This window comes from Delphinus delphis, chromosome 11, assembly GCF_949987515.2.
Source record: "Delphinus delphis chromosome 11, mDelDel1.2, whole genome shotgun sequence".
NCBI classification, from domain to species: Eukaryota; Metazoa; Chordata; class Mammalia; order Artiodactyla; family Delphinidae; genus Delphinus; species Delphinus delphis.
The window spans coordinates 41096098-41383608 of NC_082693.1; the positions used below are offsets into that span (position 1 = coordinate 41096098).

The window sequence follows — 287511 nt, forward strand, 5'->3', positions numbered from 1 at the left end:
TTCAAAGACATGTCAAAGGCTGACAACGCCCGTTATGAAAGAGAAATGAAAACGTATATCCCTCCTAAAGGGGAAACAAAAAAGTCCAAGGGTCCCAATGCACCTAAGAGGCCTCCTTCGGCCTTTGTCTGGTTTTGTTCTGAGTATCGTCCAAAAATCAAAGGAGAACATCCTGACCTATCCATTGGTGATGCTGCAAAGAAACTGGGAGAGATGTGGAATACACTGCTGCAGGTGACAAGCAGCCTTGTCAGTGGAAGGTTGCTAAGCTGAAGGAAGAGTACAAAAAGGATATTGCTGCATACCGAGTTTAAGGGAAGCCTGATGCAGCAAAAAGGGAGTCGTCAAGGCTGAAAACAGCAAGAGAACAAGGAAGAGGAGGAAGAGGAGGAAGATGAAGAGGATGAAGAAGAAGAAGAAGATGATGTTGATGAATAAATCGGTTCTAGCGCAGTTTTTTTTTCTTGTCTATAAAGCATTTAACCCCCCTGTACACAACTCACTCCTTTTAAAGAAAAATATTGAAATGTAAGGCTGTGTAAGATTTGTTTTTAAACTGTACAATGTCTCTTTTTGTATAGTTAACACATTACCGAATGTGTCTTTAGATAGCCCTGTCCTGGTGGTATTTTCAATAGCCACTAACCTTGCCTGGTACGGTACGGGGGTTGTAAATTGGCATGGAAATTTAAAGCAGGTTCTTGTGGGCGCACAGCACAAATTAGTTATCTATGGGGATGGTAGTTTTTTCATCTTCAGTTGTCTCTGATGCAGCTTATACGAAATAATTATTGTTCTGTTAACTGAATACCATTCCATAATTGCAAAAAAAAAAAAAGAAAAGATATTGCAGCTGTTTTGTTGACATTCTGAATGCTTCTAAGTAAATACAATTTTTTTTTATTAGTATTGTTGGCCTTTCCATAGGTCTGAAGACTTTCTTCTTAAGGGGAAGGTAGTCTTTTGCTTTTGCCATTTTGGATCAGACTAATCATTACAATGTTTATCTTTCATACAGTTGGCTGATAAAAAGCTTTTGTCTACACACCCTGCATATTCGTGATGAGGGTAATAAAAGTTGAACTGAGACAGTTTTCATCCATAACTGAAACGCAGATCTTGATCGGTTGATATCAGATGTCACATAGCCCAGTTACATTTACAAAGTGAAGAGTAACCAATCTACTCACAGGACTGGATTACTAGAATCAAACGTTTGAAAGTCTGTTCTTGAAGGACTAATAGAAAAGTATGTTCTAATCTCTACACGAGGACTCTACATTCTTTAACTCCCATTACCATGGAACGGCAGCTATATTTGCAGTTCCCACGTTAGAGACCTGAGAATGTATCCCCAAAAGCATGAGCTTAAAATACAAGACTAACATATTAAATTTTTTTGTTGACATTAGTCCCAGCAAAGGCTCTGGAAAAAAAGTGCTGGCTATAAATGTCTTCTCCTATTTATCTAAATATGGATTGTTTAGGAAACTTGAGACCTTCCACTAAAGGTACTTTTAATTAATTGGGCCAACTTTTAAAATTATATACCACATTTTAAATCAGGTATATTTTCCTATATTATGGTCTGCCCCTTTATAAATCAAATAGACATGAGGGAAGAAGACACTTAAGCTTTTGTGATCTCAGTATGAATTATCTGATTTATTTGAATTTGAATTTTCTTTACAAAACTCAGCCTCATTCATTAGAGTCATAGGTTTGTCTGCTTAGCAGTTTAGGGAACACTTTGGCAATTTTGTGGTTTTTGAGATTATCATTCTCTTAAAGTGCCCGTGTTTTAAAATAGCGTTCTTGTAATTTTACATGCTTTTGTGATGGAGTGAAGTTTTGTTATATAATGTGGACTTGGATTCTTTCCATTTGCATTTGTTTATGTAATTTCAGGAGGAATACTGAACATCTGAGTCCTGGATGATGCTAATAAACTAGTAACTGTAGAGGTTTTAAAAATATGTATGGTTGTCTCTTCTTTTGAGGTGTCACTAATCATGTTCAATCCATTATTAGTTCTTTAGGGGATACAAAGTGGTGATATTTTAATTCTATCATTTCTTCTTTATATATTAGCTGGAATATTTCTACAAAGAGAAGCTTCTCCTTACCTGTTTGGTTATCCCTATTTATAATTGACTCTCCCTTTTTAATCCTGAAGTTTACTCAATGTGAGAATCAGGCTAAAGGTATTTGTTACATTGATGGTCATACGGCCAAAGGCATTATTCACGCGCCTTTAAAAAGTGAAGTGTTTTTTCAAATATTTTCTATACTCAAAAATTATCTGATAGACGCTTTAGCATTCTTTTATTCACATTTAGATTTGAAATTCACATGGAATTGGGTTTTGTGTATGGTATGAGGTAAGGACAAATTCAACTGTTTTAAAAATCATCCTTTTTCTTATTGTGCTACAGTGATAACTTTGTCATAAGTCAAAGGCATTTGGGAGTTATCTACTAAAATTGAACAGACATATTCCCTCTGATCCATTAAGTCCACTCCTAGATGTATATCTAACAGAAATGCATTCATACGTGCGTGAAAAGAGAGATTTGAGAATGTTTATAGCAGCACTACTCAGCCCAATAGACAACAGTATTGTATTGTAATCATCAAACTTGCTAAGAGACCAGCACTTTATGGGTCTTAAGGATCATCATATATGGGATAGAGATGCTAATTATCCTACAGTGGCAATCATATTACAGTATCTAAATGTATCAAATTAACAGTGATGTACACCTTGAATTTGTGCAATGGTATATGTCAGATATATTTCAATCTTAAAAAAGGTAACTGCCCCCCAAAATAGCCCTAAAATGAAAACAATCAAAATGTCTATCAGCAGTAGAATAGATAAAGGAATCATGGTATATTCATGCAAGAAAATAGCATACAGCCATGAAAACAAGTGAGCTAAACTATATACAATAACTTTGATGAATCTCAGAAACATGTTATTGAGTGAAAGAAATCAAAAGTAAAATAATATAAACGATCTCATTCTATGTATATAACATTTAAAAATGGGCAAAATGAATCTATGGTGTTAGAAGGTTATCTTTGGGGAGGAGAGTAGAGTTAGTAACTGGGGGGGACCCGCAGAGAGTTTCTGAGGTACTATTAATGTTCTATTTCTTAACTTGCATGGTGGTCACCTTGTAGTAATTCTTTGAACTGTACATTCATAATGTTTGCATTTTTTGTATGTGTATTATATATCAATCTAAAAGTTATTTTAAAAAAGAAGTTGGGGGACTTCCCTGGTGGCACAGTGGTTAAGAATCTGCCTTCCAATGCAGGGAAAACGGGTTCGAGCCCTGGTCCGGGAAGATCCCACATGCCGTGGAGCCCGTGCACCACAACTACTGAGCCTGCGCTCTAGAGCCCGCGAGCCACAGCTACTGAAGCCCGCACGCCTAGAGCCTGTGCTCCACAACAAAAGAAGCCACCGCAATGAGAAGCCCACGCACTGCAGCGAAGAGTAGCCCCCCCCCCCGCTCGCCACAGCTAGAGAAAGCCCGAGCGCAGCAACGAAGACCCAACGCAGCTAAAAATAAAAATAAATAAATAAATAAATTTATAAAAAAAAAAAAGAGAAGAGGTTGGTTGCTATGTTATATTCTAAAGGAAGGAAGACTGAAAGAGAGGCATGACAGAGTTAGGACAGAGCCTATGTGGAGGTGGTATTCTTTTGGTTTCAAAGTATCAATAGCTGTTACATTTCTCCAGTGAAATACCAAAACATAAGATATTTGATATACATGCAAAGCAATGTTTGATATTTGATACAAATTGGTAGATGGAAGAGGAAGATAAAACTAGTAGTCAGATTTCAGCAAATCTCAAATACCATTGACCATTATTTTAATAAATCATTTATAGGGGAAAATGCTGCTAATTAAATGTGAAACCATACCTTAACAATAGTTCTGGGTGACACATGAATTGGTCATATCAGCTTCTTATTGCTTTGAGATTTCTTTGATTTATTCCAAAAGATTTGGTTATTTTTCCTCCCTTTATTTGCCTTATTTGCTTGGTGGTATTATGATTGACATTGCTTTTGCATATATGTCAGGTACAAAATGGAACACAACTTCATCTTGTTGTGGCCCTCTTCCTTTCTTCGGCCCTGTAAAGCTCTTGGTTGGTCTTTACAGGAGAATTAGAATTTTGGCCATTCCTCCAAAGTGGAATGTTTGCTTTATTACTACCAGTGTGCCCCTGTTGCTGTGTTTCTCTGCCTTTCTGTGACTACAATAACCTTTCATTTCAATGAGCAGTCTTTTAAAAGACATTTTAAACATCAGCTAAGCTCATCTGCAGTGATGCCAATAGAATAGCTATGGCCAAGTTCACACATGTGAAGCAGTGACACAGCTGCTGCCTGGCCAACAGTGACTATAAGAGGATTCTCGATTTCAGAGATGTTAAAATGTGAAAAAAAAATGTGCATCTTAGAACTGATGAATCAGTGTGTTGAAGGAAAAGGCAGAGTCAGAAAATTACTATTTACAGAATTAGAGGAAGTCTTACATACTTGCATAATGTGGGCTGAAAATAAGAAGTGATGTATTTCAAGGACCTAGAAGAAAATCAGGGAAAAGGTTAAAAGAAAATAACATAGTTTGCCTAAAATAAATGTACTATGTTTGATGGAGGCTGGTATTCATTAACTTGATGTAGAAAAGCATGGCTGATCTCCCTCTCTCCTTGGGAGGCAAGGTGATATGATAACTTAGAGCACTGGAGTGCTGATAAATGTTTAGCAACTGGTTTTCTAGAAAAATGTGCATATATAGGTTTATTATAAATTTTACTTATATAAAGGATATGTAGCACACAGTTTAAAATATTATTAAATATATTACTCTTTGTTGTAAATTACCATATAGCCAACTGATTCCCACAGAACACTTTTGTTGATTTTTCCCTAACTCTGTATCCATAGCCAACCTACGGTTGCAGTTGACAAACGAGTACAGTTTTGACATGAACGTTGGTTGGTACTTTTGTTTACATTAATGAATAAGAGCAAAGTGAACAGCAAAGACATATGTTGGAACTTCACTGGTTTGTCAATGACATGAGTGATTTCCTTGCTGAATCAGATAACAGTCTTCTAATACTGAAAGAATCTTCCCTCAGTGTTCTCGTGTTATGAAGAATGTAACAGCTATAGACACAACACACTTTCAAGTTTAGTCTACATTTCGAACATTTTCCCACCTTCTTAAGGCTAGACAATCAGCAAAATGATAAATGAAGCCCTGAACTGTAATATGTGCCAATTGCTATGTTGTAAATATTCCCAGCGTGGTCAATTTCAAGTTATCAAAGTGATCTTACTGAATATGGAGTTAGGAAGAGATGTGAAGTAACACAATATTATTTAGTATTTCCACCCTATAGCTCTAAGAGATGTAAAGAATCTTAAGAGTGTAGACACTAATCAAAAGTAATGATTATAACTAGGAAGTAATTAATTTTGAATATTCTCTTGTTTTAAATATAATTTATTTATTGTAAGTTTGAATCACTTAATTTTTTTTTTTTTTTTCCGGTACGCGGGCCTCTCACTGTTGTGGCCTCTCCCGTTGTGGAGCACAGGCTCCGGGCACGCAGGCTCAGCAGCCACGGCTCACGCCCAGCCGCTCCGCGGCATGTGGGATCCTCCCGGACCAGGGCACGAACCCGTGTCCCCTGCATCGGCAGGCGGACTCTCAACCACTGCGCCACCAGGGAAGCCCTGCATCACTTAATTTTTAATAATGGCTGTGCTTAACAAATGCTCATAAAATTCCTGAAGCTTTGACTATCAGCTCTTACAAGGCTGTATGTGTCAGCTCCGGCACATCTCTGCTTTGGAGTCAGACAAAGTCAGGTTTTTATTTAACTTTACTGGTTCCTTGTTCTCCAACCATGGGCAATATATCCAGGCTCTTCAAGCCTGGTTATTTCTACAGCAGGGCTAATAATACCACCATCATAGAGTTGAGTGAGGACAGAATGAGATCAAGTTTGTGAAGTGTCAAAATCAACACAAAATAGGAGAACAATATTAGTTTTTTTTTCAGTTAATGCACTTGGCTAGTCAGGAGGTATACTGATTTTTTTAAATTGAAGGATAATTGATCTATAACACTATGTTAGTTCCAGGTACACAACATAGTGATTCCGTATTTCTATACATTACAAAATCATCACCGCACAATATGAATTTTTTCCTCTTTCTCTGGTCTTTCTCTCGTCTGATCTATCCTGAACACTGCTTGTTAAAATTATCTTCCTGAAACAAGAGATCCTTGCTATGTCATCTCTCTGACTTATAGTGGTATTAATCACAAACTTCAATTTGCTCTCAAAGTCTACATCTTACCAATCTCATTTTTTCATTACTCCTTAGGTCGTCTGTGCCCCAGATACAAATCTGCTGACGTTTCCCACAGACTCCTTAGGGATCCCACCTCTACACCTTTGTTCCCGACACTCCTTCCTGTTGAGACCTTCCTATTATCTGTATCACCCTCCCCTCTCCCCGTCAGAACACACCTCCATAAGGCTGCCTTTGTTAGCCCCATCTCACGATGATATCTAACCTGAGTACTCAGTGCTGGGGATGTGCCGGGAACTGTACAAAATTTCTATACGCATTATCCCCTTTAGTTAGTCCAATTTAGAGATGAGGAAACGGAGGCACACTGAGAGTAAATCGTTTTCCCAAGGTCATACACCTAGTGAATGGTAGAGCTCAGATTGTAACTCGGGTGGTCTGACTCCAGAACGTGGGCTCTTAGACAACACGTTCTACTTAACTGCTTGAATAATTACCTTTTAAAATAAATTACATCTGTTTGTTTAATAGTACTGTATCATATATACTGTTATATATCACGTTCTTGGCCTTTTTCATGCCTAGGTTTATATGTTTTATTTAAGTACCATCTTCTTGAGGGCAGAGTTATTCATTTCTCAAACCTTTATAAAGTGGTCTCCCTATGTGTCAGGTGCTTTATTAGACACTGGGGATATAAGACCTGTCCTTGGTTAAAGACATGACAAAACATCTTTATAGCAGAATACTATGTAGCGATAACAAAAATGAGGGAACTCTTTATGTAAAGACATTGGAAGTGTTCCAAGATATACTGTTAAGTATAAAAGCAAGGGGCGGAACATTTTGTACACTATGCCGACTTTTGTGTAAAATGGGGGGGGGGGTTAAAACTTCTTCTGTGTATTTTTACCTGTTAAAATAATAGACTCAGTTCTTATCAATATGAAGTTCATAGTTCAGACACCATACTATAACAGTGCTATAGTTGAAGAAAATGGAACATTGACCATCAAAAATATATATTCTGAAATCTTCAAAAACGATAAAATAATGAAGACCACGGTGGCAGTGAGGTGTTTAATGAAGTCTGTTTAATGAAGTCTCATGCTCCCCTTGCAGGATATAGAGTTATTGCTGAGAAGTGGCTTCTAGCAAAGGACTTTGTTTCCAGCATTCCTTGCATGTGGGACCATGTGATTAAATTCTGGCCAATGGAATGTGGGCAGAAGTGATGTAACCATAAAACTTCCTGTGGGTATTGACATCCAGGAAGTTCCTGAATGACTGTGTACAGCAAAGCTACTTTACTCCCCTTCCCCCCTGCCACCCATCACCCATCGGGCTGCATATGAGAAATGAAATTCTATTGTGTTTAGCCAGTGAGATTACAGTGTATATCTGTTATTGCAGTTTGTATCAATTTCATTAATACACCACTTTAGTATAAAATTTTCCTCTCAAAGTATAACTGAAAAATTTAAATGACTCTTTCAGACTCTTACTAATTTATCTCACCTGATACGCATAATTCGGTATATATATATATATATATATATATATATATATATATTCAGCTGGAATACTTGCTGAAACAGTTTCACAAATTGATTTTTCTTATTTTTACCTGGTACCTATGGTAGGATCATCCACATCACAAAGCTCTGCCACAGGCATATGTGACATTTCAATCTTTTTTTTTTTTTTTTTTTTTTGTTGTACGCGGGCCTCTCACTGCTGTGGCCTCTCCCGTTGCGGAGCACAGGCTCCGGACGCGCAGGCTCCGCGGCCATGGCTCACGGGCCCAGCCGCTCCGTGGCATGTGGGATCTTCCCGGACCGGGGCACGAACCCGCGTCCCCTGCATCGGCAGGTGGACTCTCAACCACTGCGCCACCAGGGAAGCCCCATTTCACTCTTTAATAGATCCAATATTTCCATTTTCTTGACAGAACTGTATTTTCTTAGACCTTTTAACTTTTTACTCTAGTGTTAACATCTACCAGCTTTCCTCTCCTTTTAAAGATTTTATTATGAGATGCATCATACATACAGCAGAGGGCATGAAACAGAGAGTACATTTTCAAGAAAAATCAGAAAATGAAGACCTGTAAAATGCCACCCAAGTCAAGAAACAGAACCTTGCTGACCCCCAAGAAGCCCTCCAATTGTCCCTTCCTGATTATAATTTCCTTTCTTCCCCTACACAGGCGATCACTACCCTGACTTTGGTGATAACGATTTCCTTGCTTTTCTTCATGGTTTTGCCTCCTATGTCTGATCCCTGAATTATGTAATGTAGTCGATCTGTTTTTGAACTTTCTATAAAGGGAGTAATCAGCTCCATTTACTTTGTGTCTTGCTTCTGTGTCCAAAACGATGTTTGTGACAGTCATCCATGTGGTTTCATGTAGGGCTAGTTAGTTTTTCATTGCTGTAGAGCAGTCCTTTCTGTGACTATACTGCATTTAACTTATTCATTCTAGTGGTGAAGGACATTTGACTATGGTAAACATCGCTTTTATGAACATTTTTCCCCATGTATCCTGGTGCAGATGAGCATGAGTTTCTCTAAGGTACACACCTGAAGAGTGAAATTGCTAGGATACGGAATGTGCCTGTCTTTAATTTGACTGGATAATTCCATTCTGTCTTGCACAGTGCACGCATTAGTGGTATACGAAAGTTCCCCTTGTCCCTCATCTAAGCCAACGTTTGGCATTGTCAGACTTTGAATTTTTTTGTCAATCTGATAGGCGTTTCATTGTGGTTTTAATTTGAAATTTTCATCATCAGTAAGGTTGAACACCTCTTTATATGTTTATTGACCATTTAGATTTCTCTTCGTGTGAAGTGCTTAATTTAAGTCTTTTAAGTCTTTGACTAATTTCTAATGGTGGTTTGATTGCAGGAGTTCTTAATCTTAGGCCTGTGTCGGTTATATGTTTTTCAAATATTTTCCCTACCCCACACCTTATCTTTGTACTTTCTTTATGGAATCTTTTGGAAAATAAAGACTCAATTTGATCAGGAATGGATTTATCTTTTCCTTTACAGGTGGTGTTTTTTGTGTCTGGTTTAAGAAATCTTTCTTTTCCCTGAGATCGTAAAGTTATTCTCCAGTATTATATTCAAAGCTTTTATAGTTCTGGCTTTCACATTTAGATATTTATTCCACATGGAAGTAGAAGTCTGATTTCATTATTTTCCATCTGGTTACCCAATTTCAGCACCATTTATTGAAAAGTCTGTCATTTCCCCATTGATCTGCAATGTCACCTATGGTCGTACATCAAGAGTTCATATAAGTGGGGGTCTGTTTCCGGGATTTCCATTCTGTTCCATTGTTCTATTCATCTTAACCCTGTGCGAACACCATATATTTTTTCCCATTTCGGTTTTCCTTCTGTCATTCATTCAAGACATTTATTTTGAGTGCCTGATAGACCCTCTTCTAGGTACTGAGGATAAAGCAGTGAATAAAGCAGACATAAAATCCCTGCCTTCCCAGAGTTTCTGTTCTAGTGGGAGAGTCAGACAATAAACAAGATAAATAAATAAAATAGACAGTATGTTGGATAATAATATTTGCTAAGGAGAAAAATAAAGCACGAAGGGAAATAGGAAGTATTGGGGGTGGGGCTGAAATTTTGGATAGGATGACCAAGGAAGGCGTCACTGAGAAGGAGATACCTGGGTTTATATCTAAAGGGAATAGGGAGCACCCTGTAGCTGTCTGGAGGAAGAGAGAAGAAGGATGATCCAGGCAGAAGGATCAGCAAGTGCAAAAGCCCTGAGATGGGACTGTGCCTGCTGTGTCTGAGTAATGGGTGAGGCCAGTGAGTGCTGTGGTGTGCGTACATATAGAAGGATACGAAGTCAGAGAATTAGCAAGGGCCAGTCCCGGGAGGGCTTGTAATTCATAATACAGGTTTTGGTTTTTACAGCTGTTAGAAGGTTTTGAGAGGAGTAACTTGACCTAACTTCTATTTAAAAGGATCCTTCTGGATGTTAAGTTGAGAAGAGACTGAAGAAGGGCCAGGGGAGAAACAGGGAGATCAGCCCAGAGGCGACTGAAACAAGTCAGGTGAAAGAAAATGGTGACTTGGACCAGAGGTAGCTGTGGTGAGAGAGGTTAGATTCTGGATTTGGCGATGGATCAGATGTGAGGTTTGAAAGACGGTAGTTAAGTCACGCTGATGATTGAATCTGAATCCCTGACATCTCACTCCACAGTCCACGTGTCTGCCCACTATGAATACTGCCTCTCATTGTGCCTATCAGAGAGTGTACTTACTACACAGAATGCATAGCAGTGCCGTCACTGAGGTTCCAGATGCTGATCTTGAGGCCTAAGGTATGCTCTTGTAGATGTAGTTTGACCAAATTAATCAGTAAATTATTTGTAAAGCTATAATAAAAGTAGGATAAGCCAGAAGCAAGATAAACCCAAAGTAGGACTGTCCAAAAGTCTACACATGGTGGACATTGTCCTGGGGGATTTCACATTGCTTGCACTGCAAAAGAAGACTAGAATGAGTGATGTCCTCTACATCACCAATATTTCTGCAGTGTGGAAGATTAGGAGTAATCTCAGAGATAAAAGTTCCAGACTGGAGTCTGCTGGCATCACAGAAGGCTAAGGGATTAAATCCTGTTTCCATTGAAGGGAACGGTAAATTCAGAGGAAGCAGTAACGTCTGGAATGAGGGATAGAAGATTAAGTAGACTATTATAGGGTCAAAAGGTAGAGATGAGAAGTGAGGCAGAACATCCAAAGAGGGAAAGTACTTCTGCTGGATTTCCATCAGGAAACCATAGATGACCTCTGAAAATAGTGGTGAGGACGGGGGTAGAACCCAAGGGTCACAGGCTCTCAGAGTAGGAAGGGGCATGTCCCACTTCACACTTTAAACATCTGTGTACACCAGGCATTTTTAACTCGGGGTTCAGGGACGAGTTTCACAATAGAATGTAAAGCTGTGCATTCGTATATGTGCATGTGTGGGCATGGATCTGCGAATTTATCTGGGAAGAAAAAAATCCATAGCTTTCATCAGATTTTCAAAGGAAGCCTGCATCCTAAAAATGTCCAGAACAACTGATCTTACAGTTTCTCCTTGAACCAATGCTTTTGGCTTCTTTCCTCCGGGGTGGTCTGTTTTGCTGCTGATCAGCTCTGCTAGAACGTCCTTCTTCATGGTGAGCTGGCACATATCTTCTAGGAACTCCCACCCCTGGTCTAGGTTTTACCCCCTGGAGCGACACTGGGAAGTCTAATCCCTCTTCATCTCAGTGTATTGAATTTTTTTCTGACATGTGCTTAGTTGTTAAAGGAAATCCTTGACATTTGTAAGGCCTTCGAAGATTCTCGTGAAGTCAGCAAAGATTCTCAAATTTTGAAAAGTTTGTAAGTTTAGCTACTCGGAGCTTAAAAGTAACAGATTCTACTACATGAACCCCATGTAATCCCATGAGGCTGAATTTCCATGTTCATGAAATTATTGGAGAAAGGATATAGAACTCTGTCCTCTTTCACTCTCTGGCTAATAATGTCTAATGATAGCTCCAAAGGGTCTGATTTTCAGGAAAAGCAGGTTTAATAAGGAAGACATACATCCTGAGTATAACAACCATAGAGCTTCAAAAATGCAAAGCAAAAACCATTTACAAAGGCAAGTAAGAAGAGTTTCTCTATGTCATGGGATTAAATTTTAAAAAAATCTGTAACCTCAACTTCTCTAACTTATTTACACATTGGCTTCCTTATAAATTATACTACATAAAGCCTTTAGTAATTCTACTTTAACCATTTTTTGTGGATTTCTTTTCCTTTCCTTCTCTTTACAATCATCTTGATATAGTTACCATATCGGAAATCAGTTCTCTGTCTCTTCACCTGGTATGAGGCCTGCTCGAATCAAAACCAACTTCTAGTTCAGTTATCCGGAGCCCCCTAAGCAGGTAATCTCTAAATGTTGATGTAAGATGAGAAGAAATAAATGCTCATTCATTCAATGAGTATGTATTCAAAGCCTACTGTATGCAATGCACACAGAGACCAAGTGGTCAAAGAAGTTACAGTTTAAGTCAGTACCCAAGTTAAGGCAAATACTTAAACTTATATAGTAGCAAAATAACACAGCAAAGGGTTATGGCAATAAGTCAACAAGGTAGATGAAATGGACTCATAAAGTATATTCCCATTGATCAATATAAGGCAGAAAAAGAGAAGAAGCAGAGAATAGAAAGAATAAATAGGAAACAAAGAGCACAATGTTAGATTTAACCCCAACCATATTAATAATCGCACGAACTGTAAATTGTCTAACCACTCCAGTTGAAAAACATAACTTGTTAGTTGGCAGGGGTGGGGAGTGGGGAACAAGACTCAACCATATGTTGCCCAAAAGAAAGCCATTTTAAATATAAAGATATAAATAGGTTAAAATTTTAAAAATGTAAGAAGAAATACCATGCCAGTATTTGTCTATGTTAGACAAAGTAAATTTCAGAACAAAAAATATGGCCAAGGATGAAGAAGGTCTTTTTTTTTTTTTTTGAATCCTGGTCTTTTTTTTTTTTTAAGATTTATTTATTTATTTGGCTTCATTGGGTCTTTGTTGCTGTGCGCGGGCTTTCTCTAGTTGAGGCGAGCGGGGGCTACTCTTCATTGTGGTGCACAGGCTTCTCATTGTGGTGGCATCTCTTGTTGCAGAGCACGGGCTCTAGGCACGCAGGCTTCAGTAGTTGTGGCACACGGGCTCAGTAGTTGTGGCTCACAGGCTCTAGAGTGCAGGCTCAGTAGTTGTGGCGCACGGGCTTAGTTGCTCCGCGGCATGTGGGATCTTCCTGGACCAGGGCTTGAACTCGTGTCCCCTGAATTGTCAGGCAGATTTTTAACCACTGCGCCACCAGGGAAGTCCCACAGATGCAACAATTCTTAACAAAATGTTAGTAAATCAAATCCAACAATATATAAAAAGGATAATACACCATGATCAATACATTATCCTAGGTTGGTTTAACATTTGAAAATCAATCAATGTAATTCACCATATTATCAGACTAAAAAGGAAAGCCATATGCAGAAAAAGGATTGAGAAAATTCAACATTCATTCCTGATAAAAACTCTCAGGAAACTAGGAAAAGAAGAGACGTTCCTCAACATGATAAAAGGTATCTAGGAAAAACCTACAGTTAACATCATACTTAGTGATGAAAGATTGAATGTATTCCCCCTAAGATGAGGAAGATTTTTGCTCTTACCACTTCTATGCAACATTGTACTAGAAGTCCTAGCCAGTGCAATAAGGTAAGAAAAAGGAATAAAAGGCATTCAGAATGGAAGGAAGAAGCAAAACTCTTTATTTGCCAATGACATAATTGTCTCTGTAGAAAATCTGATGGAATCTACAAAGAAATCTACAACAGCTAATAAGTGAATTTAGCAAAGTTGCAATACATAAGGTCAATATATAAAAATTAATTGTACTTCTATATATTACCAATGAATAATCAGAAATTAAAATATAAAAACACTGGGACTTCCCTGGTGGTCCAATGGTTGGGACTCTGAGCTTCCACTGTAGGGGGGCATGGGTTTGATCCCTGGTTGGGAATTAGGATCCCACATGCCTTGCAGAGCAGCTAAAAAATAAAAACACTAATAGCATTAAAAATATGAAATATTTAGGAATAAATCCCAGAAAGGTGAAAAATAAACTGTATCCTGAAAATTACAGAACATTGTTGAGAGAAATTAAAGAGAACTGAAATAAATGGAATGATACATTGTGTTGTTATGATATCAATTCTCCCCAAATTGATCTACAGATTCAATGCAATCTTGATCAAGATTCCAGGGGGCTTTTTTTGCAGAATTTGACCAGCTGATTCTAAAATTCATATGGCCATGCAAAGGACCTAGAATAACAAAATCAATATTTAAAAAGGAAGAGCAAAGTCGGAGGGCTGACACTATTTGACTTCAAGATTTATTATAAAGCAGAGGTAATGAAGACAGTGTGGTATTAGTGTCAAGATAGACAAAAAGATCAATAAAATAGAATAGAGAGTCCAGAATCAGACCCTTAACATACTTGATTAATTGATTTTTGACAAAGGTGCAAGGGTAATCAGGTAGTGCAGGAACACTAGATATCAATGTCAAAAAAAAAGAACATATATTACTCCAAAAGCATGATCCATAGAAGAGGAGAAAGTAATAAACCAGACTTCATAAAAATTAAGAATTTCTGCTCTTTGAAAGACTTTAAGAGAATAAAAAGGTACACCCACACTGGGAGACGATATGTACAAATCACGTATCTCATAAAAGACTTGTATCTGGAATATATAAACACCTCTCAAAACTCATTAATAAGAAACAAACAACCCAACTTAAAAAATAGGCAAAATACTTGAACAGACATGTCACCCAAGAGCATATACTGATGACAAATAAGCCCACGAAAAGATGCTCAGTATCTTTAGTCATGAGGGAAATGCCAGTCAAAACCGTAATAACACTTCTTACCTGTTGGAATGGCTAAAATGAAGAAGACTGACCATACCTAGTGTTGTCAAGGATGTGGAGCAACTGAAACTCTCATATACTGCTAGTAAGAATGTACAATGACACAACCACTTTGAAAAGCAGTTTGGCCCTTTCTTAATATGTTAAATATACATCTACAGTAGGACTCAGTCATTCCATTCTTAGACATTTATACCCAAGAGAAATAAAAGCATATGTCCACACAAGGACTCGCACACAAATACTCATAACAGCTTTATTTATAATGGGCAAAAACTGGATATAACCTAAATGTCATCACCAGGTGACTAGATAAGCAAATTGTGGTATATCTCTATAATGAATAGTACTCAGCAATAAAAGGGAAAGAACTATTGATAGACAACTGAATAATTTCAAAATAATTAAACTGAGCAGAAGAGGCCCTACAAAGAAAGTACATACTGTATGATACCATTTGTTTAAAATTCTGGAAAATGCAAACTATTATACAGTAATAGCAAGAAGATTGTGGTTGCTTGGAGAGGGAGTGAGTGTGGGAGAGTGATGCACAGAGGGATTACACAGGGGCCTGGGAAAACTTTTGGAGGTGACGGGTATGTTCATTACCTTGATGGTTGTGATAGTTTCATGCATGCATACATATGTCAAAACTGTTCACTCTAAACATGCATAGTTTATCCTATGTCAAATATACCTCAATAAAGCTATTTAAAAATGTATGTAGTGGGCACACTATGTATGCCAGATCGTGTTCTCAGGGTGTGAAATGCATTCTCCTCTTTAATTCTCACAACAAACCTAGCAGGTCAGTCCTATGATTGTTCCCTTTTACAGATGAGAACAATGAAGCTCAGAGTTGTTCGCGTCCAAGGGTACTCAGTAAGTGGCGGCGGCCTGCCCATACTCTTTCACCCTTAACTGTGAACTTGCGGTAAAAAGAAATATGTGTGAGAAGCACAATAAAGTGCTAAGAGTTCTCACATTCATTGTCTAGATCCTCGTAAGAGAGTGTAGAGTAAGCAGTTCAAATGATCGTGCCTACTTTACAGATGGACAAACTGAGATTCAAAAGGATTAAGGTGACCGTTACAGTTTCAGGCCTGGGGGAAGGGATTTCTCCCTCCCCCTCACACCGGAGCCGCGTCCACTGAATCACAAGGCTCCAGCTGCTGCTCATAGACTTCTGCGTTTTTTTCTCAGGCAGCCAAAGCTCGGGTAAATTGAGTTCCTGGTGTTTTTAGATGTCAGAGATTCTAACAACTGAGCACTGCACTGTTACTAGGCATTTCCTTCTGCGACTGTCGTTCAGGAGAAAGGTAAGACTTGGCATTTCCAAGGGTCACGGGGCCCTCGAGTCCACAAAGCACCTTTCGGGTTTCAACGCCCGCGTGCTGGCTGACAGCCCGCCAGCGTTCAGCGGCCGCGTCCCGGCGCTCGGCCCGGGTGCCCCTCCCGCGCGGCTCGGCGGGGGCGTCGGGGAGGCGGGCCCGGGGACGCTCGCGAGGCGCTCCGGCGCGGCGCCCCCTGCCGGCGCCCTGCTCCCTCGCCCCGGATCCGGTCCGGGCGGCGCGGGGACGCCGGCCTGACAGCCAGCGAGCGGGCGGGCGCGCCCTGCAGAGGTAGGTGGGCTGCTGGGCGCAGGCAGGCAGGCGGGCGGGGGCGGCGTGCGCGAGCGGGGGCAGGAGGCGGGCAGGGGCCGCGCTCCGGGGGTCGGCGTCGGGGCACGGTGGGCGGGGGGCCCGGGGGCGGGGGCGCGCGCGGCGGCGCGCGGCGGGCGCGAGTCATCAATTATGCAAGGACTTCGGCGGCGCGGGGGGCGGGCGCGGGGAGCGCTCCAAGATGGCGCCGACCGCAGTCCCGCCCGCAGCATCCTCCGCACCTCCGCAGTCCGGCCGCGCCTCCCGGGCCCCGCGTTAGGGCCGCCGCTGCCTCCCTTGCCGCCGCTGCCGTAAGTAGCCCCATAGCCCCCGCCCCGGCGCCGCTCCTCGCCCGCCGGCTTCCCCTTCTCGCCTCGGGACCCTGGAGCGGGGCTCGCCCACCTCCAGCCAGGGGCTTTGCCGCAGAGTGCGCGGTGGGGCTCCAGGGGCAGTGGAGCGGGGTTTGTGCCCTCCCTGTTTTGGACAGGTGTTTGGAAGTCTTGCTTCCTTCTACCGTGTTTACTGGGGATCCCTGAGGAGAACTGAGGACCACCGGCCCCCACCCCCATACACCCTCTCTCTCCTTCGCTCTTGGCTGCACTGGGGGACACTGGCGTGCCCTCGGCGCCCCTTCCGTAGGGCAGCACCCTCTCCTCCCCATCTCTCAGAGCCGGGCCAGAGTCGGGGCCCCTCGCCCGGTTGCACTGGAAGGGCAGCGCCGTCCGGATCTTCTAGGCAGCTCCTTAGCTCTACCCCCTCCCCCATGTCTTACTGCATCCTTCTCCCCCATCCGGCTTCAGATTGTTACCAACTGCAGAAGCCTGGGGCTCGTGGGTTCTTAGGGCGGCCAGGACTCCCCTGTCCTTTACTCGGATGCATCCGTCCCCCTCCCGACAGGGTACTCGGGGGTTGTTGGGGGCCCCCGGGACCTTCCTTGGCAGGCTAGGATTCCTGCATTAGGGAGTACATCACTTTCAGAACATCCCCTTCCCCCGCCCCCACCCCTACGCCACCCGATGCAGAGCTTGCTCCTCTCCTCCTCTCTGCTTCCCTCCCCCACCTTACCACCGGCAGCAGCACCCTGGGCTTCTGCTAGCTTTGGGCTTGCAGGACTGCCCAGCTCCACAGGCTTGGACCCCTCCTCTCTAGTTCTCACTTGGTACTTGGGGGACCGCAAAGCCTCTGCATTTTTCCTGAGAGCTCAGCTCCATCCCCTCCTTGCCGGCAGCAACCACCGGTGGAGACTTGGCAGCTAACTTTCGGGGGGGCTTAGCCACGGCTTTCAGACCCCTTCAAGGGCCCCAGTTTCGAGGTGGGATGAAGTGGGAATAATTTTACAGCCTGATAAATATGATTCTACAATCCATGCCTTCCTTCCAACTACCCCACCCTGTGCCCTCTTCCTCACTTACACTGCAGTTTTTGAAACATGGGGGAATACATTTTATATCCGGAGATTCCAAGATGCCAAGGTTCAGCGTCGGTATTCATAATAAAAGGATGGCATCTGTTTTGGGGGAGGGGAAGGGGTAGAAGAAACTTTGCATTGCATCTGGCTAATTCAGGGGGAGGGAGAAATAATTAGCATGGAGCAAGCTCTACCAAACAGGGAAAATTGCTTTTAATGCACGCACAATGGGCACCAGAGAAGCCGGGATGGAAGCAGGAAGTGTGGGTGAGGGCTCTGGGGGCAAAGGGGGAGAGTGCTTTTTATAACCGTTTTCTCGAGTTTGAACCTGGAGAGCCTTTAGAAAGGTAGTGGTGTGCTAGGGCTGTGGGATGTTTTAGCTTTCCAAGGGAGATTTCGGGTGTGGTAGGTAGGTTTTCACTGTTTCACAATCTTTCTGTACTTCTCTTTTCTCCACGTGTATTAGAAGATAATGGTGGTTAGGGGACTTCTTTTTCTTTCCTCAAAAAAAAAAATTGGTTTTTTTTTTTTTGATGTGTAATGCAAATGGCTGGATAACATTACCACCTGGTACCACCATCCTGGTAGAAGTCTCAGGGGAATCAGACTTAAAATGCTGAAAGCTTTGTAACACGTTACCTGTAACCTGGTTCTTGAAATACTGCAGCATTTTTTCTTTGGAGCTCATGATCCACAAGGCTTCAGTTCTCCCTGAAAGAGAATTGGATTGCTTGGAAGCGGGTAGTAGTGATGGCCTGGTACTCAGCAAACATTGTCTGTCCTAGAAATTGAGGCTCTCCCTGGAGAGGGCTCCAAGCGTGTTCTGTGCTCTATGGACATCTGATTCAGGGTATGTGTAAATATGTTGTTTCTTAGTAGGGCTGCTGGTGGGTACTACAACACAGTTCTTGACAGTGCTGGTCAGTTACTCGTTTCTTGGGTTCAGTTGGAGAGGCTTCCGTTTTCATTTGGGGTTTTGTCAACTTTTATCAAAATATTTGAAGGATTTTATTTTAAATTAATAAAAGATTATGAAATGGAATATAGCATGCTTACAAACAAACAATCATACGGTTGATTTTGCTTTCTTTGTAGGGGCTTTAACAAATTTTTCGCAGGGCCCAACTTGCCCAGCTTTGGTTGCCGGTGTTGAGGTTTGCGCCAGGGTTTCTTGCCGTGGTGCTGAAAGGACAGTTCCCTGACAGTCCTGCCGTAGAGTGCACTCGTGCTGGACGTGCTTTGGGTTTTTCCTGCTTTTATCATCAGCAGGCTTCCCTGTAGATGTGTGTGTGTGTGCGCGCGCATGTGCATGCGCAGCTGGGTTTATACTTGAGGTTGCAGGCCTAGTTACCATATTTTATTACTCCCACATAACTCTTCATTTTGGCTGTCCCTCATGGAGACAGTGTTTTTACAGGCTGCAGCAGATCCATATGTAAGTCATACAGTGACATTTTGCTGACTGCATTATTTCAGCACATTTTGATAATTTCAAGTAGCAAGAAACTATTAATATTATGGGAATTTGGTCTCCTCCAGAAGTAATCAGATAGCTTGCTAAATTAAGCTGGATCAGAAGGGCATCTTCTTTGGGTTGATTTGAACAGTGAGCTGGGAAAAGGACTCAACACAGCAGAGGCCGGTATGTGATTCATTGTTTCACTAAAGTAATTTGTCAAAAAAGTATTTTAAAATCCTAAAATAGTGAAGGGAGCCATAAAATTCAGCTTGTCTGAATCTCTCACCTAGCACAGGGATAAAGCAGCTCGTTCCTTTTGGGTTCCACTGTGATTGAAGTACTTTTGTGTCATTGAAAAGGTAACATACATAAAGTTGAAAGACATATAAATTGGGGCTGTGTCAGGGGCAAATGTCATTCTTGTGCTTCTTACCAAGAAAAGATTGACATTCAGTGTTCTATAGAGATTACACGAGAAACCTGCACCTGCTTGGAAAGAATACGAAGGTAGAGACATATCCACCTAAAGCAAGAAAAGCATTCTTGAATGGAAGGAAAAGTAATTATCTTTAATGTGCTGATATTATGTAACAAGTTGTTCTGGAGGCACATGCATGAATTAATGAATACTTAATTCCTACAGATTATATCTGAGACGGAAAATAAAACCACGCTGTAACGCAGACGTAGAGAATGGACTTGAGGACACGGGGAGGGGAGGGGTAAGCTGGGACGAAGTGAGAGAGTGGCATGGACCTATGTACACTACCAAATGTAAAATAGATAGCTAGTGGGAAGCAGCCGCACAGCACAAGGAGATCAGCTCGGTGCTTTGTGACCACCTAGAGGGGTGGGATAGGGAGGATGGGAGGCAGACGCAAGAGGGAGGAGATATGGGGATATATGTATATGTATAGCTGGTTCACTTTGTTATACAGCAGAAACGAACACACCATTGTAAAGTAATCATACTCCAGTAAAGATGTTAAAAAACAAACAAAAAAACCCCACACTGTATAGAAAGTGTTAAAAAATACAGTTTATTCAGAGTCAGATCAGTCTCCATAATTATAAAAATAAGGTAGGGCTTCCCTGGTGGCGCAGTGGTTGAGAGTCCGGACGCGGGTTCGTGCCCCGGCCTGGGAGGATCCCACGTGCTGCGGAGCGGCTGGGCCCGTGAGCCATGGCCGCTGAGCCTGCGCGTCCGGAGCCTGTGCTCCGCAACGGGAGAGGCCACAGCAGTGAGAGGCCCGCGTACCGCAAAAAAAAAAAAAAAAAAAGTATACTTATTGCAGAAATATTTTAATATATAAAAGACAGGAAAAAAGTCATCCTTAGCAAAACAGTTGTCTGTGTTTATGGTTATTTCAGTCTTTTTTTTTTTTCTGTAGAGAGGGCAAGAAGCACTTGCAAAAGTTATTCAGAAGAACAAAAAATAAGTATTTTAAAACCAAGCCTTTCAAACTCTTAAGTTCACAGTCCACTAGTTAGTCACTGAGAGGCTTAACAGCTAGATCATTATATCTCAGTTTACCTTTATTTTCTGAATCATGTAAAAAAAATTTCCACAAAATTTCTTTCATGTGAATTCTAATTCATTCTTAGAATTGGACTCCTGTAAAGTCTTTTGATTTAAATATAGCAAGTTAACTAGAAGAATAAAGAAAACTTTACAGATATTCTCCCTCTGCACCTACTGTGTGTGAAGCATTGCACTAAGCACTAACACTCTTTAAATGGCAGGACTCAGCTTAGAAAATTATACCCTGCTCAAAACCTATGGCTATTAAAGTGTTAAAAGAAGGAAACGGAGCTTTCACCCTTCACATATATTAATTGCTGAAATGCTGACTGGAAGTGATTTAACCTAAAAAAAATAATGTGTGCAGGAATATGAAGTAAATGTATGTGAATAAAAGACAAAGAAGAAATCTTCTGGAAAATTTTTCTCTGTCCCTCCGTGAAGTTATAGATACAAAACCAGGACCCGCGTTTAAGTACATATCAAGAATTAAGGTGAAATGAAGACCCAAGAAGGTTGCCTTAGTTACAGTGCTGCGAAGAAAAAGTCAGGAACAGTGTAGGCTTTGGAGGTAGGCAAAACTAAGTTCAAGTCTTGATTCTGCTACTTACTAGCTTTGTCACCTTGGGTAAGTCATTTAATCTGTCTGAGCTTCAGTGTTCTCATCTATAAAAATAGGAATAATAATACCTACATTGCAAGGTGTTTGTGGGGATTAAATGAAATCTCTGTTTCCTGACACGTAGAGCTCAGTATATTTTAGCTCCTTTTCCTCTAGGGATTTAGCAGCTTAGTGTGTATTTATATGTGTATTTGATAGAGTATATATGTACTGTATTAAATTTCAGTAGTCTGAAAAGCAGACGGTTGCTTTATCTTCAGTCTGGCAGAGAGAATAGAATCTGCAGGTGTGCTGACTTGGGTGGACATTGCTAATATAAAAGGAGAAGAGTTTTACTGTATAATTGCAGTGCTGACCTCCACCAACACAGTGCAAATGCAGTTACCAAAGTAACTCTTTCTGCATTCATTCCCAAACTATTCTAGAATAGGACTCTTTACCAAATAGGAATGCTCTGACATTCGCCGGTTGGCAGGCAACTGGGCTGTTTTTAGCTATAGTTTGGGATCTGAAGGTGGAATGGGCCCAAAGGCTGAGGTGTCCCTTTATCCTTACTTGAGCTGAATGTGTTAATTGTAGTAAGTGATTATACGGGTTTGGAGTTGCTTTTGTCTTCAGCACCCTTCTAGGTTTTCCCATTATATAGTCTTTTTTTTTTTTTTTGCGATACTCGGGCCTCTCACTGCTGTGGCCTCTCCCGTTGCGGAGCACAGGCTCCGGACACGCAGGCTCCGCGGCATGTGGGATCTTCCCAGACCGGGGCACGAACCCTTGTCCCCTGCATCAGCAGGCGGACTCCCAACCACTGCGCCATCAGGGAAGCCCATTATATAGTCTTTTAATTGCTTTATTTGAATGAGTCTCATACATTTAGGTCTCATGGCTGACCATCTACTTTTGGTAATTATTACTCTATGTTTATCTGTTTATAAAAACTTAAAAAATCCTTCTATCAGTTGATAGTTTGAGTTAGGTAAGATAAATATTATCCTATGCATTTTATAGCTGAGGAAACTGAGGATCCCAGAGCTTGAATGAGTTGTCTAGGGCTATGGGACCATTAAGTGATGGAGTGGAGACAGGGACCCAGGTTGGTTGACTCATGCTTAAAGATTTTTCTTCCATTAAATGGTGTTATATTCTGATGTTCATATAGCCAAGTATTGTGAACGATTTTGGCTATAAGAAATTATCATTACCCTAGGTATCTAAACATATCTTACTGAGTGGGCATAATGAAAGATTCTGGGATAGGCAGAGGGAGGGCAAGAGTACCTTTGAAGGAGAGCATTTTGGAAGCAGGAAGGAGAGGGAAAATGAACAGAAGATGTATCAATAAATAAAATATGGATGAAAATAGGAGGCATTGAAGTAACGTGGTCGTTTTGTTTCTGCAGCTATCCTGGCTACTTTTTTAAAGGTCATCATGTCTTGGTGTCTACTTGTCATTCGTCATTTCTCTTGCACATAAATACACATTTGGCTACTCATAAATGCTCCCACGTTGCCAGTATAAGTTATAACCAGGACCACAGGGGAATTATGGCCACTATCACCCGGACTTTTTTGCTTATGCAAGGCTGAAATTGGTGTAGGACTCAGAGAAGAATTGGTGCTTGGTGGCGGGAGGGTTATGCTAGTTGAAGCAGAAAAAGTTCTGGGAGGCTCTAGATCTAAAATAGCAAAGGTGAAGGTAGATAATAGTTACAGTTTCCCTTAGGTATATGGAGATGTGTCATAGTGAGGAGAGTGGAGCAGAAGAAAAGCTAGGACCCTGAGGGTCTAAGATGTGCTCTTAGTTTGGGACTGAAGCTCTCTTGATCCTGGAAGGAGTCGATTGGGTTAGGATAACTAAAATGTTGTCTGGAGAGGTTTGGAACGCTTTTATATTCACTATTGGTGGTAGCGAGAGTCCTCCTGTGTTCACTGGGCTTGTCCCAGGATCTGGAAATGGAAAGCACTGAAATCCCTCAAAAGACACATTAACAGGCTCCTTTCATGTTCAGTTGATTAGTGCGATTTTTATGATGTGAAATCTTTTGGGTTCCTAGGGAATAAGAACATTAGAGAAATATAGCGAACGCTTATTTATCCAAGGATGGATTATCTAGGCTATGAATTATACATGTCACTTATTTTCCTCTTGTTTTCTGCATCTTGAGCATTTAACTGATCGTTAGCATTTCCATCAGAGTGAACTTGGGAAGGGAGCAAAAGTCAAAATTAAAATGTTACTGTAAATTTTTAGATAATGATTGAGAAAGGAAGAGATCAATGGGAAGGCAGCTCATTTTTAGTCTGTTCTTATTCTCTCCTTATTTTAAAGTACAGACAGTTGAAAGCTGAGCCTCCAAAGGCTTCCCTGGAAGCCAGTGTGAAATAGCATTTTCCCCTCAGTTTACTGAGTGACAGCCCTGTAATAAATAGGGCTTAATTTATTACATGGCTAGTTTCTTGTTTCACAAGGAATTCTTCTTCAATTAAGGATAATGCAGCAGGCTTTTCTTCACATTCACTAGTGACTTTCTGTCTTAGCAAGAAGCTGAATAAAATGCTTTTAAATGAAAACAAATTGATGCGTTATTATTAAATTGCAGAGAAAAATCGAGCAGGTTGCGAATGCGACTGGTAGAGCTTTCTCAGAGGTCAGAATAGCCAGAAATCTCATTTGCTACAGAGTTCTTAATTGGATTTCCTAAGATTTTGGTGAAGACTAAAAAGGTGGAATGTCTTATTTCTAGGAAAGATACCTTGAACAAAATAAAGCATTTTAAACAGATTTATATTGTGATAGGGAAGAAAGCATTGAGAGTGTGAGGAATCATCAGGGTGGAGAATGAGGAAAGGTGAAAGAATGACTGCAGTGAAAATGGACAAGGGAATTTGGATGTGAACTTGGAGGAACTGCTCATGTTTTTTTTTTTTTTTGCGGTACGCGGGCCTCTCACTGTTGCGGCCTCTCCCGTTGCAGAGCACAGGCTCCAGACACACAGGCTCAGCGGCCACGGCTCACGGGCCCAGCCGCTCCGCGGCATGTGGGATCTTCCCGGACCGGGGCACGAACCTGCGTCCCCTGCATCGGCAGGCAGACTCTCAACCACTGTGCCACCAGGGAAGCCCCTGCTCATGTTTTAAGAGAAAGAGTTCTCTCTCCTCTACAGACTCCTTTGGATACATGTCTTTGTTTTTCTTCCTGGACTAGAGTTGTCCCGATTTTCCAGATAGGGCACAGAAGCTTAGGAAGATGTTTTGTGTTTTAAATGTTAGTTTATCCCTTTCTCTGCTAGAACTTTGCTGCAAATTGCTTACTTTATCTGATGTCTGCTTTGGAAAAGCTGGAGAAATTTTCTTGCTTTGTAGCAAAAAATTTAGTACCATTCTTAAATGTTTTTTTAAAATTTCCTCTTTTTTTTAAAAAAAGGATTTTAAGTCATTTAATATAAAAAACATTTTCTCAGAAGGCACTGTGGAAGATATCTCTGTATTCTATACGTAAAATATATCTTTTACATTTTTTTTGAGTAGTTACAGAGGCAAAGGGTTAAAACATCAGAGAGTTCAAAGTTAAGTCTTTTATACTGTCACCTTCACTCAGCGTGCCCCCCATAAAGGCAACTACTGTTACCAGTTTCTCTTGTATCCTTTCTACATAGATATGCCTGCACACATTTTCTCTCCCCTGCCCTCCCCCACAATTATGTCCATTGTCTTTTGAGGAAGACTGTTAAAAATAGTTTGGGGATTTAACTCTCATTCTAGGTCATCTTAGATCAATTAATTCCCGTTAGCAAAAATTTTAGTGACATTCTTAAGTGTTTTTTTTTTAATTTCCTCTTTTTATTTTTTTAAGGATTTTAAGTCATTTAATATGAAAACATTTTCTCAGAAGGCACTGTTGAAGGTATCTCTTGCATTCTGTGTCATAAAGTTGGGGATTTGGATATAGAGTATAATTAGAATTATATTCAAATTAGAAATTTTGCTAAGAACAAATCAGTTGGGCTGGGGTAGAATTCCCCAGTGGCAGACAAGCCTGCAAAGATACAGTAGAGTTAGCCAAACACTAAGAATTTTTTTGAAGTTGCATTTATCCTTGGAGACAATGGAGAACATAGAAGATTTTTTAGGGGGTGCAAAATGACACATCATCAAAGCCGTGCTTTAATATTTTAGGAGAATTGGGCAGCAGTGTGTATATAACAGGATGGAACAGAACAAGGAATGGACATCCAGTTAATTGACTGTTTGATTTGGCCTAGCTGTGTGGTGACAAAGGCTTGGACTCGGAGAGTAGTGATGAAGATGGAAAGGAAAGAATATAAATACAATTTTGTATATGTGTGTCACACGGATGTGTGCGTTTAAGTCGCATTTTTATAATGTAAGAAATTGTTTCGGGGAAGGCCCAATAGGAATTGGTGAATAACTTTACTTGGGGAAAAGGGAGGAGGAGTTAAAGATTGTTTTGCTGTTTTAAAGTTCAGCGACAGAGACTCTTCTGTTTAGAAAATCTGAGGAAGTAAGTTCTGTAATACACATTGGCAGTGTAGTCCAGAGCATCTTGGTTAGCAAGCTACCTTAATTTCTAATTTTTAATCCTTTCTCTGCAGAGGGTTTTCCCCCATCAGCTTCTCATGCTTTCTTTAAGGAAAACCTAAATCTTCCAACTTCTTTATTCTGTGTGTTCTCTCACTGATAAATATTACTTAATCTTTGTGGGTCTCTGTCCTTTTCTTATTTTGTGGTCTTTTATTCTGTCCATTTATAGACACTTAGCTCGCTGTCTTTTTCCTTTATACTCTCAACTGACCTTCGGTTTAGTGTATAAAGAAACAAGAATTATGCACCTTTCCATAGGTGGATGACTGTTTTGTCCTTACTGAAACTCAGTGACTTTCTTTCTTTGATCATTTGCTTATATTCTGTGTGTTTCATGGAAGCCATAGTAAGTATTTGAAATTGCAGGTTGAATTAAAGGTAGCAACTGAGAGAATTCTAATAGGTGAAAGCAGAGGGAAAGTGTTAGGCCTTATCAGCCAGTGATGTTGCTTGTTATTTCAGGTATTGACCTTGGGCTGTCAATACAAAAGGTCAGACTTGCATAAACTTCCTTGGTGTAGCTGGGGTACAAGAGAGTAGAGAGTGGACCCTAATGCGTAATTTCAGTATACTGTGATAATTTAGAGCAAAGGGTGAGCTCAGGGAGCTTGGGTTCTAGTCTAGTCTTTTGCAGTCAGTAAAGATCTTTGAATAAGAAAAACTAAAGGGTGGGCTTCCCTGGTGGCGCAGTGGTTAAGAATCTGCCTGCCAATGCAGGGGACACAGGTTCGAGCCCTGGTCCGGGAAGATCCCACATGCCGCGGAGCAACTAAGCCCGTGTGCCACAGCTACTGAGCCTGCGCTCTAGAGCCCGCGAGCCCCAATTACTGAGCCCGTGTGCTACAACTACTGAAGCCCGCACGCCTAGAGCCCGTGCTCTGCGACAAGAGAAGCCACTGCAGTGAGAAGCCTGCGCACTGCAACGAAGAGTAGGCCCCGCCCGCCGCAACTAGAGAAAGCCCGCGCGCAGCAACGAAGACCTAATGCAGCCAAAAATAAATAAATAAAATAAATTAATTTAAAAAAAAGAAGAAAGAAAAAATAAAGGGTGATTGGAACATCAGAACATATGCATGCAAAATAATAGAATGCGCCTGGAGAAAAGCAATTTAATTCAGTAAGTCTTTCCATTTAATTTTCCTTCTCACCACCAAAGTTACTGAGTTTTTGCAAATTCCATTAACATTTGCCATAGTTTGCACTCAGATTGTTCGCAGAAGTCTCCATGGTTTATGTGGAACCAGTAGAGCAGGCAGAATTCATGTACAGGATGTTAGTAAACTTAGACTCTGTTTAGGGGTATAAAGCGTCTTTACAGTAATCCCATCAGGAGGTTCTCTGCGCAGTCACACTGTAAGTTTGTACCGGCTTCCTAGTATGAATGCTCAAAGTAACAGTGATGAAGAATAGGTAAACAACAGACTCTTGGGAAGCCATTCTTAAAATAGTTTGGGGTGAGGAAAGTCCATAAAGACCACTAAACTGAAAGGTGGCAATCTGTTTTATTAATCTAGATGTTCTAGTGCAAGTAACATTTCAGTAGGTGTATAGGTTTTTATTTTTTCACTTTCCTTCTATTAGTAATATTTCTTCTTCCTTGTCTCTAGAAAAGAGGGGTGGTAGAAAACCAAAGAAAGGCGCAGATAGATTGAGTGATTAAATGGAGTGGGGAAACAAGGTAGAATGATCCGATGAGTATTTCACTTACCTCACGAGGCTGTTTTCTTTTCTGACTCATACAAGAAAACTTCAGCCATAAGGGCTAAAGGGGTAGAAATTTCTTTTATTTTGGGACCTTAGTGTAGATTCTTTGCATTAGAAATTGCTCAAAAGCTATATAGTTCAAAGAAAATAGGTCCATTTTGTGTGATGAGTGGATATCAAAGACTTGTTATTAATTAGATCCGAGCGTCTTCCCTCTTTAATTTTAATAAGCTTGTGTGCAGCTTGACCCTTGGGGGCTGATGTGCTTTGTTCCTAGCCACACGCTCCTTCCTGACCATTAGTAAGTCTCTGGCCTGTATTGTCCCTTTCAGGTTGTAGGAGGTGCGCATCTTTCACCTCCCTCTCCTCAGCAGGCTGCCCAGGTTCCCAGGGGTGAGGCAGAGCACACGGGTGTGTGTGACTTCTATGCCCTGCTTGGGCTCTGCTCTGCAGCTCTGCCTTTGCCCAGGCTAGTGCTCAGAGAAAGTTTTTTTTTTTTAAGAGCAATGCATTTATCACTCAGTGCAATCTATTGCAAAATCTCAAGGAAAAAAAAATCCTCCAGAAAACAGTACAACTTTTCTAGCCAGGATTCCAGAGCCATCAGCTTCTTATAGGCACTGCTTCTGTTTATAGATGTTGAGTTGTCAGGGCTTTGCCAGTTGTTTTCTCCTTCCGTGGTTTAATCACAGAACCTAGTAAGAACTCTTATTTGTGAGAACTGAATGCTGACTTTTGAGGGTATTATAAAAATCTAGTGGATCTGTAGAGTTCGAAGTGTGGCTGCTAGTCTATATTTTGGGCAAGAGAGTATCAGATAGTCTTCTGGTGGAAACTGAGGCATCATACCCCTCGAAGTCTAGTTGTGGCCTTGGGCCAAGACACAGTGCCCCTGGGACAGTATCCTTCTTCCTATTTGGAAATTTATTCCTATTAGGGGCCTATAACCGAGTAGAGTACTATTTCCTTCAGAAGAATAAGTTCAATATTACTAATATTTGAAGACCTTTTGAAGTTCTAACTTATGTATGACAAATATATTTTTTCCTTTTTAACATTTTTAACAACTCTGGTTATTTTTAATTATTATTTAAAAAATTTACAAGCAGTACAGTTGAAAAAAATTTGGAATATAGTTCTATGAGTTTTAACACATGTATAGATTCATGTAACCAGCACTACGATCAGGATACACAATAGTTCCATCACCTCAAAAAGCCCCCCTCTGCTGCCCCTTCGTAGTCAGACTCTCTGTAACCTGTAACCTCTGGCAGCCCCCAACTGGCTCTCCATTCCTGTGGTTTTGGTTTTTTTAGAATATCATGGAAATGGGATCATACTGCAGAGTATAACCTTGTGAGACTGGCTTCTTTCACCCAGCATGATACCTTGGAGATTTATCTATGTTGTAGTCTTTACCAATAGTTCGTTCTTTTTTTTTTTACTGCTGAGTGGTAGTCCATTGTGTGGTTATGTAACAGTTTGTTTATCCGTGCATTTGTTGAAGGATATTTGAGACGTGTCCAATTTCAAGTGATTATGAATCCTGCTGCTGTAAATGTGTAGGTTTTGGTGTGAATCTGAATTTACAGTGTTCAAAGATATCCCTAAGGGTGATCGCTGAGTAATACAGTAAGTATATGTTTACCTTTACAGGAAACCACCAAACTGTTTTTCAGAGTGGTTATACCGTTTTGCATTTCCACCAGCAGTGTATGAGAGTTCAGTTGTTAATATCCTCCTTTGCACTTGGTATTGTCAGATTTTTGTTTGTTTTTTAGTTTTATTGTGGTAAGAACACTTAACATGAGATCTGTCCCCTTAACAAATTTTTAAGTGTACGATACGTTATTGTTGACTATAGGTGCAGTGTTTTACAGTGAATCTCTAGAGCTTATTCATCTTGCTTAACTGAAACTTTCTGCCCATTGGCAACTCCCTATTTCCCTCTTCCCCCAGCCCCTGACAAACATCATTCTACTTGGATTCTCTGAATTTGATGATTTTATATATGCCATATAAGTGTAATTATGCAGCATTTCTCTTTCTGTGACTGGCTTGTTACACTTAGCATAATGTCCTCAAGGTTCATCTGTGTTATAGCATATGTCAGAATTTCCTTCTTTTTAAAAAAGGCTGAATAGTATTCCATTGTATGTATATGCCACATTTTCTTTAGATGTTATCTGTTGATGGACATCTAGGTTGTCTCCCTATCTTGGCTACAGTTGAATGGTGCTGCAATGAACATGATAGAGCTAATATTTCTTCAAGATCCTGATTTTAATTCTTTTGGATAAATACCCAAAAGTGGGATTGCTGGATAGTATGGTAGTTCTGTTTTTAATTTTTGGAGGAATCTCCATACTGTCTTCCATAGCAGTTGCAATATTTTGCATTCCCACCAACAGTGTGCAGGGAGCTCCAGTTTTTCCACATCCTTGGTAACACTTGTTATCTTTTGGGATTTTTTTGATAATAGCTGTCTGACAGCTGTGGTTTCTCACTGTAGTTTTGATTTCGCATTCCTTTGATGATTAGTGACATTGAGCATTCAGGTTTTTAATTTTAGCTATTTTAATAGGTATGTAGTGGTATCTCATTGTGGTTTTAATTTGCATTTCCCTAATAGTAATGATCTTGAGCATTTTTTCACATGCTTATTGCCATCCATATATCTTTCGTCAAGTGTCTGTTCAAATCTTTTGCCCATTTTTTAAATTGGATTATTTGTTTTCTTACTGTGAGTTTTGAGAGTTTTTTTAAAAAACGTATATCCTGGATATAAATCATCAAGTTAATTACTTGGACGTGTTTTCCCCTAGTGTGTAACTTTTTTCTTCTCTTTACCATGTCTTTTGTAGAGCTAACTTTAAAATTTTGATTAAGTCTAATTTATCAATTTCTTTCTTTTATGGATCATGTTTTTTTTTTGTTTTGTTTTGTTTTTTGCGGTACGCGGGCTCTCACTGTTGTGGCCTCTCCCGCTGCGGAGCACAGGCTCAGGACGCGCAGGCCCAGCGGCCATGGCTCACGGGCCCAGCTGCTCCGCGGCATGTGGGATCTTCCCGGACCGGGGCACGAACCCCTGTCCCCTGCATCGGCAGGCGGACTCTCAACCACTGCACCACCAGGGAAGCCCTGGATCATGTTTTTGATGTTATAAATAAGAATTCTTTGTCTAATCCAAGGTCACAAATATGTTCTCTGTTTTCCTCTAAAAGTTTTATAGTTTGCATTTTACATTTAGATTTCTGATCCATTTGAGTTAATTTTTGTATAATGTATGAAATTTAGGTCAAGGTTCATTTTTATGTATTTTGCAGACAGATGTGTAATTGTTCCAGCACATTGCTATTAAAAGACTATTCTTGGGCTTCCCTGGTGGTGCAGTGGTTGAGAGTCCGCCTGCCGATGCAGGGGACACGGGTTCGTGCCCCGGTCTGGGAAGACCCCACATGCCACGGAGCGGCTGTGCCCATGAGCCATGGCCGCTGAGCCTGCGCGTCCGGAGCCTGTGCTCCGCAACGGGAGAGGCCACAACAGTGAGAGGCCCGCGTACCGCAAAAAAAAAAAAAAAAAAAAAGGACTATTCTTTTTCCATTGAATTGACTTTGCACTCTTGTCAAAACTCAATTGGCTATATTTTTTTGGGCCTTCTTCAAGGTTCTCTATTCTCTTCCATTGATATATGTATCTGTCCTGTCACCAATGCCATACTGTTCTGATTACTGTAACTTTACAGTGAGATTTAAAATTATATAGTGTGAGTCTTCCAACTTTATTCTTCTTTTTTCAAAATCGTTTTGGCTATTATAGTTCTTTCATCTTTCCATTAAATTTCATAGCTTGTCTGTGTCTGCAAAAACTCCTGCTGACATTTTGCTTGGAACTGCATTAAATCAGTAGATCAATTTGAGAATTAATAACTGTATCATGTCTTCCAATCAATGAATATGATAAATGTCTTCACTTATTTAGGTCATATTTGATTTCTCTCATCAACATTTTATAGTTTTCAGCATATAGATTTGCATATATTTTGTTAGATTTATACCTAAGTTTTTTTTTTTTTAACATCTTTATTGGAGTATAATTGCTTTACAATGGTATGTTAGTTTCAGCTTCACAACAAAATGAATCAGTTATATATACACTACCTAAGTATTTTTAAGCTATTGTAAATTTTTAAAATTACATTTCAGTTTCTAATTCATTCCTTGTATATAGAAATATGATGGATTTTTGTGTGTTGAACTTGTCTCTTACAACCTTGTTAAACTCATTAATTCTAGGAGCTTTATTATAAATTGTTTTGGATTTTCTATATAGACAATTATGTCTTCTGTAAAAAGGAACAGTTTTATATCTTCCTTTCTTATCTATATGCTTTTTATTTCCCTCTCTCCTCAACCCTTATTACAGACTTCTAGTAAGATATTGCATGAAAGTGGTGAGAGTGGATATTTGTGACTTCTTCCTGATCTTAGGGAAAAAGCATTTAGTCTCATCATTAAGTATGATGGTAGCTGTTAGTTTTTGTAGATACTCTTTCTCAGGTTGAGTAAATTCCCTTCTATTCCCAGTTTGTTGAGAGTTTTTTCAGGAATGGATGTTCAATTTTGTCAAATGCTTTTTCTGTATCAGTTGATATGATTATGTGATTTTTAAATTATTTTATCTGTTAATATAATGAATTATACTGATTGATTTTCAAATATTGACCTACCCTTGCATTCTTGGGATAAACACCACTTGGTTGTGATGTGTTATTCTTCTGTATTGTTCGATTTGATTTGCTAGTATTTGTTGAGGAGTTTTGCATCTGTGTTCATGAAGTTGTTAGTCTGTAGTTTTGTTTTTTTCTTGTCTTTATCTAATTTTGGTATCAGGATAATGCTGGTCTTATAAAATAAGATAAAAAGTGTTCCCTTTAGTATTTGAGGGAAGAGAAATTGTAGATTCCTTTTTAAACATATTTGGTAGAATTCTCCAGTGAACTGTGCCTAGAGTTTTCTTTGTGTGAGAGTTTTTAACTACGAATTAAATTTCTTTAATAGATACAGGCCAATTCAGGTTGTCTGCTTCTTTTGGGGTGAGTTTTGGTACTTTGTGGCTTTGAAGTTGTCAACTTTACGTACATGGATTTGTTCATAGTATTCCCTTATTATCCTTTTAATGTCTGTGGGTCTATGGTGATACCCTTTCTTTCATTCCTAATATTGATAATCTGTGTATTCTTTCTTTTTCTTCCTTTGGCTAGAGGCTTAGAAATTTTATTCATCTTTTCAAGGAACCTGTTTTTGATTTTATTGATTTTTCTCTTTTTTTTCTGTTTTCAATATAATTGATTTCTGCTCTTTTATTTATTTTCTTCCTTCTGCTTGCTTTGAGTTAATTTACTCTTCTTTTTCTTTTCTATTTTTTTAAGGTGGAAAACTGTCTTTTTTAGATCATTGATTTGAGACCTTTCTTCCTTCCTAATATAAGCTTTTATTTTTAATACTATAAATTCCCCTGTAAGCACTGCTGTGTTTGCATTTTACAAAGTTTGATATGTCAGACTTTTATTTCCCTTGAAAATTCTTCTTTGACCAATGGATTATTTAGAAGTGTGTTGTTTCAAGTGTTTGGAGTATTGGGAGATTTTCCAGAGTCTTTATTTTATTGATTTCTCGTTTAATTCCATTATGGTCAGAGAACATACTTTGTATGGTTTCAATATGTTTAAATTTGTTAAGGTTTGTTTTATGAACCAAGATGTGGTCTATCCTGGTGAATATCCCCTGTGCACTTGAATAGAATGTATATCCTACTGTTGTTAGGTGGAATGTTCTATAAATGTTAATTATATGCAATTGGTTGTTCAGTTCCTCTGTATTCTTGATTTTTTTCCTCCCAGTTTTATTGAGATATAACTGACGTGAAGCACTGCATAAGTTTAAGGTGTACAGCGTAATAATTTGACTTACATACATCATGAAATGATTATCACAATAAGTTTAGTGGACATCCATCATCTCATATAGACATAAAATTAAAGAAATAGAAAACTTTTTTTCTTATGGTGAGAACTCTTAGGATTTACTTTCTTAACAACTTTCATATGTAATATACAGCAAGGTTAATTATGTTTGTCATGTTGTACATTACATCGCAAGTTCTTATGTGTCTTATAACTGGAAGTTTCTACCTTTTGACTGCCTTCATCCAGTTCCCCCTCCTCCCACCCCCTGCCTCTGGTAATCACAAATCTGATCTCTTTTTCTGTGTGTGTTTGTTTTTGTTTTTAAAGTATACTTGACCTACAACACTATGTTAGGTCCTTTTACACAACATAGTGTTGTGATATTTCTATACATTTCAAAATGATCATCATGATAAATCACCATACGAAGATATTACATAGCTATTGACTGTATTCCCCACACTGTACATTTCATATCCGTGACTCATTTATTTTGCAACTGGAAGTTTGTACCTCTTTATTTCCCTTACTTCTTTCTTTCCTCCCCTCACTCCCCTGTATCCTTGAATTTTTTCCTTCTCCTTTTAAAAAAAATTGAAATGTGGTTTATCATTTAATTGCAACATTATGTCCTATCTCTTTATTTTTTCAAATGTATTGAGATATTATTGACACATAGGAATTATATATATTTAACATGTACAACATGTTTTGATATCCTTGATTATTTTCTGTTTACTTGTTTTATTGATTAGTAAGAAAGGAAGATTGAAATCTCTAACTATAATTGTAGATTTGTCCATTTCTTCCCTTAGTTCTATCAGTTTTTGCTACATATATTTTGAGGTTCCTTTCTTAGGTGCACACACATTTAGGATTGTTATAACTTTTAGTGAATTGACCCTTTTATCATTAATGAGAACTAAATTAAAATTTTATTTTTAAATAAACAATTTTTTTAATTTTAAAATAAATTTTTATCCCTGGTAATTTTCCTTGCTTTAAAGTCTACTTTATCTGATATTAATATAGCCTGTTAATATATAGTTAATATAGATCTGATAATTCATGTTTACATGGTATATACTTACCCCTCCTTTTACTTAAAAATTTTTTTGAAATAATTTCAGATTTATAAGTGAGTTGCAAAAATAGTACAGAGAGTTCCCATATGCACTTTACCTAGCTTCCCCTAATGTTAACATATTACATAACCATAGTACATTCATCAAAACTAAGAAATTAACATTTGTACACTGTTAAGTAAGCTACAGAATTTTATATGGATTTCACCAGTTTTTCTACGAATGTTTTTTTTTCTGTTCTATAATCCAATCCAGGCTGCCATATTACATTCAGCATCCTTTCATTTTTAACCTATATATATCATTGTATTTAGTGGGTTTCTGGTAGATGACATACAGTGTGTCTTTTTTTTAAAATCCATCCTCATAATCTTTCTTCTAATTGATGTGTTTAGACCATTTACATTTAACATAATTATTGATATTTTAGATTTAGGTCTAAATCTAAATAGGTCCAGTGGGTCCTGGAGGCTGTGTTCATTTTTGTCTTCCAATCTTTTTTCTTGTTTGTTCAGCTTGGGTAATTTTTGTTGATCCATCTTCAAGTTCAGTGACTCTTCTGTCATTTCAGTTATACTATAGATCCCATCTAGTGAAGTTTTAAATTTCTGTTATTGTATTTTCTGGTTTAGATTTTTTTCATTTGGTTCTTCTTCTTCTCCTTCTCCTCCGACTTCTTTTTCTTCATCTATTTCTTTGTCGCGACTGTCTATTTTTGCATTTACTTCAAGAGCATTTGCCTTTATTTCTTGCAGCATGATTATAATAGCTGCTTTAAAGTCTGCTAATTCCAGTATCTTGCGGTTGGTGTCTGTTGATTGTCTTTTCCCTTGTGAGATACTGAGATTTTCAAGTCTCATTTTATGGGTTGACCCTTAAACAGTGTGGGGATTATGGACACCAACACCCATGCGGTCGAAAATCCACATATAACTTTATCAACGGCCCTCCATATCTGAAGTTCCTTGTCTGCGGGTTCAGCCAGCTGGAGATTGTGTAGTATTGTAGTATGCATTTATTGAAGAAAATCTGCATGTAAGTGGATCCACGCAGTTCAAACCCATGTTGTTTAAGGGTCAACTGTATATCAGTTTGGATTTGTATCCTGGACATTTTGAATATTATATTATGAGACTTTGGGTCTTGTTTAAATCCTGTAGAGAATGTCTTTGTTTGTTTGTTTATGTGAGCAGGCAGTCAATCCGGTTAGGTTCAGGTCACAAGTACCTACCTGCCTTCTTTGGGCTGGGGTTCAGTATCTGTTCAGTTTTCAAAGTTCTGTTTGCTGTGCTATTTGTGTCTGTTCCACGTACATACCAGCCAGTGGCTAGACTCAGACCTGGGCAGGTATACCTCATATATCAGTTGTCAAAACCTTCAGTATGCTGTTTAGGGTCAGATACTTTCATGTACAGCTTGGAGATGATTCCTGGAGTTCACACACAGCTTCACTGAACTCCCTTTTCTTCCTGTTGTTCTCCCAAACTTTCTAGATCCAAAGGATTCTCCTTCCTGCTCCTCTTGCTAGAAAGCTGAGACTTGAATTTCTCTGCTCTGCCTTGCACGCCCTGTAACTACCTTTTCCTTGGGAACCAAATGGCAAGAGGCTAGGGAGAGAAAACAAAGCAGTGGAGGTTCCCTCTATGCTCTTGGGATCACAGTTCCTCAGGTCAGAGAAAAGGTTTTCCTTTCTGGCTGGTGTTGTCATTGCCACTGCTGCCTAATTGCCTTGGAGGTAGGGCAAGGGAGGACAAAAGAGAAACAGAGAAAATCAGGGGATTTCCTCCACTCCCTTTGACCTTAGGGCCTCCCTTTCTTGCTTCTTGGGCCAAAAATGGAGGTCTTCTCTTGGAGCTTTTTCTGTCTGTACCTGGTGCACAGTTCTGGGTTTGGGCTGCCTTTGAGTCCAGGCCAAGAGATACCAGAAGAAGAAAAAAGGGAAGCTCTGTTGGTTTCACGATATTTTGAGCTTTGGTTTGTTTTTCCAATCCACCTGCTATCAGTTACTTTTCAGTCATCAGATGATGCATGGAGCATCTCTGTCTATCCATGGATTCTAGCTGAGCTTACTGGGAGAGACAGGGTAGAGTGAACTTGCTCCATCTTAACAGGAACCAGAAACTTTGATTATTTATTAGACCCATTTTAAGAGAGGACCAAGGTTGGCAGTGGCAAGAAAGGTGTTGGCTTCAAGGCAGGTTATCAATCCTGAAAGATCAAATGACTGGACTGACAGGCCTTAGGGTCCCTAGTGGAGAAGACACCTCAAGGAAGGGCTCCAGTGTTTCCAGTGCAGGATGCTCTCTCTTCCTCCTTTTTAATTTTTAAATTTAAATTAAAAGTTTTTAAAAAATAGATTATATTTGAACTCAGTACAAAATTTGAAAGATATAAAGGGAACAAAGTGAGAGAGGTATGTCTCCCTCACTTACTTATCCCCTAGCTACCCAATGCCTTCCCCTGGAGGCACCCATGTACCAATTGCTTGTGTATCCTTACAGAGATATTCCCCACAATACCAAATATAAAATGGGAATGTGTGCATATAATAACAAAAACAGCAGTGTACTGTACGTACTGCTGTATGCCTTGCTTTCTCTCTTAATATGTCCTGGAGACCTTTCCATAGCAGTGGCTAACGAAGCCTTCATTCTTCTTAGCCGCTGCAGAGAATGCCATTGAATGAATACACTATGATTCATTTAATAAGTCCCTTACTGATGGACTTTATTCCACCAATAAATGATTATTTAGTCCGCAAATAAATATTTATTCCATCAATTTCAGTCCTTTGTTATTACAGGAAAGTTATATTGAATACCCTTGTATACATATTTAACATATGTGGGGCAATATCTATAGAATAAATACCTGGGAGTGACATTGCTGGACTAGAAAGTATGTGTGTCCATTTAAATTTACCAGATTGTTAATAGCGTATTGATACCTTACTTCATACAACTGCAAATAATCCATGAATTTTTTAAGCCTTGGTAAGGAGAGTAAAATTAGAATAGGTAATAGAAACCTTCATATAATCTTAAGTCTTTTTCTAACTCTGGTTAACATCTGACTCTGGTTCTGCCTAGTCTTTTACCAACATGATATGGAAGAAAAGGAAAATGTATTAATTGGCATTTTCCTTCTTTCTTCTCCCTTCTTACTCTAGTAAGAGACATGCCAACAAGCTGTGAAAAAAATACTGTAAAATAACTAAATAGGAACTATTCGAAAGGAAGGCTATAACAGTCAGGAGGATTTGGATCTCGGACCAATTGATTGGATGATCAGTTCCTAAACCTCAAATGTTGGTTTGCATTAAAGCCTTTCTTCTGAGGAACATTTTCTCTATCATGTGTTCTCACCTACACAACCATGCCCATATAGGTAGGTAGAGAGGGCAAGTGAAAGCTGTTATCATTTGCTGTACTTATGGTGGAACAGAAGCCCTACAAGTATAATGATTTTTTTTTTTTTTTTTGCGGTACGCGGGCCTCTCGCTGTTGTGGCCTCTCCCGTTGCGGAGCACAGGCTCCGGACGCGCAGGCTCAGCGGCCATGGCTCACGGGCCCAGCCGCTCCGTGGCATGTGGGGTCTTCCCGGACCGGGGCACGAACCCGTGTCCCCTGCATCGGCAGGCGGACTCTCAACCACTGCGCCACCAGGGAAGCCCATAATGATTTTTTTTTTCTGACCCCTAGATCAACACATTTGATGTGAAAATGTTTAATGTGAAGCAGTCTTGGAGACATATTTACTATTATGGATACCAAAGAGTTGTCGCTTGGCGGTTTTTCTGATGGTTCATAGTATTTATTTGAAAGCAAGGCTTTCTTGGAAAACCTGACATACAAATTTTCCAACACGATGGAGCATTTTACTAGTAACAGTCCTTACATTACACGTGAGACTAGAAATCAGATCAGTGAGGTGCTTAAAAATTTTCATGTTTACTTGGCTTTGACTGTATTGTTATCTGCTTCAATTAATTTAAAAAATAAAATTAGCTATAAAATTAATCTGGGGAAAAAAAGACTATTTTTAAAGTGAATGGTGTGTTCTCTCCAAGTGGGGACCCTAATTGGGTAAATTATTAAGTAATAAAACTGGTTTGGGTGGCTCTTCAAATAGTCATCTTGCTTTTAATTTTTATGTATTTAACCCTATATTTTTGGAAAAATTTGGATGAGCATGTATTACTTTTTAAAAGAAATATAACTCAGTAGAAAATACAGAACAAAGGAAAACAGTGATCTTGGAAGGCTGTGCACTTAATACAGTGAAGCAATTGTTACACAAAACATTGTTGGAATTTCTTGTTTGAAATTGCCCTTCAAACCTGTTCCACATCAGTCAAATTAAAAAAAAAAAAAAGACCAGGATCAGATAGCACTGGGGCCAACTGGAAAGGAAGAGTGTGACGGTTCTTACAATTACTTGAATGGAGTGGGCTTACTGGAAGATGCTGAGGATGGTTCACGGTGTATCCTTGGCCTTTCCTCAGATTGTGGCTCTACAGAGTAATGCAGTAGAGGAAAGACTGTCAAGAAACTTTTATTGGGGCTTCCCTGGTGGCGCAGTGGTTGAGAGTCCGCCTGCCGATGCAGGGGACACGGGTTCGTGCCCCGGTCCGGGAAGATCCCACATGCCGCGGAGCGGCTGGGCCCGTGAGCCATGGCCGCTGGGCCTGCGCGTCCGGAGCCTGTGCTCTGCAACGGGAGAGGCCACAACAGTGAGAGGCCCGCATACTGCAAAAAAAAAAAAAAGAAACTTTTATTGTTTAAATGCTTTATCTTTTATCATCATAAAGTTTTGTGATCTTCTCTGCTTATCGTATAAAGCAAGTTAATCAAGTGTGGCCCTTATCATAAACTTACAGTGTCTCTTTGGGTCTAGAAGCTCTCTCTCTTTTGAATGTTATTTACTGAAGTTGGATTTCGAGATCAGAGTCAGTATTCATCTTTCTGAGAAGGCAGCCGATGAATTCTTTGAATTTTAAATCATTACCCTAAATAGTGCTGATTTTCATTTAGGAATACAAAGTGCGTTGTAATGATGACCTCTTTTAGATAGTGAGCTCTCAAAATCGTGACAGTAGGGTATTACTCCTCAGTTCGAATACCTTATGCAGTTATTTGGCTGTAGGCTAAGACATTGCTGTTCTCAGTTTATGTACACAGTGATGCTTCTGGGAATGATTTAATCTGGACATGGAGAGACTGGGATTGTTCAGCTTTCTTTAGTTGTGTGTCAGAGGCAATAGTGAATAGAAGGAAGGGGCAAAGTCAGTCACAGCCCTAGGCCTCTTATAGGCAGGTCAGGGTCCAGACCAGACAAGGTGAGGGTCCCAAGAGAGGCCAGAGTTCTGCTACAAAGGCAAAAATGGCCAGGGAAACCTACTTAACCTCATCTGGAGGTGTAGGAGGGAAGGGAGGAGTTCTTGTCAAAGAAAGAACATGTAGTCCTATACTGGGAGGATTATTTCTCCCTCTGGTAAAGAAGCACCTGACTGTGAACGTGCCATGGAAATGCATTTTCTCCATCAACAGAAGTATCATTACAGTAGATTCAGTTTATAAGATAGAGTGTCAGGTGCACTTCATTTGCTCTCTGTAAAAAGATGTGCCCAATGATGTGATCCTATACTTCTGTCATACAGATGTCTTGCAAATAAAAATTTAGTTAATTGTTCCTCACTAATTTGACCCCACACCAGCATTAGATTGTTTAAAAAGTCAACTTTCAATTTTGGAATAATTTTAGATTTACAGAGAATTTGCAAATACCCTGCATTCCTCACTCAGTTTCCCCTAATGTTAACATCTGAAGTTACCATGGTATATTTGTCAAAACTAAGAAACCAGCATCGGTGCATTACTGTTAAATTCAAGGCTTTGTTTGGATTTTACCAGTTTTTACACTAATGCTCTTTTTCTGTTCCAGGATCCAGTTCAGTGTACCACATTGCATTGAGTCATCATGTCTCTCTCCTTAGGCTCCTCTGGTCTGTGACAGTTTCTCAGACTTCCCATGTTTTTCATGACCTTGGCAGTTTTGAGAGTACTGGTGAGGAGTTTTGTAGACCGTTCCTCAATTTGGGTTTGTCTGAAGTCTTTCTCATGATTAGACAAGGGTTATGGGTTTTGAGGACGAATACCTCAGAGATGAAGTGTCTTCCTCATCACATCCCGTCTGGGGATGTGGTGCTAACATGACTTATCACCAGTGATGTTAACCTTGATCACTTGGTTAAGGTAGTGTTTGCCAGGTTTCTCCACCATAAAGTGACTCTTTTCCCCTTTGCCTGCTGTATTCTTTGGAAATGTCACTAAGTCCAGCCCACAGTTGGGGGAGGAGGGGTGAGGATTAAGCTCCACCTCCTGGAGGAGGTACTGTCTGCTTATATTATTTTGAATTCTTCTGTAAAGGAAGACTTACTCTTTTTACCCGTGTGTTTATTAATTGCCATTAAGTTATATCCGTATGAACTCATATATTTTGGGTTATAATACAGTACCATGCTATTTATTTTATTGCTCAAATTGTTCCAGTTTTAGCTACTGGGAACTATTCCAGGCTGGCTTCTGTATCCCTTTGACATGCCCTCCTCCTTTTGCCACTAGAGCACTTCCTTACTTTCTGGAACTAGGAGATGTTCCAGGCTCATCTTGTATTTTCCCTGCCCTTGCTCTAGAATCAGCATTTTCTTCAGGAGCCCTGGTTCTTTTCTTTGGAGAAACCAAGATCTGAGCATTGGGTGTGTGCATTGCTAGTAGGCCCCCTCAGCAGAGAGAGCTAGGAAATACACATATGTATACTAACCCACATGTATATACATATGTATAATTATTTATGTATCCATCTGCATATATATTAAGCTAAACATGGATTCACACTGTTCTCTCTGACTCTAATCCAGTACCACAGAGTTTATTCTAGCCTTCCCCCCTTGCTTATCTGCAGTTCCTTCTCTGACAGTGAGAAACCTGCCTGTCACCATCCACCACAGTAGATGGCGGGTTTACTTACTTATTTAATTCTGTATACACGTGAAGCAAGTTCAGAATTGTCAGTCCATACTCCAGTGAGCAGTAAATTTACCAATTAGCATACAGTGTTTATGTACAGTTCCTTTTGTCTTTAGCCTTATAGTTCCCCATTGAAACAACATTTTCCAAGGTTACTTAGGTCAGCTCCTTTTTTCCCCCCACCCCCTTCAGTGAGTTTATGTCATACATTTATAATATGTGAGATTCATTTGTCACAGTCTGCATTCTATCTTGGGATCCCTTGATATCCTTTTTGAGTTTTAAAAAAATTGTGTACATTAAAGTTCACTGTTTGTAAGGTATAGTTTTTTGGGTTTTGACAAACACATAAAGTCAGATATTTACCACCCCAGTACCATATAGAACAGTTCCATCACCCTAAAAATTTCCACGTACGTCCCCGCATAGCAGTCACACTGTCTACTCTGTTTAACTCCACTAATCTGTTTTCCATTCCTATAGTTTTGCCTTTTCTAGAATGTTACATAAATGGACTCGTACGATTTGTCGTCTTTCACTTAGCAAAAATGCATTGAAGTTTCATCCATATTGCTTCATGAACCAGTAGCTTGTTCCTTTTTGTCATTGAATAATATTCCGTTCTATGGATACACCACGATTTGTTTATCCATTCACCTGTTGGAAGACATCTTGGTTGTTTCCAGTTTAAAGTTATAGGACTATAACTAAAGTTATAAAGTTGCTCTAAACAATTACGTAAACTGCTCAGCTGTGCAGCATTAGAGTTTAGTCACCCATTTTCAGGTGTTTTTTTTTTTCTTTTTTGAGGGCAGAGGGAATAATTAACAATTGATAAAATTTGGGCTGAAAAAAGTCAACTGATTATTTACTTATCTTTGTAACATTCAACTTATCAAGTGGCTGCTGTGTATATAGCATTAACTTTGGTGAGTCCGTGATACAAGAGCAGGTCTTGTTTAAGTCGTCAAAGGAGGTACCATCTGATAGGGGAGGTCAGATATTGTAAGCAGTGGTATAAGCCGGCAGATAGGATTAGTCTGGGTTGAGTTTTGGTTCTTTGTGTCTGGTGGTGTGGTAGCGATAGTATCCAACTGATTTGTGCCTAAGTCTTAATTTATAAAGGTGACTGAGAGAGTTCCCTGGTGATCCAGTGGTTAGGATTCCACGCTTTCACTGCTGAGGGCCCAGGTTTGATCCCCGGTCAGGGAACTAGGATCCCTTGGCCAAAATAAGTAAATAAATATAAAGGTGACAAACGACAACGTGGAGAGGTCAATGCCATTAAAAGAAAAATTTATCATTTACATTTCCCAGGAGAAGGGGACATGCCACATCACACGGGGACGCAAGGAGAAGCACCTGGTTTGGTCAGTAGCAAGGAGAAGGCATGGCCCAGAGCCTCTGTGTTTTCCACGGGAAAGGCAAGGCAGGGCCGGGGAAATGGCTTGGAATTGGCTGGTTTGAATAATTCCTTGGATGCTGGGGCATCGGGGCTGTTCCTTGTTGTCTGGTACCTGGCCCTGGGTTGATTTAGGGCAGGGGAAGTATTGGCCTTGGGTGTGAGAGTTAAATAAGATCGTCCCGAATATGGGCTCTTGCTGGCAGGGGAGGTGTAGACGATGCTGGGCATTAGTTTGGCCCTGTGATTAATGGATGCCAAACAGACAAATCCAGGCTCTGCGAAAACACAGAGCACTGATGGAGCCTTCCTGCATGGTGCTGCCTCTACCCAGCAGTCGGATAATCTAATTCAATACATTATTGACTGCCTACTATGAAACAGGAGCACAAAAGTGGATGAGATGAGGTCTCTGCCCGCAGGGAGCTCATGATATATCAGAAAAAACAGATTCATTCATTTGCTAACTTTTATGGAACATCTGCCATGTGCCAGGCACTTGCTAGTCTCTGAAGACACAGGGTTTACTCTAACAGATGGAAAGCTTATAACCAAATAAATAGGGTACGTTTCTCTCCCTTATAAACATTAATGTTTCATACAAAAGTACATCCTCTTATTTTGCTCTGTGTTTCCAATTTCCCTTTACCCCCTACACTCCAGTTGTTTTCTGAATATATAGGGTGCGCCAAAAGGTTCGTTCATTTTTTCCCCTAAGATGGCTCTAGTAACACTTCATTGTATTTAACTTCATTTGAAACGATTTTGTTAGATTGTATGTGACAGCTGTCGTATCAGCGAGCATTTAAAAAAAGACATCAAATTTGGTGAATTTTTGTGTAGCCATTTTAATATTGAAGATGGAAGATAAAAAGCAACATTTCTGACATATTATGCTTTATTATTTCAAGAAAAGTAAAAACGCAACTGAGATGCAAAAAAAGGTTTGTGCAGTGTATGGAGAAGGTGCTGTGACTGAACACGTCAAAAGTGGTTTGCGAAGTTTCGTGCTGGAGATTTCTCGCTGGACCGTGCTCCATGGTCAGGTGGACCAGTTGAAGTTGATAGTGATCAAACTGAAACAATAATTGAGAACAATCAATGTTATACCACGCGGGAGATAGCTGACATACTCAAAATATCCAAGTCAAGTGTTCAAAATCATTTGTAACAGCTTGGTTGTGTGAGTTGCCTTGATGTTTGGGTCCCACATAAGTTAAGCGAAAAAAACCTTCTTGACTGTTTTTCTGCATGCGATTCTCTACTGAAATGTAATGAAAATGTTCTGTTTTTAAAACAAATTGTGACGGGCGATGAAAAGTGGATACTGTACAATAATGTGGAATGGGAGAGATCATGGGGCAAGCGAAATGAACCACCGCCAAAGGCCAGTCTTCATCCAAAGAAGATGATGTTGTATATATGGTGGGATTGGAAGGGCGTCCTCTATTATGAGCTCCTTCCGGAAAACCAAATGATTAATTCATCAAGTACTGCTCCCAATTAGACCAAATGAAAGCAACACTCGACGAAAAGCATCCGGAATTAGTCAACAGAAAACGCGTAATCTTCCATCAGGATAACACCAGACCGCATGTTTCTTTGATGACCACGCAAAAACTGTTACAGCTTGGCTGGGAAGTTATGATTCATCCACTGTATTCACCGGACGTTGCACCTTTGGATTTCCATTTATTTTGGTCTTTACAAAATTCTCTTAATAGAAAAAATTTCAATTCCCTGGAAGACTGTAAAAGGCACCTGGAACAGTTCTTTGCTCAAAAGATAAAAAGTTTTGGGAAGATGGAATTATGAAGTTGCCTGAAAAATGGCAGAAGGTAGTAGAACAAAAGGGTGAATACATTGTTCAGTAAAGTTCTTGGTGAAAATGAAAAATCGGCTCGGTGCTTTGTGTCCCCCTAGAGGGGTGGGATAGGGAGGGTGGGAGGGAGACACAAGAGGGAGGGGTTATGGGGATATATGTATACATATAGCTGATTCACTTTGTTATACAGCAGAAACTAACACACCATTGTAAAGCAATTATACTCCAGTAAAGATGTTAAAAAAAAGATGTTAAAAAAAAAAGAAAAATGTGTCTTTTATTTTTACTTAAAAAACTGAAGGCGCACCTATGGTCAACTAATCTATGACAAAGGAGGCAAGGATATACAATGGAGAAAAGACAGTCTCTTCAGTAAGTGGTGCTGGGAAAACTGGACAGCTACCTGTAGAAGAATGAAATTAGAACACTCCCTAAAACCATACACAAAAATAAACTCAAAATGGATTAAAGACCTAAATGTAAGACTGGACTCTATAAAACTCTTAGAGGAAAACATAGGAAGAACACTCTTTGATATACATCACAGCAAGATCTTTTTTGACCCACCTCCTAGAGTAGTGGAAATAAAAACAAAAATAAACAAATGGGACCTAATGAAACTTAAAAGCTTTTGCACAGCAAAGGAAACCATAAACAAGATGAAAAGACAACCCTCAGAATGGGAGAAAATATTTGCAAATGAATCAATGGACAAAGGATTAATCTCCAAAATATACAAATAACTCATGCAGCTCAATATCAAAAAACAAACAACCCAATCCAAAAATGGGCAGAAGACCTAAATAGACATTTCTCCAAAGAAGACATACAGATGGCCAAGAAGCACATAAAAATACGCTCAATATCACTAATTATTAGAGAAATGCAAGTCAAAACTACAGTGAGGTATCACCTAACACCGGTTAGAATGGGCATCATCAGAAAATCTACAAACAATAAATGCTGGAGAGGGTGTGGAGAAAAGGGAACCCTCTGGCATTGTTGGTGGGAATGTAAATTGGTACAGTCACTATGGAGAACAGTATGGAGGTTCCTTAAAAAACAAAAAATAGAATTACCATATGGCCCAGCAATCCCACTACTGGGCATATACCCAGAGAAAACCGTAATTCTAAAAGACACATGCACCCCAGTGTTCACTGAAGCACTATTTACAATAGCCAGGTCACGGAAACACCCTATATGTCCCTCGACAGACGAATGGATAAAGAAGATGTGGTACATATATATTATGGAATATTACTCGCCACAAAAAGGAACGAAGTTGGGTCATTTGTAGAGACGTGGATGGACCTAGAGGCTGTGATACAGAGTGAAGTAAGTCAGAAAGAGAACAACAGATATCATATATTATTGCATATATGTGGAATCTAGAAAAATGGTACAGATGAACCGGTTTGCAAGGCAGAAATAGAGACACAGATGTGGAGAACAAATGTATGGACACCAAGGGGGTTGGCAGGGTGGGATGAACTGGGATATTGAGATTGACATATATACACTAATATGTATAAAATCGATAACTAATGAGAACCTGCTATATAGCACAGGGAACTCCACTTCGTTGTACAGTAGAAATTAACAGAACATTGTAAAACAACTATACCCCAATAACAAAACCCAAACCAAAATCAAACCAAACAAAAACCGAAGGTACTTTTGCGCCCACCCAATACTTTAGATTCAGAGGAGCTTATTTTATGGATTTGAGCTTTCACATTCATGACAGATACAAGGAAAGGCATATGATTGACAGATTTTCTTTTAAGGATCTGGAGCAGATATTTTAAAAACTCAAAGTTGTGTTTAGGTAGTTGTCTTTTTACTATTGCATCTGAAAAGCAGCGATGGGGGAAGGAGCATAGTCATATGCGTGTAGCTGGAGGAGTTAGGGGAGGAGGGATTGTGGGGCACTATTTGGGGCTGTGAGGAGAGAGTTAGAGTCAGGAAACTTGTTCTGCTGTTGACTTTGCTGTTAACATGTGCATCTGGATCAGATGTCTTCCTCCTTCTGAGCCTAGTTTCCTCATTTACAGATGGGGTTGATGATTACCACTTTGTCTACCTATCTCATATTGTTGTTAAAGATGAAATGAGATAATAAGACTTAAAGTCCATTATAAATGTAAGGTATATTACAATGCCTTATACATAAAAAGCCTCAGAAGATATTGAGGGAATGAATGACTATATCTCTTTTTTCTTTTGTTTCTGACATTCACTCCAAGGAATGAGGACTGAGCGACCTTGATCTTATTTTCTGAACTTCGGCAGTATTTATCATCTGTAGCTATAATTTAGTAATTATGTTCTTCCTTATATTTCGTGATTGTTTTGAGTGAGTTAGTTTTGGCACTTTAAGGGGAGTAACTGAAAAGTATATATATTTCCTATCTCCTATGGAACCTAGAGTGCAAAGTACATTATAGGTACTCAATAAATATTTGTTGATTCATTGATACTGGTTCAATGTTTAGGGTGTCTAAATAAACGCTTTGAGAACTAATTCTAAAGCAGAATATATGCAAGTGAGTGAGAAGTTGGTGTACTGCCTGGGAGAGATCATCAAGGAAAGGATTTAATAAAAAGACTTGATAGACGGTTGGAGGCAGATCCTGATGTAGACCTTAAAGACACTGGAGGTTTAGTTTGGGAAACAAAAGAAGGGCATGCCTGATGGAGGGTTAGAGGTCGGAATGACAGTGGCGTATTAGGAGGTGCATGAACTGGTGGGACAATAGTAAAGGCTAAGTTGTTGAGGTTTTAGGAATCATTTAAAACTTGCAGTTATTCACTGTGGCTATACATTTGTCAGAGTCAAACAAGCAACCTTCGAACTTTGTTCAGAAATGAGTCCTTGTCATTGTATGGAGTAGCTCTTCAAGGTTTAGACTTAATGCTTACAAAGCCTCTTGCTTCTGCAGAGCCAATCTCTTAGACTGCTGATGTCATTAATAATATAATCCATGTAGAGTGTCAGGGGTTTTTAGCAGTTTTGTAGCTCAGATAAGCAGATAGGCCAGGAATTAGCAGCCTTTTATGGAGATGTCTGGGTTACTTTCCTTCTGGAGGATGAAGAGAATTCTTGCTGTGTAGGGATTCTCACAAGCTGGGGGGTGTGTGTGTGTGTGTGTGTGTGTGTCTGTCTGTCTGTCTGTCTGTGTCTACATGCTGGCCTCCGTGGTAGAGACTGTTTAAAGTGGAAAGAGGAGTCGAGCATTGATATCAACAGGCCTGTGTTTGTGTGGGCTAGTGATGGTACTTCTGTAAAATACGGGTACCTTTTGCTTATCCAGGAATGACAGCAGGTTGGCAGGTGTCACCTCCTTCATGTTCACCATCAACGTAGTTATATATTAATGAGTACTAGTTATAGACTATTAAGTACTAGGCTGGATATTTTTACTGGTAAACTGGGCAACACAATTTAGACATGTTGCCTGACAATTTCAGTGTAGGGCTCTTAAACCAAAATAAACATAAAAGCATGTCTAGACAATATATAAATGTCCATCTACTACATTTATAAGATGTGGTAACTATCTTCTGGTTTTGAAGGACGCCACGTAGATCAGGGAGTTGACTACCTTTTGACCTCAAGAATTAGCATTGTGGTTGACAGGTGAAAGCTCCTTAGAGGCAAATTCTGATGGCGTGTGAGGAATGCACTTATTTGTTCACAGATGAAATGAACTGCCTCAGGTCACAGCTCTCTGTTCATCACGACAGCAGAGGCTGTTGTCTCTTGGCAGTTTGTAAAGGGAGTGCAAGTGGCATGGAATGGTTGGGCTGTCAGCATCAGCATATCTCCCCTTGGCACCCGTGACATTTTGATTGGGAGAATTCTTTGATGTGGCGGGCTATTCTGTGCATTGTAGAATGTTTAGCAGCAACCCTGGCCTACCACTAGATGCCAGTAGCACTCCCCTTGCCCCGAGTTGTGACACTCAAAAATGTCTCTAGACATTGCCAAATGTTCCCTGAAGGGCAAAACTGCCCCAGTAGAGAACCTCTGGGCCAGGTGAAGTTAAGGTGCCTCAGAACTTTTTAAACTTTTTTTTTGCTTTGCAAGTGAATTCTGCAGCATACATTTTTTTTCAGCAAGAAAGAACTGTTCAGAGGGCCTGCATAATTGGAGTCGTGGTATTCAGTTACTTTCCAATTCTGGGAGGCTTTCTAGGGTTGGAAGGTTTTCAGAACCTGTTGAGTGACCATGAGCTTGGAATATACAGGACGTTTCTTAAACAGGGCATACTCTTGGGAGAGAGCTATGCGATGAAAATGAGAAGATTAGACAAGGTTTGAGTAAAGACACCTGAATGACTAGAGCAAGGGGAGAGATGTGAATTAGCCATTACAGCCAAGTCCACTGTGGTCAAGCAGCACATCAATGTTCTCTTCCTCATCCTTTTCCTTCCCGCTGAAAGCCTGGACAGCTCTGGGGTGGAGGAGGGAGGAGTGCCCGAGGAGATCACAAGCTTGAAGCTTGGCTCCTCCATTTATGAGTTTTGACCTGACAAATTTCTTAACCTTGTTTCCTATGCTTTATTTCTTTTTCTTTTCTTTTCTTTTTTTTTTGCGGTACGCGGGCCTCTCACTGTTGTGACCTCTCGCGTTGCGGAGCACAGGCTCCGGACGCGCAGGCTCAGTGGCCATGGCTCACGGGCCCAGCCGTTCCGCGGCATGTGGGATCTTCCCGGACCGGGGCACGAACCCGTGTCCCCTGCATCGGCAGGCGGACTCTCAACCACTGCGCCACCAGGGAAGCCCTGTTTATTTCATTTTTAAAAATTGTGGTAAAATATACATAACATAAAGTTTACCACTTTAAGCATTTCCCCCCTACTACTTATTTATCTTACAACTGGGAATTTGAACCTCTTGACTGCCTTCATCCAATTCCCCCTCCTCCCACCCTTTCGCTTCTGGTAACCACAAATCTGATCTCTTTTTCTGAGTTTGCCTGTTTTCGAAATATAATTGACTTATAACACTATGCTAGTTCTCGTTACACAGCATAGCAATTCGGTACTTCTGTACATTTCAAAGTGATCACCACCTATGTCTAGTTACATATGTCACCATACAAAGATATTACATAACTATTGACTCTGTTCCTCACATTGTACATTTCATACCCATGACTCATAATTTTGCCACTGGGAGTTCGTACGTCTTAATTTCCCTCACCTATTTCTTTCCTCCCTCCACTCCCTCCTCTCTGACAACCACCTGATTGGTCTCTGTATCTGTGACATGGTTTCTGTTTTATTACGTTTGTTCATTTGTTTTGGTGTTTAGAGTCCACGTGTAAGTGAGCTCATACAGTATTTGTCTTTCTCTGCCTGACGTCTTTCATTTGGCATGATACCCTCTAGGTCCATCCATCTTGTTGCAGATGACAAGATTTCATTCTTTTTTATGGCCAAGTAATATTCCATTGTATATATGTACCACATCTTCTTTATCCATTCATTTATTGATGGGTACTTAAGTTGCCATTTAAACTTTTTTTTTTTTTTTTTTTTGCGGTAAGCGGGCCCCTCACTGCTGTGGCCTCTCCCGTTGCGGAGCACAGGCTCCGGACGCGCAGGCTCAGCAGCCATGGTTCACGGGCCCAGCTGCTCCGCGGCATGTGGGATCTTCCCAGACCGGGGCACGAACCCGTGTGCCCTGCATCGGCAGGCGGACTCTCAGCCACTGAGCCACCAGGGAAGCCCCTGAACTATTTTTTAAGTGTACAGTTCAGTGGCATTAAGTACTTTCACATTGTTGTACAGCCGTCACCACCATCCACCTCCAGAATTTTTTCATCTGTCAGAACTGAAACTCTGTACCCATTTAAACAGTAACTCCCCATTTTCCCTCTCCCCCAACCCCTGGTAACGACCATTCTACTTTCTGCCTATGAATTTGACTACTGTAGGTACCTTGCATAAGAGGAATCATATAGTATTTGTCCTTTTGTGACTAGTTTATTTCACTCAGCAAAATGTCTTTAAGCTTCATCCGTGTGGTAGGTTGTGTCAGAATTTGCTTTTCAAGGGTTAACGATATTACATTGTATGTATATGCCGCATTTTCTTTATCCATTCATCTATCAGTGGACGCTTGAGTTGCTTCCACTTTTCGGCTACTGCAAATAATGCTGCTACGGTATTTTCTTTTCTGTTGCTGTTGTTGTTTAAAAATGGCAACAAATAATGCTTCCTTTGTGCTGTGTGTAAAGGCTCCTTGAGGAGTGCCGGGCATGGGCACGTGATAAGTGACATTTCCTTTCCTCACCATTTTTTATGCCAGCTTCTTCACTTTTGCTTCTTTTATATCTCCCTCCTAGTACTGGTACTCAAAGCAAAGCAGGGGCTAATGGATTTTTTTTTCCTGCCACTTAAAGTCCATTCCAGGACGGATGTCTGCAATCACTGTGCTCTGAACTCTTTGTGTTATATCAAGACTAGTCAGTCTCTGGAAATTGGAGTTGATCTTAAGGTTGCCTTAAGTGCTCAGGTTCTCTTTAATGGCTCCATTGTCACATTTTTCCCCAAGATAATTTGTTCTAAAACCTTGCTGGTGGCAGCTTGCTGTGCCCAGGGTCCTGAGGTCCCTTCATCAAGGGTTTTGATTCATTTGTCGTTCAAAAGACTATTGATATCCTGAGGGTGAGTTTTAGATACACTTGGTGAATTTCATTGCTTTGTTCCTTTGACTCCTGCCTTTAAACACCCAGGCTCCCTCCCTGTGTGGGAAGGAATATTTTTGGCTGACCCTTTTCTGTCTGTGCCGTGCCATCTGTCACAGGGGTCATTGCTCAGAGGCTAGCTTCTTCCCTACTGGGAGCAGGTGGTCAAAAGCAACGGCTATTGACAGGGTCAGGTTGGGGCAGCTTACCCGTATGCCCCCAAAGCTGTGTGTTTACTTGTTATCTTCAGAGGAATATGAGAAGGCCTTACTTTGGGGTCTTTTTTGCATTAAAGAGGAAGGATGCAGATGTGATCCTAAATCGTTAGTTAATTCCTGTAGTCCAGCCGCTTATCCACTGTCCTGTCTATGCTCTTGCCTCTATCCACTTCACCTGGTTCTGGACTCGAAGACTACTACCTGAATCCACCTACGATGTACAAAGAAAGTACATCCATGAAAATTATGGACGATATAATTAGTCAAGCTGATTCACACCCAAGATGTGAGAAGTGACATCCTGATCCTTGTTCAAACGAAATAAAATACCCCTGAAATATTTCAGTGCTCTTGGATGGTAAAGACCTTGGTTTTAAAGTCTCATTTAAAGAGATTGTGCTTCCAGCCACTCAGGATTCTGGGCCTGACTCACAAGAGAGCCAGCCCAGTGCTGAGTCACTTAGCCAGCTTCATTCATTGATCATGTGCTTGTGCACAGCTTGTTTGCAAGGTGGGAGAGAATCACTATTTCCAAATGTTCCTTCCTGAGGTAGCATGATCCAGAAGTGAACCGAGAGACAGGATGCTGGAGTTCTATTCTTGGCCCAGCCATGCACCTTCAGCAAGATACATCCCTCTCCCCCCCCCCACCCCCACCGTGTTAACGTGGAAGGATTAGGGAAATAGGTAAAACCAGCACGACAGATGAGATAGAAGACTTGTTTTACAGAAAATGGTCTTCCCAGCAAGATTATGAGGCAGCATGGCCCCCTACCCTGTGACTCCTGGTTGGCCAGGCTTTGTCACCACCCTTGCTCAAGTAACTTACCATAGCCTCCGCTTTTCTTTCTTTCAAGCTTTTTTTTTAAAAATTAATTTATTTTATCTATTTTTGACTGCGTTGGGTCTTTGTTGCTGTGCACAGGCTTTCTCTAGTTGTGGCGAGCGGGGGCTATTCTTTGTTGCGGTGCGCGGGCTTCTCGTTGCGGTGGCTTCTCTTGTTGCGGAGCGTGGGCTCTAGGTGCGCGGGCTTCAGTAGTTGTGGCACGTGGGCTCAGTAGTTGTGGCTTGTGGGCTCTGGAGCGCAGGCTCAATCGTTGTGGCGCACGGGAGTCGTTGCTGTGCGCAGCATGTGGGCTCTTCCCAGACCAGGGATCGAACCCGCGTCGCCTGCATTGGCAGGCGGTTTCTTAACCACTGCACCACCAGGGAAGCCCTCCACTTTTAAAGTAAGGAGGAATTTCTCCTTCAAGGTGAACCCCAGCATTCCTAGTCTTTGTTCTTTTTCAAACCAGTCATGCCTGTTTGCCACGGGACTCACTGCATTGTGCTTGGATACATTCAGCTGTTTTAAAAAGCACAAACGATTTTTCTGTTAAGCGGGGGAATCATTTCAGAACAGTTTACGGAGAAAGTTCGTCCTAGGTGTGTGGCCTCAGGTTACTGAAATCAGCTTGACCCCGTGTAAAGTATTGTTGGCTTCTTTGGGGGCTCCCTAGTTCCCCTCTAGGTCTACTGCTTGCATAACTGTCTCTCTTGCTTGTGTGCTCTTGTGTCAACCTCCACCCTAAACATAGTTATACCTTTCACCTCTTCTGATTCCTGGAGAAGTAAAACCTTTTCTACCTGGGCCTCAGGTACTGTCTACTCCTTGGCATCCTCACCTCAATATGCTGGTATCTCTAAACTTTGCCCACAGAATTCTTTTGTTTTTAATATGAAATGGTTTAAGCATACAGAAAAACATAGAGAATAATATAATATTTGCTTTAGGTCTCTTTCTGAATGTCAGAAATCATCATGGGTTCCGCTGAAGCCCAGAATCGCCGTGTGCGCCCCCCTCCCCAACTCTTTTGAACAAACCTTCTTTGCAGAGCGCTTAGCCTCCCTGTAGGAGGTCTGCCTTACAAAGCCTATATTCATTGTTCTGTTTCCTCAAGTGCGTTCACAGCACCCCTCCCCATCCTTTGCTGTGACCTTGGGCAAATCGCTTTACCTCTCTGAGCTTTATATTTCTCTTCTGTAAAATGTGAATAATAGCAGCACCTGTCGTCGCCAAGTTATTTTGAGAATCAAATGCAGTAACGTATGTGGAGGTCGTTTGTAAAGCTCTGTGTTACACGTAGCATCAGTCATCTGGACAGAGAACCCACAGCGATGTTTTCCAAGGCTGTGGGAGGGGGAGCGGAGGAAAGGAGATTGCTGAGGGAAGCGGTATATCAGAATTCCCAAGGGCTGTTTCAAACTCCAACATATCTACTTTACACTTGGATGTGTTTACACACGTATGTACATACGCACAGATGAGAGTTAGAAATACTTGGGAAGTAGAGACCAAGGGGAAATCATTCTATATTCCCTTCTATCATTTTCAAGGTTCTGAGCTTTTTTCTGACCTATCTCCCACACTGTTTTGCTGTGGAATGTCCACTTAAAAAAAGTCATTTTCTTAGTCTCTGTTTGCTCAAAAAGCACATTTTCAGTGAGAATCTTCATCAGCTGTTTGGCTAAGGAGGTTTGCTTTTACCAATATGCTTTGCAAAATTTCTGTTACCGATTCTTTTTTTTTTTTTTTTTTTTTTTTTTGCGGTACGCGGGCCTCTCACTGCTGTGGCCTCTCCCGTTGTGGAGCACAGGCTCTGGACGCGCAGGCTCAGTGGCCATGGCTCACGGGCCCAGCCGCTCCGCGGCACGTGGGATCCTCCCGGACTGCGGTATGAACCCGCATCCCCTGCATCGGCAGGCGGACTCCCAACCACTACGCCACCAGGGAAACCCCTGTTACCGATTCTTTATGACCCCAGAATACGTCTTTCTCTCCTTTGTTCTTTATTTCTCCTGCTGAATGTAGTCTGAAGAGAGTTCTCCTGGTAAGAGTTAAGGATGCCTCAACAATTACTTCATAGCGCATTAAACTGAAGATAGTCAGGTGTAACTACTGTTTAACCATCTCTGTGCCACTGTGTGCAGGCTGTCTGTATAGATCCTGGTCGCCGCTCATTGTCTTGAGGCGTCCACATTTACTAAATTATGATACCCTGGCCCAAACCAGAGAAGGGATACTTGGGTGAAGGTATTCCTGAATAATTGTATTGAAGAACTATTCAGTTTTATTATTTAAAACGTTTAAGATTCAAGTGTAGAAATTAAAAATGCGTATACTCTAGAACCCAGTAATCGAACTCCTAAGTATATATATACCCAAGAGAAACTTTCTCACGTGAGCACATGGCGGCCTGGACAAGAATGTTTATGGTAGTGTTGTTGACAATAGTGCAAGACTGTTAGTAACAAAGATTCATCAATAGGAGAGTAAATAAATTGTGGTATAGTCAAACAATGACCCTCTACTATGAAGCTGTGAAAACGCATGAATTAGCAGAAAATATGTCAGAAGGAATAAATGTCAGCCATAATGTGGAACGGAAAAATGCAAATTTCAGGATATGATCAATATTTCGCATTTATACAAAGTTTCAGAACATGCAAAACAGTCCTTTATGTTATAAATGGATACACTGTTTATGTGGTAATAATATAAAAAGTGCAAGAATTTGAAAAACACCTAATTCAAAATAGTGGTTTCTTTTGAGGAAGGAAGAGAGGAATTGTATGGAAAAGAATACACAGGGGGCTTCAGTTGTATCTGTAAAGTTCTGTTACTGTCTATATGTTTTTGTTGTTGTTGTTTTTTGGCTGCAGCATGCAGGATCTTAGTTTCCACCAGGTATCGAGCCCATGCCCCCTGGTGTGGAAGCGAGGAGTCCTGACCACTGGACTGCCAGGGAATTCCCTGTGTGTTTTTTTAATACCTGAAATATTTCATAAAATAAGTCAACTGTAATAAAAAGAATTCAAAATGTATGTTTTAGTTCATTTAGGTTGCTATAACAAAATACCATAGTCTCGGTGACTTATAAACAACAGACATTGATTTCTCAGTTCTAGAGACTGGGAAATCCAAGGTCAAGGTGCTAGCAGATTCAGGTCTGGTGGGCACCTGCTTCCTGGTTCATAGAAGGCAGTCTTTTCACTGTGTCTTCATGTGTGGAAGGGGCAAGGGAGCTCTCTGGGGTTTCTTTTATAAGGGACTCTTAATCTTTTGTAATTCAACATATGAATTTTGGGAGGACACAGATATCTTATAGCAATGTATATAAAATATGACCCTCAACTTTGTAAAATTACGGACAAAGGAAAGAACGTGGAAGGATTTAATAGTCATTCATCTCTAGACGGTTTTCATTTTCTATATTTTCCTATTTTTTGAGTTTTCTGTAGGAAAAACGATAATAAATATTACTCATTTAATATTTATTTAAGAGATCACAGGATATCAAAATAAGACAGTAAAGTAGTATTGGCAGCCACTCAGAGTTTTTCTCCAATCTGGACCTGAGGCTATTTTACTAGCTGTAATTTTCAAACACTTTAATTTGATGAGTGCTTTATTGTTCTGTTTGCATTAAAAATTTTTTTTTTTTTTTTTAGAGAATTGGGTTTAGAGGAAAAAGCTGCTAGGATTTTTAAAGCCAAAGAATGCTATTTAATATTATGTATTGTTAAGACAAATAATGATTTTCAAAGACTGACAGCATGGTTAACAAGTTAGCCACTTCCTAGTTTGAAGAAATTCTCATAGAGTTGAAGACAGGCTGGATCAGACTGCAGAGAAATAAACTTAATTTTAAGTTCTTTTCTGTTTGTCTTGTCCCTAGGACTTCACATTTCACATGTTCATCGAACAAACTACCTTTTCTTCTCACCTTAGGTATTACTTTTATAGGAAACTCTACCTCTACCCCCTCCCCACCCACACCCATCTGCCCCTAATTCTGGGTTATCCTTAATCCTGTCGTGTCACTGCATTGTAATTGGCTGATAATCTGTCTATCTCTACTGGGGTTTAAGCTCCACAGGATGGGATACACATATTTTGTTCACTGTTCAATTAATCCCCAGTATCTAGCACAATGTCCAGCACATAGAAAGCACTGGTAATGCTTGAATTAATGAATAAATTGAATGAATCAGTTAATGAAAATGTCACAACTGAAGGGGACATTCTGGAAACTGAGCCATTTGATAGGAAACTTTATTTATTATTATTTTTTTGAATTTTATTTTATTTATTTTTTTGTACAGCATGTTCTTATTAGTCATCCATTTCATACACATCAGTGTATACATGTCAATCCCAATCTCCCAATTCATCTCACCACCACCCCCCCACCCTGATAAGAAACTTTAAACTAGGGTTTTCTACTCATAGGTACAAGAGAAGTCATTAGGTTGAGTAATAAGAATTCCAGAATTCTCTCTGGAACTTTTTTTTAAAAAAAATAATTTATTTATTTATTTATTTATTATGGCTGTGTTGGGTCCTCATTGCTGCGCACGGGCTTTCTCTAGTTGTGGCGAGCCGGGGCTACTCTTAGTTGTGGTGCGCGGGCTTCTCATCGCGGTGGCTTCTCTTGTTACGGAGTGCAGGCTCTAGGCGCACGGGCTTGCTTCAGTAGTTGTGGCACGTGGGCTTCAGTAGTTGTGGCTCGTGGGCTCTAGAGCACAGGCTCAGTAGTTGTGGCTCACGGGCTTAGTTGCTCCACCACATGTGGGATCTTCCCGGACCAGGGCATGAACCCACGTCCCTTGCATTGGGAGGCAGATTCTTAACCACTGCGCCATCAGGGAAGCCCCTGTCTGGAACTTTTAAGTGGGGAAACGAAAAGCCAGAGTTTTAAATGCCATTGCCTTACTAGACATAATGAATGAGGAAGTAGTGACATGAAGAAAGTATACCTAGGATTGAAATAAATAATGATTTTAAAAAGTTTTAATTGGTTCCTCCTTCATCTTATCTGATTTTAAGTGCTGTTTCAAGATATTGTTTTAAATGGTATGGTTTCTTTTTTGTTTTCTTTTTGGTTTCTTAATATTAGATAATTTCTTTAATCATCATTTATAAAAACTTCATATTGAAATGTAGCATGCATATAGAAAAATGCGGAAACCATGACTGTACGCTTGGTAAGTTTTCAGTGAACATACCTCTGTAACCAGTAAGCCAGAAGTCTCCTCCTGCCTCTTCTACCTTTCCCCAATGGAGCTACTATCCTGAGTCTTCATTTTTTTTAATAATACAGTTTTTATAGACTACTTCAACCTGTCATACTCCTATTAATATCAGGAGTAAGTCAGCCTGTTGGGTCCGACTATTCAGATCGTTGCCATCTTCCATCCAGTGGTCTGAACGAAGGCATGGCAGCTTCCGCCCAAAGGAGATGCTTCATTTTATTGACAATGAATGCCACATTCCCGAGCCATCACTTAACTTTTATCACAGAGATCTTGGACTATGGGTATGTGGAAAGGTGATTAATAGAAGGTTAGTCATATAGTCGATTTTTGAGCCCTGGTTCTCTTGGATACTGACGATCTCAAGACTTTTGGATGCATTATTTAAAAGGTATTGGAGTCAGTTTGCTTCCCAGTATAGCCGTTGTCCTAGGACAAAAACTGAATCTCATTCTTTCATTTATGCCACAGTTATCTGACATCCCACTGTATTCCTCTTTGTGGGCAAAGCACAAGGCAAAGGCATTCGGAGGATGCAGTGATTGATAAGCATGACCTTGCCCTTGAGTTACTTACGATCAGGTTGGGAAAATGAAACACAGAAACATAAAACTTCCAGTAGTATTTTAGGAGTGATATAAAACACTGAGGGGAGGGTGAGATTGTTTTTGACTAGGGGAATATGAACAGCTATCCCAAGCAAGGATAGGTAAGGTAGCATTCCAGGCAAAAGGAGTGGTACAGCCACAGGTGTGGGAATGGAAAAGCACAGAAGGAGTGAGGAGTGGTTTCATGGAGCATGAGATACAAGCGGAGAATGGCTATTAATAGGCTGAAAAGGACCCTGAGTGCTCATTTAAGGATTTGAAACTTTAATCAAAAGCCATGGAGAGTCTGAAGGTTTCTGAGCAGAAGGGAGCCATGGCCATCAAACCTAAACTTCATACCAGTTTCCAAGTGTATCCACCAGTTTAGAATTACTGTACTGTCCAGAGGTTGCATGGGTTGTGCTGGCTGAAAGGATTCATTTGTCATCAGTGAGGTGGTTAGCAATAGTTAAGGCACCATACAATCATGAACAATGTTCTGCTTTGATTTTTCCTACAGGATTTTTTGCTAGTCCCATCATCTCTGAGAAGATGAGAGAGAGAACTTTGAACGTTGTAGGGGAAAGCATAAGATTAATTTTTGTTAATGCTTTACAAATCAGATTAGAAATAGAGTTCTCATCTTGTTATCACTGTGCTCGTCCCATTATGACATTCTTTTCCTGAATGAGGAACATCAACCTACAGAAAAGCACACTGGATGCAGAGTCATATCCTGAGTCTAAGTCCTGGCTCTGCTGCCTGCTATCTTTGTGACCCTGAAGATGTCACTTAACCTCTGTGAGCCTGTCATAGGGTGGTTGTGGGATTTCAGTTGGAACATAGTTGTGAAAGCATTACTAACAGTATTGGGATGCATGTTGCTGTGCTATATATTCGGAGATGATGTTCATGGATGCTTCTGAAAAGACTGTCTACATCACGTCCACAGTGCCTAGAGGCAGTGTGTTGTCATAGAAAAGCACTGGGGTAGAAAGCAGCCCACACCCTGCCACTTGCCGGTGTAACTCAGATGTAACTATCTGCTTTTGTAAGCTACCTTGCTTTTGTCTTAATGCACCATAAAAACAAAACAGAACAGCAACAGAAACAAAACACCCTCAAATTCGCCTCCGAAAGACTTAATGAGTAATGGGTGTCTTCAGTGCATGATTCTTGAAGAGATTAGCAAAGCGTGTTGGGCATTAAACTGCTAGACTTCCTGAAGAGTATTCTTTAGCCACTCCATACAATAGTTGCCGTCTCTCCTCTTTTTCTTTCTGTCCCCAAACTTCCCAGCTGCACTGACAGCCACCTCCTGCAGCAGCCACGTTCCCGGAGTTTTCCTTCGTGGCTTCTTTACCATCATCATTATTTAAAGAGTTTTCCCCTTTCCCTTCTTACCTATTGTTCTTTTCAGCATTAGGAAGATAACTAGTTTTAACAGGTAAGGAATTCTCCCTCCTTAGAAAATGGATCGGGGCGCATTTAATACTTTGTCCCCGTGTCACTGGCTCTTTGAAACAAGGCAAGTCAGTTGGCCTCCCTAACCTCAAATACCTTTTCTGTGAAATTGAATCTGGCAATATTTGCTCCTTTAACCTCACAAGTGAGGCTGAGATGAGGTGAAGGATAAGAAAATGCTCTGTAAATGTTACAGCCCTATACAAATATGAGGTTGCATTAATTTGTAGCCTCAGCAACTGTTTGCAGAGTTTGTCGCTCTGTCAGCTGAATCTCCTAGGATTCCTAGCAAGTCTAAAATCTTGTTCAGGAAAGATCTGTGCTGTTTTTCATCGTGGCTGACCACACCAGGTTGTTTGCTGCGATGACCTCCTAGCACTTCACGGGCAGGCTGCTGTGTATTGCTGTGTTGACGTTTGTATAACACCTCAAGAGCTCTTCGTAGATACTCTCCCATCAGCTCCTCGCGGTAACCCCGTGAGGAGGATTTCGTGAGCCCCTGGTTGAAGCAGTATCTCAGACCCCCCTGTTGTGTGTGTCTCCCTGCTTGTAGTCACCGTGTCTGAGAACCACAGCAGCTACTTGGGTGACCCATCTTCCCTTCCCCCGTACAACCTCATAGAAGTGTGAGCCGTGCTTCTGAGTTTGGTAAGTAGGTGATCTTCTAGTGACCATTTAGTGGGTCTGCCCTGCTCTTCGTTAGAGATTGATTCAGCAAGTGAAGAGCAAAAACCGTACGCGCTCCACGAGACGTCTGTGGTTCCTGTGTTCCAACCTCTTAGCCACGTGCAATGCTTTGGTTCTCAATGCTGCTGAATGCCCTAGGTCTGACCCAGTTGGGGTGTCACCTTTTTTGACCAGTGAAACAACCTGCGAGTTGCCTGAGTAGCAAAACTCCATGTAAGCTGTCCATTCTTGCATCTTCTTCCTGTTTATAGAGCTTCTTTGGAGTAGGCAAGTACCTGACCTTAGTCTACAAGGGAAACCCTGTGGGCTTTGGAGGAAGGCTGCTTCCCATATGACCTTGGCAATTCATATTTTTTTATATGAGTCTCACTTTCCTCGCTTGTAAAATGAAGCTGTCAATAATACCTGCTTAATTAGGTGGTTGTGACAATTACAGGTAATGCTTATAAAATGCCTGCCCATCGATATTATAATAATCTTTATAGACATTACACCAACTTTGCATACAGGCGCATAACCACATTCATATATTCCTGCATGTCCATATCAAGTGAACTTTATTAGTAAACATTGCTATAAGAGGTGTCCACTGCATTCTGGAGTTCAAAGAGACCCAATAACTGTCTTGTGTAATACTTTTAGAGCCATCCTGACACTCTTCAGGAATGTCTGTGGGGCGACATGGGCAGAGCGGGGTGGACTTCAGGCTCCCTCCCTGCTTCAACCAGAGCAGAGATGCTTTCGTGTATGTTATATATTGACATTTCATCTGAGATTTCATTTGAAAAACAAAAAAGCTTTAAAGTTTTCATCCAACTTTCTACTAGCCAGTACAGGAATCTACTTTACAACGTGACTGCCAAATAATGACACAGGAGAATGTGTTCTGATATCAGTTCTCTAAGTTATGAGCTTGCCAGTGCCTGCCATATGGTAGACACCTAAGAAGTGCTTATTGAATGAATGAATTCTTGGTCACGGTTGTCGTAAGGATCAACCGAATGGTACTTGACTTCTTTTTAGCCTCTGTGTTCATTCCTTTATTCAACACATAATCATTGAATGATAGGTATTGAATCCGGACACAGTTCTTTCTGATGTAAGCCTCTGTACATTTCGAACCTTTGTAATTCTCTCAGAGAAGCCAACTTCGCTTAGCCTGTCAGAGTCCGGGGTAGCTAATTAGTCTATTTTTCTGGAAGCAGAGCTGAAAGGGATCTTAGAAGAGGTTCAGAGAAAGGGAAAAAGAGTGCTGATAACAAGAAGTAGTATAGTGAAATGATGAAGAACACAGACCCCGGAGCCAAACAACTTGGGTTTGAATACCACTCTGTGCCCTTGGGTAAGTTACTTCATCTCTCTGTGCTTCAGTTTTCTCACAAGTAATATGGGATGGTAATAATACCTACCTCACAGGGTTGTAGGAAGGATCAAAAGAATTATAATGAAAGCTCTTAGAGCTATGCCTAGAGCATGTAGTGAATACTTCATATTAACTATTATTATTGGTAATATTATGATGATCATTTATTTATTGAGACCTACTTCACATGCATCGTCTCATTTAACCCTCAAATGAGGAAATGGAGGTTCCATAATATTATGGAATTTTTCCAAGGTCATTTAACTGACCTTGGGCAAATTCCATAATATTATGGAACCTCCATAATATAGATCTGGCTCTATAAATCATTTCACTCACCTCCCTCCTTTTATAAATAAGACCAAGGCTTGGGTAGGTGAATTGATTTATTAAGGGCCATACGGCTGGTCAGTGACAATATCTGAATTACAACATCAGTTTCTTAAGCATGGCCTAGGACTGTATCTCTTTGGGGGGTGTAGTAGAGATCCTGATCTGATGTCTTAATGTAAAAAAAAATCTCTATGGCATAGGTGATGTCAGCTGTCCACAACCATTATTTTTTTTATTTTTTTGCGGTACGCGGACCTCTCACTGTTGAGGCCTCTCCCGTTGCGGAGCACAGGCTCCGGATGCGCAGGCTCAGCGGCCATGGCTCATGGGCCCAACCGCTCCACGGCATGTGGGATCTTCCCGGACCGGGGCACGAACCCGTGTCCCCTGCATCGGCAGGCGGACTCTCAACCACTGCGCCACCAGGGAAGCCCTACAACCATTATTTTGATTGCAAATTGTCAAGCTTTATAGACGCATATGGGCTGGGGTCTTATCAATTGTGGAAAACAGAAACCTTGTAATCCTCATTATAGTCAAACACCATATTTTGAAGATGGCAAAGTTAAAGCTAGCTGTGAAATCTTGTGACTTAAGTTCTGAATTCTATATGCAATGACAAAGGGTATATGCAGATGAAAGTAATATAACCCTGTGATGTTATTAATATTATCGTACTCCATACCTTCATCCTCAGTTGTGAAAGATAAGTCCAGCAAGCATTTCCACCATCTCTTTCTCTGCTAAGAGTGAGATCATCTGCATTCCTCAGTTGAGCTTGGCAGGTGTGCCTCTGGCTATATGCAGTCTGTAATGTAGTAGAGAATATCTACAACTCGGCTACCTTTGTCTTTTGTACACATGATATATTGATACCCCTTACCTACCATTTATACCCACATTTAGATTTTTTTTTGTATCAACTGAAAAGTGAACATTATAGATAAAATGTTTCCTTCACTGACTGCCCACCACAAATGAATTTCCACAGTGATGGCATCTTTGTTCAGCAGGATTTATGCAGTGATTTGCAGAAATTGTTTTGGATTTTTATTTATTTTATGAAGGTTGTGTGGAATGGAAGAAATGAAACTGGTGATACAGATGGTATTAAGAGCTAATATTTACTGTGCCCTTTCTGCATGTTAGACACCATATTAACCCTGTGCTTTCTTTGTCATATTAGTAGATCTCACAGTCATTATATAATAGAGGCAAAGCTTAAAACCGTTGGATTTTTGGTCAGAGCAGTGAATCATATATATATGAGTCCAAATCACATATTCATTGGACTTAAGCTGATTAACTGTATATAATTATAAAGGAAAAAACAACATCAAATATGAGATTTGTTGATTCCCTCAGTTATAATTAGGAACTTTATAATGTTTGTGTGTGTACAGCTACTTCCTTCCTCCACTCCCAACATGTTCCTTCATATGGAGGGATTTTCCTGTTCCCACCACGCCCAGTAAATGCTTATGGGAGATGGTATAAAGTGAGAGTTTCTCATCCAGGCTCTAGAGTAGTGCCTAGAAGCCTGTCTTAGATACTTGAGATAAAATATGGCTTCCTAAACATTTTGGTCTTCCCTTAGAGTGGGAACACCTATGAATTGACATTTCTTTTCTCAGCGTCAAGCATATGTCAGTAGTTTAGTTCTCTGGAATACACGGAGACAATCTAGTGGAAAATAAGACGACATCTGCTGTCTCTTTAGACAATTGCGTGGGGTTGCGCGGAGATGGGAGGAAGGGACCACATAGGTGAGGGGGAATCTCAATATTACTGTGAAAGAAATGCATAGGAAATGGAGGGTAGAATCTAATGTGTATGTTGGAATTGAGGCAGAAAGAAGTGGAGAACCACAGATCACAGAAATGAAACCCTTCTCAGCTGTAAAGCAATAGGCAAGAAAAACTGTTTGCATCGTAACTTGAATCAGGAGACTAGTGAAGAGAATGGCAATAGGTGGGAGGGTGGGGGAACAACCAGAGCCTACAAAGGGATAGAAAGGGGAAAGGCTCCTGTACCTTGTGGAAGAAATAAGAGGAACATGGAAAGCCAGTTAAATTTGAAAAAAAGAAAATTGGTGATGGGGGATAGGTGATAAAGTTGAGGGAAAATGTGACTTGTGGTGTCCGCAGGGCCAGGGAGATGGAAGTCTAATGACCTCTTGATTGGGCTGTATATTGAGGAGCAGATGGAAGACTAGGCTTGATAGTTGCATGGATACATAGACAAGGTGGAAACCTATCTTCATTTTGGGCTGATGGGACCTGCTCAGAGAAGCTTCTAGATCCATGTAAACTCATCATAATCATTGGTTTTGACTTCACTTAAAAGAATTTTTAGATCAAAATATTCAAGTACTCAACGTGTAGGTGCTTCACACGTACCTCCAGATAGAGTTACTTACTTATCATGGTTAATCTTAAATTTATATCCATATTAGCCCTCTTTCAAAATATTCTGTAAACACATCCTTCAAAGGGTATCTGCAGGAAGACAGATGTAAATCAACCAAGAGTGACTATCTCAGAGGATTAAGAAGAGACCAGTTATTGAGAATCAGAGGCAAATAGCTCAGCTTTGGAAAAGTTGGGTGGGTGTGAGGCTTAAGAAGAACGAACTTTGAAGTGGCCTCATGAGGTGGAAAGCCAGCGAGACAGAAGGATGCACAGGACCGCTGTCAGTTAGCGCAGGTGCTGACACGCATCAGGGTGAGGATGGGCCATAACGTCTTGTAGGAGGGAGAGCCAGATTTCAATGTTATCGAGAGACAGCAATTTTTAATGTTTCAAATGAGTAAAATTAAGATTTGACAAAATTGTTTTTATTTCAGTTTCTAGAGCTGTTATATGATTTTCCAAAATGAAATCTGTAAGTGACAAAGTAGAAAATTGGCAGCCTAGAATCTAGTTGTCACTGGAGGAAGGAGGGGCCCAGGGAGTGGGGACAGTGTAAACTCTATCCATCTGGCTGCATTTCTCTCTTCTCCTGTGATGAGAGCCGCCCACCTTCCTCCCAGTGCACTGCTGTTCCTCTGGCTAATTCCAAATGAGCTATGTATCAACATGCAGAGACTGGCTGGCAGTCCTCAGAGTCTAGCTGTAGTTCTATACAAAGCTGCCTCTCTCCTTTTAGTTCTTGTCGTTAAGTCTTTCCCTTGAACTTCAGGACCACGTGTCTACTGCCTATTCAGAATCTCCATTTGGATGTACCAAAGCAACTCAGAAGTGAAGTCATAACCGTAAACCCCAGAGCTGTGCATCACATCTTATTCCCTGTCTCTGAGTTTTACTACCTTGCATCCATTGCCCACAGCAAAAATCTGGGCCTCTTTCTTGATTTTCCTTCTACCTTCCCTCCCACTTCAGTTAGTCGACATTCCGTTCTGTACATCATCCCTATTGCTGCTGCCTGGTTCAGGCCATCATTTCCTCTCAACTGAATTGCTACAACGGTCTCTTTACACTGTAGCCAGAATAATCTTCCTAAAGTGTAACTTTGATCAAGTCATTCGGACCTTCGGTATCTCCTTATTGCCTTCAGGATAAAATCAGAACCACTTGCCATGATAATGGCTTTGCCCCCCTGATGTGGCACCTGTTTACCTGTTAGTTAATTTTGTAAAGACCACTTACACCTAACTGTTTGCAGTCCCTAAGCGGCTTGATCTCCCTTGTCCGTGGTCTTTTGTGTGTGCTATATTTTCTTCCTGCAAAGCTCTCTCCATTTTCCTGCCACCTTGTACTTCAGCAGCTTCAGGCTTTAGCTAAGATGTCGCTTTCTTCAGGAAACCTTCCCTGATCTCCCCGATGAGGTGTCTTGCTTGTATCTGTCTGTCGAAGCCCGTTTTACTTTACTGGATTTATCATTACTGTACTTTGCCTGTTTATTTGTCTTCCACTCCCAGAAGACTTTAAAGGTCCCTAAAGGCAAGGAGCTATACTGATCATGAGTACAGTTTCTGGCATATAGTAGGGACACAGTAAATGCTTCAGTTTTTTTCTCTTTAAATAAATTGTGGTAAAATACACATAATATAAAATTTTCCTTTTTAACCATTTAAGTGTACACTTCAGTGGTGTTGAGTACATTCACATTGTTGTGCAACCATCACTACTGTCCATCTGCAGAACTTTTTCATCCTCCCAAACTGAAACTCTGTACGCATTAAACAGTAACTCCCCCATTGCTCCTTCCCCCCAGCTCCTGGTAACCACTGTTCTACTTTTTGTCCCTATGCCTTTGACTATAGGTACCGCATATAAGTGGAATCATACAATATTTGTCCTTTTGTGTCTGGTTTATCTCACTTAGCATAATGTCCTCAAGGTTCATCCATGTTGTAGCATGTGTCAGAATTTCCTTCCCGTTTAAGGCTGAATAATATTCCATTGTATGTATATAGCACATTTTATTTATCCATTCATCTGTCTGTTGGTGTTTGGGTTGATTCCGCCTTTTCGCTATCGTGAATAATGCTGCTGTGAGCGTGGGTGTACAAATATCTGTTTGAGTCCCTGCTTCAAGTTCCATTGGGTATGTACCTAAAAGTGGGATTGCTGAACCTTATGGCAATTCTGTGTTTAATTTTTTGAGGAAGCGCCGTACTGTTTTCCGCAGCAGCACAAGAGTTCCAGTTTCTCCCCATTCTCCAACTGTTGTTATTTTCTGTTTTGCTTCATTTTATAATAGCCATCCTAACGAGTGTGAAGTGGTGTCTCATTGGGGTTTTGATTTCCATTTCCCTAATGATTAGTGATGTTGAGCATCTTTATATGTGGTTATTGGCCATTTGTATATCTTCTTTGGAGAATGTCTATTCAAGTCCTTTGACCATTATTTATTTATTTATTTTTAAATTTATTTATTTATTTGTTTATTTATTTATGGCTGCATTGGGTCTTCGTTGCTGCCCGTAGGCTTTCTCAAGTTGCGGCGAGTGGGGGCTACTCTTCATTTGCGGTGCGTGGACTTCTCATTGTGGTGGCTTCTCTTTGTTGCAGAGCACGGGCTCTAGGTGCTCGGGCTTCCGTAGCTGTGGCACGCGGCCTCAGTAGCTGTGGCTCGTGGGCTCTAGAGCACAGGCTCAGTAGTTGTGGCGCACGGGCTTAGTTGCTCCACGGCGTGTGGGATCTTCCTGGACCAGGGCTCGAACCTGTGTCCCCTGCATCGGCAGGTGGATTCTTAACCACTGCACCACCCAGGAAGTCCTGACCATTTTTTAAATTAGGGTTTTTTTTGGTTGTTGTTGTTTTTGTTGTTGTAGGAATTCTTTATATATTCTGAGTATTAATCCCTTATGAAATACATGATTTGCAAATATTTTGTCTCATTCTGTGGGTTGCCTTTTCACTCTCTTGATAGTGTCCTTTGATGCAGAAAAGTTTTTAATTTTGATGATGTGCAATATATCTATTTTTTCTTTTATTTCTGTGGTTTTGGTGTCATATGCAAGAAATCATTGCCAACTCCAATTTCGTGAAGCTTTTCCCCTATGTTTTCTTCTAAGAATTTTATAATTTTAGCTCTTACATTTAGATATTTGATCCATTTTGAGTTAATTTTTGTATACGGTATAATAAGGTAAGGGTCCAACTTCATTGTTTCACATTGGGTATCCGATCTTCCCAGCGCCATTGGTTGAAGACTGTTCTTTCCCCCATTGAATGGCCTTGGCACCCTTTTTGAAAATCATTTGACCGTGTATGTGAGGATTTGTTTCTAGGCTCTCTAATGTATTCCATTGGTCTGTATGTCTGTCTTTATGCCAGTACCACACTGCTTTGGTTAGTGTATCTTTGTAGTAATTTTTGATATCAGAAAATATGAGTCCTCCAACTTGTTCTTTTTTAAGTCTGACAAGTTTTTAATACTACTTGCTATTTGATCCTCCTTCTAACATTTTTTGTGTACCCCCGCCTATAGTGTTTCCCTTAACAACTCCTCCTAGATGACCTCTCTTCCTTCATCTCCGTCATAACCTCACTCCAGTGCCCGTTTTCTTTCCCTCTTCCACCCCCTTTTCCTTAATTTAGAGTCATCTTTAGTGTGTTCAAGCCACAACTGACATTTTAAGGTCTTATTACTCCTGGGTGACCAACAGAAGGGAGCCCTAATCATCGATTTCTCCCAACTTTGAGTCTGGTTCAATCTCTTTCAGAATTCTCAGGGCTAAAAGTCACATTTATTGTTATGATGGATGAGGTGTATTGCCTAAGAGACTGTGTGGCATAGTGAAAAAGCATTATATTGGAGGCCAAGAGACCTGTGCCCTAGCTCTGCATCTGTCACCGATTAGCAGTTAGACAACTCAGCCTCTCTTACTTAACTTACTGTTAAATTTTCTTATCTGTAAAGTTAAGGAAAGTTGGACTAGATGGTCTCTAAATTCCTTCTAAATCTAAAAAGTTTATTTTTATTTTTAGTCCTCAGAAGGAGGAGGAATTTAAGCTGGTTTTAGAGATGAATGGAATTTAGATGAGAAAGAGAGAAAGACTTCGGGAGATTTAAAATAAGAAAATGAAAGTGTGTTTAGGAGTCAACGAAAACAACGGTGACCATTTATTAAGTGATGCTGGGTCAATTGGAGACCCACGTAGAAAAAAAAATGAACCTCGACCTCTATCTCGCACAATATTCAAAAATCAGTTCCAGATTATGTGAAGTCTAAATAAGAAAGGTAAAACAAAAAAGCTTCTAGAAGAAAATTTAGGCTAATAGCTGCATGACTTTGGGATAAACAAAGATCTCTTTATAACAACAACAACAAAAAACATGAAAGGGAAGGTTGATAGATTGGATTTCAGTAAAATTAAGAACTACTTTTTATCAAAAGACACCATTAAGAAAGTAAAAAGGAGAAAAATATTTGAAATATATCTGACAAAAGACTTGTATGGGGAATGTGCAAAGAACTCCGACAGATCAATAAGAAAATGCAGATGACTCTAGAAAAAAGTGCGCACAGATTGAAACTGGCGTTCCACAAAGGAGGATTTCTAAATGGGCAGTAAACGTATGAAAAGGTGCTCAGTGTCGTCAGAGAAAAGCAAATTAAAACTCCAGTGAGTTAACAAACACATGGGAAAATGCTCAACATAATTAGTCATTAGAAAAATGCAAATCAAAACCACAGTGAGATACTGCTTCACACCCTCTAAGATGGCTGTTAAAAAAAATAATAATGAGGGCTTCCTGGTGGCGCAGTGGTTGGGAGTCCGCCTGCCGCTGCAGAGGACGCGGGTTCGTGCCCCGGTCCGGGAGGATCCCACATGCCGCGGAGTGGCTGGGCCCGTGAGCCATGGCTGCTGAGCCTGCACGTCGGGAACCTGTGCTTCGCAACGGGAGAGGCCACAACAGTGAGAGGCCCGCGTAACGCAAAAAAAAAATAATAATAATAATGAGAGGAAAATATATGTTGGCTAAGATGTAAAGAAATTGGAACCTTGCTTATATTGCTGGTGAGAGTGCAAAGTGGTTTAGCCTCTGTGGAAAAACAATTTGGCATTTCCTCAAAAAATAAAGCTTAGAGTTACCATGTGACCCTGCAGTTCCACTCCTACGTGTATACTTAAAAGAATTAAAAACAGGGACTAAGGGACTTCCCTGGCGGTCTAGTGGTTGGGACTTTGCCTTCCAATGCAGAGGGTGAGGGTTGGATACCTGGTCGGGGACCTGGGAGCTGGGGTCGCACACGCCTCGCAGCCGAAGAGCCAAGACATAGAACAGAGGCAGTGTTGTGGCAAGTTCAGTAAAGACTTTAGAAATGGTCCACATCAGGGCCTCCCTGGTGGCGCAGGCGGGTGAGAACCCGCCTGCCAACACAGGGTACACGGGTTCGAGCCCTGGCCCAGGAAGATCCCACGTGCCGCGGAGCAACTCAGCCCGTGCGCCACAACTACTAAGCCTGCGCTCTAGAGCCTGCGAGCCACAACTACTGAAGCCCCCGTGCCTAGAGCCTGTGCTCTGCAACAGGAGAAGCCACCGCAACGAGAAGCCCGTGCACCGCAACGAAGAGTAGACCCCGCTCGCCGCAACTAGAGAAAGCCTGCGCACAGCAACGAAGACCCACTGCAGCCAAAAATAAATAAATAAATTTATTATTTTTTTTTAAAAAAAGGAAGAAATGGTTCACATCAAAAAAAACCAGGGACGAACTAAAATAAGTACATGTGCATGCACTGTTGACAATAGCCAAGAAGTGGAAAGACCTCCCCCCTCAGTTGTTCCTCAGTGGATGGATGAATAAACAGATCATGATACAGACATATATTGAAACATTATTCATCCATAGAAAGGAGTGAAGAACTGTTACATGCTACAGTGAGGATGAAAGAAGCCAAACATGAAAGGTTACATACTGTATGATTCCATTTATATGAATTTCTGGAATAGATCAATCAATAGATTATAAAGACAGAACACAGCCTGATGGGTGCCAGGAGCTGGGGGGTTGGGTGGGTGCAGGGGAGAGGAATGGAGAGAAACTGGTTAACGGGTAAAGGGTTTTACTTTGGAGTGATGGAAATGTTTTGGAACTAGATAGAAGCGGTAGTTGCAGTATGTTGTGAATGTACCAATTGCCGCGGAGTTGTTCGCTTTAAAGTGGTGAATTCCACCTCGGTAAATTTTATAAACACCATGAGCTATCACTATACGTATGCTCACTAGAATGGGTAAAAATTAAGAGGGCTGTCATTTCCAAGTGTTGGTGAGGATGTAGAGCAACTGGAACCCTCTTATCTCGCTGGTAGAAGTATCACTAAAGCTAAATAAACGTATGCTCTCTTCTGAGCCCAGCATTCCACTCCTGCCTATGTGCTGGAAAGAGAAGAGCACATATGGCCACCAACAGGCGTGCACACAAAGGTACTTAGCAGCTTTCATTCATAATAGCCTGAAACTATAAACAACCTAAATGTCCAGCAAAGTAGAACGGGTAAATAAATTGTATGTTCCTACATGGAATACCACAGAGCAATAAAAAGAATGAACTGCTGCTACACACGCCAGTAAAGATGAATTTCACAAATAATGTTGAATGAAAGAAGCCAGATTTTGAAGAGTATATTTTATCTTCTGCTAAGGCCAAACTAATCTATGGTGGTAGATGTCAGAAGCGCTTTTGCTGGGCAGGGGTGGTTGTGGTGGTCTTTGACGGGGGAGCTCAAGAGAGCCATCTGGGGTGCTGGAGACATATCTTCTGTATCTTGATCTAAGTGGTGGTTACGCAGGTGTATACATATTACAAACTAATCTGTGCACTTAAGATTCGTATACACTTTATTGTTCTACCTTTAAAAAAAATACTAGAAGGGCTTCCCTGGTGGCGCAGTGGTTGAGAGTCCGCCTGCTCATGCAGGGGACACGGGTTCGTGCCCCGGTCCAGGAAGATCCCACATGCCACGGAGCGGCTGGGCCCGTGAGCCATGGCCGCTGAGCCTGCGCGTCCAGAGCCTGTGCTCCTCAACGGGAGAGGCCACAACAGTGAGAGGCCCACGTACAGCAAAAAAAAATTAAAAAAAAAATAAAAAAAAATACTAGAAAATTAAAACAAAAACCAGTCGCCAGAGTAGATGTTCTTGCAGGGAAGCAGTAGAAAAGCATGTTTGTGAAGTATAAGGTTGTAGATGAATATCTGAGAAGTGTAAGGTTGTAGAAAGCCTTGAATGGCAGTGAAATGGCAGAAGTCTGGATTCTTTTCTGTAACTCCAGTAGCTTCGAGGGAGGAAAATGACAAAATGGAAGCAGATTTTTTAGGGAAACGGATCTTTGGAGATGTGCCTGGTGGGCTGAGGACTGGTCCACAGGTGGGGGGCTATTGCAGTAGGACCTGAATTAGGTTGAAAATGGAAACTCTGAAGGAAGAAGAACTAGTGAGGCTGGTGACTGGTTGGGCAAGGACAGCAAAGGATGACGGGGCAAAGATGACTGAAGGTCCACGCTAGATGGCTGGAAAAACGATGGTCCCCATCACAGAATTAAGAAAGCCAAGTGGAGGACTCCGTCTTGGAAGCGAAAAGATGAGTGGTTTTAAATGCTTTAATTGTGAAGTGGTGACAGGCAGTTGTGGGGCTCAGAAGAGCAATCAGGGCTGATGATAGAAATCTGAAAATCACCCACATACAGATTATTTTGAGTAGATGAGATTCCTAAAAGGAGGAGTGATGCAGAGAGATTGCAGAAAACCAGCCCTTACAGAAGAAAAAGGTGGTAGGGGAAGAACCAGGATAGAACCAGGGTATCAGAAGAGAACCAGAATCGCTTAAGCCAAATGAAGAGAGAGTGGGGGGGGGGATGAAGATGTAAAGGGAGAAAATACAGAAGTAGGAGAGGAAAAGTGAAGATTGAGAATGTGTTGGAGACCCGTGATCGTTGAGGGAACCTGGAGAAGGCAGGAGGAAACAAAGGCAGAGGACTTAGCCTAGGATGGCTTTACCTATGAAGAGCCCAGGTGTGTACAGTCAGGTTACAAGACTTTGTCAGCATCTGCAGTGACTTCCTCTTGCAGTATTCTCTGTCCTCTAAGTAGGGTGACCCAGGGTTGAGGATGAGTGTGGCTGTGGGAACCAAGGAGTCCCAAGTATTTGGACCAGTTATGGGTTCCAGGCATAATCGTATTCTCTGTGAGAAGAATACGAAAGAACTTTAAGACACCACTCATGCCCCTAGGGATTTATATGGTGCAGTTAGACAATGACTGAGAGCCAAAGCCAGTGTGAATAAGATGTCTTGAACCCTGACTTTGTCATTTGCTAGCTGTGTAACTTTGGCCAAGCTCCGTTAGGACTCTGTGCCTCTTCTTCCTCATCTGTTAAAAGGGGATAATAATAATATCTACCTCATAGGCTGTTCTGGAGATTAAACGAGTTAATACAAACAAGGCGCTTGGAACAATACCTGAAACATAGCAAGTATGTGATAAGTGCCAGCTGAGAGATCACGATAAAGCTGTAGGAGTTCACAAGGGGAAAATAATTCGTAAGGGCTGGAGCTGATGGGAAGATTCTTCGGAGGAGTAGGGATTTACGGGAGGCAGTTCAGGGACTGATAAGAGGAAAGGAATTTTAGGTTTGGGGGAAACAGTGGGAGTAAAGTCTTAGATCAGTAAAACCATTGGCATTTGCGTGCGGTTTACTTGAACCAGACTGTTCCTGTTGCGGAGTAGTGGGAGTCAGGCTGGGACAGGCAGAGGGGTCACTGATATTTGTCAGAATAAAAGAAGTCTGGGTTGGGGGAGTCAGAGCTCTTTGTGTGTTTTTTCCTGGCCCTGTGACTTTGGGCACGTTACCTCATCTCTTCAGACTGCAAGTTTCCCAATTCTTAAAATGAAGTGGACTGGATCTATAAAATCCCTCGCAGCTCTAGAATCGCATGCCTCATACATGAAAAGGATTTCTTCGACCCCATCGTCTGAGGAATGGTGTTTTGTGTGTGTGCAGCATGGAGCTGACTTGCGGTTCTGGCCTCGTCAGTGCCAGGCTGTAACCGAGTGAGCTGATCAGCCCATGTGGATACCACACACTGCCTTTCGCAGCCATCACCACCACTGGAAAACTCTGGGCTCTCTGCGGGGGTATTTATGAAAAGAGCCCTTGGGTATTTCACTCCCAGATTATTTAGCGCCAACTCTACTACTGTTCTCTTAAGGAGCCTCAAGCTTTATGGATGCTAGCCTTGGAGTGGACCCTGAGGGCTAAGTAGGAGGGAAAGAACTGTGTTTAGCCTTTAAAAAAATGTCCCAGATTGTCTTTGTGAAGCTCATAAAACAAAAGGAAGAAGCAGCACCACGAGCGCCAGATGAACTGCCAGTGAAGCCCTAAAGCTTTCGTGGGAAGAGTCCCATTGCTTTGACATTAGGGAGCCCCCTGTTCCAAGGTGTGTATTTCAATAACCTAGGACTCTGTATACGCATAAATGAAAATGGGCTTTTCAGATACCATGCTTAGAAGTCTTTGGCTCTAGTATGGCACTACTTCAGTTTCTCTGTTTAGAAAGGAATTTGGTTTGTGATTCATTTCTCACTTCCTGTCCTTCTGGCGTGAGCCCCGCTCAGGGGCCTTTCTGCTGTCGTTCACCCTGCAGTGCCGCAGGGCTCTTGCATCAGAGGAAGGTCTCTAAGATTCCTCTCCCATTTGCTTTTCCTGTTGCTGAGTGGGAGGTACGTAGAGCAATAGCTGCCCTCTCCATGAAGAAAAGCGCTTTGTGTTTGTCCCTGGCACGAGCTTGGTCATCAGAGCAGGTACTTCTGGACTTTTATACTGGATGGATTTTACAAACCTTGGTGAATTGAAAAAGAACTTGAAACAGAAGAGCCAAAGCAAATAGAAGCATTTCTGTCTATATTTTTGTGCCTCCAAAGTTTTGAAGGGTTTAGTGTTTTCAGAAACTGAAATTTGAAAAGAGAGGCAGTTTACCCTTGCGTTGTCCTTGGAAAGAGAGTGTTTCTTTAGGGAGCAGAGTTCTAGGAAAGGAAGATGACTTGAGCATATAAGGATTCCAAAGCTAATAGGTGCCTCTCGGTCATGTTAAACATACCTTATTCATTTAGAATAGAAATTACTTGAGGGTATGGAATATATATATTTTTAATGTTGTCTCTAAGAAAATCACTTTATTTTTTATTGAAGTATGGTTGCTTTACAATATTATATAAGTTAACAGGCGTACAGTATAGTGAGTCACAATTTTTAAAGGTTACGTTCCATTTATAGTTATTATAAAATATTGGTTATATTCCCCATGTTGTACAATATATCCTTGTAGCCTATTTTATACCTAATAGTTTGTACCTCTTAATCCCTTTATTGCCCCTCTCCTCCTTCCCTTTCCCCACTGGTAACCACTAGTTTGTTCTCTATATCTGTGTCTGCTTTTTTTTTGTTATATTCACTAGTTTTTGCTGTATTTTTTAGATTCCACATATAAGTGCTATCATACAGCATTTGTCTTTGACTTATTTCACTAAGCCCAGAGGGTATGGAATATATCTTTGTAGCTGTACGTGGTTCCTAACTGTGAGCTGCATCTAAGTCAATAATAAAAACTAGCAATTCAGGAGACTCCCATGTTCTGATCTCCTTGGCTGCTCATTCCCCTGAGGGGTGGTTATGGACATTGCCTCGTCCATTCATGCCACAGACTTTCTGAAGAGAAAAATACCCATGTCATGGGAGAAACTATGTGTTGCGAAGGTTGTGACTAAAGGTTGAGAGTGAGATGGTTTGGTCTGGCCTCTTTTTAGAGCAGCGATTGATTAATGCTGTCTGTGTTGCCGTTTCTTCCAGAGCTGACCTGTCCTGGACGCAGCATAACTAACGAAGCTGCTGCAGGATGAGAAGATGGCAGCGCGGCTGCTCGCACCACCAGGCCCTGATAGTTTCAAGCCTTTCACCCCTGAGTCACTGGCAAACATTGAGAGGCGCATTGCCGAGAGCAAGCTCAAGAAACCGCCAAAGGCCGATGGCAGTCATCGGGAAGATGATGAGGACAGCAAGCCCAAGCCAAACAGTGACCTGGAAGCAGGGAAGAGTTTGCCTTTCATCTATGGGGACATCCCCCAAGGCCTGGTTGCGGTTCCCCTGGAGGACTTTGACCCATACTATTTGACGCAGAAAGTGAGTTGGAGGAGACGGAGCAGCAGCTTCAGATACCCCGCTCCTAACAGGCTCAGGGGGGATGGGGGGAAAGAGCTGTGTCTTTGCCAGAGTTTGGATAAGTACTTAGCCTTTTGTTTCAGTTCCTTTTTTGGTTTAATTGCTGCTAAGGGTCATTTGTGGGTCTTGGCACTTTTCAGTCTGTTAATAAGACTTCTGGTTTTGGCTCCTTTAACTGATTTGACAGTAGAAAAAGATTGATTTAAAAAGGGGGGGGGGGCTTCCCAGGTGACGCAGTGGTTGAGAGTCCGCCTGCCGATGCAGGGGACGCGGGTTCGTGCCCCGGTCCGGGAAGATCCCACATGCCGCGGAGCGGCTGGGCCTGTGAGCCATGGCTGCTGAGCCTGCGCGTCCGGAGCCTGTGCTCCGCAACGGGAGAGGCCACAACAGGGAGAGGCCCGCGTACCGCAAAAAAAAAAAAAAAAAAAAAAAAGGTGGGGGGGGGCATAAATGGGAGTGTTTTAATAGAGTACAAGAAAGATGGCATAGTGAGAGACGGCACAGCCCTGTAGAATCTTGTTCACACATTCAGAATTCTATCTTTATATATAAAGATGATGTTACTATCGCAGCATCAACAGAGCCTGTTAATATAATGGAGATGATGGCTTTGTCTGCTTACCTAACCCCCTTTGTGACATTAGATCATAGCCTTTGGGGACAAGAATAGAATAGAGTAATCCAAACTGGGCCAATGAGGAGACCAGGTCTGTAGCCTTGTTACACAGTTGTCTGTATTCAGCGAATACTGATTCTTACATAGAGTCAATTCTGTTATTCCTGCTAGTAAGAAGCATGAGTGAAAGAAATACCAATCTTCATTTTGCCAAGAGTTTCAAATTTCCCGGACAAATGTTTGACCAAACCTTGGGTTTCTTTCTCACGATTATCTTTTGAAACTAGGCAACAGGTAATGAAGCAGAGCCCCCAGTTAATCCGGTGGCCAAGTAATTAGCCATTGAATACTGAAGACTGACATCAGATACCATTTTAGGGATCCCCCATTTGACAGATGTCATTTAAAGAATTAAATCCATAGGTGTTTCCAGATGAAGGGTAAAAAGGCTTTGTGTAATTATATATTAACAAATATAAAGCTTAACTAAACTGCCTTTATTAACAAAACTGTCTTATAAACTGCCGTTAACTAAATTGCCTTTTAGTCTTTCAGTTATGGAAGAAATTTCTGTTTCTTTGTCTTAATAATGGGACAGAAGTAAGACTTGAGGCGAATAGATCTCTTGATTTAGCTATAGTTGTGGAGGCATCTTAGGTCTGAATGGCAAAACTAGTTAAGACGTTGTCTACAGAAAATGGCCCTTCACCCTGGTACTTCTGTTGCAGCTCAGAACAGCTACGTAATAGGAGAAAGTAGAATCAGTAGCCTGTAACTTCCACTGGGAAATTTACAATGTTTAAGGAACAAAACATGATATGATATAAAGAAAAGTAGACTAGAAGTAAGAAATCTTCACTCTACCGTAATTCACCATGTTTATTATTTATAGTTTCCTTCCTTAGTATGTGTATTTTTCAAGCTACCACAAATAGTTCATGGGAAGAGAAAGTAGTAGATAAAGAAAAAAAATCTCAGAACTAGTTCATGTCCTTGAGCAAGTCATTTCACCTCTCTGGGCCTAAATTTCTCATGTAGGAATTGAGAAGTTGGACAAGACTTCTAAGGACGTTTTCAAATGTCAAATTCTGGGGCCAAGTAAGTTTCCATAAACTGTCATTGATTTCCTTACTTACTTATCCTTTTTTTAAAATCTAACTATTTAATCTGGGCCTTTGCTGAATGGGGGTAGGTGGGTGAGGAAGGAGACAAGGTTTTAGCTTTCTGGGTTAGTGAGTAAGGGAACATGGAATCTTGCACTGTTTTTAAAAAAATATTTTCATTGATTGTAAAATTTTGAAATATTTTAAGATATATTTCCCTCCTCTTTCCTGCCCTTGCGTCCTTAGTCTTTTTAGAGGTAAAAAGAAATAACAAAACACAGAGTTTAGGTCGTGCCTACTGAGATAAGTTTGGCCAACTGGTGTAACTTTTTCAGAAAATACTCTTATGGCAATAAGCAGATAGGTAAAGCCCTTTGGACTCTGGCCTTTCAGGTGCCTGAAACCTCTTTGCTTTTATTTGAACTATTTGTTTTTCTAACTCAGATGCAAATTAAACTTCCTTTTCTTAAGCCTGACTAATATATGAAAAATGTAGAGAGCTCTTCATTGTCAGAGCCTAGTTTTCCTTTGCTTGCCTTTTTCCCTGCTTCCCGCCTTATAGACAGCCTCTTTCCATTCCCAGTGCCTTAGATTTCGGTGCTCCTAGCTTGGGAGTGAGGACCCACAGAGAGTGGTCTCTGGCGCTAATGGGGACTCTTCTCCGGGTTAGGCCAGCTGTTGATGGCACTCCAGTAGGGGACTGGCTCTTCATGATAGAAAATCTGACTTCAGCCTTTGGCCTCACCACAAGGGTAGATAGTTTGTGGAAAGGATAACTTTAATTGTATTCTTTAAATTCTTTTTTTTAAAAAAAAAAACCTGAACTATACCACCATGCAGAAAAATTCATAAAACATAAATGCTTAGCTTAATGATTATTAAAAGCAAACGAACACCTATGACAAGAAAGAACATTAGTAGCACTTCAAGGTATTATTTGTCTTTTTAAATAAAGCGTTTTTCAATTGATTAAAAATAATGTGCTTGTTCAAGTTCACTTGCATATCTTCACTGGCATTACTAAGACGGCTTACTAACCAGGCCTTTCACTGGGCCAAATTAGCGAGGTCTCCCCTACAAGGAAGCACGCTGGGAATCAACCCACATATTGAAATATCCTGAGAGTAGAAAGGACTTTAAGAGGACATTCCCTTCCATTTGTTTCTTAAGGGCTGCCTTAAATAATTCTTGCAAAGTAGAATTTCTTTTCTTTGCTTAATGGTACAAGTGGGTTTCTTTATTTTTTCCTCATAGGTCTTGTTTTCTACCTGACTGATCATTTTCGTGACTCTCATAGAAACTGGTTTCTCATTTCCTTCTCTCTTTATTTTAGAGGGTGAAAGAGAACTAGTTCTCTGTTGTGGATTTCACACTGTCCAGGGACACAGGGTCATAAAACATGTGTATCACGTTTTCAAGATACCATTGTACCAGCTGGTGCTGGTTTGAGCTATCTATCCTAAGCTTCTTGGTGGTGTCCATATTGCATTTCACCTGACTTTCCCGGATGGCCCCCAGAACGATCCAGATCATCCTCTCTTTGGACTGTCTCAGAACTCCCAGTGCTACAACATTTTCCTTGCCTCTTGGTACTTTGTTCGCATGTCTCCATTCTTTGGCTTTCTTGTTTTTCGAGTGTCACCTGAAAAGAATTGAATTTACAGGACATTTAAACTTTTTAATTTATTTAATTTTTAAAATAGGTAATATATTTACATGGTTAAAAATTCAATAAAAGGTATTCAGTAAAAAAGGTATTGAGTAAAAGTCTCCCCTTTACACCTCTCTCTCCTCAGCCCACTTCCTGCCTCTCTGCCACAGGTAACCATTGTTAGTAGTATCTTCCAGAGTTTCTTTATACTGCATATGTACAACCAAAACCAAATAGGTATTTTAGGAACTTGAGCCGTCCTGAATGCCTTTGCTCTTGGTTTTCTTTCTATTTTATTAAGCCAATTGAAGTCTTAATTTTGTTATTTGTTTTCCCTTCTTTCATACTATGGAATCTTAAGTTTTATCAGGGTAAATTCTCTGTTCATTTCTCCCCTTCCACATGCTTTTTGGTAAATCAAATCAAGGACTTCTTCTCTATTGCTTGAAGTGTCTTTCTATCTTTACTACAAAATATACTCTCCAATGCTTAATAATAACTTGCTGAATTTTAAATGGCCGTGTTTAGTCCTAAGAACTGTCTTAAGTGGGGCAACAAGAAAGTCAGTGTATTAAGTTGAAAGAAGGCCTTCAGAGTTGGCTCCTACCCTTTTTTCCTGTTTATTAAAACCAATAATTGTTATTGGTGTCCTTTTTGTTCTGTGGATATGCCCTCCCATAAGAAAGCCCTGTAAGCAAAAATCCAAATTACAGGATTGATTATGTTCCTTTAAATTGGGCACATACCTATTGCATTAAAAAATTACATATGGTTTCCCAAAGTTCATTTTACCTTCAAGTTTTCATGTCTGTCTTTTCCTGCAAATTGGAGTCAACCTAGAATCAAAGAAAATTAGAATATGGTAGGCTTAGACATCATCTAGTTCAGCCTCCTCATTTTATAAACTTAATAAGGTGAAATGCTTTGTCAAAAGTATTTGCGAACACCTCCTAACTCTCAGTTTGTTACAACATATTTCTAGTTTTCCACTCTTCTAATTTTTCATTGATCGATCCTCAGCCTCGGTTGGCTCAGTCCTTCTGAAGTGAGGCATGCAGATACGGAGAGAGAAAAAAACCCTGCTTTTTCATTCACATCCCTTATAATCCCTGTGGTTTAATAGCCCTTCTTAGGATGGGTCCTAAGAAATGCAGTGCTTCTGGGGGAAAGGATGGCATTTGTGTTAGCTCCAGTACTTTACCTTCTCAGGTGAAGGAGCTCTGAGTAGTCTAGCGGCCTAGACGACTTGTTCCAGAGACATGGGCTCAGTATCGATACTGCTACCGCTGTTCAGCTGGACATGTAATTTGGAGGGAATTTTACTTCACCTCTTCACGTATTTTTGCTTTTTAAAGGAAGATTATTTCTTAGCCCCCGCCAACCCCCCAGCAGAATGATATAGTGAAAACAGCACTTAACTGGGAATAGAAAAACCTCATTTTAGTTCTGCCATTGCCTCTTGTCTGCCCTTGGCCAAATCACGTAAATTCTCTGGGCTTCAAATTTCCTTATCTGCAATATATGCAAGGTAAGAGTTGCGCTTATATCTATATCTTTCTAATTGTATTTCACATATTATGCCTGTCACATATTATGTTTTATCTGTTGCAAACTATTCTGTTGCCCTGGTGTCGCCTGCCTTCTGGTCTCCATCCCCTTCTTCTGGAATATACTCTGTGCTTTAACTTCACCTTTGGACACTTAACCACATTTGTCTAGGCCTAGCCCTGAGGCCTCTTCTTCCTTACAGCCTAACTTGATTGTTTACATTGGAACGGATTCCTCCTCCTGAATTTCTATAATACATTAAGATCCCAGCCCTGAGAAGTGGGTTTTAGTTGTAACTCAGGTTAGGTATGGCAGGGCACCCTGTGCCCAGCAATGTTTACAGTTTTTTCCTTACATCCCTAATATTAATGCCATCAGCTTCCTCAAATGAAGAACTCTTAAGTCACACACACACACACACACACACACACGCACATGCACACGCACACGCGCGTGCCGCATGCATGCATGCCCGTGAGCTCCTGGCAGAAAATCCTTGCAGAATCTAGTTTCACACACTTTCAGCAGGTGTGCAGAGTGGAGACAGGCTGTTAAAGGAGAATTTATGTTCATTAGGTGTGATTTGAAGTATCGCTAATGAAGCGTTGAATTGCCTGTTGCTGCACAACAGGCCTAGATGCCACTTTCTGTTTTGAGCGAAAACTAGGTGTTATAAAGCTAGACGTTTTATTTTGTTTAAAAAAAACGTTTTGCAACAATATAAAAAAACAAAATGTTTCCATTGTTTTATTCACCAAATCAAATTGAGGCAAATGCTTGTGAGCAAATGGGAGGAAGGCCATTCTCAGCGTGGTGGGTTAAGGAAGTGCGTGGTATGGGGTTCTTTTCCATTCTCCAAGTATCATTATCTAGAGGAAAAGGAATTTAATTAAACAATCTTAAATCAGATTCCTCTTTCATAGCCTTAGCAATAGACCAGGAGCTGAGAAACCTTATTTCTGATCCCATTTCCACCTAATTCTAAATGATCTTGGGCATGTCACGTAACCATTCAGCATCTCAGTCTCCCTCATAGAGAAAATTAAGATTATGCTAATAGTTAATATCCCACCTATTCTACAGTGTTGTTGTGAAGATTATATCTTGCCTACACTATACAAAACAAAACAGCCTGTTGTGCTAGCCCGCCTTCATTTTTCTCCATTATACACCTAGCATATATTTATTTGTTTATTGTTCATTCTCTTGTATGCTCATTAGCTGGCGCAGTGCGTGCCCTATAGTAAGTGTTCAATCCATATTTGTTGAATGAACGAGTCAATCTTATGAGATAATGCCTGTGGAAACACTATGTACTTTTCTAAGTGCTTTGAACATGAAAGGTGACATTATGATTTTTTTTTTTCTAATGAAGAGTTTTCCCATCTACCAGAATGAATGGAACTCTAGGGGAAACACTGATTATCAATATATCTTTTCCTTTCCTGAAGAATTAGTTTCCTTTAGGGGCTGAGGAATTAGATCAAGAAATGGGTTTCCTGGGGCTTCCCTGGTGGCGCAGTGGTTGAGAGTCCGCCTGCCGATGCAGGGGACACGGGTTCGTGCCCCGGTCCGGGAAGATCCCATATGCCGCGGAGCGGCTGGGCCCGTGAGCCATGGCCGCTGAGCCTGCGTGTCCGGAGCTTGTGCTCCGCAACGGGAGAGGCCCCAACAGTGAGAGGCCCGCGTACAGAAAAAAAAAAAAAAAAAAAAGAAATGGGTTTCCTGACATTTTAGGGGATTTTTGGAGGGCTGAATTACTTTTGGTAAGTGCACCAGTCTTAACTCTCCTCTTGTAGCTCCTTAGATTAGCAGGGACTTTATCAAAGACCATTAGGTAATAGCCGCTACCTAGTGCTCTTCCTGATTTATTGGTATCAAGTCTTTATTACACAAAGGATGTTATTTCCTGAATATTCGAAGTTGTTCTGTCATACCTGCCTTTATTAAGTGTTTTGCTTCTTTCTCGTCTGTGGGAGTTGTGTTACCCTCCCTGTATTAACCGACTCTAAAGGAAGTGAGAGAAGCTGACGTGGGGTATATACCAGTTTGGGTTGTCTCATATAAAATATGATCTATTTATTCAACAAATACTTCTTGAGTACTTCCTATGTGTGAGACCTTGGGGGTATTGGGCTCTGTTGGGGGGATCACAGATTAATAAAGTCCATTTTTGACCCTTACGTAGCTTATAACATGGTAGTGTGTGGGGTGGTATCACTTTTGATAAGGGGGCCTCAGAAAGGGCCTTATTACTTCATAGTAGGCATAATATTTGGATTTTAGAAAAGAGAGATAGACTGAAACATTCTAGGCAGAAAGAACAATATAAACAAAGGCTCAGAAACAAGGGCATAAGATAATGTAAGAGAAAGCTAAATAGGCTAATTTGATTGGAATTTGGGGAGTTGGGTGATGAGTCTGGGAAGGGTGTGATGGAGCCAAGTCATGGAGGACTTAACGGTGTTAGACTGAGAAGTCTGGTCTTCACTTGATAAGCAATAGAGAACTACTGAAGCCTTTTTTTAAAAAAAAAAAATTTATTTATTTTTGGCTGTGTTGGGTCTTTGTTGCTGCGTGAGGGCTTTTCTCTAGTTGTGGTGAGCAGGGGCTACTCTTTGTTGCGGTGTGCGGGCTACTCTTTGTTGCGGTGTGCGGGCTTCTCATTGCGGTGGCTTCTCTTGTTGCGGAGCACGGGCTGTAAGCACGCGGGCTCAGTAGCTGTGGCTCATGGGCTCTAGCGTGCAGGCTTAGTAGTTGTGGCTCATGGGCTTAGTTGCTCCGTGGCATGTGGGATCTTCCTGGACCAGGGCTCGAACCCGTGTCCCCTGTATTGGCGGGCGGATTCTCGACCACTGAGCCACCAGGGAAGCCCTACTGAAGGCTTTTGAATGGGAGCAAGGATATGTGATCAAAGTTGTGTTTTGAGGAGGTGAATGTGGCAGTGATGTGTAGGATAAACCAGAGGGAAAGAGAACTGGGACAGAGCGACCGGCTATGAAGTAGTGAGGGTCTGAAGTGTGGTGGTGGAAGTGAAAAGTAAGGGGAATAGATGAAGTCAGAAGTGATGTAGAGATAAACTGATAGGAATTTGTGATTGATTGTAGAAGCTTAAGGAAAGAGTTGAGCATTCAGTCCTTCATTTGATAATTGGATCAATTGTTATTGTCTTCTTTATACCCAGGTTCTGTTCCCTTGGGAACAAAGGAGGCAAGCTCTATATACCACTCCTGGAAGTCAGTTTTTGTTGGGGAGACAGATAATAGACAAGTAAAGAAATAAAATTATTACAGGTAACCATAGGTACATTAATGAATTTAATATAGTCCAGGTACCTTAAAGATTGTGGTGCTGTAACTTGGTACAGAGACCCAAACGTGGAGAATGCAGAAGAGTCAAAGGCTACGTGCTCTCTTAAATATTCAGTGTCTTAAATACGCTTTTAGCAAGTACTAAGTTATAATCTTCAAAAGGACCCATACCACAGGTATTCTGAGTTGTTTAAAAGCCAGTATTGTCACTCCACTGAGTTTGCCAATCTTAGATTTTTACATAGGCAGGACATTTTCAACATTAGTGTTGAAATTTTCCCCAGAAAAGAAAATTTTCCCCAGAAAAGAACCTCAGGTCTTCTCTAGTCCTTGTACAAGTCCTAATTTGCAGTTCCAAGGTTCTGAGCCACATAGTGTATAAGAGACAACTTTTACCTGAATTCTTTTTTTTTTTTTTTTGCGGTACGCGGGCCTCTCACTGTTGTGGCCTCTCCCGCTGCGGAGCACAGGCTCCGGACGCGCAGGCTCAGCAGCCATGGCTCATGGGCCCAGCCGCTCCGCGGCATGTGGGATCTTCCCGGACCGGGGCACGAACCCGCGTCCCCTGCATCGGCAGGCGGACTCCCAACCACTGCGCCACCAGGGAAGCCCTTACCTGAATTCTTGGGTGTATATTATTAGCTAATCACCTGAGCCATAACATTACGCTGACTGGTAATTTTAGGAATTAATCTCTGATGGTTTCTCCAGGGTGTAGTTTATGAAATCTTTTTATTCTATTAAGAATTAACCTGTTGGGGAATTCCCTGGTGGCGCAGTGGTTAAGAATCTGCCTGACAATGCAGGGGACACGGGTTCGAGCCCTGGTCCAGGAGGATCCCACATGCCAAGGAGCAACTAAGCCTGTGTGCCACAACTACTGAAGCCCGCATGCCTAGAGCCTGTGCTCTGCAACAAGAGAATCCACTGCAATGAGAAGCCCACGCACCTCAACGAAGAGTAGCCCCCGCTCACCGCAGCTAGAGAAAGCCCACGTGCAGCAACGAAGACCCAATGCAGCCAAATATTAAAAATAAATAAATAAGTTTGTTTTTTAAAAAAAGAATTAACCTGTTGAATGGGATATTTAATAATGACCGTATAAATGTTGGAGGATTCTCAAGATTGCAGTGATATTGATCGTCTTCTCACTATAATTAGCCATATTTTAAATCCATTCTTAGTAAAAGAGAGTAAGACTGTGACATCATTATACAGGGATTGACTGATTCCAAATTCACATGAGTTGTAAATTCTTTATATATAACCCTATTTGACACAATTCAAGATTAGGATTTCCCCATTATATGGCATTTTCTGTCAACTGATTCTAGCAAAATTTTTGATACCTGCTCTGAAAAGGCACTCCTGTTCCAGACACTTTGAGTCTACAAAGTTTGGCCTATGGAATGAAGTTTGAATAAAATATTCCTCCCATTTCAGAGGATAAGGTACCCAACCCATCTGCTGTTCAATGTCAATCCCTCTCCCTGTGCCTTTGAGCCCATCCATGCCTCCCAACTTCCTCTAGCACTTCACTCTCTCAGTTATCCCCTCTCTTTTCTGTACTTTCTATCTTTCCCTTTCACAGTGGTTCTTCCCCTCAGCCTATAAACATACGAAAAGCCTCTCCCATCTTAATGAGCCCACACTTGACCCCATATCTCCAGCAGGTATAATCTCTCTTCTCATGCCATTGAAGCTTTTAAAGAGTAGCCGTTGCTCACCCTCACCACCTGCACATCTCCTACCCACTCCTCCATCCTTGCAGCTGAGTCTGCATCCTCCCCGCTCTACTGGCATTCTCAATATAAGATCCTCCAGGATCTCAAATTACCAAATCTAATGGACATTTTTTCCGTTCTTATCTCACTGAACCTCTCTGCTGTATTTGACACTGTTTACTACTCCCTGATTCTTGCAGTTCTTCACTTCCTTGGCCTAATTCTCTTTCCATCTCGGCCTGTTCCTTCTCTTTCCTTCATTTCTTCCACTTTTCCTTTAAATGTTGACATTCCCACAGGTTTGGTCCTTGGCCTGTGTTCCTCTCATTTGGCAAATTCTCCCTGGCTGATCTTACCCGTTCTCTCACATGAATCTGTATCTCCAGCCTAGAGCACTCCTTAGATATTCAGTGTCTTGCCAGGCATCTCTACCTGGACTTCCCATAGGTAACTCAGTGTATTCAAAATTGAACTCGTTTTCTCCCCTCAAACCTACTTACTCCATCTGCTGCTTTAGTTGAGGATACCACCCCAATTCTAGGTGTCATGATTGACTCTCCAGTTTTCTGCAGTCCTTGAGGATCACTTAGGAAGCTCTCAGTGAATGTTGCACATTTTTACAAGTAAGAAAAAATTGTGGCTCAGAAATATTTGCTGTTGAAATTCCCTCACCTAGTGTGTGGTAAAGCCGGGTTTCAGTTCCCGGGATATGTGAACTTAATACTCATGGTCTTTCTACCATATCATGCTGTCTCTATAGAGTATATTGCAGGATGATTTTTGGGTTTTGTTTTTTACTATCATTTTTAGATAATTTCTGTCATTTTGCACGGCCTCAATATGAATATAGTATGGGTTTTTTTTAGTTCATTTGTTGCATATCATATCTTCAGCATGGTATCTAAGATGTAGAAAAGATGAAAAGACTTTTCAAACTAAAATTAATAAATTTTTATGGGTGGATGAGCTAAAGAGTGGAAAAGGTCGATTAGACACCTAGCATAAAGTTGGATATAGTTATGAGTTAGTTGATTTTAGCTGCATCATTGCCTCATGACTAAGAGATTCATTCATACATTCAACAAATAGGTATGAACTGTCTACCTTGTACCAGATGGGCATCAGATTACATCTTCTGCTTGCTAAGCTAAGAAAGTCACAGTAGTGGGAGATATACCCCTGCCTTTAAGGATCTCAGGGTCCAGTGAGAGTTACTGATGTATAAACAGAGTGACAGTACTATGTTAAGTGCTCTAACAGAAGTGTTGTGGGAACACACAGGAAGGAAGGATAATTCTGTTTGAGAGAGTTGAATGGAGAGGAGGTGATATTTGAGCTGTACCTTGAAGTATTAAAGTATGGTTAAAAAACATTTCATCTGTTAAAGAGAAGAAAGAGTAGTTTGGGTATAAAGAACAGTACATGAAAAGACAGAGAGGCGTGCAAAACGTTGAAGTGTTTAAAACCATGAGTTTCATTGTGACTGGAGCATGGGGCTTGGTCTGGTAAGAAGGGAGATAAAGGAGAGAGACAGGCTGGATCCCACTGTGTGCATTCAGCAGTTTTTTTGTTTTTTTTTTTCTCCTGCTTCCAGAGTTCTCAGGTCTGAAGTAACCTCTGGGGCCCATTTTGAGCCAGTGCAGCTGTACTGTGACTTTGGTCCTAGTGACTTTGGACTCTTGGAGTAGCTTATGCACAAGTGTCCTACTGGTTTCTGTCAAGTGTGTGAATACTAAGTAACTTGAATATTACCCCTTAGTCCCCTCCTGCTACCCTGCCTGAGGTGCCAAGTTGCAGAAGGAAGAGCAGCATCTGTGTGGCAGCAGCAGCGTTATTGTAATCGCGTTTGTTGAGTCCTTCTTCTGTGCCAGGCACTGTAGTAAGGACTTTTTGTGAATTTGCACTTAATCCTCATAATCTGATAAGGTAGGTGCTGTCACTCATTATCACTATTTTATCAATAAGAAAACTTAGCCTTAGCAACCTAAGTTGGTTGCCTAAAATCATGACAGCTAATAAGCAATGGAGCTGGGCCTTGAATCCAGGTCTTTGTGGCTTAAAGCCTCTAAACCAGTCTCCTCTGCTGCTTTCTAAGAGAAAGGAGAATGAGAATAAATTCTAGAATATGAGTACAGTGAAGAGAGGCATTTACGTAATAAACCTGCTTTTTGCCTTTTGCTTTACCCCCGGAGCAGCTGCAGGCTGGGTACCCCCAAGAGGGGAAGGGGGAAGGAGATCAAAAGCAAGCTCATACTGAAGGGCAGTGAGGCGGGGTGGCCACGTAGGAGGTTCAGAGCCGCCCTGCCTTGGGGAGCAGCATATGCTGTTTCAGAGCTGAAGCAGCTGCTGTTCTGCCAGGTGTGGCTTCCTGTGACCAGGATGTGGGCAGGAAGGGGGTGTCAGCTGCTCCAAATGTGGGTTGAAGGGCATGGGGTTATAAGGTCAAACCAAATGAGGAAGTGTATGCAGAAGCAGTGGGAAACAGCAAAGCCACAGACAGATGGGGTGCTAGCATTATCTGCATGGAGCTTAGCTTGGGAAAATACCGTAAATAGCTGCTGTGAACTCTGTGGCATGCGCAAGGGCTTTTTTTTTTTTTTTGCCAGAGTTAAAGGTATTAAGTAAAAAAGATTTCTTCATTGGCCTGAGGTTTGGACCAGATGACCTGGTGTGCTGAAAAGAGTTCAGGACTCTGAGGAACCCTTCTATTCCTGTTCCCACCTCTGTGGTCTCAGCTTGGGCAGAGCGCTCTGTGCTTGCTTTCTTATCTGTAAAGTGAGGAGTTAGACTTGATAAGTAGTTTTGAAGCTTTTTCAAAATTGCAGTATTGTGTGATAATTAAGTGTAGGCTTTGGGGCTTCCCTGGTGGTGCAGTGGTTAAGAATCCGCCACCGCGGAACGTGCAGGGAACACGGGTTCGAGCCCTGGTCCGGGAAGATCCCACATGCCGCGGAGCAGCTAAGCCCGTGCGCCACAACTACTGAGCCTACGTTCTAGAGCCCGCGAGCCACAACTACTGAAGCCTGTGCGCCTGGAGCCCGTGCTCCGCAACAAGAGAAGCCCCCGCTCGCCGCAACTAGAGGAAGCCTGTGCGCAGCAACGAAGACCCAACGCAGTCAAATATAAGATAAATAAAATAAATAAATTTATAAAGGAAAAAGGGATAAGCTTTGGAGTTAGACTGCCTTGGTTCAGTTCTAAGTTTCACCACTAAACAACTTTGTGGTCTTGCTACAATTTCATCATCTATAAAATGTCCCTACCTCATCGAGTGGTGGCTGTGAGACAGACAGGTATTGTATAAGGCATCTCAGTAGGGTGCCTGCCGCATAGTACCTGCTTAATACATGCTAAATGTTATTATCTCTTCAAACAGACTCATAGGTACAATTATCAATGAATAAAAGGAATATAAATATGGGATTTGGAGGTCTCTCTTGCTCACTCCTCAGTGTAGTGGAATAGAGACCTGGAAGATGACGGCTCTAAATATGTAGTTCAAACAGAAGTATGAGCCTAAATGAAAAAGGAAATTGCCTGTGTCCTGATGTCCTGCTTTTTAGTTCAGTATTTCTCAGCTGGGCACCAGGACACAGGCACTCTGGGAATTCAGGCAGTTGTGCCTTTGCTGGAGCCTTTCCTGGGACACACTGGGACTATAATTGTAATTTTACTTGAGGGACCCACTGAGCAGATTAGCATTCAGAAAGGCATCAGGACTCCTTTTCAGCAGGGTGTAAGTCATTTTGACAGTGCAGGTCATTTATTTCTGAACAGCTTCCTAGTCTGAGGTAGAATCTGTTTAGATTTAGCATTACGTTTTTTCTATAGTAAAACAGGGAAAACTTGAAAGGACATTTATTTGTTGCCTGCTGTACTGGCTGTATAGTTACTTAGAAGCGAATGCCAAAAACTGTAGCCATTGACTAGTGGACAACTGGCTACTGCTCTTATCACTGTTACAGCTGTTCTTCAGATCAGCTATATTTGTATTGTTATTGGGTAGCAGAGTCCTTCTCTGTGCGTGCACACTCTGAAACCAATAGGCAGAGAGGATTTGCCCCCGTAGAAGGTACCAGAATTAAGAATTTATAGTTAGGCAGGAAAGAGCTAAGAACTGTTGTAAGTCAAATTAGCTAGTTGCCTGGTTCAGAAGAGGTGACGTATGTCTGGGAGAAAAAGGTACATATGTATATATTAGGTTTAGCAGACAAGAATTTAAGGCTAGAAGTCAGCTAACAATGAGAGGGTCAGGCAATTCCGGAAGTCAAAACAGTTAGGATCTAGGGTCCAAACCCTGGGGAGATGGTCGTAAATCAGTGTCGATAACAGTTAGAGCCGGATGGAGCCAACTGCCCCCTTGTAGATTAGCTCAATCCCTGAGCCCCTAGGTGTTCATTATAGCTGGAAGGCCATCAGATACCTGCGGGTTACCTTCGCCCCAACTGAAATGATGACCTCTCAGGGGAGGGAGAACTTGGTTGGGTGGAGAACTGCTCTCCTGGGCCTTGTGTCCCACAGCAAACCAGGAGCTGGGTAATAAACCTTTCCCTAAGAAGCTTTCTGTTCTGTGATATACTCCACCCCTGCCTTGAGTACTCCTCCCTGTAATGTCCTTTCATATGTACCCACCCTTTATTACTTTAATGTATACATTTCGTATGGCTAAAAAGCTTAATCCAGTCCTGGGGTGAGGGTGGGGAAATGCTCAGGAGTTGGCTGCATGCAGTACTTTGGTAACTGTGCGTTTATTGTATTGTGTTTGCGGTGTGCTAGGATTTGTTTGGCATGACCGTGAATGCGCTCGCACCTGGCCTTGCACAATGTCCCTGCTCCTTACTGTAGACGGAAGAGCATATCTCTTACCCTGCATTAGCAATGGCAAAGCTCCCCCATCGTATGCTCCATCCCCACATTGCTAATTAGAAATGAAAAGCCTGTGCTTTTTTTTTTTTGTGGTACGCAGGCCTCTCACTGTCGTGGCCTCTCCCGTTGCGGAGCACAGGCTCCGGACACGCAGGCTCAGCGGCCATGGCTCACGGGCCCAGCCGCTCCGTGGCATGTGGGATCTTCCCGGACCGGGGCACGAACCCGTGTCCCCCGCAGCGGCAGGCGGACTCTCAACCACAGCGCCACCAGGGAAGCCCGAACCTGTGCTTTTCAGAAGGCTCATCTTATGCCGGCATGACACATTTGTTAATACTCCATGCCGTAACTTGTGAAGAGCTGTTCCACCGCTGCTAATGGGCCTTGTGCTCACACACATTCAGTGACTGTTGTTATAAACTGATATTTTCCCTTGGGCCATAAACCGCAATTCAATTTCAGTTTCCCTTTTAACTCATTTACTTCACGAAGATCTAATTTAAGACAGATTAGGTAGAATATTATTGGACTTCATGAGTACCAAGTGACTGTTGCTTAAGAAATATTCTCGTAAGAATCCAAGGCTTGCTGTCCTTCCCGTTCCTCCTGAGCTTTAAAGGATCTGGTGTTGGAGCACAGTATCGAATAAGGGACGAATCTTCTTTTCTGGATTCTTACCAGCAGTTTAACAATGATGACTGACATTTAAATCAGCCATGTGTATGACTTTAAAATGCTTTTGTATATATTTTTTTAAAAGCCAACCCATCACCAGTCATCCCTATCCATTCTCTCTCCCATAGTCACTGTCCCGCTAAGAACAGGGGGTATAAGTAAGGGATATAGGGCAGGGAAAAAGCAGCCTGTGGTACAGTTCTGTCTGGTACCCTTCTGCCCCATGCTGCCCTCTGCCCACATAAGTATAGTTGTCAGGATAGTATTAAGCACTGTTGACCATGGACTTGACAGAGTTTCAGTTGAAGGAGCAAAATAAGTAACTCAGGAGAGTTCTAGCAAGATGTAATGTGAAGGAATGAATAACAGTAGGTTTTCTCCTCAAAGGTACGGTTTGCTGCTTTGTTGCACTGAATGTTGGATGCTTCTGTGCATTTTGCAAACTGTAGACTCACAGATTGCAGAGCTGGAAAGGACCTGGGTACGCCCGTCAGGCAGCCCCCTCTCTCACGTTAGAGATGAGGAAAACGAGATCCAGAGAGCTGCAGGGGCTCCCCCAGGCCACATAGCCAGGTAGAGGCAGGTGAAGAAGGACAACCTATGTGTTTTAATACCTGACAGGTGATGTGGCAGTTCTCAAATCCTGATGAGCACAGATTCCTCTGCAGCTTGTGTATCAGAACCTCTGAGGTGGGACTTGAGAATCTGCTTTTTTTTTTAAAGCTGATCAGATCATTCTTAAGCAACCAGTCTGGTTTAGGTCAGAACTGGTGTTAGTACATAACAGGGATTAGCCAACCTTGATCCCTGGCCCAGATCAGCTCTGCCATTTGCTTTTCTACAGCCCGTGAGTTAAGAAGAAGGGTTTTCACGGGACTTCCCTGGCGGTCCAGTGGTTAGGACTCCGCGCTTCCACTGCAGGGGGCACAGGTTCCATCCCTGGTTGGGGAACTAAGATCCCACAAACCTCATGGTGTGGCTAAAAAAAAAAAAAGAAGGTTTTCCACATTTTTAAAGGGTTGGGGAAAAGTCAAGAGCATAATATTTTGTGATATGTGAAAATTTTATGAAATTAAAATTTCCTTGTCTGTAAATAAAGTTTTATTTGAACACAGCCACTCATTTGTTTACGTATTGTCTGTGGTTACTTTTGCAACTACAATGGCAGGTTGTTGCAACAGGGACTGTATGGCCCATAGAACCTATAATATTTGCTATCTGACCCTTTACAGAAAAGGTTTGCTGACCCCTGATATATATTATTCTATCTCTCAGATAAGCCCTGCAAGCCCCAGTGTTAAAAGGAGATTGCTAAGCTTTGAGAACTTGTGTTGGTCCAAACAGCATCTTGCTTTATGCAAAAGATGAAGTTTGAAAAACTGCATATGAATTAAGCATATGTAAATCTAATTATTTTAACAGTAAAGTATGTTTTATTGTAATACAACTTGCTGCTTGAAGTATGGAGGATTCACCTTCGTTTCTGGAGGTTTGGTGAAAGCTAGATGTTTTTTTCTCTTTGAATAGAAAAAATATCTCCTGTTTTTATACTTGATAAAGATAGAGGGTGTAAATATCTAGAAAGGAGTGATGATAAACTATTCTGTATACAGTATTCAGTATCCAAATTAATTGTGAAATTTCTACTTCACACATAAAATGTCCATAAGGAAGCCTTTATACCTACAAAACCATCGTTTTACAATTCACTGAAAAGACCTAGTTTCCCTCAGGATCATCAGTCTCTTTCTTGCCAACTCAGCACTGTACTCATTCAGAATCCTAGCTACCTCCTAGTTCTTCTTCAACCAAGGCCTAACAACTTCAGTTTCCTAACGTCTTCCTTTTCCTTTTCCTCTTCTCCTTTTCCCTCACCTCAGACATACAAGCATTTGTTCAGTCACCAAGCAACAGGCATTTATCGAGCATCTGCTCCATGCCAGGTGCTGTGCAGGCTCTGATTCTGAGATAGGAAACACCCTCAGTGGTCCCTCTAGACCTATCTTTCCATCATGACCAAACTACAAGATGAGAAATTGGGAAGGTGCAGAGTTTGTTAACTTTTAACAACCCTGTTGCCTGTCTTCTTCTAAGGCAGGTAGGTGACTTTGGAAAGGCCCAGCCTGGTGGTTTTGGATCCTGGGGCACGGGCCAGTGCTTCCTCCCTTGTTACTGAGGCTTTTATGCAGCGTACCCCAGGGGCTCAACGTTCTCATTCACCAGAGACCCCACCCCCGACACCAGGTTCATTCTCTGCCATGTTCCCATTGAACTGCCTCTCAATCTGGTACAATAGGAGCTGTAAAGAGGCTCTAAACTTGGCATAATACGTTGCTCCTTGCTGCCTGACCTTTGATAGGTGGCGTCCCTCTCCTGAGCTTTTGTGAGATGCACAGAGGATAATAATCCCTCCTTCACACGTACTTCACGGGAATATTATGAGGTTGAATGAGGAGGTTATTTAAAAGGCTTGGCATTTTCAGAGAGGGGGTTGCTATAGAAACACAGAGGAGTACAAGTACTTCAGAGAGGGGGTTTTGAGAAAGTGCAGGGCTCTTTGTTTCTTTGGGAAGCCAAAATATGGAAGAGCCAGTAGCTCAGCCCTTGACCTCTTTCAGCCTAACCCCAAGTCTACTACTTCCTCTTGCTTTTAGGATTCGTCTTTCCCTGCAGCGTGCCCCACTGGAACCAGTCCCTTCTAGTACAGGAAGAACATTATTGCAGTGCATTCTCACCCTGGGGATGGTGCATTGAGCACTTCCAGGATGTATATGGCTCAGTACCAGCACTGCTTTTCTACTGTGGAGAGACCGGTGTGGCTCTGTCAGATTAGGAAAGGAAAGAGCAGAAGATGAGAAGACAGGAACTTTGAAAAGTCTGCCAGCCACCGTTTATTGGGAGTGCTTGGCCTGCGCGTTATATTGGAGCTGTGGGAGGCAGTGGGAGGAGTGAGGTTGGTTCCCGCTCTCCAAGAGCTTGAAACTTAGTTCTAGGAGTAGGTGGAGAGGGTGGAGGGGAGGGTACAAAAAGAGCTGGGAGAATAATGAAAGACACAAACTCTATGAGTGTAGAAAAGGGGGAGCTCAGAGTAACTGGAAATATACCACAGAAAGGTGGGTCCTCAGTACCAAATTCAAAATACCGCTGACCTCTGTGGGAAGGAGAGTGTGTATTTGGAAAGGAGTGCAGAAAGGAGCAGTATTGGTAAGGCGTTATTTCCTAGGCTAACTGATGGGTGCATAAATGTGGTATCGTTCTTCAGAACTTTTTATATGTCTTATACCTCTTACATGGTTCAGTTTTGTGTGTGTTTTTGTGGTGTTTTGTTTTCATTGAGATACAGTTCACAAGCTAGAAAATCCACCATTTTAAAGTGTACAATTCATTGGCTTTTTGTTCACAAGGTTTGCAGGCATTACCACTATCTAGTTTCACAACACTTTCATCACCCTAGAGAGACCCATTTGCAGCGAGTTCCTAATCCCCTCTCCATCCAGCCCTAGGCAGCCACTAACCAACTTTCCATCAAGATTTGCCTGTTCTGGACGTTTCACGTAAACGAAATCGTACGACACGTGGCCTTTTGTGTCTGAACTCTTTTCAGGATTTTGCAAGACCATGTTGTAGCATGCATAAACACTTAAATTCTCTTTCTTTTTTTTTCTTGGCCCAGATGTCCTTATTTTTCAAAAAGCTCCTTAAATCTTTCTGAAGTTCAGAATGGGTTGGGAACCACTTTTAGCTATGACTATTCTTAATTCTATTATTTGGCTTGTAATAAAACTGATTTTTAAAAATGTATCAATAACACCTTACTGGGCACTTTTCAGGTAGTAATGTACAGTTGACCCTTGAACGATGCAGGGGTTAAGGCCATGGACCCTCAGCATAGTTGAAAATCCACATATAATTTCTAGCCAGCCCTCCAAACATGCAGTGTCCCCCACACCTGCGCTCCCTTAGTGTCTGCGGTTCCTCTGTACCTGTGCTTCCGCAGCCACAGATTCAACCGACTGTGGAGCGTGTAGCACTGTAGGATTTACTATTGAAAAAATCCACGTACAGGTGGACCTGAGCAGTTCAAACCCACGTTGTTCAAGGGTCAATATATTTTTATTGTGGTAAACTATACATAACACAAAATTTACCATTTTAACCATTTTTAAGTGCACAATTCAGTGGTATTAAATACATCCACCATGTTGTACATGTTGCCACTGTCCATGTCCACAAATTTTTTTATCATCCCAAACAGAAACTTTGCCCATTAAACCATAACTGTCCAATCCTCCTGCCTGAGGCCCCTCATAAACTCTATTCTACTTTCTGCCTCTATGAATTTGCTAATTCTAGATACCTCAGATAAGTGGAATCATATAACATTTGTCCTTTTGTGTCTGGCTTATTTCACTTAGCATAATGTCTTCCAGGTTCATCTATGTTGTAGCATATGTCGGAATTTCAATCCTTTTAAGACTGGAGAGTATCCTGTTACATGGATATATGCCACATTTTGTTTACCTGTTTGTCAGTTGATGGGTTGTTTCCACTTTTGCAGTATTTTGAATAGTGCTTTTATGAACATCCATGTATACATTTTTGCGTGAACCTGTTTTTAGTTCTCCTGGATATATAGCTAGGAGTGGAATTGCTGGGTCATGTGGTAACTCATTGTTTAACTTTTGAGGAACTGCCAACTGTTTTCCAAAGTGGATTAACAATTTTATATTCCTGCCAGTAATATATGAGAGTTCCAGTTTCTTTATATTCTTGGCAGCATTTGTTATTTTCCATGTTCTTTTTTTAAATTATTACCATCCTAGTGGATGTAAAGAGGTATCTCATTGTGGTTTTATTTGCATTTCCCTAATGACTAATAATGTTGAATATCTTTTCATGTGCTTATTGGCTGTTTGTATATCTGCTTTGTAGAAATGTCTATTTAAATCCTTACCCATTTTTAAGTTGGATTATTTGTCTTTTTACTGTCGAGTCGTAGGTGTTTTTTTTTTTTTTTAATCTATTCTGGCTGCTAAACCCTTATTAGATACACGATTTGCAAATATTTTCACCCATCCTTTGGGTTGTCTTTTCACTTTCTTAATAGTGTCATTTGCTGCACAAAAGTTTTGAATTTTGATGAAGTCTCGTTTATCTATTTTTTTCATTGGTTGCTTGTGCTTCAGGTGTCACACCTGTGACACCATTGCCTAATCCAAAGGTATAAAGATCTACACCTATGTTTTCTTCAATGAGTTTTATAGTTTTAGCCTTTACATTTAGGTCTTTGATCCATTTTGAGTTAATTTTCATATCGGGTGTGAGATAGAGGTTCAGATTCATTCTTTTGCATGTGGTTATCAAGTTGTCCCAGCACCATTTATCGAAGACTGCTCTTTCCCCTTTAAATCGTCTTGGAACCCTTGTCGAAAATCAATTGACTATAGACGTATGGGTTTATTTCTGGACTCTCAATTCTATCCTATTGCTGTGTTTGGCTATCCTTATGTTAGTACCACAGTTTTGATTATTATAGCTTTGTGGTAAGCTTTGAAATGGAGAAGTGCGAGTCTTCAACTTTGTCCTTATTTTTTCAAGATTGTTTTGGCTATTTTGGTTCCCTTAAATTTCTGTACAGATTTTAGGATCAGCTTGTTAGTTTGTGCCCAAAAAGGCAGTTGAAATTTTGATAGAGATTGCATTGAACCATAACAATATTAAGTCTTGCAATCCATGAGTGCAAGATGTCCTTCCATTTATTTATGTTTTTTTCAATTTCTTTTAATGATGTTTTATAGTTTTCAGTGTATAAGTCTTATACTTCTTTTGTTAAATTTATTCCTAGGTGTTTTATTCTTTTGGATGCTCTTGTAAATGGAGTTGTTTTCTTTCTCTTTTTTCTTTTTATAGTTTTTAAAACATTTATTTATTTAATTTATTTTTGACTGCATTGGGTCTTTGTTGCTGTGCACGTGGGCTTTCTCTAGTTGCGGCGAGTGGGGGCTACTTTTCGTTGCGGTGCGCGGGCTTCTTATTGCGGTAGCTTGTCCTGTTGCGGAGCACGGGCTCTAGGCACACAGGCTTCAGTAGTTGTGGCGTGCGGGATCAGTAGTGGTTCGCAGGCTCAGTAGTTATGGCTCGCGGGCTCTAGAGTCCAGGCTCAGTAGTTGTGGCACACGGGCTTAGTTGCTCCTCGGCATGTGGGATCTTCCTGGACCAGGGCTCGAACCCGTGTCCCCTGCATTGGCAGGTGGATTCTTAACCACTGAGCCACCAGGGGAGCCCCATAGCGTTGTGTTCTTTTTTTTTTTTTTTTTGTGGTACACGGGCCTCTCCCTGTTGTGGCCTCTCCTGTTGCAGAGCACAGGCTCCGGACGCGCAGGCTCTGCGGCCATGGGTCACGGGCCCAGCCGCTCTATAGCATTGTTTTCTTAATTTCATTTTCAGATTGTTTATTGCTAGTATATGGAAATACAACTGATTTTTATATGTTGGTCTTGTGTCTTGGAACCTTGCTGAACTCGTTTATGAGCTCTGATAGTTTTGTGTGTATCTATTCCTTAGGGTTTTCCATATACGAGATCATTTCATCTGCAAATAGAAATAGTATTTTTTGCTTAATTGGCTTGTCTAGAACGTCCCGTACAGTGTTGAATGGAAGTGGTGAGAGTGGAATCCTTGTTCCTCATTTTAGGGAGAAAGCTTTTAGTCTTTTAACATTAAAAACGATGTTAGCTGTGGATTTTTCATAGATGCCCTTTATCAGGTTAAGGAAGTTCCCTTCTATTTCTAGTTTGTTGAATGTTTTTATTACAAAAGAGTATTGGATTTTGTCAAACGTTTTTTCTGCATCTATTGAGATGATCATGCAGCAATTATGCTTTATTTTATTAATATTTTGTATTACATTGATTGCTTTTCATATGTTAAATCATCTTTGCATTTCTGGGTTAAATTTCACTTGGTCGTGGTGTATAATCCTTATTTTATATGCTACCAGATACTGTTGGCTGGTACTTTGTTGAGGCTTTTTGTATCTATATTCATAAGGGATATTAGTCTATAGTTTTCTTTTCTTGTAATGTCTTTGTATGGTTTTGTATCAAGGCAGTACTGACCTTACAGAATGAGTTGGGAAGTGTGCCCTTTTCTTCTATTCTTTGGAAGAATTTGTGAAGGATCGGTGTTAATTCTTTAAACATTTGGTAGCATTCATCAGAGAAGCCATCTGGTCCTGGGCTTTTCTTTGTGAGCGTTCATTTTTTTAATGCAAGGTGCAGAAGAGTATTTATGGTAGAATCCCATTTGAGAGAGAGAGAGAAGGAGAGTCTTTTTAAGGCTATATTTATTAATACAGAAAAGTTTTGAAAAGATATACAAGCAGCAAAGGTTATCGTTGGGTCATGAGATGGAACTTGTCTTCTCTTCCCTTTTTTTTTTTTTTTTTTTTTGTGGTACACGGGCCTCTCACTGTTGTGGCGTCTCCCGTTGCGGAGCACAGGCTCCGGATGCGCAGGCTCAGCGGCCATGGCTCACAGGCCCAGCCGCTCCGCGGCATGTGGGATCCTCCCGGACTGGGGCACGAACCCGCGTCCCCTGCATTGGCAGGCGAACTCTCAACCACTGCGCCACCAGGGAAGCCCGTCCTCTCTTCCTTTTTTAATGATTATGAACGTGTTTTGCTTTAAATTAAAAAACAGAACAAACCCAAAAACCTACTTAAAATGGCTAGCATTTGACCATTTGCTTTTTTCACCTGCACGGTGAGATGCTAGGGCTGTGTACCTGCCACTGACCTTGTGTCCTTAGGAACTCAGTCTGGTAGGCCCCTACATCTCTCTCCAGCTTCACAGTCTGCTGCTCCCCCTCTCTATTTTATCCTCCATCAACACTGAATTACTTATCAATTCCCTGAAAACACCCACAGTTCTGTGCTACTGTGCCTTTGTAATCCTATGTTGGTCCCTTTCCTTGCCAACCCTTCCTCCTTTATCTGCCCAGTTAATCTCTCTTAATCTCCGCTTGTCCTTTAAAACCCCTTCCAAATGTTTAGTTACCTGCCTTTGTGAACACCTCGCAACCCACTCTCTTCCCTTGCATTTCCCACCCAATGGGGGAAAAATCTCTCTCTCCTGCTGCCTCATACATTACGCATATTTTTGTTACTGAACTTGGTATTTACCCTGCATCATAATTACTAGTTCACATATATGTCTTCCCTAAAAGTACAATTTTATTCAATCTTGTATCCAAGGAGCTTAGCACAATGCTCGGCACAAAACATGCTCAAAAAGATTTTAATTGAATTGAGGTCATGCGACAGGAAAAGGCATTCTGGGTAGGATGAGCAATGAGAGCCAAGACCAAAGTTTAAATGACTATAACCTGTACTGGTTTGGCAAGACAGGAGGATTCATGCCAGGAATGATTTTGGCAAGGCTGATAATGGAGGCTCTTAAAAGCCAGACAGAGTAGACTTGGTAGGTAAATACTGGCGGAATGAAGAACCCTCCTCACCTCCTTTGAGTTTTTGCTCAAATCTCTCTTCTCGGTAGGCTTACCCTGACCACCTGAGAGGGATAGACTCGGAGTTTGGGGTTGATAGATGCAAACTATTACATTTAGGATGGATAAACAATAGGGTCCTATTGTGTAGCACAGGGAACTATATCCAATCTCGTGGGATAAACCATAATGGAAAAGACTATTTAAAAAAAAGAATGTGTATATGTGTATAACTGAGTCACTTTGCTGTACAGCAGAGATGGGCACAACATTGTAAATCAACTATACTTCAAAAAAAAAAAACACCAAACCTGTCATCTCTCCATTCACCCCATCCCCTGACCCCTGCACTCTAGAGCCTCCTTTCCCTGATCTTCTTCCTTTTTCCATAGCACTTATCACATTTGGTGTAATTTACTTACTCATTATGTTTTTTATTTATTATCTGTCTCCCCCCTTAGAGTATAAGCTCCTCACACTAGGGTGGCCTTGTTTACTGATACTTCCCAAGCACCTAGAACGTTGCCTGGCATATAGTAGGCACTGAGTAAATATTTGTTGAGTGAATGAATCCTAAATTAATAAACTTAGGGCTTCCCTGGTGGCGCAGTGGTTGAGAGTCCGCCTGCCGATTCAGGGGACACGGGTTCGTGCCCTGGTCCGGCAAGATCCCACGTGCCGCGGAGCGGCTGGGCCCGTGAGCCATGGCCACTGAGCCTGTGCGTCCAGAGCCTGTGCTCCGCAACGGGAGAGGCCACAGCAGTGAGAGGCGCGCGTACCGCAAAAAAACAAAAAAAAAGGGAAACAAAAATAAACTTAAGTATCTTGTCCAGAGCTGGCATAAAATAGTTTACGTATAATTCAAATGTCTTGTTTCTGAAAGGAAAGTTTATTCTGTAAAACTGCTGAGATAGTGTCATCTATTTGTAATGTAATCTGGGGCAGGGAGGGGGGAGGGAGGTGAGGGAAAGAGGTTTCTCTTGCCTTAATATTGCCTGAAGGTTTCTTGCCCTAGACACCAAACTGGGAAGTAAAACTTACAAGTACATTTGAGTTTATTTCTTGCCTAGAAAAATGTTGTTTCATGTGATGATTAATTCCCATGCTTTAATAATTTCTCTCTCTCTTTTTCCACAGACCTTTGTAGTATTAAACAGAGGGAAAACTCTCTTCAGATTTAGTGCCACGCCTGCCTTGTACATTTTAAGTCCTTTTAACCTGATACGAAGAATAGCTATTAAAATTTTGATACATTCATATCCTTTTCTGCAAATGTGGAGTGTGTGCAGGAGTTGCATGGTCGCTGGTGTGTGTTTCTGAATGTGGACAACTTGATTGTATATTAAGTATTTTACCAATAGTGTAGGTGACTATCCCACCAGTTAGAAGTTTTAAGAGTGACTTCTGCTGAATCCTGAGTTGAGCTGCAGCAAATTCTTTTTTCTTAGGATGATGTCATGGGAGTCTGGAATTTTGTGGGTATCATTAAGAGCAACAAATGAAGATGGTAACCTTTTACTGAAGTCTTACTTTTTAAAGCACTCAGACTTCAAGATTGTTCAGCTTCTTATATATTAAAGTCCATATTAGAATTTTTGAAAGGCTACTTCTTGAGTTACAAATAATTGAATGAGTGTTTTAGAGATCTGCCTTGAATATTTTTGATTTCTTGAACAGTGAGCTTAGAAAGTATCTAGGATAGTTTTTCAGATTAAATGGCCTCCTTGGTACAGAGGTTTAGATCTAGATTGCAAGATTGCTATGAATCTGTTTTGGTGTTTTTGCTCCCCTTAAACAGAAAATGCCCATTTATTCATGTAGCTTGACTTTTATGTCTTATTAATATAGGAGAGTATATGACAGATGACAAATTATGTGATGGGGTTAGCAACTTTGCATAGTGACTTTAAACTTTCATGGTTGGCCTTCAATTTGACAGTACTTAGTCCCATGCTTCAGGGTTTTTGTACCCTCCAAGTAGGATGAGGAAACCAGCAGTTGCTACTTTGTAAATAGGTTTGCTGAGCTTTTGCACGTTTTATTAACAGTAAGAACTTCGCAACCTGGTCTGGAATCTTTGGTTTACAAGCAACATAGATCTGAAACCTAAAGGCTTATAAGTAAATAAATAACTCACAATGGACTTCTTCCCTTTTTGCTGGATCAGAAGATGGTGTTTTTTCTCGTCTAGCCAGAACATGTTGTTATTCCCTGAAGAAAAATACAGCTGTAGTGAAGAAAAAAATCCAGCTGTAAGAAGTAGTTTTTCTTTTTAAAACTCCACTAATAGAATGAAGATAGTGAATGCCATTAGCAAGAGAGAGTGAATTAGCAACAAATGAGATATGGCTTCTGTGCTTATTAAAGTGACAGTTTGAGTTCGAGTAACTCACATTGACCTGAAGCCGTTTAATTTTTCTCAGTAGACAAGAACAGGAAGGGCTGAGAGAGATCCTGGATGGAATTAAAATGGCCACAGAATGATTTGCTACCCATAAACATTCCCAGGCACTTTCAGAATGATCAGATGAATTTGCCTCGTTACCTAATTCTTAGGAGGACGGTGGTGCAGATGTCCTTAAAATCCTTACCCAATGTACCATAACTGGTTTCCCAGATGGGACAAATTCAGCGTACATTGACTGTTGCCTTGCCCCACAAGAACAATCAGACCTTTGGAAGACTATTAAAAAAAAGAAAAATCATTAATGACATGCCCATTTCCAAATAACGGGTAATGCAAGATAATTAACAATAAATGACTACTGAATAATATAGATTAGATTTAATTTATTTTCTCACCTGATGACTTTGGCATCTGGTGGACTGCAAGATTTCTGGTTATTGGGCAGAGAGGTATTTAGAGGCATCAGTGGTAAGAGGGAGAAATGTTTATCCAAAAGGAGTAGAGCAGTGACAGTGCTTTTGAAAGAAAGAGAGTGGCCATGCTGCTGTGTCCACTCACATTCTCTGGCCAGGTGTGGGTCCACATGGTGGCACTCTCTGTTCATGGTGATGACCACAGTTTTCATTATCACCTCGCCTTTTCCTCCTCTCTGTGCTTTGTCTCCTTTCAGGTTACTGATTTAATTCCTGTGATACCCAATGCGATGTGTGTTTGCTTCCTGAGGATAAAAACTGGCCAGATTTTGTATATTCTCCCTTGACTTTTTTCTACAGTGTTTAGCATGATCATTATGTGCACTATTTTGACCAACTGTGTATTCATGACTTTTAGTAACCCTCCTGAATGGTCGAAGAATGTGGAGTAAGTAGCTCATTTATTTATTTTTCTGCCAGCTTGTTTTAAGTATTTTTAGTCACTGAATCTTGCACTGCACAGCTTATCCACCAAGGAAGAAAATTATTGCCCACTTTTCATGTCACAAAGATGTGTGAGGATACGTGTGGAATTTAAGAACTATCCTTAGAAGTCAACTCTAGAAAGAGAAAGTATGCCCTGGAAGTTACTACTCATCACCTCTGCCCTCTCCTGTGTCAGCCAGTGCTTTGACTTGCTGCCCCATCACCATCTTGTACCTCAGTTCCTGATGATACTGCCTTCTTCTCCAACATTAGCTTTCCCTTTCTTTTTGACTTGTCTCAAGTTAAAATTAGCTGTGGGGCCTCCTCGCCTGGTTCAAAATGATCATGTGCTAGATGGCAATACAGAGTTTTTTCTTTGCAATACCCGTCAGGGCCCAGTGCAACATTCCAGAGTTCTTGCTTTGTGCATTTCAGTAATTTTCATTTGAAGCATCCCTTTCTCTTCCTCACTTCCTTTCTGCTGCATTGGCTGTGTTCTTTCTGTTTTGTCTCTGTTAGTTGAAGCCATCCGTCGGCAAGTGTTATCTTAAAAGATTCATTTAAAGTTTCTGTCTGTTCAGAAATTACCTCAAGATATCCGTTTCTTTGACAGGTACACGTTCACAGGGATTTATACATTTGAATCACTAGTGAAAATCATTGCAAGAGGTTTCTGCATAGATGGCTTTACCTTTTTACGGGATCCGTGGAACTGGTTAGATTTCAGTGTCATCATGATGGCGTAAGTTCTCTGCTTACTTTATTGGTGTTCTGGGTGATTATGTGTGTGTGGTTGTACTCTTGGGTGTGTTTGTATGACAGTTTGTAAGTGTGAGTTGGTGGGCTTAGTTGTATGAGGAATTAATGGATAACCGTGTAAGGTGGTGGTATGGACTTATGCCTATGATTCTTGCTTATGAGGGCCTCTTGTGGTTCAGGAAATGACAGCATGTATATATGGGAGGTGGTGAGCAGAGGCTTGACAGCTGGGAGAGAAAGTAGGAAGTGATTTCCCATTGACACTCCTCATATTTTATTTTCCCCTACAGCATTGACCCGGGGTCGCACAATTATCACTAGGCGGCCTCGGTGAAGACCTCAGATTTTTTAGGTGTAAACCTTAGGCTGGAACTCAGTGTCCTGGGTATGTTATATCACATGTAATTTCATGAGGCTATCCAGATGTTGCGGAATTCAGAGCATATTTTAGAGTCAAAACATGAGCCAAGTGTATCCAATCTGGTCACTTCGTAAAGAATTACCGACCAGAGCTTCAAACTGTTATTACTAGGGAGCAGTGTAACCCCACATTGGTATGCTAGGGTAATCTGTGTTGTTTTAACAACGAAAATGTATCTCTTTGGGAAGTTTAGCTGGTGATAGAAGAGTTATAGCAGACTTTATTTTTATTTTCAGGTTGGGAAAGTACTTTGCGGTTTGGTAGGGGCTAAGTGTGTTGTCTAGATTGTGTGTGTGTTCATGTGTATGCACACAGACGTGTAAGAAATGGAGTGCATCTGTGTATGTATGGGTCTGAACGTCAGATAGAAAAATGTATTTCAACTGTAAAGTGTGAATGAATGATATGCATTGAATATTTGAAACTGGAACTTTGACTTTCTGTTATATTAAGACAATTTCTAGCTTTCCAGCATTATGAATACACATTGGTGTTCATTTAAAATTTAAGTGTCCTTGCTAGGCACAGAGCTGGTGAGCACTTAACACAATATGGGCACTTAACACAGTGCCACAGTGCCACATTGGCACTTAAATGAGCACTTAACACAATATTGGCTCTGATCCCATGATCTAGCCCTGTTTTTGTATGTCACGGGCTAAAACTTCATCTGTAGGCATGACTGCAAAGATATGCATACAACTCTTAGATAAGTCATTTATGCAGAGATTTAGGCATTTTTGCCGTTGTCAACTAGGGAGTTACTTTGATGTAGGTTTGTTTTTATGAGACTCCTGTTGCAGAAATTTGTCTCCTTTTCCTAAGAAATTGTTCATAAAACTTGGAGACATAAGCCTTTGAATACCTCCTGGCCTTCCTTTTTACTAAAAAAGAAGTGAATGGACTAAGTAGTCATTCTGATTGGGATCTGCACATCACAATGCTGAGGAAGAAAGGAAGCCCTAGGAACCTTCTGGTGGTATCACTTCCTTCAGATACACTTTTGAATTCTCCTTGCCCAATTGAAAAAAAAATGTGTTCCTTAAATGTTTATATTTTGAAACTTTTCTTTTTCAAGGAAATAAATGAAACCATAGCTTGTATATAAGACCCTTTCTTACCCCCGTTCTCAAACCCTCGCCCAGTGGTACCATTACAAGTTAACTTTGGTTTGATTCTGCAGGTATATAACAGAGTTTGTAAACCTAGGCAATGTTTCAGCTCTACGCACTTTCAGGGTACTGAGGGCTTTGAAAACTATTTCGGTAATCCCAGGTAAGATGGCCCGGGGTTGGTGTTAGGTGTTGGGTTAGGGCCCTGACGTGACGTATTGTACTTTTTGTTTTGTTGTGGTTTTGTTTCTTTCCTTCGGTGTTTGTGTTTGTGTCCGTGTTTGTCATTTGTGTCTGTGCGTGACCTCCCTTACTACAGATATGTGACAGAGTTTGTGGACCTGGGCAATGTCTCAGCGCTGAGAACATTCAGGGTTCTGCGAGCTTTGAAAACTATCTCTGTAATTCCAGGTGAGAAAATTTAAACACAAGACTGACTTTGCCTCATCTCCTCTCTCTCCTCCATTCATTTTGTCCACCACATTCTAAAGCGGCATCAGCACAGCTGATATGGCCTTGCATTCCGCATGTTTGTCCTGGGAGACGTTCTCTGGAATGGCTCTTTGGTCCTTAGCAGTATCTCTGACAGTGCTTGCTAGGCATGCGGCCCCCATTCCATCCATGCTTTGAAAAAGCACGTGCTTAAGAATCACTTGGATCTTACAATATCTGAAAGAATCGTCACGGAGCTAGCTGTCTCTTTGAATATCAATCACTTGCTTCCTAGCCTCATGGAATTACAGTAATTTTAACATTCACCATCATTCCATTGCTTATGATTTCTAGGCTTCCTGTCGCATGGTTTGCTGATGGGATGTTATTCGAAGAATTGTACTTTTATTGTTACTGTGTTAATGGAATTATTTAATCACAGAAGAGACCTTACCCAGTTAACTAGTCCAGTGTTCCAGACAAATTTAAGAGCCTGAACTTTAATAATCACTGTCTATCACATTCTGTTGCTGTCTGTTTCACTAGAATAAGAACCAGTAGACATCTACTACGTATGTATTCAGAGACCATTCTCAAACATAAATCCCAGTGAAAGCTTATGCAGGTGCTGTTAAAAAAAAAAAAGTCAAAGGTAAGATAAGATACGTCTAAACATGCGGGCAAACAAAAAAGTACAGAAACTTCATAAGGAAAAAAAAAGGAATCCGCGGGTGGTTGAGAGGTAGTTGATTGACAGTCTCTCTAAAATTTTTGCCTTTTTTTTCCTTGGTTCTGGTTGAGCTAGCTCAGTGGTTCTTAACCTTTTGAAGGTTTTGAATCCTTTTGAGAATCAGATGAAAGGTCACAGGCACCACCCCACAACACCAAAGCCCACCTGTGACCCCCAGGTTGAGATCCACTAATTTAATTCAAATCCTTTCTACCAGGTAATCACTATTTTTCTAAAGACCAGTCTTGAAGTCTGGAAGGAAAGATATTTTAGTTAGTCTGCTAACTAAAATATTGTTGGCAGAAATGTGGCAGAAGTCAAGACTATGTTGTTGCTGGTTCGACTTTGGTTATGTTCAGGAGTTTTCAGGGAAGACTCCCGAGAGGCCAGGCTTTCCACTGCAGTTTTGTAGAAACAGGGACATGAAGAACAGAGGCATCCTATTCCTGGCATCACGTGGCTCTTCTCCTTGTGGCTGAACCAAAAATAATTCCTCTTTTCCCCTTTTCAACACGTTATCTAGATATCAGATGCAGAGAGAGGGAAGCACGGAGGTAGAATCCGAGAGAGGGAAGACTTAGAATGTAGCTTACTGAGAACCTCAGGAAGGTAAACCTCAAGTTTCTCCATTTACAGATTTGGGCTATGAAGCGGGCCAGTAAATTATGGCCCTATTAAAAATGAATTCCAGGGCTTCCCTGGTGGCGCAGTGGTTGAGAGTCTGCCTGCCGATGCAGGGGACACGGGTTCATGCCCCGGTCCGGGAAGATCCCACATGCCACGCAGCGGCTAGGCCTGTGAGCCATGGCCGCTGAGCCTGCGTGTCCAGAGCTTGTGCTCCGCAACGGGAGAGGCCACAACAGTGAGAGGCCCGCGTACCACACACACACACACACAAATTCCGGGCTTCCCTAGTGGCGCAGTGGTTGAGAGTCTGCCTGCCGATGCAGGGGACGCGGGTGCGAGCCCCGGTCCGGGAAGATCCCACATGCCGCGGAGCGGCTAGGCCCGTGAGCCACAAGCACTGAGCCTGTGCTCTAGACCCCGCAAGCCACAACTACTGAGCCCATGTGCCACAACTACTGAAGCCTGCACGCCTAGAGCCCGTGCTCCGCAATAAGAGAAGCCACCGCAATGAGAAGCCCGTGCACCGCAACAAAGAGGAGCCCCGGTTCGCCGCAACTAGAGAAAGCCCGCGTGCAGCAACAAAGACCCAGTGCAGCCAAAAATAAATAAATTTATTAAATGAAAAAGAAAACGAATTCCTTGGGACTTCCCTGGTGGTCCAGTGGCTAAGACTCGGTGCTCCCAGTGCAGGGGGCCTGGGTTTGATCCCTGGTCAGGGAACTAGATCCCACATGCCACAACTAAGAATTTGCATGCCACAACTAAAAGATCCCATGTGCTGCAACTAAGACCCAGTGCAGCCAAATAAATAAATATTTTTTTTAAAATGAATTCCTTTATTTTTAGCAATGGTAGCTTACTGCTTATCAACCAGAGGCTGGGTGTCAGTTGGAGTATATTCTCCTTGGCAAAAAACTATAACCCTGACTTATCAAGGTTTAGTTCCTAGCCATTTCAAATCCGTTTGACAGAAAATTCAGCTCATTCTTTAGGCAGCTTCATGAAGCTTGTTGATGGCAGCCTAAGCCTTAGGCAGGCCTTGTCTTATTTTTTTTTTTTGAGACATCTGTACCACCAAATCTTTACTTTCATTTTTCCTTTGGTCTCTTTCCTCCTCTGGCCTCTTTTAAATATGATCCCATGTTTTCTGCTCACTTCCCCCAGCGTACTCCGCAAGGCATCTGTCTCTTTATGTTCTTGTGATCTCAAAACTTCTCTTCCAGAATTAAATTGGAAAGCTGCGTTCTGCTCACTAACTAGGGCAGCAGATGCTGTCTCTGCTGCAGCTCTTAGCCTCTGTCTCTGTCTCTGCTGTATGGTTAACTTCTGACCACAGCATTTCTGCAAGATAACTCTTGACTGATGTCACGTAATTTATCCTTATTACTTTCGTTTTATAGATATATATTCATGTCTAGTTTTATATTCTGTATTACAAATATATATTTATAAGCACAGTGCCTGGCCCATAGTAGTCCTCCATAAATGATTTTAGCAGTAGCAATTATAAAGAAGAAACCTAAACCCAAAGAAAGGGTTTGTATGAAGATTTAGACACCAGCTTCACAGTTTGAAATAGATTCCTGGATTCCTATTTCTAGAAGCACCCCGCAACTGAGATGGCTTTGGGAGGCTTTGGAAAATAACTTTAAGGGGTAATAAAGCCAATAATAGATCACTATCAGTGAATGGTATAATTGATACTGGAATTAAAGTGTGACTTTTAATCCCAAGTCCTTTTGCTCCCCATTCTACGTGTAGAGGGCTATTGCCTTGTTCCTACCTGCCTGTTACCCAGGTCTCCTTCCCAGGTGGTAACACCAGTGTATGAGGCAGTAGACCTGGGCCCTCTCTTGACTGGAAATCTAAGTCATTTTGACTCCACAGTTACAGAGTTAGGCCATAGTTCCCTCTGAGTAAAGCCATTGCTTTGGGTACCAAGTTTTCTCATAGGCCACTTCAGTGGAATTGTTGCTTTCTTTTGCCTTTTCCTGCTCCTGGTTTGATGATCGGCTTTTGGTTTTTTTTAACATCTTTGTTGGAGTATAATTGCTTTACAATGGTGTGTTAGTTTCTGCCTTATAACAAAGTGTATCAGTTATACATATACATATGTTCCCATATCTCTTCCCTCTTGCGTCTCCCTCCCTCCCACCCTCCCTATCCCACCCCTCTAGGTGGTCACAAAGCACCGAGCTGATCTCCCTGTGCTATGCGGCCGAAGCTGCCAAAAACAGGAGTGAGAGCAGCCACAGAACTGATGTGGGACCTGCAAGTTCTCACAGAGCTCTTTATGAGAGTTTTCCCTTTCCTAGAGCACTCACCCTGCTCACCTGGCTGATGCCGTCCTCCCTCTTAGCATCTTTGGTATTGATAGATACTCTGAATGTGTCAGGGCAGTCAGGACTCCCTGAAGATTGGAGAGTACAGTGCACCAGTTAGCTCCAGCCTTTTATACAAGAGATACTTTGATTTAGAGCCTTCTTGTGGCTTAGAAAAGACTGAACTCACATCCTGACCCTTTTTATTTGCCAACTCAAGACCTGGATACCTATCATTCATGGTTTCCCTTCTGCTTCGGAGAACTCAACTTGAAGAACAGTGCCATGCAAACTGTGCTAAAAGGGTCAGTTATAGGAAAAGACCCTTTGAATATTTTCTTTGGTCTGGAACTTGCTGGATTCAACTTGACATTGAAGTATTCTGTGGAGAATGTCGTATACCTTAAAACTTTGTTTTCACTTTGTGTTTATCTGGGTACAAAAATGAACTTCTAAGTGACTTTGTCAGAATTTTCATCTCCTGCATGCTTTGGCCATGAGCCACGGGACTAACATGCCCCCAAGATAGGGTGGACATCTCAAAGAAGGTGTCTCAGGGTTTTCTTAGAGTGTAGCACTTAACGGTGTAAATAAAACTGGTTGGGAGGGCCTCGCTGCCAGTCCCTTTTCATTTCCATCATCATTTAAATGGCTCCCCAAAGCACTACTTCTGTTGGTCATTTTGCTCTCTTTCGAGCTGCAATTTCTTGATTATTTTTCTCTTGGATTTGTTATTTCTCTGCTTTCATTTTTGTTACCGTCTCTCTCTCTTTACCTGTGGTATCAGATAAGAAGCAGGGAAAATGAGAGGCCCTTCTCCGTCCCCCCCCAGTATCCACGAAGAAGGTGTTTTCTTTAAATGTGCCCGTTATGAATGTGGCAATCTCTGCTGCGCTGTGAAGGGGGATAGAAAGTGTGTTAAGACTCTATTCAGAGTCATTGTTTCTTTTAAAATATTCTAGTGATTAATCCAGTTGCTTTTGTGTTTCTCCTTTTTCCACACTGTTTCTCAGGAAAGACAGCTGAAGTTTACCACAGTGGTCCTGATGGGAGCAACACTGAGAACTCCCAGCGCCCCCTCCCAGCCCCACCTCTGAGAGCTCGTTTAGTTGTGGTCAGGCTTACTCAAGACGAATGTAGTCTTGAGTAAATAAATCAAGGGGCCCCCAGGTCTCTCCCACATTACTCTTGATCTGAAGAACCTGCAAGAACTGTCACTGTGAGGACTGAATCTGCAGCAGGGAAGGTGACCTGGCATGACTGTACCCCAGGACTTGTCTGGACCGAGCCAGACCGTGGGACCGGGGAGTTGTTCTTCCCCCTGTTGCGAGAGCTGCTTGTTACTGCTGTTGAGGCCTGTTCTGATGTTCATTTTGTATCAGGGGTGGCTCGTGTTGCTTCAAACCAGTTACATTTCTCAACCTGAACCACGAACTAGGAAAGATAAATGGGCTTTATTTATAATCTGGCACCAGCATGGTGGACGATCTTGATCCCAGCATGCATGGCTGGTTTCTCTGGACTTAGCACATAAGCAGGCTTTGTTCATTTGTTTAAGGGATTGCTGGGCCTTGGGAAAGGTGACAGGAGGTTCAGAGGCGCCTTTGGACATAGAGCGGAGTGAAATTCTGTGACAGCGGCTTCACCTGCTTCTCAAAATTTCTTAAGTGTCCGACTTCCTGTCTGGTAGCTGACCTTTCTGTACATCGGGTCCAGCTGTCTTTCCTTGTTCTGTAGTAAGTCTATTAACTACTTCTGCTCAGACACGTCCCAGTGCTGGTGGACGTTCGCCTCTTCTTCTCGCTGTCCAGTTTGCCGCCGCCTGGCTTCTGTGTCACACTCTGTTGTAGGAGTCACATGAAGGAGCTCACTGCTCTGTTTCGGATTATTAGTTTTCTTGCGTATTCTGGTATGTGGTGTTATGAACTGGTTGAGGAAGTAGGACAGTTTATGCTCACAACCAGAACAGTGGATTCTCCATTCTTGCATGCCTCGGGTCAGAAATTCTACCAGCGACTTCTTACTTTTTTTGACCCGTGTTGCTTGTTGCTGGGAGAGCACTTTTGCTTGGCTGTGTTTACTAGTATGTGGCAGCCACTGCTGGCAAGACTATGAAGGTTGAGCTTAAGAAAAGCATTGATGGGACTTCCTTGGTGGTGCAGTGGTTGAGGGTCCGCCTGCCGATGCACGGGACGCGGGTTCGTGCCCCGGTACGGGAGGATCCCACATGCCGCGGAGCGGCTGGGCCCGTGAGCCATGGCCGCTGAGCCTGCGCATCCGGAGCCTGTGCTCCGCAACGGGAGAGGCCACAACAGTGAGAGGCCCGCGTACCGCAAAAGAAAAAGAAAAGCATTGATGGCGTCATTTCCATAAATTGGCGTCAGTGTCTGCAGATATGGTCATTTGCAATTATCAACACTGACGGAAGGAAGAAGAGTCTTGGCTGAGGCCTGGGTATAATCCAGTAACCATTTAATATTGCTGAGTAATTGTGTGCCTAGCTTCACTTACAGATACTAAGTTACGTCACCTTTCTTCTTCCTGTGCCTTCCTCTAATTTTCTCCTAACAATCTGGATGAGAATCTTAGAGAGTAAACTTTTTGGTTGGCCATAGTGTTATTTAGTGATCATTTTTGCTTAATTAAGTTTTGTTCCTTTGAGACCCTGTGAAGTATAAGCGGCTGAATACCATTTCCAACTTAAATCTCTACTTTAACCTTCTTGAAAGCTGAAAGAACTCCACAGAGGAGTTGATCTAAGCCTCAGACTTCAAAGGAAAACACTTGAAAATTTTTTTTTGGCTTTCTGGACTCATGTGTACAGATTTCTTCAGCAGTGGCATCTGGTTTATGGAGAAGAGATGTTGAACCAGCCGATTGTGAGTGTTCACGTCAATCCCCAGAAAAGTGAGGAGTTCCATGTAGGGTTGGTGTATTATTTGAGCATCTCTGGTTGCAAGTAAAAAGATACAGGAGTACTTCAAGGAAACTAAGGGCTGGAATGCTTTGGGGCTTCTGGAAGCCAGTGAAAGCAGAATGCAGAGCCAGAAGGCCCCAGACACCAGGGAGTACCTTGTCTTCATCTTTCTCTTCTCCATGCTCCTATTTCCTTTTTCTGTCCCTTAGAATGCTGTCTTGACTTCACAGACATATCCTAATATAATGATAGAATATGACTACCATTTAGCTTCCAGATTTATACATTATCATTCCCACCACATGAAAAGGCTACTGGACTGTCTCTTGTCCCATTCTATATTCCTGGAGGACAGGATCTAGATTTAGGTCAGGTGTGCATCCTGACATCTAACTACTAAGAGAAGGTTACTTCCTACAAACAAGGCTGCTGGGAGCCCACCCTTATGGAACAGAAGATAGTTTGAGCTCATAGCCTGGAATTTCCTGTTGTATGGGCTTGGAACTGTCCAAAGAGTTCCCAGCCCAGGAAAATCAGATTAGACTTATGCTAAAATTGTATGTTTTTAAAAATTAATTAATGTCACAAATACATTGGTTTGACTATTTTAAAGTTTTATCCTCTTGTTACTAATACAAATGACAGCTTACAGCTCATTTCTCAATTCATTAAAATAGAAGTAGAAAGGGCCTTGAACTATCATCCAGTATTCAGACAGGTGATTGTCTGAACCATTCAGGAGAGATGGCTATATAAAGCTCTTCATAAAGAAGTTCAGGAAAATAAACTTTACAGCCATTCTTCAGTGACCTATTCAACTACTCTTTTTTTTTTAATTTATTTTTTGTTGACATATAGTTGAATTACAATGTTGTGCTAATTACTGCTGTACAGAAAAGTGACTCAGTTATACATAATACATACATTCTTTTTCATATTCTTTTCCATTATGGTTTATCAACTACTCTTTTTTAAAAATCACTCTTTGACTTTGAAAGCAGAACTTTCAAAGTTCACTCTTGACTTTGAAGCAGAATTTTAGGAGCCTAGAATTGACTTATCGGCCCAACATACACCTGCCTCAACCCAGCCAAATACAGTGAAGGACTTTTCTATTCCTTAGCAACTTATTGAAATGAGTTCCAGAACACTGGAACAATTTTTACTTCTTTATAGCTGCCTTTTATTCTATACCACCAATACCTTCTTACCTAGCTGTGAGATTATGATACAATTTTCCAGGACTTAGGAATAAAAGATTGAGACTTCAGCTACTTAATCACGAACAAGTAAATATCTCTGCCCTATTTTTAAAGACTTTTAGAGGGACCTCCCTGGCGGTCCAGTGGTTAAGACTCTGCGCTTCCACTGCAGGGGCCACGGGTTTGATACCTGGTCGGGGAACTAAGATCCCACGTGCCACAAGGCACAGGTAAAAAGATTTAAAAAAGAAAAAAAAAACGAAACACTTCTAGAGACGATTCTTCAGCTTCTCCTCCACTGCCCACTGCCGGTGCTCCTGTGTTTATCCATGTTCTGTGTATGAGAAAATGAGACCGGGAGGTGACCTTAAGTTTGTTCTGAAACACAGTGGGTCATAAATAGTGGCTGAGCCAGGATCAGAATTCCCGCTTTCTGATTCCTGCCTTGTGCTCTTTCTGAACAGCCCTGTGAGGAGACAAGGAATCAGGCCAGAAATGCCTTATCCCTGGAGCCCAGGCAAGCTCTTCCTGATCCCTTTGGTGGCCACAGTGTCCATGGAAGGCCCGCTCTGTGAGCAAACATAAGCCTTTGCACACTGCCACGTCTCTACAGTCTAACTCTTGGCTCTTTTTTCTTTAATTTCCCTTACATCCCTTTCAGGATATCTGTATGAAAGAAAGCTTCTTACTCATTTACTCTTTCAATAAAGAACTTAAAAACATATTAAGTGTCTGCTTTGTGCCAGGGCTTGTGCTAGGCACGGCATCCATTACCACCATTGGACTCAACTTTGAAAATTCTAGGTAGTCACTTGCAAAATACAGCAAAAGAAGAGGCACGTCCACACCACCCATTAGATCACCATCGTACGAGGTTAGCCATGCAGTGTCATTATCCCATTATCCTGTCTCTTTGAGGAGGGCAACATAGGTATAATAGTGATAGCTAACAGGTAGTAAGTACCGGGCACTGTACTTGGTATTTAACATTCATTATCTTATTTAAACCTCACAGCAACCCAGCGAGGTTGATATTTTAAATACCTTTTACAAATGAGTAAACTAAGGTTCAGACAAAAATGGTTAACATTTGATTCATTTACTGTGTGCCAGGTGCTGTGTTAAGTGTTTGTATGAACCATGCTTAATCCTCGCAACAGCCCTATGATATTCTACTATAATCACCCCCATTTTAAAGATGAAAACACTGAGATCCAAGGAGGTTAGGTTTATTGCTCAGGCCACGTAAGTAAGTTGTATAACTTGATTAAGATTAGTAATTATCTACCCAGACTCAGGATTAGAATTGGGATTAGGGTTAGGATCAGAGCCAGGGTTAGGATTTCTGTAGAATTTCAGTGTGATAGTCTTGTCTAAAGAAGTAGATTAGGGGGCTTCCCTGGTGGCGCAGTGGTTGGGAGTCCGCCTGCCAATGCAGGGGACGCAGGTTCGTGCCCCGGTCCGGGAAGATCCCACATGCCGCGGAGTGGCTGGGCCCGTGAGCCATGGCCGCTGAGCCTGCGCGTCCGGAGACTGTGCTCCGCAGCGGGAGAGGCCACAGCGGTGAGAGGCCTGCGTACCGCAAAAACAAAACAAAACAGAAAAGAAGTAGATTAGGGATAAGATCCCTCTTGAGGCCTGTGTGTCAAGGCTGTGTGTCTACCTGCTGTCCGTCCTGGTGTTCTGGCACCCCGGGAGTGCTCAGTGCTTTCTTGGCCATGTCTTATGGTTTATGGTTAGCTGATGTGTGAGCATGCCCAGGAGAACCACATGTAGACTCAGTCTTGATCCAAACATCACGAGCCCACAACCATACTTTTCTTTGCCTCCTATCACCGATCTCTCCCTGTGCAGTTAAGAAATCTGCCTGCAGATTCAAATTTGAACCGGTGGCTTGCATTTAAACCGCCAATTCAAGTGGGTTATATGTTTTTTAAACTTCTTAAAGTTTTAAATCTAGGACAGCAAAAAGGTATATGTGATGCAGAGAAGGTATATTTTTTAGTGGAAATACAAACCACAAATACTAGATTGATACTGATTAACCTTTTCAATACATTGGCATTTCCAGAGCTCTTGGGAAAATATTATTGTACCTTCTCACCTATTATTGGCTTTTAAACTTACCTGTAGTTCTCTTTCCAAACTGGAAGCCTCCTCAATTCCTGATTTTCTATTTGTTTATTCAGCTAATATTTACTGAGTACCTTGTGGGCTAAGCCATGCAGATACACCTGTGAACAAGGCAGACATAATTAACTATAACCATGATAAATGCTACAGAGGAAGTAAAAGGTGCTATTAAAATAGTAATAGTAGGGGAGGGAGAAGAGTCGTAAAGTCAGGGAAGGCTTTCTGGGGGAATTGCTCTTTAAGCGAGAGTAGAGGATGAATAGGAAACAGGCAGGAGGGACAAGAGAAGGGAAGGAAGCATTCCAGGCAGAGGGAACAGCATGTGTGGCAACACTGAGGCAAGTAAGACCTTGACTCATCTGAGTTGCTGAGAAGCAGTCAGAGACAGGGAAGTGCTTCCAGGAAGGAAAGAGCCACATGCTGGAGAAGGGACTTTCTTTTTCAAAAAAATATTGACTTAAAAATTGATGCCCCTGGAAGAATTGACAATACCGCCGCCCCACTGTTATTCCCGTGGTGTAAATGGTGAAGTGGCCGTGCTTCGTGGGCGGCCCTGTGGGGCAGACTAAGAGCCGTGGCGGAGCGGGGAGGCTGGGGGAGGTGGGGAGGGCTGTGGGATGACTCTGACTCTGGGGGTTCTCTCCCCTCAGGCCTGAAGACCATCGTGGGCGCCCTGATTCAGTCCGTGAAGAAGCTGTCGGATGTGATGATCCTGACAGTGTTCTGCCTGAGTGTCTTTGCCTTGATCGGACTGCAGCTCTTCATGGGAAACCTGCGAAACAAGTGTGTGGTGTGGCCCATAAACTTCAACGAGAGCTATCTTGAAAATGGCACCAAGGGCTTTGACTGGGACGAGTACATCAACAATAAAAGTAGGTGGCCCCGTCTCTGCGAGTGGGCAAGAAAAAGCCTTCCAGAAAGGAAGGCCAGGACTGCTGGAACGAGCCTTGGGAACTTACTCCTTTCCCGTGAGGTCGGATGATGTTCAGAAGCTCTCAGATATCAGCCCCCTCTCCCTCTCTCTCTTTTCTCTCCCTTTAAAAGCAAAAATGAAACTTTAGATCTTTTTCACATGTACCCCTAAACTTTTGCTTTGAAAATCAGGCTTAGAAACTTGATAAAAATCCTCTTTTCCCTGAGATATGTAAACCTTTAGTTTATAGAGTATATACCTAGTAAGGTTTCTGAATACTACTTAGACCTTAGGAATCAATCTGGTCTTAGGGAGTCGAGTAATCTCTAAGTAATCATTTGATCCCATTACAGTTAAGGAGTTTTAACAGGTTCATTTCAGGAACCAAGGCACTTGGGTCTTACCCTTAGGAATATTTGGTATAGTAGTACTTCTGTAAAACAATGGGGGAAAGTTAGCGGTCTCACTGTTAGTCACTCCTGAGGAATAAAGGCAGTTGGTATCTACAAGAAAGTGTTGCAAAGGGGATTTCAGGGACACGAAAGGCAAGCGTGCCTTCTGAGTTAAAGTGGGGCATGGTAACTAGCGATCAGTTTATCTTTGGTAGAGAGAAGTTATAGGATAGAAGAGTAGAGTGGTGTAAAAACCCTTTGATTCAAGTGCTAGAACGTGGCATACAGATCTGAAGTACGAGTAGAAGTCAGGTGTCCGTGAAAAGAACACTGCACTAAAGGCTACACAGCAGCACTTTTCATTGTTAAATATATATAGGAAAATAGTTAATGGGAAAGAATTCTTATCAGGTTTCACTGCTGTCAGGAAAGATTTATATGAGCTAAAATCAGTAACTGTTTATTCTCTCATTCACTGAAATCTGCCTTATTCATTTCCTGCCTCTTCAAACTTTTCTAGCAAATTTTTACACAGTTCCTGGCATGCTGGAACCTTTGCTCTGTGGGAACAGTTCTGATGCTGGGTAAGTAGCTCACCTAATTTTATTCTCCTCCCTTAAAATAATTTGTCAGACAAAAATGGACAATATGTTCTCTTTCTTTGTGCTCATATAGTGGATCCTTAGTGGGCCCGACGTATTGGGTGACTCAGATTTTCTTTCTGTCTTATATTGGTCCGTCCAAAGTTGACATTTCACTAGTAGGTGAAGGTGTCCATAGTCTCAAGCCAAAATTAAAGATGTAAAAGGCTAAAGACAGAATCTATAACATCAGATGTCTTGCCTGTCTCTTGAAGACTCTCCTCATTCTATCCTAACACAGTTAATAAAATATCGAATAAGGACACCGTCTTCATGATAGGTTAGCACCCAACGTTGACCCAGAATATGCCGGGCCTGACAACATGGGGGAGGGGAAAGAGTTGCAATGTAATATCTTTTCCCCTTTTTATACTGTGGCAAAATACACGTAACATAAAATTTGGTCTCTTAACCATTTCTACATGTACAGTTCGGTGGTATTAAGTATGCTGATGTTGTTATGCGGCCGTCTCCACCGTGCATCTCCAGAACTCGTCATCTTCCTTCAGTGAAACTCTGTACCCAGTAACTCCCCATTCTCCCCTCCACTCAGCCCCTGGTGACCACCATTCTACTTTCTGTCTCTATGATTTTGACCAGTCTAAGTACCTTACTTAAGTAGAATCATACAGTAATTGTCTTTCTGCAATTGGCTTATTTCACTTAGCATAATGTCCTCAGGGTTCATCCATGTTGTAGCATGTGTCAGAATTTCCTTCCTTTTTAAGGCTGAATAATATTCCATTGTATGTATATATCACGTTTTGTTTATCCATTCATCTGTCAGTAGACACTTGGGTTGTTTCCACATTTCAGCTCTTGTGAATAACGCTGCTATGAACATGAGTGTACAGCAACAAAGTTTAGTCCTGATTCTGCTACTTCTAGACTTTTGGCAAGCCATTTAACTTATGTGAGCCTCAGTTTCTTCATCTAAAAACGGATTTAATCATGTTCTCACTTTCTCAAAGGGTTATGTAAGGATCCAATTACATAACATATGTGAAAGTGCTTTGTAAACAGAGGACCATATAAATGTAGGGTGTAGTGTCATTATTTAGAGTATATTGGTAAATACAGGAGTTGGTGTTTTAAGATGACATGACGACTAGAAGTTCATTTAATTTCTGTATTGAAGTAGATACTAGAAATTACACTGAAATAAATATCAGGCGAGTCTTAAAGCAGAAGAAGTGTTATAATCAAGGTCACTGAAATCCCCAGTATGACATGGTTGTCACAATGGGTGTTAAGAGAATCGAGATGATTAAGAAGAACTTCTAGCCGTTGGTCATTTCGGATAGCAGCTAAGTTAAATTGGGTTGAATTGCACATTGATATGAATCTAGGACAGTGATTCTCAAATTTTGGCATGCATAAGAATCATCTGACACGCCCCTTAAAAATACAGATTCCTGGATCCCATATCCAGAGCTTTTATTCCTAGGTCTTGGGTAGGTCATAGGAATCAACATTTTTCAGGTGATTCTGATCCTTGACTGTCCCCATGACATCATTTTTTGAAAAATTGACCTTGCTACTTTGTTTCTTTCCTCTTTTTCTTTTTTTTAATTCCTGTTTGTTGGCCTGTAATAAATAACCATCTATATATTTATTATCTCCAAGGTCATAGAGATGCCTTACAGCTGATGACTGGGTAGGATTACATTGAAAAGCCGTTTGTTTCCCTTTCTTTCCTCAGGCAATGCCCAGAGGGATACCAGTGTATGAAAGCAGGAAGGAACCCCAACTATGGTTACACAAGCTTTGACACTTTTAGCTGGGCCTTCTTGGCATTGTTTCGCCTTATGACCCAGGACTACTGGGAGAACTTGTATCAATTAGTAAGTAATACCTCTTTTTCGAGTGCTACCTCTTTTTCTTTGGTGATAGAATTTGCATGAGGCTATGTGGGGTTGGGGACATTCTGTGTGAGAGACCTTTGGTGAAGACGTTACATAGGATCTTAGGATGGTATTTCTCAGAGTCAGCTGGTTTACAAAAGTAAGTGAATTCTCCCAGCTCTTGGCCTGGTCCTTTAATGCTCATCATGGGTAGCTGTAGAGGTTCACAGACTTGAGAGCCTCTCGCCTGGCCTGGGAATCTGCATTCTCTGCCTGCTTCCTATCATTTCACCAGAGCATCTTCAGTATTTCGCCTTTTGGATTTTTGGGCTTAGGGCATCTTTTTAAGAACTATTAAACACATTGTACAAGGCACTATGCTAGACATTATAAAGATGAGATCTTATCCACAGGGATCTTGGATAAGATCTTGTCCATGTTTTGAAATTTGTAACACATTTGTGTTTGTTCCAGAATGTTGTGACAGATTTTTTTTTAAAAGGTCACGACTATTCTGTTGGGCCGCTTTGGTGACTCTGGGCAAGTCGTTTAATTTTGCCGGTTGTGGTGGAGAAGTTAGTCTAGGTGACTGCTAAGGGTCTTCCAGTTTAGAGATTCTCTGATGATCCATTGTTTTCCATTTGACTCTAGCATTTGGTAATGCAAATTAGTTTGAGGATAAGAAATGTGTTCTCCTCAGGCATGAAGGAAGCTCTTTAAGGGAAGTTTCTTATTCGTATCTCCTAGAACTCTTCCTTTCTGTTGTACAACCTAGTATTCCCTCAGGATTGAATCTTTCCCATGAAATATTTGTGACTTATGCTAAGTTTCAATTTGTGGTTGAGAAGAACAAAAATGCAAACTAAGTAATAGTGGGTCCTGTGTACATAACCTAAAACACAATTGTTCTTTGATGTCTTTGTGCTTGCTCAAGGAATACTCAGTATTCCTTGAGTATTCCCCAAGGAGTACTCTTGGGATCCTCCTTCCTGTTTTCTTTTCCCTCCACTATCCTTTATGTCATACCCCTCTTTAAAAACTCATCCTACGGGGCTTCCCTGGTGGTGCAGTGGTTGAGAGTCCGCCTGCCGATGCAGGGGACACGGGTTCGTGCCCCGGTCTGGGAAGATCCCACATGCTGTGGAGCGGCTGGGCCCGTGAGCCATGGCTGCTGAGCCTGCGTGTCCGGAGCTTGTGCTCCGCAACGGGAGAGGCCACAACAGTGAGAGGCCCGCGTACCACGCACACACACAAAAAACTCATCCTATTGCAACAGGCTAAGGAAGGATGTCCCTCAAGATAGGGACTTCCTATGACTTGGACCTAATCCCAGAGATGGAATTTGTCTGTTAATGCTCTTTGAGGACCAGTAGATAAATGAGCTGAGGTCTTGTATTCATTTCTTCAGACTTGTTTTAGAATGAGCTGACAAAGTCAAATGTAATTCTTAGCCCAGAGCGATTTTTTCCTTAAAAAAAAAATTAAGCATTTTTCTACAAAAGGAGTATATTAAGAGTATTTGGAAGTGGAAGAGGACTTTTTTGTCATAATGAATAGGACGTACTACCAACATTTACTGTGAGTTGAGGGTAGGGGAGGCCGTTTGGCCATTGGGGATGCTAAGTGTTCTGCAGTGTGAAGAAGTACCACACAGTGAAGTAACTGTCCTGTTCAAAATGCAGTAGTGGGGGCTCCCCTGGTGGCGCAGTGGTTGAGAGTCCGCCTGCCGATGCAGGGGACACGGGTTCGTGCCCCGGTCCGGGAAGATCCCACATGCTGCAAAAAAAAAAAAAAAAAAAAGTGTAAAAATTCAGTAGTGCCCCTGCAGAGGAACACCAGCCCATGAGTTGTTTTCAGCCTGATTCGTTTGATGCAAGCAACTCAGAAAGTGGTCTTTGTCTTTACAGACCTTAAGAGCAGCTGGGAAAACGTACATGATCTTCTTCGTCTTGGTCATCTTTGTGGGTTCTTTCTATCTGGTGAACTTGATCTTGGCTGTGGTGGCCATGGCTTATGAAGAACAGAATCAGGCAACACTGGAGGAAGCGGAGCAGAAAGAGGCTGAATTCAAAGCAATGTTGGAGCAACTTAAGAAGCAACAGGAAGAGGCACAGGTTGGTGACCAATTCTTTGCTCTGGTCTTTCCTGCCATATCACGGTGACTAAGGCCCCACCTGATTGCCATTCCAATTGATCTTTTTAGGCATCAGTCACTGTCAAATAGAAGTCACTGATCTGATTAAAATAACCCAAGTAACAACTGCAGATGGTCAGTCCAATTATTCCATTTGTCTTAATGGCCACATTGTTTGTGAATATGATCTTTTGTTGAATTTCTCAGCTGTTCAGTGTACAACTGCTGTGCTGGCTGGGGAGAAAAGAAAGTGGCCAGAGCAGTCTATATAATGCTTCATATAAGCATAGCCTTTTTGTTGAGAAAAACATTAGGGTCTCCTTCAGAGATTCTCTGTGGTCATAGCAAGTCTTGAAAAGAAGATACAGGTAAAATTTGAAAAACAAACTTGTGATTCCACCAACACCCTAACACTTTACTTTTTCATCTTTATCTTTATCCAAATATACATGTATTTTTACATTGTTGGGCCCATAATGTATAGTATAGTTTCTTAGCATTGATTTGCAGAGTTTTCCCAAAAAAAGGATCATTTGGTACCAAGGTGGCAGCCACGTTCTTGTCTGAGATACTCAAGAGAATAAACCCCAGAGTTCTCACCATGCCGTTCTGCTCTGGTTATGCAAGGCTGTGTGCCACGATACAAATTCAGCTAGGAAGAAGGGATGCCAGGCCCCAGCCACAGGCTCCTCTGACGGGCTGGTTTTCCTTCCTCCTTTTTTCCCTTTTTCCCCTATCTGTGGGAAAGGAAACGACCTGTACTAATTGCTTGGCTTTGGGTGGCTCCAGTTCATGGCTTCTGATCTGCACTGTTGCTGTGGCTCCTTTCGCAGGCGGCGGCGATGGCCACTTCAGCAGGAACTGTCTCAGAAGATGCCATAGAGGAAGAAGGTGAAGAAGGGGCAGGCTCGCCCCGAAGCTCATCTGAAATCTCTAAGCTCAGTTCCAAGAGTGCCAAAGAGAGACGTAACAGGAGAAAGAAGAGGAAACAAAAGGAGCTCTCTGAAGGAGAAGAGAAAGGGGATCCCGAGAAGGTGTTCAAGTCAGAGTCAGAAGATGGTATGAGGAGGAAGGGCTTTCGGCTACCAGACAACAGAATTGGGAGGAAATTTTCCATCATGAATCAGGTAAACTCTTTGCGCTGGGTCAAATAAGCCTAAGAAATTTTGGTTTTCCTAATCTCACTTGATTCTCATGTTCCCCTTTGGGTTTACGTTTTCCACACCCATTCCTGCATTCTCAGGCCTTTTTCTCCATACCTACACGCTGTTTTCCTTTAGGAGGAAGTGTTACTCGCGTATTAGGGCTGCCCTGTGCTCTAATCCTGCCCTCCCTTCTCTGCTCTAAAGCTAGCCCTAGGACAGCCTGGTCACCTTTGGCAAACTTACCATAGCAGTAAAGTCTGTGTCACAACCAGCAAGCCTTATGTTCTAAAATATCATGAAGAGCTTTTCTCCTCTTAGCATCTGAACTTCAGAATTTAGATCAAATACCTCTTTTGAAGAGTTGCATATAATTTTAGGTTAAAAAAAAAAGTCATGGAACTCTTTAGGTCACCTTATTTGAGTGTAGCAAGTTCTAGTAATTAATTATTCTAGATATATAGTGTCATGCTGATAAATTAGCCTATGATATATTAAAAGCCTCCAGTTTTACCCAACTTTGATAAATCGGGAAACTAAAAGAAAGAGAAGGGAGAGGACTTATGGATTATTATTGAGCATTGTATTACTATAAATTTCATCACATAATAGGTATTTTTGGATTTCAGAGAACACCACCAAAATCCAATTCTTAAGCCATTTAATTCCCCAATTTTTTTTTTAAATTTATTTTTGGCTGCATTGGGTCTTCGTTGTTGCATGTGGGTTTTCTCTCGTTTCGGTGAGGGGGGTTACTCTTTGTTGCGGTGCATGGGCTTCTCATTGCGGTGGCTTCTCTTATTGCGGAGCACAGGCTCTAGGCACGCGGGCTTCAGGAGTTTTGGCACACGGGCTCTAGAGCGCAGGTTCAGTAGTTGTGGTGCATGGGCTTAGTTGCTCTGCGGCATGTGTGGTCTTCCGAGACCAGGGCTTGAACCCGTGTCCCCTGCATTGGCAGGCTAATTCTTAACCACTGCGCCACCAGGGAAGCCCTAATTCCCCCTTTCAAAGAAAGTTTTGTAAGGTATAGAATACATTACAGTTCCTGGTTATGGCAGTGTATTCAGTGTCTTTTCTTGTTTCCCAGAGATGATTGATTGTGCCTCTCCCTTACATCTCTCACCTCCCCGTTCAGTCTTTTGCTGGTCCAGTTCATTTTATCACAGCAGAATCTCTCATGTCCATCCCCTTCTTTTTATTCGTATTAATCCTATTTTAGTTCAGACTTTGTGTTACTTTGTTCTACTGCAGTTACCCATTGCAGCTTCATTCACTCTTGTCTGTCTCTCTCTCCTTTATGTTTTATATATTGTCAGCAGATCACTTCCTAAAACGTCTCTCTCATTATTTGTCACCAAGCATTTATGGAGTGCCTACTGTATGTCAAGGATTGTGCTAGGGGGCTTCCCTGGTGGCGCAGTGGTTGAGAGTCCGCCTGCCGATGCAGGGGACACAGGTTCGTGCCCTGGTCCGGGAAGATCCCACGTGCCGCGGAGCGGCTGGGCCCGTGAGCCATGGCCGCTGAGCCTGCACGTCCGGAGCCTGTGCTCCGCAGTGGGAGAGGCCACAACAGTGAGAGGCCTGCGTAACGCCAAAAAAAAAAAAAAAAGAAAAAGAATAAAAAAAGAAAGGATTGTGCTAGGTCCTAGAGATTAAAAGGTGGTTAGAACACCATCCCTGCCCTAGGGAGCTTACAGTGTAATGGGGCAACCAGATACATTAAAAAAATTATTTGTGTAATAGCATTGATGATATTATTCCATAATTGAGATACACTGGGGTGTTTTGGAGGGCACCGATCTATCCCAACCTGGAGGTTCAGCAAAGATTTTCTGGGGAAGATCAATGAAGGATAAACAGGAGTTAGTCAAGTAATGTACATGTGTGTTGGTGAGGGAGCAGTAAGACGGAAGAAAGGACATTCCAGGTTTGGAAGAAAAGTATGTTCCAGTTTGGACATCCCAAGTTTGAATTGTTTGTTGGGAAACCTAGTAGACACATGGAGTGTCAAATGATAGCTCAGGGAAGAGGCCTGAGCTGACAGGTGGGGACTGAAACCATGAGACTGGATGAGATGACTTGGAGAGGTGTGTCAGGTGGAAGAACAGTGGGCCACTGATGTTCACGGCCATCAGAGATGGAACTCATGGAGGAAGACAAGTGAACGGTCGTTAGAGGTGCTAAGAGAACCGACAGTGCAGTGAGGGCTGGAGAGCACAAGGGTGGGAGAAGGCAGTGGAGTGATCAATGGATTGAAACTTAACAGAGATGCTTGATGAGATCAGAACTGGAAATATCCGTTGGATTCGGCAATAGAAGTCATTGAGAACTTGAAAGTTACATTTCAGTCCAGGGTAAGGGTGGATGCCGTGTTGAGTGGGAAGTAAAGACTTCTCATTCAAACTTCTTTAAAGAATGTGGGTGGGGGCTTCCCTGGTGGTGCAGTGGTTGAGAATCTGCCTGCCAATGCAGGGGACACGGGTTCGAGCCCTGGTCTGGGAGGATCCCACATGCCGCGGAGCAACTAGGCCCGTGAGCCTCAACTACTGAGCCTACACGTCTGGAGCCTGTGCTCCGCAACAAGAGAGGCCGCAATAGTGAAAGGCCCGTGCACCGCGATGAAGAGTGGCCCCCGCCTGCCACAACTAGAGAAAGCCCTCGCACAGAAACGAAGACCGAACACAGCAAAAATAAATAAATTAATTAATAAACAACTCCTACCCCTAACATCTTAAAAGAAAAAAAAAGAATGTGGGTGAAAATAAGCTTTTTTTTTTTTTTATTTTGCGGTACACGGGCCTCTCACTGTTGTGGCCTCTCCCGTTGCAGAGCACAGGCTCCGGACGCGCAGGCTCAGCGGCCATGGCTCACGGGCCCAGCCGCTCCGTGGCATGTGGGATCTTCCCGGCCCGGGGCACGAACCCGCGTGCCCTGCATCAGCAGGCGGACTCTCAACCACTGCGCCACCAGGGAAGCCCCAAAATAAGCATTTTTATAATCTGTTGGAGAGGAAACCCAGAAGAAGGAGGGTTGGAAGTAAAAATGGAGTAGAACAGAAAAGAAAGTAGAACAGTCTTGGGAGATGTGAAAATAGGTGTAGCCTCTAACAAGAAAGGGGGTACCTTGTCCCCACCCCCAAAGACGCCAGCACAAGAGAGGTGGGTGTGTGTGGGCAAGTTTGTAGATGGGGAGTAGGAAGTGGAGAGAGATGGCACCTGTCAGTCTCTAGTTTTCAATAATGTAGGAAATTAAAAATCTTATCGAAGGGTTTGAGAGGTTGAGTCGGGAGCTTGAAGACAATAGTGACAGTTTAGAGTAGTTACTAAGAAGAACGGGAGAGGGAACTCCCCTTTGGGGTGGAATTCATAGCACTCCCCCTCCCCGATGCAGACTCCCTCTTCAGTCTCCAGTCCCTGTGCCCCTTCAAGCACCCTATACTTACACCACAGTGAACTACTAGATGCTTCTCATACACGATGCTTCTTTTCTACCCTCTGTTTTGCTCCAGAAACAGTCTCTCTAAGATGCCCTGTTTTTTCCATTTCTGAATTGTCCACATTGTATTTATTCTTCACATCCTTTTCTCAAGTAACCTTCGCTGACCCTCCTCCATCCCACCCGCAATTGGAAATTATCATTTCATCTTTCCGTTATGTTTATACGTACCTCTCTGCATGTTGCTTTTTACTGTATGTGGTTTTATATTTACGAATGTTCATATCCTCTCCTCTCTCAGATAAAATCCTAAAAACAAGGTCTGCTTCTATGCCCATTCAGATATTTTTTGGAAAAATGAATGAAGAACTTTTATAAATCTGATTTAACCCCTTCTGGGACTCCTTTATGGCCTGGAACCATCTCTGTCTCACCTTCACCTCACCTTTCTCCTAGTTCAGTCTCTTATGGGGGAAAACTGTGATTGTAGCTTTGTTGTAATCCAGCCCTTGTCTTGAGAGCCATCCTGAGCTAGTTAATGAATACCTTAGTACCATTAACACTTTGCTATTGAATGGGCTCTGATTAATCCATAGGCTTCAGCACAGAGTTGCACTGATTGCTCCCTAGCTCAGAAATAAAGCTGGGCTTCTGAGATGTCCTGCTTTGCATGAAAATGTTCACTTCCTCTAATCTCCCCATTTGAGAAAAACTGTGGATTCCTAGAGTCCGTGGCTGACTGCCAAGACTTGCTTAGAAGCCCCACACAGTAGTAATACTCTTTGTCCCAGGACTCTCCCGCAGTTTCTCTGATTTTATCTGGAGGAATGGTTGTGGAAACTGAGCCCTAGGGAGATTTACTAATTTATTTAAGGTTATATAGCTAGTAGGTGTTGCAGGCAAGATTTGAGCCGGGGGCTCCTGACTATAAGCCTTGTACTGCAGTCTCTAGCCACCCCCTCCTCACTCACCTCCACACATACCTGGTCGTCTGTGGCGACTGGCTTCAGTTTTCCCACCGCACAGTTCAAGTGAATGTCAGTTTCCTGTATTTCAGATCTGCTGAGATCCTCTCGAGACATCTGCCCAACCTGTTTCCTACCTGTTTCTCTGTAAAATTACTGCTGTGTTTTTAGGGTTTAGGTGAAAACAAGTATTAGGTTGAGTTCATTTTTGCAAAGTATTTTAATTATTCTATTGCAGCAATTCTCAAACTTTTTGGGCTTTATATCTTTAAGAATTATTGAGGACCCCAAAGAGCTTTTTTTAAATGTGCTTTCAATTTATTGTGTTAGAAATTATAATTAAGAAATTTTAAAATGTTTACTGATTTATTTAAAATAATAATGATAAACCCATTATATGTTTAACACAGATCATACATATTTTTGAAAAAATAAACTGTTTTCCAGATCAAAAAAAAATAGTGTAAAAAGTGGTACTGTTTACATCTTTGCGAATCTCTTTAATCTGTGATTAATAGAAGATAGCTGGAATATACCTGTATTCAGTCTGTTGCGATGTATGTTTCTTTGGTTGAAGTATTTAAAGAAAATCTAGTTTCATACAGATGTAGTTGGAAAAGGGGGAAATATTTTAACAGCCTTTTTAGATAATTGTGAATATTCTTCTTTGATGCTTTTCCAAAACTGGATAATGGTAGATTTTTAAATGGTTAGTTGCAATGTGGAAGCTGAAACTGTATCAGTAACTTGGTACTGTTACATTAAAATCCTTTGCTGTATTTTGCACTATAGGTCTTTAACTCATGAATGACTTGTAGCATCTTACATTGACCATTTGGGAAATACTGGTTCACTGAGTTATGCAGATCTTCGAAGTACTGACACACAATATTAAAAAATCACGTATATTATTATCTCTATCAAGCTCATAAGAAAAGTCTTTAAATTCTGTGAAACTGTCAGGCTCACAGAGTCTACTGTATGCCTGTGAGAAAATGAGAGTGATAAAGGCAGACATCATCTTAGTATTATTATGAAGTAGTTTTAATCTTGTGACCCCCCCCCCCCGCCCCATAAAAGGGTCACAAGGACCCCAGGAGTTCCCAGACCACATTTTAAGAACCAACTGCTGTGTTGGAAAGAAAAAGTGAAGAAAAGGTGAAATATGGCATGGAAGTAGGACATTTAAATCATCAATTTATTACATTCTAAACATCCCAGTCATTGTTAAGCCTTATCCCAGTAAACAGCTGACATGGGTGCCCTGAAATTCCCAATTAATTTTTCTGTGTAGTGTGAGGGCTCCTCCCTCTAACCAAGAACACCCCAGAGCTATTCTCCCAAGCAGACACCTAGATCTGAGGGAGTATTTTTAGTTAGCTGTGATGTGACTGCCTGGAAAGGACCAGAAGCTCCTGGTCTGTTGACAGGAAAGATTTTGAAAACAGGACCTATCTCATAGACTAGCCTGGATCCCAGGAGTTAATAGGGCCACGGGTCCTGAGTCATAACTAAAACCCTCCAGTCCAGGAGAATGGAGACTGGGGGGTCAGGGGCTACCCTCAGGGTATGTCTCCTTAGGGAACTGGCTAGATGAGGATAAGATACAAGGGGTACAAGGAGAAATGGGACAAGTTCATCTTTTCCCCTTCCACATTTATTGCAGTCAACTCTTTTGCCAAGAATGGAACAAAGAATTAAAGGATAATAGATAAACTGTTTCCTTTTAGTGTGTATTGTCTCAGGATCCTGATTCCTAAGTGTTCCTGGGTCACTGAATTGGCCATTATCTTTCTATCACTTCCTCTCACTTTCCTATCAGTTAAGAATAGTCAGGTATTATATACTATATGAGATCTAATATAGTACATAGTATTTCCCCATGTAGTACATAATATTTCCTACTAGGCTGCAGGTTTCGAGAGGGCAGGGACCATGTTATATGTCTTGTTCACCACTATCTCCACATCACTTAGCACACAACAGGTATTTAATGATCATTTATCAAATAAAAATCAAACCTCTTTCCTAATATGGGGACCTAATATAGTAGGTAGGGTCAGCACCCAACGTCGGCCTTGTGAAAATCACAGATTCAGTCCAGGGAAGCTTGCGGTGAGAAGGGAGGCAGTTTTTTATTTTCTGTATTTTATGGGGCTTTGACGCGTTAGGAGCCTTGCTGGCTGGGAGGAGCTGCCCCTCTTGGCGCTAGTTTAATTCCTAGAGAGAGCGAACAACTTGCCAGGAAGTGTGCCTTTCATGTGCAGATCAACCAGTCCAAAACCCTTATCCCCAACCTCCTGGTATCTAGTTCACACACCCAGCCAATATCTCCCGTGCCCTAAATCACTCCAGAGCCAGGACCATTCCTATAGCCCAGAACCTGTTTGAAATTATTCAAACTATCCAATTTTAAACTTTTCAAAGGTGCCTGCTCTGCCTCACCCATCCCTTCCACAGCAAAGGCCCTGGGCCAGGCTTTTCCCCTCGCTCCTCCTGCCTCCTGACTGACCCTCGTACCCACCCCCACCCCCCGTGAGGCCCTGTGTGGCCCGGCATGACATGGTGCGGCATGCCATGCCCCCTTATTTCGGGAACTGGAAGTAATAAACTCTTCTTTCAAAGACAGTTATCTCTGTGTCTGTCACCTTACCATACCTGATTAAAACAAAATCGTAGGTGGGACTTCCCTGGTGGTCCAGTGGGTGAGACTCCATGCTCCCAAGGCAGGGGCCCTGGGTTCGATCCCTGATCGGGGAACCAGATCCCGCATGCTGCAACTAAGACCCGGCACAGCCTAAATAAATAAATATTAAAAAAAAAAAAAAAAGAAAGAAAGAAACCAAAACTCATAGGTGCGTTCTAACACTTAACAAATCTTCTGGCCAGCCACATTGTTTAGAGAAGTGTTTCTCAAACTATCTGTAGCGAAGGACCAGTTTTTGTCTTTCCCATTTCTTCATGAATGATACTCTTGTAAAATATAATTGCAATAAACTTCTAGAAAAATCATCACATTCTTGGATGTTGTAAAAATGCCTACTTGCTGTTAAAATTTCTAAATGCTTCTCTCAGGCTTTTACTGTCTCATTGCAAGCCAGTAGCAGACTATATACTAGCATCGATCTGTGAATGGTTCAGGGGAATGAATCAGTGAGGGTGCCCGAACATATATGTGAAATGAGGAATAGCAGGCAATAAGCTGGAGGAGGCGCTGACCCCTCTACCAGCTCAACAGCATGGAGAAGGAACATGGCCATGTATGTGCCCTTTTAATACACAGTGACACCCTCCACTCCTAAATGAGACCCAGTGAACATTCTAGAATCTAACCCATGCAGCTCCTCCTCTCGGGTGCAGGGATGAGGCAGAAGAGCAGAACAAGTCAGAGTGATCAGGAAACGGGTCAGAGATGCTGCATACCTGAATCCTATTTTTTTTAGAGGTCTACATACAGCATATAGTATGTATTTAACAGTAACATTTGTGTAAAATGATCTGTGGTAAGTGGTTTTCTTGATGCAGTTTCCAGTAATCAAATTCATTTATTATCTCAGAGATTTGTGAGTTGCTTCAAGCCACCGCAAGAAGAGACTACATAACAAGGGAAATACAGGTTAGAGAATGAAGTATGATAAAACTAGAAATATCCAAAAAAAAGGTACCCACCTGGGCATGGGGGCTTTGTACATTACAGGAAGAGAATGGAACTGGGATCATTTTGAGTCTAGAACTAGAAGTGGAGTTCTAGGTAAAAAAAAGATATGGGCAGAAATATTAAAGAGAAGCCCTACAGCCATTCCAGGGTTATCATCAAAAGTATTATTTTAAAATGTTTATTTAGCACTTTTGATATGTATACTATATTGGCAGAGTCCTGGCCCACAAAGAACTTCCACAGTGGAATCATTTTACCAGAAGGGTAAGGCCTAAACTCTAAGGCAAAAATCTTATATAGCTAAAAGTTACTTTGAAATTCCTTCAAAGCCATAATTGGGCAAACTGAGTATCTCAGGGTAGCAAGGAGGATTGTCTGAGGTCAGTTGTCTGTCAGGTTTTGTTCTTTTAGAGCAGAGGTCCTCAAACTGGGATTGCATCCCCTCAGGGTACTTGAAGACTTTCTAAGCACAGTTTTAAGGAACCTGATTTCCAGATCTTTAAGTTACATTTTCCTGCGTCTAGGGTGAGGCCTGTGGTCCAAAGTCACACCAGTTCTTTTCCACTTTTCTTTTCACAGTCAGCCTTCTCCCACTTTACAAAAGGAAGGCATACCTCTCTCTCATCCCAAATCCTAAGTGGTGTATTGCCCTAAGATATAAAAATCTTTGGAGGTGCGAAACAAAGGGACAGTTGAAAATATTAGGGTCTAAAAAGTTTTCTTTAATCTAGGAAACAAACCCATTGTAAGGCTTTCTGAATTTACCTATCTCTTATATACTTGTAATAAGAGTGAAATATAGAGTTATAATCAGGGGCAATGGGACGTTTTAAGTTCAGGAGCAAGATGGATGTCCCTGGGATACATATTAATACATTTATTAAAAATTAAAAATGAAGTCATACTTTTTCCAATGAAAATAAGTCTGATTTGGCCAATTGCTTTGACATTGGGGACTGGCTTTGCTCATTAGATCATATGGTGGGCATTTTTGTAAATTAAATGAGCTAAGTCTGTGGCTTTAGGTTTTGATGAAAATATCTTTAAAGCATGTGATAACATCATTTTATTAAAAAATTAATGTTGGCAGTGATGTGTAGAAATTGACAATATTTTGGTTATTCCAGCCTTTTCTGTTGGGTTAAATATGGTTCCTTTAAAGTCAAAGAATAACCCCTGTAAGAGGTACCGATATAATTATTAGTTAATAATAAATAAGGCCCTTTTGATATCCTCAGGAATCAGGAAGTGGAATACTTCTATCAACTGGGTACAAGTCCTTTGGCAAGTTGGGTGGTTTTCAGTTCTTTGCTTTCAACACAATTGAAAGAGGACTTGATTTAATTGTCAGCTGATAGAGCATTAAGATACATTTTGCTGATAGCTTACTATGCAATTTTGGCGTATAACTTAGAAGGAGTTCAAAGAATTGAGTGACATTACTGTTTATAACAATATTCTTCTGTTCCAAGGTACCATTTACATGAGTAAGGTTTCTCAGCACTTAAAACCTAAACAATATTAGAAGGGAGAGAGGGGTTTCTGTTGAGCCATGTTTGATTCTAATAATAAATAATACTATCTACAAATATTTAAACACCAAAACACTAATTGGAAAAAAAAATTCATCTCACTGAGATATATTTTAATAAAATTTTCTTTTTAAGCTTAGTCATTACTTATAAAATGTAGAATATATTTGTGATCAATCGTATTAATGAGAATTGTAATAAAAACACAATGCAGGAGAATTTTTTAAATTTCTTGGAGACTCATGGTCACAGGAAAATTTTCTTTTAATTTTAAGTAGTTTATTTATAATTTTTTGTTGCCGAAAAGTATTGAAAGGTGATCAGTAAAGTGCATTAAAGCATAAAAATATACATTAGCATAAAATTCTCTAGGGCAGGTGGAGTGGAAGTATGAGCTGAAGGAGAAAAAGATGAAAAATTTCTAAGTGATAAATACAAGTTTGACTTTAAAATGTCAATGCTGGGAATTATATAATTTACAAATACTTAAACTTCTCATGAAAAAAACGTTGACTTTAAAATGGAGGAGGAGGGGACATACCATTTTCAACTGAACTAAAAAACTGTTGGCATAGTTCTTAGCCTCTAGGGCATGTGGTACCCATTGAGAGAGTGGCAAGTGACTGGGCACTTTTAAATTCTCTCCTTTTGCCAAGTGTGGCGTAGAATCTAACTTGGTAGGTTAAAGGCACACTCCAGGTGAGCTCGTAGTAATGAGAAATAGACACTGAATGTATTTCCTGGTGATTCAATACACAGAGCATGAGACAAAAGCATCCTTTCAATGCATGGGTGAACAGTGAATAGAACTTGTGAACGGTTAACAGGTCAAAGACAGGTGTATCGCAAGGTTATGGGGCAAGGAGAAGTGAGTAATGATGGGTGTTGAAAGGCAGTAGAAATTCAACATCCCGAAGTGCTTTCTGGAAACACCTGTGTTCTGATGAACAGGAATGCAAGGATGGGGCCAGACTGGGGAAGCTGACAGCCTTTGTTCAGCCTCTGCGGGGTCCCCTTCCTGTCTCATGCCTCTCTCTCTGTCTCTCTCTCTTCCTGCCCCTACAGTCACTGCTCAGCATTCCGGGCTCCCCATTCCTGTCCCGCCACAACAGCAAAAGCAGCATCTTCAGCTTCAGGGGGCCTGGGCGGTTCCGGGACCCGGGCTCCGAGAACGAGTTTGCGGACGACGAGCACAGCACGGTGGAGGAGAGCGAGGGCCGCCGGGACTCGCTCTTCATCCCCATCCGAGCCCGCGAGCGCCGCAGCAGCTACAGCGGCTACAGCGGCTACAGCCAGGGCAGCCGCTCCTCGCGCATATTCCCCAGCCTGCGGCGCAGCGTCAAGCGCAACAGCACGGTGGACTGCAACGGTGTGGTGTCCCTCATCGGCGGCCCCGGCTCCCACATCAGCGGGCGTCTCCTGCCAGAGGTGAAAATAGATAAGGCAGCTACTGATGACAGTGTAAGGAAGTAAAAAAGTAGACCGAGGCTAGGCATGGCCTTCTCTCCCACTCCCTTCCTCTCTTCTCTCCCTGCTCTGTCCCTTCCACCCGGTCTCTCTTCCGAGCTCCATCCCAACTCGTGTCTCTGCCCCCCACCACTTCTGTTTTCTCCCTCCAGGTTTGTTCCTATTTCTCTCTTCAGCCCTCCTCTTTTACTCGCCCTGTTTTCCCTTTTTTCCTTGCTCCATTTTCCCCCATCTTCCTTTCTTGTTTCTGACTCTGGCCCTTTCCCCATCAACTCTTTCCTTTATTTTATCCCTTTTTCTCTCTCTCCATCTCTGCACGTGTCTGCCTGCTTATCTCTTTTCCTTCCCACACCTGCTTTGACTGAATGCCTCTGGCCAGAGGATCCTGCCCGGATGGAATGAGAAGGGCCTCTGCCGTCACCAGTGACCAAGTCTGAGCGGGTTTGGAACTATCATTGCTTCTCTCCCCCTACGTCCTCCCTCCTCGTAGGGAAACAACTTGGAATTTAAAGTTCTTGTCTTCCTGTTTAAAAAAAAAAAAAAGTAACATAGCTTTGAATAATTTTCTTAGTCTCCTCTACAAGAGTGAGATGTGATTTTTCCTCTTTTTCCAAAGAGGAATGTGCATGGGTGATGCTGAGGGTAGGAAGTAGGCACTGGGAGAGCCAGGCAAGGAGAGGTTAAGGAAACCAGTGGGGAACTGGACCTAGACATTTAAAAGGGATTGAGATGGAAATAAATCGAAGGAGGGGAAGGTAGGTGGTCAGGGCAAGAACACATGGTATATGGGGGAGGAAGGAAAAGGGAAGTGAAAGATGAATTTTAAATGTAATCAAATGTCAAGCTCTAGAGGAGCTGTATATCATAGCTTCACAAAATCGCTTGTCTAGGGGCTAGGATAATGGCTCGCCTCTTTGGGAAAAGCCATCCCTTAACATTTCTTTAGATTCTAAGCTGTTTATACCTTTTTTTCTAGTTTGAAATTCTTATAACCTTAGTGATCCTAATCCTTTCTACCTCTAGTTCCTTAACTTTCCTCAGTCCCTCCTTAGCCGGTCTCAGCTTCTTGAGATAGCATGTCGGTCTGTTTTGTTGCTACACTTCAGTTTCCTCTAACACAGCATGAAGATAGCCAGCCCTTTCATTAGCATGTTGCATGTGTGGAGGGAAATTGGACAATCAAGGATGGAATTATTCAGAATGATCTGTTTTTAGCACTTTAGGACAGTTGTTGACTGTCCTAAATTCAAAAGACAGTTAGGATATTTGACGTTGTCCTTCCTCTTCCTGACTTTTTATTTAAAAGCAAAATGTTTTTCCCCTTATGTTTGTATAGCTCTTTACAAGGTATACATTACTTTTGCATGCTTCGTTTGTTTCGAATAAAAATTCCATAAGGCTGACAAAATGGAGCTGATTATTCCTGTTTCTGAGACGGGGAAACAGGCTCAGTGAGTTTGTACTCCTTGGGGTTACACAGCTCATCATTGACAGACCTTTCAGAAACCTCAGTCTTCTGCTTCTCAGTTAATTTTCATGTCTTCTCCGCCTAGTCACGTGGCCATTGCTCTTCTGGAGAACTGTTTGTTTCAGATCAAGCGTAATAGGAACAATAATGATAACAAACGGTGGCTCCAACGCCCCCTCCAAGCTAGGTAGTTGGCCAGAATAAATGTTATGAGTGACTGTCTTTACTTGAAATATAATTTTTTGATCTTCACTGGTTCTATGTCTAGATGTAAATTTTTTGGCTCCGTAATTAGATAGATAATTATGTTCTCTAATAAAACAAGAGATGATATCAATGGAGAATGAGGGGTGGATCAGCCTGGACAGTACAGTGGGCATAATTCAGATGTTGAAAACGAACGTAAATTTTGATATCCTAGCAGTTTTAAAAAATATTTAAGCGAAATAATATATCTTGCTTTTTCTTTGAAGAGAAGGTATTAGAAAAGGTATCCAGGAAGAAGGAGCTTGAACTTCAGCTTAAAGGCAGCTGAGCGGGTTTGCGGGTTTTGTTTTTGTTTTTTTAGCAGCTTCTGTTATATTGTGTGGGAGATAAATCTGAGAGGCAGTTGAGCAGATGGCTGTGGAATGTAAGGCTGTCTGCGCTGCCTTACGTTGTGGCTGACAGAACGCTGCCTTTGGGGTTTTGGGGGTCCTGCACACTCAACACCCTGTAAGCACTTAGGAGATGCTTTGCAGTGGCCCCAAGTGACGATGGTGACCGACCTGAGGATTCCCAAGGCCAAGAGGTCAGATCCCAAAGTGGCAGGAAGATGAGGTAGGTAGGACTGTATCATTCCCAAGGGCTTCATAACGAGGAAAAATTATTTTGTTAGAAGCACCTCCTAGTGGTTAATGGTGTGGGGAAATATCTAAGTTACATTAATAGGCCAAAAAGACAAAACAAAACAATAACAGAATGCATATAGTTTGTGTGGTATGATATCATCTATATAAAGACAAACTGCATATAGAAAAAGTTAACGGTAGCTGCCTTTGGAAGGGGAAATTATGAGTGACTTTTTTTCCCTTCCTTAACACTTTTCTGTTCTTTCTAGTTTTCTACAATGGGCCTAATACTTATAGCTGCCATAGACTGAGTTCTGATGACACTATGCTAAGCACCTTTATATGTGTGATCTCATTTAATTCTTATAACTTCCCCATTCAGTAGGTGGTTTTATCCAATCAACAGATAGACTCAGAGACTTAGTGACTTGTGGAAATGGAACCAAGGTCTTCCTGACGCCAAGAGAACTTCCTGACTGCTTATTTGGGAAGTAGGAAAAGTCATTTCTCTTAGAAGGAATTAATATATTCATAATGTTATATGCAGCCTGGGCCAAGTGAGCAATTATTATACCTCTTTGGGTGAGAAGATAGCGATTCTCACTGTCAAAACGTTTTGGATGCGTCTGCAGCTACAGATGAACTTGTCCTCGCCTGAACCATCAGAGTGCTTCCAGTTACATACTCACGCTTTATGGACTGGTGTAGGAGCCGTTGATGGTCCATAAGCTGATCTCACACAACATTAATGCTTGGGCTATGCCACATCTGTATTTTTTTTTCCTTAGGCTCAAATTAAGAAATATGATATTCCCTATGAAAAAAAGACATCCAGACATCACCTCATTAGAATCTCATCAAAAACTATTTCACATCTTCATTAATTATTCAGTTGTGATTGAGTGGTGATAATTTTTTGATAGTTTGAGAACTTTTGCATTTTGCTGAAGCACAGGATAAGGGGACTTTCCCCATGTCTTCATCTCTGAGCTGGAAAATCATTGCTCTTCACTCGTAAAGGAAGCAGGTGCCACTGACCATCCAAAAACGCACATAACTCAGAAATCATGTTGTAAATGCAAAGCATTATCTCATTTCATGCTCACAGCTCCTGCCCTCTGAGTTAGATACTACTATTGTGTGCATTTTACGAGGAGGAAACCAAGGCTTAGAGAAATAAAGCAACTTGTCCAAGATTGCACAGTAAGCAGTAGAGTTAGGATTTGAATCCAGACAATCAAACTCCACAGCGTTAGCCACTAACCATTATGCTATGCTAACTACGAAGCCCGGGTTCTTTATTTACTCAAGTGATCCTGAAAAATTAGCATCTCTAAGCCCATTTCCTTATCTGTAAAAAAAGAGATAAAAAGGACCATTGTTATAGGGCTATTTGAAGATTAAAGGTAATAACATTTATAAAATGTGAAGCATATTACTTGGCCCATCCTTGGTATTCAGAAAGCCAGTTTCCATTCCTTTCCCTATACTTTTTTGGCCTTTGTAGCCTGAGAAGTAGACAGTGGGATTTCTGCTGAATCGCTTGACTTGGAGAGGGTCGGATTTCTTCTAAGATTCCAAAGATCCTTTGAGAAGGATAAATTATTGTACAGTATTTTAAAGCAGAATACTGCAAAAATTTTAGAAAGGCTTGAAACAGGAGATAAATGGCTGGGTCCTAAGCCCACTTCTAAAGTGCTCTAAATTTTAGTCCCAAGAAAGGTGACTGGCTGGTAAGTTGCCAGTTACGTATTCCCATGTGAAAGCAGTTCAGAATCAATAAAAAGTTGAGATTCCTTGGATAGATCTATAGAAATGTGGGCAGAACCTGCCATCTGCAGACATGGTAGAATATCTCTTTGAGAAGGACAGCTACAATTTAGGAGGTTGGAAGTCAGTGGCCTAATAAACTTTGTGTTTGAGTTAAGAGAAATGCAATAAATTTGTATTGGGTTTAAAGTAATTAAGGTTCTCAATGGCTTCCTCTGTTACTGATAGTTTTGCACCAAGGCTCCTTAGGGGCTGAATTTTTACAAGGCAGAGAGGCTCCTGACTTTAAAAAGTTGTTAGTTCTCCTCCTCCCTCCCCAACAAAATGAAAGAAAACGAAACAAATAAAAATATACACCTTCATCTCCCGCCCCCCCAAAAGATGACCCCAAGAAACAAGGGAGGGGAGAGAATGAGTATGTGATCTTTCCTCTGGTCCTTGGGTCTCAGCATGCTTGGAGGAAGACACCTCCTTCCCACCTTCCAGGTGATGAGAATTGGGCAGCTGAACCAATAGTAGAGACATACCTCACAGAATCCCAAGCAGATTCTAGGTGGAAGGTGACGATGAAGAGTCTGCTCCAGGTTTTCTTCCCTTCAACTGGTCATAGTCTGACACAAGAAACAATAGCCAACATTACTGGTTGGAAAGTGAAATAGTACAGACACTTTGGAAAACAGGTTGGCAGCTCCTCATAAAGTTAAACATAGAGTTATCAGATGACGCAGAGATTCTACTCATAGGTATATACCCAGGAAAACAGGTGTTCACACAAAAATTTATACATAAATATATGTATATGTGTTTTCAGAAAACACAGAATTTTGGTAGTGATTGTACTGAATCTATAGATCACTTTGGGGAGAATGGACATGTTAATTATATTGAGTCTTCCAAACTATGAATGTGGTACATTTCTCCATTGATTTAAGTCTTCTCAAGTTTCTCTCAGCAAAGTTGTATAGTTTTTAGTGGGGGTCTTAGACATCTTTCATTAGATTTTTTTTGCTTGGTATTTGATATTTTTTGATACTATTGTAAAAGGTATAATTAAGATTTTTATTTTCAATTATTTGTTGCCAGAATATAGAAATACAGTTGATTTTTGTATATTAACCTTATATCTCATGACCTTGATAAATTAATGTATTGGTTCTATTAGCCTTGGAGGGTTTTTTGTTGTTTGGGTTTTTTGGGTAAATTCCATAGTGTTTCCTACATGCACAGTAATATTTTCTGTGAGTAACAGCAACTGCAATCTTTATGCTCTTCATTTACTTTTCCTGCTTTATTGCACTAGCTAAGACTTTAGATACAAAATGGAATAGACTTGATGAAAGCATACATCCTTCCTTGTTTCCAGTATTAGAGGAAGAGGATTTAATGTTTCACCAAGAAGCATGGTGTTGGCTATAGGTTTCCTAGATGATCTTTGTCAGACTGAAACTGCTACATTGTATTTGTGGCTTGCTGAGGAATTTTATTTTTATGCAGAGGTGTTGAATTTTGTTAAATGTTCTTTTTCTGCATCTGTGAGATGATCATATGGTTTTTCTCCTTTATTCTGTTAGCATGATGAATAACACTGACTTTTTTCCTAGTATTAAATTAACCTTGCTTTCCTGGGATAAACTCTGTTGGTCATGATGTAGTGTCCTTTGTATATATTGCTGGATTCTGTTCACTCATATTTTGTTAAGGATTTCACATCTCTGTTGGTGGGGGATACTGATCTCTAATTTTCTTTTCTTGTAATGTTCTTGTCAGGTTTAGTATCAGGGTTATGTTCGCTTTATAAAAGAAGTTGAGAAGTATTCTCTTAACCTCTGTTTTCTGAAAGAATTTGTGTAAAATTAGTATTATTTCTTCCATAAACATTTGATAGAATTCACTTATGGAGCCCCATCTGGGCCTAGAGTTCTCTTTGTGATAAGATTTTTTATTATAATTTCTTGAATTAATATGAGCTATTTAGATTTTCTATTTCTTCTTATGTCAGTTTTTATAAGTTGTGTTTGGATATGTTTGTTTCATCCAAGATGAAATGGCATAAAGTTATTCACAACATATCCTTATTATCTTAATAACGTCTATAGGATTTATAGTGATATCCTGTTTTTTCACTCCTGAAAATTATAATTTGTGTTTTCTCTATTTTTTTTCCTTGATCAGTCTTGCCTGGGGAATTATCAATTTTATTAATCTTTTTAAAGAACCATCATTTGACCTTTTTTGATTGTCTATTGTTTGTCCATTTACTAATTCATTAATTTCCATTCTTATTATTTCCTTTCATATACTTACCTATGGCTTAATTTGATCCTCTTTTTCTAGTTTCTTAAGGCAGAAGCTTCGAGCATTGATCTTATATCTTTTTTAAGCTGTAAAATTTTCTCTAACAATTTCTTTAGCTTCATCCCATAAATCTTGATGTATTGTGTTTTCATTGTCATCAGTTAAAGTATTTTTTAAATTTCCCTGTGCAAACCTCTTTGATTCACAGATCTTTAGAAGTCTGTTGTTTCATTTACAAATATGTGGGAATTTTTCTGGATATCTTATTATTACCAAGACATTTGATGGAACCAGTTATTTGGATCTATGCTAAATGCTCTTGCCTTTGTAAAAAGATAATTAATGGATTTCTCTTTTTACCTTCTAGAATTTCCTAAGTATGGGCTTTGAAATGTTCATTTCTCAGCATCTTCTTTCATTTGTTTCTTTTTTAAAAGTTAAGCAATTGTACAGTATAGATTATAGTTCTATAACACATTATGGATTATGGAACAAATTTTAATATTTCAGAAGTTGTCTCCACATAGCCCTGCTACAGTTTACTTTCATTTTACCTAGAAAGAGATAAATAGTAATTGTTCCATCTTAATATTAAGTTTGGGGATAAATTTTTCTTTAATTTTTGTGGATTTTTTTATCCAAGCTAAAAATTGTTTTATCTTTTGAATAGGTATCAACAAATGATAATATAATGAGTTGACTAGGTCTTTTTAGATAGCATTTTCATTAATTTTGTTTTTTAAGGTTGGTGTTATTAAAGCCTGAAGAATTTATATCTTATTACATCCAGCATGCCCAAAAGACAGTAAGCTACACTAATACCAAAGCCATATTAAGTGCAGTTTCATCCTTCTTTGATAAACCAGCCAGTCCATTAGATCTTCCAGTACCTCGGGGGTCAGCATTATAAAATCTATCTATTGTAGATTTGCAGAAGGGCAGTTCAATAAAAATCTAGAATTAATAAATGTCAGAAATAAGAATGTCCATTGTATTGGGACTTCTGTGTTTATTTTTAGATGATTGTCATTTTTTAAAATAAATTTATTTATTTATTTATTTTAATTTATTTTTGGCTGCGTTGGGTCTTCGTTGCTGCGCGCGGGCTTTCTCTAGTTGCAATGAGTGGGGGCTACTCTTCGTTGCGGTGTGCAGGCTTCTCATTGCGGTGGCTTCTCTTTGATGTGGAGCACAGGCTCTAGGCACGCGGGCTTCAGTAGTTGTGGCACGTGGACTCAGTAGTTGTGGCTCCAGAGCACAGGCTCAGTAGTTGCGGCGCTCGGACTTAGTTGCTCCGCGGCATGTGGGATCTTCCCGGACCGGGGCTTGGACCCGTGTCCCCTGCACTGGCAGGCGGATTCTTAACCACTGCGCTACCAGGGAAGTCCTGTCATTTTTTAAATATAGTAGTTTAATCTCATTTATTAAATGTCATGAATATTAGGCTGGGAATTGTAGCAAAAAGTGATTTCTCAAAGAAATATACTGTATCATGACCTGAGCTAATGGTTAAGTTATTCTTACAAATACAGATGCTTGTATAGTAATGCATCCAGGAATTCCCAAGGAAACCAGTTCTTTTTCTTTTCCATTTCTTCTGTAGCTCTGCCAGACAGACAAAACAAAACAAACAAAACCCTAAGGTAAACCAAATCTCTGAATCAGTGGAACTATTTGATAAAACACCATGATGGGATTGTAATCTGCCTGGAACTTTCTTCAGTACGGTTCTTAAAATCTAAATATATGTAAGAATAGAAAGGCTTTCTGATGTAACTCTCCAGAGACGATTATTTTCTTTTCAAAACTTACTGTCACTGATCAGACAGATACTTCTCTAGCTTCATACAAACACATGTCTTCCCTGTCCTGTGGTGACTGTCTCCGTCCTCTTACCTTCACATGGAAGGAGCAGCTAAGTTTATATGGTTGACGTGTTACAGTGGACAGCATAGTTAACTAGAAAGCTAGGTTTTAAGCCACCCCATTAAGCCTGACCTGATGTAGAATATTCAGGTTGGCACAAACAGCGCAAGCTAGGGACATTCAGAAACCCTTTGCCGTAATCTACCATACTGGTATCGCCCAAGGAGGAGCGTGTAAAAAATATTTTGTTTAACAGTCTGATGGTGTTTTCTGCCCTTTTTATTCGGTTGGGAATTCGAAAATTTCAGGTTAACTCATAAAATAAAAATGTAAAAAACAAGATAAATGTAACAAGACATATGAGGCAATGTGTTTAATTAAGATGGCAAAACCTACCACTCTCGTTTGCAGTGGCTTGGAGGAGATTTGGAGTAGAACTTCCACTTGCTAACGTTCAGTTAGGCCCAGTTTTGACATTTGGAAGTGACAGTTTGGTAGAATGGTGGTGCTCCTACAAGTGAAGGAAACCGTGTCTGTAATACTCAGTGTGATCAGGCCCCTGGCCCTTCATGAAATTTCACGTACAGGTGAATTTGACTTATTTTATCATGTGGTCCAATTCTAGCCAAATGCTCTGGATTTGAGAGGAGGACAGGAGGGTCTGCTTCTGATGGCATTTTCCCAGGGGATCTGGTCTTCCTACTCTCTGTGTACGTGGAGCAGATGATGTATTTGGATCCCAGCCAGACTCTTGGGTTCACTGTAGATTTTATACACACTTAAACGACTTGGTCTTGTCATCTGTGGAGCTAAGGATGATCCATGGCCAACTCGTTTCATTCTACTCCTTGAGGCGAATAGGACTGTAGGATCAAAGTAAAAAGATCTAAGGAAGAGCATAGGTTCTCGCTCACTCTAGACTATATCCGCTAAGGCCCAGCCTTAACGTTGATAAGACTTTACTCACCCAACTTGCTGTTTTTTCCAGGCTACAACCGAGGTGGAAATTAAGAAGAAAGGCCCTGGATCTCTCTTAGTTTCCATGGACCAATTGGCCTCCTATGGGCGGAAGGACAGGATCAACAGTATATTGAGCGTTGTTACAAATACACTGGTAGAAGGTATGTGCCTTGTGATGCTGTCCAAGCTGCTGAGCTATAAATATGTGGTGTGCATGATAATATAAATATAGTCCCTTGGGCTGAGTTGCGCAAAAATTGTCTCAGCTTTAGGAATAGAGTCTGCTGGTTATAGAAACTAGCATTTCAGATCTACATGCGGAGAATCCAGGAAGGACTTCAAAGCCGCTGCCAGCACTGTACACAGATAGGTAAGAAGTATGAAGGAACAACGTAAGAGCGAGCTAGAGGACCTCAAGAAGTCTCTGTAATCAGCACCATGAGGAGCCAGTAGGGTGACGTGAGGCAGAGAGGAACAGAGACGGAAGAACTGTGATGACAGAAAATGATGGAAACCCCCCTCCTGCCCTCGACCACAAAACTTACCTTCCTCTCTTCCTTTTTAGCTACTTACAGATCTTTTGGTTTTCCCTTAAGGACAAATGTACCGTGCATTGTGATTATACCTAATTCTGCCTCGCTTTAAACACCCCCATATATCCATAAATACATTGCACGAGTGAACAGGTAAGCTGAAACCCCTCTAACGCTGGCGCTCTGTGCCCGGGGGAAGGGCAGCCGCTGTTGAATCATAGCGTGCCTGCAGCAGCGTAGCCGTCAGAGCCTGAACTCCGTAGCAGGTGGCTCCTCCGTGACACAGCCTGGCTTGCTGAGGATTTCCCATTACACTGCAGTTCCCTCGCAACTGTCAGCTTTCTGTCCGACTGTGGTCTGTATTCCAGGCTCCTCTTGATTTCTTTGGCAGTAGATTCAGTGACCAGGTTTTCTCTCACAAGATTCTGATTGATTCTGCATACTTCTTCTTCACCTGATTCATGCTGATTTAGCTGAGTTGTCCCATTATAGATCCGTACTGTACTGTTCCTGATTGCCGTTCTGCAGAATCCACACACCCAGGCTAACCCAGTAATAATCAGAGTCCCTGAGATAAGGAGACTCAAATTACTCTGGTGTCCTTGGAACAAGTTTTTTTTTTTTTTTTTTTTGAGTCATTTAAGCCACATACCACTTCTAGTCTGTGTGTGTGTGTGTGTGTGTGTGTGTGTGTGAGAGAGAGAGAGAGAGAGAGAAAGAGAGAGAGCGAGAGAGAGAGAGAGATGGGCAGGGGCATCTGTGGTGAAAGGAGAATCCCTAGAAGGGAACCCGAAACTCCCCTGCACATATGGGCAAGGAGTTAGACTAAACCTAGGCTAATCTTGAGGTGTATCACGTAAAAAGAATACTGAACTAACTACTTTCCAGCTCCTGACCAGCTTCATTTGTCCTGTTTTCTTTAATTCCCATTGAGGTCATTGTCTGATAGAACATCTTTAAGCTTTATAGTTTATACTTTGAGATAACAGGTAAGTAACTGCAGATCATAAGAATTCCAAGATACGATATATCAATATTAGCTTAAGAACCTTAGCAAATTTTATTCTTCACTTGGAGACCAAGACAAGATTTCTCTGAGTATCTGTAGCAGTTGAGAAAGAAAGACGAACAGCCTCCAACAGGCCTGTTTTATTCCTGGTAAAAACATCAGAGCAGAGCTATCCATTCAATGCAACAGTGATTTACTGGTTACCCCGGTGGCCTAGTGCAGGGTCTGGCAAAAGTAGATGCTCAAAAAATGTGTACGGAACTGAATCTTGTTGTGCTTGGAACTGGGGAGGAGTGCTGGGGCTCCAGGATTCCTTTCGGAGGGCTTAGTAGGATTTGACTCCCTTTGCTAAAGCGGATGAGACAGAACTGCTGTAATCAAAGGACAGTGAATGGCTGGAGCTGAATGATGTGAGAGAATTAAAGGACGTTAAGGAAGATCCATTCCTATGTAACCACTGTTCCCTCTGTATTTAACAATTGCTACAACATGGAAAGCCAACACTGAATGAATACTTGTTTCTGCTTTTCAGCCTTCAGTTAGGAAACTCTGACATTATTTTAATCCAAAGAAGCGGGCTTCTTATCTAATGGTTTAGAAACCACAGTGGAGAATTCCAGAATCCTGTAAATAATGAGATAATCCTACAAATAATGAGATAATCCTGCCTGCTCTGCCTCACCCCTATCCTGCCTCACCCCTATCCTATCGCAAGCATGCTCACCAGGATCCAATAAACTCAGCGGAATTCACAATCAGCAGAGCCGTAAGCTTTGGGGATATTTCAGAGGACGGGGCATGGGGTGTCGGCAGAGAGTCATGTGGTCTTACTTCTCCTCAAAGCAGTAAAGCTATGGGAGAAGGGGAGAGGGTTGAAGTAAGAATGAGGAAGCAGTGATGGTATTTAGCATTATTGATTCTCAGGTGAAACAGTTTCAAAAGTGTCAGTGCAATTACTTACCTGGTGTCTACCTTTCCAGGTGTGGCTATAAGCTCTGTGAGGGTGGCGATTCTTGTTCATCAACGCAGTCCCAGTGCCTAGCACGTTGTTGAATTGACCTGGGAGAAGCCCTGGCCTTCAGAAACCTCCTGGTCTACAAAGGCCACCATCTTGGAGGAATCATGAGGCCCTCTCTGAAAACAATTCCCAGTGCCCCCAAGGTTGAGACTACAATTCCCAGTGGCCCCAAGGTTGAGACTACAATTCCCAGTGGCCCCAAGGTTGAGACTACAATTCCCAGTGCCCCCAAGGTTGAGACTACAATTCCCAGTCCCCCCAAGGTTCTCTCTGAAAATGTCCAGGAGCAAACTAAGGGGAACCTCACAAACTTTTGGACATCTCACCCCCATATGTTAACACATTTGCCCAGACTTTGCTGTTGTGGGTGTGTAGGGCCAGTAACGGTGTGCAGAGCTGTGCGTCCCTTTATAAACCTCCGTATTCACCTGACTGATCTCTTCTAGCTCCTAAGGCTCCGCACTGTCTTAGTTTTTGTGGAACGGAAACGAGTATCCTGAGGATCTGCCCCTCTCAGTAAATGGCAGGGATACTAGATACCTAGTATCCCTTTTCGGTGCCCCACAGGGTAGGGAAACCCTACCCTTGTCTGTCTGGCAAGGACTCGGAGCCTAGTTCCTTGTAAAACATTACAGTTGTCAACTGTTAGAAACGTGAACAGTCCGCTGCTTCAACCTCCACGTGCAGGTGAACAGCGGACATTTGGAGAGAGGAGGAGATAAAAAAAGGAACGGAACCAGATTTCCAAATATGTACTATAAGAATTCATGGAAATAAGAGAACCTTTTCAATTTTCTTTTTTGGGAAGAAGACTAAATTTACCTTGGGAAGGGAGGGAGTTCTATGGGGAAGAAACCAAAGCAAATTTTCTTCACAGACTTCCTTTCCCACGCAGACTCCCACGTGTCGCTTACTGTGGCCCTTAAGTCTGAAAAACCAAGGCAACCATTTTCTTAGCAACCAGGGAGCCAATTAAAAGCCCAACCAAAGCACCCCATCTAAAATAAAGCCATCACCATGGGCACCAACCGGCTGGTTGGAAAAAGGGAAAGTAGACTGATTTAAAGCAGCCATCTTGCTCTTCGTGAAATGTCGGGAAACTTTTTCTCTATTCCCTGAATGACTTGATTTTGTTAGTGGATTTGAGTGGGGTCAGGGTGGTAGCGGATGCAGTTATATCCAACCCCACAGAGCCAAGACCTGGCCTCTAAGGGTTATCATGCTGATGGGTTTTCAAAGTTACCCCTCTTCAAGAACATCCTTCCAGATCAAGGTCCTTGGACTTCTGTGATGCTGGCTATTGTATTTCATACTGAATTTTGAGGAGGGCTTTGTTACCGAGGGCCTCACGCCTAGATTGTTGGAGCTGAATGGCTCTCCGCCTTTAGTGTCTAATTGTCCTTTCTAGTCTTTGCTTTGTAAACGACCTCAGAGCTCATCGAGTCCAGTGATTGTCCTAGGACCCTGGGGTAGTACCTCAGGGAGGGAAGACTTGGATTGCCCTGGACTCCAAGCTCCTCTTCCTGCCTGAACTAGAGCAGCTCCTGGTTTGTCTATTTTACGTATTGGGGGTCACATAAGATCTTGTTTGAAAAAATGCGTCCTGCTTTTAAAAGAGGGACAGACTAAAGAGACGAAGACAAAAGAAGAGAGAAACAAAAAGGAAAGAAGAAAGAGACTGAGGGACGGGGAGACTAAGAAGATAGAGAAAGAAAGGATGAGAGTGGGAAAGGGTGAAAGGGCAAGAGAAGGAGAAGGAGAGAAGAGCTGAGATGAGAAAGAGGAAGGAAGGAGCAAAGGGGAAGGAATGCAACCTCTGTTCCTGACTGCATTGCAAACTCACATTGTGAACTCATACATCTTTGAGAACCTAAGACAGACGGTCCACGTGGTGGCTTGGTTGACAATGCTGGTTCTGCTGTAAAGAAAATAAACAACAATAGCAAATGCTTTCATAGCACTTGCTGTATGCTGGGGTGTTCTGAGGCACTTTATATATGTTTTAGCTCATTTAATTGTCGCAGCAAACTGAAGTAATTTACTCAAGGGCCCACAGTTAGCAACTGCCTGAGCTGGTTATGCCCGTATATGTCTGGCTTCAGTGTGTGTGCTTTTGACTGCTTCTCTGATAATAAATAGTTTAATGATACCATGTGTAATAAAATATCTACCGTTTATTGAGGACTTACCTCGTGCCAGGCCCTGTGCTGTGTGCTATCTGTAAGCAATGGAGGAGGATTATAGGATTCATTTAGTCCTATAGCCTGCAAGTCAGTGCCCTTTTAGATGAGGCAACGGAAGCATAGAGGACGCAGTACCTTGCCTGAGATCATACACTCGTGAGTGTGGAAGCCAGTTGAACCAGGGTTGCTATGCCTCCCAAACGGGTGGATTGAGTTTTGTTTCTAACTAGATCCTTGTTAACTGGGATGTGACCTGGCACTGGTCATGCCTCCTCCTCTCTGCCTTCAAGAGAAGGAAAACTGAGGGAAGCCCTCAGGAAAGTCAGCACTCCCTGGCCACCTTCCTTCTTGTGTTAATAGCAGTGATACCCACCAAGTCCAACCCTTTTGTTTTCTTCCCAAGACTGAGGGGCTACCTTTGTTCTCTACTCACTACAGAGCTGGAAGAGTCTCAGAGAAAGTGCCCGCCGTGCTGGTATAAATTTGCCAACACTTTCCTCATCTGGGAGTGTCACCCCTACTGGATAAAGCTGAAAGAGATTGTGAACTTGATCGTCATGGACCCTTTTGTGGACTTGGCCATCACCATCTGCATCGTCCTGAACACGCTGTTTATGGCAATGGAGCACCATCCTATGACGCCACAGTTCGAACATGTCTTGACTGTAGGAAATCTGGTAAGATGGAGCACGGCCTCCTGATTTGACCATCTGAACGGGTTTTGCCTGTAGGAATTTTTTTTCTGAGACTGAAAGCTGGAGTTTAGTTGAAAAGAAAGTAATAGTTAATTGGAAGACAAATGCTTCCACATATGCCGCAGCCCCGCCGCTTCCGCTCACTGTTGTGATCCCTTGGCTGTTTCCTCTTTCTGCAGAACTTTGAAGACGTCATTTAGGAGCTGTTGGTTGCAGAATAGGAGGCATGGTACAGTGGGTTGGTTTCCTCAACCTGAGCCAAGGACTTGTGGATTTCTTTCTCATTCTGTTTCTCACATTAATTCCTGCATTACTCCAGCAAACCGCTTCCCCTTTTTCACCTTCAGTAACAACCACCACAAAATAGGGGAGCTCTTTCAGGGCGTTAAATCCAATGATAAATTTGCCCACACCGTCATATCTTAATTATCCATATGGGGACTGTCCACGGGAAATTTTAAATTCTAGGCTGGTTTCCCCTCCTGTCCAACTTCTGAGTGTCATCCAGTTTCTACCATTAGTTGATCTGTGCCAAATTTATTTTAACGTTGGTTTAAGTGATTAATTTATATTATTTAGAAGATAGGTATGCAGTTTTTAAAAAATAGATTATGTCGTGTATCGTGAAGTCAAGTAGTTGTAATTTGGGGATTTCCTGTTTTACTTCTTTAGTACAAAAATCAGGAGTTGATTGAATTTTGATCGACTGTAAAGAGTTAGTTGGAAAGAATCCTCTAGGTCATCTGGCTGCATTATTCCTTAGGAGTTGCACTATAGGCATGTCAAATCTAGTTGTTACCATTTAATTTGTGCATGATCTCTGCCTGGTATTTCTCTCTCTCTCTCTCTCTCTCTCTCTCTCTCTCTCTCTCTCTCTCTCTCACACACACACACACACACACACACACACACACACAGTTTCTACCTTAAGTCCTAATACACTATTAAAGTGTTATAATATCATTTTGACTGCTGATTCGGAAAACACACACTGGTTAGTCCTTACAGCTGATGTGCTCTAGTACACATCCAAGGTGATACTCTAATCTTTCCAATCTTTATGTCTGAGTTAGTGACACACTTCCGACTCACTACTGCAATGTGCAGCTCAATGAAATACCCAGAGTCTTGAAACAGGATATACCCTCATAGACTATCCAGGAAACCTGTTAACTGCCTCTGAAAGGCCTCTGAAGGTAGCTTGCTGTGTGATTGGCCGACCCTGGGGCTTGGCCATCAGGCAGCATTTTGAGCCAATCAACAATATCATAGCGGTATAAGCTTTATTTTATTAGCCAATAGTTATGTAACGAGAGATACGACTTGATCAACTTTGTTGTTGATGGTAGTGGCAGTGATGTGTTTCCTGCAGTGTTTTGTTTTTCTCAAAGTCTTTACTTCTACTTGCTTTTCACAGAATCAGTCCTTGATTTCCAAGGGATTTTGAGAGGCCTTTTCACATACTACCAGCAGAATTGCTCTCAGACCAGGCCAGCAAATAACGTTATTTTTCGCTTCTTGAAAATCTAGAGGGGACTTCCCTGGCAGTCAGGTGGTTAAGACTCCACCCTTCCACTGCTTCCACTGCAGGGGGCACGGGTTCCATCCCTGGTTGGGGAACTAAGATCCCGCATGCTGCACAGCACAGCGCCCCCCCCCCCAAAAAAAAGAAAACCTAAATTAGAGTGGTGAGCATTCAGAAGACTTTGCTCAGAATCATCACTGAAGAAGAGGGAGAGAGGAGAAGGTCAGCAGCTAATATTTAGGAACTTCCTGAGCTAAGCCAACCAGAACCAAGTTCTACAAAGAGAAAGCACTCCGGGGGCAGAGTTTTCAAGGGAAAAGTAATGTCTGATTAGCAGTGGGGATGGAGAACAGTGAATGGTTCAGGATACTTTGGACTGGCCAGTGAATTGGACATGAGGGTTGAGGGAAAGAAATCAGGAATGGTGCCTAGATTGGGGAAGTTTGGTAACCGAGGGGGAAATGGGGATGACTGAGCAAGGAACAGGGGTGGAGTTTAAAATCAGGAGTTCTGTTTTGGACATATTAGCCTTAAATGAGCCATTGATTTCTGTCCGGAAATGTTTTACATCTGTAAAATGAGGTTGACACCGTGTCAATCAGTAGTTGGGAGGAAAAAATGAGAACCTCTACAGAAGTATTTGGACTAGTGAAAAGTCCTCTCCGTACTAGAAACTGTATAAGTGTAGTTCAGCAGGAGGATTTTCAAAGGCTTGGAGATTTGGATACAGCCTTTGACTGAACCTGAGAATAAGAGAACAACAGCAACAAAAAATGGGTGGACTAGCTTGTGAAATAGACTAGGACCTTCTCTCTCTTTTTTTTTTTTTTTTGCGGTACGCGGGCCTGTCACCGCCGTGGCCCCTCCCGCCGCGGAGCACAGGCTCCGGACGCGCAGGCTCAGCGGCCATGGCTCACGGGCCCAGCCGCTCCGCGGCATGTGGGATCCTCCCGGACTGGGGCACGAACCCGCGTCCCCTGCATCGGCAGGCGGACTCCCAACCACCGCGCCACCAGGGAAGCCCTAGGACCTTCTCTTGTGGTTGGACGGTGAGGCTTTTCCCACAGCTGGGACAGTGAATTGAGTTGTGTTTGTCCACAAACGTGCAGATAGATGTTTTTGAGGGAAGATGAGAACAGCATTCTGTAAATTGGCAATCCCTGCCTCTTCCATCCTCCCCATAAGAAAAAAATGTTCATAATAGGAGGAAGAGTAAAGATAATTCGATCCAACCCCCATGTGTTATAGAGGAAAGTGAACCCAGGGAAGCTACTTGACTTTTGTATTGTTTAGTAGATAAACGTAATTATTCTTTTCTTGCCTTTTTTTGGTAACCATTTGAACACAACAGTGAGTTTATAACGTGGTGTTTTAAACAATCTTAATCTTACAGAAAAGTTTCAAGTACAGCATAAAAAACTATTTTTTGAGAGTACGTTGCTGACACAGCCTGTCACCCCCAAATACCGTAGTGTGCTTTTAACAAACAAGTACATTCTCCTGGGCTTTGGCAGGACTGTCGCACAGCAAGACTGTCATCTTCTCATTACATCTACCAGGTGGCACGTGATTTGCGTTTGTCCCATTTCTGCCCGTGGTCACTGGATCACTTGATTAAGGAGGTTCTGCCAGGCTTCTCCCCTGTACAGTTACTCTTTTTCCATTTATAATTAATAAGTGTTTGTGAGGAAGACACTTTGAAGCTATCTAAATTTCCTGTTTTTCATTAAACTTTTGATTTATTCCTTTACTTACTTATATCTGTATGGACTCAAAGTTTTCAGTCTTATTCAGTGGGTTTTATTTTAATCCATTACTATCATGTACTTAGATGTTTAAACCATTCCTGATTTGGCCAGTAGGAGTCCCTTCAAGGTGGCTTCTGTATCCTTTCAACACATCCTCATTGCTTCCTTTCTAAGACCATTGAGGTCTTAGGGACCTCAGGGATCCCCGACTACACTTTGAGATCTGCTGCACTAGAACATAAATTCTTAGGTGAATATTTGATGACATTCACAAGAGGGACATTTGTATACAGTTGATGTGCTGCTTGTAGTTCCCTTTTTTTAAAAAATTAATTAATTAATTTATTTATTTTTGGCTGTGTTAGGTCTTTGTTGCTACACGTGGGCTTTCTCTAGTTGGCGGAGAGCAGGGGCTACCCTTCGTTGCAGTGCACGGGCTTCTCATTGTGGTGGCTTCTTTTGTTGCAGAGCACGGGCTCTAGGCGCGTAGGCTTCAGTAGTTGCAGCACGCGGGCTCAGTAGTTGTGGCTCCCGGGCTCTAGAGCTCAGGCTCAGTAGTTGTGGCACACGGGCTTAGTTGCTCCGCGGCATGTGGGATCTTCCTGGACCAGGGCTCGAACCCGTGTCCCCTGCATTAGCAGGCGGATTCTTAACCACTGCACCACCGAGGAAGTCCTTGTAGTTCCTTTTTCTCCTCAAGAAGCATATCACAGTGCCAAGAAGAATGGCATCAAATGGGTAACCTTAAATCTACTCTTCTCCATTTAATTCCTTCCAATAGTTACAAATTTATTTTCACCCAAACCCCAAACAAGGGCGGCACACTATGTGCTGAAACAACGTGGGTGCCGACCTCTGTCACAGGCATTTCTACCAGGCACCTGGAGGCCTTTCATCCCATTGAAAGGCAGCACCACATAACTGTGTCATTGATCTTCTGTCAGGAGCCAGAGTTCCCACAGTATAGATATTCCGAGGCCAGTCAGCCCGTGCTTGTTACTGAGCACTTACTGTATGCTCACCAAGAACTAATGGGACAGCAAATTCAGTCTCTACTTAGTGTGCGTTAAGTGGGTTAATGTTTCTACGTAGAGAAACCTTTGATGGGCTGATGCTAAGGGTAAAGTGTGTGTCAGGAGTTGATTCACTGCCCCTACCTTCCTGACCTCACGCAGAGTGGTATTCTATTTGTAGACGCTTAGCTTGCACTATGAACTTTGATTTAACTTAACCAGATCTCTTCAGGGAATATTTTCTTTCAGTTTTAGAATACTGCATCTTCAATTTAGCAAAGTGGGGGAACCATAGAAACGTATATGGACCCCCAAAATTTCCAGCCCGTTTATCCATTTTGTTGTGTTTTCATCAAGTCATTCTGTTTATTGCTATACATTAACTCAGTGTGTTTCAAAACAGTGTCTGTAATCTAAGTCTTTTTCACTATTTTTAATTCTGTCCTCAGACCATATCTCCAAAGTTTTCCTCAAACTCCTTCATATGTAAAGTTGGTAACGGAGTGGTTACAAGTACTAACTTACTATGAATTTTAAATCTGCTGCGTGTAAAGTCCTCTCCTCTAAAAAGAGAATATTCAGTCATAGTCGTATGTTACATGCTTAGGCTAGAATGAGGGTATTGGTCTTGTCAAAACTGGGGTTCATGGGATTTTACTCTCTCCCTGCATGTTATGTTACTAAGGCCTTGGGAAGGATACAGAAAGCATTGGGAAACCCAAGGTGCTCTGAGAGGCAGAAAAGTGGGAGCCAGGTAACAGGGAAGACGTCATTCTCGTGCCCAGTAAGCTCCAAATCTAAAAGAATTACTATATTATTGACTCTCATATTGAAAAAATCAAAAGGAAGGACCAGAGTCTCCAACAATAAGAAAATTCTTTGAGGATATATTTACCCAATAGAATATTATACAAGCAATAAAAGTGAGAATTAGGAAGACCGTGTTGCAACATGAATGGAGTCATGATTAAATGAAAAATACGTGATACGTGAAATGAGTCGTGATAAGTCAAGATAAGTGTAAAGCTAAAATATTATGTAGTCTGTGGTTTACAACTCTGACAAAATATATATGCATTTGAAGAAAAAAAAAGAAAAGGAGTACATGAAAATAATAGTTGTATGCAAGGTGGTGAGACTGTGAACGTTTCTCCTGTATTTTTCACACTTTTAGCAATGTTCTGTTGCTTTTACCGTTTAAAATAAGAAGGCTTGCAGTATATGTCGACATTTGAGAAGGCACATAATGTCAAACCAGGAATAATACTGTATTTTTTAAATATAATTATAACACGAGTGATTTTTTTTTGGCCAACATCCCAAATGTGGCATACGCATTCAAACGACTGCTGACCCTTTAGGAGTCACCTGTGTGATATTTTCAGTTGCTTAGAATAATTTTTTAACTGCACGTTTGAACAATATGAATTGGGTAGTTCTGGCAACAAAGATGTGAACATTTCCTCTTCATTCAAGAGGAAAATAAGGGCTTCCCTGGTGGCGCAGTGGTTGAGAGTCCGCCTGCCGATGCAGGGGACACGGGTTCGTGCCCCGGTCCGGGAGGATCCCACATGCCGTGGAGCGGCTGGGCCCGTGAGCCATGGCCGCTGAGCCTGCGCGTCCGGAGCCTGTGCTCCGCAACGGGAGAGGCCACAACAGTGAGAGGCCTGTGTACCGCAAAAAAAAAAAAAAGAGGAAAATAAGAACACTTTCCTGCATCATGTGGCATGGTCAGGGGACATCCGGGTATTGTCGGCCTCAGGTGCAGAATTTAGCCAAGGCTGGTGCTTGTGGCTTCTTGGACGTGCCATATTCAAAGATAATGATAAAGGCGTTTTCTTTTTATTATTTCTTCTTTCTTACCCCCTGCCTTCCCCTCTTCAGGTTTTCACTGGAATTTTCACAGCGGAAATGTTCCTGAAGCTCATAGCCATGGATCCCTACTATTATTTCCAAGAAGGTTGGAACATTTTTGATGGATTTATTGTCTCCCTCAGTTTAATGGAACTGAGTCTAGCAGACGTGGAGGGGCTTTCGGTGCTGCGATCTTTCCGATTGGTATTCCATATTTCTCCAATTTCTTTTTATATTTCCTATCTTGCAGCTACTAGAAAGAGTTTTGCATAAGATAATCTGATGATTTTTTAAAATCTTTAGCTATATTTCATTGGCTGTTTATTGGCTTAGCAACTAAAACATTGAAAACTTTTCTGCTAACTACCTAATATAGAAAGTAGTTGTTAAAATCAGTCAACAATCAGAAATCAACTTTATGAAGTTCCTCAGAAAATAATGGTTAATCTAAAAGACGAAGAAGAAGGATTCCCAAGGGCTATTCTGAGGTCCAGTTTGGATTTGCTAGTGAGCCTCTTTCTTTATCTGAACATCTCCCTGAAGTGGCAAGAATTTCTTCTTTTTCAAAGGTGGCTCCACTCTTCTTCTGTCATGGTGACCCCTTCCAAAATATGAGAATAAAGTAATGTTTTTTTAAAGTTATATTGAAATTAGTAGTTGAACATCCATCATTAGCTAAGAAAGATTTTTCAAATGTATTTGAAGAAGTTAGTGTTCAAATTACTAAAATGCCTCTGAAAGAATAGTTAATGATATCCTCGAAGTAGCTTCCCATATGCACAGGCATAAGTGATGTCCTGATTAAGTCGCTTGAGCAGCTGAGTTATCATGGGGATATCCCACTCAGACAAAGCATCAGACAAAGCAGCTCCTTATTGGGAAGATACCTAAGCACTTGTAACTGAAAAGATTTCAGGATATTCAGCATATCTAAGAAATAGAATTGGATTAGAGTGAAACTGTTTATAAAACAGAAATCTCATTGAATCCACGTCACAAATATTTGTCAAGTTTCTGGAACCTCTGCTTACTGGTCTTTGGTTAGGATCCAGCCCACAGTAGACTTTTTGAGAATACTTCTTATTTTCTAGAAGATAAGATGAAGAATTAAGAGATAGAAGCCTTGCCACTAATACTCTTGATAAATTAAAAGCCAGTCAGAATAGGGAAAAAATATGAGAGACCCAGAGTGTGCACAGACCCACATCTGGTAAATCTTGGAACTCTCAGATACGATTCAAGTTTTCTTTTTTTTTTTTAGATTTATTGAGGTTTATTTTTATATCAAAGGATAGTACAAATATTTACCATACGCCATTAACCTAAATACAATAAGTTTAACCTTCTAAAAGTGCAATTGCTTGCTCAGAGATAGATCTGCAGATAGTTTTGCCACGTAATGCCAGATTTCCCTCCTCAAGGGTTACATCAAATTACAGTCCCACTAACAATGTATGAAGACTCAAGTTTTAAATAGGAAGAAAAAAGTCCTAATCAGTGCTGTTGCCTTCTACCAGAATTCTTATTACATCACGTGTTAGTTATTAACTTAAGACATATGATGACGATCTCTGTTCATGGGCTTCAGGCATTATAATTCTCAGGCTATTAGCCAAGACCTTGTAATCATTCATTACAGAATACAGAAATCTCGTGATTGAAAGATACCAAAAGTTCTGTCCTCTGAATTAATATCAGTATAGTCCCTTTTCATAAGCTATTTGACATATTGGAACTTCCCCTACTTGGAGGTTGTGGTTTTCCTCCAAGTTATTCCAAGCATGTCACGAAGTTTCGTATCAGCGATTGATTATTTATTGGCAAGCAAAAAGAGAGGTATGTAGAATTTTTAAATGCTTGCTTTTTTGAAGAGACAGATGATTTATTTTCACCGTCCTTACCCCACTGACCTTTTGGTTCACTACAAATCACATTTTCCTTGATATGACCCTTGAGAAGTCAGAGGAAAATCAGTGGGAAAAGGATTATTTCAGGTATATGGATTTTTAAAAGGTAGATTGACCCAGAGACTAATTCAGGGGACTAGAGGCAGTATTCTTGGTTCTTAGTTCTAAACCTTTCACTTCCTGTGCAGTTAATCTGTTTTCCTTCATCTTTGCCTCAGTTTCTCTCATTTTCCTCTAAGATACTGTTAGAAAGTCCTGGGGATTTCCCAAGGGTGCTCGATAAATGTTAAGATGATCTTAGTAATTTCATATGTTTTTATTGTAGCCATGTGGTAAGAATAAATGAATTGAGTTTCACTTGGGTTTTGTTTGGGTTTTTTTTTCCCCATAGCTCCGAGTCTTCAAACTGGCCAAATCCTGGCCCACCCTGAACATGCTGATCAAGATTATTGGAAATTCAGTGGGTGCCCTGGGCAACCTGACCCTGGTGCTGGCCATTATCGTCTTCATCTTTGCCGTGGTGGGAATGCAACTCTTTGGAAAGAGCTACAAAGAGTGTGTCTGCAAGATCAACCAGGACTGTGAACTCCCTCGCTGGCACATGCATGACTTTTTTCATTCTTTCCTCATCGTCTTCAGAGTGTTGTGCGGGGAGTGGATCGAGACCATGTGGGACTGCATGGAGGTGGCCGGCCAGGCCATGTGCCTCATCGTCTTCATGATGGTCATGGTTATCGGCAACTTGGTGGTTAGTACTAACGTGTAGATCTCTTTGTTCTTCGCTCTGAACGTCTTACCCTTGACCCAGAAGCCCAGTCTGCTTACTGCTTCTACCACCTTCCATGTCTGTGTTGGTCTTTATTCTTTCTTGGCTGAAGAACCCTAAGGTACAAGTGAAGGAAAGGAGACTGTTGTTTTAGGTCATGAGCCCCACAATCTGTCAACCCTCTTTCATAGTTGTGGAAACAAAACTCAGCAAAGTTAAGACATTTTCCCAAAGTCACACAGCTGATAAAGAGTCAGGGCTTATATTAGATCCTTGACTTCAAAGTCTATGCTCTTTCTGCTACAAAAAAAAAAAAGAATTTCCCGACCTTGACAATATTGATCTTTTGGGCTAGATCATTACTTGTTGTGGAACTTTCCTGCATGTTGTAGGGTGTTTACAGTATCCTGGCCTCTACTCTTTACTGTCCAGTAGTGACTCCCGTCCCAAGTTGTGAAAACCAAACATGTCTTCAGACGTTGCCAGCTGTCCTCAGGGGTCAAAATTGCCCTCCATTGAGAACCGTGGATCTAAACCTTCCCAGGATTTTATCTAATTTGTATAAGTTGCAGATCAGTTTCTCGCTTCACTCTGATCTGTCCGCCTGCTGTCTTCTGCCTCTGTTTATAGAACATTCCCCAACAGAGACTTCACACCTTGTTTCTCAAAGTGTCATCTGAGGACCAGCAACAATGAGATCGTTTGAGAGTGTCCTAGAGACGCAGAATCTCAGACCCCTCCCCAGAACTACTGAATTAGCATCTGCATTTTTAACAAGATCCCCAGGTGATTCCCATGCATGCTAAAGTTTGAGAAGCACTCATCTTTCAGGTCAGGCCAAAGCCCGCTTGCAGGTGCAGAGCGAGGAGGGCTGGAAGAAGGCATACTCAGGTGACCCCTTATGAGCGCATCCGCAGTAGGGGTCTTCCTTTTTCTGCCACAGAGAAGCATATGCCAGTAGAGGGTTCCTACTCACCAACCTCTGAACTAGCCACGCTCCCCCTGTTCTTTCATTGGACCTATAAAAATAGACACTGTAATGTTCCTTACTCACTTGCATTCTCCATGCCCAGCCAACTTCCCCTCAGTCCTGATTCTTCTGGTCTTTCCACTCCTTCAGTGAATACAACTGCTGCCTACTGGTCTGTAGTGGGATCAACATTACCAGCCCTGACCTCCTACCGTTTCTCTAGCCTCCTGTTCTCAGTTGTCTCAGGGGCATCTCCCCATGACTGGCTATAGATACCTGAGCACATGACAGAATCCACTATTATTTCTGCCTCTGATGACACCTTTCCCAGTTCCCCTTGGCTCAGTTCTTCTGCCCATGTAGTCTCTAGTAACCTATAAGTCTTTCTGATTTTTCTCTCCACTCCTAGTAAATATCTGATGTCTTTCATATGTCTTTCTTCTTAGCATTTCTATACCTACATCTTTCTTCATAGTATTTCTGAGATCTGCCCCTTCCTTTCCATTTCTACAACCCATCTGTTATTTCTAAAAGTGTGAGGAAGACCACCTTCATCACAATCACCTGAGTCTCACTCATTAAAAGAGGCGGAGTCCCAGGCCTTACATCAGATCTACTGAATCAGAATCTTTCAGGTGAGGCCAAGGAAATGCTTGTTTTTAACAAGCATCCCACCCCAGGAGATTCTTCTGCATGCTAAGGTTTGAGGTTACTATAGCCTAATCCAGACCCTCATCAATTCATGCAAGCAACAACCTCCTAATTCCTAGTTCCCCCTCACACCCCCCACCCCCGACCCTTGTACGTAGCTAGTAGGAATGACTTTCTCAAATCTCTGTCATCACCTGTGACTCCTTTGCTCAAGGACCAGTAGTGAATCCAGTTAAATAAAATTCAGATCTTTCAGCCTGGCCTTCAGAGCCTTCTGCAACTGACCCGCACTTTACCGACCATATCCCTTTGTAATTCTGCAAATGGCCGCAGTAATGATGATACATATAGTTCACATATTGTTGCCATTTCTCCCACTCTGCACATATGATTATCTCCACTGAAAAACTATGCCTTACTCTTCTTCAGAAGTGTGACAAAGTAAGGGCCAAGTGTAAATCAAGAAGTGAACATCTCTCCCACTTTTCAAAAGTAAGTCTTAATAAAAATAATTAATTTAATGCCCAATGTGGTGAAATAGGGGAAAAGACAATATAAATAAAGCTTGTTTCTGATGGCTTGACACTTCGATATATGATAGTACACAAAAGTCACCATCACTGTCTTGCTAGAGCTACTTAATTTTGATAAATGTTAGGAAAACAAAGAAAATTAATTCTTAAAATAGGGTGACATCAAATATATTACCGTTCCACCTTCTAGATCTGTGCTATGAGAGTCTGGCTCTCCAAGCCTACTTTTTTTCTAACCTGGGTCCTCCAGGACATCTGCTGCTCATGAACACATAGCATCTATGCATTCTTTGATCCTCCCCAATAATCCATGCCCACCTTTTTGTTATTATTTTTGGGGAATTTTCTCCCAAAGTGGATACAGCCTTTGCTTTCTTGGATTATAAGAAAAGCAGTATGTTTTGAAGTACATATATATGTATATAACACTACAAAAGAACCAAGAAAAGGGGTACTAAACTCCTTGTATTACAACCAAAACCAAACCAAATGCCCACCTAGTGACATTTTTAAAACACTACGTGGGTCAAGTGAAACACAATAGAAACTCCTGAGTCTTTCACGTAAGTCTGTGGGCTCCCAGTTTGCAACCCTAGTTTAGTGGATGCCCTTACCCAATACCATTCTACATTCCCTCTCCTTTTTCCTAATGCTCCTGGTCCAGGTGCTGAACCTGTTTCTGGCCTTGCTCCTGAGCTCCTTCAGTGCTGACAACTTGGCAGCCACAGATGATGATGGGGAAATGAACAACCTACAGATCTCAGTTATCCGGATCAAGAAGGGCGTGGCCTGGACCAAACTGAAAGTGCGCGCCTTCATGCAGGCCCACTTGAAGCAGCGCGAGGCCGACGAGGTGAAACCTCTGGACGAGCTGTACGAAAAGAAGGCCAACTGCATCGCCAACCACACTGGCGCCGACATCCACCGGAACGGTGACTTCCAGAAGAATGGCAACGGCACGACCAGCGGCATTGGCAGCAGCGTGGAGAAGTACATCATCGATGAGGACCACATGTCCTTCATCAACAACCCCAACCTGACCGTGAGAGTGCCCATCGCGGTAGGCGAGTCTGACTTTGAGAACCTCAACACCGAGGACGTTAGCAGCGAGTCGGATCCTGAAGGCAGCAAAGATGTAAGGTCCTAGCCTAGAAACCAGTCTTGCTCCTATGTGAGGACAAACGGCTCTGTCAGCCCCAAGGCTTCGGTTCAGCTCTGGGTCTGGCAGAGAGATTCTGGAAGAGCCGACTCTCAACTTTGAGAACCAACCCTACCCACCCCCCATCGTTATTCTAGATGAGCTAGATTCCTGAGATGTTCCCAGATCTGTCTCCATGGCTTCTGGATCATCTGGGTCCAGAGGCTGGAGAAAACCGTCAAGTACTTCCCTGCCATTAATCTATCTGAGCTGTATCACTGAGACCAGTCTATAGCCCACCGTCTGCTTAGGGTAGATCACTGTCACCTGTGAGTGGGCTTTAATGTTGTACCCCATCCTGACAAAGTCTTGAGGGCGCTGTGGTAGTCGTTTGCCTGTGATGAACTGGACGATCATGGGTTTGCCACAAGAATTGTATCCGGTACATCATCTGTACCAAGGTAGCGTCGTCAGTGTAGAGTGGACGTGTTGCTGCAGTGTTGCTTCTCTCCCTTTTCCTTGTGTATCTAGAAACTGGATGACACTAGCTCCTCTGAAGGCAGCACCATTGATATCAAACCAGAAGTAGAAGAAGTCCCTGTGGAACAGCCTGAGGAATACTTGGATCCAGATGCCTGTTTCACAGAAGGTGAAAGGGGGCCAGGAGAGGGGATGGCCTGTAGCACTTGCACTGCTCGCAGACACATCTCTGCCAGGGTCAGTGGTTGGCTGGGGAGGGGGCTCTACGGCTGTCTTCACCCCGCCTCATCATTTGGAGGGAGGTTGATACTGTTTTGCCTGTTTGAGTCTTAGCTATCACAAGTTTTTACTCTCAGGCTTTTCTTTGTCCTTTTTTCTTGACGTCAGCCCCAGACTTCCATTAGAAAGGCCTCTCCTGTCGTGGCCGTGCCCGCCTCCTGACTACCCTTTTCTCCTCCCTCTCACTGCTTCTTTATAGGACTTCTTCCCAGCGCCAGAGGGCCTTGCCCTGGTAGCCTGGAAGCATAGCCTCAGCCCTGCCACCCTCTCCACTTCTGAGTCAGACCTTCTGATTCAGCCACTGAACTCCTGGCTGTGTGGTGGGGCAGCACCTGGTGGGGCCTGGGAGAAGGAGGAGAGGGCACATCTGGGCGGGGCACGTCCCACAGTCTGACCTGCCTCTCCCGCTGGTGCCAGGTTGTGTCCAGAGATTCAAGTGCTGCCAGGTCAACATTGAGGAAGGGCTGGGCAAGTCTTGGTGGATCCTGCGGAAAACCTGCTTCCTCATTGTGGAGCACAATTGGTTTGAGACCTTCATCATCTTCATGATTCTGCTCAGCAGTGGCGCCCTGGTGAGGTCCGGGGGAAAGAACCATGGGGGATTGGCTGGGGAAGGGGTAGAGCAGGAAGGACTGGATGGGCCCAAGCCCAGTTTCTCTGAGAACACAGCTTGACTGTAGGCCCAAGAATAATGATCTACTGAAGTGCTTCGAGCTGGTGTTTTGAGCCTTTGGGATTCGAATTCAAACTTGTGCAAATCTTCATCTTTAGACCCAGCACGATCCCTCTGAAGCCTAGGAACCCCTTTTCATCAGGCAGAGAATACAGGTTACCAAGTATCTTCACTGCTTAGTTTGCGCCATTCAAAACAACTTCCTAAGATGAGCTTCCCTTTCTCGCCTAATACCCTGAATCACTAGTTCTTGACTTTTCAGTTGCCCAAGGTAGGAGGGAGGTGGTACCCCTCCACCCCCTCTCCCGTCATACGCTGCTGGACTTGGCGAGCCCGTGGCCTTAGCAGATATTAGGAGTCAGATCTCTGATACAAAGGTCATTTATATTCGCGTGGTTGTACCTGCTTCTCATTAGTCAGTGAGGCACACAGGGCACTGAACACACAGGTTCCTCCCCTACTAGGACTAATTATCTTGGTGTTTACTTTCATTTTTTAGCAGGATTATAACTGAGGAGATCTGCACAGGGTCTGCTGTGAGGGAGCTGCTTCCTAGTTGAGTAGATTCGAAGACAGCAGGAACTAGAGACACAACACATTTTCCTTCTTTTAATTAAGGGAAAAGTAAATAATACTGGATTTTGAAATGCTCTTAAAGAAGGTGGGCACATTCATGTAGGTGTGGAATTAGAGCCGAATCTGGAAGCAAAAAATAACAAGAGAGAAGCCCCAAATGTAGTGTTAAAGAACCCCCAGTGACTCGAGAAGTTTCTCTGACTTGTGAGGTAGGAGAACAGGAGAAGCCGAGACAGGAAGTGACGTGTGGTGAAGAAGAGCCCGAGCGTGAGGATGACGGTGAACAGTGGGGAGTTGTGGGGGGTGGTGAGCAATGCAGGAAAGCCTCAGGACTAGAGCAGGAGACAAAAAAGCCTCCATCCCTAGTGAAGGGGAGCCAGACCATCCTGCCTGCCCCCGGGCCGTTTATTGCAGCAACAGGCATCCACTCAGCACCTCCTGAGGCCTGTGGAGGCCCCAAGAGGACGGCGCAGGCCCTGCCCTTGAGAAAGGATCAGACTCAGGCCAGGGATTGAGGAAGGTCTTTTATTACTGTTGTCATCATTATTCTTCAAATCTAGTAAATGAAAACCCAAAATAAGAGAGGGCATGCCTCACCCTTTGATTCTTCTCTTCCCCCGTCTCTACGCAAAAGAGTAGAAGCAGCAGTGAAACACATGTATTGAACCTTCTTCACTGCTACCTGTGACAGTCTGTATTTATCAAAGGTGAATAAAACGGGGGAGACCGGGCTCAGGACATGAAGACCCTGTGCAGAAGTAGCATGAGACTCAAGTCAAGTGAAGCCACAGCTAAAATGTCCAGGAAAAGACTAGAATGTGGTTGTGAGGAGGTCTCAGAGGGGGATCAGCGCCCCCAGTGACAGGATGAACAGTCGCAGCTCACACATGTTGGGTTCTAGAATGGGTCTCTACAGGTGGAGCTAAGGGGAAACGTGACGTGGAAGCTATAGCTTTTCCACTGAGCGGAGGGGATTGATTTGTACCAGACCCTGAGGACTGTGGACCCATGATTTCTGTCCCCACTGCCCAGCAGTGAACCTGGATGTCCACGTGCCTCCATTTGGGAAGGAGAGTCTGCGGGCGCCTGGCTCTGTCCTTCCTTCTGGGACTGTTCAGAGCAGGCTCCTCCACCGCCGGGCACAGGACCCTTTGTCCACCTCCAGGTTTCTTTTTTTTCCACGCTTCAGGGATTCCCTCCCCCCAGCACAGAGCTTCTGCAGTCCACCCCGCTGCACGCACGAGTGCTCAGACCTTCACATGACAGAGGCTCATCCCCTCGTTTGGGAATTCCAGAGAAAGAAAGGAGTGTTGAGATTCTCCTCACCCGGTGTCTTCCAGTCCTGTAACTCTCCACCTGTGTCTGTGGTGTCAGGGGCTGAAGGGAGAAAAATGTTTGTCCTATAAATTATATAAAGTGTTAACAAGGCTGTGGGGGAATTGGACCCCTCATCTACTGCTGGTGGGAATGTAGACTGGTCCGGCCTCTTTGGAAAGCAGTTCGGCAATTCCTCAAAAAAATTAAACTTGAGTTACCAATGACCCAGCCATTCCACTCCTAGGTATATACCCAAGGGGAATAAAAACATGTCCACATGAAAACGTGTACACAGATGTTCATAGCAGCATTATTTACAATAGCCAAAAAGTAAAAACAACACATATGTCCATCAACTGACGAAGGATAAACAAAATGTTGGTATAGCCGTAACTAGAACATTATTCATCGATAAAAAGAAAAATGCAGTGCTGAGGGGTGCTGCCACATGGATGAACTTTGAAAACATTATTTTAAGTTAAAGAAGCCGGTCGCCAAGGACCGCATATTATACGATTCCATTTATACGAAATGTCCAGAAGGATTAGACCTGTGGAGATAGAAGATAGATGAGTGGTTGCCAGGACTAGGGGGAGATTGGGAGACTAGAGGGTGACAGCTAGAGGTGTGGGGTTTCTTTGGGGGGTAATGAAAATATTCTCCAATTGTGGTGACGGATGTACGACTCTGAACTGTATTAAGAGCTATTGCATTGTACACTTTAAATAGCTGAATTGTGAGGTGTGTGAATTCCATCTCAAGAACGCTTTTTTAAAGAGAAAAGCCGTGTGTAGCAGGGGATAGAGAGAAAGAGACAGGGAGCTGATGACGGGCCACCGCAGGTGGGAGGGCTGCGGAGGGGGGCAGTACCTCCGTGTTGCTTGTTTCCCTTTAGGCACTATAGGCAGCTGCTGCCTCTCTTCCAGGCCTTCGAGGACATCTACATTGAGCAGAGAAAGACCATTCGTACCATCCTGGAGTACGCTGACAAAGTCTTCACCTATATCTTCATCCTGGAGATGTTGCTCAAGTGGATAGCCTATGGCTTCGTCAAGTTCTTCACCAATGCCTGGTGCTGGCTGGACTTCCTCATCGTGGCTGTACGTGTCCTGCTTTCTACTTCCCACCCATGCCAACAGGAAAGCAAAAACAGGGACTGTCCTTCCTCTAATGGCTGGAGTTGCCTGGGGCCCAGGGTGTAGGACAAGATGTAGATAGAGCACTACAGCTCCTTTTGGAGCACTCAGATCGTAACTTTGGAAAGGGACTCTGAAGTCCTGCCTTTGTTCCAGGGACTAACTCAGCAGCTCTTTACTCTGGTGGTTTGGCCTAAAAGTTTCAGAGGTTAGGACTGGGCAGAATCATTGGTGTCAGAGCCTTGTTATTAGGCTGGAACAGGAGGATTGTGTCCCCAAGCCAGTGTGATTCCTCCTCCTGCCGCCAGGAGAGGGCTTAGAGGACGAGGTGGGTGCTGCTGGGACGGAGGTGGTGGTGGGATCTAAGTAGACTCTCTTGCCGACCGTCCCCGGGGACACTCCCATCCACCTCAAGTCTTCATACTAGACTCATCTGAACAAGTCAGACTGTCAGGGCGAGGAGGAGTCACCCCGAAACAAAGCCCCCCCTCTTCCCACACGTCGCATTTCCACAGAGGTGATCAAACTCTTAAGAAATCCTTTTTCCTCCAGGTTTTGAGAGCATCTCCACAGCTCAGCGGCCTTCGCCTGCCATGTTCTTTTTCAGGGTGGAAGCTGCGTCACCTGACACTATTTCTCACCCCACCACGACTTGTTCCTTATTGGGTTTTCTAACCATGATGAGTGTTTCTTATTCTGTCTAATCACTACAGCTTTTTTTCTTTCAGCCAAATCAGCATTTGAATGGGAGTGAATGGGAATTTCAGGAGCAGGGCCCATGGAAACTTCACTTCCTTCTGAGGGCTGAGAAGCGCCAAGAAAGTGGCGTGCTTGGCGGCTGGGTTGATACATTTAGAATATGGGTTTCATTGGCTGTATGGTGAACTACGTGTAGAGTGCCTCCGGGATCTAGCATAGAGCAGCAGGGAAGTAACAGGCACCTGGCGTTCTGCTCTGTTAATGCACTCCTTTCCCAACACAGCATCTGCAACTTCCATGGTTTAATGACTCCTTCCAAGAGCTGTCACTATGCTCCTATCTACATTCCCCATTTCAAAAAGCAAGCCTTCGGGAAGATCCCTAAATGAAGTGAGGGGGTCACTGTCTGCCGTCCGAGTGAACCGGAGAGGTATCGCCCCAGAGTTGCCAGCAAGAGAGCCTCCTGGCCAGAGGTTTCAGCAACCTTGGATGGAAGGGACTCTCCCTCCCACAGATGGAAAGCTTGAGTTCTAGGAGCTAAGGAATGGGCTTGGGATAAGGCCCAGAGTACTAAAGTGACACTGGGCCAGCACAGGGGAAGTGCTCTGGAGTCTTCATTTCACTGTAACTCCTCAGGACCACTTAGAGTCAGGAGGGACACCCGTGGGAATCCTAGAAGCCCCTCATCTTCTGGACCTTCCAAGAACTCGGATAGATACATCCACTACCACACTTCCAACAGCCCTAGGAAAGCTGTGATTCAGAAACAGATCTTCCCTACCATGACCTGCCTCCTGTTCACCCTAACCTCTACTACTCTATTCCTCTTCTCTCTGGGGTGGGCAACCCCAGAATTTGTGAGTATCAATCAGGTATCCCACATTCCTCTGGTACCCAAATAAGCTGCTAGAAGCATTAACGATTCTGCATGTCACCATTTATTTATTTAGCAAATATCTTTAGTACTTTTTATACTAGGTGGCAGGGAAACAAAAAACATGAGAAAGGCATGTAGCCAACTGACAATAACCCTTAAATCCCCCTAGCTTTGGGGAGTTGCTGGATTCTTACATTGCCATGAGACCTGACACTGGCTCCTGAGAATACCTCTGGACCAGTGACTAGTAGACAGACATAAATGAAATACCATTCTCCATGTGGAATTGTCCCAGAAGCCATAGGGAGTCACGGGACAGGCAGGCGGAGTCCCGGCCCCTGGGAAGCTCACACTGGCTTGCAGGGCCACTGTGACCTGATGCCAGGCTGTGGAAATCCAGCATCCCAGGAACAGGGCTTTCCCAGGACCTTCCTTCTGTTTTCTCTGGGACAGAGCAGTGCATCTATTCTTCATGTCTCATGTCTACGGAGCATCCGCAACACAAAACCTCCTGCCAGGTATCGTGGGGGGATACAGAGAGCAGAAGACCAGGTCACTTCTCTCAAAGGACTGAAAAGATGGGACACGTACACAAGTAACCAGTGTGAAGCAGAGTGTGCTGGGGGCGGGGGGAGCCCCAGTCCATGCCGTGGCTGCACTGTTGGCCACTTTTGAGTTGTGGGCGGAGAATAAGGCTTAGACTGACACCTGGACATGGGGAACTGTCAGTTTTTGCTGTCCTTTTGGACAGAGTGTCTAGTGCCTTTGGCATTTTAGAACGTCCAGCAGGTGTAAATTTTAGGTCCTCATTTCGGAGCATCTCTGAGACTCTCTTCCTCCCATTTCATCCACCAGTGGCTTGATATCTGAATCTGTTATTCATCACCATGTTTGTTTCCCTAATGGATTTTCATTCTTCCTTGTTGCCCTTTACAGCTGCTCAGAGCACTCTTTAGGATCATGGGGATGATCTAGACAACTTCCAAGGTTAACTCGCTGTGTTTGTAAGCCAGGCGAATTCCCAAACAGAGACACCATTTTCTTTTGCCCAGGTCCCTGGCTGCACTGGAGATCTTGTCCTGGAAAGGAATTTTGTCATCTTTTCCCAGGGAGATTTACCACATCAGGTCCGGAGATTAGCCAGCATATCGGTTCCAGGGATGGGAACTTGCGGAGACCATTCACCTCATCCTGAATTCAGACTACTGAAACCATTCTCCATCTGAAAATGTTCACATCATTTTGAAAAAGTCACCCAGTGTCTCTCCCTTTTTTTCAGTGCCTGAAGCCACAGATACCCTGGATTTTGACTTGCCCTCAACTCCTTTTTTTTTTTTTCCAGGTTTGATTCTTTCCTTAATTCTAAACAATGTTCTGATTATGTCCCGTGAGAGTTTAACATGGAGACTCAGCAGATTATAAAATTGCCCCTAACCGTTTAGGAATAACCCAGATAGGATGCTTGCTGGTCCTGTCTTGGGCGATCTTGGCCAGATTGATGAGTTGAGTGGCAGACTCCCTCTCAGCACCGTTTAGAGCCAGCCTCTGAATTGGCCTCTGTACCTCCTCCACCCTTCCCCCCACTTTAGGTAGGCCTATTTATTACCAGACAAATTACGCACCGCCCCCCGCCCCGAGAAGAACTTGGGTTGTCTTGTCTTGTGTGAAACTTAGTTTTTTGCAGTCTTTACCTGGCATCGTTTCACAGGATGAAGTTGACTCAGGTGTTTTGAACTCATGTATTTGGTTGAGGTAACTTACCTTCAGATGTACCTATAGATTCTTTGGGGTTAAGAGTTGGCTGCACTTGGCAATAGTAGGCAAAAGACACCTCCATGGAGAGTCTTCCTGTTAATGATGGATGGAGGGAAGATGGTTGGTTGGTACTCCTGTGTTCTAGATAAGGATTTGGAGGCGCTTGTTTTGAACAGAAATTGACCTCTGAGCCATCTACCCTTCAAAGAGCATGAGCGGCCTAATAGGGCAGCATTTCATTCCAGATTTGCTTCGGATACAGCCCAGGACTGTAGAGGAGAGACCTGCACTAATGGGTTACGAGGACAGGCATAGTTGAAGGTTCACAACCCTTTGAAAAACTGAAACCTTTGAGCCTGCTCATCCGTGACCCTCACTAGGGTCACTGACCTGCTACTTCTACCCCTGCTGCTTAATTATAAATATCTTCCTTTAAAGCAACTTTTTTTTTTTTTTTTTTTTACAGTTCAGAGATACAGAATCAAAGAAGTAAGTCCCTCAGCTAGAGATAAAAAGCCACAAATGAAACTAAGTTATGGATTGTTGCTTTAAAATGCCAGTTCAGGCCAAGCCGATCTGTCATCACCACTTCCCAGTAGAGGGAATTTAAGAATTGTTGATGGAAACATCTTAACCGGTCCCAGAATTTGTGGTGCAATATAAAGGAAAGACTGCTCTAAGAAAGCCAGGAGCCCAAACATTCTAACTAAAGGTATTTCAGGTCTGGTGCCCCCTGAAGAGCTACATATCTCTCTCCGGTTAGGCCCAGGCAGCCTTAGGTATAGTTAAGGGTCGGCGTGGTAACTGCTTCTGAGACCTCTGGCAGAATAAGGTGAGTTTGCCAGTGGAAGAGCAGGAAAGAATTTGACCGTAACTCTAGGCCCAGAGACCAGACTGCTTCTCCCCAGCATGGCAACATATTCAACCCCAAATTGTTCGGATACCGTAATCCTCTATTGAGATTTTGTCATCCAGCCTTCCAGTGAGGGAGGTGACTTATCCATGGGAGAAAGAGCTCTGGCCTGGGAATCAGGCATCTGAGCCTTTAATCCTGGCTTCAGAACTGCCAGTGTGACGCCGGGCAAATTCTTGTATATGGGTCTCAATTTTCCTCATCTATAAATAAAGAATTATTCCAAGAACCCTTCCAGCTGTTACTCTGATGATGAGAGTAATAGAAGATTGTCCTGGAAAGGACAGACCTGAGGCCAGTTCTTTTGGGGCTGTTCTGGAGAGAAAGAATGGGGGTTATAAGGGAAAAATATGGATTCAGTTGTCCAGACTCACCCAAGCTCTCGTGGCCATGAAGGAGTCATGGTTATAGTTAAAAGATGGAAGGATTGTTGCGGTTAAAAGTGAGAGAATCACTTAAGTGAGTTCCCATGGAGCCAAACCTCCATCAAGAAGTTTCTTCTTTTGGTCCTTTTCTTGTTGGGAACTGCAAAGTCAGCTGTGGTACTTACTGAATACGTTTCCTTGTTGATGTAGTAACGCGTCCAATTCTCAAATGGTTTCTTGTCAACCAGGAGTAAGAGAGCTTGTCCCTGTTGGAAGTCCATGGTGAATGAGCTGAGGAGGGGGCAGCCTGTGTGGAGTGTGTGTATTTATCTGTATTCTTTTCCATAGGTACCATTAAATTTGTCTGGCTTAATTTAATGGGAACTTCGGGGACCTGCAGAGACTATAAAGGGCGAGGGTAAGGTTTTTGTCATCTGTTCAGGCTCCTCTCCTTCCAATGGAACTTCCTCATTCTCCCTCTCCCTCCAGCCTCTTCCCTTTGCCAACTCGTATGTCTGTTCTACTGCCCTCTCTCCGCGTTCTCTTCCCTTTGTGTTTTTTCTTCTGCCTCTCAACCACCTTTCCTTCCAGGTCGTTTGAGTCCAAGTTGAAGTAGGCAGCTGGTGTTACCCACTTCCTCTTCCTGGGGGGGGCGGGGCCCAGTCTGTATAATCAGTGCTAGGGGCTTTATTCTAACACTCTGGAACCTCTGTTTTCTTTTTCTTTTGTTTCCTTTTTTTGTTTTTGTTTTTCTCTTCTGTTTCCGTGTAGGTCTCTTTAGTCAGCCTTATAGCTAATGCCCTGGGCTACTCGGAACTAGGTGCCATAAAGTCCCTTAGGACCCTAAGAGCTTTGAGACCCTTAAGAGCCTTATCACGATTTGAAGGGATGAGGGTAAGATACTAAGAGCAGCTGATCCTTCTGCATGCCAGTGGAAACCGTCTAAGCATGCTAGAACTGATCACGTGGTGGAAAGGTCATTCACACACGCACTCTGGATGCAGCTGCTGACTTGACCCTCCACTCTTTGTCCCCCGCACCTGCCCCAAGGGCAGTCGCGTTTAGCTGCCTCATCACATTAATACCGGCCCCACCCCCGACGACATGCCATCGCAGAACATGTTAACATTGGCTCTTCTCATCTGGCCTGGCTTATCTGTAGCACTTCGGGGCGGCTTTCTGGGCTGTTGATTTAATAGGGAGAATCACCAGGTGCAAAGAAGGGGAATTGTCACCCACAGACCCACTGAAAAGCAGAGGCCGCAGGCAGGGAGAGTGCAGGGTAGGGGCGTCAGCCAGGTGAGGACTGCGGCCTTGGAGTCACTGAGAAAGCGGCCGAGAAGGGGCTTGAAGACGGGATGGCAGGCCTGGAACTGGGGATGGAGCAGAATTTGGCATGGCCCTGGGAAAAGAAATGCTTTTCTTTCTGTTCTGATTCCTCTTATTGCACCTTGTTGTTCTCAGCCCAGTCCCGTAAGGACTGGCAGCCTCTGTCTCATAGCAAAGCTTTCCTCCTCACCCCCCACCCCTCTGCCCACGCTATATGATCCCCTGTCCTAACACTGTCAAAATAACAACCGGGTACGATGCTAGGTGACTATCAGCTAGTTCTCCTGAAATTTCTCAACACCTGCTATTCCTTCTTTGGCGACAGCTCCACCCAAATCCAAACAGTGCAAGGTGCTGTCACCCTGCCAACTATAGAAATAAGGCTCCCTCTTTTGGTGCCTTTTTGCTGTCTCTCTTGGTTTAAAAAAATTGTGTGCACACGTGCGTGCGTGAGCGTGCGCACACACACACAGACAAGTCCGTAAAATCAAATGGACCACTGGCTTTTGGTGGTAATGGTTGTCCTATGGTAATCAGAGAGGTCTGTTATACTTAACGAGACCAAGAAAACTCATTTTAATTCAGATGTTGAATACATGCAGGAGAGCAAACCAGAGGATACGTTTTTAAACGTGCAGATATCAGAATGTAGGAATAAAAATTAAACTGTTGTGGTAGTTCACGTGAAGCAAGACTGCTCAGAGAAACGAGGTACCAGGACAGTGCTGCTTCATTCAGTCCTCATCTGTGGGTTCCTGGCCACTGTTTCGTGAAGCCACCCACATCTGTACAGGAAGACGAAAATTTCACTGGGACTTGGGAATTTTATTATTCTAATTTATCCAGACACATGCTTTCTGCAGGAAATGTGCATTTCTCCTGTAGCACAGTCACAGTTTGGTTTACTAAATATAAGCTTTATGCAACCCACCTGAAACCATCTTGCAGGAAGGTCAGTTCCACAGCAGCATAAATTTATTTTAATTTAAGAAACAAAACTTGGGATTCTAAGTCTTTCTCCCACAGGTAAGAGAGGTTTCAGAATGTGTGCAATCAGGTCATTGTTATGCTCGGGTTAAATGTAAGGGGAAAGTATATTGCAGAGGGCTCAGTGTTTTAGGGGGCCGTGGTGTCACTGAAAACGGAATTTAAATGCTCTTCCCTCCTCTCCCACCTTCCCACTTTTTTTTTTTTTTTGTCCGTACGTGGGCCTCTCACTGCCGCGGCCTCTCCCGTTGCGGAGCACAGGCTCCGGACGCGCAGGCTCAGCGGCCATGGCTCACGGGCCCAGCTGCTCCGCGGCATGTGGGATCTTCCCGGACCGGGGCACGAACCCGTGTTTCCTGCATCGGCAGGCAGACTCTCAACCACCGCGCCACCAGGGAAGCCCACCTTCCCACTTTTTTCAGAAAGGGTTAGTTAAAATTTTTGAATAAGTCGTATTAGTTTTGTTATAAAGTTGATAATCCGTTTTGGTGACTGAAAGCTGAAGATAATAATTGCAAGATTGTACCTAAACTCAGTAGCCTGTGATCCTCCACATGCCCCAGGAGGGGTCCTGGAACTCCTAAAAGGAGACTGGTAATACCCAAAGAAAGCCCAAAAAAAGATGCCCTACTGACTTTCTCCATCTGGGTGCCCATTACTGCCAGTCCCAACCTGTGGCAGAGGCAGTCCTCCCTGACCAGCTGCCGCCAGTTGGCTCACGAGGAAATTACATGTATTGTCTGAACACAGGAGTGCTTCTGGTGGCCACACCTCTTCCCGTTAGCTCCTCCTTCTTTCCTCACCTTTCCGGGACTCGCAATTTCCATTCCCTCAGCACTTTTACTTGTCAACTTTCAAGTAGTTGAGGAGCCCAGAGGTCTGGAATGGGTGACCAGAAGAGCAGACACTTTCATTTGAAAAGCATTAGTAAAGGTTTTCTCCAATGAGATAATAAGGGCAGGAACAAGTTTGAACCCAAAGCCGGGCTTTCAAACAGTAAACATTCAGTAAGGAAAACTATGGTAAGGGATGTCACCTCCTTTGGTTGGCTCCAGTCAGCGACAGCACGGCCACTTCTGGTTGGGCCGGAGGTGAAAACTCAGGACCCATTCCTTTCCTGCAGTTCCCCAGCCCTTCTGTGCAAGAATAACTGCAAGAAGGGAGGAGTGAATTTGCCCCAATAATAAACAGAATTAGGGACCTAGGTTTTACTTGAACGTTACTCTTCTGCAGGGCCGTGTTTTTCATTTCTTGGTTTGGGTCCTTGTGTGTGCCAACACTTGCATAATCTAAGAGATTATCCCCTTAGAAAATTTTAAACAAGACATCTTTATGAACTGAATACCATCAATGCAGATGGGCTCAACTGTCACTGTGCTGCTCCGGTGAGAGGTTCAGACCTTCGCTCGAGAGGGAACATAAGGCCCTAGCCTGTCCTGGGACACTGGCTTCAGTCTCTTCCTCAAACCAAAGACCAGAACACTGAAACACTCATGCTGTCGGCAAAGGAATGCTGAATGTAGTTCTTTGCTTTTCTCTCCTCCATAGTAATCTTCATTTAAGGATTTTGCTGTGCTGTTAAATTTTTGAGGGTACAGAATAGTAATGCTGTGAAACATGCATGCATTTTTGTTGATTGTCAGTATATAGTTGTCCATTAAAGCCATGTTCCCTCTGCCAGATACTAAAAGCTGTTTGACAGATTTTATAGTATTTAATGAGCAATAACGTTCTAGGCATTATAGAGAAGACAAAAATGCTGAAAGAATTAGTACCCATTGGAATTTTTTCATCAAATGAGATTTCTATCAACTGCTAAATATAAACTTCCATTGCAAAAAGTAACTTTATAGGTTGCTAGCTTTGAGTAATATTTCTATACCTAACTTTTAACAATAATGAATTTCATAATTAAAAGTGACACAGAATAACGAGTTATTAGGGAGCAGAAGGGGAGATCCACTTTATTATGTAACTGTCCATGGAAACTTACATTATCATTTATATATATGTCTATAGTGTAAGAGTTCAAAATAAGAAAGCATGGTTTCTTGCTCTTTGGTTGCTGAGAATATTAGCTAATGTTCACAACAAGGAAGAATTATCAGTGAAGTTCATCAGCTGTTTACTGTTTTATTCATGAAATGAAGCTAAGAAGTTTTTCTTTTGGTTATAATGAAAGTACATTTCATTATAAGTGAAAGTACATTTGCATCTCACAAGTACATTGGATTTTATAGGATTTTTATGTCATATCAGAGAACGAGGCCCAGTAAATGCTTTTGTGTACTGATTCCTTTGAGCATATCTGTGAGTTTAAAAGTGCAAAGAGATTTCTTAGTCAATTAGCTAATTATTCTTCCCTGCTGGAAATATTACCCCATATTTAACTGTAACACACAGACGCTATGTAGGACAGGTTAGACTAGGTGAAGGTAGTCAGAAGAATTCCTAGAGGAGGTATACTCTGAATTGATATAAAAAGCAAGATTTCTAGGTTTCAGATCTTTTGGGGCCAACTTCTGTATTGCACACTTGTGATGGTCTAGTAGAAGGCCACGCTCTCTCACCTGAGCGCTGCTGCAAAATGCTGTCACATAGACTTGAGCTTTTGAAACTTTACATAACCTACTCCCTTAACTTGTGAGAAACAAATCATTCCATTTGTGGGTCATCTTCCTTTTGCCTATTCTTTTGCACATCTCATTGCCTTGAAGTACTCCCATCAAAGGGTAGGCAACTGTAGAAAGAGGAGATAAAATTCATATCTGATCACCTGACAAATTTGGTAACATAAATTAATAATATGAGTATCATTCTCCACAGTAACGTTGGGGAGTTCCCAGATTTCAGGTGTTCTGGCTTTCCTCGCTCAAAGTAATGAACAATGGAAGTATAATTATTTTATACCAATGACAGAGCTATTACATCTAGAAGAGATTTCTTGGTCTAAGAATTAGGAAATAACTACCTCTCAATCTAAAGGCCTTCATACATGAATTGGAGAAACGCAAAACTACTATTTTAATCTAAGGAGAGTGACTCCTTAGCAGAATATCGTTGCCTTTTCTATATAGGACAGAACAGACAGCTCTTCCCAGCCACGTGTTCCAATGAGTGACAGTACAATCTAAGGCCAAAACAGAAGATAAGGAAAACCTGGTCCCAAGTCGGGCTCAAATTAGAGCCCAGAGCTGCCCCCTGGTGTTCCTTCTACAGCACGGCCCTTTTGGCCGTTTCCATGCTGTGCCGGTTGGCAGCGTGTCCTCTCTCTTCCCTGCACTGAAAAGCGATGGAGGAAGGTGGTGATGCTTGTCACCTCCTTCTAACAAAACATTAGAAGACTTTGTTTATATCCAGGGTCTTTATTTTAACTCCACTTATCCTCCTAGGATACTAGAAAAAGGAAGAAACATGCTTCCCATTTTAGGGTCACCTTTCTGGGCCTTAGCAGTCCTGCTTAAGACAACAGCCAGTGAGAATCAGGGAAGAAATGAACACCAGCTTTGTTTTCTGCCCCACCACCTGAAATGCTATTTTTGTAAAGCACTTTGAACTCTTCTAGTGAAAACTGCTGCCGCAGTGGAACTGTTGTCTAGCTATTCTCATCTATAGTGTGAAGCAAAATCAAAGTTAAAAACAACACAGAAACTTTAATTCCTGAGGGAGCTCCTTTCCCTTGGCTTTTTTTCACTCCCAAGCTTACTGCAGTCAGTGATTTTTAACCATATGCCAGTTTGGGGGTTTCAAGACCAGTGATCTAACCCAAAATTCTCCCAAAAAACCCAAATTATTCCTTTTTCTAATAATACATTGTGAAGAGTTGAGTCAAACCCCAGATTGAGCAGAGAGACACCAGCATATTAGCCAAGCAGAGGGCGACTCAGATCTAGAAGCCTGCAAAGTCAGGAAAAAAAAAAAAGCCTGAAGAAGGATAATGAATCTTGCATGAAAAACACAACCATTCAGATTTTATTTCATACTGTTTGGTAGAGGGAATATAGCTTTTTTTTTTTTTTTCTTGAGCCTGCAAAAAATGCATGCTCAGCTGTTGCCTGAAATAAGCTAACTGGCCTTGCACAGTCATAAAAGAGACTTTATGTACCGTTGAGCGAGTCACTGCTGACCCCACGGGGGAGTTCTCTGTGATTTTGAACAACCTCACCTTGCTTTGCAGAGGGGGAATGTCTGTCGAAAGGCAACTAGTGAGCTTGAAATCACGCAGATTTTCCCATGGGGGGCATATTTTATGAGTTGATGGGAAGGGACACTAGACAATGAAATAATTTTTTCGGTCCCAGGTTGATGCCTAGGAGAGAGACCTAGGTCAACTTGGGCAGGGGAATTTGTGTTCAATGAAATAAATATGTAATTTTTAGAATTCCTCAAAATACATTTCATAGATATACAAAATTTCGGTCCTGCGTATGGATCTGTTTGGTTACCCTAATTCCAAAGGGAACATAACGTTTCCATAGTCAGAACAAGCCACAAAGTGTCATTCCCCTCCTGGAAATCAAAAGAGTGTGCGTGCCTGTACTTCTTCCCGACACTCAGCAACCTCCCCCTTCCAACGCAGGTGGTGGTGAATGCCTTGGTGGGCGCCATCCCCTCCATCATGAATGTGCTGCTGGTGTGTCTCATCTTCTGGCTGATTTTCAGCATCATGGGCGTTAACCTGTTTGCCGGAAAGTACCACTACTGCTTTAATGAGTCTTCCGAAATCCGATTTGAAATTGAAGATGTCAACAATAAAACTGAGTGTGAAAAGCTCATGGAGGGGAACAATACAGAAATCAGATGGAAGAACGTGAAGATCAACTTTGACAACGTCGGGGCAGGATATCTGGCGCTTCTTCAAGTGGTAAGGATCGTTCTCCGTCCTATGAAATCCAGAAGGCTAGCAGAAATCTCATTTGGTTCCTTCTCAACCCTGCGTCCAGAATCGGGATCGCTGTTAATAGGTCAGGGGACAATGTCATTTCCCACACCAGTTCCAGGGAGACACCTTGCCTGAGTACTCTGACATCTCCAAAACCTCAGCGAAGGGAATCTGTCACTGTGCTCAGAAGCAGAGTTCTGCTTATCTACAAATAAGGATTCCTGCAGCATAATAAAGTTGCAGAGAGATCACCATCTCTCTCCATGACGGAGTATGTAGTTAAAGAGAAAGAAAAAATAGAGTAGGTAAGTGCATAGACCAAAAAAAAAAAAAAAAAAAAAATTGATGGAGCAGAACAATCCTACATAACAGCTACACTCGAGTTAACTACATATGACAATGTGACGGTGCTGTGATGCCGCTACTCATGTCAGCTCAACCCCAGAGAAAGGTCTCAAGTTAACGTATCACAGTAAACAATGAAGCGTTCCATCGTGTCTAGTTTTCTCTTCCTCTTTGCTTGATTTTTTGGAGAGTCTGACAAGACGGTAGAGTACAATGAAAGCTCCTAGTCTTTGGACTCAAACATGTAGGTTTGAGCCACACTGGTATTTATCGGATATGTAACCTTGGACAAATTACTAAACCTCTCTGAGTCTATTTCTTCATCTGTTAAATTTGAGTAATAATACCTTGCACGGTAGTTAAGAGGATTCATGATAATTTATTAACATTTCTTAGCACAATGCCTGGCACATAGCAGTGCTTAATTAATGGTATTTGCTATTATGTTTCTTTGTTACTATTACAACTGTCCCTATGTCATAGGGTTGTTGGGAGTATTAAATGTGGTAATGCAGGTGGAGCTCTCAGCTCGGCCTTGCGTATAGTAAGCACTTACCGTTAGCTTGTAGGAATGAATGGGATGAGCAGTGGTTTATCCCACTCCAGAGCTCTTTAGCTCTTCTCTCCCAGTTCAAGAAACTGGACCCCCAGATTGAACCTAAATTGGAGCAGCTCCAGGAAACCAGTGCACATCAGCCAGCCAAACATTGTATTGAGTCCCCACCACATGCAAGGCACTGTGCTTGGGCAGTACCAGAGCCATCAGATGAATAAAGAACTGCCCAGGTCCTGAAAAAACTGAGAATCTGGTTGAGTAAATAAAACATAGAATGAAAGGAAGACATGGAGACTGTTAAACTGGTTACCCGTATTAGTTTCCAAAATCAGGTTAGGTATAGTGGGAGAATTGGGAAGGGGCTGCCTAGGACGAAGCCACTGTTGCCACTACCATAGGCTAAACATGTGTATCTTAGTAGGGGGAAAGTTCTGACCTTGTTTTTTTTTAATGCAACTATTAATTTTCAGACCCCCCCCCATTGCTTGTTTAACATCTTTTTAAAATATGACTCCTTCATGGAGGGGGTAAGTTCTAAGTAAACTCGGTAGATTCCTGCCACTCATAAATATGAGTTTGCCCTAGCTTCAGGCGACCTTCTCAGACCCATTTTAAAGACCTTTTGTAAAAGTATTGATCCAGTTACCACTGTCAACACGTTTCTCTGCCAATCTTTGATGTTATATTCAGGGCTTAGACAAAGCTCCCTTGGGACCTGTATTAACAAACAGAAAATTCTGTGTCCACGTGAGGCTGCACCCAAACTCCCTGACTTGTGTTCTCGCTGAACCTAAGCCTGCCTTTGGGACCCTCTGCCCAGACTCCCACCCACCCCCTAACAGGCACAGTCTAATGACTGACTCTGTTTGCCAGGCAACCTTCAAAGGCTGGATGGACATCATGTATGCAGCTGTAGATTCCCGAAAGGTAAGGTTATACCTGGTGAAACCACGACCTTATTAACTGGTTAGAAAGCAAGCAGCATGGTGGAGCTCGTCAAGAAAGAGAGGGAAGGTTAGAACGTTTTTTGCCTGTCTCACTGATTGTAGGTCACTTTCCCCCGCAGTGAGTCACCACTCTCTTACAGCGGCTCCAGGTGGCTAGGCTCCTGGTTTTCACCTGGCCCTAATGGAGCTGTCTGCTCTTCAGTGCTGATCTGAAATAAGCGTGGCTCCTAGCAGACAGCCCTCCCCTCCCCCTCGCCTCACGATTTGCATATTCTCCACACACGTCACGGAAGGCATAACATGCCTTCTCAGGGCAGGACCTGCCAGCGTGGAGAAGGAGACAGGCAGAGAGAACCTCGGGCTCCCCTACCCCAGCTGGCTCAGCAGCTCAAGCGGTCAGCGGGGCTGACGGCCTTGGCATGTCGGAATCCCCCACCTGACCCCCAAGCTAGGAGCTGACTCTCTTCTTCTTTCTCCTGTCCCTTGACAGCCTGATGAGCAGCCTAAGTATGAGGACAACATCTACATGTACATCTACTTCGTCATCTTCATCATCTTCGGCTCCTTCTTCACCCTGAACCTGTTCATCGGTGTCATCATTGATAACTTCAATCAACAAAAGAAAAAGATAGGTCTCCTCCCCACGTTGCCAGCAGCCGGAGGTCATCCCAGATGAGAGGCACTTCTGTCCCTCTCTCTAGAGAGAAGTGCCTCTCTTTCTCTAAAACCACATCATCACCTCGCTGTGGCACTGGCCCCACTGTACATTAGTCCCAACCAGCCCGTTGTGTTCTGCTGGATTTTGCAGTGTGTGGTTTACCACATTTACTAGACCAAACTAGCAATTTACTGGTACCAAATTTACTAGCAATTCCGGAGGCTTTTTACTAGGTTTGGCCTCCCACCAGAGGGAGGTAGGGTCAGAGAGGGTCTAGTGACAGCTGAAAAGGAAAGCAGCAGATGAATAGCTTTAGTGAGAAGCAGACATTGTCTCGACCTGTCATTATCTGTGCTAATCCCTGGTACCACCAGCACACTGGGATTTGAGAGATCAACCTGGGAAAGCTCACCTCCTTTACTTGTCCAAAGCAAATAAGATTACCCTTGTCATTCATTTTATAAATCGAGCCTGTCCCAACAAACTCCAAGGAACTTCCCAAATTGTTTGCTCCCACCAAGATTTCTAAATTTTTAATATTGTCGGAAATAAATGGGCCATTAGCCAGGACTTGAAAATTCTTTCATTTTAAAATGCTTTTTTGAGAATTGTGTCAGGAAAGCTGGCCCCCCAAAATTTACGAAGATGTGTTTAGAGTCATGGCTCTCAAGTTTATCCTTCCCTGGAGGTCTGTTACTCCAGTTCCTTCCTTCTTTCCTTCCTAGCCCCTAGCAGGTCTCAGAAATCCCAAGCTGAGAACAAAGGTATCTCTTTGAGTTAGATTAGTTGTCCCAGGTCTACCTCCCTCTGGGACAACCATTAGCTAAACTGACCTCTGGAAAGTAAAGGGGGTAAAGCCCCCTCGGTTCTCAGGGTTGCACCTTAGGTCCAAACTTGTAGCATGTGAAAGCCAGTTGTAATTGCACGTTCTCTCTTTCCCTCCTTTACTTTGGAGGTCAAGACATCTTCATGACCGAAGAACAGAAGAAGTACTACAATGCCATGAAAAAGCTGGGCTCAAAGAAACCACAGAAACCCATCCCCCGCCCCCTGGTGAGTGCATCGTGTGGGCCCAGGGCAGAGCGAGGCCCCGTGTGGAAAAAGACACGGCTAGAGTTACTGCAGAGGGAGGAAAGGGGCAAATGATGGGCGGCCTGGGCCCTCCAATCCTCTCCTCGCTGTCCCATCCAAAAGATCGGAGGAAGGGAATTCGCTGGCCATCCGGTGGTTAGGACTCTGTGCTTTCACTGCCGAGGGCCCAGGTTCAATCCCCGGTCGGGGAACTGAGATCCCGCAAGCAGGGATCTGAGGAAGACGGCAGAAGAACAGGAGTTAAGGTATGGGGTGGCTTTTGCATTTGCACCTGACCTTTCCTCTGAGGCGTCCTTGGGCAGCAGCAGAGAATCGGCATGTTGACCACATTGGCTGTGACCCTGGTAGAGAGATGTTTTAAGAGACCCACTAAAAATGAACAAAGGAAAGTGAAATGAAAGCTGATCTCTTTCCTACCAGTACGAGATAGGATTTGGTCATTATCTTCTCAGCCCTCTGCTTAACAAGTCAGTCTTTGCAAGGGTGTGCCTGAAAGCTAAGCTAATGCCTCTTGCCGGGTTATCTGTGGGAGCAGGAGAGGGTGGAGCTAGGAGAGTCTGTGGCCTGATTTCCTCCCTTGAACTGAGCCTTTTGTAAAGCAGACTTGGGGACTGGGATTCTGCTTGACCCTGTGTTGGTGGTGGTTCTCTTGCTTCAGAGGAGACGCTGTGCTCCGGAAGCCATACAGCCCGCCGAGTGGGACATGACCCCCAAAAGCCACACTCAAAGTTCCTTCTTCCGTAACTTTTATTTAAAGTAACTTTTTAGGGAATTCCCTGGCGGTCCAATGGTTAGGACTCCGTGCTACCACTGCCAGGGGCCCGGGTTCGATCCCTGGTTGGGGAACTAAGATCCCACAAGCCGTGCGGCGTGGCCATAAATAAATAGAGTAACTTTTTATTTAAAACAACAACACAGCGGAACTCTTAAAAGCTTACCTGGCAACCTAATTTATAAAAATGAAAGTGAAGCTACTTTCTTTGAATCAAGAGTGGGAGTCCCAGAGCATCTTCCTGACTTAACCCCACACACCCTGTTCCTGGCATACCCCCCTCACCAACTTCTGAGGGAGAGGAAACCCTAGGGCTTTGCGGAACAGTTTGAAACCCACCAGGTTAAGTAATCCTGAAAATAAGCATGAGCTCAAGTGCCTAGGTATCTAAAAAATCAGGGAGATCTTAAGAGAGAGAACATTTTTTATATTTCCTTGATGGTAGTTTCCACTTTGTGACAGAAATGCGATCAGAGGGAATGCAAGGGGATTGCCATTTCTAAAGTTCTGTTCAGTACTTTGCACGTGGGAACCTGAGCGTATTTTCTTCCACACTAAAATATAAACGCTCAGTGTGGTAGGAAGCATTAATAAAGACTTATTCCGCAAATAGTTACAGATCTCCTACTGTGTACCAGGCACTAGGCAAAAAGTGATGAACAAATTTAGACAACGCAATCATGGAGCTTACAGTGTAGTGGGGATATAGATAATAAATAAGTAAGAGAACAGTTATGATAAAATGCAAGGACTTCCCTGGCGGTCCAGTGGTTAAGACTTTGCCTTTCAATGCAGGGGGTGCGGGTTCAATCCCTGGTCGGGGAGCTAAGATCCCACGTGCCTCGCTGCCAAAAAACCAGAAACGTAAAAAAAAAAAAAAACAGGAGCAGTGTTGTAACAAATTCAATAAAGACTTTAAAAATGGTCCACATCAAATAAATAAATAAATAAAATGCAGAGAGTTGTGAGAAAAAAATCAACCGAAGGGCCATGACAGAATATAATGGAGGCCTGGGCTGGGGGGTCTCCTTTAACGGAGTCGTGGGAGAAGCCTCATTACGGCGGGTCTATTTGAGTGTTTGAGGAGGAGGCAGAAGGCTGGGGAAAGGAATCCTGGGAAAGCAAATGAGGCCCTAAAAGCAGGAAACATTTGTGCGGCCAGGTCACTGCCGTGGCCTCTCCCGCTGCGGAGCACAGGCTCCGGACGCGCAGGCTCAGCGGCCATGGCTCACGGGCCCAGCTGCTCCGCGGCATGTGGGATCTTCCCGGACCGGGGCACGAACCCGCATCCCCTGCATCGGCAGGCGGACTCTCAACCACTGCGCCACCAGGGAAGCCCTGAAAGGCATTTTTAAGTCAGTCAACCATAGGCGTTTTGTTGCAAGTCCAGTGAGAAGCTAGTGAGAGATTTTAAGTAGGAGAGTGATGTGAACCATTTATGTTTTTAAATAATCACACTTGCTGCTTTGTGGAGACTGCATTGGATGAGGGCAAGAGAGGAAGCAGGAAGACCAGTCGGGAGACCCTTCTAGAAGTCCAAAAGGGAAGATGCTGGTGGCTTAGTTAGAGGAGGGTCACAGAAATGGAATGCAGTGGCTGAATTCAAGGAAGACTCCACAGGACCTGCAGTGGATTCGATGGGGGATGAGGGAGAGGGGTGAGCGGGAATGACCCTCAGATTTCTGGCTTAGAGACTGGATAAATAATTGCGGTGAGAGAAGAGCGAGTTGGGAGAGGGGCAGAGGACTTGCTTTGGACTTGCTGAGCTTTTAGATGCTTATGCGTCATCCAGGAGCGATATCAAACAAGCAACCCAGGAGTTCAGAGGAAAGATACAGGCTGGAGAAGAAAACACTTGGGAAACTGAAGTACCTAGATAATATGTGAGCGGTAGGAATAGATGGTAGATGAGCTCTCCAAGGCAGGAAGAAGAGATTAAGAGAAGAAATGGCCAGCAAATGAGACTAAGGAGGAGCAGCTGGAGAGGTGGGAAGACACCCAGAAACGTGTGATGGCACAGCCACAAAGAGAAGAGTGGCAGTTTTAGAAAACTCTTGGTGAGGGAATGTTGACCTTGGTCTTTAGCCATGCTCCTGATACCCTGATAGGGCAGCAGCAGAGAGCTGGCCGGTATTCCAGCAAAGAAAACAGGGTGGCAGCTCCCACAGTCTGCTGGGGAAGGTTTTCATGAAGCCTCTTCTGTCTTCCTCCCTCCCTCCCCACCCAGAACAAAATCCAAGGTATCGTCTTTGATTTTGTCACTCAACAAGCCTTTGACATTGTTATCATGATGCTCATCTGCCTTAACATGGTGACAATGATGGTGGAGACAGATACTCAGAGCAAGCAGATGGAGAACATTCTCTACTGGATTAACCTGGTCTTTGTCATCTTCTTCACCTGTGAGTGTGTGCTCAAAATGTTTGCCTTGAGGCACTACTACTTCACCATTGGCTGGAACATCTTCGACTTCGTGGTGGTCATCCTCTCCATTGTGGGTGAGTGGGGCAGGCGAGGACGGGAAAGGGACCTGACTGGCCCTGAGGATGGGATTCCGGGGAGTGCAACGAATGACACAGGGCTGAAGGGTGGGCGGGTTACTCTCAGGTTACGCCCAGGGCGGGCGGCCCCCAAGTCAACTTGTGGGCCCGCCCCAAATCCCTGATATGGGTCAGCAAGTTTCTATGAGTCTTCATAGTAGTCTCGGGTTGTAAATTTTGTGGCTGAAGAGGGGGAAAAGATTAGATTTGGTTCTTGCTTTCAAAGAGTTTACATTCTAAGAGGTAAGGTAAAAGAAATATATTTTAAAATCTGGCTACAGTAGCAGTATAAAGTGGAAAAAGGCCTGGTAAGAGATTGTTAAGTTGGACATTAATGAGGAACGTTCTGGTGGTGGCAGCACTTCTGCTGATGGCAATGCTCATTTACTAAGATTTTATGGTGCCAAGTAGTTGGAGAGTTTCTTCACTTGTGTTGTCTCATTTGATCCTTATGACAGCCCAGGAAGCAAGGTATGTTACTATCTTTGCTGTGAAGATGTTCAGGGTCACTCAGTTAGGAGGTGGCAGAGGCAGAACTCAAGCTGGTTTTTAACAGTGACTGTGTGGCATTTGCTTCAGCCTAAGGGCCTGGAAGGGCTCATGTCCTGGCAGGCAGTGGAAATGCTGTCCTATTGATCGCCCTCCCCCAAATTTCCTTGCCTTCCTAAAAGGCATCTCGAATGGTGAAACACTACCTTGGTTCCAGGTGGGTTTGACTGACTTCCGCTAGCAGGGGTAGAGTGCCCGAGACCCAGGGAACCAGCTCCAGAGCTGGTTTAGCAAGGTGGTGACCACGGCCACGAGAAGGCAGCTGCGCTCCCACTTTCTAGTTCTGTCCTCCAGAGCAGCGTGTCCAAAAATGTGTTGACTGATCTCATACATTTCTCCCCAAGAAAAGAATCCCATGATGAAATTACTTTGGGCAACACTGTACAATACATTGAATTTCCCTTTGGAGGGTCACAAGGCACATTAGCCTACAGGAGGCTCTTGAAAGTCTTGGAGTAAAGAATTCCGTTTAATACATCATCCCACCTTTACTCAATCACAACACCCTGTTTTCAAGTAATAATAATGTTTCTAAGAGTTTAATGGAACATACTATGTGCTGGTCACCATTCTAAGTGCTTGACATGTTTTAATGCATGTAACCCTCACAACAGCCCTGTGAGTACCATGACGAACAAAGGCAGAGCAGTTACTGAGACATGCAACTGGTAAGCGAGCAGGCCCAGCCCCCGGCCTCAGCTCCGCACTCCTAACCTCCCACAAAACACACTTTGGACCATGCTACCCTTGTCCACGTTTCTTAAACTTTTTCTGCCCACCCATCACTAAGTGGGATGGAAAACCCACAGACGAAACCATGCCCCCTATTCTCAGATGGTACTTGAAAATAAGGAGGAAGAAGAGTTTCTTCTGATAATTGGGATTTTTTTAAATGTCATTAATCTGTTCAGAAACAAAAGCTAGAAAAAAATCTTTTTAATTTAAGAGGAGTTTGGGTAAAACTCTCCCTGGAACCTCCTGGAGGACCCCTTAAATGTTGATCCCACTGCCTGGATTGCTGTCTGCCCATCTCTCTCCCCTTGTCTCTGGGCACAAATACACATTCATCCTACAGAACCTTACTGAGGCATCATCTCCTCTCTGAAGCCTTAATTGCCCACCACGTACGGAATGCAAGTATTACGTACGTTACCTGACTTCTTGTGGTCACTGGTTATGACTTAATTGAGAAGTAAAAAGAGGAGAGCTGAGAAATCATCTTGAGTCCTGGCTGAGGCAGAGATTTTCTTGAAAGCTGAAAGTTAAGATTCATAGCTTAAAACCTTAAAACCTGCAGTTCACTACCCCAATATTTATGAATCCTTATGGTTGGAAGATATTTCTTTATTTAAATGAAGATGTGCTCACACTGTCTTGTGGGGGCCTCGACAGCAAGAGAAGACCCTGAAGGAAGAGCACGTGGTGTCACTGCCGTGCCTTCAGCTGTCGTCTCCCAACCTTTTCATCTCCTCTTCCTTCTGCGGCCCCTCACTGGGCTCCCGTTATCGCTCTTTAGTTTTAAAGGCAAGTGGTCTGGTGGAAGTGGACCCCTGGATGAATGTAAACAGAAAAAGGCCCTCTGATGTGCGTGTTTCACCCTCTACTTTTGTTTTTGTTTTTTTTGCGGTACCCGGGCCTCTCACTGCTGTGGCCTCTCCCGTTGCGGAGCACAGGCTCCGGACGCGCAGGCCCAGCGGCCATGGCTCACGGGCCCAGCCGCTCCGCGGCATGCGGGATCCTCCCGGACCGGGACACGAACCCGCGTCCCCTGCATCGGCAGGTGGACTCTCAACCACTGTGCCACCAGGGAAGCCCCACCCTCTACTTTTATATCCTATTAACGTCTGGACATTTTTACCTGGTGATACTGGGTTTTGATGGATGGCTTTAAACACAAAAATCTAGAAGCTCTTGAGTTGAAAACTACTCCCGAGAGGTCCCTTTAGTTTGTAGGCTAGTTTGGTAAGGTAGGAACATGGGGCAATGAGAACCAAAAATATCTTTTCAGAGCCAGGAAGAAGATGCCCTGAGAATTAGCGGCATTAGCGGACTAAGGCTTCACAGCCATTGGGTAGTGAAGTTACGGGGCGGAGCCAGGACTTCTCATTCACTGTTTGTGGATGTGGTAATTTGATAGCATTTTGGAGAAGAAGCCATAACACCTCAGAAAGTTATGCACGGACAAATCTGAAAAAAAAAAAAACGAATTTAACACCAGAGATCAATCTCACAAACATAATGTTACGTCTCAAAAGCAAGTTAGAGATCTAGAAAGAGAGATACGGTATAATTCCTTAAACAGAGTAGGCTGCTGCTACCTATATATTATTTATGGGTTCGTACATAGCAAAATTATGAAGACACTGGGGTGAGACATGTCATCTGCAGGATAGTGGTCGCTTCTGGGGGTGATGAGTGGAAGGAAGTTTTGTATCTGGGTGTCAGGTACCTAGGTGTCCATTTTCTTGTTTTCTCGGCTTCTCTATATGTTTGAGACATGCGATTTTCTTTTGAGAAAGTTTTTTATTGTGAGGGTTCAGATTGAATAGCAAGGCACTCATTCTATAAAGTCCTTTGAAGTTAAGGGTTCCATAGTGCCAGGCGACATACGTAAAGAGAAAGGGCATCTCCGGGCTCAGTAACACATCTTCTGTTCCTCTTCTTAGGAATGTTCCTGGCTGACATAATTGAGAAATACTTTGTTTCCCCAACCCTATTCCGAGTCATCCGACTGGCCCGTATTGGGCGCATCTTGCGTCTGATCAAAGGCGCCAAGGGGATTCGTACCCTGCTCTTTGCCTTAATGATGTCCTTGCCTGCTCTGTTCAACATCGGCCTTCTGCTCTTCCTGGTCATGTTCATCTTCTCCATCTTTGGGATGTCCAATTTTGCGTATGTAAAGCACGAGGCTGGCATTGATGACATGTTCAACTTTGAGACGTTTGGCAACAGCATGATCTGCCTATTTCAGATCACAACCTCGGCCGGCTGGGATGGCCTGCTGCTGCCCATCCTAAACCGCCCCCCCGACTGCAGTCTGGATAAGGAACACCCAGGGAGTGGCTTTAAAGGAGACTGCGGGAACCCCTCGGTGGGCATCTTCTTCTTTGTGAGCTACATCATCATCTCCTTCCTGATCGTGGTGAACATGTACATTGCCATCATCTTGGAGAACTTCAGCGTAGCCACGGAGGAAAGTGCAGACCCTCTGAGTGAGGATGACTTTGAGACCTTCTACGAGATCTGGGAGAAGTTCGACCCCGATGCCACCCAGTTCATCGAGTACAGTAAGCTGGCAGACTTTGCAGACGCCTTGGAGCATCCTCTGCGGGTGCCCAAGCCCAACACCATCGAGCTCATCGCCATGGATCTGCCAATGGTCAGCGGGGATCGCATCCACTGCTTGGACATCCTTTTTGCCTTCACCAAGCGGGTCCTGGGAGATAGCGGAGAGTTGGACATCCTCCGGCAGCAGATGGAGGAGAGGTTCGTGGCATCCAATCCTTCCAAAATGTCTTACGAGCCAATCACGACCACGCTGCGGCGCAAGCAGGAAGAGGTGTCAGCGGTGGTCCTGCAGCGCGCCTACCGGGGACATTTAGCAAGGCGGGGCTTCGTTTGCAAAAAGACAACTTCCAATAAGCTGGAGAATGGAGGCGCCCACCGGGAGAAGAAAGAGAGCACCCCGTCTACAGCCTCCCTCCCATCCTATGACAGTGTAACTAAACCCGAGAAGGAGAAACAGCAACGGGCAGAGGAAGGAAGAAGGGAAAGAGCCAGAAGACAAAAAGAGGTCAGAGAATCCAAGTGTTAGAGGGAAGCAAAAACTAAACACTGTACAGATTTAAAACTCGCAAGTGAAAGATTGTTTACAAACTTCCTGAATATTATCAATGCAGAACAGCTGTGGAGACACTTTAACCCGAAGATCTATACCAAACGTAGTCTGCTTACCATGTAACACGGTTGCATCTTGAGCAGTGACCTGCCAAGGGCAAAGGACCCTGCTCCCTGGACTCACAGATTTTTCTAACGCTTGGGCAGGTGGTTACTGCATGTTCCACATCAGTCAATGCAACTTAGGACAAAACTAACAGGATACAAAAACAGAGGCGAGGCTGCCGGGACCAGTGTATTTCCGTTGCAGCCAAATGGATTTTATTTTTTCATTCTGTTGATTCTCAGAAGCAGAAAGCATCAATTTAAAAGTTTGTTTGTTCATGCAAACTCTATTTGCATTCTTACGTTAGTTAGGCTAAGCAGCAAAAAGAAAAAAACACACACACTCACATTTAGCCCATGTCATTTAATTGTCAGTTTCTTTGACATAAGCCGCATCTTCTCCACATGGGCTTCACGTGGTTTGGAGATGGGTGGGGGAAAACAATCAGGGTTCTTCAGGCTGAGGAGGACTTGCTCAGGCCAATTCCAAACATTGTGCTCGTTCAATGCGTAGAAATGATTTGCATGATGGCATGCCGTGATCAGAAGTCATGCATGAGAACCATACACCACAGGACACTACTAATCCTGTCCCCTGCACTGGGTCAGCCTTTGGACAGGACCCAGCCCTGCACCGTTCACTGTATTTGGAGGAAAAAAATGGTAAGCGTTCCATACCCGCTGCAATTCTTTCTGAATTCTTAGAAGTCTTTCGTACACCTTCCGGGTAGGGAAACATAACCAACCAATTGACTACCACCACCAACAAAAAACAAACCCAGTCCAACAAGCAGATGGATCCGTTGTGTGTATATGTTTAACAGACATCTCTAACATACAGCCATTGTTGCACATTTTGAAAGATGAACTATTTAATGCTGCTCTCCGTGTCCCATACATGGGGAGATTTTGATCTCAAATGGCTTGTATTAACGTCACTGTAAAACCAAATCCTAGGGCTAAAAACAAAAATCAAAAAAATTTTTTTCATTTCTATCTTGCAATATTTATGATGATTGTTTAGCCTTCATACTGGAGAACTGACTTTTTTGGGGGTAGAGATAAAAGTGCTATTCAAAGTAGCATGGTATCTCTAGAGGGTCATTTGGGGGAACTTAAAACAACCTTTCGTTGGGGGTAAAGGGGTGCTCACTTCATCAGTATCACGTCCTTCTGCATTGTGGCTTTCTCTGGGCTTGGGTTCATGTGGAGAGGGGTTCAGATATTCTGAACAGGCCTCTCTTCTACAGAGGGGTTGTCACAAGCTGACACACTGCACGGTTCCTCTTGCCTCCGTCACATTTTTCCACCAAGCAGGGCTTCCTTTACCCACAGAGGTGGGTGAGGGCCACAGCACTGGAGCTACAGCTGTGCTTTCTTTCATTTATTATTAGAATAGTCACTGGTGGGACCTCAGTAGAGATGGGGCCGCCTCTGAACCCAGCCCACTTGGTTTCTTTACTGCATTGGTTCTCACGAGAAAGCGACTTAATATGAATTCTTAAGAAGTTCCAGCTTCCCCCAGCACATTCTTTCGGCCAGTTTTGCCATCTGCTTAGGGACCTGCCCATTGTCATTGGAGGGTGGCTTTGCGGGGGAGTGTCATAGCTTCCGTCTGTCTCCCGCTTCAGGGAAGACAGTTTTTAGTCCAGGGGTTTCTCATCTGATGACTCGATTTCAGAGCTAAGATGCTGCAGTTGAATGTGTCAGGAAGTCGATACAAAGAGTGAGGAGAGACTTCAGCATGCAAACCAAATCAAAATAAATTCTTCCTGAACCATAGAATGGAGGGAGAAAACCCACAATCAGACACACCAATCTGCCTTGCAGTAGAAGCACTTTGGATGTCATTTCACAGTCCACCTGACTAGTTTTGCGTAGAACACACCACAGCAAGTCAGTAAGCAGAGCTTTCTATCTTGTCGGACCATTAGAAACTCTGTCCAGCTTTCATAAGCCTGCTTCTGCGGCACCATCCGTAGTACTTTCTGTACTACGCCTGATACCAGGTTGGGAAGGCGTTTTTCTCGGTGACCCTGCTAACTGCTAGGATGGATGTATAGTAACGTGTACAGGCTACATCGTAAACAGCACAAAACAAGCTGACGTGTGGTTATTCTTTTTAAGAGAATTATAAATACTGTAATATATCATTTTATTTTATTGGCATGCCTTTTTGTAAATACAAATTATTAACTTATTAAATAGGAAATGGCTTCTGGCTTATGCCATTGTCATGTTTATTTTTATTTTTTATACTTTTCTTTCTTCTTAGAACTTAGATGCTGTCAGCCAATGTACATCCCCAAACCAGACAGACAGACAAAAAATTTTTTATTGCTAATGGTCTTTTCCAAAACAACAAAAAAATATATATATTTTTGTTCCAATGTGCAATAAATTCTAACCACTTCTATGCAAGATTTGGCTAAACTTCATAATCGTTCTTGTTCTTAGGTCTTGAGATGGGCAACAGAACTATAAGATCCCGCTCCGTCCTCTAAGTGCTCATGCTAGTGATGTCATTAAGCTACTAGAGCATATTAATGAGATTTTTCTGAGCTCTGACCCTTTTCCTCCCCCAGACCCTGGTCCCCACCCAGCGGGTTATCTCCTCAGTGACACACATGGGCCTTGGTATCTGACACCCATCGGCCAGCTTCATAGGGAAGAAGCCACCTCCACTCTATTTGAAGTTTCACTTTTTTTTTTTTTTAACTTTTCCCACCTTCTTTCCCCTCACCCATCGCCCCTCTACCCACCCACTCGCTCACGCACTCTCACCCTCTCCCGCCCTGCTCCACACTTCTTTGGTAGTAAGTGACACCATCACCAGCAGTTTACACCCGCAGTTAACAGGCATTGAACTCAAAGAGTCAGTGATGACGTTCTTGTACGTCTTCACCGAGTGGGTCAGTGGCAACGCTTTGCCAAATATTAACGAAGCCAATCAAAAAGCAGCGGCAGCCACAGTATCACTGCACATATATATATATAGATATATAAATACAATATAAATATTTATTTTTTGTAGCCAGGTCCTTGGTGCAGTATTTATACTCCACAATCCACCTTTAAAAAAGGACAAAAAGCAAAAAGACGTGTGATGCTGTTAATTTAAAACGCAGAGCCAAAGCCACTGAGCAGCAGCTGACACGGTTGCTGGTTTGTGTGTGAAAAACACTTTCCCCTCTTCTTTCCTTAACCTCCACGTTGCTTAGGATGAGGAGACTCCGTAATTTAAAGCAGAGGGCGAGCGCAGGATAAACTTCCCAAGTCAGCGGACCTGCTCCCATCCCTCTCCGAATGAGCCACTCTTGGCATCAGAAGTTGACTGAGGAGAGATTAACAGAAACTCCCAGTCAAAGCCCCTGGAACGACAGTGCCCAGAGTTCTTTTCTTTTTCGCCGCAACCAATGTAAGCTTGTAAAAGACCAATAGTGAAGACTAGTGTATTAGTGAACGCATGGAGGCCAGCACTGCTCTAAACGAGACGTGATAAAAAGTACATCACTACTATAAGCCAAAAGGAAACAAAATAAAAATGACCCTTTTTACTGTACAAGGGAAGCCTGTCTTGGTGTGCGTTTGTTGCTTGACTCTCCCAATTTTTGATTCCTGGGAGGGGTCTGGGAATTGGGACTTCAGCACATTTGGGGAAAGGAGGGGGAATGGAAGGGAGAGAAATCAGAGGGTTTCCTGCAAAGTTCTGGCTAAAAAGTAGGGATTGGAGAGAAAAGCAAGGTCCTGTCCGTCCCCCCCCCCACCCAGATCCCCAGTCACCCATTGCATGTGGCATTCCTCCCACTACTGGGCCAGTGCTTCAAGGCCCATGAAACCCCTTCCTCATCGGTCCCCCCAGCAGAGCCCCCAGAGAGGCTGTCAGCCAGCCCAGCTGGGCTGGCCTGCCTTCTGCCTTTTTCACGTTTTTTAAGGAAAAAAACCATCCCAACGCCCCAAAGCTCGGGCGAGCACGATGCCCAGCGCCTCCCCTCTGCTAGCTAATGCTGGGCCTTGCCCTCCATCAGCCCCAGGGACAAACCAGCGGACTAGGGCTGCTCTCATTCGCATTCGGCAGGGAAGGGGGGCGCCCTCCCCTTCCCTCACCCTGCCCAGCTTTGGGGACATCCCTCTCTAGGCCGTGTCTCCCAGTCCAGGAACACTCAGGAGGGTTCTGAAGTGCCCACTCTAGTCCGCTCCAGTAGCTCCACTCTGGAGAGAGATGGCTGGTAGGTCAGTCTCCATCCCCCCCCCCCCCCGCCCCGCCTCCAGGCCTGCTGTGGAGGTGAGATCGCCATATGGGTTATGACTTTGTGACTTGAGTCTTGGGCATCTTCTGTGACGATGCCTCTTTATTTTCTCAGATGTTGCCCAAAGTTTTGCAAAAAGCTTCGTTCATTTTCAGGTACCCCCACCCCCTAAAGAATCGGCTGCAACTAGCCAGCAAGGGGGACGTCAGGAGAGAAGAAGAAGTCTGGGTTGGGAGGGTCCCGAGGTTTGCACAGTCTGTGCTGTGGCTCAGCATTGTGCTTTCTTGGATTCCCCTTCCAAGAGCACCAAGATTTCCTCCGTCAAAACACTCCTGAGGCACCCCTACCCCTGCCCCCCACTGCTGTTTGCTGTACATAGAGGCTAAGTGGGGTGGGGTGGGCGGGTGTGCACGTGTGTGTGTGTGAAGAATGTATATAGGTAAAGGGGAGCGTGGTCCAGTGGTTCCAGAAAAGGGACAGAACTCCTGTGTTCCATCCCCAGCTCGACCACTGACTCGCTGTGTGGCCTTGGGCAAGTCACTTAACCTCTCTGTGCCTCAGTTTCCCCATCTGTAAAATGGGGATAATAATACTGACCTACCTCACAGGGGTGTTGTGAGGCTTTAACTAAATGTTTTGTAAAGTGTTTTTGAGATACAGAGGCAAAGGCACTAGGGAAGGGCAAAGTATTATTTGGACTTATGGAAGATGAACTGGTACCATAAATGCTGCTATTCTGAGAGCCATTTTAAACTGCACTGCTCCAACCACCCCCGCTTCTCATCACCAGGACAGCAGGTCGAGAAAATGTCTTTCCTTTCACTTGCTTCTGGGGTTTGTGATTATTCCAGATACTTAATTTTGTTCCCTTGCTGTATCTCCTTCCCTCACCCCCTCGACTTGTTCCCTGTTCCGTTTATGCGGAAATGGCAGAAATGCTTGAGAAATGAGAATGTATAAGAGGATCGGAAGTTTATAGTCTGAAATTTCAATTTTACTTTGTACTGTACATCTTTTTACTTTAGAATTTGCAATAAAGGGTTACGTCAATCTTGTTTTCAACTCTCTTCTTGGACTGGCCTGTCATTCTGTCATTACTCTCACACCGGAGCCCCTCAGCCCAGGGTAGCGGGGGAGTCGAGCACTCCCACCCAGCAGGACCCCACAGCTGTCCTCTCCCCTTCCTCTGGCAGGGGCACAGTCTGAGTAGGATCTGTGTGAGGGCTCGCCCAGGCTCAGCTCCTCTGATGGGCGGGCGGTGCCCCAGACACTCAGGTGGGTGGGAAAAATTTGAGGCTCCAGGTGGAGCTTCAGGAGGCCTTGCCTGACTGGAGAGAGCAGCATCTTGGAGGCAGCAGGCCCTGGAAGTGGGCACACCTCTAGCTGTGCCGCCCCCAGCCCACTCCAGCAGGGCCTCGGAATAAACAGAAATTCTGCACCTTGTTCCAGTCCCCATCCCGTTTCTCCAGCTCCCTTACTGCTCACGGATCATTCCCTCTGGAGCTCAAACTTTTGGCTCAGGCAGCTCTGGATGCAAACGCCTGACTATGCCACTAACTAGTTGTGGCCAGTTTCCTTATGTGTAATTGAGATAATACCTTATAATCTCGGGTTTTGAGGATTATATCAAATTATGTATGTAACTGCTTAGCCTAGGGCCTGACACACAGTTAGTTAGTGCTCAATAAATGGTAGCTCTTAGTGGAAGAATAAGTGCGAGACAAAGAAGGAACTAAAGCTGACAGCAATTGGGAGGGTCTGCCCTCCCCGGTAGACTGGCACCCGAGCCCTCCTCTTCCACTGGCTGCCCCTCTGGCTACGCCAGTCATTTCCAACCAACAAACCGATCGCTCCCACTTTTACGTATTTCGTAACTTTTATAATATGTCAAAGGCAGCACGCCACCAGGATTGTGCTTCCATTTCACAGCCGGGGACACAGAGGCGACGGGGTATCTGGCCCACCTGCAGCCCAGGCCCCCGGGGATGCGAGGGGCTCTGCAGTCAATAGTGGCTCCTCTTCCCCGCAGCCGGCCACCCCGGAGGGCCGCAGCAGGGGAGGGGCAGGCGGCCAGAGGCTGTGGGGCCGCGCCCCGTCGCCATCGCCGCCCGTGATCCACGGCGTGAGCAGGATGAGCAGCGCCCCGGCGCCCAGCGCCCCACCGAGGCCGGTGAGGAAGCCGAGCGCCAGCGGCCCGGCCCAGCCCGTGGGGCTCCGCTCGTACGGAGCCTGGGGCAGTCGCTCCACGATCAGCTCCAGCTCGTCCCAGTTGGGCTCGCGGGCCGAGGAGCGGCGGGGGCGCAGGGCCGGGGCCGGGATGGGGGCAGCGGGGGCGCCGGCTGGGGGTAGGTAGCTCCGCCCGAACTTGCGCAGCTGCAGCGTCGCCTGCTGGTGGAGGCTCTTGCCCAGCTCCCGGGCCACGTCCGGGCGGCCGCTGCGCCGCAGGGCCCGGGCCACGCGGTCCCACGACAAGGACGGGGCCTCGGCAGCCAGCCAGGCCGCCAGTCCCTCCCGGCAGCCGTCGGACACGTACGCGGGCTCGGCCGCCCGGCCGGCCGGCTCCCCCGCCGCCTCGCGCCGCCGCCGCCGCCCCGCCGCCGCCGCCGACGTGGGCACCGGCTTGGGCCGTGCCAGCCGGTCCTCCGAAAGCCTGGCCAGCTCGGCCTCGACGTCCGGCTCCGGCGCCTTCAGGAGCGACTGGAAGTGGCCGCACTCCTCCGGAGTCAGCAGCTCTGCCAGGCGGACGGCCGCGTGAGGGCCCATGGCGTCCACGGCCCCCGCCGGAGCCAGCGCCCAGCCCCAGAGCGCCAGGGCCAGGGCCCCAGCCGGAGCCCGCGCAGCCATCGCCGGGCGGTGACCACAACCCACGGTGACCACAATCCACGGATTGTGGGGGGAGGAGCTTCGAATGCCCGCGGATGGGGGAGGGGCGCCAACACCCACGGATGGTGGCAGGGATGAGGTTCCTACATCCGGGGACTGGGGGCGGGAGGAGGGGGACACCCAGGGACGGGAAGGGGGGCCCTCCGACACAGGCAACTTGTCGGAGGAGGATCTGCTAACATCCAGAAACTAGGCATTAAGCGGGGAGGGTCTCACAAAACCTGGGGATTGGAGTGAGAGTTTCCCAATACCCAGGGATTGGGGGGGAGGGACTCAGTCCCCCAGGAGGCAAGGATCCCGGGCCCTTAAACTGAAATGCCTGCCCGAGACCTCCGGGCTGTCCCACTAATGTCTCAAACTTAGCAAGTCTCCCACATCTCTTCTAACCCATTTACCACCCCTCACACTCCACCAGAAGCCCTAGACCCCTTGCTCTCCTTTACTTCCGACATGCAATCAAGTCCCACATTCTCTTATTACCTGCTAAATACAAAACATGTATAGACTGTACCATTTCCCGTCCTCCCACGGGTGCATCCAAACCCTCCTCCTCCGTTTAGATAAGGTAAGCTCCTCCTCAAGTCCCCCACCCTCAGGGACGGAACTGGCTTCCTTTCCCCAAGCAAGCTTGGACTGCACTCTGCTCTGCCTCAGTCACTCCCCAGCTGACAGGTCCCTTCTGGGACGCCCTCCCTGCCCCACACACCCTTTTGCCTGTCTCTCCATTAGGCACCCCTCCTATGTACTCCCACAGCACGCTGCCGCTCTGCCTGTTTACTGTCTGTCTCCGGCATTAGAGTGTAAGGTCCATCTATTGTCCCCATAGCAACTAGTGCATAATAGTGTTCAGTAAAGATCTGTTGAATCCGTGGGTAAACTCTTAACTTGCACATCAGTCCCTGTCCACCAGCCACTAACCCCCTCCCGGCCCCACACACGCAGGCTTCATCGTGGAGCCTCAGCTCCTCACAGGGCATGGAAGGTCCTCCTAGTGCAGCGGTGCAGTTCCATGATTCCTCCCACTTCTCCCCACTCCTGCCCTCACTTTATGCTCTTGTAACAAGTCACAGGTATGGTACAGTTTCCAGCCTCCATAGCTTTGTCAGGCTGTACCCACCCAATCCTGCCCAGGAAGTTTTTCTGACCCATCACTACCACTACCACCACGAGTCAGAATCTTTTCTGGGCATTCCTGAGATAGCCTACGCATCCTCCATCGGGACACTTATCTGGAAAGTAACTAATTCGAGGATTTAGTCAACATATACTCAGTGTCTTCTATGCGTACCAAATACTGTGCCAGATGTGAGAACATAAAAATTTTGACACGGTCCCTCCTCAAGCAGCTTTATCCAGTTGTATTTTCAAATGACCCATTCTTGAGCTTTTCCCACTCTGTACTGTGGGCTCTCCAGAATGGTGGCTGTGCTTAACCATTTCTGTATCCTCAGTACTACGTGGTGTCTGCACAGAGTAGGTGTGTCATAAACCAACTAGAGTGCGAGGGGGTGTCGGGACCTCCAAGGGCCAAGACGGTTGGGGTCGGTGAGCCCTGGGGCAGTGCCCTAGAGCCCCCATGTCCAGGTGCACCAGCTGTTTCTCTTGGAGGGGGAACTGCTTTGCAGGGTCTGGCCTTGGGCTTGCTTTGCCTCCTACAAGTCCTGGGTACGCCCTTAGGCTGAGCCCGAGGACGCCAGGGGGCCTACGTCCCTTGCGCTCTGGTGCATTTTCAGTAATTTTGCTCAGCGCATTCAAGACCTCAGGAAGTTGTGGGTCAAAACCTCTCATGGGCATCTCCATATAGCTTTTTCAGCAAGATGTTCCTTCCTAGTTTTCTGTGTCCCAGTTTATGATGAGCTGTCAGTTTGGGGACTGACAGACAGATGGTGGCAGACAAAGGATCCCATGTGACCTGAAAGACTGGAACACACTGTGTCCACACCCTGCCCTCTGTCCACTTGCCTTCCGTCCAAGGATGGAATACAAGTACGATCCTAGCTCTGGCCAGCAAGGGCTGCTCTCCAGGTTCTGAGTGAAACTTCCTCTTCAGCCCCCCTTTCCTCCATGCATACATCTATTCATTCATTCACTCATTCAACAAACATATGAGCCCTTCTTTATCCCTCAGGATTCAGAGCTCTGGGGATATAAGTCAGCCCCAATTCTGAGCCTCTAAGAGCTCAGAATTGCAGGCTTTTCATCTGGTGGCCTCACTGCCCAGCACATGGCGGGCCCTTGCCGTGCCAGTGAGTTAACAGGAGTCCCACAGTCATGTTTTGCTGAAGGAAAAGAAACACCCACAGAGCCACACCCATGGCTCCAGCAGACCTGGAAGCCCAAGCATTCCCCAGAGGGCTCCCCACATCCTGCTGCCCCCAAGAAATCCTCTGGAAACCACGTATCATCGTTTTAATACTGTGTAATACTTTCTTTTAAAATACAGTCTTTTCTGAGGTAGACAGACCAAACTGCAGAGCATCGTCAAACAGGAGATAAATACGTCCATGTACAACACGCATCAAAATGAGGTAGAAATGGTTACAGCTGGAGGAGAGGACCCCAACCCCAATCTGGGCAGAGGAAGGAGAGGGCCAGCTTGCCCTCCCCCCATCCCTGCCCCTGGATTCTTTGGTATGCCCCCCCAAACACTGCCAGAGCTGGACCTGCCCTTCCCCACCCGCCTCAGTGCCCATGAGGTAGGTGCTATAGACTGGAGGCTGTCTCCTTGTGCAAAGCTCCCCAAGGCCAGGAGAGGAGGCAGTGGGGGCCCTGGGTCCTGGTCAGTGAGCTCTTCCCCCAACCCCCAGAGCTACCTGCCTCTTGAAGGGAAGGCTGGGATCCCAACCCCACCTCCCCAATGCCCTCCACCCCCCCCATACACATATACACACCTGAGAGGACCTGCTCACTCCCTGCTCCCCGCAAGGGCCTTTCAGAGCCAAGACCCTGCACCCACTGCTTCTGAGGCACCAAAGCCCTGCAATCAGCCAGCTCCAAGGAGTGGAAGGCCAGGGACCAAGGGGGGAAAGGGGGGAACACAGAGCAGCTTTCCTTTTAGCACTCCTAAGCCAGCACAGGCCCTTAGCACCTTGGCACCTGAAATGTCCCCCACGGACTTCCTTCCAGCTAGTAGTGAGAGGTGGTACAGAGACTGCAGGAGCTGTAAGGGTGGCAAGGAACAGGAAAGGCGGCTAGGGTGGGAGAAAGAGTTGGGGTGACAGCTTGTCCCCCCCACCTTTGGACCAAAGGTCAGAGCTGTGAAATGGGCTCCCTGAGGGGGAGGGGCGAACTGCCAAAGCCCCATCAAAGGAGAGCTGGTGGGAAGAAGAATATGGTTCTCACGAGGAAGGGTGCCCAAGCCTGGGCTTCCGAGGGAAAGTCTGGGTGGGACTGAGAATAAACCCCCAATGTTTATTCAGGGGAACACAGCCTGCCCATCTCTTTCACCCTCTCATAGCCCCTGGAGCTCTAGACCTAGGACCCTACGAGAATGGGGGAGATACAAGTCCCCACAGAACCTTCTCCTGTAAAGGATGCTCATTCGCCCCTCCTCAGGGCCTCCCAGCAGGCCCGGGAGGCGGAGTCTGTAGTCAGTTTTGTGCACAACCACTTGTGGCCAGACTATCTTCCCTCCCAAGGAAATCTCCTTAGCGTGAGTTACAGGAGACCCCTGCCTAGACAAGGGCCAGGTGGGATGGCCTCTCTGGGGACTTTCTGCCTGGATCATCTTCCCATTTGGACCCTCTCAGCCTACTTTCTGGGTCTGGGGCAGGCAGTAGATGAGGGCATCCCAACTCTGGATAACTAACCCTCCACAGAAAACACCCCACTAAGCTGAGGGGTGGGCCCAGCAGGAAGGGAACAAGACCTGCCTCCTCCCAAATTCCACAACCCACCCCCCCTCACCCCTACCTACAACCTTGGGCCTGAGCAGGAAGCCCTAGCAATACATTCTGCTTCTGTTCCAAGAAGCACAGGGGTTTAAGTGTGGCCTCTGGGTCTTCCTCTCCCCTTCCCCACTCAGAAAGGTCTCACTTTCTGAGTCTTCTGGGAGAACCTGCTTCTCTGGGAGTGAAGGGGTAGGTGGGGACACACACAGGAGAGCAGCCAAAATCTAACATTCTTTCTGAGGTCAGTTTCTTCCTGAGTTGTCAAAAGAAAAAGAAAAACAGCAAATTCTACACATCTTACAAAAATAAGAGGCCTAAAATATTAAACAAGCTACATTTCTGGGGTTTCCCCCCTCAAAAACAAATAACAACAAAAAACCCTTCTTCGGGTGGTTCTTTTTTTTTTTTTTTTTTTTTTGCTTGACTCCCACAGACCCAAGGTTTCAGCTGGGTGATGGATACGGGGTGGGAGGGGACTCCCTACCCCTCCTCTTCAGCCCCTAAACCTCCAGATCTCCTGAAAGGGACACTGCAGGCTTTGAATGTGAGGGACAGAAGGCAGGGAGAGGGACCAAGAGACAAGAGAGGCTGGAGAGCAAGGGATGGAGACAGAAGCACAGAGGGTGATAGATGGAGAGACAGGGGAGGGAGGAGCAAAAGAGAAACAGGGCCAGCGCCGGGGGGCCGGGGGCGGGGGGGAGGTATGGTCAGTGACAAAGCGACGGGGAAAGAAAACTACGCGAACGCAGAGAAAGGGGGAAGTGGAGGAGGGGGAGGGAGCCATTCAGAAAGCAAGAAGACAAAAGGATTGTGGCGAGAGAGCAGGAGTTCCTTCGGCCCCGGGCCGGCCGTCCGCGGGGCAGAGATGGCGAGCTTCCCGTCCACAATAAATAGGAAAAACCTGAGTACACAGCGCATACGGCATCTATCTGCCTAGCAGAAGCATTTTCCTTCCCACGAAACAAAAACATCCACCGGCAGCCCCCTTCTCTCCCCCACCCCATATCCCTCACTCCGCGAACAGAGGGCCGGGGAGGGGGGCGGCGGCTCCCGCGGCCTCACGGAGCGCCTTCAGTGTCCGAAGCCGTACATTTTGTCCCACTCCACGAACGAGTCCAGCTCCTTGGGCGAGGCCCTAGGGCCCACCTTGGCCAGCGCCGCCTCTAAGTCCTTGTAGGAGAGGGGGCGCTGCAGCCCCGGGAGGCCCGCCCCGGCCGCCGCCTGCTGGCACAGCTGCCCCAACTCGCCCCCGGAGAAGCCCTGGGTGCCCTGCACCAGGGCCGCCAGCTCCCGCTCGCTCAGCGCGCAGCCCTGCTGGGCCAGCGCCCGCTGCAGGATCTGCCCGCGGGCCGGGCCGTCGGGCAGCGTCACGTAGAAGCGGAGAGCGAAGCGCCGGCGAGTCGCCTCGTCCAGGGCCGCGGGCCGCGAGGTGGTGCCCACGACCAGCACGCCGTCGGCTCCCGCGCCGCAGCCGCCGTCCAGACAGGCCAGGAGCGGCGCCTGCAGCGCGCCCGCGGCGCTCGTGCCGTCCTCCCGAGCTGACAGCAGCGCGTCCAGCTCGCTGATAAGGAGCACCGCGGGCGGGCGGCAGCGCGCAGCCGCGAAGGCGGCCTGGAGGAGGCGCGTGCCCTCGGCGGAGCCCGGCGCGGCCAGCGTGGCTCCGCGCAGGCGCAACAGCGTGGCGCCCAGCTGCGTGGCGAGGCAGCGGCCCAGCAGCGCTTTGCCGGCGCCCCGCGGCCCAAAGAGCAGCACGGTCCGCGGCGGGCGCGGGCTGCCGGGGTAGGCGGGCGGCCTCAGCAGGGGCCACACCAGCTCCTCCTCCAGCGCCGCCTTGAGCGCGCCCTGGCCCGCTACGTCCGCCCACTGCACCGGCGGCCCGCAGTCCACCATCTTGCTGGTCACCAGCTCCAGGGCCCCCGGGTCCACACCTTTGGGAGGCTCCCCGGACGGCACCGCGAAGCCCCCGCGGGGAGCCGGCGCCGGGGATCGCTCCGGAAACTTCTCAAAGGGCTCGAGTTGCGGGCCGTAGACGGGGGAGCCCAGGACCTTGAGGGGAACGCCGCCACCGTACTTGCCTGATGCCTCCTCCGCCGCTCCCGGCGGCTTCGCCCGGAACCCGTTGCCCCGACACTCGCCGTTGTCCGCGGCGGGGTAGGAGGCGCCGTCGGCCGCCGGGGCCTTGGCGGGCTCGAAGGCGTACTTGCGGTAGCGGCCCTCGGCGCCTTCGTCGGCCGCCTTGCGCTTCAGCGACACTCCGGCCTCCGAGGCCCCCTGAAAGCCGTAGGAGGAGGGCGGTGGGCGGGACGGGGCGGGTGTGGGCAGGGGCGTGGGCGCCGCCAAGCCCGAGGTTAGGTAGGGGGCCGGGGGCGGGGCGGGCGGCGGCGGGAGGGTCCCATAGCCCGGCTGCGCGGCGTAGCCTCCCGCTGGGTAGTTGTACAGAGGCCCAGAGGGGCCATAGCCCGGCGGGGGCGGGGGCTGCAGGAGCGCGGCCGGGGGAGGCGGGGGCAGCGCGGCGCCGGTCTGCGTACAGTAACCGGGCGCCAGGTACCCCCCGCCGTAGCCCGCCGCGTACTCGGGCGCTGCCGACGGGCCCCCGCACGCGTTGCCGGCGTAGAGGGGTTCAGGTAGGTTACCGGCTAAAACCGGGGAACCCCCGAGGCCCCCGGAGCCGCCCCCAGCGCCCGACTTGGTTCCCGGGAGGCCCTCGTGGAGCGAGGCCAAGGGGTAGGGGGTCTCCGGCCCCGGCCAGGGCTCGGGGTCCCCCTTGGCGCCGTTGAGGAAGGCGGCGTCGCCGTAGCCGCCCAGGGTGGGGCGCTCGTAAGGCGAGTCCAGGACCCCCGAGTACTTCTCTGCGTAGCGCTTGAGGAGGTTGGAGGCAGTGAGGGCAGAGATGTCGTCGTGTGCCCAAGCATAGTGGCAGCGCTGGCGACCCCCGGGGGGCAACTCCAACTTGTGGGCCGGCGACGGGGTGGTGGAGGAGACGTCCAGGTGCTGCTCTGGCCACTGGTTGAGGGGCTGGGCGTGTTCCGGTGTCCAGTGCATCTTCGACAGAGCTTCAGGCAAGAGAGAGAAGAGTCTAGTGAGACCCTGCAGAGCCTCTGAGAGCCCGTCGACTGCCAGCCACAGGCCGACTTTCTTAAACCTTAGCTTGGGACAGGCTGGTTTTCCTGCATCCACCCACACCGTTCCACCCTCCCTAGGCCGTCTTCTGGCACCAAAAACACCATATTTGACTTGCCCCTCATGTCCCACAATTAAGTTATCTGAAAATACTTTCCGCAGATCCAAGATGGATCTGAAAATGACATGTTTTGCCCTAACTTCACCTTCTAGGTAACGACTATTGTTTTGTCCTGGCCCCTCTAGCCCTGCACTCTAGGACACATGGTCCTTACTTTTAGACCTGTTGTAGTGAAGGGTCAGGCAATGGGTAGTCCCCCCTTCCCCCACCCCCAGCCCTGGGAATAGTCAAACCCAGGTGGGGCTCATTCAGTAACAGATATTTGCTGCACACCCACCATGTGCTGGGCACTACAGAGGCACTGGGGTTGTGTAAAGGCCCCTGGCCTAGCGGTGGCCCAGCAGTCTGATAGTCCTAAGTGCTCTGTTCACCTTAGCCTTCCCTGAGGCTCCAGGGGCTCCCTTTGGGCCTGAAGTGAGGGATACCCGTGTCAGTGGCAGCACCATATCGGCACTGGGAAACCCCAGAGGCTGACCCAGAAGCATTCACTTCCTTTCTACTTGGTTTCTTTTAGTCTCTACCTGATGAAGTTAGAGCACCTGGGTTCCAGACCCAATTCTGCCCATGACGACTGCGTGCAAAGAGCAGGTGCTGACACCGGCCTTGTTCACAGAATGTTACACCACAGTACAAAAAGTTTGTTTAGAAAAGACATATATGTCTTCTAGAGAAGACGGGACAAAGTTAGTTCACAGCAGTGCGAAGTTAGTGCACATAATAGAAAGTGGGTCACAAATTTGTCTCGGAGCTTCCCAGGAACCAAATAACTCATCTTGCAAAGTAAAAAAAAAAAAAAAAAAACACTGTCATACTCAAAAGAAGCAAAAATGTTCCTGGCATTGAGATCATGGAACTTTTTTTCATGGACCTCAGGAAGCCGACCTGTGAGATGTAATAAAAGTGGCATCTTCAGTGGCCGTGCTGTAAACACGGCAGAAGTGTTAACACGGCCGTTTTGTCCACCGTCCCTCAGCACCAGTCCAGGCGTGGGCCACACTGGTAAAAGGGATCCAAGGCCTGGGGAACAGCACTCGCCAGGCATATGGTTCCAACTGGGTGGCCTGATCCGAGGATAACATCTCAAAGACTAAATGGGCCCGTGACATGCCAGAGAAGATTTTTGCTGATGATGATTATTCAAACCTAAGCTTTTGATAAGACAAGTTAACCTTACAGGTTCAATATTCTTTCTTCAACAAAATTTTATCGAGGGACTTCCCTGGTGGCACAGTGGTTAAGAATCTGCCTGCCAATGCAGGGGACACAGGTTCGAGCCCTGGTCCGGGAAGATCCCACATGCCACGGAGAAACTAAGCCTGCACGCCACAACTACTGAGCCTGCATGCCACAACTACTGGAGCCCGTGTGCCCTAGAGGCCATGCTCCGCAACAAGAGAAGCCCCCGCAATGAGAAGCCCGCGCACTACAATGAAGAGTAGCCCCCACTCGCCGTAACTAGAGAAAGCCTGTGCGCAGCAACGAAGACCCAGTGCAGCCATAAATAAATAAATAAAATTAAAAAAAAAATTTTTTTATTGAGCACATACTAAGAGCTGTGCTGGGCATGGGGGCAGGTTGAAAGGTGAATATGATGGTTCAACCAGGTGGAGGAGACAGACAACATCCTTTATGAGGTGGGAAAAGAGAGGTGTGTGCTCAGAGCTCTAGGGCTTGGGGGGATGTGCCATGCCTGGTTGAGAAGGCCTCACCAGGGAGGAGTATCTTTGCTGGACCTTCAAGGGTGAGAGACCAAAACTGACCAGACCGGCTAGAGGGTTCCAGCCCCTTCAAAGATGCAGGGCACAGTGCGTTGAGAAAGCCAGGGCTGGAATAGTTCATATGCCCTCTTCCCTCCTTCAAGATGCCTTACTGCCACCTTCTGGAAAATCGTCATAATAAGTCTACAAATCTACCACGTCTATGATGTGAACTGTGCCCCTTTAGAAGTAGGGCTCCTGTGCAGTGCACGGCCTACATAACCTATACGCTGTAAGCCTAGAGGGAGCACCAAGAACTGTTGGGTCCCTGGAGCCTTGCAAGTGGGTATATGTGGGGGGAGTGGTAGAAGAAGAGGCTGAAAGTAATCAGACCGCTTCTCAGGCTCTCCACAGTTGCCCTTACTTGCAGCAGCCTGACTGTATCACCTCTTATGGCTGTAACCTGATGTCACTGGGTGAGGACAGTCTTTGAAAATAAAACTATTTACTCTCATCCCCGCTGCCCTAGGGAAGGCATGAGCCACGGATACTAAATCTTTAATAGAGGAGTTCTTAGATTTGTTTCACCTCCATCCGAGAGGTGGTCCTGGCCACCAATGGCAAGAGAGCAGAGCAGAGACAGCAGAACTGAGGGTGAGGTCTGAGGGATGCAGATATGCAGCTCCTACGGAGGGGTCTCCGAAGAACAGAGGCTTTACCTATTGTCAAACGGGTAATGTCCTGGGATATCAGAAATCCCAAGTGGTTCTGCTTGCAGGGTCATATGTGGTAACATCAGAGTCATACAAATGCAAAAATTGTGTTATGACGTAGCCCCCCAAACCTGTTTTTTTTTTTTAAATTCACTATTATCTGTGAATATAGATAGGGAGCTTTGGCTCCTTAATATAGGGAAAAGAGATTTGAATGTGATGAGAGCACTTTCCCTGAACTTATTAAACTGGGCATGCTGGGGGAAAAGGGTGGCCCCTCCCAGAAGGACACACATAGACACAGCAAGGAAGGCTCTGGGTGTGGACTTGTTCACACACATCTCCCTCGCCCACTGCCAGATCCGCTGCCCCTCCTTGTGGCTGTCCTGCAGTATCCTCCCTGCCCCTCAGCCGGCTCCTGCCCTGGCCTGCAGCAGTCTTCACTCAGGTCCCCTCTCTCCAGACCAAGCCAGCACTCGGGCCCTGGTCCGCATCGAACCACTCCACCTCAGCCATTGTGGACTCCGGGAACCCACTACCTCTGGCCCTCCAAGCCTGTCCTCCCAGCTCCACACCCGTCTGTCTCAACTGCTCCGGGCCTAGCCCCTTGCAGGCTCTCCTAGCCTCTGCCCAAAGGGGCCCTTGTCCACCACAGCTCATCCCACACACTTTGAGATTGTCTCTACCCTCAGTCCCCTCAGATACTGGCCTTCCGCTCCAGGCTGTTCTCTTCCGTTTTCGCCAGGGGCACGTCTCCCTCACCTCTGGCCTTCTATTTTCACCTTTATCTCCATCTGCATCCATTTTGCAGGCCAGGCGGCCTGAGGGTCCCTCCACCTCAACCCATGACCCCATCTGGCCCAGGCTGGGACCTTGCCCCATGAATGAACTATTCTTCCCCACTACCATGGCCTGGCTTCATCCCTACAGCAAGCTTAATTCTTTCCCATTTTCAAAAAGACTTCCTTTACCCTAAGTCCCCTACTAACTACCAGCCCATCTCTCTTGCCCTTCTCCTTCATTCTTCCCTCAAGCATCACTCTGCCTGCAGTGACAGCAGGGTAGAGCATGCTGTGTCCCTGCCCTCCCCCTCAGGCCAGTTACAGCCCTCTCCTCTCCCACGGGGAGGTGGGGCCTGCTAGTCAGGAGCTGGAGGGATCTCCCCTGGAGAGGGGCCCCACCTCCTTCCCAGGTTCATAGGGCACACTGCAGTCCCTGCATCAGCTGAGCTACACATGACGGAAGGCCTGGGGGACTGGGGGAAGGTATGGGTTTTGAATCAGAGAGACCTGGGTTTGAATCCAGGTTCAAACACTTACGATGTGAGCCTGAGCACGCTGCCTAACCTCACTGAAGCTCAATTTCTCCACCTGTTAAAGGGCATGACATATGCCTTGCAGAATGGCCACGAGGATTTAAAAAGATAACGTAAGTACACAGTCCAGCGTCGGATATAAAGTAGAAGGATAAATGGTACAATTAGGAACCTGAGCAGTGGCCCAACCTTGCTGAGTGAATCCGAACAAGTCACTTCCCCTTGGGGTTGGGGGAATGTGAAGAATGTTCCAGCTCTGATATGACAGACTGGTCCTTATGCCATTTCCTCTCTGTCCCCACTGGGGGCAGAGCCAGCCCCTTCTCCGTGCTTTATGCACTGTCTTGTGTAGCCCTCACAACAGCCCAATGAGAAATACTACTGTCATCATCCCCATTTGGCAGATGAAGAGACTGAGGTACAGAGAGGTTAATACATCCCTAAGGTCACACAGCTGTCACCCAGGGGAGCAGGATTCAGACCCCAGCAGTCTAACTGCAGGGCCCAGGCCCTGACCTCTTGGCTGCACTATCTCCCTGGTCTAGCCCTTGGTACTCACAGCAAGAGAAGAGCCTGAGGCCATGACACAGCCTCCACCAAGGCTGTTTCCTTGGCCCTGAGGAAACGTGTTTCGGTGTTTGCCCGGGAATGTGGCTATGCTTCAAGTGCTGTATGCTCACCCTTCAAACCTGCAGTTGGAAGCATCTCCCCCTGGGGGATCCCAAGTTAACTGTGCCCCACACGCAGAAGAATATGTGCCCTCTCACTGCAAGACAGCCCGAGTAGAGCTGTCCCTTTCACCCGCAACCTTGCCATCTGATAAACACTCACACCCCTAGGCTGGGCAGACAGTTCCTTATTTGGGTGTGTGGGCTTCGCTGGGGGTGGCTGGGACTCTGTGGAGAAAACGCCACTTTTTGAAACTGCACCCTTTGGGGAGCAAAGGAGGTCAGGCTCCTGAAGCAACTCTTTCTCTGCAGACCCTTGGAGGCTGGAACTCCATTTGACTCCACACACACAGTGCAGTCCTTCAAACTCATAGGTGGTCAATAAATAGTAACAAAGAATTGCTGGATGGAGGGGGAGGAAAGAATTCTATGAAACCCTCCCCTCACTTGGAGGAAGTCTTCCAGGATCAAAGAGGGAAGTGATTGGGCCTTTACAAATGGCCAAGGCACTCAATGCACTGATTTCAGTCCTCGTGGGCCTCTCCGATCCCCGTGGACCAGGCCCAGGACACTCCGTGCATCAGGTCTGACACAGGCTGTGATAGTGTGATTTACGATAAGAAATATATACGGGTGTGCCCGAACGAACTTTTTGGCCAGCCCAATATTTAGTCTTCATCCTCTGTTCCTGACTCACAGCTCCCCAGACCCTTGGAATTTCCTAAGCATAAGAGTGACGGGAGCATCTTTCATTATAATATTTGCTCTCTTGTCCGAGTTCCTGAAATAGCTTCAGAGCAATAAAGACGAAATTGGTCTCCTGTGATTCCTAACATGTCCCTTTCAACCACACCTGAGTTTATGTTAATGAGGTGATTTTGGGAAAGCTCCTAGGAAACCTAAAGATGAAGCCTGCTTGCAAGGGGAAGCAGCCATGATTAGAGGGTTGGAACTTTCAGCGCCCCCCACCCCACCTTCCAGGGAAAGGAGAGGCGCTGGAGATTGAGCTCCATCGCCAGTGGCCAACGGCTTAATCGCTGTTGGCTGTGTAAGAGGCCTCCACACAAACCCCAGAGGACGGGGTTGGGAGAGCTTCTGGGCTGGTGAACACGTGGAGGTGCTGGGAGGGTGGCTGCTGGGAAAGGGCAAGGAAGCGCCATGCATCTTCCCATATACCTGCCTTATGCGTCTCTTCCATCCCGCTGTTACTGACTTAAATCCTTTCATAATAAAGCAGTAATCTAGTAAGTAAACTGGTTTCTTGAGCTCCATGAGCAACTCTAGCAAATTAATCGAACTGCAGGAGGGGGTCGTGGGAACCTCTGATTTACACCCCACACTGGTCAGAAGCACAGATAACAGCCCAGACTCGTGACTGGCATCTGAAGGGGGCAGTCTTGTAGGACTGGGCCCTTAACCCGTGGGAGCTGCCGCTACCTCCAGTAGATTGTGTCAGGATTGAGTTAAATATGGAGGACACCCAGCTGGTGTCCCAGAACTGGCTGGTGTGTGGAAAACCCACAGTTCTGGTGTTGGAAGTGAAGCAGTGTGAGAGAAAGGGGGACACACAGGAGGAGTGTTTCTCCCTCACACACGCCTCCACCCTCATTCTGACATCAAGAGGCAGCAGACGCCCTGAGCTGTCCCTACGTGACCACGGGCAAGACACTAACCTCTCCAAGCCTCACTTTCTTCAGCGTCAAATGAGATGCTGTTGATGATGGACAGCAAACTTGCTCTCACTAGGAACCCTTTAAATGAGTTTTATACAGGCTGGGGTGGGAAGGGACCCCAACCATGCAGTGTCAACACCCCCCTCCGACTCCGTAAGGGGGCCCCTAACATGCCCTCCCCATCTCACAGAAGTTCTCTGGTTCAGAATTCCCTGACCCACAGGGCTGGGGGCGGGGCAGGAAGGAGGGGCAGCTGTGTGGTGTCTCCAGTCCTGGGTGGAGAAGGGCCGATGTCACCCTCCCGGGCCAGCTCCTCGGGCTCTATTATCTCAGCCTGGGACAAAGGGGCTGGAGTGGAGAATCCCATTGTTGGGCCTCGTATGGAAATCTCATTAATCTATTCACCACGGCTCCCACAGGCCTTTTGTCCCAGGCTTTTTGTCTCTCGCTCACAACTGATGCCCCGGGGGTCTCTGGCTGCCTGGCAGAGCTTGAAGGGGACAGTTCCCCCATCCACTGGGCCCTGCCCCCTCGTGCCAACCCCCAGTTACTGCAAGAGGGGAGGAGAGGGAGGGCACCCGGGAGCCTCTGGAGGACAGGACAGGTCACCTGCCTCAGGCCTTGCACCCACCATCTAGGAAGCTGTCCCCCCAGCGCAGCTGGACCCCCAGCACCCCGCCCTAGACACAGGGCCTAGCATGGGTCGGGCTCAGTAAGTGTTTAGGGGATGAACCAGAAGAGGCCAGAGAGGCAGCTACAAAACTCTGCGCCACAAGGGCGGCAGCCCAATTTCTTCAGGTTCACAGTCTTGTTTCCGTCCAGCCAGCAAACACTTTCATATACCTTCAGACTGCCAGCCACTGAGCAACAGCTGTCACAGGGGCAAAACCGGACCCAGCCCTTCCTTGCAACTCTACCGTCTCACAGGGAAGATGAGGTGAAAGTGGTTATGGCCATAGGAAAGACAAGAAGAGAAAAGAAAGGAAAGGAAGAGGGATGGAGAGAAAGAAAAAGAAAGAAAGAAGGGAAGGAAGGGAAGGAAAGAATGAAAGAGCAAGAAAGAAAAGAAAAGAATGAACACTGGCAGTTGGGAGGCTGTGGAGCCTGTTTTCGGTGGGCAATCAGGGCGGCACCTAAAATGGGTCTCTGTGGACAGAAAGCACTGGGGTGTGTTCGCCACGGAGCTGAGCAGGGAGTGCCCGCACACCCGTGTCATCACTCACCACCCAACACCCCACCTAAGTAGATAGTATTTACAGACGATAAAACTGAGTCCCAGGGAGGAGGTCCTGCTTGCCCAAGGTCAGAAAGAGGGCCTCCTCCTGCTGGCCAGTGTTTTCGCACCTCCACAGGCTCCGGTAAGGCAAGGATACAAATGGGGGAGCAGACCCCGGAGGGGAGCAGGGGTCCACCCAGCAGATCTCAACACTCCCCTCCATGTCCCTAAACTCACTCCTTGGCTGGAAAAATGGTGGAGAACTGGAGCTGGGGAAGGGGGAAGGGAGAGCCATAGGGAGATGAGGAAGGGGTCACGTGCCAGGAGGTGGGAATGGTCGGAGCCAAAAGACACCTGGGAAACGGCCCTGCTCAGTCCAGCCTACAGGGCTTTGCTCACCCAGGTCTACTCACTGGAAAGCTCTCCCTGTGCCAACTAGCTCGTTCCCATCTTTCAAGGCCCACGGCAGGTCCCTCCTCCTTCACGCATCCTCCTTGGCCACTCCAGCCCTAACTGACCCCTTGCCTTTCGGGGAGAGCTGGAGGAAGCCCCTCCTGGCAGTAAGAACACAGGCTGTTCTTCCTCTTGCGCCCGGATCCCGTCCCCTTTCGATGCCCAGGGACCGTGTTCCCTCAAGTCTCCCCTGTCCTGCATGACCAGCTTCCCCCTCTACTGGGTCATCCTCATCAGCCCACCAACGTGCTGCTCCTTCTCCCATCTTGGGGTCGGGGGAGCTCAAGAGGGTCTCTTGATCCCCTTCCAACTACATCCTATTGCACTCTGCTTGCTTTTTACCAAAATCAAAAACAAAACAAAAACAAGAAAGAGTTTAAAAGATGCCTATGCTACAAGTTCTGCTTCCTCCCCTCCCATTCTCTCTTGAACGCCCTCCATCCAGGCTTTCACACCCAGCGTTCCAGCTGTCTGCGTGCGCGTTGTTAAGTCTGACCGTCAGTCAGATGGCCAGTCCTCAGCTCAGCGGCATTGGACTCAGCCGGTCCCCCCTCCTTCCTGAAGCTTCTTCACTGGGCGCCCCGCCCCCTCTCCTCCTCCACCTCTTTCAGACCCTCCTTTCACCCCTCCCCTCCGAGCCTTGCTGAGCCCAGGGCTCAGTCCTTGGAGGCTTCTCTCCACATTAACTCCTTGGAGACCCCACCCAGGCTCACGGCCTTGACCATCGGCTGTGCACTGAGGATTCTCCAGCCTAGCTCCCCCCCATGCACACCCCACTGGCATAGTCAACCTTCTTCCTGACCCCGCCCCGCTTAAATGTCTAATGGACACAATTGACATGTCCAAAAATCAAACTTCTGACTTTCTTACCCAGCCCCGACCTACCCACCACCCACTACTCCCACCCTGGGTCTTCCCCACCTCAGGAAACGGCAGCCTCATCCCTTCTAGGTGCTCAGGCCAGAAACCTTGGGGTCACTTCTAACTTCTCTCTTTCGCACCTCAGACCAGCAAATCAGACTGTCCCCAGCTTCCAAATCTATCCGAACTGCAGCCACCTCTCACCACTCCGGCGACATCTCTTACCCAGAGGACGGCAGCGGCCTCCCATTCTCCCCTCCCCATGTCCACTCTTGTGCCCCACTCTCTAGTCGCAACGCAGTAGCCACAGGACCTTTGAAAACATGTCTGAGCATGTCATTCTTCTGCCCAGAAGCTTCCAGAGGCTCCCATCTCACTGGGAAGAAAAGCCAGAGTCCTCCTAGTAGCCGACCTCATCCCACCCATCTGCTTCCCCTCCCCTCCGGGCCTCCCCTCCCGCCACTGTCCCCTGGCACCTCCCCTCCAGTCACACTGGCTTCCTCACTGCTCCCCGCACACTGGCTTTGCTCCCGCCTCAGAGGCCCTGGCCTTGCTGCACTCTGTGCCTGAAACACTCTTTCCCCAGGCCTCTGCACGGCTCACACCTTCACTCACTCCAGGCCTCTGCTCAACTGTCACCTCATCAGACCTGACCCCCCAACCTGATGTCCTCTGTAGCACTCATCATAATCTGACCTACTTGTGGCTTTATCTTCTTGTACCCATTGGAAAGTTACATGAAAGCAGGTACTTGGTTTTGTTCACTGTCTTATCCCAAGCACCTAGGACAGTACCTAGCGCACAGTAAGTTCTTAATAGACTCTGTAGAGTGGATGGATGGATGGATGGATGGATGAGCAAAGAGGCTTGAAAGTGCTTCTGCGTCCAAATAAAGAAAAAAACCCAGGTGACTAAATTTGAGCCCACGTGAGCTGTTGAGGGTGGCAAGAGGCAAAGCCAGGGAATTACTTCAGGAGTGGACGGGGAGGGATTGCCTGGAAGGGGAATCCGTGTCTGTGAACACCAGAGGAAATACCCAGCCCTGATCTGGCTGGAGCCGAAGGACACCCAGCCTCCCAGGGACCCCACCTGGCCTTCCTTTTTTTTTTTTTTTTTCTTTTTCCCCCAAAAATTCTTCCTCCTCCTCTCTTCCCCCAGCCAGGCCTCTGGGAGAGGACAAAAGGGGCAATGGAATTCCCATCAAAGGCCACCGGACACATGGTAAAGAGATCAGGGCCCTTGGGATCCTGCTTCCTCAAGGTAGTAAGGCCTCCCCGCCAGTCTGGCTCCTCTCTGGGATGGGGGTGGCAGGGGGCGTGGGGTGTGCTCTGGCCCTGGACTCCTCATATGTCAAATGCCAAACAGCAGGAGGCCGGCCAAGCAGCCCCCATCTGGGCTGTGTGTGTGCACACGCGCTGGGGGGAGGGGAGAGTGCAGAAATCCCTGCTTGTGTCCGCGGTCAGGGCCACAGACAAGCTGTGACCATCTGTTGTCGTCTTGAGAGGCCAGGCCAGGGGCCGAGCACCCTTGAGGATAAACCTTCCCTTTCTCCCGGCCTTCTAGTGTTTGCAGAGAACTTGAATAATTACCATTCAGTTTCATCCTCACGACTTCCCTGATAAACATATTCTCCCCATTTTACAGAAGAGGAAATGGAGGCTCAGAGAAGGGAGAGTGATTCTCCCAAGGCCACAACAGCTAGTAAGAGGGGAAGCTGAGATTCTCAGCCCATGCTGCCAGCCCCTCCCTATCTCAGCCTTGGCTAAGGTGCCTGGGTGCCAAACACAGGGCCCCCTCAGGGCGAGGCTCTCAGGCACAGCTCCAGCCCAAGCCTGCTCCCTATCCCCTCTTCCAGGAAGCCTTCTAGGACTGACACCCCCAAGGAAGTTCTAAGATGCTTCAAAGCCTAGAGCTCTATACAGCCACTCCTTTCCCACCCTGGGCTCTTGGTCTGTCCCTGGGTATTGGGCCCCCTCACCGGCCAGGACCTCTTAAGGGCCGCTCGGTCACCCACCCGCACTGGGGCTGGGGTGCTCTGACAGACTGGGGAGGGGGCACCGCACGCTGCGAACAACCCCGCCTAAGGTCACACAGGCAGGAAGGGATCTGCACCCAAGAGCCTGGCTTCCACCTCTGAACACAGCCTCTAATCCTGTGCTGCCCACATCGCAGCTGCTAGCCACAGGGAGCTATTTAAATTCATTAAAATGTATTATTTAGAATTAAATCACTTATAATGACTTATTAATTATTTAAAAATAAAAAATGTCTTGTTAAAGTGAAATTCAATTAAAGGAATTTCCTCGACAACACTAGCCACACTCCAAGCTCTCACTGGCCACACGCGGTAGTGGCACCTGCGTGGTCAGCACGGACGCAGAGCATCCCCACCACTGCAGGAAGTTCCATGGGAACTGTGCTGCTCTCATCCCAGCCAGGACTTGCTTCTGCAGCCGGGGTGCTTCCCACTACAGCTGGAGCCTCCGCTGCTTTCTCTTGAACTTGAACGGAGTCTCACTTCTTAGGGTCTCCAGGTAAGACATCCCTAGGACTCGGATTCCGTTCCTCAGGACTCCAGCTTCCCCAGGAGCCGGGGAGGGAGGGCAGATGAGCTGAACCCACCACCCCGCCAGCCCAACCTGTCCCGCCTGCCACCAGCAGAGGAGGGGCAGGCTGAAGAGGAGAGGACAGTAGGACAGGGCAGTTTGTCATCTGGCCCTCCAGGCTCTGCCTCCTTCCCTCCCCCATCAGCTGCTTAACACCCATCCCCCCTCGCCTACCATCCTCATCCTCATTAAATCCCATGGACAGATGGGGGCCGGCAGGGAAAAACGTGATCACTGTGAAAGCACTCTTCAGTGCAACAGAGTCTGGGGGTCACAGCTGTGTCCCCTGAGGTCTGGCCAGTCCTTCATGCCCGCCCTTGTGTCAGCAGTGAGAGAAGGGGGGGGTACTTAGGAATCTTAGGGGGAGATTTAGGAATCTGTAGATGCTGGATTATTCTAGCAGACACAACCCCAGTTAAAAACGCAGTCAGTCATGTGGTCACTCATCCATTCAGCGCACACTGAATAAGTCCCACCACGTCAAGAGGTAATAAGAGGATGTAAAGATGGACAGGTGGGCTCCCTAACCAGCTTGACCAGGTAGGGACGTGGCTTATTCTGGACTTAATCCTCGTTCCAGGCTAGATGAAGATCCTTTGTCTCTGCCCAGTGGTCTGAGCAGGATGGACAGCCCCCCCCAAACTCCCCCCAAACAGGCGCACAGCACGTGTGTGCGCTCGCGCGTGCGCACGCACGCACACACACACACACACACACACACACACTCCCAGCTGCCGCCATGAACTCCCTCCCATGGTCTTTCTAGCCAATCACAGCACTGAAGGGTAAGTCCCACTGCCCAGCGGCCCCCAGGGAGTGTATTAACACATTTGAACCACTCAACCTGCAACGACAAAGCCTGGGGCCTTGGGAGGAGACACAGCAGGAGGGGAGGGGGGCCTGTGGGGAGCTGTCCTCCCTCCTCTCCCGGGGGAAAGCTCAGGACTAAATTAAGCATTCTGGGGCACAGAGGAATTTGGGGGCCCCAGCTCCAGCAGTGAATAAGCGATCCACAAAAATCCCAATTTACACACTCACTGATCAAACGGGCCATCTACTCCCCTAGGAACTTGGGCACGGCTCCTGGGCTTTCCCCTCTCTTGCAGAAGGTCCTGGGGTGCCAGACCCAGGACAGGGCAGCCAACGCTTTATCTGAAGACTCAGTCCCACCCCCAATCCCCATGAGGCACATCCACCCCCAGGGCTTGGGGACCTGCCTGTACCCACTGCGATCTGGCTGACTGTGGTGGGACTCACCAGGTCTGCCCTCTATGCATGACAGCTCTTTTTCCCTCCTGTGCTGCCCCGGGGCTGCCGGGGCTGCCTTCAGCCTCATCAGAGCTGCTAATCACTTTTCCAGCTCTGAAGCCCTACTCTCCTGCCCACTCCCTTCTTTCCGACAGCCCCTCCATGTTTTCTCTTGACCCTCATCCTGGTGGCTGTAGCTGCAGCTGCTGGGAGATGCTCTAAGCCCTCTCCTTCCAGCCACACAATCTCACCCCTTCCGCAGGCTGGGAAGATATCCAGAAACACAGGGCAAGGAATACGGGTTTCCTATCCCCAATTCATCTATCTCCCTGGAGACAGCAGGTAGAGAGAACTGGCCTACTTATCACCCTTCCCCCTTCCCCCAAAGAAAACTCAATTTGTCTCCACCTACCTCGATTTTGTTTGCTTTATTTAGGCTGCCTGAAATTTCAGGAACAGAAAACCATTCTGGTTAACAGGCATCCTCTTGTAAGCTACCTACAGCTCTGGGAGGTTCTGGGCTATCAACCACTCGGCCCTCAATGAAGGTTAGCAAAGCCGATTGGCTTCTCTCCATGCCTGCTTGAGAGTGGCCCTACTGGGCAAGTAGAATTTTCATCAAGGCCAAGTAAAGTGAGTCTTCGGGGCTGGTAACTGCGTTAAGGGCAGCACAGCCCACCCTACTACGCCCTCTTCTCACTACCTGAGCTGTGTTGGAGCAGGTTAGTGGGGGCTTTAACTGCTGGGCCCTGGGACAGGACACAAAGGGAGGGAGGGCTCACCCTATGTCCATGCTTTCCGGAGGACTTGGTGGGTCAGGCTGCTATCTCCCAGAGGCCATTGCCTCCTGGACCCGGAGCTCGATCTCCATGACGTCACTGAGTGCCCCCAACAGACTGCTAGGAGGGGTTTATAGTGCGAGCCCACTGGACAGCAGGACACACTCCTTCCCTTCTTCCTCCTTTCCTCACCTTCACTGGCTGCTCCCAGGGACCCTCAAATGCAGCCTGGACTCACTGGTGACTTCAGTTAGGCAGGTGTCTGAAGACTGCCATTGGGGCTGGGGGTCTCTGAGCCCACCCTGGCAAGCCCAGGGGTCCTTCTGGAGGTCACAGTCCCACCTCCTTCCTAGGGCTCAGATGATGCATGGAGTGGGTCAGCCTCTGAGATGTGGGGCAAGTGTCTCAACCTCTCTGTTTCCTCCGGTGTGAAATGGGGGAACCAGCATGTCCCAGCGTGCCCCCACGCTGGCATGAGGGCAGTGAAGGAAGGGTGGTACTCTCAAGAGTGGCTGGAGGGAGCCAGGGGATGGGGCAAGACACCAGGCCTGGCTCTGACTTGGCTCCCAAGAGGGCTGGCCAAGCACTTCGGCCTGAAAAAGGCGGGGTCGGGGAGACACTCTGGCACAGAAGGATCCAATGCGCTTGAGAGACCCCTAGGAGAGAAGGGCACTTTCCAAGCTGGGCCCCAGAATGGAGGCATCACCCTGCAGTGTAAGGCCCCTGTCCTGCCCCTCTCGACTGCTGGCTGGGACTGTGGGGGGAACCGAGTCCCAGACCACGGCTTCCCTGGATGTCCTGCCTGAACCCTGGCCCTGCTGCCCTGTGTCCTAGAGCACCTCTCACCCACTCCTCCTCTCCCAATAGAAGGAGCCCCAGTGCCCTGCCCCTCTCTGCCCTCTGTCCAACTTAGAAAATGCCCAGATAATGTCACATGCCCCTTCAGGTCCCTCTTGGGAACCCGCACCGTGCCAGACCCAACTTCCTCCCGAGCCACACTTTTCCTGTCCCTGGGAGTCTTGGGGCGCACTCGGCCTCTCAACACAGAGTGGGCACAGCAGCGGGCACTGGCGGAGGAGGCTGTGGTCACGGCGGTTACTGGCCAGCTCCGGCAGCCCTGCTCCCCGGGGCTGGGTGAACCCTCCTAGTGCCTGTCTCCTCGTGGATCTGCGTCTGGGGCCCTTCGTCCCTTGGGACTTGGCCCTGCATGGCTGTGGGAGGGGGAGGAGGTCAGGGCTCTTGACCAGTGTTCAGTCGTAGGCCCCTTCTGCAATCTAGTAAACCTTGCGGCCTGTTCTCAAAAGTATTTGTCAGCGTATGAGACAAAAGTACACAAGAGAAAACACAGGTGTAACTATATATCGTGACAGATGTTAGCTAGACTTATTGCGGTGACCATTTCATGCTATATACAAAAATCAAATCATTGTGTTGTACACCTGAAACTAATGTTATACGTCAATGATACCTCAGTTAAGAAACAAATAACACATGGGACTACTTTGTCAATTATACCTTAATAAACCTGGGCAGGGGGTAGAATTTTTTAAATATTCAATACACGGGGCTACAAAGGGAATTAATGACATTGGAATACAACTCTATCGTGAGCTCCTCCGGGATCACGGATCACGGGTGTTTAGCCCAAGAGACAAAGGCCCCCTCTCAGACCCCACCCCCTTCCCCCCAGCCAAGCTTAGGATCCAAGGTTGACTTGAGTCGGTTTGGGTGGCATGTGACCTCCGAAAGGCTTAAGCATTAAAGTCTGTGTGATCCTATGTTCCCGGGCCCCAAATATACCCCCCTCCCCGTGCATAGGGGTGTGTGAGAGACACCCCGCACAGGGCCAGAGCAGAGCAGAGGTAAGGGAGCAGGCCCAGGCAGCCTACGCAGGCTTCCCCAGCGGCTGCCTGCCTCTGCCCCCTCCTACTCCCTTCCCAGCCCTGGGGGAGCCGAGCTGAGTAACTCCAGCTATGCAGCCTGGCCGGTCTACCTGGGCGTGAGTGGGCAGGGCTGTCCTCCAGGGGGTGGCCCCCTCCACCTGCGGGGCCACGGGAACAGAAAGAGAAATGGGGGGGGATGGTGCTAGGCGAAAACCAAACAACAACCACAGCAACTCCTGTCTGCTCTGGTCTGGGTCCCCAGCACACGTGCCAAGCACTGCTGTAAGCACGTGAGCGCATGTAATCCTCACAATAACCCCAGGAAGGAAGTACGACTGTTACTCCCATGCTACAGAGGAGGAAACTGAGGCATAGTTAACTCGTCGAAGTCACCAAGCTAGGACATGGTGCTGGGTGGCAGCTCTGTGCAGGCCCTCGGCTCTCCCCCACCCCATCCTCGAATGAGACGAATCTGCCATGAAAGATTTCTGCCTTAATGTTAGCTGTCTGAGAACATGTAGGTTGTCTCTGGAAGTGATAAGCTCCCCATCAGTAGAGGCATTCAACACGAGAGGCTGCCTACAGGGTGGGGCACTCTTGGGCAAGTTGATGGGCTCTTCCTCTCCTCTCTGCAATTTTTCTGGGTCATCCCCACTTACATGTCTAATAGGCACTGCAAACCCAACAAGTCTAAAAGCTGAACTCCTGACCAACCCCACCCCGATGAGGCAGCTCCATCTTTCCCAATTAGGGGCTCAAACCCCAAAACTCTGACCCGAGAGGGCTACAGTATGGAAGATGGTGACAGGAGGATGGGCATCCCACACAGAACACAGGATACCTGGAAAAGGAGCCCCTTCCTAGAGGGGTGAGCGTCTGGCCACCAATGACCTCTGTCTCTCTGAGGAGCTGGGTGGGAGGGGCGATCCCCCCTGGTGGCCAAAGTCCCCCTGGCGCCCCTCTGCCCCAACAGAAACCTCCAGGTAGATTGGGTAGATGTGGAAGAACATGAGGCAGCGGGAGGTGTCTTTTTGCAGTATAACCCGAATCTCGCCAGTTTTCTTTCCCCACTGGTCTGGAAAGAAGAAAAACCACCCCAGACTCTCAAGCATCCAAGGGCCCAACAGGCCAGACAGCAGCAGGTGGACGTTCCCAGTTTCCTAATTCCCACTGTCAACAGGATGGAGCTGCCCCATCGGGGTGGGGTGGGCCGGAGCTCGGTTTTTAGACTTGTTGGGTTTGCAGTGCCTATTAGACATGTAAGTGGGGATGACCCAGAAAAATTGCAGAGAGGAGAGGAAGAGCCCGAATTAGGGCCTCTGTCACCTATGAACAGCCTCCCTCGGGAAAAAGAAGTCTCCTCGGGACTCTGCTGAAGATGCAAGGCCCTGCTGTGAAGGGAGTGGTCTTTTCCCAAGTCTCTCCTCTCCATCCCATCCTGGGTCCTGTCTACCGCTCCCCAGCTCAAGCACCTTCGGAGGCTCCCTCCTACGCAGGGAAAACGAGGAGAGTGGTTCTGAAAGCTCAGCCTGTCCTTTGGCCTATCCGCTGGTCCTTGACTGCCTTGTAAGCTCCTGGAAAGGGGGAGCACATCAGAAATAATGCTTGTTGGATGAAAGCCTGTCCGGATAAAGTATCTGGGCCTGGCTCAGGGCCCTGCTGAGTGTGAGGTGGGTGTAGCAGTGCTTCACGTGGGTACCTGCAGCAAAGCAAACAGCGCCAGGGCTAAGGATGGGATCTGCTCCTTCCAGGCCACACGGGAAGCCGAGGGTTGTTATGGAAGATCCGAGGCAGGAAAGCCCCACTCAGGGGCTGGTATGTAGGTGCCTGGGGAGTTTGTGGGGAGTCTCAGGGGCCCAGGAATCCCGGCCCAGGACCTGGCACGGTGCCAGCACCCAGCAGGTGTTCTACCCAGGTTTGTTAGAATAAAATGCAGCCTCTTTGCCACATCTTCCCATCCATCCCCGATTGATTGATTCCAGCACTGAGCAGGGGATCAGGTGGCTTGAATCTGCCAGGCGGTGAGGGGAGGCAGGGGGGAGGCAGCTTCCACCTCCCGGATTCCAGAGGTAGCCAAGCTGGCTCCCCTCTCACCTACCTCCTGAGCCCCCGCTCCTGCCCTGACTCTACTTCGGAGAGAGCTTCAAAGATGGCCTGGGCAAACCCTGCCCTGGGCCAGAACTTTCACACTCATGTCCCCTTTTTCTCCTTGCTCCTGCGCTGGGAGTTGGTTCTCTGCAGTGGGTACTGAATCACCACGTGGGTCACCAGAGGTAGGCATGTACTTCAGAGACAAAGGACACACTATGTGAAACCAACACCTCTATCACCTACGAACTCACTCACTAGTGTTCTTACCCCCATTTTGCAGATGAAGACATAGAGACACAAACAGAGTATGTGACTTGTCCAGGGCAATTAGACCTGATTAGTGGCAGGGTCACTGCAGCCCAGGGCTTGGCCCCTCGGGTGGGGGGCATGATTGGTCATCATAAATTTCGGATTAGGGCCTACGGAGGTTGGTCCGAGGCCACTGCCCAATGCTACCATTCACTGAGGACACCCCACCCCTCCACCAGTCCCCAAGGTGAATTGCAAAGGCTGACTGTCCACGCCTCCTTACCAAAGGAAAAGAGAGCCAGGCACCTGGATGCCTCCCACCGCAATCCCTTCTCCATTTTCCTGCTGGCCCAAGTAGGAAAATGTCAACATCAACAGCAATCACAGACGTCCCAACTCACGATGGTTTGACTTACAACTCTTTGACTTCACAGTGGTGCGATACGCGTTCAGTAGAAAGCGTACTTTGAATTGTGAATGTTGATCTTTTCCCAGGCTAGCGATCAATATGCAGTACGATCCTCTCTCGTGATGCTGGGCAGTGGCAGTGAGCCGCAGCTCCCGCCGGCTAGCCATGCCATCACGAGGTAAACAACTGATACGAAACAACCATTTTGCGCCCATTAAACCACTGTGTTGTTCACTTTCGGTACAGTCTTCAATAACTTACATGAGATACTGAACACTTTATTATAAAGTACGCTTTGTGTTTGATGATTTTGCCCAACTGTAAGCTCACGGAAGTTTTCTGGTCACCTGTAAGGTAGGCTAGGTTAAGCTATGATGTTCAGTAGGCTAGGTGCATTAAATGTGTTTTTGACTTACAATAATTTTAACTTACGATGGTTTTATCGGGACATAACCCCATCGTAAGTCAAGGAGGATCTGTATAGCCCTGAGCTCTGTCCCCTGCGTTTCTGACCAGGCCCTCACAGGCCCACAGTCCTTCAAGACTGGGACTCAGGGCTTCCGGCCCCTGCCTCATTTAATCCTCACGACAATGTTTATGAGGAGGGCACCATGATTAGTCCCACTTCTCAGATGAGATATAGAATATTTAATAAGCACTATGTACGTAAATATTAGCTATGATTCATCAAGTCGCTTACGAGAGTGCTCAGAAGAGAGCTAGACTCTCTTGCCACGCATCCTTGCTCCTGGGGATGAGTGGGTCCTACAACAAAACAACCCCTGGACCTCCTCTCTCCAGGTGACACAATCAGAGGTGACTAGCCCATACCCCGACCCAGGCAGTGTGAACCTTTCCCGCTCAGAGGCTGGCCCAGCAGCTCCGTCCAATGCCCCTGGTCTCTTGGCTCATCCTGTCCACCTTCCATGGAGACAGCACCACGTGAAGGGCAGGAGTGCTGGGCTGCAGGCCCCACTCTGCTCTCAGCACGTCAGGGGGGTCTGGATTGGGGGGAGGGTTTCCTGATGTAGGGTTCCCATGGGTGTCACGGGGTCCAAGGACCCTCTAAAGCAGAAGGCAAAGTCTAGTATCGAGTGATGGAAGTGCATTTTTCTGGGGATGGCTTTTGAGGGGTCTGTAAATCAAAAAAAGTTATGCACCCAGGACTGGGTCATCTGGAAGACCCTCCCATTCCTAGTATTCTTGGGCTACATGCATTGAAACATAAACCGCACCCCTCATCCTTCAAGGCCGACCTCAGCACTCAAGCCACTCTGGAAAACTCTAAGATTTCTTGCTTCTTTGACTGCGGCATAAGGCTTGGGACCCACGTAGCCTTGTAGGGCCTCTCCTGCTTTGCTCTTCCTCACTAGCCTGCCAGCTCCAAGAAGGGAGCAGGGCCAGCCCAGGGCTGAGATGGCAGAAGGCATCGGTATACCCCATGGTCGGCCTAGTGGGGCTTACCCCAGCCCACAGCCTCTGTCCCCGGGAAGGCAGAGGCTATCGGGGTTGTGGACCCCAGGTGTACCCGGCCTCAGGTCCACCTCTCTCCACAGCGGCCCTGGAACCTCACTGAGCCATGCTCCCGCAAAGAACCTGGTTTTCATTAAATCGGGTAGAGGAGTCATTAGCCGCCAGCCAAGTCAAGAAGCAGCAGACTTCTGCTAGAAGGCATGGGGAGAGCAAGGGAGACCAGCCTGTCCCCTGCGATCCCTGGCTGACAGAGGTGGGGGGAGGGGGAGGCGGGAAGGCTGGGCTCCTAAGGGTCCAGCAGCTGCAGCAGGAGGAGCTGGGGGTGGAGAGTGGGGGCAGTCTTGGCCCAGATAATAAGCAATTGTTAATGTGATCCATATGGATCCTGACTGGTCTCTCTGTTTAGCAGGATGATAATGGCAGGGAAAGAATGCTGGTCTGTGGGGAAAGGAAGGGGCAAAGTCCTCCCCGGACTTGGGGATGGGGGAGGGTCAGCAAATGAGGAGGAGGAAGAGAGCCACCCAGGGGTCTCCCCCCACCCAGGAGCACAGAGTTATTTGCCTGCAAGTGTTCAGATGCCATGCTTTGCAGGCTGCCCTTACAAAACCCCTTTTATTCAGCCCACAAATATTTATGGAGCACCCACAAGGTGCCAGGCATCCCCAGTGGGGACGGGGCGCAGGGAAGTATATGCTCCACCCTGTCCTCCAGGAGGAAAAGCCTAGCGTGGACTCAGCCTCAGAGGCTGACAGGAGGCACAGGTGCAGGGTTAGGAGAACATGTAGGGAGGAGCAAGTGACAAGAGCTGCGGGCTCTGGAGACCGTATATGGAGGACGTGTGGCATCCGAGTTGGGCCTTGAAGAATGAGGAGGTTGTGGAGAGACAGGGACAATGGGAAAGCATTTGGCTGAGGGGACAGCCAGAGCGAAGGCAGAGAGGCGTGAAATTGCGTGGAGAGAGTCTGAGGTCTCAGCAATAAAGCTTCAGCCCAGGCAGGGGAGGGGAGGGGAGGGGCGGGGATTCTTGCTCCATAAAAAGCTGTGGCCATGGATGACCAGGAGGAAGGCAGGAAAGGCCTCTGAGAACAGCACACTCGGGCCTGGTCCCTCTCCTGCCCCGCTCCAGTCGGCGCAGTGGGATTGTCCACTCATGGGATCCCCAGCCCAGCCCAGCCCAGCCCACCCTCACACCACAGCCCGAGAATCCCGCAGGCCCTCGGAAAGCCAAACTCATCCCTGGGTCTCTCAGCCCTCCTCTTCTTCTCCTGAGGAGACGGGGGGCCCCCTGAAAAGTGGGGGTTATTGGGCCTCCCCCGGAGCAGCTCCACTGCCCCACAGAACTAATTCCCTTTGGCGCAAGAGGGCTTTCCCCCGAGAAGATATTACAGGGAGGGCACGAGGGTCGCTCCTTACAGGGGCGGCTGCTGAGGACACCAGTGGAATCAAGTGGAAATAAATGAAATGGCGTTAAATACGGGAGAGGGGGATTTACGAGGCCTGTCACCCGGTGGAGCGAAGCTGGCCGGCAGGCCCCGCCCCTTTCTCGCCCACCCCAGTTAAGTCCCGTCCCGCCCCCTGCGCCGCCGCTCCTGCGGCCGCCGGGTACCGGCGTGCGGCTGGGTCCCCGCGGCGCTCAGCCACGAGCCGCGCAGCGCGTCCGTCCTCCGGGGTCACAGCGCAGCGGAGGACGGCGCTTGCTCCCGGCTAGGAGCTCCGGGATGGGGGATCTGAGGAACCCCAGCCCGGCCGCTTCCAGGACGATGCACAGGGGTTCAGGTTGGACTCTGGGGCTCCCACCCAGAGCCTCTGGGGCTCCCCTGTGCAGGGTCAGAGTTCTTTGGACCACTGCATCACCTGGCCCACTCCAGCGACTCCACAGGGAAGGCTCTGGGCCCCGAGAACCGAGAAGTTCTCCCGCCCCGCGGAAGCCCAGAGTGGGCTTCAAAACGGATACCCATTCCTCGCTGCCTGGCCGACGGCTGGAGTCCGCTCAGCCGCGGCAGCCCGCGCGGACGACAACACAAACATTCTTCCGTCCTCTATTCTCCTCCAAATTAGGTATCCATGGAGACAGGGCCTGGCAGCCTGACAGCCCCACGGCCTAATCCTGATTTAGTGACCGTCCCTTTAACAGCCCACCCACCCGTCCACCCACCGCTGCGCTCTGGACTCCTGGCTGCCTGTGGACGCAGACTCCAGGCCACTTACACTCGCCCCCGCGTAGACCCCTTCCCAGGCCTCCTCCGCCCAGGGGCCGAGAAGGGGGCGTACATTTGCTGAGCACCTACTGTGTGCCCAACCCTAGCGGAGGACCCTCTATCGAGCGGGTTCCTTAGCAAGGGAATCTCTGTGTAGACAGACCAAGAGAGGGCTCGTGGAGCGGGGAAGTTTAAAGGGCTCTCGGGAGAGAGGGCCGGGAGCTCAGAGGGTCACCCTCGCAGCCTGTAGCGCACGGGTGAAGGTAAGTTGCTTCCTGCAACACCCCGACTCTGAGATGGGGGCTATGCTCTCCCGGGCCAGAAGAGAAGAAAGGCAGGGGTTGGGCGTGAGGGACGCAGGACCCGCAGGGCCCGAAGTGGCCTCAGTCTCCTGTCACTGCCCCGTCACGATGCTGGGGAATCTCCGGGCCTGGAACCCAGTCCCCACCCCCCTCCCTCACACACAGGGGCCGCTGGACAAAGACCTGACGGAGTGGGAGGGGCCTCGGGCCGGCCCTCGGGCTCCGGACACTGGATCCTTCTGGGACCCGAACCCGCAAATTCTGGTTCCCCACCCCCAATCCCGCAGGCTACCCCCAGAGCCTGCTGCTCGCTATTGCTGCAGCCTCCGCACCAAAGGGGGCGGCGAAGAGGGTGCCCGTCGGCTGCGGAGAGGAGAGCCCCTTCTCTGCCCGCCCCCTCCCCCCGGGAAGTGACCCTCGGCTCCCACGCACCCGCTGGGGTCTCTCGCTGGCCTTGCCCTTCGACCCCCGCCTCGCTGAACCCCGCGCCCCGCAGCCCCCGCCCTCTCCGGCCCTCGCACTGCCCCGCGCCCGCGGACAAAGCTCCGGACACCCCGACCGAACGAACGGTCACCACCCCCTGACCCCGGCCCGCCCGCGCGCTCCCGTGCCTGCCCCCGCCGGGCCCGCGGCCCCGTACCTCGGCATCCCGGCCGGGTCCTAGGTGAGTGTGCGCGGCCTGGGGGGGCGTCCGGCCCCGGGGCTGGGGCGCGGGCCGGGGGCGACAGGCCGGGGCTGGGGGGCAGCGGCGCTCACCATCCTGGAGCCGCTACTGCTGCGGCTGCTGCGGCCGCCGCGGGCGGGAGCGGGACTGGGCAGTGGGGGTGGCCGGACAAGGGGCCGTCCCGGCTCCCCCCGCAGGCAGGACCCCCACCCCCACCCCCGCCTCCCCTCGCCCGCCCCCAGCGCCCTCCCTCGCAGGCCTTTGCTCCCCTCCCCTTTCCCTGCTCCTCCCCTCCCCTCGTGCCCCTCCCTTCCCCCCAACTCCCGCCCCTTCCCCGGCCCTCTCCACCCCGGCTGCTTCCCCGCCCTCCCCTCCTCGCCCCCGCCCCGCCCCCACCTCCCCTGGGCTCGCCCGGCCCCTCCTCTCTACCCGCCCGGCCCGGCCCCGCCCCTCTCCTCCCCAGGCTCTAAAATAAATTAGCCACAGAGGGGGAAAAAGAGCAAATGACCCTTGGTGTGGAGTGTCATTGCGCCACTCTCAGGCCCGCTCCCGCCTCTCCCGGGCCGTTGGAGCGGGAAGTTGGGGTGGGGGTGGAGGCCGAGCAGGGTGAGGAGCAGTCCCCGAGGTGGGAGGGGTGGGGGCCGGGACTGGGCAATAGGGCGGCCGAGCGTGTCCGCCGGGTGTGAGCGGCTTCCTGGGTCGAAGGGCAAAGGGGAAGACAGCCGGCCCGGCCCGCCCCGTCCGCTAGCCGCCTTCGACCCCCACTCCCTGGACTGCCTCGGCCTCTCAGCCTAAGCCTGGTAGACTCACTCTTTCATTCTCCTCCGCCCCACCCCCCTGCGCCTGCCCGGGATGCAGAGGGTGGGACACACACAGCCCAGCAAGTCCACCGCCCTGCACTAATGCCACTCCGAGTGGGGTGGGTTCGGGGGAGGACCGAGAGCCCTGGAGGTGGGCAGTGGAGAATGCGATGTGACGTCTAAACAGTGGGCTTCCCTGGAGGGCTTCCCCAAGAAGGCAGCATTCACACTGGGCCAACAGGATGAATCCCAGACCTGTGATCGGCTTGGAGGTGTCCAAAGGCGTTCATTAATTGGTGCATTCATTCAGCAGATACATATAGAGCGTCTACTCTGTGCCTGGGCATTGGGCTAGGCACTGGGGACACCCGAGAAAGTCCCAAAGGCACATCCCTCTCCCGGTGGAGCTCCCAGGACAAGGGTAGACAGAATTCTGTCAGACACACTGACGCAAGTGTTCAGCGGTGATGCAGGCGGGAAAGGAAATCTGCAGGGCCAGCAGCCCGCAGCAGAACCCACTTTGCCGCAGGAGGAGAGGGATCTGAGCTTAGGTTGGAAGTTACAGATACATTTCCCAGAGGAGATGTTGAGCACCCAGAGGGTCCCAAGGCCTTCTGTGTTCCCATGCAAGGGCAGTGTCTGAGGGTCCTCTCTTCTGAGGTGTGGTTTTTGTTTTTTGTTTTCTTCTGGGCGCTGCTCAGACTCTCTTGAGTACTAGTGGGACAAGGTTGCCCTTGTGCTCTCACCCCCAATTGCCCGGTAGTGCTCTGTCCTCAGTGTTTTGCAGAAACACTGCAAACTCTCCCCTTCCCTTCTTCTAGCGATGGTTCCTCTGGAGTCTCTGGGGTCTCACTGGCCCCCTCTGGAAGCTCTGGGTTCTGATCTCCCAGGGCACCCCTAGAGGTGCCACTCAGGGAAAGGGGGAGGCTCCCATATTTTTCCCAACCCACATGTGGAAGCAGGACTAGCACCCAGGCAGGTTCTGGAATTCACCAAGGTCAGGATCTTCTGCAACCCCAGAACCCTCTCTTCCTCTCTATGCCACAGCCCTAGGACCACACCCTGGCACAGGGTCAGAATGGTAGGGCAACCCATGGCTTCAAAATCAGAAAGGCAGGATAAAGGGAGCCACAGCTGCCACCCTAGGAGAGCTGAACCCCTAGCTGAAGGGACAATCCCGGGACAACAGAGGGGGAAGGAATTTGTTGAGTATTTCTTTATTGATGGGGTATCTGCGCACCAGAGAGAAGAGACGCGCTTGGGGTCACACAGCAAAGCTGGATCTAGAATCCACTGTACTCTTTCTACCCTATCTGTCAGGCTCCCCAAGGGTCAAGGGCAGGAGCTAAGGGAGAGGCCAATGTCCGCATGAGCTGAGTGACCCCAGCCAGCAGGAGGCCAAGCCCAGCATTGCCAGGGCATTGTGGCTAGGTGTCACTGGGGGCCATGCTCCCCCAGGCTCCAGGGTGGGGTGGATGACAGGGGTGAGGGTGGAGAAAGGAATTGATAAGGTGCTCCCCTGGAGTAGGGATCGGGTTCTCCTTCACCCCCCAGGTCCCTCCAGTATGAAAGACAAGGTTAGACCTCAGGAAGGCCTTTCCAGTAAGATAGTAAGGCAGGTCAGCACTCTGAGAGGCCTTCGCTGGGCTTCACGTGGGAAGGTGCTGCCTCTCGGAGGTGCTGAATTGTTTCTGATGGGCAAACAGGCAGAGGTTGACTTCAACTGTTTACTTAGCAGATGGGGGTGAGGTTGGTCTCTTCACCCCTCTGCCCACCAGGCTCAGGCAATGAAGTGTGGCTCCCCATCCCAGGCTCATTAAAGTCCTGTTAATACATCATCCAGCCTCCTGGGCTGACAAATACTCAATCCTGGCAAATGGCCCGTCATCGTGTCTGCCCTCCTGGGCGGGGCCTTGGGGGTCTGTTCTCCGAGGACTCCCTGCTGACCCCTCTTCTGGCTGTCCCCAGCCAACAGATCTGCGCCCTAAGAGCCCCCTGCTGAGGACAGGGTTCTGGCAGGTCTTATGATCATCCTGGCCTAGGTCAAGTGCCTGGCAATGGATTGGATAATAATAGTGGTAGTGATGGCAGCAATGCTCCTCTCAGCTTCTGCTGAGGGCCCTGCATTCTTTCCCAGCCCTTTTGCTTGTATCACATCCAAGGTGGAAGCAGGTGCTGTGCTTGGGTGTGCTGCTGAGTGCCTGAGCATGGGGTGTGGGGAGGGGGACATGGGTATGTGTGCAGGGGTGTGTGTGTGACCTTCCTGGTCCAGAGACTTGCAACAAGGCCTTTCCGAAAACATCAAGGAAAATAACCCAGCTGGCCCAGGGAGAATCAGCTTTGCGGGTTTTGAAGGGAGAGAGGAGAGTTAGGGAAGATGTGGAAGCCAGAGAGGGAGGGAGGGAGGAGCAGGTGGGGTGGGGAGGAAGGAAAGAAAAGGGCCTTGGGGAAGGATGGGGGTGGGGGGAGGAAGGGAGAAAGAAATGGAAGGGAGGAAGAGGAAAGGGTGGGGAGACCTCTCTTTGTAGTCCTGTGGATCGGCCACTCAGGAGTCATTAAGAAGCAGGAAAGGAAGGAAATGTGTCCAGGCTGGGCGGCGGGGGTGCGTGCCCAGAGCACACCACACCCAGCCGGCTGCCACACCTCCCACTCACCCTGGCCTCAGGCTGCTCCCCTACAAGTGGAAGCACTAACCCTTCTCTTTCCAGCTGTTTGGACTTCAAGGCCCAGTTCCCAGTGCCTCCCCAACCCTGCTCATGCCCTCACTCTCTTACAGTTTGTGTGCTTAGACCAGCTTTGCCTTCCCAGTGAGCTGCAGGCTGTGTCTGGGTCCAGTCCCCACCCCACAGCCGGCCAGGGGCACGTAAGAGCCTCCGTGAGAATGAGAAAAAGCGTCCCTCCCTCTGGACAGACACAGCTCTGTGCCAGACCATCTAAGACTCGGGAGGAGGTGCTGGGGCTGGCTGTCAGGCCCCTCCTTTCCCCCAGGGACCCAACAGTTGGGGACCCTGGGACCCACTTCCAAAATCCTCATACCTTCTCTGGCTCTGCCATTTGGTCTGTGAGCAGCACACCCATCCTACCCCATCCTGCATCACAGCCTTTGGCCAGTGCCCCAAACTGAACTGTCATCCCACCATGCGCCTTTATAATACAGCGCCACAGAACCTCTCACTAAGCACCACACCATTTTAATACTGCAGAGTCTCTCTCCCTGGAGTATCATGTATCCTTCAGAACCCCAACTCAGATATGTCCTCTTCTGTAATGCTTCCCTAGCTATCCCCTACCCCCAGCAGAGCTGGTAGATGCTACCCCAGAGCTCTCCTAATCCTTTTTTCTAGGTGCCAGGGGTTGAGCCCAATACCCTGCTTCCTAGAAGAGCCCTTCCCCTCCTACACCCTATCCAAAGGCGGAAGACTCCACTGGAGCCTGCCCGGCTTACTCTCTCGCATGCCAGCTCCTCTGGAACCCCACTGAGCTTCTCCCGTCCCTAAAGCTTACAACCCAAGGAAGAACGAGGAACTGAAAATCCAAGTGGCTCAGAGACCTCCCCACCCCCACTGCCCTCACTGGGGCTGGGCCTGACAGGAGATTCCCAGCACATCTGGTTGTACTTAAATCATCCAGCGCCCAACTGCCCAGGCATGTTCCCTGCTTTTCTCCCCTCTGGCCTGGCCTCCTCCCCTTCTTAAACCAGCCTCCCAGGTCTCTCCTCCAGGAAGCCTTCCCTGATTGGCCCAGCCTCTGTAACCACAGCCCACCCTTGAACCTCCACCTCTCTGGGTCTGGGGTCTGGAAGGGTGTGCACTCAATATGTGGAGCCCCATCCTTTCCAAGCGTTGGTCCTGGATAGAAACCCTTCCCCCAGGCAGGGAGGAGAGCTGACGAAGAGCTTCTCCTCTGTGCCCTTGGCTTCCAGGGTGGTTGCCTCCAGTTACTGGTGTGTAGTGGGTATTGGGAACCTTTTTAAAGCTTTGGTTCAGATCCAGACAGAGAGCTGTTCCCACAACTCTCGCTGTCAGCCATTTTCCAAAAGACTTTGCAAGTATTAAAGAACAAAAGGGAAATAAATACAGAAAATGCAGCAAATAGAAAAGGACACGGGCTACAAAGAGCAGGTTTGGGAACTACCAAGACCTGCTTCACCAGGGCTCAAGGTTTGAATATTTGTTCATTCATTCATTAATTCAATAGCATGTACTGATGCCTACGTATACTAGGTTCTGGGAATAGAGACTTGAGTAGGACCCCAGTGCTCCGTAGAGAAACTCACAGTCAGAGGAGGAGAGGGACAGGTTGATAATGTAAGATGCTGCAATGGACATGAGTGGGGAGGCAGTGGGGTGCCGTGGTTGAAGATGGGAGACCCTGGGTTCAATCAATCCAGCTACTTGCCTGCTGTCACTCCAGGCGGGCAGCGGAGGAGCACTTAGCTGGAGCCTGGCTCCTCACCTGGAAAAGGTGAGTGATGTGTCCTGAGAGGGTTGTGGTGGAATTCAATAAGATTGTGTGTGTGGAAGCACTTTGTGAAATGCTAAGTGAGTTGTTGCTACTATTACCGGGCTCAGGCATGTTGCCTGTCTGATGGTCACTGCTCATTTTTCTGATGCCTGAACAGCTGTCCCTGCCTACCCTCTGAGACTCGGAGAAACTTCTCCTGTGGGGGACATCCAGCCCAAGCAGCAGGCAGTTAGGGTCCACACACACGTAATACTTTTGTTACACAAGTAAAACACCTTTTAAAAGTAACTTTAAAAATTAGAGGGCTTCCCTGGTGGCGCAGTGGTTGAGAGTCCGCCTGCCGATGCAGGGGACACGGGTTCGTGCCCCGGTCCGGGAAGATCCCACGTGCCGCGGAGCAGCTGGGCCCGTGAGCCATGGCCGCTGAGCCTGCGCGTCCGGAGCCTGTGCTCCGCAACGGGAGGGGCCACGGCAGTGAGAGGCCCACATACCGCAAAAGAAAAAAATTAGAAAATATAGAGAAGCACAAAACAAAAAAATTTTTTTAAATCGAACACCCTTAATCCCACCACCCAGAGATAACCACTGGTAAGACTTTGGAGGAAGACAGGTATTTTTCTAGATGTCGATATAGTGAGAGATTGCCACACTATCTTGTAATCTGCTTTTCTCAATAGGCAAGTATTTTGAGTATCTTTTCTTGTCTATAAATATACTTAAACCACATAATTTTTTTTTATTAAAGTCTGGTTTATTTACGATACTGTTTGTACAGCAAAGTGATTCAGTTATGCGTATATATATATTCCTTTTTTCTGATTCTTTTCCATTATAGTTTTTTTTAAATTAATTAATTTATTTATTTATTTTTGGCTGTGTTGGGTCTTCGTTGCTGCGCACCGGCTTTCTCTAGCTGCAGTAAGCGGGGGGCTTCCCTTCGTTGCGGTGCGTGGGCTTCTCATTGCAGTGGCTTCTGTTGCGGAGCATGGGCTCTGGGCAAGCGGGGTTCAGTAGTTGTGGCGCTTGGGCTCAGTAGTTGTGGCACTCGGGCTTAGTTGCTCCATGGCATGTGGGATCTTCCTGGACCAGGGACTGAACCCATGTCCCCTGCATTGGCAGGCGGATTCTTAACCACTGTGCCACCAGGGAAGCCCTATAGTTTATTACAAGATATTGAATATAGTTCCCTGTTTTATACAGTAAATCCTTGTTGTTTATCTATACCACACAACTTTTAATGACAGTTTAATATTCCATCATGTGGACATGCAAGAATAACAAATTTCCTTTGTTGTAGATTTTTTTTTCCACAAATAAAAGCTTGATGAACTGACTTGTAACACCCACCTTTGTGCATATGTCTGGTTAAGATAAAAATACTAGTAATGAAAGGCTGGGAATGCATATTTTTAGCTTTGAGGAGCCACTACCCCAGGCCTCTGGGTGGTGCCCTCACATTTCCTCCAGGCAGCCCTCCCAGACTGGCGTTTCAGGGCCCAGTGCATCTCCCAAGGCCCACGCCTTTCCCAATAGCGTCCTCCTTAAGCGACCTAGCCTGGAAGCCCTGAAAAATGCTCGGAAGTCCTGGCTGGTGAAGGCCAGGAGGGGCCCTGGGTGGAGAGCACAAAGCACGAAGCTTGTCTGGGGCACGGAGAGAGGCCCCGCCCCTCGGGGCTGCTGGCCGAACATTCCTCCCTGGACAATGGCTGCCTCAGGGAATCCCGAGAATGAAGGAGGCCGGGTGGCTTCCCGAGGCCACCCCCAGCCACCCCCGCACCAAGTTGAACCCCTTCCCAAAATGGAAAGAAGGGGCGCTTTGCACTGGGGACGGGGTGGGTAGGGCCAGTGCTTCCTCTTGCCCACACCCCCCCTCCCCCGCCCCCTTCTTTCACCAACTGTAATCCGGGACGCCCCAGCCCGAATCCCGCCCAGCCACCCCTTCCCTGTGGATCTTGGGCAAGTCCCGCTCTCTCTGTAAAATCCCTGCTTCCTCAACTGCAAAATCAGGGGCTTGGATTCAGCGACTGCTAAATTCCCCACGCATCTAAAATGCCATAAGGTAGTGGCTAAGACAGGCACAGGCTCTGGAGCCAGATTGCTGGAGTTCAACTCTTGGTTTGCTCTTTACCCTGTAAATTTAACATTCCCGCCTCAGCTTCCCCATCTGTAAAGTGGATTGATGATAGACGCCCAGTCCTCACGGGGCTTTCCTGAGGAAGGATGAGAAGATGCTCATGAAACAAATGGCTGAGTCATCAAAATCTATGAATAGTGATTCACACTTACCTCTAAAGCTAACTGGATCCCTAGCCCCGGTCCCCTCTCTTGCCTAGTTGAGATTTTGGCCCCTGGACATTTTCCCAACAACTGGCCACACCTCTGGGAGATGAGGGGCAACGGACGTCCCAGGGAAGCCTCTGTCCGGCATGTTTCCACTTGCCCTTGCCCTTGCCATAAAGTCATAAAGCTGTGAAACTGTAAAGGCTTTTGGGGGCAAATAAAATTTAAAATACAGGAAAACTCCTGTGTCAGGTCACATGTCTCCACTTTTGTTTGGGAACTGCACGCATTTCCAATGCAGCCGGCAACTGCTACGCACCATGGGTGACAGGATTCCAGGCCCTTAATAACACATTGGAGGCTTAGGACTAACACACTTGAACAGTGAGCAACGTGGGTTTCCCATAAATATTTTTTGAGCTGTTTGCCACAGACCCCTGCCCAACCTCCTCTACTCTCCCTCACACACTTGTTCTCTGCTTTTCCTTATGCACCTCCTCCTCAACCCTATCCAATACCCCCGAATTAAAATCCTCTGCTGTCATAAAAAAAAACAAAATTGAGTTATTTGTAGTGAGGTGGATGGACCTAGAGTCAGTCATACAGAGTGAAGTAAGTCCGGAAGAGAAAAACAAATACCGTATGCTAGCACATATATATGGAATCTAAAAGAAAAAGGTCAGGAAGAACCTAGGGACAGGACAGGAATAAAGACGCAGATGTAGAGAATGGACTTGAGGACACGGGGAGGGGGAAGGGTAAGCTGGGACGAAGTGAGAGAGAGGCATGGACTTATATACACTACCAAATGTAAAACAGATAGCTAATGGGAAGCAGCCGCAAAGCACAGGGAGATCAGCTCAGTGCTTTGTGACCACCTAGAGGGATGGGATAGGGAGGGTGGGAGGGAGACGCAAGAGGGAGGAGATATGGGGATATATGTGTACATATAGCTGATTCACTTTGTTATAAAGCAGAAACTGACACACCATTGTAAAACAATTATACTCCAATAAAGATGATAAAAAAACACAAACAAAAATCCTCTGCTGCAAGTACCAGAAAACTCGCCTCACAATGGCTTATACAATAAGGAAAACATGATCATATTTCATCCAATTTAGATGCCACTGATTTTTTTTTAAATAAATTTATTTATTTATTACTTTTGGCTGCGTTGGGTCTTTGCTGCTGTGCGCGGGCTTTCTCTAGTTGCGGTGAGCGGGGGCTACTCTTCCTTGCTGTGTGCAGGCTTCTCATTGTCGTGGCTTCTCTTGTTGTGGAGCAGGGCTCTAGGTGCACAGGCTTCAGTAGTTGAAGCCCTAGATGCCACTGATATTAAGAAGCACTGTTGGGCTTCCCTGGTGGCGCAGTGGTTAAGAATCTGCCTGCCAATGCAGAGGATACTGGTTCGAGCCCTGGTCCGGGAAGATCCCACATGCTGCAGAGCAACGACGCCCGTGCATCACAACTACTGAGCCTGCGCTCTAGAGCCCGCGAGCCACAACTACTGAACCCGCGTGCCACAGCTACTGAAGCCTGTGCTCCTAGAGCCCGTGCTCAGCAACAAGAGAAGCCACTGCAATGAGAAGCCCGTGCACCACAAAGAAGCGTAGCCCCCGCTCGCCGCAACTAGAGAAAGTCCGTGCTCAGTAACAAGGACCCAACGCAGCCAAAAAAAAAAATAAAATAAATAAAGAAAATAAAGTTAAAAAAAACAAACAAAAAATGAAGCACTGTTAGTTTATGTACCATTAGAAAGCAAAAGTACTGCCAAATAAACTGACAATGATATTTTATCACTTGGAATTTTTATGTTACGTTTATTAAAAAGAGTCCTTTTGGGGAAAAAAAAGAGTCCTTTTGGACTTAGGTGGAAATATACTTTTTAAAATATTTATTTATTTTATTATTTATTTACTTATTTATTTTGGCTGTGCCGGGTCTTAGCTGCGGCATGCGGGATCTTTAGTTGTGGCAATCAGACTCCTTAGTTGCGACATGCATGCTGGATCTAGTTCCCCAACCAGGGATCAAACCCGGACTCCCTGCATTGGGAGCGTGGAGTTTTACCCACTGGACCACCAGGGAAGTCTGAAATATACATTTAAAAAAAATAAATTATTTATTTTTGGCTGCATTGGGTCTTTGATGCTACACGTGGGCTTTCTCTAGTTGCAGCAAGTGGGGGCTACTCTTCTTTGCCTTGCGCAGGCTTCTCATTGTGGTGGCTTCTCTTGTTGCGGAGCATGGGCTGTAGGCATGCAGTCTTCAGTAGTTGTGGCCCGTGGGCTTAGTTACTCCGCAGCACGTGGGACCTTCCAGGACCAGGGCTTGAACCCATGTCCCCTGCATTGGCAGGTGGATTCTTAACCACGGTGTCACCAGGGAAGCCCCTGAAATATACTTTTTAACATAAATTACTCTTGCACCTATATAGCAAGGAAAACATGGGTGAAATAAATTGCTTAAGAATTTCTTTAAATTTATCATATTCAGAGTCTGATTCTTGGAATCCCTTTTCAGCTTTGAGCTGTCAATGTTTTTCCACGTGGACTCATCATCGGGGCCAATTTAAGGATTGGTAAGACAGCATTTCTTAAAAGACTGCAGTACTGAATTAATTATCTGTTGCTCTGTAAAAAATTACCCCAAATCTTAGAAGCTTAAAGCAACAAACATTTATTATGTTATAGTTTCTATGGATCTGGAATCTGGGAGCGGTTTAGCTGGTGTTTCTGGGTCAGGGTCTCTCATGAGCTAGCACTCAAGCTGGGGGCAGCAGAATCCACTTCCCAGCTCAGGCACGTGGGTGTTGGCAGACCTCAGTTCTTAGGTGACTGTTGGCTGATACCTCAGTTCTTCACCACGTGGGCCTCTCCATAGGCCGCCTGACTGTCTTCATGACATGGCAGCTGGCTTCCCCAATAAATAATCCAAGAGAGAGCCCAATCATTCAAGACAGAAGCCACGGTCTTTTTATCACCTAATATTGGAAGTCACATAGCATCATGATTTCTTCCCTATGCTACTGGTCACAAAGACCAGCCCAGAACGATGTGGGAAGGGGCTGCATAGGGTGTGACTAGCAGAAGGTGAGGACCATTGGGGACCATTTTGCTGGTTGCCAACCACATCCACTATTACCCTTGGGGTTTCTCTCTAAGCCACTGACATCCATTCTGGAAGTTTCAATGCTGGCAGATGATCTTGTCAGATCGTTGATAAAAATTTCTAGATGTCAGTCAGGACTCAAAGAGTCCTTACATGGTTTGTGGAGTGAAACATCATGGGGTTGCAGTTGTCCTGTCATGACACCAGGAAAGCCACCAAAATGTGTACATGTACAGCAAGGACAGCTAAGCACATCTGCTGTCTGGCTGACAGCAGGTTAAGGTGCTGTTGATGGTAAGATGTTTACTGATTTCAGAAATGTTCTCATGTGACCAAATGTGCATTTCAGAATTCATCAAATACAATATTTTACATAAGAATGAGAAATGGTGGTTCCAGAGTTCACTCAGAGACTCAACACCTTCTTCAGGGACCCAGGTTCCTTCCATCTTCACATCTAACACCCTCAGCATATCTGCTGTGTCCCTGGATGGTTCCCCTCAAATCACAAAATGCCTGAATGCAGTTCTAATCATCCCATGTGGGCCCAACTATTCCCCCCAGGTGCCTCCTTTTGAGAACAAAGAAACCCTTCCCAGAGACATCCAGAAGATTTTCCCTCTTGCCTCATTGACGGGAAATTGTTACTGCCTGTGTTTGTCAGTTGCATATGTTGGCAAAACTCAGAGTGATTTAAACTAGATTGAAGTTTATTCTTTCTCACATAAAAGAAGTCTGAAAATAGGTGGTGCTGGTGTGCCGGCTCCATAGTTTCAGTATAATTGGAGACCCACCACCTAGCTTACGTGATTTCACTCTCAAATTCACCTCATGTTCCAAAGTAGCTGCTGGAATTCCAGCCATCAGATCCATGTTGTAGACCAGAAGTAGCAAAACAAAGGGCCAACGTTTGTTCCTCAGCAGAGTCAGCAACCTTCTCAGATGTTCCACGAGCATTTCTATTTACATCTTATTGGTCAGAACTTGGCCACATGGCCATATCTAGCTGCAAGAAAATCTAGAAACATTTTTCAGCAGAGCACTGTGTCACCCTAAATAAAATGTGCCTTTTTTTTTTTGTTAGATGTTGGGGTTAGGAGTTTATTAATTTATTTATTTTTGCTGTGTTGGGTCTTCGTTTCTTATGCGAGGGCTTTCTCTAGTTGTGGCAAGCGGGGGCCACTCTTCATCGCGGTGCCCGGGCCTCTCACTATCGCGGCCTCTCTTGCTGCGGAGCACAGGCTCCAGACGCGCAGGCTTAGTAGTTGTGGCTCACGGGCCTAGTTGCTCCGCAGCATGTGGGATCCTCCCAGACCAGGGCTCGAACCCATGTCCCCTGCATTAGCAGGCAGATTCTCAACCACTGCGCCACCAGGGAATCCCGACTCTTTATTATTGAGGAAGAAGACAGGAGAATGGACGTTAGGTGCCGCAATCTGTGTCGTCCACAGTCCTCATGCTTAAACCAAGCCCCGGTCAGGGGGCAGGATTACTAGGATTGAGGTAGATGTATCAAGATTTACTCCCGGGTGGACACAGGTTACATTCCTTGAGAGGTGGATCCCGGAACAAAACCTGAATTGTTTTGTTTTGTTTTCATTCATAGACATTTATTCCAGAAAAAGATTTAATGGTCGCACAAAAATATTTTTCTTTTTTACATGAATATTTATGGCAGCTTTTTCTTTGTAATAACCCAAAACTGGAAAAGACCCAGATGTTCCTCAAAGGTTAATGGTTAAACAGGCTGTAGTACCCCCATTCCATGGAACAATACTCAGCAATAAAAGCAAACAATTGATACCTGCAACGTGGATGCATTTTTTAAAAAAATTCTATTGGAGTACAGTTGATTTACAATGTTATGTTCGTTTCAGGTGTACAGCAAAGTGGATCCGTTATACATCTACATATATCCACTCTTTCTTAGATTCTTTTCCCATAGAGGCCATTACAGAGTACTGAGTAGAGTCCCTGTGCTATACAGTAGGTCCTTATTAGTTATCTATTTTTTATGTAGTAGTGTGTTATGTCAATTTCAGTCTCCTAATTTACCCCTCCCCCCACTTCCCCCCTGGTAACCATAAGTTTGTTTTCTACATCTGTAACTCTATTTCTGTTTTGTAGATAAGTTCATTTGTACCCCTTTGTGAGATTCCACATATAAGCGATATCATATAATATTTGTCTTTGTCTGACCTCACTCAGTATGACAATCTTTAGGTCCATCCACGTTGCTGCAAATGGAAAACCTGAACTGTTAACACTGAAGAAGCAGATAAAGCAGTCACTATTGACCAACAATCATTGCCTCTCCCCACCTTTCTTGCTAACAGAACCTTGATTTTGTTCAGGGACCAGACTGCCAGTTCTTCAGCAGAGGCTGAGCCCCTCCCCAGTCCCAGGGATGAATCTGGATTAGTCTGAGACACCTGTGGGAATTCCATTCTCTCTACCAGTGTTTGGTTTAAGATCGGACGTGTAATATGATCTTGGCCTATGACACATGAGGGGATGTTCTTTGGGAGACTTCTGGAAAGACTTCTCAGAGGCCAAAGGAGAAGCCCCTCTTCTTAGCTTCTGAATGTTGTTGTCTGCATGTGATATCTGGAACTGCGGAGCCATCTTGTGACTCCAAGAGAAGTTAGGGTACAAGGACGAAAACCAACATGATACACATGGCAGAAAAAAGAGAATGCGATATGGTGGAATATTCATAGAATGGAATCCTACTCAGTAATAAAGATGAACTACCGATACATACAACTATTTGGATGAATCTCAAAAACACTGTCTGAAGCAAAAGGGTCAGGCACGAAAGAGTATATATAATATGACTCCATTCATAGAAAGGTCTAGACCATGCAAGACTGACCTATGGAGGTAGGAATCAGATCAGTGGTTACCAGTGGGGGTGAGGGAGGGACTGACCACATGTGGTCACAAGAGGACTTTCTGGCATGGTGTCAATGTTCCATATCTTGATTGGAATGGTGGCTACTAGGTATACATTTGTCAAAACTCATCAAACTGTACTTTTAAAATCTGTGCATTCTACTGCATGTAAATTATATTCCAGTAAAATTGACAAAAGAAATAAAAAAGAAACAAGGAAGGAAGGAAGGAAGGAACACTGGGTCCTTCCTTGGCCCTTGACAACACGGTTGAGTCACTGAATTAACCAATAGTCCCACCTATTACGTCTTGTTTTGCAACATAATAAATAAACATCCTTGCTGTTTAGGGCATTTTTAAGTTGGGTCTTCTGTTAACTTGAAACCCAGTTCCTCTTGTCAAAGTGGGGAGAGGCACCCAGAGATCAGGACACAGATCCAGCCTGGGAAACTGTGGGCTTCAAGGAACAGCTGAAAAGGGCAAGAGACTTGGGAGCTCCACCTGATCTGGTGGGGTCTGCTCCCCACCCCACCATCATAGTGAGCCCAGTACAACTGGGGGTTTCTTCCCGCCATTTCCTGACCTTCTCCACCCCATTTATAACATAGTGACCTATCAATCAAAGGACCTACTCTCAGACTTCTGGTGAGGATTAATTAAGAGAAAATGCAGGAAAGCTCTTAGCACAGTGCCTGGCACATAGTAAGGGCTCCATGAGGCTCTCGTCTTACCTCACCTGGCCCTCGTGAGGATTACCTGGGCCTGAACCAAGCGGGAGAGGTGGGAATAGAATTCAGAAATCTTTAGGAAGCAGATCCTGGAACTGTAAATGATTGATGACACCAAGGTCACAGGCTTGGGTGACAATGTAAATGGGAATGTTTCTCAGGATTTGGGCAAAGATTACCTGCAGTATCTGTTTTTATCACTAGGTAGATGCTGGTAAAGGGAGGTAAGAAACATGGGAGGAGGAGGAGATTTGGAAAGTAAAAAGAAGAGTATAAGTTGAATTTGAGATGACTGTGAGCAGTGTGGAGGGGTGGAAAAGAGCAAGGGCTCTGCCACCAAGTAGCTATGTGATCTTGGACAAGTTACCGCTTCTCTCAGAGCCTCAGTGTCCTCATCTGTAAAATGGGAATTCTAAGAACACTAGAATACTACCTCATTAGGTTGCTCTAAAGATTATATGAAACTGATATTTAAAGTGCTGAGCATAGTGCCTAGCACATAGTAGGTGCTCATTAAATAGTGACACTAATTTTCATCATCCCTTCACACCCTGCCTCATTTGCCTTGGCAGGCAGCCTCACACTGAATTACTGCTTAAAGGGATGGAGAGTTTTGAGCTTACACTTCACCTTCTCCTGATTCAAACAGGGTGTTCCCTTGCAGAAGATTTCCTCTCCTTTTCTTTTTCTTTGACCCGTGCCTCCCTTCCTTCCAGGCTCTACTCTGCCCTCCCTCTTCCAGGAAGACTTCCCTGACTAATGCCTCCCCCTTCCCTGCCAACCCCTTCCCAAGCCTCCCTGTAGGGACTGGCTTCTCAGCCCAGAGTTCTATCCACTCCCTTCCATTGCCCCTCCCTTGGTAAAGACCACTCCAGCTCAGATAAGGCCTGGACCCATGGGGAAGGACGCTGGCTCTCCACCACATCTCCAGTGGTTGAAAGCTCAGACAGGGGTGGGGGGCTGGTAAGGAGGAGGCCACCTGCCAGAGTGGCAGCAGACAGGCCAGCTAAATCCTTGACCTACGATTTAAGGGGTCGGGCATAGTTCAATAGAGCACTCCAGGCTGAGTCCCAGCTCATTCACACAGGTCAGGGGGGTGAGGAGTAGGGAGGGGAGGAGGGCCATCTCCTCCAAAAGCCCCTTGGATTCATTCCCAGGCCTCGGAGGCATAATCCAGCACCATGAAAACCCAAAACCCTCATCCCCATCAGTGCAGAACCTCCATCTGAGAGGCCAAGTAGGGACTGGGAACCGGTAGGGAAGGCGTAAGAGCCGTGGAACGCGTGGAGTCACAGAGCCTGGCACACAGTAAGGGCTCCTTAAGGCTCCTGTCTGTTTTAACCCAGAGTCCTTTGTTAGGTCCTGAGCCCCAGCAAATTTGCCCAGAGTTCCCAGGTCCGCCCTCCTCTCTGCTCCCCTCCTCCTTTGGAATTTTCCCTCAGAACTGGGTCCTACCAAGATTTGGGGGCAGGTCCTTTGAACAATGGGACTATCCAATGGAATCCCACGTGCAAAACAGAGACATTTCCCTCGCCATAAATGCTAGTCAGGTCTCAGGATGAGGGCCAAGCCTGGGTCCCGCTCTCAGCCAGTCGCCCCTACCCTTGGGTTTCCCCATCGCCCAGGTTTGCCCGCTGGGAGTGCTATGCAAATGAGATGCAAAGCAAGCCAAGATAGCCGTAGGGATTGGCTGACGCCGGAGACTTTGTCCGCCCAATCCCGGGCCTCCCGGCAGCTAGGGCTCCAGCACTCCATCCCACCCCACCCCCCACCCCGCCCCCCACAGGTCGGTCCCGCCCATAAATCAGCTCCGTCAGCATTAATGGCTCCTGACTAATTGCCTGGACTCGGCTCCGGGCTCGGGTCGCCAGCATTAAAATTCAATCAGGCCCAGCGCTGAGCTATTAAAATATTCATTGGGAGAGCTTCCCGAAACCAGGCTGGGGGATGGGGATGGATTCGGTTGGAGGGACTACCCGAATCTACCAGCTCCAGAGGAGGCTCCCTGTTCCTCCCCAGTACTCTCTCGTATCCTACAACTGCTGCCTGATTTCCATCCTACTGGACCTGATTTCTCTGTGGAAGTCCCTAAACCCTCTCTAGAGACTCCTGGGAGACTGAGCTGCCCTGAAGGAGTGTGGTGTTAAGTTATGCCGAGGGGCTGTCCTATTCCTCTGCCCTGCATCCTCTCCATGCCTGGGCACTTCACCCCATGGACCTCTCACCCAGTCAGTGCCCACTGTGGGTCATTATTAATGCTGGAACCTTAGGTCCCCTCAGGAGTAGAATAGCTCCAAGGCACAGATGACTTCGTCCTTAGCAGAGACCAGGAGGGGCCCCTATGTGCCTGGTCCTGCTGCCTTTGCCAGGGGCTTTGCTGGCGCTACTCTGGCCATCTTCAGCAGGCTGGAGAGAGCTCCAGGCTGGGCAGCCTGGTCTGTGCCGGAAGGGAGGAGGGTGCTCTGTGCAGTCCTCCTCTCCTCTCCCCTTCCCCCAGGAATGCAGCCTGTGGGAGCGCCTGGGCCCCTGCCCTGATGCTGAGCAGGCTGCCTGGAAGTTCTCAAGGAGGGTACCCAGGAGGAGGGGGCTGGGGCTGAGGGCCTGTGGGGGGTCATTGGGAGGGTCCTGGATTGAGCAGGAAGTGCGTCCCCACTCACCCACCCACACATACAGACGCACTATAGTCGGAGGGTTATGAAGAGGGTTTAGCAGGTGTGATGACAGCCATGGCCCAAAGGCTGGAGTGAGCCACTCAAATAAGGACTGGGAATTTTCCTAGACCCTCCATGTTGTATTGAAATATCATGTGACACAGCTCCAGTCCCCGGGCCTGGAGGTGTTTGAGTTAGGGGGAAGAGAGAGCACCAGGACGTATGCTAGGAGAAACCTGTTCCCCTCCCCGGTTTTACAGAGAATCCTCAGGAGCAAACCACCTGTTCACAAGGCTCTTCCCCTGCCCTTTGGACTGTTCCCTGCTCCTGGTGCCTGAGGTCCTGCAGGAAATGAACCCTGTGGGGCATGGCAGAGGCTGTGGCTGCCAGAGCCACAGAGCGCCTCATAGATGCTACAGGGGAGGGATGGAGGCCAAGGGCACTAGTTACTACAAGGCCAGAAGCGGCTCAGGGCGCCAGGAGGTGTGTGAAGTTCAGGGCATGCTGTTTGGGGGGACACTGGGAAGGACTTCTTGCTCTGCTACTCTGAGATCATCAACCGTTGGCCCAGCAGGAAGCCTAGGATGCTGGTCTGAGAACCCCTAGTCCCCCAGAACTTAGGTGCTCTCCTAGCAGGAAATGGGGGTGCGGGGAAGCTGAGAAGCACCCCCTCTTCAGGACCCAGGCAGGCCCCAGAGCTGGGGCAGAATGTGTCTGGCAGCGATTACGAAGGGAGCTGGGGCTGGGAGGCCTCAGACTTCAGCAGGTCAGGAGTGACCTGAGCCAAGTGTCTGATTCCAAAGCCAGACGTCACAGGCAATCCAGGATTCCAGCTCACCCCACGTGTGGTTCCCATTAGGGCTGGCTGGGGTCTTCCTGAAGGCCAGGCGGATTCCTGAGCCCCTCCCCCAACACAGCCCCTCCCTCTTGGGGCTGTTTGGAATATCTTACCCAGTTCTTCCAGGTGGCCTGCTAAAGTGCAACCTTGGGGATTTTCTGGGGCATCCAACTCCAAATAGGTCTCCCTACCCACTAGATGATGTTTTTGCAGTGTCAAAGGGGACAAAGGGATAGGCGACTTATAACCCCCCAGGGAAGGCTAATCCCTGAAGACCCCTACACTGTGCCTGGGGCCTTCCCTCCTCTCGAGGTTAGCTGCTTTTGTTCAGGCCTCAGCCCCTCTGGTCCTGACACTTGCAACTGCCCTCACTGACCAGGCCTTTCCTCCATAATGCCCCTGAGTGGGTGTTCTAAAACCCAGGCCTGTTATTCAGATCATTTCCCTCTTACAAAACTTCCAACAGCCTTCCAGTATGTTTGCATCCTCAGATATATCTGTGCGATGTGTGTTTTAGACACACACACCATTTCAAAGATTTAAAAAATAGTTGTCAACATTTAAAAACCAGGAGGCAACACATAAAAACCTACACTTGTAATTTTTCTTGAAAATAGCTGACAATTCTAAGCTCACAGGCTGGCATGGCAACAACTGGCCAGAGCTGAGTAGCAACTGGTCTTCCAGAAGGGATCCCTGGGGCTGACGTGAGCACCACAGTCCCCACCAGTCCCTATTGTCTCCCAGGTCTGAGGCCCAGATGAGTGAATGGTCTTTTTAATCACTGGGCTGGCACTGACTTTTATATCTTACTTCCTGTCAGTTTCACTCCTTCCAGCATCTTATGTTCCTTTCTGTCCCTCCCTATGCTGACACGTCAATTTGTTACAACAAACCCAAGTCGAAGGTATGTGTCTCTTCCACCTCCTTCACACACCTCTCTGCTCCCTTTCCCAGTCAGCTCCTCCCCCCCAACACTCCTGCTCCAGACACATCACTACCTTCACAGTCCCGAGTCTTTGCACATGCTGTTCTTTTTTTTTAAATTTTTAACATTTTTTTGAAGTATAGTTGATTTACAATGTTGTGCCCATCTCTGCTGTACAGCAAAGTGACTCAGTTATACACATATAGACATTCTTTTTTTTAAATTTTTTAAATTTATTTTTGGCCTACGGAATGTGGGATCTTAGTTCCCAGACTAGGGATGGAAACTGCGACCCCTGCGGTGGAAGCTCGGGAGTCTTAACCACCAGGGAAGTCCCTACATTCTTTTTTTTGGGGGGGGATGTGCTGGGTCTTCGTTGCTGCGGATGGGCTGTCTCTGGTTGCGGTGAGCAGGGGCTACTCTTCGTTGCGGTGCGCGGGCTTCTCATTGTTGCAGAGCCCGGGCTCTAGGCACACGGGCTTCAGCAGTTATGGCTCAGGGGCTCTAGAGCGCAGGCTCAGTAGTTGTCCTACATGGGCTTAGCTGCCCCGAGGCATGTGGGGTCTTCCCGGACCAGGGATCAAACCCATGTCCCGTGCATTTGGCAGGCGGATTCTTAACCACTGGACCACTGGGGAAGTCCCCTACATTCTTTTTAAATATTCTTTTCCATTTTGGTTTATCACAGGATATTGAATATACGTGCTGTTCTTCCTGCCCCATGAACTTCTATTTCTCCTTCCAGCCCAAACCCAGAAGCCTCCTGATGCCTCCGGCAGGCAATACCTTCAGGTTGTCCAGTGGTCCCTAGGATTCCAGAACATCTCACACTGCATCCCCACCCTATAGTGACAGCCCCGCCAGGGTTGGGAGCAGGCCTGCTGAGCATCCCCACGGCTCACCTGTGTTGAGGAATCAGCCCATCAGGTGGGTGATGGGGATGGTTGCGGGGAGGGGCTGTAGCTCCGCCCCTCTGGAACTGGCCTCAGTGGCAAACACAGGTTTGTTCGAGTTGGCAAGGTTGCAGGAGGGGAGGCAGCAGGTGTTCTGTGCTGCAAGGTGAGGTCCGAGGATCTTGGCAGGAAGGACACCTGTGTCACCCAGGGACCTTGACATGAGAAGGTGGGTGAGGGCTTGATATATATGGGAGCCTAATCTCACTCAGGATCACCTGTGCTTCTGCTCCTGGGGGATTGTTTAGACCCCTGAGGGTGTGTGTGAAGATGTGTAAGCATTTGGGCAGTGGTTCCTTGCGCCAGGGCAGTGGGGTACTCTGCCCTGGGAGCACCCCCAATGCCCCCAGAGCTGCCATCAGTACAGGGATAGAGAGGACAACATCCTCACCGCTTGAAGCTGATGTTGCAGAGACCCCAGGAGATGGGCTTGAAACCAGTGAGGCTGCTCGCTCGCATCATCTGTTCCCTGGCCTCCTGTCCCTAGCCCACCCCCCTCTTCCCCAGCGGAGTCTCTGCTTCCTCAGGGTCCCCAGCTGTCACAGTACCTTCCACAGGACCCAGTCAACCCCTGTCATCACTCCCCCTGCCCCGGGGGCTCCCCAAGACCAGGGGAGGGCCTGATGCTCCTGGTATCCCCAAGACTAGCAACTAGCCCTCTGTGGAATCACCCAAGAAGTAGATACTGGGGTATCCCCGTTTTACAGTGGAGGAAACGTCTCTGAGCGGAGAAGGAACGCATTCAACATGCCCCACCCTTGCGGAGTAACTGGAGGAGAATTACAGCCCAGCCTGAGGGAGGCGTCTGAGAGCCAAGTTCTGTCTCCTCCACCCAGCCTCTTCGAGGGGGTTCCAGGCCCTCCCCTGGGTTCCTCCCCCTCCCCTCCCCTTCCACCCACACCAGTCACAGCCGTCCTGTTCAGAGATTGATGCGTTAATATCCCAAAGCAAGACGTGACCACAGACCAAAGCGTGCGTCAGCGAGTTGAGGAGGGACAACCCCCAGGACGCTTCAGAAGTCTCGACCCCACCAGGAGCAGAACCTGAACACTGGGATTCTGTGTCTTGTAAAGCTGTGTGACTCCAGCAGGGGAATCCCCGTCCGCGGCCAAAGAGCGGCGGGTCGGGGCGCTCTCGGCACCCCACAGCATTCGCCCCAAGGCGGGTTCGCGGGTCACCCCTGAGCTCCCGCCCTCCCCTCCCGAGCCGGGTTGCGCGTAAGAGGGGGGCGTTCGGTACGCCTCAGCCCCTCCCCCAGGCTTGGGGGAGGGGGAGGAGGAGGGAGCAGATGGCAGCAATTACCGCTCGGACCCTCCCCCGCCCTTAGCCTGAGGCCGGAAGATCGGCCGCGCAAGCTTTCGCGGGCGGGAGGGGCGGCGGCCTCTGCGGCCTGGAACCGACGGGGCCGCGAGCGGGGTGAGGGGCGCAGGTCCGGGAGGGGACTTCCTTCCCCCGGGAGCGGGGCTGGGAGATTCCCTTAGGAAAGGCCAAGCCCTCCCGTCCCGCTCCCAGCCCGAGTCGGCTCAGGCCGGTTGTCCCTCCGAGCCCCGCGCCTGTGGGTCTCAGAGCTCCTAGGGTGTTCAGGTCCGGGCAGGGGTTCCGGCTGGGGAGAGGGGAGCTGTACGGTTGTGCAGGTTGTGATCTAAACAAGGGCCGGGAGTTTAGAATGGGGTCCGAAATCCAAGCTCGGGCCTTGGCAGGAGTTGACTCTGGAGGAAGGCAAGGGGCACCTTTTCTCACTGAGGGATGGAAGGAGCAAGCCTGGATTGCCCGTGCTTTAGGGCAGCGGACTGTGTGCCGGAGCGCAGATGGCTCGAGGTGGCCTGTGTGGGCCAGGGGCAGGGCCAGAGAGAACCGGAGGGCTCTCAAGACCCAGGACACAGCTCTACAAACTGGGCTTCCCTGGCCCTTTCTCTCTTCCCGAATTACTCTCCCATCCTTCCCTTGTCCAGCTCATTAGCAAAATTTGGCGCTTCTGTCTCTAAGCTGTATCTTGGATCAGACCCCGCCCCCAACCTCTCCAGCACGTAAGCCCCTATTACTCCTACTTCCTTGCACAGCTTCAGAGGTTTCTGTCTGCTCTGCTGGTTCCCCAACAGTCAACTCATACAGCTGCCAGGGGGGCGTTAAAAATACCAATCAGAAAACAAATCAGAGCATGTCACTCCCTGCTACACAGCCTCCATGGCTTCCTCTGGAAGAGAGCCCCAACTTCCCCCTGGCCCCTGCCTATGCCGACGTCTCCTCCAGCATGCCCCCCTCTGCCTAGGCACTGCTCACTCTGGCTGCCTTTCTGTTCCTTGAACTAGACAAGCTTTTCCCCACCTCTGGCCTTGGCCTTGCATGTCCCTTTGCCTAGAACGCTCTGCTCAGCTCCTTCACAGGTACGTGACCTCCCCCATCAGCCCTGACCACAATACTGAAGCAGCCCCACACCCATCTGCCTGATGTACTGTGTCCCTTAACCTCATCTGTGTCTTCCACAGGACTTACCGCTTTCTGTAACTATCTTCTTCATTCACTTGCTTTGTGGTCTGTTTCACCTACCAAAATGTCAGCTTCATGAATTCAGGTGTCTTTCTTGTTCTCTGCTAGCATGATGCCCAGCGCAAACCTAGAAGGTGCTCAGTATTTCCATACATTTCAGGAACGCGGGAGTCCCTGGGAAATGAACTGGACACTAGTCTATCTGGTCACTTAGGGGTCTACTCCCTGGGGGGGCCAGCTGCAAACCGCTGTGTTCACCCAAATGCCTCATATACGTGGGCAGGCCTGTGGTTTCCAGTCACGGTAATCTTAGCAGCCAACGCTTACTGAGCATTTACTATGTGCCAGGCGTTAGGTGCTTTACATGGCTTAATTAATTTAATTTGTATGACAAAGTACCTACTAATAGCCTCAGTTTACAAGTAGAGACACACAGACACACATGATGTGTGATCGTTCAGCAAACATGCACACTCATCATCAGCATTGGATTCATTAATTTTCATCGCACAATAGATGCGTGAGATGAGTAATATACGGTTGAAGCTGGGGCATTTAATAACTACCGCAGCAAGGTGGAACAGAACCAGGGAAGGGTCAGCATGGGGGCACAGGGCTAGTTTGGGCAAGTGAGTAGAAGAGGACGTTTAGGCCACAGCCTGTGCCCTTGCTCTGGGTCCCCACAGCACTCAGAGGTGCAGCTGTGATGCAGAGGCAAGGACCTGGGTCCTGGTGTTCTGCCCTCCGCCAAAGGGCAACCACTTACCTTCTCAGCGCCATATTAATGAAGCGTCGTGGGAGGCATACACAATACCTAACTCCCAGAGCCCTGGGCAGGATTACATTAAAAAATGCCCTAGGGGCTTTCCTGGTGGCGCAGTGGTTGAGAGTCCGCCTGCCGATGCAGGGGACGCGGGTTCGTGTCCCGGTCCGGGAGGATCCCACATGCCGCGGAGCGGCTGGGCCCGTGACCATGGCCGCTGAGCCTGCGCGTCCGGAGCCTGTGCTCCGCAACGGAAGAGGCCACAACAGTGAGAGGCCCGCTTACCGCAAAAAAAAAAAAAAAAAAAAAAAGCCCTAACCTATAAGGGAAAAAAGTATCTGGAAAGAAAAAGAAAAGATATATATGTATGTATAACTGAATCACTTTACTGTATGCCTGAAACTAATACAACATTGTAAATCAACTATACTTCAATCAAAAAAAAAAAATTGCTTGTGGAAGTACTTCATCAGCTGCAGAGGACTTGCTGAGGAAAGAGATCAGGGTACAGGTTGCCAGCCTGAAAAACTGGGGTTAGAGCTACACTTTTGGCGCCTCTAAGTCACAGCCCGCTGTTGTGTGCTCCTCCAGGGCGGGCCAGGCTCTGCCTCTGTCCTCAACCTGGCACAGTTAGTAATCAATGAGTGTTTGTTGAGTGAATACACGTGTTTGTTGAGTGAATGCCTGGCTTGAGGGAATGACCAGGGGATGAGTAAGAGAGGGAAAATAAATACCGTGATGTATTGACACCCAAACTCAAAGATAGAGCGAACGGAGCAGGGACTAGAGACACCCTCTGCCCCTGAGCCTGTTTCTTCATCTGTCAAAAGCAGTGGAAAGGCTTGGCCCACCGTTCTCTCTGAGCTCCAGCGTGGATTAGATGAGATGCAGCAGGTCCATGGAGGCCCCCCTTTGCTGCCTATGCTGAGCTGAAGTGTCCCCTCCCCCGACATCCCTGTCCCCTGGAATTTATAGACTCTTCATTGTCCTGCACAAAGGCCTTCTTGGGGAGGAGATGGGGCGGGGGAGGAGGCTGGTGAACTAAAAAATCAGAGGCTGAGTAACAGCCGGCCACACCCGAGGCCCCATAAATCTGCCCTAGCTCCCTGTAAGATGGACTTCCTTTGCCTTCACCCCGAGCAGCTTGCAGGGCTCGGGCTGCTGGGATCAGTTCATCCTCCCAGCAGCTCTGGAGCCTCACCAAGGTGGAGGTGTGAGGGGCGTGAAGACCCTGCGAGTGGTGGGGGACTCCTACTGTTTTATCCCTCTGATGTCAGAAAGTCCTTTCCCCCATTTTGTTCCCCTCCCTTGCGCGCCCTGTAATTCTAGTCCACTGCTGTTGCTTCTGAGCAGAAAAGTGAGCGTTCTGTGGGTATTCTGAGTCCTGACCCCAGAAAACAGCCTCTTCCCCAACTCCGGCCTCTCAGGGAGAGAGGGTCGGGGCAGATGGCGCAAGGCTAACAGATGACATGGAAAACAGAATTACTCAGATGTTCTGTCCCTCCATCTTCCCCCCAGAAGGGATGGCCTTCAAACTGGAAAGAGATAATGATATCAACTGGGAGGGTTGAGGAGGAGAGAAAGGGAAGCTACAGGGTACAGGGGACCGCAAACCAGCACGGAAAAGACCTGGCTTGGAAGCCCATCCCTGCCACTCACCAGCTGGGTGATCTCAAGCAGGTCCATTAACCTCTCAGAGTCTGTGTTTCTCCATCTATAAAATGGGTCGATGAAAGAACCCTGCCTTACCTTCTCACTGGCTTTTATGAAGATGATGTGGATTTTCCTCTTTGTAAAATGGGCTTTACAACTTGTGAAGGTGTAAAAATGTAACAGGTTACTTATAAACTGTGTCAGCACCTTAGTTGTTTGTAAAATTATTTTTTAAACATTTTTTCTTACAACAAAATAAAATGGAGTAGAAAACATTAGAGCGTGCCACAATTACTGAAGCCTGCACGCCTAGAGCCCGTGCTCTGCAACAAGAGAAGCCACCGCAATGAGAAGCCCTCGCACCGCAACAAAGAGTAGCCCCTGCTCACAGCAACTAGAGAGAAGCCCATGCACAGCAACAAAGACCCAACACAGCCAAAAATAAATTAATTAATTAAAAAAACAAAACGAAAAAACATCACAGTGCATCATATAGAAAAAGGAAACATCACAGTGCATCACGTAGTTTTATAAAACTTTGCTTTTAGTTATACGTATGTTCCTGTGTCCTGAGGCTGAAGGTAGACATGTTTACTGTGGGTGATGGTCAAAAAGTTTGAAACATTCCAAATGGAGGAGATTCTTTAGTGATATCTCGAGAAAGGAATAGTGGATGGATGGAATCTAACAACAAGAAATGCACCAGGGGGCTCCCCTGGTGGCGCAGTGGTTGAGAGTCCGCCTGCCGATGCAGGGGACGTGGGTTCGTGCCCCGGTCCGGGAGGATCCCACATGCCGCGGAGCGGCTGGGCCCGTGAGCCATGGCCGCTGAGCCTGCGCGTCCGGAGCCTGTGCTCCGCAACGGGAGAGGCCACAACAGTGAGAGGTACCGCAAAAAAAAAAAAAAAAAGAAATGCACCAGGTGAAACATATACGTAATTGGTGGTGGACTGTGGAACCCCAGGCTGGGAAGATGAGCCCTGAGAAGCTCAGTGTAACTGAGATTGGTGGCGATGGGGGGAGGGGCTTACTTGGGACCTATCTGCTCTCGGTGCGCGCAAGGAGGCTCTCTTTGCTCCGTAAGACGCCTGGGGCCTGAATCCTGAGGATGCTCACCCTGAACACCTGCTAAGCCGTGGACGCTGCTCCTTCAGCATGGTCCTGAGCTGAGCCAGCAAGAATCTCGAACTCCTGTGCCTGGACCCCTCCCCCCAAAAGTCCACTAAGAGTGCAGTAGGTATGGTGTAGTGTTGGGCAGGACCCCCCTGCCTGAACTTCACCCATGACCCTCATCCCCACCCCCACCCCCGGGGCCACAGTCTAGAGATGGTGAACTGGTCAGAGGGGGCCCTAAATCAATCCCAGGCTTCCCTGGTTGGCATTGAGTTACGAGCTGTGGGTTTTGTGATGTAGATCGTGGCTGGGGAGGAGGGGGCATGACCTATGGCAGGTCACACAGGACCCCCAGAAGGGGTCAGAGCTGGGGTCAGAGGCCATCTCCTCCATTCTCCGCCCTACCCTGCTGGGTACCATTCCTAGTCCTTAAGCTGGGTTGGGCCATTTCCCTACTGACCTCTGGCCCCAGCTGTACCTGCCACCAGACCTGTAGGATAGGAATAGGGCGGTTCATGCTGGAAAAAGATCCTGGAAGAAAGGAAGAGGATGAGATGAGAGGACACTTGGCTCCTGACGGGTGACTGGTCTGTGCTCCAAACTGGACCCAAGCGCTTTCTCAGCTCTTTATCTGAAGATGTGCCACTGTGCTCTCCCCCAAACTCCCTCTTTTTTTCTGATTGAATTCCACATGTCAAGACTCCTGCAAACCCCAGCCCGGAGGATTAGATGGCTGGAGATATGGCATGACAGTCAGAGAGCAAGATAGAGAGAGAATCCAGCCGGTGCTCCAAACAATGTGTATTATCAGGGCTTGAGAGAGAGAGTTAGAGGGGTCAAAAGATGGGAAGACCCAGACAGAAGGATGAGAAAGATCAAAAACTGAAAAGATGGCCAGACAGAAGGCAGTGACGAGAACTAAGCTGAAGAGAAACTGGAGTGGCAAGAAAAGAGCATTCTGGTAAACTCCTGTCAGACCCCAGCAGCTCAGAGATCAAAAGGAGGATAACCTGCACACTTCCTTCACGGTTAATCCTTGAGGCCGCCACACGGAGACTCCAGAAGGAAATGTACCTGACAGAAAGTTACCTGTATCACCCAGGATGTTATCCATTATTTGACACATTAACCAGCAACCTCCACTCCCCCCCTGCCGCAATCATCTCTATCAGCAAAGACATACACAGGAAGGGTCAAGACCCAGGCTGAGGAACTGAGCAGGGGTGGGGGAGGGACACAGAGGTCTCCCGAGGCCTGGACGGGGCACCTCCAAATGGGCATCGCTGCAGATGGAAGGTAAAAGAAAACTCATGACACTTCTGGGTGCCCGGAGAAGTTGACGATTGATGACCTACAAAAGTAATTCTCCTGTCCTTTGTGGTTTGCACCACAAATCGAACTCCACCACTCTCCTCCCCCTGTGCACTAGTCCTGCCAAGACCCTGCACCTGCCCCTGACCCCAGAACCCTCTGCTATAGCCTCCACTCTGTTGGGTGGGGATGCTCCCCCAATCCCTGCGCAGGGCTGCCACCTGCTGGCTGAGAGTGGCCTTTCAGAAACAAGACCCTTGCAGAGGCTGGGGGGTGGTGTGTACTGAACTGGCAGGAGCTTCTCAAGGCTTGCGGGAAGAGAATTTGAAAAGCAAAATGTGAAATCCCCTTTACCTCGCTAGATGTTCCTGGGGCCTCTCAGCACAAGTTAAAGGCTCCTATCCTTCTAGTACAGTCACTCCTGAATGGTGCTGAGGGGTTCTTCAGGCCGGAGGAGAGCCTCAGGAAATTCACATTTCCTGAGTGGCGGACCCTGTGCTAGAGGCAGGAGACAGAGGGACCAAGGTGAGGGAAATAGCCAAGTATGAGATTAATGATAACTAGTGTGAAAAGCACCAGAGCCAAAATATATGCCTGACACAAAGTAGGTTTCAATGAATAGTTATTGAGTGAATGAATGAATTTCTGAGATAGCACTGAGCAATGATGAACTCTGTACAGCAGAGGTTGTGGAGGAAGAGGAGGAAATAGGGAAATCTTTCTGATTCTTTTCTTTTCCCCTTTTGTTATCAAGTAGTAATTATCCTGGTGGAAGATTCAAACATTAAAAAGCAAAATATGAAGGTCCCCTTTCATCTCATTCCTATCCCCCTCCTTAAGTGAATCACTGCCAACATTTTTAAAAAATATTTATTTATTTATTTGGTTGCACCGGGTCTTAGTTGTGGCAGGTGGGCTCCTTAGTTGTGCCTCGCAGGCTCCTTAGTTGTCGCTCCAGGGCTCCTTAGTTGTGGCATGCAAACTCTTAGTTGCAGCATGCACGTGGGATTTAGTTCCCTGACTAGGGATCAAACCAGGGCCCCCTGCATTGGGAGCACTGAGTCATAACCACTGTGTCACCAGGGAAGTCCCCACTACTAACATTTTAATGAGCTTCATTCTTTACAGTAGTCCTCAACTTTGGCTGCACACTAGAATCACATGAGGAGATTTTTAAAATCCCCTTGCTCAAGTTGTGCCCCAGACCAATTACCTCAGAATCTCTGGGGTGCGTCCCAGGCATCACTATTTTTTCAAAAATATTTATTTATTTATTGGGCTGTGCCCGGTCTTAGTTTCAGCACTTGGATCTTTAGTTGTGGCATGCGAACTCTTAGTTGCGGCATGCATGTGGGACCTAGTTCCCCGACCAGATATTGAACCCAGGCCCCCTGTATTGGGAGCGTGGAGTCTTACCCACTGGACCACCAGGGAAGTCCCCAGGCATCACTATTTTTAAAACTCCTCAAGTGATTACACTGTGCAGCCAATGTTGAGAACTACTGTTTCAGGCCTTTCTATGCATTACTTACATATATGTAAGCAGCCAACTGTGCCCGGGTGCACACACACACGTGATATATATATTACATTGAGTTTTTCTTCTCAATTAACAACATTTCTCAGAGATATTTTCAGAGCAATCCATATGGATCTATCCTTTTTTTTTGGCCATGCTGCACGGTATGTGGGATCTTAGTTCCCCGACCAGGGATCGAACCCGTGCCCCCTGCAGTGGACGTGTGGAACCCTAACCACTGGACTGCCAGGGAATTCCCCTATCATTTTTTTTTTTTTTAAATGACGGCAAAATCTACACGTGCATATTTTCCCAAGCCCTTCCTCTACTGATGAACATTTAAGTGGTTTCTAAATTTTTTTACTAATACAAATAACACTGCAAAGTTATACACAGTATATCTTTGTTCACATATGCAAGTGCTGTTTTGGGAAAGATTTCTAAAATCAGAATTTCTGGATTAATGTGTATGTACATTTGTTATTTTGATAGACACTGTCAAAATGCTTTCCAAAAATACTAATTTACATTCTTCCAACAGTGTAAGCATTTAATATTACTAGTGTTTAATTTTTGTTAAGCTGATGGTCCAGAGTAATATTGATATTTCATTATTTTTTTTAAATATATTTATTTATTTTTGGCTGCGTTGGGTCTTCGTTGTTGCGCGTGGGCTTTCTCTAGTTGTGGCGAGCGGGGGCTACTCTTCGTTGCCGTGCGTGGGCTTCTCATTGCGGTGGCTTCTCTTGTTGCAGAGCACGGGTTCTAGGCGTGCGAGCTTCAGTAGTTGTGGCACGTGGGCCCAGAAGTTGTGGCTCACGGGCTGTAGAGCGCAGGTTCAGTAGTTGTGGCGCACAGGCTTAGTTGCTCTGCGGCGTGTGGGATCTTCCCAGACCAGGGCTCGAACCCGTGTCCCCTGCATTGGCAGGCGGATTCTTAACCACTGTGCCACCAGGGAAGTCCCCATTAATTTGTCTTTTCCTGCTTACTTGTGAGATGAAGTATCTTTTCATATATTTATTTTGGCCATTTGTATTTCTTCTATGAATTAATTACCATGTCTTTTGCCCATTTTCCTATTAGGTTGATTTTTAATTATGATTAGAGGAAATTTTATTTCCAATAATATGACTGGCTAGACTCTGGACTAATCTTTCGGAGTAAAACAGTAAAAATGCAAGTTAAAATACAAATTATTTTAAAAGCATTGAAGAGTTGGCCAGATAGCAAGAATTTATTAGGTTAAAATCTAAGGGAAGGCAGAAACTCAGGGAAACAGAACAAAGAATATACTTTAGCTTGAGCTGTTGAATTAGGCAAACTTGAGCTTCAATTTCCATAGCCTTTATATCTGACAGAATCAAGGTGAGGAATTTCATAGACGATTTCTGTAAAAAGCTAGGAGTCCAGGGCTTCCCTGGTGGTGCAGTGGTTGAGAGTCCACCTGCCGATGCAGGGGACATGGGTACGTGCCCCGGTCCGGGAAGATCCCACGTGCCACGGAGCGGCTGGGCCCATGAGCCATGGCCGCTGAGCCTGCGCGTCCGGAGCCTATGCTCCGCAGCAGGAGAGGCCACAACAGTGAGAGGCCCGCATACCGCAAAAAAAATTAAAAAAAAGAAAAAAGAAAACTACAGCCTGGTTGATTTCACTGGGAAGAGTAACAAATATTAAGGAACAAATAATCATGATCCCCTCACAGACTCTTCCAGAAAACAGAGAATGAGAGAATACTTCTCAACTTACTATATGAGCCTATTTTATGACTTATTATTTTATGATATCAAAACCTGACAAGGGTGATAAAAAGTGAGAATTAGAGGCCAATTACATCCATGAATATAGGTGCAAAAATCCAAAAGCATTTATAGATAAATTATTAAAATCAATAAGAAAGTTTAGAAAGCTTGTTGCATATAAAATTAATATGCAAAATATATTCTATCCGAATAAAACATAAAATAGAATGTAAAAATAATATGTAGAAATATAGAATATAGGAATAAGCAGTTAGAAAATATTAATAAAATTAATAAAAGGATACTATTTACCTACCATCAGAATGTATGTAGGAAAAAAATCTATCAAAACATGGACAATATAAAATGTTCTATTAGTCAACCACATATCAGTACTTTAACACACACAAGAAGTTGATTTCTCACTCTCATTCACTCAAAATCTGCCATATGTCTGGATGATTATCCAGGTAGCAATTTGGTAATTCAGGTTGCTTTGATCCTGTGCCTCCACCATCTTGCCACGAGGCATCCTCTGCCATCACCAAGGCAGGAAAAAAGCTGCTGGAGGGTCTTACGTTAGCAAGTGAATGCACAGGCTCAAAAGGGACATTGTCGATTCCACTCACAACCTATTAGACAAATTAACCACACAACGTCGCTTAGTTGCAAGAGAGCTGGGGAAGTATAATCCTCCATATGTCTGGAAGAGATAGAAGAATTGAATACAGGTGGGCACAATAAGTCTCTAGCACAGACCTTTAGGGAGAAAACTATAAAATATTGAAGACATTAAAGAAATCTAAATAAACAGAAGATAGACCGTGTTTAAGGATTAGAAGATTCAATATTACAGAGGTATCCGTTTTCTTTAAATTGATCTACAGATTAAATAGAAGAGTCTCTTATAGGGTCACAGACAGGTGTTCATTGCAAAGCTGGAGTCACCTGAAGGCTCAACTAGGCTGGATGCCTAAGGTGGCTCACTCCCATGATGCTGTTGATGCCGGCTGGAGGCTGGAAACTCAGCTGGGGCTGTCAACTATAGCACCTACAAGCTGGACTTCTCATAGCATGGTGGCTGCATCCTGAGAGGGAATAACTTGAGAGAGTGTCTGGAGAGTGACTTCCAAGGGGGAAGCTGAAAGGTTTTTGGTGATCCAGCTTCAGATGTCACACAGCATCACTTCTGCCATGAGCCCCTAAGACCAGCCAGGTTCAAGGGAAAGGTAAATAGAACACCTCCCAGTAGGAGAAGTGTCAAAGGATTTGTGGCCGTCTTCTGTCTGTCACATTTGACAAACATTCAAAATACCAATAGTTCAAAGGACCAAGAGTAGTCAAGACATTGTTAAAGGAGAAAAAGAAAGTGGGAATACTTGCTTTGGCAGACACCGTGATTCCTTTTAAAGCTTCAGTAATTAGGACAGTGTGATTTGGGCCCAGGTATAGACAAATAAACCAGGTGCCTTCTCTGTAGTTCCTTCATCTTTAACATATGGCTTCTGCCTCATGGTCCTAGATGATTGCTTTAGCGCCAGCTATAACATCTGCAGCCAGAAGGCAAGATGGTGAAGATGAGAAGAACACACTCCCATCGCATTAAAGATACTTCTAGAAACTGAGCATACCATCTGCACTTACAAAGAGTCAATTTAGGCCAGAGCTTAATCACATAGTCATACTCAATGCAAGGATGGCTAGAAAATGTACTCTCTAGTTGGGTAGCCTGCGTCCAGCGAGAGAATTCTGTTACATACAGTCCACAAACATATGAAGAGATGTGCAACAATATTAGTTATTAGGGAAATGCAAATCAAGACCATAATGAGATACCACTTCACATCCTTCTAACTGGCAAAAATTAGAAGCCTGACAACACAAGAGTGGAAGAAGATGCACAGGGTCTTTTACGTTTACTGGGTTCGGTTATAAATGGTACAAACAATTTGGAAAACAAGTTTGCATTATCTCCTAAAATTGTATAATTAAATGATTTTTGACTCAGCAATTCCACTCCTAGAATACTCTTGCATACACAATCATGCAAGAGCGTTTGATGAGAGGCTGGGCGGACTCAGGCCTGGGGCAGCGTGGACACTCTGGCCCCGGTCCGGTGGCGACGGCAGAGGCCAGAGGAGCTGCAGATTCCGGGGAACTGGAAAATGGCCTGCAGGAGATTGGAGGCAGCTGCACAGGAGCAGGGCTGCCCCCAGGTGAAGGCGAGCACCCTGGAATCCTGGAGCCGGGAGGAGCACGAAGGACAGACAGTGGCCAGGGGAGACCAAGTGTGGGGATTCCTCGGCTCAGCCTTGCTCCAGATGCACTGCGGGGGAATCTGGACATTTTAACCATACAGAGAATTGTTAGAAGATGCAAGTTGAAAAAGGAAGATTCCAAGTGTGGTTTGGAACCCTCGTGTGCCAGCAAATGTAAAACTCTCATGGACGGAGGTGGGTGCCCACCTGTTCAAATAGCAGCCCGGTTTGTCCTCTCCGCCAGGTACTCCCATGGGCCTCTGCGCCAGAGCCAGGAGGATCCCATCACTTCAGAAGAGCCTCCACATGTTATTACTCACCAGGCCTCCTTTCAAATGCATCTTGCCTGAGAAGATCAATTGCATTATTTAAAAGTTTAAGAAAATTCAGTATCAAACATCCTGTGAGGTTTGAGAATCCTGTGGCTTATGGACCCATAACTAGATGTAGCCCTGCTTTATACTTTTCCATTGTTTTACGGATGTATCCAGGGCTATGTACTCTTTTTAAACGAAAAGCCTTATTTTTATATTTAAAATGCACTGTAATCTTCAACTGAATTTTACTAAATGCTAGTACCCAGTCTGTTCTGTGTGAGTCCCTAACTGAAGTTATCAGGCACAGGACCACTTTTATATTAAAATGGAAATTTCTCATTAAAAAAAGAAGAGTGTTTGGGACTTCCCTGGCGGTCCCGTGGTTAAGACTCCGCGTTTCCACTACACGGGGGCGCGGGTTCGATCCCTAGTCGGGTAACTAAGATCTTGCATACCTCCATGCTGGATCAGAAAAAAAAAAAAGAAGAGTGTTCATAGCTGCACAATTTATAGTGGCAGAAACTTGGAACCCCCCCAAATATCCATCAATAAAGCAGCGTGATAACTGTGGTATATTCACACAATGGAGTGAATATACACATAGCAACAAAGATGCCCGGACTGTAGCACCACACGACAATATGAACGAACCTTAGCAATGTTATTCAGTGATAAAAGTAGACAGCAGAAGGCTACGTACAGCATTTACGTCCTTTAAGCTAAAATACTAGAATTATATATGGGTAATATACATAATATATATGCTTTGAAGGAATACCTAAAGATGCAATAAAACAATATATAAAGGAACAAAACAAAGGGCATGAGATTCAGGATTAGAGCTGCCTTGGGTGGGGAGAGGCAGGGGTTACATTGGGAAAATCACGTAGTGTATTGTCAAGTTCAAGCTTTCATTTGGAGGTGGTATTACGGGTATTTATTGCCGTGTTAACAATAATTAACTAATTAATAAGCTAAATAAAAACAGACTATACAGGCACCAATAATGAGAACGGGGGATTGCGATTAATCTGATCCAGCATATATGAGGTCTAAGAAAGAGAAAGAAAAAATTAACTCTACGTCAACAATAAGCAAAACAAAAACAAAAATATGAGACTTTAATTACAATAGCAAGAAAAACTATAAAGAATCTAGGAATCAACCTAACAATGAATGTATAAGACCTTGCTGGAGAAAATTTAACACTATTGAAGAACATAAAGGAAAACCTGGAAAATGGATATATACCGTGTTTGTGGAGGAGAAAATTTAACATTGTGAGGCAGTCAACTTTCTCCAAATTAATCTATAAATTCAATGCAATTCCTATCAAAATGCCAGCAAATTTTTTCTAAAGAGTTCAACAAACTTATTTGCAATTTTTTTTTTTTTTTGGCCATGTTGGGTCTTCGTTGCTGCACGCGGGCTTTCTCTAGTTGTGGCGAGCAGGGGCTATTCTTTGTGGCGGTGCACAGGCTTCTCATTGCGGTGGCTTCTCTTGTTGCGGAGCACCAGCTCTAGGCGTGCAGGCTTCAGCAGTTGTGGCACGCGGGCTCAGTAGTTGTGGCACATGGGCTTAGTTGCTCCACGGCATGTGAGATCTTCCCAGACCAGGGCTTGAACCCGTGTCCCCTGCGTTGGCAGGCAGATTCTTGACCACTGCGCCACCAGGGAAGTCCTGCAATTTTATATGAAAGAATAAAAATCAATTTTGAAAAAGAAGATGAAATATGGAGAACTCATCCTATCAGGTAGTCAGACATACTACAAAGCTGGAGTAATAAAATCAGTGTTGCATCAGCACTGGAACAGTCTAGTAAAATGATATAAGAACTCAAACACAACATAAAACATTAAAGAAAATTTGAAGTTTATATATGATAAAGATGATGCTACAAATCAGGGGAAAGAGAATTGTTTAATAGATGGGGTTATTTCACTAGTTGGAGAAAAGACTGGATCTTGTATTAGTCTGTTTGAGCTGCCATAACAAAATACCACAGACTGGGAAGCTTAAACCATAGAAATCTATTTTCTCACTGTTCTGGAGGCTAGAAGTCCAAGATCAAGATGCCAGCAGGGTTGGTTTCTGGTGAGAGCTCTCTCCTTGGCTTGTCGATGGCCTCTTCTCACTGTATCCTCACATGGTCTTCCCACTGTGCTCACACAGGGGTGGGGGAAGGGAGGAGAGAAAAAGAGAAAGACAGCGTGCTCTGGTGTCTCTCCCTTTTCTAAAAGGACAGCAGTCCTATTGGATTAGGGCCCCCATGAACTCACTTAGTCTTAAGTACCTCCATAATATCACTGTCTCCAAATACAGCCACATTGGGGGTTAAGCCTTCCACATAAGAATTGTAGGGCGACACAATTCAGTTCATAACAGCTCTCTTCCTCACACCATATATAAAAGTAAATTCCAGATGGATTAAAAACTAAATATTAAAAATAAAACTGCAAGAGTAATGAGAGATGAAGATCCTTGTGATCTTGGAGTGGGAAATTCTTCTTAAGCAAGGCCCAAAAGCACAAAGTATAAGGAGATTTTTTATGAATTTAACCACATCAAAATTCAGGATTTCTTTCGATGAAGTTCACCACAGATAAAGCTAACAGAAAGGTTTATGCTACAGTTGCCACCTTTAAAACCCATCTGACAATGGGTGTATTATCTAGAATATTAAAAGGAATTCCTGAAAACTCAATAAGAAAAAGACAGGAAATTCTAATAGAACATTGGACCCAGGCTATGAACAGGTGATTCACAGGAGGGGAAACAAGAACGACTATCAGGTATGTGGAGAGATGCTCACCTTGTTGATAACAAGAAAAATCCAATGTAAGATAGCAATAGCCCCTTATAGTTCTGTACCATCAGATTGACAAACATTAGAAGGCCGAATAAGTACGAGGGTTTGTAATGATTTGGGAGACTTTTATGCACTGTTGGTGGGTGCACTGCAAAATAGGGAGCAATCCGACAGTACCTGGTCAATAAGTATGTATGTTCCCTAGGACCTAGCAGTCTCAGAGATGCTCTCTTTCAGGTCTACAACTAGATATGTACAAGGATGCTCACTGCGGCATTCCTTGCAATGGCATGAAGTTGGAGGCAACATGGGTGTTCATCACTGGAAGAGTAGGTAAGTAAAATGTGGTGGATGCACACTATGGAATTCTATTCAGCAGGAATAAGAGGGAAGAAAGAAAGAGGTTAAAAGGTACACCTCACATATTTTATCAAGAGAGCAAAGATTCACCCATCAGACTGCTGCTTGCATTTCATTGGCCAAAATTGTGTCACCTGGTCACACCAAACTATAATAAAAGGTGACTAGAGAGAAGGGAGGTTATGGACAGGGATTCTATCATCTCATCAGTGATTTCTGACACATAACCTGGTAGATTTCTTCTAACTGCTGCATAGAGTCCATAGTGTGCACTCACCACATTTTACTGTGATGGCTACAGGTACAGCAGTCATCTTGTGACCATGAGGAAAAGTCAAGAGACTCCTAGAGAAGGCCCTGACAACATAGAGTCAACACCAACAGCTTCTTATGCCTGGACTTTTTATCCCGTATGAAGAATAAACCTCTATTTGTTTAAGCCACATGTGTCAGTTAGGGTTCAATTGCAGACAACAGAAATAAATCTGGCTAGTTTAAATGGAGAAGCAGGCTCTAGGTCCTGGAACAACTCCCAGCTTTGGGAGGCATGTGACCTCTGCCTATGATGGGGAAAACAACAGTCACTACTACAGGAAGCTGATGAATCAGGAAGCTGCTCACCAGGACCCTCCTGCATCTGTCATGACCTGTGACAGCAAAACGGATGTCCCATGCTACTTAGTTCTATTCCAGACTTATGCCTCACGCAAGAGCAGGACCTAAACCACAGATTCCTAGCTCACAAGAACCTGGGAGGTGTCATTTTAGCTTTCCAGCTTCTGTAGTTTTGGATGGATGTTGAACTGCCAGAATGTGGCAGCCACCAACACCACTGAGGTCAGCTTTTGGTTACTTACAACCAAAGGCACTCATGACTGGCGCGCTGCACAGAACGCAACAAGGCCAGATCCCAAAAACATAACGCTGAGTAAAAGGAACAAACACGATGAGCTCTGTAGCACAATCTAAGGTGTTACTTAAGACGGACACAAATCAACACTACCTTTTTCAATGAAGTGTACATTTTCAAGGATATATGTGTCAATTGGTAAAGGAAAGGAGGAGGATGGGCTGTGGGGATCAGGGATGAAAGAGATAAACCAAATGAAGTAAAATAAAACAAGAGAGAGATCTTGTACAGTCTGATAGTGGGAGTGATATAAATAGAGCAATATGATTGGCTCCATTTTCTACACCTGAGGTCCAAACCCAATTCATTAAGTTTGATATTTAATAGTAATTTAACTTAAAGAATACTTTAATAATAATTTATTAATTTAATAAATAATTGTAAATAAATGGTTTAATTTAAATGATTTAAGTATTAACACAATTTAAATATTTCATATTTAATTTACCACACCAGATTAATCCATTAAACTTAATATATCTTGATTTTTGTACCCCTAATTAAGCAATTCTTTATACTTTAATTTTCCCAGAACCTCAAAAAATAGATTCAGGTGACCCCTGGCACCCCACCTCCGTCCCAGTCCCTATTTAGTGAGATGTCTTCACCTGCACTCTCTCCCACCCCACCCCCACCCCCTCACCAAGCCCTGCTCCACCAAGGAGGAAGGGACTTCAGCTTTGGGGGCCGAGTTCCGAAACCTGGCAACGCTTCCATGGTCGAAGGGTCTGGTTCTACGGCAGCTAGTCTCCCCAGAAGGCCGAAGGTGAGCGCGTCGGCAGAGAGGCGGGTCTTACTCTCCGAGCCGCCTCCGCGGGGGAGGAGCCGCCCTGACTCGGGCCCCGCCCACCCCGGCCAGGCTCTCGGGGCGCGTGTTGGTCGGCTTGGAGAGGAGAGCAGCGTCCCCGCCCGCCCCCCGATCCCTAACAAGCCCGGCTTGATCCGGCTCAGCCCCGAGGTGTCTGAGGCAGCTTTTTCTGTTAAGTCGCGCCATCTGTTACCTGCGTTGCTTCCTGGGGCTGTTAGTCCACCTCGAGACACTCCAGAGACCCGGTGTGTGTGCTCCCAGGAGTCTGGGGGGATGCTGTGGGCTCCAGGCTGGGCCCCAGCAATGACTGCCTCCTAGGGACCCTCCAAACCCCAGGTAAGGTCCCATGGGAAAGAGAAGACCGCCTCTCTTCCTTGACTCTCGCTAGGACCCTCACTTGCAGTGAACGACTTCGGCCCTCTTAGGGCTCTTGCCCTTCGGCCTCCCTGCCAGGGGCTTGTCCTCTCTCCAAGGTGGATGCGACGGGAGACTCCAGCGGGCAAAAGCTCTCCCCAGGGCCAGCTGCTGGGACCCCTCCCGGAATCCAGGGAGACTGTTCCCTTCATTCTGTGTTATAGATGCCAACTGCGTGAGGAGGGGAGACTCACCTTCTTGCCCCCAGGATGGAAGAGGAGGAACTGACACTGCAGAAGGGAGGGCTGGACGTTGCTGAGACCCTGTCCTGCCCCGACCACGAGACCTTTACCCCAAGCTGCGTGCTGGGCGCCCTGTACTGGGCCTGTTTCCACAATGACACTGCCCAGCTCCAAGCCATGCTGGACGATGGGGTCTCCCCAGAGGAGGCCACCCAGATGGACAGCAATGGGAGGGTGAGCTACCCTGGGTGCTTCACAGGCCAGCAGGGGGCGCTCTGTGTCCTCACCACGCCACACTCGTCCTTAGAGAGTCTCAGGGTCAACAGCCACAGCCTGGGTCCTCAGGAGGAAGGGAGTGGGTGAGAGTGGGTCTTCACAGGGGCTGGAGCATCTCTGGGACAGTTGTGGGGTAGAAGGCACAGGGCCCCCGCAAGGAGCTCATGGAGGAAAGCACCGGGGCTGAGCTGTCCCTCCCCCAGACAGGCCTCATGGTCGCATGCTACCACGGCTTCCAAAGTGTTGTAGCCCTGCTCAGCCGCTGTCCTTTCCTGGATGTGAACCAGCAGGACAAAGAAGGAGACACAGCCCTCATGCTGGCTGCCCAAGCAGGTGAGAGGCTGCTAACCCCACCCTTTACCAAACCCCATCACCCCCCCACCCCAGACCCGGCCACAGTCCCACACTCTTTGCACCGACGTTCTCCCACCCCAGATGCTGCCTTGTTGGGGGGAGGGTGGGTTTGGGGCTTTGTCATCCCTTTCTTGGGTAGCTAAGCTCTGCCCTTGGTGCCCTGCAGGCCATGTGCCTCTGGTGAGTCTCCTGATCAACTACTATGCTGGCCTTGACCTGGAGCGCCGGGACCAGCGGGGGCTCACTGCGCTGATGAAGGCCGCCATGCGGGACCGCTCTGAATGCGTGGCTGCCCTCCTCATGGCAGGTGCATGGGGCCTGAACCAGGATGTGTGGTCTCCAGTCCCTCCCCCACGCCTCCCCACCAGACACTAAATCAGCTGTCATAGTTGCAATGAGGAGAGAGGTGGAGATGGAAGATCAATCCAGGCTGACTTCCTGGAGGAGGGGAGTGTGCTGGCGCTTCTCACAAGCAACAAAGTCCAGCTATTGATAGCTCTATTTGCATTGCGAATGGCGGTCCCAGAAAAGAAAGCTTGGGAGGATAACCTAGACCAGCTGGAGAACCTAATACAAAGAAGGCTGGTAACTGGAACCAGACTCCTAAGTTCTCATCCCGGCTCTGCCCCCAGCTGAGTGACCGTGGGCAAACAGCTTCCCTCTCTGGGTCTCACCAGTGTAAGATGAGAGTGATGGCTTTCTCTGGGCTGATTTCCAGCTCTGACGAGCCAGGGTTCCAGAAATGCAGTGATGGGTAGTTGAGACGTGTGGCCGTGTAGAGTTGTTCTGGGGTGAAGTCCACACTGTCTGTGGAGTCTCGGGCCCTCATTACTCCCTGAGGTGGGGCTGCTCTCTGTTGTTCACTCTGGGGGACCCCAGCCTCCAGCTTTTCCCTTTCCCATCCCGTCACACTGGGTTTGGGGTGAGAAGGGAGGAAGCTCTACACCCCCTCCTTTGTCTCAGAGTGACTGCCACTCCCCTGGCGCCCAGGATTAGGGGTGTGTGGTGGTGCAGAGAAGAACCAGGAGTGGGAACCATGAGAATCCCCGCTCCACCTGCTCTGGAGGGTACAGCTCGCTCCCCACCCATCCTGGGCAAACGTCACACCAGCCCTCTGGTCAGTGCCTTGGCTCAGGAGGTCTCTTCTTCTCCAGCTTTGGAGATACCCCCCCCCCCCGACACACACACAGTAGGTCTCTGTGAAGTCTTTTCCCCTCGCTGGACTCCAATTTCTCTATCAGTCCTAAACCGGAAGTTGGGATCTGGGACTGGGACTGTCTCTGGGCTGTAGCCACAGAGGGGCCCCAGCTTCCAGCTGCAACAGGACGGGACTCTGTGGCTTTGCATGTAACCCCAATCAGTCCTGCTGCTAAAGAATCTGCCCTTCTGCAAGTCACCAATCCCTGTCCTACCCCATGTCACCCCGTCCCTGTCCCCAGGTGCCGACCTGACTGCAGTGGATCCTGTCAGGGGCAAGACAGCCCTGGAGTGGGCATTTCTGACCGACAGCTTCGACACGGTGCAAAGGATCCAGCAGCTGCTGCGGCGGCCCCAAGTGGAGCAGCTCAGCCATCATTACCAGCCTGAGTGGCCAGCCTTGCCCGGGCTTGTGGCACAGGCCCAGGCTCAGGCCGCCCCGTCTTTCCTAGAACGACTTCAGGCCACCTTGAGCCTCCCCTTCGCGCAGTCTCCTCAGGAGGGGGGTGTCCTGGACCACCTTGTGACCGTCACGACCAGCCTGGCGAGTCCTTTCCTCACCACTGCCTGCCACACCCTGTGCCCTGACCACCCACCTGCACTGGGCACTCGAAGCAAGTCTGTGCCAGAGCTGCTAGGCACTGCCCCGCCCCCTCCCCCAGTACCCCAACTCCCCCAGGAAATCCCTGGCCCCCGGGTCTTCATCCCCTACCAGAGCCCTCAGGGTGTACTGAGCATGTGCCATCAGTGGCTCCAGCCCAGAGATAGTACCAGCCCCAGGCCCCGAGCCCCTAAGATCCTCCTCTCCAAGGCACCCTCATCTGGCGTTCAGTGGAAGCCAGAGCCCAGGTCTGCAGGGAATCGAAGGCTGTCCCCTCCTGTCTGGAGATACCAGGAGCTCAGGATGGAGAGGAGGAGGCAGGAGGAGGCCAGGCTGGCACAGAGCCAGGGGACGAAGGGATAGGCCGGGCTGGGACTAGGTAATCAGGCCCCTCCCTGAGGCTCCTTTGCCCTCTAGAGCCCCTTCTGCCTTCCCATCCACCTCTGTCTAAGTGACTGTACTCTCAGCCTGTGTACAAGGTTATTCATACAGCATTGTTTGCAACAGTAAAAGGGTGGAAACAGCCTAGGTGTCCATCAAAAGGGGACTGGCTAAATTGATTCTGAGTGTAAATACTGCACACCCGTATGATGTATCCTATACAGTGGCAAAACAAGAGTAAGGAAGCTCTTTATGTTCTCATGTGAAACTATCTTCAAGATGTATTAAGTGAAAAAAACCCCCAAACAAGGGGTGGAACAGTGTGTATGGCATGCTACTATCTGTCAAAGTACAATCCGCACCAAGATAAACTCGACTAATACAGATATGTAGTGAGTACCAAGATTTATGAACTACTTAATGAGCAAACCAGCCAGATGGATCAAAGGAAGAAATGAAAAACTATTATAGACATTCAGGGGAAAAAAGAATGCTTGAATAAGATTGCAAAGATAGATACAAAAATATCAATTCCTACCTGGCAATAAAACCATAACTGTTTTTTTTTCTTACCAGACAAAAATAATTTGCTATTTATCAATCTTCTACAAGTTAACCTCTTAACTTTACAGTCTGCGCACTAATCAATAGTAAATCGTATAGCAAACTTAGTTACTTCCCCTGAATGACCCATAGGTGGGGTTATTAGCCAATGATCTAAAATATCTTTGAAAGGGCACTCAGTGATTTTTTGGTGTGCCTTATTTCCAAGTTTTGGGTATTTTTTCTTAACATATTTGTTGCATAGATATGTTTGCTTGCTTATTTGTGATAATGAAAGCAACCACTTGTAAGGTGCTTACTATATTCATTAATACATTTAACTCTCCCAATAATCCAATGGGAATTTTATCTTTGAGGACACAGGGTACAGAGAGGGTTAGGAATTGCCCAGGTTCACACAGCTAGAAACGGACAGAGATCAAGATTGAGAGCCAGCCATTCCAGTTGTAGGGGCCAGACTCTTAACACCAAGCCATGCTGCCTCACAGCCCCTTTCTGGAAAGAGACATGACAGTATTTTAGGGAAGAACACTGAGCAGCTGATGAAGGGTGGGAGGGAGACTTTTCACTAAGTATCTTCTTGAAACTTTAGGCCTTTTTAAAAAATAAACTGAATTTTTTCAAACAGTCGTAGATTTACAGAAAAGTTGTGAAGGTCATGCAGAGAGTCTGCATGTACCCCATACCCAGTGTCCTCTTTTATTAACATGAGTGTAGTACATTTGTTACAATTAATGAACGAATGTTAATACATTACTATTAATAAAATCCATTCTTAATTCAGGTTTCCTTAGTTTTTTCCTAATATCCTTTTTCTGTCTAGAATTCCTTTCAGGACACCACATTACATTTAGTCATCATGTTTCCATAGATTCCTCTCGAATGTGACAGTTTTCTCAGGTTTTCCTTGTTTCTGATGACCTAGACAGTTTTGAGGAGGGTTGGTCAGATATTTTGTAGACTGTCCCTCAGGTGGGATTTGTCTGATGTTTTTCTGAAGAGATGAGGGTTATGGGTTTTGGGGAGGAAGATGTACCATTCTCCTCACATCATATTCAGGGTACCTCCTACGCACATGACTTGATCACCTGGCTGAGGTGGTGTTTGTCAGGTTTCTCCACTGTTATGTTCCTCTTTTTACCCCCTTTCTATATTGCACTCTTCAGAAGGAAGTCATTATATGAAGCCCACACTTAAGGAGTGGGCAGTTATACTTCGTCCCCTTGGGGGTGGAGTCTCTACATAAATTATTTGGAATTCTGTACAGAATGCTTCAACTTTTTAGTCAAGTATTACCAAATTTTGAAAGACTTGAAAATAAATCTGCTCTTGTGTCCATCAAAAGATGAATGCATAAAGAAGATGTGTTATATATATACATATACACACACAATGGAATACTACTCGGCCATAAAAATAAAATTTTGCCATTTGCAACAACATGGACGGACTTGGAGGGCATTATGCTAAGTGAGATAAATCAGACAGAGAAAGACAAACACTGCATGATATCACTTACTTGTGGAATCTTAAAAAGTAAAACAAACTAGTGAATATAACAAAAAAGAAACAGACTCACAGATATAGAGAAAAAACTAGTGGCTACCTGTGGGGAGAGGGAAGGCGGAGGAGCAAGATAGGGTTAGGGGATTAAGAGGTACATACTACCATGTATAAAATAAATAAGGGCTTCCCTGGTGGCGCAGTGGTTGGGAGTCCGCCTGCCGATGCAGGGGACACGGGTTTGTGCCCCGGTCCGGGAGGATCCCACATGCCGCGGAGCGGCTGGGCCCGTGAGCCATGGCCGCTGAGCCTGCGCGTCCGGAGCCTGTGCTCCGCAACGGGAGAGGCCACAGCAGTGAGAGGCCCACGTACCGCAAAACAAAAACAAAAACAAAACAAAACAAAAAAAATAAATAAGCTACAAGGATATATTGTACAACACAGGGAATATAGCCAGTACTTTATAATAACTGTAAATGGGATATAACCTTTAAAATTGTGGATTACTATGTCCTACAACTGAAATTGATATAATATTGTAATCAACTATACCTCAGTTAAAAATAAATAAGTAAAACACATCTGTTCTTTGAATAGAGGAAAACATACACACACACACACACACACACACACACACACACACACACTGAGGTGACAATGATATTAGGGTTAGATAGTGTGTGGTTTCCCCCAGAGGGTTCCGAAGGCAACTGTGGTGAACCAGAATGGGTTCAAGGTTAACTTTGCCATTTCCTACCTGTGTGATCCTGAATAAGACACTTAAGTTTCCCTTGCCTCCTTTCTCATCTGTTAACTGGGGGCAAACAGGGTTATTGGAAAGACCCACTAACTAATGTGGGTAAAAAGGCCCTGTAAACCGTTGAGTGCTGTCGAGAGGTGAGGAGCTCTGGGAGGGCCCTGGGGCGCCGAGTTTGACCGAGTTGCTTCCGAACCTCTGGGATGGAGCTAGAGTTCCTTCCTCCCCACCCACTGCTGAAATCAGAGCACGCGAAGCCAGCCCTGGCCCTGGGCATTGCAGCCAGGTAAAGAAACTCCATCTCCAGGCTTGGAACAGCGTGGAAGTTACGTGCTTCAGCCTGAGAGTTGGCCTGGGACCTTGGGCGAGTTACTGGACCTTTCTGAGCCTCAAGGCTCTTATATGTAGAGTGGAGTGTCACCAAAGGGCTGTTGTGGGAATTAATTGAGCTAATGCAGCGCTCCGCACTGTGCCTGGCCTTAATGTCATCATTATCCTATGTAATCCTCACGACCTTCCTCGTTTACAGCTGAGGAAACTGAGGCTATGAGGTTAAGGTACTTGCCCAAGGTCACCAGCTGGTAAGTGGCTAAGTGGTACTTGGAGTTCAAGTCTGTCGGACTCTGAAGCCCGTGTCCGTTCCGTGGCAGCACGCCCGGACTCCGCCCACAGCCTAGGCTCCCTGGTTCTCGGAACCTCTCCCTCCCACTTCCAACCAGTTTGAGTTTTACAAGGGTGCAGGGGTGACCATGGCACCGTCAGGGCCAGAGAACCATCCCTCTGCGGCTCTCCCTCCAGGCTCGCTGGCTTGGGGTAGATCTGGGCTGGCAGGTGGTAACTCCTTGTCCATGGGTCAGACAACAGTTTCCAGCAGAGGGAGCCTCTCCACCTTGGAGAAGACCCACCCCTCCATCCCTGACCATCTCCAGGGCCACTAGAGTCCTAGGCCGAGCCATCTCTCTCTCCCTCTAACAGCTCCTGACAGCCTTTCAGGCCACCAGCAAGGAAAGAAGTCTAGTGGGCTGCCCTAAGTCCACGTGTCCACTAGCACCCCCAGCCTGGCTCCTGCGGCTTCCAAACTGAAGGCCAAGGAACCCAGGACAGAGGCCAAGGAACCCAGGACAAGGTCCCTGGTGGTGAAGAGCACAGGCCACGTCAAAGCCGCTCTGCTACGACCCACAGACGTGGGTTTGAATCCTGACCCTGCCTCTTATCTCTGTGACCAGGTCCCCTCCCAGCCTCGGTCTCCTCCTCTGTAACATCTAATGGTGATAATATTTAATCGCTACTTCCCAGAGTTGTTGTGCGGCCTGAACAGCGGGAGGCCTGCGAGGCACGGAGCACCGCCTGGCTCACGGTCACCCGGTAAACAGCAGCTTTTGTTACTGTGCTGGGCGGCAACGGGTAAGGAAACGACCAAGAGGGCAGTTCCGCGGAGGAGGCCAGCGGACGTGTCCTTGGAACCCCATGGCCTCCCCTGTGATTCTACGATATTATTCTGGTGGCCCCTGAAGTGAAAACACACACTTATCCCGGACAGCCTTCTCAGGCCGGCTCCCACTCAGCTCTGCAGCCCAGCGCCCCCAAGCCCGGCCCACTCCCCATTACCATAGCGCTGATGGTACCTGGCAGACAGGGGCTCCTACAGAGGGGACTGCAAGGTTGGCTGTCCTGACGCACGCTGGGATGTCAGCCAGGCTGTGGGGACTCCTGGGGAACCCTCCCCTCACTCCTGCGAGGGCAGAAACCGTGTCTGTCTCCCTAAGCCCTCTAGGTCTGTGCCAGACCCATACAGGCTCAATAAAGAAAAGAACAGAGTTCAGGCTCCACCAAGGTCTGGGATGCTTAGAGAGGCCATTAGCATCTCCCTCTTCTTTTTAGGGGCTGCCCTGGTTCCAGGAGTGGCAGTGACCCTGGCTATTCCATTCTAGGAAACACCTATTGGGTCAAGAGAAGGCAAGGGAGTACCTATATGTGGGGAGGACAGAAGGACAAGCGGGAGCTCATTTGTGTGTGTCCCCTTTTTCCCAAACTGGGGCATCTTGACAGGATTCCCTCCTCTCTGGCAGTCGTACTTTCCAAATGGTTGCAAACATCTATGTACCTTCCATCACACCAGCCACCAGGCCAGCCGTGCCTCTCCTCCTCAGAGGGACCACGGCTTCTCATGGTTAAGGAAGATAACTGCGTTTGAAGGGAGGACTTGAGGACAAGGCTTGGGGTTGGATGGACTCTGTAACATCCCTCAGAGTCACACAGGCAACGTCACATGCGGACACAGGGTCAGCCAGGGGCCCTAGGGGCCTGCAGGCTCACAGGCACAGAAGTACACACAGGCCCACTGGTCCACACACTTCTAGTCCCATACAGAGAGGCCAGCCATACAAGCACATATAAACACACCCCATCACACAGGTGCACAAACACACAGGTTCACTGACAAAGGAAAAAATAAAGACAGGGTCCCCCCACTCCCTGAGGTTCCCGGCCCCTCCCCTGCCCTTCCTATCCCCTGTGCCCCCAGCACGTTGCAGTCCCCTGTCCAACCGGCTCCACACATAGTCTGTATGACGGTGGTCGAGGCTGCAGAGTCTGTCTAAACGTTGGGAGCAGCAGTTAGGGGGTTGAGGGAGCGCCAAGCCTGACCCTCGGGTCCTCCCCACAGACCTAGGTATCATCCGTAACTATGAAATCCATGGTCCCTCTCAGGGAAAGGAGAGAGGTGGTGGGGACTTCCCTGGTGGTCCAGTGGTAAAGAATCCACCTTCCAATGCAGGGGACGTGTGTTCGATCCCTGGCCGGGGAACTAATATCCTACATGCTGCAGGGCAACTAAGCCCATGCGCCACAACTATTGACCTCGCACGCCTCAACTACAGAGCCCACATGCCCTGGAGCCTGCGCACCACAACTAGAGAGAGAAAACCCACACGCCACAGCTAGAGAGTAGCCTGCAATCTGCAAAGAAGAGCCCACGCGCCGCAGCAAAAAAGATCCCTCGTGCCTCAGTGAGGATCCCGCATGCCTGAACAAGGATCCCGCATGTTACAAAGAACCGCCACAGCGAAAGAAAGAAAGAAAAGAAAGAAAGAAAGAAAGAAAGAAAGAAAGAAAGAAAGAAAGAAAGAAAGAAAGAAAGAAAGAAAGGAAGGAAGGAAGGAAGGAAGGAGAGAGGTGGGCAGCTAAAGCCTAAATCCTTCTTTGTGGTTGTTTCCTCCGGACCAAGCTTGGCTACCCCCCATCCCCTACATCCTACATCTGTGATTTGCCCTTGGGGACAAGGGGCAGAGGCCTGCAGATGAGGGAGTCTTGGAGACAAGAGCTCGCTGAGAGCCCTCATTGCCAGGCCCCCTGGCGCTGGGAAGGGCAGAGCCTAGGCACGGATGCTGGAGGGGTAGGAAAGGGGCAGGGTTTGTGGCATTTCCCCTCCAGCTGGAAACAAAGGCACATTCCTGTGTCCAGCTCCAGCAATCTGGTCCCACCCACCCGAGTGGCTGGAGCTGAAGGAAATCCCGCTGGCCTCTGGCCTCACCCGGCCACTCAGCCTCTCTTTCAAACAATGTCTGTCCCAGCCGGGGCCATTACCAGCTCTCAAATCCTGGGGACCCCCTCCTTGTCCAAATAACAAGCCCTCTCCATTGGGGATGGTTCCTTTAACTCCTCAGACTCTCTCCTCAAGCAGCAAGGGTCCCTGCAGTACCACCCAAGAGACTGCCAGGCCCTGCTCGTGCTTAAAGTGGGCAAAAGTCTTGATGCCCCTGGGAACTCCTGTGACATCCAAAACGCTCAGCCAGACCCTCAGCACATCTTCAAGTCCTGAGATTCAGTGGAGCATCCCCCCAAAACAAGATCATTCACCTCAGCTAGTGGACACATCTTCCTTTATTGCAGCAAAATGGCAACTCTAGGGAAGAGTGGAGGTACCACGCTTCTGACTTGGTGAAGAGTCAAGAGATACTGTGTGATACCAACAGAACAGGAACTGAAGGTATATTATTAAATTTACAAAAGAACAACATATGATCAATAATTAGAAGGGAAAGAACCTAAATGACCCAAATTCCGAAGCTTTTAAATCTAGAGATAGGGCTTCCCTGGTGGCACAATGGTTGAGAGTCCGCCTGCCGATGCAGGGGACACGGGTTCGTGCCCTGGTCCGGGAGGATCCCACATGCCGCGGAGCGGCTGGGCCCGTGAGCCATGGCCGCTGAGCCTGCACGTCTGGAGCCTGTGCTCCGCAACGGGAGAGGCCACAGCAGTGAGAGGCCCGCGTACCGCAAAAAAATAAATAAATAAATCTAGCGATAGCAGAAAGACAAATACTGCATGGGATCCCGTACACGTGGAATCTAAAAACAAGTCAAACTCATAGAAACTGAGAGTAGAAAAGTGCTTGCCAGAGGCCGAGGGGTGAAGAAACAGGGATAGGTTGGTAAAGGGTACAAACTTTCAGCTGTAAGGTGAATAAGGTCTGAGGATCTAACATATAACATGGTGACTATGAAACTGAGTCCCCCTAAAACCGAGTTCCCTTACCAAGTTTATGATTAATCTCTTTATCCAAAATTTATTCCCTTTCTGGTCCCCTCTGACCTCAATCCTGTGCTAACTGAACACTAATCAACCAGAGTCAGGTGACTAAAATTGCAGTTGTTGATAACATCGTTCATGACTAAAATTGCGATTATAAATATCACCATTAATGTACAAACCTTAGGCTGTTTCTCTGAGGCAAGATCAGCTAACAGACCCCTAATCCATGCACCAACTAGCCAGAGAATCATAAACCAGAAACATCCTGACTCTCGAAACTACGATTAAGAAATGTCACAGAGGGCTTCCCTGGTGGCGCAGTGGTTGAGAGCCCGCCTGCCGATGCGGGGAACACGGGTTCGTGCCCTGGTCCGGGAAGATCCTACGTGCTGTAGAGCGGCTGGGCCCGTGAGTCATGGCCACTGAGCCTGTGCGTCCGGAGCCTGTGCTCCGCAACGGGAGAGGCCACAACAGTGAGAGGCCTGCGTACCGCAAAAAAAAAAAAAAAAAGAAATGTCACAGAAATGTCAGAAGACGATGATTAATCCCAGCCTCTTTGTTCTTCCCCTTAAAAAAACCCCTAACTCAGAGACAATGTGGGAGTGGATCTGAGGCTTGTCTCCTTCTCCTTGACTTGCTGCCCTGCAGTAAATCCTTACTTTGCTGCAAACTCCTGCCGGCAGAGTTGGACTTTCTGCGTGATGGGCCCACAAGCCCTTTGCTCAGTGACAACTATAGTTGATAACACGTGATTGTATAATTGAAATTAGCTGAGAGAGTAGCACTTAAATTTTACTCACCAAAAAAAAAAAAGATAAATATGTGGGGTGATGGATGTGTTAATTAACTAGATGGGAAGAATCCTTTCACAATGGATACGTATATCAAATCATCACGATGTACATTTTAAATATCTTTTGGTAAAATCTTGCATCTGTTTAAAAATTGAAGTATAGTTGATTTACAATGTTTATACTTTAAATACCTTACAATTGTGTTTGTCAGTTATACCTCAGTAAAGCTGAAAACAATCTAGAGATAGAAGTGTAAACATATTATCTAGAGTTATAGAGGTAAATGTCAGAGAAATAAATAGCTTTGGGAAGGGGACGGCCCCAGCAAGAGGGTCTGGGGATGGACACAGTCACTTCTCGTTATAAACTCTTCTGCAGAGTTTTAAAGTGTATTTACTCTGTGTGTCTTTAGGATTTCCTGAGTTATTTTCAGAATGGCTGCCTCGTGCCTCCAGGTCCTCTGCAGTGGCTCTGCATTCATCTATACAACAACCCCTCAGAGAGCTATTCATAGAAGAGGCGGTATTTAGGGCTCCTCTCCGAACAGGTAAGGAAACTGAGGCCCCTGTCACATAGGCGAGCCTCCGCCCTCCTGGAGACTCTCAGTTCACGCCCTTCTCCTGCCTCACAGCACAGTCTCCTTCTCTCAAAGCCAGACAGCTGTGAGAGTTTCACAGCTAGAGGAGAATGTTCACAGGTATTTTGCTTTCATTTGGAGAATGTGGTAGAGATGGAATTCGCAGCCCCTTTTTACAGGTATGGAGGGTGAGCCTGGGTGCTCTCCTCCAGCGCTGGGGCCGGTTTGGAGGAGGAGAGTCAGGGCCTCGAGGAGGCCCGTGGGGAGGGGCAATCCACAGGTCGCTGGACTGCCGAGGAGGAGATGGGACTGGGGCAGCTTCTCAACAGAGCCCAGGCCCCCGAGGCATCGTGCGGGCACCGTCTCATCTCAGTCTCCTGCCCTGTAGTGCCATCCCTTTCCTAAGAGCTTCCCCCCTGAGATGAGTCATCCTCAGGGCTCCGGCTGGGCAAGGAGTGGACAAACCCATCTAGGGGACATCCTGGAAGAGCTGGAGAGGAAGAGGAAGGTGACTCAGTGGCTCAAAATGTGGCCTCTGTCTGCCAGCCTCTTCCTGAGGTGCTGGACAGAGCTCTGGCTGCCCTACCCTCCCCAAACATTAGCCGTGGCCAAACTGTCTTTTCACCTGAGCTGTGGTGTCAGGGCCCAGGACCAGGTGGTTTCCTGAATCTTACAGCCAAAGGAGATAACACAAGGCTGGGAAGAACCTTTGGGAGGATCCGGTCTAAGCCAGGCCTGGTTTACTGCTCTTCTCAGGACTCCATGGTAATGGAGTAATGGTGGAAGGGTGCCTCTGGCCTGAGCGGAGGAGACCTAGGGAGGGCACGTCCTCTCCCTGCAGCCCTCAGAGCTGAGACTCTCTCCTCTGTGTTGAACAGATGGATAAATGGAATTCATAGGAATCTGCCCCACTTCTTCCCTGAAGGAGACCCACAGTTCTTCCTCCTTATGTATCCTGTTCTACTGTTTTCATTTGAAAAACTCCCTAGGTTGCCTGATCTAAATCTCCTACTCTCAATTTAAATGGAGCAAAGCCCACCTCACCCTCTGCTAACCGTCCCACCCTCCTTGCTTTGCTTTTTTTAAAAAAAATATTTATTTATTTTCTTTATTTATTTGGGTATTTTTGTTTGTTTTTTATTTTTGGCTGCGATGGGTCTTGCTGCGGCGTGCCAGCTTCTCTCTAGTTGTGGCCTGAGGGTTTTCTCTCTCTAGTTGTGGCACGCAGGTTCCAGGGCGCGTGGGCTCTGTAGTGTGTGGCATGCGGACTCTCTTGTGGAGGCGCGCGAGCTCAGTAGTTGTGGTGCAAGGGCTTAGTTGCCCCGTGGCATGTGGGATCTTAGTTCCCAGACCAGGGATGGAGCCCATATCCCCTGCCTTGGAAGGCCGATTTTTTACCACTGGACCCAGGGAAGTCCCACTCCTTGCTCTTCCTTCCTACTCATCCCAGTGCAGAACTGGCTACATAATTTGTGGGGCCCAGTGCAAAATGCTGGGCCCTTTTTTCAAATATGATTAAGAATTCCAAGATGGTACCAGCAGAGCATTAAACCGAGCGTGGTGTCTGTACAGGTTGGACACCCGCGAAGCCGGCCCTGCCCTAGTATCAAGAGCAATGCTTGAACTCAACATTCATAGCTTGTCCTGAAAGGTCAAGTTGTCCAATCCCCTGCCTTCATGTCACCTGCCTTCCATAGGTGAGAATCTCCTTGAAGTTTCACCCCACATACCTTTCCTAGGATCTCCAGGCCTCTGCTTCACACACTGCTGGGAAATTCTTCTAAATGTCTAAATCTAACTAAGTCTTAGCCCTTTACGCCTGTTTCCTCTTATTCTGTCCTCACTGTATATGGGGAACAGCTGGTCCTTTTGAGTAATTAATTCTTGTAGACTTGGACGCAGTCTGTAATTCCTTTTCCCTTTCCTCATTGGGCTGAGTCTCCAGTGCTTTCTCCAACTCTGTGTCCCTCCTCTGCTGCCTTCCCCAGGTTCTCTGTGTTTTGTGGAAAGCATGGAGTCCACAGGAAGCCCCAAAGCACACCCGTCAGGATCCACAGGGCTCCATGCTCTGGAGAGGTGGGGAGACTCCAGCCCTGAGGAACAGCCAGCCTGCATCGGGCCCCGTCTTCCTCCTCCAAACCCTGCTCTCCTTTTATCTGTTTCATGAACTCTTCCCAGATAAAGTCCCCCATCCCCACGGACTCTCCCCAGCGATGCTCAGTTCTTGTCCATCTCAATGTTTCTGTTCTCAGCGTGTGTTTCAGACGGAATGCTTCCCTTGGGGAAGCACCCCCCCGCTCCTTCCACCTCTCAGGACACAGATCCGTGGGCTGGGATTGGGAAGGGTTTATCCTAAACCACAGCAAGGCATGGGGGAGAGTGGATATGAAAGATGGACACCAGCCACACTCCCAGTTCTGCAGCTAATAGTGTGCTGAAGCGGCCACTATAATCTGAAAGAGCAGATACTGTAATCCCATAGTACTTCCTATTGGCTGCAGGACACAGCTCTGCCCTGACACTGAAATTTGGGTGTGCCTTGGTTCTGGAATTCACAAGGCTCACAAGTTGTGAAGCAGCTGTGGGTGGGGGCTGGGAAGGGTTTCAGCAGAGGAAGTGAGGTCAGTCAACAATTGATGCTCGTCTGAGCCTTTAGTCATTGTCTCCCCCAGCCTCTATTCCTGTCGGAGAGGGTGTGGGGGCCTGGGAGGGATGCCCTGGCCCATCTTACAGAATCCCCATCTTAGAGCAAGACACCTTAGAAGTCTGCTTCTGCTTCTAACACCAACATCTTTCCACCTGGCTCTGAGGCCATCACCTCCCCAACCTTTTCATTTATTAATTTAATTAAATACTGTCATGGAGGTCCTGTGCCAGGCTCAGCCAGCTAGCATCTTTGCTATGAACTGAGATAAGCATCATGTCCCTTCCTTCTCCGGACAACCCTATGAGGCTGGCACTGTTTATTATGCCCATTTAGCAGATGGGGGACTGAGGCACGGAGAGGTGTCACTTGTCTAGGGTTATACAACTGCTCTGGATTCTGACTTCAGAGTCTTTGAGGATAACCTGAGGCTAGGGATGAAGCGGAGTCCTGCCTTCAGGGTGCTCACAGTGGTTGGAGCAAAGCAAGACAACAAGGTCACTGTTCTGAGCCCAGGCAAGGGCATGAGGAGGAAAGGTTTGCTTCTCTCTCCAGGAGAAGCCATTCTGCTCCCCTCCCCAAAGCACCTTGTCCGCCTTGTCCCAGCAGTGTCCTGAGGGAGGATCCCCGTCCCCAGCTCTAAAGCTCCACTTGGTGGGGTGAGGGGCGGCCTCGAAGGGGGCAGTCCACGGCAGTTCCCAGCCTCTCCCTCCATTCTGACCGCCCGTGGTGCAGAAAAGCCATCCCACTGTCACCCCTGACTCAGAGCTGCCCCATCTGGGCCTGTTTACCCTGCGCTGAGCGCTGAGTAGTGAGAGGCTGCGGAGGGGGGCGAAGGGGACGAGGGAGGAGGCTGAAGGATTTGGACAGAGGGGGGAGTCCCCGAGGGGGGGGCGGGCGGAGCCAAAATATTTCGCACCCAGCCAGCCCCAAAGTCTGCCCTTGCTTCTGAGCCTTCTAGAAGGAGGAGCTGGAGTTTTGGGTGAGAAGACAGGTAATTTCTCTCCATTCTGCCCTCCCCGCATGTCGTTCCCTCGGTGCCCCCTACCCGTCCAGGATTCCAGGCCGCCCCTCAGCGGCTCTGAGCGGGGAGGGGCACCTCCACCTCCACCCCTCCCCCGGCCGGCCCTCGTACGGTGCCTAGCGTCCCAGCACTGGCTCCCACGGCTCTGGGCCTGAACCCCGCGAGACCCCCGCGGCCCAAGGCCAAGGCCCGCCTCCTCGGGGAGGCGGATGTGGGAGGCTGGGGGCGGGAGCGCGGCCTTGATCCCGGGCGGGGGCAGCCGAGGGGGATGCCGCCCTCGGGATCTGCAGCCGCGCAGGGGAGGGTCCGGCCCTGAGCCCTGGCGAGGGTCGAGCGGGCGGCCGTCGGCTAGCTGGGCAATAGGAAACGGTTTATTAGGAGGGAGTGGTGGAGCCGGGCCAGGCAGGAAGACGCTGGAATAAGAAACATTTTTGCTCCGGCCCCTTTCCCAGTCCCGGGAGGCCGCCGCGCCAGCCGCGCCGAGCCAGCCCCTCCCCGGCCCCAGCCCTGCCCGGGGCCGCGCCCGGACCCCAGACCCTGGCCCTCTGTCCAGCGCCCGTCGTGCGACCGCGGCCGCCGCCGGGGAGGGGAGGAGGCCGCCTGCTGCACGCTCGCGCCGCGCTGCCCGCAGGGCAGGCCCAGAGGTGAGTCGAGGTCCGCGGGCCGGGCCGTTGCGGGGGGGGGCGGCTGACCCCAACCCCAGTGGGCCCTCCCCATGGCATATCCCAGAGAGACCCTCAGAGAGGTCGCTGTAGGGTCAGTCCCAGTTCCTCGTAGTGCAAGCCGCCCCTCGCCCTCCACCAACATCTGCCCATCACCCCACCTAAGACTGGAGGGGGCTGGACCGAACCCGCACTGGGAATCAGAAAACTTTGCTCCTGGGGCCCGTCACTTAGCTTCTCTCATCCTCATCCATAAAATGGGCGGAAGGATCCCTGCCCTCCTTCATTTACAGAGAAGGGGGTCACATGTCCTTCCAGGAACCTGGATTGACCTGGGGGTGGGTGTCTACTCCCAGCACTGTTGAGCCCATCTTTCCCAGACCAGTCCTGGCCGCTCTTGCCAAAGGAATCTGACACTACAACTCCCTCCTCCAAACCTCAGTTCCAACCCTGTGTGGTCAGATAATCCCCAATGCACGGACTTCCTTCAGGATCCAGGTCAGAGGGGATCCCAGTCTCCCTCCAGCCTGGGACCCCAGGCTTTCAGTCTGTCCTGGAGGTCAGTCTGGAGACCAGTGCTGTTATGACCATCCCAAGGCTGGCCACCCACCCCCTCTTTTCTTCTCTAAGGACAGGGGCAGAGTGGACGGTAGCTCTCACCCTCTCTATATGGGCAACTTCTGGCTGAGTCAGGGTCTGTCCGACATCTCTTACCCCTTACTGTTTGTTTGGCCTGGTACCTGTCCTCTCATCTGATCAGGTGGTTAAAAATAGCTACCATTTATTGAGTACTACTATGTAGACACTTAGATGCATTTTTGTCATGTAATCCTGGCCACAACCTAGCAGAAGAGGTGTTATTATGTCCATCCTACAGAAGAGGAAAGAGATTCAGATTTGAATCACTTGTCCAAAGCTCCATGGATGGTTGGGTGTTTAGTAACATTTATTAAGTGCTTACTGTGTACCACTTAGTACTCTGCTAAATAATTTTACTACATTATACCTATGAAATGAGCACTATTATTATTCCCCATTTTTCATAGGGGAGCCGAAGCCTCAGAAAGTTCAAGTAACTTGCCCCAAATCTCATAGCCCTAAGTGGTAGAAGCAGGATTTGAATCCGGGTCTACATGATCCAGAGACCACAACCTGGCCTCTGTGCTGTACTGTGCCGCGTTTGCATTCTGTCTGAGATCCTAAAATCCAGACTTGATGCTACAACCCAGCGCTGTGAAGTGATGCGGATGAAAGTGCTTTGTGACAGTTGAGGGGCAACCCAGGATGAGCAGCTCAGCCTGGTCCTCTGCCGTATGGTCCTCTGCCGACGTGCAGAGCAAGGCGCTTCCAGCCCCATGACAGTCCCTGCTGTGCTGAGCCACTGCTGCTGCTGGGAGCCGGTTGTATCAATCCTTCAGGTGTGCTGGGGAGAAAGGGATTGACATCCACCTTCTGAGCACACCTCTACTCTGCTTCTCCCCAACTAGGGCTAAGCCTACAGCAAACAGATGATTTCTAAACAAACCCGCATTTGGGCAGCAGGTGATGACAGTTGCAGTCTGTTCATGCAACCCCCGCTTGCTCTTTTTCCTCTTTTGAGGGACCTACCTAACACCAAACAACAGCAGAAATAAAATGACCAAGTGAGGATTTCTTACCAGCAATTTAAGCTGGTCAAGACATACCTGGTGATTCTGGGCAAGAAACCTGACATCCCTGAGCTTCCGTTTCCCTATTGGATTGTCGTGAGGACGAAATGAGATCAGCCGTCAAAGTTCGGTACTTAGCACATAAGTATTACTCAGAGGAGGTTAACTCTTATTACTAAGAATTTCACAGTGGTGAGTTAATATTTGAAATTAGTTTAGCATTTGTGATTTCTGGCTTACAACTGTGTTGCTTCAGTCAGCAGGAGATCTTTCAAGAAGTTTTGTTAGACATGAAAGGAGTCCACCAGTCCCCAGGAGTCTGTCTGTGGTAGAGTCAGGTCTCAGGGCGAATCAGCCAGGGTCAGCTCGGAGTTGGGACTGGTCTGGACTCAGCACCCTCTTGTACCTAATCTCACGCCAGGCCCGGTTAGAAATTGGACAGTCGCAGTTTGCCTCCACTACATTCCCAGGATTAGACCAGAGGCGGATTCTGCAAATGCTACCAAGCCCTCCCTGCACTGTTCCTGGGCCCCAGAGGCTGGACATGTCCTGAACAAAGCCCGCGCCCTGCCCTCCCTCTGCCGTGTCTCTGAGTCCCTGGTTTCAGTGTTTAGCCTTGTCTGTCCCTTCTCCAGTAGAAGCGGGGAGAGGTCCCTGGGTAGGAATTAGAGTCCCTGCCCCCTGTGCTCCACTCCCACTCACCCAGCGGGGTCCTGCCCAGTGAAATGAAAGCACGGGGACCAGTCAGCATTGTGTAGGACCCACTTCTCAAAGTGTGGTACCCACAGAAACTGATCAGAATTACCTGGGGACGTTTTTTAAAATGCGTGTTTCTTACTGGTCCCAACGGACTAAATCAGAATCTGGAGTGGGGGTGAGACCAAAGAACGTGCATTTCTAATGAAGCACTTCAGGTGCTTCTGCTGAGGAATTGTCTAGGTGAGAGGGTGCGCTGGAGCACAGAGAGGTGACAGCATGGGTAGAGGGTTCTAGAAGGCTGCCGGCTGTCATCCTATTGTTACCCCCTTTTGCTTCTTGCTGCATACGCTCTCCCTAGCTGCTCTCTGGGCAAAGACTGCCAAGGATGGATTCTCGCCCTTACCCCAGTGGGCAAATTCAGCTTGTCTGGGGCTCCCTCTCCAGCCACCAGTCCCACTGTAGAGGGCTTGCCAGGCTCCCCACTGCCTTCTGGGAGGGGCAAGAGGCAGGAGGTCAGGCAGAGGCTGGGGACACAGCTGCAGCAGCCCAGGGCTCCGTTTCCTCCCCCAGCCCTGGGCCTCTGGGGCAGAGGAAGCCCAGGCAGGAAGGCCAGAGCTGCCACCAGCCAGAGAGGCCCACGAAGCGCCCCCCTCATCCCCCCACGAGTCATCCTGCCCTCAGAACCTCAGCATCATGGATCTTCATTTGGCATCGTTCTTAGACTAGGGGCCTTCTGCAGCCTATGTGGCCATATGCCCAGCCCTACCAGCCTTACCATGTCATGCCAGAAGACACTCCCCCTCCCTCGTGGCAGCTGCCCCTACCTGGGGATCCAGTCCCCAGGCACACACCTGCATACTCTCCACCATTCAGAAAGTCCTTCTTGCTGTCTGACCTCAGTCCTTCTTGCTGCAGCCTCAGCCCTAATCTTCTCATTCTAAACCTCGGAGAAATGAAGAAGGGCGTGGCTTCTGAAGCACTGGATGGTTTGGGAACTGAGATGGGGACTGTTATAGGTCAGAATTACTCCCCTAGTGCTCTCCACCAAACTTCTGGAAAAGTTCAACCAGCCACAGAAGGTCAAACATTCAACATCTAAGTATGTTTCACTTCCCTTCGACATCACTGGCCCTACCCCCACTCTTTCCCAGGACGGCAAGGAGAGAGAAGGGGGCCGGGGAGTGGCTCAGAGAGGGCGTCTTATACTCTGATGAGGGTGCAGAGAGGTTCCTTCACACCTGGCACAGCCCAGCACTGTCCAAGCTTTGTATGGTTGTTACAACCCTGAGGGCTCAGACGTGGGCTGCCATCCTGGATTGCGATATGGAGTAGAAAGACACTGGACTGGGGGTCTGGACACCTGGGTGGTACTCCCGGTATTGCCACTGAATCCTGCCTGACCTTGCACAAGCCTCCTCTCCTGACTGAGCCTTAATCCCCATCTTCTCTAAAATAGGAGCTGGGCTTCGTGATTCACAAGGTTTGCTCCTAGGACTCCATCATGGGGATGCCCCAGCCCTGGGCGGCCCCTGCAGACCCTGTGGCCACTCCAGCCTGCCCTGAGAATATGTCCTGCTCCCTGCTCGTGCGTGACTCCTGCCTGTTCTATCCAGACCCCAATCTAAACAATCTTGATTCCTGTTCCCAGCTTGGCGGGACCCTGAATGGCAGGAAGTGAAGACAGGAGACTGTTTATGTTTGAGGCAGCCAGGCCGGGGGGGCGGGGGCACTGGGAAAGGGGTGGGCAGGGGTGGAGGCTGGGAAGGGGTGGGCAAGGGGGCAGGGGACAGAGGGTGGTGGTACCGCTGAAGAGATGCCCCTTCTACCCTAGTCCCGTAGTCTCCTTCCGCCCTCTGCACCCTCCAGTCTGCACTCAGCAGCAGGAGAGCTGGGAGTCCCCCGGGCTCTCAGTCACTTAAACATGGCTCCCCACCCTTTACCCCTAACAGGATGGTTTCCATGGGGAAGTGAACCAGGACTTCCCCTGCAGGCCCCTCCCCAAAGCCAGACACAGGGAGGAGGGAGGAGGCCTCCCTGCCCCCCCCCACAAAAAAACTCCCAGTGATTTCCTCTGGGTGGGAGGGACCCACGGTCAGTGGCTAAAAACACTGAAGGGATCACATTTCATAGATGTTATTGCACCCCTTCTCCTCTCCAGGGACCATGACCTTGGACCCTCCCAGGAGAACCCTTCTGATGCTACTGACGGCCTTGGGCCTGACCCAGGGTGAGTACTGGGGAGCGAGTATGGAACAGGGGCCTGGGTGGAGAAAGGGCTACCTGGGCTCAGCTCTTGTCGGGCTGAACTTGAGGAGCTGGGGAGGAGGGGGACTTAGGATCTTGGCTGGAGGGTGGGAGACGGGCTCAGTGAGCCTAAGCTCCCGGCTACCCCAACCCTCCCGTGCTGTCCTCCTGACCCAAACCCGCAGACTGCTGCTCTGTCAGACTCCAGGGTGGGACCTCTATCTGGGGGTGCGGGCCTGGGAGAGCCCTCAGAGTTGGGGCTGGGGGCTGGGCTGGGCCTGGAACTGGGAGGGGAGGTCCTAGGATCAGGGAAGGGACAGAAGCCTGGTTCTCCTGGTGGCAGCTGCCCCTGGCAGGGATAAGTCACTGGAGGGAAGAATAATCTGAGGATGGAACTGAAGGACCAAGGCCTCAAAGATTTGAGAGCTCAGAAGCTGGGGTGGGGGGGGTGCAGGGGGCAGACCTGGGTATTAGGCTCATTCTGGGGAGTTGGGCCCAGAGCAGCTGAGCTTCCAGTGTGTCTCCCAGGCGACCCCGTGAAGCCCTCTCGGGGCCCGCTGGTGACCTGCACGTGTGAGAACCCACACTGCAAAGGGCCTACCTGCCAGGGGGCCTGGTGCACAGTAGTGCTGGTGCGGGAGGAGGGCACACACCTCCAGGAACATCGGGGCTGCGGGAACCTGAACCAGGAGCTCTGCAAGGGGCGGCCCACCGAGTTCTTCAACCACTACTGCTGCTACAGCCCCTTCTGCAACCACAACGTGTCCCTGGTGCTGGAGGGTACGTCCAGCTGCTCCAGCAACCCCTCCCTGTCTTCTCAGACTCTGCCCTCCCCGCCCTGCTTGCCTCTCCTGCTCTGGCCTGGAGGGCGGGGGAGGCAGGACCCTGGGATCTGACTGGCAGAGTGGCAAGGTGGGGGGCGTCTGGCCTGGTGGAAGCTGGGTCTCAGTGTCCCTCCTGTGCCAGCCACCCAGACTCCGCCAGAGCCGCCGCAAGAAGATGGCCAGCTGCCTCTCATCCTGGGCCCTGTGCTGGCCTTGCTGGTCCTAGTGGCTCTGGGTGCCCTGGGCCTGTGGCATGTCCGGCGGAGGCAGGAGAAGCAGCGGAGCCTGAACAGCGAGCTGGGCGAGTCCAGCCTCATCCTGAAGGCATCCGAGCAGGGGGACAGCATGCTGGGGGTATGGGACTGGGAGAACCGGGGACACAGGGTGGTGAGAGTAGACAGGAGGCACAGAGCCAGAGGGGACCCAGAGTGGCAGGTAGCCGAGAAGAGCACAATGGCGGGCACTCAGAGATTTGACTGGGTGCTGGACGGGAGGGGTTGGTGAGTGAGAAGCCTGGAGAGACACAGCAGTGGGGCCGGGGTCGAGGAGGGAGAAACGGGTTGGGCGGGTCGTGGCTGCCTCTCAGTGGCCTCTCGGTACTCCCAGGACCTCCTGGACAGTGACTGCACCACCGGCAGTGGCTCAGGGCTCCCCTTCCTGGTGCAGAGGACAGTGGCGCGGCAGGTGGCTCTGGTGGAGTGTGTGGGTGAGCAGTGGGTGAGCCGGGGGGATGGGGACCAAGAGCTCCCATGAGCTTGGAGGGGTGAGGGAGCTCTTGGCCTCCGGCGTCACAGGTGGGGCCAGGCCTGGCTCCGAATGGGAATGCTGCTGGCCAGGGAGGGCGTTGGAGATGGGTCAGTGCCAGACCCTTCTGCAGGAGCTGGGCTGGAGCAAGAGGCAATGGGGGTGGCCTGCCGGCTGCCTTTGGGTCTGGATTAAGTTAAAACATAATCATCAGAGGTTCTGCAGATGAAGTCGGTGCAGCATAACGATGGGGACTCTTCTGGGGATTACTGTGCCCACGGGCTCTGTGTGTCCGGTATGTGACCCCCTCCTTCCTCTCTGGCCGTCGGATCAGGAAAGGGCCGCTATGGCGAGGTATGGCGGGGCCTGTGGCACGGTGAGAGTGTGGCCGTCAAGATCTTCTCCTCGAGGGATGAACAGTCCTGGTTCCGGGAGACTGAGATCTACAACACGGTGCTGCTCAGACACGACAACATCCTAGGCAAGCGGGAGGGTGCGGTGCCAGGCCCCCGGCTCTCATCCCCCCGCACTCAGGGCTGGACCGCCACCTCGCCTCTGGACACTGACCTAACCCTGAAGGACTCCCAGCCGGCCCTCAGCTTCCTCAGCCCTCTGATTCCAGCTTCCTCTCTGACCTAAGCCAGACGAGCCTCCACCCCAGCCCCAGCTTTGCCCTGACCTAGTGCATCCTCTGTCCCCAGCCCTGACCCTGACCCGTCGAGCCTCCTTCATCCCTAGACCCTTGGTGAGCCACCTGACCCTCCGCCCACAGGCTTTATCGCCTCGGACATGACTTCCCGCAACTCAAGCACGCAGCTGTGGCTTATCACGCACTACCACGAGCATGGCTCGCTCTACGACTTTCTGCAGAGGCAGACGCTGGAGCCCCAGCTGGCCCTGAGGCTAGCCGTGTCCGCGGCCTGCGGCCTGGCGCACCTGCACGTGGAGATCTTCGGCACGCAGGGCAAGCCGGCCATCGCCCACCGCGACCTCAAGAGCCGCAACGTGCTGGTCAAGAGCAACCTGCAGTGCTGCATCGCGGACCTGGGTGAGCGGGGAGGGGCGGGCCCTTCACGGGGGGCGGGGTCCGTGAGCTCCTCCCCTTCCACGCGGTACTGCCTTTGCTGGTTTGGATGCCTTGCGTCGGTGAGGACACTGATTGGCGCTTTAAAACTTACAGACGCGTGTTTGGTCTCATCTCACCTCTCCAAGAGCCTCACAGGTTGCCTTAACGTTCTTTTCAAGCCCACACCAGCCGAGCTCCAGGAGTTAGGAGAAAGGGGCAGGGAGCCAGCAACCTGGGTTCTCGTCCTGGCTTCGCTGACTACATCGCTCCCCGTCACCAGGCCTTGGGGTTCAGCTCCGTGCAGTGGGCATCATAATGCCTGCCTCCCCTACTCACACCTCGCTGGGTTCTTGCACCTAGAGGGCACCACACAAGCACAGTGTAACTGGGACAGTTATTCTCCCCGTGGCTGCTGTCTGCCAGCCCACCTCAGGGCGGGTCTCCATGTGCCGGCCCCTCTTACGTCCTACCATCTCTCTCCATCCCACCTCACCCCCGGACCCCAGCCTCCCAGGGGCCACCCTGTCTGTGGGCTGGGATGAGTGGCAGGAGTGACAGGCCCGGTACCCACAGGCCTGGCTGTAATGCACTCCCAGGGTAGCGACTACCTGGACATCGGCAACAA

The 287511-nt window shown here is 46.0% G+C and overlaps 5 protein-coding genes and 2 pseudogenes across 11 annotated transcripts in view; 5 read left to right on the forward strand and 2 right to left on the reverse strand.

Moving 5' to 3' along the window:
• Window positions 1–438, forward strand: part of LOC132434540 (high mobility group protein B1 pseudogene) — a 615-nt pseudogene extending 177 nt beyond the window's left edge.
• Window positions 439–75925: 75487 nt separating this feature from the next.
• On the forward strand, window positions 75926–194047 carry SCN8A (sodium voltage-gated channel alpha subunit 8). 5 transcript variants are annotated; one of them, XM_060024793.1, is made up of 26 exons: window positions 75926–76214; window positions 101390–101508; window positions 103431–103520; window positions 104172–104300; window positions 105922–106013; window positions 116863–117084; window positions 118038–118101; window positions 119861–120002; window positions 121910–122116; window positions 122970–123263; window positions 133934–134296; window positions 143553–143685; window positions 148706–148944; window positions 155133–155306; window positions 157401–157757; window positions 160594–161064; window positions 161599–161716; window positions 162244–162398; window positions 165319–165492; window positions 170909–171031; window positions 177033–177317; window positions 179110–179163; window positions 179674–179811; window positions 180790–180894; window positions 183933–184203; window positions 187461–194047. In XM_060024793.1, exons 1-26 carry the CDS (start codon window positions 75939–75941, stop codon window positions 188606–188608), a joined length of 5943 nt encoding a protein of 1980 aa, XP_059880776.1. In that variant the 5' UTR covers window positions 75926–75938; the 3' UTR covers window positions 188609–194047. The 5 variants fall into 5 exon arrangements, with proteins under 5 accessions (XP_059880776.1, XP_059880777.1, XP_059880774.1 ...); XM_060024794.1 differs by lacking the exon at window positions 105922–106013 and adding an exon at window positions 106170–106261 and having other exon boundaries at window positions 133934–134329; XM_060024791.1 differs by lacking the exon at window positions 105922–106013 and adding an exon at window positions 106170–106261.
• An 862-nt stretch (window positions 194048–194909) lies between these two features.
• TMDD1 (transmembrane and death domain 1) lies at window positions 194910–195830 on the reverse strand. Its single transcript, XM_060026224.1, has one exon. It carries the CDS (start codon window positions 195828–195830, stop codon window positions 194910–194912), a length of 921 nt encoding a protein of 306 aa, XP_059882207.1.
• A 4837-nt stretch (window positions 195831–200667) lies between these two features.
• On the reverse strand, window positions 200668–225702 carry FIGNL2 (fidgetin like 2). Its single transcript, XM_060026225.1, has 2 exons — window positions 225475–225702; window positions 200668–202812 (listed from the first exon to the last, which is right to left on the reverse strand). The coding sequence occupies exon 2, from the start codon at window positions 202799–202801 to the stop codon at window positions 200831–200833; it is 1971 nt and encodes a 656-aa protein (XP_059882208.1). The 5' UTR covers window positions 202802–202812; window positions 225475–225702; the 3' UTR covers window positions 200668–200830.
• Window positions 225703–257246: 31544 nt separating this feature from the next.
• On the forward strand, window positions 257247–258104 carry LOC132434294 (uncharacterized protein C10orf143-like; annotated as a pseudogene).
• Window positions 258105–264281: 6177 nt separating this feature from the next.
• ANKRD33 (ankyrin repeat domain 33) lies at window positions 264282–266604 on the forward strand. The gene is made up of 4 exons (XM_060026226.1): window positions 264282–264402; window positions 264590–264730; window positions 265863–266258; window positions 266453–266604. The coding sequence occupies exons 1-4, from the start codon at window positions 264282–264284 to the stop codon at window positions 266602–266604; spliced, it is 810 nt and encodes a 269-aa protein (XP_059882209.1).
• A 12336-nt stretch (window positions 266605–278940) lies between these two features.
• ACVRL1 (activin A receptor like type 1) overlaps window positions 278941–287511 on the forward strand; it is a 13651-nt gene continuing 5080 nt past the window's right edge. Inside the window, exons 1-9 of one of the 3 annotated variants that reach the window (XM_060024797.1) lie at window positions 278941–278968; window positions 279451–279642; window positions 284167–284235; window positions 284781–285032; window positions 285219–285430; window positions 285683–285782; window positions 286155–286301; window positions 286593–286868; window positions 287460–287511. The exon at window positions 287460–287511 is cut by the window's right edge and continues 146 nt beyond it. In XM_060024797.1, the coding sequence (XP_059880780.1) occupies window positions 284172–284235; window positions 284781–285032; window positions 285219–285430; window positions 285683–285782; window positions 286155–286301; window positions 286593–286868; window positions 287460–287511 (1103 nt within the window). In that variant the 5' untranslated portion in view covers window positions 278941–278968; window positions 279451–279642; window positions 284167–284171. Of the gene's footprint in view, window positions 278969–279450; window positions 279643–281396; window positions 281440–284166; window positions 284236–284780; window positions 285033–285218; window positions 285431–285682; window positions 285783–286154; window positions 286302–286592; window positions 286869–287000 lie in introns of those variants that run through there. The other 2 variants (XM_060024799.1, XM_060024798.1) reach the window with 2 other exon arrangements.

Excerpts from the sequence above, each read along its gene's own strand:
- SCN8A (XM_060024794.1), top strand. The coding sequence starts at position 75,939 with ATGGCAGCGCGGCTGCTCGCACCACCAGGCCCTGATAGTTTCAAGCCT. Across the intron at positions 123,264-133,933 it reads AATTTTCCATCATGAATCAG|TCACTGCTCAGCATTCCGGG; the intron begins GTAAACTCTTTG and ends CTGCCCCTACAG. Across the intron at positions 157,758-160,593 it reads TGGTTATCGGCAACTTGGTG|GTGCTGAACCTGTTTCTGGC; the intron begins GTTAGTACTAAC and ends CTCCTGGTCCAG.
- TMDD1 (XM_060026224.1), bottom strand. The coding sequence starts at position 195,830 with ATGGCTGCGCGGGCTCCGGCTGGGGCCCTGGCCCTGGCGCTCTGGGGC.
- FIGNL2 (XM_060026225.1), bottom strand. The coding sequence starts at position 202,801 with ATGCACTGGACACCGGAACACGCCCAGCCCCTCAACCAGTGGCCAGAG.
- ANKRD33 (XM_060026226.1), top strand. The coding sequence starts at position 264,282 with ATGGTCGCATGCTACCACGGCTTCCAAAGTGTTGTAGCCCTGCTCAGC. Across the intron at positions 264,403-264,589 it reads CATGCTGGCTGCCCAAGCAG|GCCATGTGCCTCTGGTGAGT; the intron begins GTGAGAGGCTGC and ends GGTGCCCTGCAG. Across the intron at positions 264,731-265,862 it reads GGCTGCCCTCCTCATGGCAG|GTGCCGACCTGACTGCAGTG; the intron begins GTGCATGGGGCC and ends CCCTGTCCCCAG.